This window comes from Ahaetulla prasina, chromosome 11 (assembly GCF_028640845.1).
Source record: "Ahaetulla prasina isolate Xishuangbanna chromosome 11, ASM2864084v1, whole genome shotgun sequence".
NCBI lineage: Eukaryota > Metazoa > Chordata > Lepidosauria > Squamata > Colubridae > Ahaetulla > Ahaetulla prasina.
The window spans coordinates 28,114,688-28,403,045 of NC_080549.1; the positions used below are offsets into that span (position 1 = coordinate 28,114,688).

At 42.8% G+C, this 288,358-nt stretch overlaps 1 protein-coding gene across 2 annotated transcripts; it reads left to right on the forward strand.

The window, feature by feature from the left end:
• The first annotated feature begins 27,568 nt into the window (after positions 1 to 27,568).
• AR (androgen receptor) lies at positions 27,569 to 242,873 on the forward strand. Of its 2 annotated transcripts, XR_009156682.1 has the most exons (9): positions 27,569 to 29,683; positions 107,190 to 107,341; positions 150,352 to 150,468; positions 184,684 to 184,971; positions 215,810 to 215,954; positions 231,377 to 231,507; positions 232,647 to 232,804; positions 234,486 to 234,723; positions 235,783 to 242,873. XR_009156682.1 is itself a non-coding variant. In XM_058196667.1 (8 exons), the coding sequence occupies exons 1-8, from the start codon at positions 28,452 to 28,454 to the stop codon at positions 234,639 to 234,641; spliced, it is 2,379 nt and encodes a 792-aa protein (XP_058052650.1). In that variant the 5' UTR covers positions 27,571 to 28,451; the 3' UTR covers positions 234,642 to 242,873. The 2 variants fall into 2 exon arrangements, 1 of the variants encoding a protein (XP_058052650.1); XM_058196667.1 differs by having other exon boundaries at positions 27,571 to 29,683; positions 234,486 to 242,873.
• Positions 242,874 to 288,358: the final 45,485 nt, after the last annotated feature.

Here is a 288,358-nt window from a genome sequence, read left to right on the forward strand (position 1 = left end):
AGACCAGGTATGGCTGGCTGGATGCTGTCTGGAGCGCGAGGCTGGCAGGAGGAGCCACTGCTGCCAGTGCGAACAGCCTGCCGCTGTCCTATCTGCCCACCGGCTGCTCCTGCCACTGCCAGGGAAGTGGCAGCACAACAGTGCCCCCCCCCCCAGAAGTCAGGGTGTGGCGGCGGCAAGGATGAACAAGCCAGGGCTTCCCTGTCTTCCTGCCTGAGCGGGCTTCTGGCGGAAGGGATTGAAGTGTCCTGCCACCCCACTGGCTGGTCCTGCCACCGTTCAGGTCCAGGACTCTGGGGAGAGGGATTGATTGAAGCCCCAGCCGGCTGCTCCTTGCACTGGGAATTCTTGAACTGCTGCTTCCCCAGCAATGACAGGAGTTATGGGCTGGGGCTTCTCTCCCTCCCAACTAGAGGCTTGGGGTTGCGGAAGAAGCCTGCTCGGGTGGGGTGGGAGGGAAGCGTTCTCCCTCATCCCGGGGATTCTTGAACTGCTGCTTCCCTGGCAGCAGCAGGAGCTGCAGGTTCCTCCCTCCCAGCTAGAGGCTTGGAGCTGGCAAAGTTTTGCGCAGGAGGCTTCCCAGGCCCAAAACGGTGTGTGTGTGGGGAGAGAATGCATGCATGCGCAGGTGGGGCACATATTGCATTATGGGTGCCAGCACACGTGCGCACTATGGCACGTGCACACAAACACACATTTTTGGCACACAACAAGAAAAAGGTTCACCAACACTACTCTATATTTTCCCCCCTCCCAACTTCCCATGGTAGGCTTGTGGCAGACATGAAGCCCGAAGGCACAAAGGTAGAAAGGTGGCTTCTAGGTATGAAATTGTAAACCTAATATTACATAGCTTCTTCTCCGGTAATATCCACTACTAACCAGAGCATACAAAACATTTGCTAGACCAATTCTCGAATACAGATCATCTGTCTGGAACCCACACTGCCTATCAGACATTAATGCAACTGGGTGTGTCCAGAAATATTTGACAAGAAGAGTCCTCCACTCCTCTTCTCGCAACAAAATACCTGATGCCACCAGATTTGAAATTCTGGGCTTAGACAACTTAGAACTCCGCCGCCTTCGGTATGACCTAAGTGTAGCTCATGAAATTATCTGCCACAATGTCCTACCTGTCAATGACTACTTCAGCTTCAACCACAACACACGAGCACACAATAGGTAAAAACTTAAAGGGAACCACTCCAAACTAGATTGCAGAAAATATGACTTCAGCAACAGAGTGGTCACTGCCTGGAATGCACTACCTGACTCTGTGGTCTCTTCCCAAAATCCCCAAAGGTTTAACCAAAGACTATCTACTATTGACCTCACCCCATTCCTAAGAGGTCTGTAAGGGGCGTGCATAAGAGCACCAGCGTGCCTACCGTCCCTGTCTTAATGTTCCCTTTATTTGTATTCATTTTATGTATTCAATTCATGTTTATACCTATATATACCATGTTTCCCCAAAAATAAGACCTTGTCTTATATTTTTTGAACCCCGAAATAAGTACTTGGCCTTATTTTCGGGGAGGTCTTATTATTTTGGGGCGCATGGAGCACCGTCTCCCATTTCTAGCCTAATACCTTAGCCACAACACCCGCTGGCTTTCATTGAAACTAATTGCTATTAATTTAAAAATAAAAATGTACACAAAGTTAATAATGATAGATATTGCAGTCTGAAACTCAACAAACATTAATTAAATCTGTTGGGGGAAGTGGGAAGAGAAATTAAATCCATTTTGGAAGGATGGGAGAAGGGAGCAAATAAGCCTTAACCCTAACTCTGCCGGGATTTTGAAGGGCCCTGAAGATGTGGCTCTTTGCTAAGGCCTTTGAAAAGGGGAGCAGAGCCTCCTGCTCCCCCCCCTTTTTTTCTATTCAGTCTGATTTCTGTCATCTTGCTGACTTTTAGTTCTCATTTTTTTCTTCAATTGCATTTTTTTAAAAAATGTAGAGGTAAAGTAGACTACAAAGAGGTTAGAAGATAGAAACGAGATAGAAAAAAATGGGATGGACAGCCTCTGCCACCAGATGGATTCGTAACTGGCTGACCAACCACACTCAGCATGTACTGCCTAGTGGAACTGCATCTATATGGAGGGAAGCAAGCAGTGGGCTACCCCAAGGCTCTGTCTAAGGCCCAATACTCTTCAATGTCTTCACTAACGATTTAGATGAGGAGATACAAGGGGAACTCATCAAATTTGCAGACAACACCAAGCTGGGGGGAATAGCCAATAGCCAATGCTGCAGCTGCCAAAAAAACACAATGCAGTCCTTGCTGCATCCACAGAGGGATAGTACTAAGCAGGGGTGGGTTCTAATTTTTTTTACTACCGGTTCTGTGGGTGTGGCTTATTTTGTGGGTGTGACTTGGTGGTCATGTGACACTGGGCATGGCTTGGCGGTCATGTGTCTGAGTGAAAGTGGTTTGGCAGTTATGTGACTCGGTGGGCGTGGCCAATAACAATAAATAATAAAAATAATAAAATATACAAAACAAGAGGTACCAAAACCCAACTTTCACACTTTACACCCACACAACACAACACAACTGACTCACACACAATGTAAAAGCAGTTGCACTTCACCCAAAATGGCCCTTGCAACAAACAGAAACTTCACACAGCCACAAAAAGCTCAGAAGCCAACTTTCACACTTTACACACACACACAACACAACACAGCACAACTGACACACACAATGTAAAAGCAGCTGCACTTCACCCAAAATGGCCCTTGCAACAAACAGAAACTTCACACAGCCACAAAAAGCTCAAAAACCAACTTTCACACTTTACACACACACAACACAACACAATACAACTGACTCTCTCTCACACACACACAAAATGCCACATACAGCTTTGTGAGATTTTATGTGTTTGTGTAGTTAGAGTGAAACACTACAGAAACACACCAAATCTCAGAAAGCGGCACAAATAATTTATTTTATTATTTTATTTTAATAATAATAATAATAATAATAATAATAATAATAATAATAATAATAATAATAATAATAATAATAATAATAATAATAATAATAATTTAATTTGTATACCGCCCTTCTCCCGAAGGACTCAGGGCGGTGAACAGGCAGATAAAATACAAATACACACAATAATTAAAAACATCCCTTAAAAAACTAATTTAAATGCCCAAATGTTAAAATAACATACTCCCCCATAAAATCACAAAACTTTAAAAACCCATCAAATAAAGATAAAAATCAGGCTAGTCCAGCCATACGAAATAAATAAGTTTTAAGTTCGCGGCGAAAGGTCCTAAGGTCAGGTAGTAGTCGAAGTCCGAGGGGAAGTTCGTTCCACAGGGTCGGAGCCCCCACAGAGAAGGCCCTCCCCCTGGGGGCCGCCAGTCGACACTGTTTGGCTGACGGCACCCTGAGGAGTCCTCTCTGTGGGAACGCATCGGACGATGGGAGATAGAGGCCGGCAGTAGACGGTCCCGTAGATAGCCCGGTCCTAAGCCATGGGCGCTTTAAAGGTGGTAACCAATACCTTGAAGTGCACCCGGAAAACAACAGGTAGCCAGTGCAGTCTGCGCAGGATAGGTGTTACGTGGGAGCTTCGAACTGCTCCCTCAATAACCCGCGCAGCCGCGTTCTGAACTAGCTGAAGTCTCCGGGTGCTCTTCAAGGGGAGCCCCATGTAGAGAGCATTGCAGTAGTCCAGGCGAGAGGTAACGAGAGCATGAGTGACTGTGCATAAGGCATCCCGGTCCAGGAAGGGACGCAACTGGCGGATCAGGCGAACCTGATAAAAAGCTCTCCTGGAGACGGTCGTCAAATGGTCTTCAAAGGACAACCGACCATCCAGGAGCACGCCCAAGTTGCGTACCTTCTCCATCGGGGCCAATGATTCACCCATGACAGACAGCCGCATGTGCAGCTGACTGTACCGAGGTGCCGGCATTCACAGCCACTCCGTCTTGGAGGGATTAAGTTTGAGCCTGTTCCTCCCCATCCAGACCCGTACGGCTTCCAGACACCGGGACAGCACTTCGACAGCTTCACTGGGGTGGCCCGGGGTGGAAAAGTACAGCTGAGTATCATCAGCGTACAGTTGGTATCTCACCCCAAAGCCACTGATGATCTCACCCAGCGGCTTCATATAGATGTTGAACAGGAGGGGTGAGAGAATCAACCCCTGCGGCACCCCACACATGAGGCACCTTGGAGTCGATCTCTGCCCCCCTGTCAACACCGTCTGCGTCCGGTCAGAGAGGTAGGAGGAGAACCACCGATAAACGGTGCCTCCCACTCCCAACCCCTCCAACCGGCGCAGCAGGATACCATGGTCGATGGTATCAAAAGCCGCTGAGAGGTCTAATAGGACCAGGGCAGAGGAGTAACCCCTATCCCTGGCCCTCCAGAGATCATCCACCAGTGCGACCAAAGCTATCTCCGTGCTGTATCCGGGTCGGAAGCCGGACTGGAACGGGTCTAGATAGACAGCTTCATCCAGGTACTGGGGTAGCTGACATGCCACCACACTCTCTACAACCTTCGCCGTGAAGCAAAGATTGGAGACTGGCCGGTAGTTCCCTAAAACGGCTGGGTCCAGGGAAGGCTTCTTGAGGAGGGGTCTCACCACCACCTCTTTCAAGGCCGTGGGAAAGACCCCCTCCCGCAGAGAAGCATTTGTAATCCCCTGGAGCCAGCCTCGTGTCACCTCCTGAGTAGCCAGTACTAACCAGGAGGGGCACGGATCCAGTAAACATGTGGTGGCGTTCAGCCTACCCAGCAACCTGTCCATGTCCTCGGGAGTCACAGGATCAAAGTCATCCCAAACCACCTCAACAAGATGGGCCTCAGAACCCTCGCCTGGATCTACCCAATTTTGATCCAATCCGTCCGGTTGAACGATTTTGTCGATAGATAACCGTTAAACTCCTCGGCACGCCTTGTAGGGGTCCTCCCGCCTCCTGTTGAAGGAGCGAGCGGTCACCAAACAGGGCGGCCGGGCGGTTATCTGCCGACACAATGAGGGAGGAACGAGGAACGCCGAACCCTCATTGCCACTAGGTAGGTCCTACTATAGGACCTAACTAGTGTCCGGTCAGCCTCAGAGCGGCTGGATCTCCAGGCACTCTCTAGGCATCTTCTCTGGCGCTTCATCTCCCTCAGCTCCTCGGAGAACCAAGGAGCTGGTTGAGACCGACGCCGGGTCAGAGGCTGCAAAGGCACGACACGGTCCAAAGCTCCAGCCGCGGCCCGTTCCCAGGCCGCAACTAGTTCTTCAGTCGAGTCGTGGGCCAGGTGCTCGGGAAACGGCCCAAGCTCCATCAGGAACCTCTCCAGGTCCATCAGGCGCCTGGGACGGAACCAGCGCATTGGTTCCGTCTCCCTGCGGTGGTGGGTAGCGGTCAGAAAGTCTAGACGAAGGAGAAAATGATCTGACCATGACAAAGGTTTTATTTATATGTTTTAGATCAGGGGTCTCTTAGTAACTTTAAGGTTTGTGGACTTCAACTCCCAGAGTTCCTCAGGCAGCTCCTCAGAAAGCTGGCTGAGGAACTCTGAGAGTTTAAGTCCACAAGTCTTAAAGTTACTAAGGTTGGAAACCCGTTTTAGATAAAAACAGTTAAATTTAAAACTTCCTTAATTTTTAATTGCTGTCTAAAAACCCAACTGCTTTAAAAAAAAACCAATTAACTATTTTTTAATAGTTTACTTACCCATCTGAGGCAGGCAGATTGAGTTGCTTACTGACGAGATGAATTGTAGGCAGGCAGATTCAGTTGCTAGCTGATGCAACTGATTGCAGAAGCCGAAGGAAAGCATGGCTTTGCAGTCCGAAAGGAGCAGCAATTATAGGTAAGTGAGGAGGGGGAATTGGGTGGGCATGGGTGGGGACTGTTGTAAGAGGTTGTAAAAAAATGATTTTAAAAGCCTGTTTAGGATGATCAGGAAGTTTATCTGGGATCGCCAGAGGAAAAAAAAGATTTTAAAAGGCTCCTCTGACGATCCCAGCTGAAGTTGCCTCATGGCAGCCCAGATGATGGCAGCCTCTTAAAAGGATTTTTTCTACAAGCTCTTCAGCTGAAGAGCTTGTAGAAAACATGCTTTTTAAAGGTTCTGGTGATCAGACAATTCAGCTGGGATCGCCAAAGGAGCCTTTTAAACCTTTTTTTTTTACAACCTGTTCAGCCAAGGGAACCGGTTCTGAGAACTTGGCCAGATTTTTGCCAGCGGTTCTTAAGAACCGGTCAGAACTGGTAGCAACCCACCACTGGTACCAAGATCATGTGAAATGTTGGTATTATTTTATACTGCCTTGGTACGATCACATTTGGAATCCTGCCCCCAGCTTTGGTCATCACAATACCAAAGAGATGTTGAGGCTCTAGAAAGAGTGCAGAGAAGAGCAACAAAGATGATTTAGGGGCCTGGAGGCTAAAACATACGATGAAAGTTTGCAGGAACTGGGTGTGTCTAATCTAAGGAAGAGAAAGCCTTCCAATATTTGAGGGGTTGTCCCAGATAAGAGGGATCCAGGCCTGCCTCCTGAGTTCTGCCAGGTGAAACTTTTGCAGATGGGATACGTAGCGCACCTCTTCCACCTGATGGGATGGGTACCTGTAATCAGGAAAGGCAGTCCCTCAGGTAACCTGGCTCCTGCCATAAAAGCATTCAAGGTCAAAACCAGCACCTCAAATGGAACCTGAAGCAAACTTGCAACCCATGGACCTCATGGAGCAGAGCTGTAACATGTGCCATTCTGGGGGCACACATAACTGCCTGTGCCACTGCATTTTGGACCAGCCTCTCTAGTAATCCCCCACTCTTGGGTCTCCAATCGTTGTCAGATAATTACGGCTAGAAGTGGCCCTTGCTCGTTTTCTTGTTCTTTTCATACTTTCAAGCACAGTCCAAGAAAGGAAGAAAGCAGTTTGCTTTGTATCTCTCTGGAGATTCTGCAATTACCATCAGCTAGCTTAATTTGCCAAATGCATGGTCTTTTACATGGCCTAAAGAGCAATTTTGTGTTGCGCCGGTTAGAGAAACTGTTTGACAGCCCACAAAGAATACTCCCCCCCCACAATCCTTTTGTTATTCTAAGTGAACAAATACTTTTAAATTACATTTCCTGGAAAAGGATTTCTGCATTGCTATTTTCGTATTGTACTACAGGTTTACAGCTCATATAACAGCTGAGAATATCAGATACAGCCATCAATGGCCAGTCCCAGAAGCAGTCAGAAACTAGAGGTCTCCCTTTGCCCCTGAATAAAGGCTCTGTTAGCACAAACAATTAAGAAGCAGAGCTTATTGTGATTTCTCCTGAAGAGAAATTATGATTTCTCCCAAAGACCAAAGCCTTAGTAGAGCTCCTTTGATAATGTAATCCTTGACCCCAGTTACGTCCGTCAGTCAGGCAAAAGGGAAAGCCACTGAGGGTCCCTGCTGCTCTCTGAGCTTGGTGTTTTCTTGCAGACCTTTCATTACCCAAACTAGGTAACGTCATCAGGAGCATTAGTCTGGGTAATTTCTGCAAGAAAACAACCAAGCTCAGAGAGCCCTCATCTCAATCCTGAGCTACGAATTTTCTCCTTTATTGGTAGATAAAGCTACTTCATAGAATGATCCATTCTCAGGACCTTACACTCTTCAGTAGTTGTTTCCCTTTCCTGCCCATCCTCCCCCAGTGCTCAGGCTCCAAATAGTTTGGTTTTGATACTGGATCTGAGTTATGAAAACTGAGGGAAAACTTTACTCTGGGTGCCTTTTGTCTTGCTGCCAAACAACTGCAATTACTTGATCTTTCTTGACCTTCCGTTCCCTTGCTAAGATGATCTCTCGGCGTATAAATGGGAAACATATTTTTGTATTCTTCTCTGTTTATTCTTCTGTCCTGTGCAATTAGTATATTATTTTAAATTGTCTTACAATTTTTGTTTGAAACTCTACTGCTTTTAACTTCCTGTTTTGGGTTTTGGTTGCTGTAATGGAGAAAGCAGAGAGTTAAATCCAAGTCCAGCTAATTGGTAAAAGATGGGCAACTCAAGGTGAGATTTGGAAAAGGAGGTCAGAAATAGAAGAAGGGCGGTTTGGTAACAACAGGCTGACTTTTTGGTCCGACGTTATGGTAACCCCAGATAGCTAGTCATATAGTTTGAGGTGCAAATCAGACAACTGGGTTAACTAAGCAAACTGTGGCCGACTTCCATGCTGCTTGAATTCAGCCATACTGTATGCTGCTAAGTTTACTCATCACCTCCTTTATGATTTGATTCTTCTACTGGGTGGATCTCAGCTTAGGTCTCAATGACATCAGAGAGAAAAGTTAGTCATGCCTTCAGCCCCATCAGCTTCACTAGGAACTAAATACCACCATGTTAGGGTCCAACTGACAGTTTTAACTTTGTATTTTAAATCTATTTTTACAGGTCAAACTGAACAGTCAAGCAACAACTTTTAATTAAAAACAGCGTAAGCCCCTGCATGGTTCCATGCTGTTCCTTTCCGAATAAGAAGCAGCAGGTGGACATGAAAAACGCACACAGCCAGTCATGGATAAGAATCCAAGGAGAGCACCCTGGGGATCCCTGTGTGGGGTAAAGAGAGAGGGAATGTTCCTCTCGTGTGCCAGAAGAAGAAGTGAAACATTAGCACACTAAATCTGGAAAGCTTGTCAGGGCAACTTCCTTTAGCTCTTCTCTTGCCACCCCACCCAGTCCCAGCCTTCTGCTTCTTCTGCTGAAGCTCCATCTCCATTTGCTTTCTGGAATACCCTTTCACTACCCTGGTTGGTCGGTCAACGTCTTTGTACTGAGAAGGTCTGTCTCTGGGCACATGGGGGATGGCTCATTGCCTTCCTAGCCTGACTTTCTTCCAGGAGTTCCAAGAGATTATTCAAATAGTCCCTCCATTTCTACCCTCTCACAATATGAATGCGGTAAAATCAGTTGTAAGTAGCTGCCCCATCTCACCCAGTGAGCTTCTGCCAGTGAGGGTGGATTTAGAATAGAATAGATAGAATATAATTTTTTATTGGCCAAGTGTGATTGGACACACAAGGAATTTGTCTTGGTGCATATGCTCTCAGTGTACATAAAAGAAAAGATACGTTCATCAAGGTACAACATTTACAACACAATTGATGATCAATATATCAATATAAATCATAAGGATTGCCAGCAACGAGTTATAGTCATACAGTCATAAGTGGAAAGAGATTGGCGATGGGAACTATGAAACGATTAATAGTAGTGCAGATTCAGTAAATAGTCTGACAGTATTGAGGGAATTATTTGTTTAGCAGAGTGATGGCCTTCGGGAAAAAACTGTTCTTGTGTCTAGTTGTTCTGGTGTGCAGTGCTCTATAGCGTCGTTTTGAGGGTAGGAGTTGAAACAGTTTATGTCCAGGTTGCGAGGGGTCTGTAAATATTTTCACGGCCCTCTTCTTGATTCGTGCAGTATACAGGTCCTCAATGGAAGGCAGGTTGGTAGCAATTATTTTTCCTGCAGTTCTAATTATCCTCTGAAGTCTCTGTTTTTAAGCCAACCTCTTCCCAGTTCTGGTCTGATCTTGTCACCTCTACTTCCTGTGCCTGCACACACACACACACACACACACACACACACACACACACAGGCCCTGTCCTGCCTTTGTCTTGTTGGACCTGCCTGTCCAAAGGATTCATGTCATTAGTTTCCTTCACCTCTTCTGTGCTACAATCTGACAAGATTATGGTCTCTGAGGTAAGGCTTACTTGGAAAGTCCTGCTTGTTTCACAAGGTTTGCTTCCAGGTAAGTAAACCTGTAGCCTTAGACTCTCATGGTCTGCTGGCTCAACTGCAAATGGCTGGAGAATAATTTAAAAGATGTGTAAAAGGAGGCAAAGGTTGCAACTACAAACCACTGCTTATTGTGGCCAAACCCCTTCTGTACAAGAGCAAGTAAATTCCGGGGGGATATTCAATCCCGAATGTGTTTCATATTTGAATACAAATCAATGTAGAAACCATTTTGGATGACAATTTTAAGGAAGGGTACGCACCACATATGAAGTTTGGGTAATTTAAGAATATAATACTCCATTTTTAAATTGTTAAATTTGCCAGATTTCCTCTAGTTCCCAGAATTTCTTACCTCAATTTATAATGGGTACTTTCGGTTAATAATTGCATAATAGCCTGATTTTAATATTGTTTCATTTTAATACTGAAAGAAATCAAATTACATAACATCTGAGGATTTATATTAATGTCAGTTTTAAAGTTCGAAGGCTAACTGTATAATGCTTGTCAATCTCTTGTTCTTTATTCCTTCCTTGTTTTATTTTTTTATTGTCTTTGTAGAATTAATCAATTAAGAAATTGGATGGGAAACATACAGACAGAGATGCAGATACTTGCCAGGAAAATAACCTGAAATTGCGAGGAATGGAATTGAACTTGAATGAGACAGAGATATCCACCCTGCTAAGACATAGCGCAAGTTTGTTAACTTCGAGTTTAGCATGTTAAGTGAAACCATCCAATTGTGGCTTATCGAAAAACAGTTTAGTGCCCAATGTCAATCAGGCAATGTCTGATTGTTACGTAACATTAAAAATAAGATGTATTCATTTATTTAATCAATTTACTTGGCTGCCTATCTCCCAAATGGGACTGGGGGTGCTGACGTCAGAACAATAATAAAAAAGCAATATTAACAACCTACAAAGGACAAATCCAAATGCAAAAAAATCAACAAGGATCTCTCAGTGAGCCATCTAGCCTCCCAACCCTCCAGCCTCCGGAGCTACAGGAAGTATCCTGTGCGTTTCCTTTGCGTAGAGCAATGCATTATCAGAGGTTTCGTGGGACATTCTGTAAACCATGGAATTGGCAACATCATTTCAAGAGAGAATACCAAAACCTGGCAAGCTTCAGCCATATACATACTTAACATTGTTTGTTAAACGTGAAGATGAGGACCCAGATTGTTGGGGGGGCAATAAGTTGACTTTGTAAATATATACAAATAGAATGAGACTATTGCCCTATACATTGTAAGCCGCCCTGAGTCTTCGGAGAAGGGCGGGGTATAAATGTAAACCAAAAAAAAAAAAAAAGATAAAGTTATTCCGTCTCGTCCTTAGACTCGCACCTGCAGGACAGAAGGCAAATCCAAGACTTGTGCTGTCTTTAGGGCTGCGCCCTTTGGAATAGGTGGTGTTTAGCGTGAGAGATGCCACATTGTCATTATTTCTGAAATGCTGTCAGCATGGCCTTTGCCAGGGCACTCAGAGTAGCAATAGCAATAGAAAGAGCACTTAGACTTATACACTGCTTTGTAGTGCTTTTACAGCCCTCTCTAAGAGGTTTACAGAGTCAGCCTCTTGCCCCCAACAACTAGGTCCTCGTTTTACCCACCTTGGAAGGATGGAAGGCTGAGTCAACTTTGAGCCGGTGAGATTCGAACTGCCGAACTGCAGCTACCCGTCAGCTGAAGTAGCAGTACTGCACTCTAACCGTTGTGCCACCTCGGCTCATAGTGTAGCCAGAATGCCTCCAAAGGCACAAGTAAAATCTAGGACGCACACGCTCACACACGCACACCTGTGTATGCAAGATTAATGGCCAATCCTGTGAGAAATAACTTGGGAGACTAGAGGCCGAGGCTGGTTTGCAAGAGGAACAACTCTCCCCTTTGGCTTTTCTCCAGACATTCCTGAAAGAGCTGGATGAGTTGTCACTATCCACTTGGGGTCTCTGGGGGGCTGGATCTGATAACTGGATGTCATGTAGCATTTTCATTTTGTAGAATTTTAAGCATAATACTTTAAATATTATGCCTCTGGTGGCTCAGACTGCTAAGACAGTCTGTTATTAACAGCAGCTGCTTGCAATTACTGCAGGTTCTAGTCCCACCAGGCCCAAGGTTCACTCAGCTTTCCATCCTTTATAAGGTAGGTAAAATGAGGACCCAGATTGTTGGGGGCAATAAGTTGACTTTGTATATAATATACAAATAGGATGAAGACTATTGCTAACATAGTGTAAGCCGCCCTGAGTCTTTGGAGAAGGGAGGGATATAAATTCAAATAAAAAATAAAAATAAAAAAATAGGAAATTTATGACTTTATTTAGATACGGCTCAAAATAGACCCCCTCCCCCAATCTGTCATTCAGGATTGTAACTCCTTGAGTTCCCAGCTTTTGTTAGCTGAGAATTTGTCTATTTTAGCCAAATTTTATTTCCAAGGTGCTCATTTGAGAAGCTGACTCAAGGATTCCTTATCCTGTAGACGCTGGAGAATTCAAGGGTTAAAAGACCGTTAATAGCTGTTCAGAGTTTGTGACTCCCAAGTCCAGCAGTGGGAAAAGAAAAATGCTGCTGTGATATAGTCATTTTTCCTTGTAACGTTCTATGCCTTTTCCTTTTACACAATGTTCTACCATCCCCATTAGAAGGAATCTGTAACAAAAAGGCAAATAATTTTAGGTAAAGTGTCTATCATTTCAGGAAATGTGCTACGATTATTCCAAATTGGGCCAAGATTTTTTTTAAAAAAATCCGAAGTGGATGCTTTCAGCTGCTGGTTTTCCTGACTGAAGCAACACAGTGCTAAACACATTTCAAGGCAAATGAGACATTCTGTGGTAATATGTTTGCACTTTGCTTCACTAGTAATACTGATTTTATATATTTACAGGGAGTTCTTGAATTACAACAGCAATTGGGACCAGGACTACCATTGCTAAGTAATGCAGTCGTAAAGCATAACATCACATGACCTTGTTGCTTAGCAACAGCAATCCAGGCAGTCCTGGTTGTCACTGCAATCCCCAAATGCACCGGTTATTAAGCAAGAAATGGAAGGAATCTCAGGTGGGGCTGATTGGGGGCGGGGGAGGTCCTGAGAGGCACCGTTAAGTGGGAGGTTGCAGTGCGATATGAGCAGTGGGAGCTCAGGAATGGGGGAGACCAATGGAGGAGGCTGCTGGTGGATGCCTGTGTCTGGCTGGAGAATGCCGGTGCAGGTGTGCATGGGGGGGGGCAGGGAAGGAAGGAAGGAAGGTAGGCCTATGCATAGGGTGCAGGTCATGAAAGTGCATGAAGCCAATCCATGCAACATCCCGCCTCCCAACCAACACTCCGCCTCCCAATTACCCACACCTGACCCATCACAAGAGCCATCACAAAACCTTCACTTGACATGACCTCCCCATCACAAGACCTACTGGCCACACAAAGCCCTTATCAGCAGAAGAAGAGGGACATCCTCTAAATTCCGCTGAAAAAATTACTTAGACTGGTAACAAAAGGTTCAGAAGCTCAGAGAACGAACCTCCACCCTCAGCTCTGCTTCCTCTCTACTGCCCGTGACTTCCTTGCCATCTTCTCCCACTAACGGACCAATGGTTTCTTGGTCATTTTTCTTGTTTTTTATATGTTGAAAGAAACTTTTAAAAATTATTTTTAACGTTTGTTGGCAAGTCTTACTTTCTTCTGAGACTCAGCTTCCCTGACCTCACCTTTGCAAGTTCAGGCTATTCGTTGGTGTTCTGTTTAGTTAGTTATATGTCCTTTTTCCATTTTTTGTATTTATCCTTTTTGTCTTTCAGCTGATCAGAGAGCTGTTTGTGCAGCCACACTGGTTTCTTCTCGGGAAGAAATGAAGGGGTGGGGGGGCTGGGTTTAGGGAAATGAAAGAATTGCTTGCTGCTTTGTGTGGGGCCTTCAGATTCCGCCTAACTTTACAGCAGGTCCTTTCACTTCGTTTCGTGCACCAGTTGTGACCCTTCCTAGATCAGGAGTCCCTGCACTCAGTCACTCAACTTCTGCTCATTTCACATTTGGACTACGGCAGTGCGCTCTACATGGGGCTTCCCTTGAAGAGCATTCAGAAGCTGCAGCTGGGGCAGAGTGTGTGGCTGGACAGTTCTTCAGGCCCCTAAAGTGGCCCATGTTGCCAGTTCGCTTCCAGGTCCAATTCAAGGTGTTAGTTATTACCTTTAAAGCCCTGCATGGCATGGGTCCAAGACCCTGATGGGATTGTCCCAGCCAACCCATGCTGGCAGAAGGGGCATAGTGTGGATACCGTCAGCCAAGGAAGTTCACCTGGCCTGCTCCAGGAAAAGAGCCTTCTCCACCATGGTTCCTTCCCTTTGAAACATCTCCTCCCCACACCTCCTGAGCTTCCGTAAGAGCCTGAAGGCCTGGTTTGGCCGCTTGGCCCAATGGGAGAGCTTCACCCTAGAGATGGTTGTTTGATGAATAGATAGTCCAGACAAGGAATAATGGATGGAAAGTGACCAAGGAGAGATTCAACCTAGAAATGAGGAGGAACTTTCTAACAGTGAGAACAATCAACCAATGGAACAGCTTGCCTTCGGAAGTTGTGGGAGCTTCATCACTTGAAACTTTCAAGAAAAAATTGGACTGCCATTTATCAGAAATGGTGTAGGGTCTCTTGCTTAAGTGGGGTGTTGGACTAGATGACCTATAGGTCCCTTCCAACTCTGTTAATCTGTTAGTTCTGCCTCCCCTCCTACATCTTGTGACAATGATTTTACTTAGTTTGCATTGTCATTTTATTGGGTTGGAATATTTCCTGGATCAGAATCCCTGCATTCTGAAAAGAAATTCAAGAAATTTAGAGGAAATATTATAATTTCTGGACTGTGCTTCCACATACTATATAGGATTTTCTCTTTTGTGCTTTGGAAGAAGATGCTGTGAGGTTTTCTTAAAAAGTGAAATAGGAGTAGATGCAGAGTACTTTGGCATTATACAATCTCAAAGACTTTAATGATTTGATGGCTTTTTTCCTTTTCTATGAAAACCTTTTCTAAACATCTCCTCTTCTAAACATTCTATGCTTTTTCTGACTCAAAGCAATACTTTAAGGATTTCATTTGATATAAATTTGTATCCTGAATAACTTCCATGATTGCTAATATTCACACAAGAATTTTGAGCCATCTTAAACGAGCCTCAAATGCAGGAGCTGATGCAGAAATGTTTTCTATCTTTTTCCCCTGATATTAAAAAATAAGGTGGATTTAAATCACAATTACTGAGCAATATAAATACTTCTATTTATGTCACACTAATGAGTTTTGGAAGCAATTACAGGTGCATCTGCAATTTCTTATGAGGAAATTTCTATATGGTGAAGGATCCTAAGTGTTAAAATTCTTTTTGTAATTTTTATTCTGTGCATATATGTGTACACACACGTGTGTATGTATACCTTCTATATGTATTCTATGTCTATGACTTTTGGGAGGACATACAGAAGAAGCATCATCATTTTCCATGACTACATGACTAGAGGAGCTCTGGTGGCGCAGTGGACTCTGCCCACTGCCTGGAGTACAATCCTGACCGGCTGAAGATTGACTCAGCTTTCCATTCTCCGGAGGTCCGTAAAAAGTGGACCAGATTGTTGGGGGCAATACGTTGACTCTATAAACTGCTCAAAGAGGGCTGTAAAGCATTATGGGGTGGTTTTGAATATAGTTTACATTATTGTCAGAATACAAAACACAAATACAATGTGCAACCAACAAGATTTGGTTATTTTTGTATAATTCTGTCTTCATGTCTCTCCCTGGAGAGTAATGATGTTTTCTCATAATGCAACTAACCTCCTAATGTACTACTAAGAGCCGTGGTGGCACAGTGGTTAGAATGCAGTATTGCAGGCTACTTCTGCTGACTGCCAACTGTCTGGAGTTTGGCAGCTGATTCTGACCTGCTCAAGGTTGACTCAGCCTTCCATCCTTCCATGGTCAGGTAAACTGAGGACCCAGATAATTGTCAGCCATATGCTGACTCTGTAAACCACTTAGAGAGGGCTGTAAAGCACTGTGAAGTGGTATATAAGTCTAAGTGGTATTGCTACTGTGTCTCAAGTTGATGTACACTGAGTTCATAATTAGCATTTGACAGAGCAGAGCCTAGAGAATCATAGGCCCAGATTTAAAGATCTGACGTTCAAGAGGAGTAACTCCCATTACACAACGAAACAGCTGGTATGGAAATAATTGACCCCGTGTGGAATACAATCAATTTATGACTGTAGCTTTTCTATAGACCAATACCCTCAACCGACTGTCTGGAAGCCTTTGAAATGCATTCTGCTTCACATTTATCTCATTTGAATGTTCAGATGCTAGAGTGCTGAATTGGTAGGGACTAAACATTGAGCAGTCAGATTGCTAGGTGGAAGTTTTTGAATATCCATTTGGGGGCAGGATTTACACATGCTAGATGAATATCTATATCTTTAGCTGTATCATCTGTATGTTTCTGAATCTATGCCTATATTTATCTATATAGTCATGTTTGTTATGTCTTTAACAAAGAATGGTCTCCCATTCTTGCATTGTTAGAAGGGATTCACTTTTCCAATGTTGTATCAAATTGTTTCTTGTCACTATATCTTAGAAGGTGCTTTTGTGATATTTTTCATTTATGCTCTCAAGAGTTTATTTTTGAAATGTTCAGAATGTTTACATTTATGGCCTTTCAATCATTTTAGAATTGTTTATGCATTGTAGAATATTCCTTCTTTACTGTGGTTCTTCCAGCGTTTGTTATTTAATGATTTGCCCAGCTTCTTAATCATTCAGAGGTTATATAGAGCTGTGGTGGTGCAGTGGTTAGAAAGCAGCACTGCAGGTCTAACTCGCTGCTCACTCCAGGAGTTCGATTCTGTGCAGCTCAAGCCTGACTCAGCCTTCCATCCTTCTGAGGTCGGTAAAATGAGGACCCAGATTTTGGGGGCCATAGGCTAACTCTGTAAATTGCTTAGAGAAGACTAGCAAGCACCGTGAAGCAATATATGTCTAAGCACTATTACTACAGTATATATTATCTATAAAATATTTTATACCAGTTTTTCTCTTAGATTGTATTTTGGAGTAAATTCCATTGATTTCCCCCCCCCCCCGTAACTCTACCCATTGTTCCACTATAATTACTCCTTTGAAGTTTTGCACCAATTTTATTATGTAGCTTTTCATTTGTTCTGCCAACAACTGAAACAATTGAAAACTATGGGGATGGCCTTGAGTTGTCCATTTTCTTGAATGTACTTTTATTGGTTAAATCAAGTTTCTGTCCGTCTGTCCACTCAGCCCTGGACAGCAACCTGGAGGAGTAAATGGAGATACGAACTCCAACCAGGTTGTCTCTCTTTAGCCAACTGGAGTGTCTAAGGCCCGTGTGCTATTCAAAGAGAGGAATAGCTACCCTCTAATGCAGTGGTTCTCAACCTTTATAGTGCTGCAACCCTTTTAATACAATTCCCCACGATGTGGCGACCCCAACCGTAAAATTATTTTTTTTTAGGCAGCGATCTCACGCGCCTCAGCAGCCGCAGAAGGGGGGGAAAAGCGGCAAACTTTTTTTGAATTTATTGCGCCTGAAGCCATATTGGCTAGCGATCTGAACTGCTTGCGATTGCCTTGAGGACGGAGGCATTAAAGCGGAGACTCCTCCCCTATTAAGTTTATCACGCCTGAAGCCAGATTAGGCTAGTGATTGGGAGTGATTGCAGCTGGCTTGAGAGGGAGACATCAGAGCAAAGATTTCTTTTTTAATTCATCGTGCCTGAAGCCGAATTCGGCTAGCGATTTGAAGAGCCTGCAGCTGGCTTGTGGAGTCAACCATTGGAGCGCGATTCTTCGACTCGCAAGTATACTTCCCATATTTCCGATGGTCTTAGGCGGCCCCTGGCAAATCGTCATTCGACCCCCAACGGGGTCACGACCCACAGGTTGAGAACCGCTGCTCTAATGCAAGTTCCTCAGGGGCCTTCTGTAGCAGTGATTTCTTTAAAACGTGTCTCCAGGGACCAGATGAAATCTTTTCTGACATTAATCAGTTTCTACTCCAATATCTTAAGAATTAAAGGCTGATCTCTTATGTTTGCTTATTTCATAAATAATAAACCATGGTTTTCTAAAGTTTTCACTTACAACTGTTACAGCATCCCTGTGGTCACGAGATTAAAATTTGGACGCTTGTTTTGATGGTTGCAGTGTCTCAGGATTATGGAATCCCCTTTTGCGACTTTCTGACAAGCAAAGTCAATGGGGAAGCCAAATTCATTTAACAACCATGTTACTAATTTAATATCTGCAGTGATTCACTTAGTAACTGTGGCAAGAAAAGTTGCAAAATGGGGCAAAACTCATTTAAAAAGCCTTGCTAACCCACAGAAATTTTGGGCTCAACTGCAGTCGTAAGTCAAGGGGTATCCTTAGGAATGTTGCATATTGACATACAGTACTGAGGAAATGCATCAAAATTAGTTTGAACATGTATACATTGATCTACGGTGCTGGAAACGAGATGATGACCTGACGTGTTCAGTTCGTTGAGACAGAAAGTGTATCGGTGAGGTCAGCGGTGCCTTTGGCCTGGTGTTGGGTTTATGAGAGTTATGCGTCCTGATTCCTGATTGTGTTGTCAGGCAGGTGCTGCTTCTATTGCTAGAATTTCTGCTGACGCTTTGGCCATTTGATGTGGGAAAGTGGTAGCGACAAGAAGCATGTAGAGGTGGCCAGAGCAGCAGCTCCAATGGCTTCTAAGTGTCTTCTCTTATACGATAGGTAGGCTTCTTAGTTTACTGGGAAATAAAGGAGAATATAACAATATGGGACTTTACTAAAATATAAACTAAAATGTAATATACACCAGGAGCATAAACACACAAACAAAAAAGTGCCCATCACTATTAATATGTAGCTTTTGCAGTCTGCCTGTGGGAGGAGACCATTTTCAGAACAACTGGAAACTGCCTGGGGGAGCAACCGTACACGCGCCATAAGGGTTGCATAAGCTAAAAGAATTTCCCAAATACTTCCTTTGAACTATTAATAGGATGTGAAAGTACATGCATGTAGAAGGAAGACGCTCTTGTAGAAAGTTTCCTTGTATTATATTATTTGGACTGATATAAATACTCTCTGCTTGGACTGTAGCGGATGTTTTCTGGCCAACTCCAAGCAGCATGGCTGAAATATTACTTAGTTCTGTTTCAAGTTGAATTCTGGCCTGGTTTATAACTGAAAAGCCTTTGTAGAAGGAGGAATATTTCTAGCAGAAAAGTTCCTCCTTGAGGGTTGGGGGTCCAGAGACTTTGGAAATCTTTGTCTCACCTTTGCAGGTGATCCAGCGGCTTCAAATGCTCTTGAGAGCCATTGGTGGGAACGGCCCTGCAAGCAGCAGAGAGCAGTTGGGTCCTGTTCTACTGGAAGCTGCAATACAGGTAGTCCTCGAATTACAACCATTTGTTTAGTAACTAATCGAGGAGAGAAGCAACCTGAAATTAAGGAGAAACTTCCTAATGGTGAGAACCAGTGGAACAGCTTTCCACCAGGAGTTGTGGGTGCTCCATCACTGGGAGTTTTTAAGAAGAGACTGGACAGTCACTTATTTGAAATGGTATAGGGTCTTCTGCTTGAGCAGGGGGGCTGGACTAGAAGATCTCCAAGGTCTCTTTCAGCTCTATTCTGATTGATCTAATTTTACTGGATCTCTCTGTGGTACTGAAATCTCCACCACACATGAAATTTTGGAGTTCTATTAGATCCTGTTATCATTTGTTAACACTCTTTTGCATAAGTCAGTGATCATTCCTTTCTAGACTGAAACAAACGGCCAGAGTTATCCGTGTCCTGACAAATTCTAGATTCTTCATTTGTGACAACCTCGAGAGGCTGCATGGATTCCAAGGCATCCAGAAATATCCAATTCAGGAGAACTCCCCCGGGGGAGGCTTCAAGACACCAGAGGTGGGTTTCAGCAGGTTCTGACCAGTTCTGGAGAACTGGTAGCTGAAATTTTGAGTAGTTCAGAGAACCGGTAAGTACCACCTCTGACTGACCCTGCCCCCATCTATTTTCTGCCTCCCAGATGATTGGGAGGAAATGGGGATTTTGCATTAACCTTCCCCTGGAGGGGGGAGGGAATGGGTATTTTACATTATCCTTCCCCTGCCATGCCCACCAAGCCATGCTGACGCCCATCAAGCCACACCCACAGAACCGGTAATAAAATATTTTGAAACCCACCACTGCAAAACACCTTATCTTATATATATTGTGAGTGTGTGTGTATGGTAGTAATTTTATTAAAGATTAAAAAGTAATATCAACTGAAAAAATAGAATAAAACGAATTGAATATGCAGAAAAAAAGAAAGGAAAACTAGAAAAAAATAGTAAAGAAAAAATTTATTTTTTATTTTTATTATTTATCAAACTTCTATACCGCCCTTCTCCCGAAGGACTCAGGGCGGTGTACAGCCTTCATTTAAAACAATAAATATACATATTAAAATAACCATTAAAAAGCTTATTCAATGAAAGGCCAGATTAAAACCGTCGATTGACCATAAAAATACCCAATAAAATTACCATTAAAAGTTTAAAATTTAAATTTAGAATTTAGAATTTAAAGTCATTTTAAAGTTAAAAAATAAAAACATTGTAGAGAAATAAAACGATTTCCTATAATTCTCGCAACAAATATAAGCAATTTTAATAACTTATCACCTTCTCTTAAAGTAGAAATGATCTCAACTTCGCCTCTGCCATCTCTTATTTAAAACAAGTCCATTAGGTGTCATCATTTCAGTCCTGATGTCAGCAAAATTAAAGATTACCAGAGATAACGTATCTGTCTTAACCTTATCTGAGAAACCAACTTTATATTTCTTCCTTTTACCTCTTACAATTGTGATCTTTCGTACCTTCAAATAATGTCATAGATAGAACTTGATTTCTTTTCATTTGTTCTTTGTTCCTTCAAAATTCTTCAAAACTTAGCAAGACTCTTTTGTAAATCTAATATAGGAAAACTATCCAGGTTACTGTTTTGGATTATTTTTTGTATATCTCATTTAATTATTAAAATATCAGTTGGTTTCTTTCTTATATGCAGTGTAGCATTTTTTTCTGAGTCATTCTTGCACAAATTCATGTTTAATTCAGTCTTACTCTTCTAGGTAGAATTTGCTTTGGTTCCATAAATAAGAGTCTAGACACAAACTATCTATAGAAGCAGACCTTTTTAAAACGTAACTTCTGATTTCTACATTCTGCTGCAGCTGCCAGCCCTGCTACTTGTGGAGACATCTTTGGTCTCCCATTTCTGCTCCTGAGGTCTGTCCCAAAAGTGCTTTTTCAAGAGGCAACTGGACTTTCTGGTTTTTCTTTGAAGGCGTTTTGCTTCTGATCCAAGAAGCTTCTTCAGCTTTGAAGCAAAACGTCTTCAAAGAAAAACCAGAAAGTTCAGTTGTCTCTGGAAAAATCACCTTTGGGACAACAATGAGAATCAGTCATCCAGAAGTCTGTTTCTGCCCGTTTCCTGTGGATGCCCCCTCCTATCCAGATTTCTTCTCCCATGCTTCCATCATTTTTGGCTCTGAGGGAGATCCAGAAGTATTTTACAAGAAGAGTTCTCCATTCCTCTGAAAACAATAAAATACCTTATCCCACTAGACTTGAAATCCTAGGCTTAGAAAACTTGGAACTCCGTCGCCTTCGACAAGACCTAAGCTTAACTCACAGAATCATCTATTGTAATGTCCTTCCTGTTAAAGACTACTTCAGCTTTAATTGCAATAATACTAGAGCAACTAATAGATTTAAACTTAATGTCAACCGCTTTAATCTAGATTGCAGAAAATATGACTTCTGTAACAGAATCATCAGTGCTTGGAACACTTTACCTGACTCTGTGGCCTCTTCTCACAATCCTAAAAGCTTTAACCAAAAACTTTCTACTATTGACCTCACCCCATTCCTAAGAGGACCATAAGGGGCGTGCATAAGCGCACAAACGTGCCTACCGTTCCTGTCCTATTGTTTTTCTTTTCTTCTTCCTATATATATATATATAAGCATATATATATATATATATATATATATATATATGCTTATACCTCCTAATATTTACTCATATATGTGTTTATATACTATATAATCTTTTTGTATGATACCTACATATATTGTTGTGACTAAATAAATAAATAAATAAATAAATAAAACCTGCTTTCACAGACACTTTGCCTGCTCCCTCCCCCTGCCTTTTTTCTTTTTTTTAATGGGATGACCGATTAGCAGAAGTCTGAAGACTGACTAGCATCCAGCATTCCTGGCTCCAAGCCTGTAACTGAAGTGTAATTGTAGGAATGCCTGCTCTACTTCTGTAAGGTGTCTGGAAGCAAATTCCTTTCCTCATGGCCACAGCTCTCAGAAGCCCCGATTTCTCATTTCTTTCCTTCATATGATGTTCTTAGCATACAGTTCCCATAACGATGCCTGTAACTAACCCCTTTTTTGAAACTTCAGCTCTTTAACAGCACTCAAGCAGTAGCTGCACAAATGGGGATAATCAGTAGATGGCAGCCAACAGATACAAAAACTCTTTGCTCCACTGGTTGTTAAGTCTAACTGTGAAATAAATGAGTACAGCTTGAGGAATTTTTTTTAAAAAGTTTCGCGTGGCCAATTGCTGTGCACGGGATAACCAGAACATTGTGCAGACCAACTGGAGGAGATCTCACACAGTGGAGTATGGTGGATAGAGCTTGAATTTCAGCCGATTTCAGTCCCTTGGAACATTGTGTGTGTGATCTACATAGAGCAGGGCAGAGTTGGGGTTAGGGCAATTCCATCACTTTACCTCCTGCACATTCCAGCCATGCTGCGGGGGCAGCAACATTTAAGGCAGCATGTGGAGTAGAGCAAACAGCTGTGTGGATCTACTCACAGTCTTTTCCGCCTGTGCACCAGAGACCCTTATTTAAGGAGTAAGCAGAGTTTTCCCAGCTTTTAAACACTGCATTTTGGCTTAGATCAGTTTTCATTTTACTGTCTCTTGGAACAGACTGCAGTACAGGTTAGCGTCTCTCAGTCACCAGCAGTTTTTATTTTATCTTATTCATTCTTTCTTTACAAATTTATCAACACACCTCCCCCTTTTGTATGATAGGCTGTGAATATATCTTTATGCAAGAAGAGTGCAATAATTTTTTGGGGGAAATTTACAGCTTACCACAAGTTCTTTAGGAACCAGAAATGGTGAACTCTCTTCAGACCTTCAAGCCTAGAATTAAAGAACAGCAATTTGGGCCAGGCCTGAATAGCTTCTCTTTTTACATCAGCCTTTTCCTACACCATTGTTCACCATCTGCAAAATTTCTTGCTTTCTCCATATCCATTTGGGCAAAGGACGACTCAGGACTTTTTACCTGACTTGTGGGTATGGTATGAACAGTTGCTAATCCAGCTTTCATGGACCTTCTGCCCTCCATAAATTGGGACTACAACTTCTAGAAGGTTATAGCTAGGGCAGGCTGCTTGAATACAAATATTAGCTGACTACATTTATACAAGGAGGAAAAATATTTCTCTTCACTTTGATCATGAAGAGTGGTTTTGTAACTGAGCTTGCATTGCTTGTTAACACGTTTTCAACATAAACGTCTAGAGAAAAAAATGGCAAAAAAAATATCCAGAACATCAATTTAAATCCTGTATTAGGGTTAAGGAAGAATGCACAGGCTAATAAACATGGATTACTACTTTTTGGTAGAAAGAAAACCAACTATTTTCATTTTGCTGAAACCAAAGCATTATCAAAAACCAATTTCTTATAAACTTAGCTTCCCTGATTAAAATAGAATTCCACATTTAAACTATTTGTTGTTGCATTAGTTCAATGATTAAAACCAATTCAAGGTTGCAGACCTGAATCTGTTTGAGACTGATGTACAGCACAAAAGGAACCACCACAAACCAATACAAATGGTAACAAGTACAGATGGCGCTTATCAACCCCAAATTATCAAACCTCTTGGTAGGTCGAGCACCTCTGGAGGAGAGAGGCTTCATCAGGAGGGGGAGGGACACTAAAGCGCCATACCTCTTTAGAAGGGAAGGGCTACCTTTTCCAGAAAAATGAGGTAAGAGTTGCCTGGTTGTTTCTCTGGGGAAATCATGGGAAATGATCCCAGCCTAGTTGAAAATTACAGACCAATCTCTCTATGCTGTGTCACCTGCAAAGTAATGGAATCTATCATCAACCAATCCATTACCCTCCACCTAGAAACAAACAACCTACTCTCTAATAAACAATTAGGTTTCAGAAAAAAATTATCATGTAACTTACAACTTCTCCACTGCAAAAACATATGGACTACTACTGAGATCAAGGCAAAGCAATAGATGCAATCTACATAGACTTCTGCAAAGCTTTTGACTCAGTAGTACATGATAAACTTCTCCTAAAACTAAAATCCTACGGCATTTCAGGACCTCTTCACAATTGGATAACTGCTTTCCTGTCAAACAGACAACAAGTGGTCAAAATTGGCAATGCCCTATCAAATCCTGTTCCTGTCAAGAGTGGCATTCCTCAAGGCAGCTCTTCATACTATACATAAATGATCGCTGGGACCATATCTCAAGTTATTGTGTTCTCTTTGCTAACGATGTCAAACTATTTAACACCACCAACGATACGACTACCCTTCAAAAAGACCTTGACTTTGTATCGGATTGGTTTAAAACTTGGCAACTCCCAATCTCAACCAGCAAATGCTCAGTCATATTGGAAAAAAGAACCTAAACACTAAGTACAAGCTTGATGGACATTACCTTACAGATGACCCCCACCCTGTTAAATTTATTTATTCATTTATTTATTTAATCAAATTTTTATACCGCCCTATCTCCCGAAGGACTCAGGGTGGTTTACAGCCTGATAAAAACACAAGAATAAATAAAAGATAAAAACAATATTTAAAAAAACTTATTGAATTAGGCCAGATTTAAAATTATAATTAAAATAGTAAAAACCCCATTTAAAAGCTAAATTTAAAAATTAAAACTCTAAAACTCTAGGCCAGTCCTGCGCAGATAAATAGATGTGTCTGTCAGGCCTGGAAACCATATTAAACTTTAGGTTTCCAGACGCTGCCACATTTTTATCTTGAGGGGAGGAGGGGGGGGTTGAGGGGTATGGTAACATTCTTCAAGTGGTCAAGGTCGGATGGCGTTCACGTCTGCAGGAAGAGTGGCAAGAAGTTACTCGAATGAACTGGAAGAACGTGGGACCGTGTGATCATCAGAGGGGTCAGGGGGGTGGGACTATTGGGGTTTGTATAACTGGGGAAACGAATCCGGAACTTCAGTTTTGGGAATTGCACTCATCGTGTGCCAGTCTCCTCATGCTAGTAAAGGACTCTGAGAAAAAGAAAAATGCCTCTGAGTCTCTTTTATGCAGAAGAGGTATTTCTGGAACCTTGACAGTGTCTTAAGCTCGCAGCGAAAGGGTCGAAGGTCAGGAAGTTGGCGGAGTCCTGGGGGAAGTTCATTCCAAAGGGTGGGAGCCCCCACAGAGAAGGCCCTTCCCCTGGGTGTCGCCAGTTGACCTTAGAGTTTTCATATCAAATTATCTAAGTGCCAAAGCCCACTGCAGCTACATAGCAAAAAAGGCTCTAAGAGTTGTAAACCTAATTTTGCATAGCTTCTTTTCCAAAAACTCTACACTAATAACCAGAGCATACAAAACATTTGCTAGACCTATTCTTGAATACAGCTCACCTGTCTGGAACCCATACCACATTTCTGACATCAACACAATTGAACGTGTCCAGAAATATTTTACAAGAAGAGTTCTCCACTCTTCTGAAAACAACAAAATACCTTATACCACCAGACTTGAAATCCTGGGTTTAGAAAACTTAGAACTCCGCCGACTCTGACAAGACCTGTGTTTCACTCATAGAATCATCTATTGCAATGTCCTTCCTGTTGAAGACTACTTCAGCTTCAATCACAATAATACAAGAGCAAACAATAGATTCAAACTTAATGTCAACCGCTTCAAACTTGATTACAGAAAATATGACTTCTGTAACAGAGTTATTAACACTTGGAACACACTACCTGACTCTGTGGTCTTTTCTCAAAATCCCAAAAGCTTTAACCAAAAACTTTCTACTATTGACCTCACCCCATTCCTAAAAGGACTATAAGGGGCGTGCATAAGAGCACAAAAGTGCCTACTGTTCCTGTCCTATTGTTTTCTTTCATTATATTTTTAAAGAAAGAAAGAATAGAATAGAATTTTATTGGCCAAGTGTGATTGGACACACAAGGAATTTGTCTTGGTGCATATGCTCTCAGTGTACATAAAAGAAAAGATACGTTCATCAAGGTACAACATTTACAACACAATTGATGATCAATATATCAATATAAATCATAAGGATTGCCAGCAACAAGTTATAGTCATACAGTCATAAGTGGAAAGAGATTGGTGATGGGAACTATGAAACGATTAATAGTAGTGCAGATTCAGTAAATAGTCTGACAGTGTTGAGGGAATTATTTGTTTAGCAGAGTGATGGCCTTCGGGAAAAAACTGTTCTTGTGTCTAGTTGTTATTATCAAACTAATATAGTTATTGCATACTTTTGCTCATATATATGCTTCTATGATATGTAGTTATTTTATGTTGATGCTCGTCTATATTGTTGTGACAAAAACAAAAAACAAAACACAACTGGCCTGACTCCCTCAGCGGACACTGTTGGTATGTGGGAGAGAGAGAGACTTTGCATAAGCTCAGAATAAAACAGCCCCATTCCAAATATTCTTCTGGCGTATTTCTGAAACTTTGTTTCACACAGCCTCTCAGACTCCCTTCCTCAACCAGCCTGGGCCAATTGCAATACAGTTGGTGTTTCATGGCCTACAGGAAATGGGGGGGGGGGGGCAGGGACAGGCATGGCAGCAGGAACTCAAAAGCCTCTCATCTGCTTTTCATCCTGACTCCAGGACTTTTCAGGTCGGCGACGTTGCTGACTTACAAGTTGCGAGTTGCGTTGGGTTCGACCATCGGCCCCATTCCTGAAGGGGCAGCCCTGAAAGCCAACACTGAGGCTCAGCTGGGCCCGCTGCCCTTTCCGGCGGCCATTTCTGCCCAGGTCAACGCTGGGCAGCCCAGGGACCTTCCGCCCCCCGCCCACCAGGGGCTTCTCTTGGGCAGAAACTCACGCACGCAGCGGACCAAAGGCTCCCCGAGGGCTCCAGGGGTGCCGCAGCCCGAGAAGGAAGGCCGGCGGCGGCACCAGGGGCCACAGAAGTTCCCGGGCGCCTTAGGTCTCCAAAGAGCCCACAAGGCTACCGGAGAATCAGAGGTGGGGGGGGGAGGAAAGGCCCGGTGCCCGCGGCCGACTGAGGCAGAGCCGAGCGGGACGCCCGGGACTGCCGAGCGGCCACAGCGGGACGGCCAAGCCTCCTCCCTGGGCAGGCTTGGTGGCCGCTTGGAGGCAGGACGACGGTCCGCGGGCTCCGCTTCTCCCTCACGTCGGGCTGGGCCCCCGGATCAGTGGGCAGCGTCGCGGCCGGGCCGCTCTTGGCGGCGGCGCTGCCTCGTGGCCACGCTTCGGCGGCCCCTGCTTTCGGCACGTGGAGCTGGGCGGGCGTATGCAGGGGAGCGGCGCTGGGCCGCCGGAGAGCAGCTACATAAAGGCCGAACGTGCCCGGCGCCGCCAGCCTCGCAAGCAAAGGCAGCAGCCTTCGCGCCCGGCCCCGCTTGTCTCCCTCGCGGCCGGAGAGCGAGGAAGGCAGCGGCGCCAAGCAGAGCGGCCGGGCTCCTCCGGCTTTCGGGAGGGCAAAGGAGGCGCAGGCGGCCTCTCCGAGGGCCCGCCCGGCTGTTGCGCTTCGACCACTTGTTGCTCAAGCTCCGCTGATTGGGCTGCCGGGCGCCCCGCTCGACTCCGCTCCTCCCCGGCCGACCGGAGCGCGACCTCTCGCTCCCGGCGCTAGGCGGGGGCAAAAGGGGCGGGGCGGCCTCGCCGGCCCTAAAGCTGCCGGTTCGCGCGCCGGAGCCGCTTCGCTTGGCTTTTGTCCCGGGCAGAGAAACGGAGAGGACGGCGGGCCGCTCGCCTCTTGGTGCGCCTGTCTGCTCGCCGCTCGCGCTCAACTTTCGGCTCGCTGGGCAGCGGCCGCTCCGCCCGCCCGCAAGAGAGGCGCCGCTCGGCAGCCGGAGCGTCCGCGAAGCCGGCCCGCCTGCGCGCTTCTTCCGCCGAGAAAGTTCATCGTCGCGACAGGCCCGGCGGAGGCAGCGTGGCAGCCGCCGCTTCTCGGCGGCCGCCTCCCCTTGGCAGCCGCCGCTCTCCTAGGCCGCGCGCTCGGGCGCTTCAGCAGGCCAGCTCCGGCTTCCGGATCGGGGTCCCGAAAGCGGCGAGCCGCCTCTCTTGGCGCGGCACCTGCTCGGACCCGGCCTGCTCGCGGGCGCTCCGACGGCTCTGCGCCCTGCGAGGGATGATCGGGCGCCGCCGGTTGGTTTGAGAAAGGTGGTCGTCCCCGCTCCGTCGTGGACTCTCCCCGTGGGGCGAAGAAGCCGCCCTTGCCAGTGAAGCAGCCGCGCCACTTCATCCCGCGCCATGGAAGTCCACGTCGGGCTGGGCAGGGTCTACGGCCGGCCGCCGGGAAAAACTTTCCGCGGAGCTTTCCAGAGCCTTTTCCAGAGCGTCCGCGAGGCTTTCCAGAGCCCCGGGCCCGGCGGAGCGCGAGAGGAGATCGGGCCCAGCGGCCAAAGCGCGGGCTCTCCGTCAGCTGGCCCGTGTCCGCCGGGCGCCCGCCTGCAGGAGTCCAGCCCGCGGCAGCAGCAGCAGCAGCCCGGCTCCCCTTCTTACCTGCCGCTGGATGAGGCTGCGCCAGGCAGCAAAGGGCTCCAGCCGGCTGACCGCGCGCCCCATCCGCCGGCCGCCGCCGCCTCCGCCTCCGCCTCCTCCTCGGCCGCCTCCTCGGCGCTGGCCTTGCTGGCTCCGTCGTTCCAGAGCTGCTCCGGGGACCTGAAAGACCTCTTGGCCGAGAGCAGCCTCCTGCCTGCGGCGGAAGGGGAGCCGCGCGGCGACGGGGCGGCGAGCGGCGGCGAAGCCAGCGCGGCCAAGGAAGACTACTTGGGCGAGAGCGCCAAGGAGCTGTGCAAAGCCGTCTCGGCCTCCATGGGCCTGGCAGTGGAAGTGCTCGAAGGGCCCGGCGGCGGCGAAGCGGCCACCAGCCGCGGCGACTGCATGTTCGCGCTGCCGGGCGCGCAAGTTCGGCCCGTGGCCGTGGGGGGCTGCAAGATCGTCGAAGCCGAGCAGGAAAGCGGCGGCAGCGGCGGCGAGGGCGCGCTGGCCATGGACGTGCCGGGCCACCTCAGCCTCTTCAAGAGCTCGCCGGAGCTGGACGAGCCGCCGCCGGGCGCCTTCCAGAGCCGCGACTATTACAACTTCCAGCTGGCGCTCGCCTCGCACGGCCGCATCAAGCTGGAGAGCCCGCTGGAGTACGCGGCCGGAGGCCTCTGGGGCACGCAGTACCGGCGCGCCGGGGAAATGCCCGCCTTGCCGCCCCACTACGCCGCCCCTCCGGGCCCGGCCTGGCACCCTTTCTTCGCGGAGGACGCGCAAGTCTACGGCCCGTGCGCCTCGGCCGAGCCCGCCGCCGCGACCCCTTTCGGCTACGGCCGGGGCCAAGGGCCGCCCGGCCAGGAAGGAGCCGACCTGCCCTCCGAGGTGTGGTACCCCGGAGGCGTGATGGGCAGGATGCCTTTCGCTCCGGCCACCGGCTGCATCAAGACGGAGCTCGGGCCTTGGATGGAGGGCTACGCGGGCGCCTACGGAGACGTGAGGTAAGGAAAGCCGCGGGGCTGGGGGCGAGGGCAGCGGCCGGGCCTGAAGCCCCGGGGAAGCCTCTCAGCGCGGCCAGAGCCCCGTCGGCAGCCTCTGCGCTCCAGCGGTTGGCGCTCCGCTTTGCCTGGGGGAGCAAAACGCCGCCCCGTCCCGCCTTGGCTTTTCCTCCGCGGGCTCTCCGACCTGGGCCGTTAGAGGAAGGGGATTGGGGCCGGGGGGGGGCACCTGTGCCTCTGCTTGCCTGGAGAAGAAGAAGGGATTTCCTTGGAGGGTCTGGCTGCCTGGGCGGGGGGCGGGGGGTGGGGGGGTGGGGGGGCTTCTCCTCACTGATTGAAGAAAGTTGTGACCTGCATTTCCAGAGAAAGGAAGTCAGGCGGCCCCTTTTGTGAAATGAAGTTGTAGCCACTCAGTCCGGCGATCGGTCCCTTTTTATATACATGGAAGAGCAGATTGCAGGCCCCTGGTGACGACCGAGAGAGCTCCAGAACTCCCCCCCCTCCACCTTTTATTTTGTGTTTATGGAAGTTTTTGCAATAGCCCGTAACAGATGTTGTTGTCCATAAGGTCGCGATGGGTCGGACACGACTTCACAACTAACAAATGATATAAATCTGTGTGCGTTTTATAGCTTGAAATAAGGGAGCATAAATTCTACATTGTACACATTTTAAAAAAGCATGCTGGGTAAAATGAATGCAAAACACTTTTTCCTGACAAAACTAATCTTTGGTATATTTTCTCCTTTAAAAGGAGAGTATTCTACTGGATTAAGTAGAATTTACTTCACATAGATAAATTACATAGGTTTATGTTATTAAAAAGACAACTTATGTATGTGTGCGGGACCCAAGAAAACATCAGTTACTCCAGCGTGATGGCTCAGACCCATGGACTTTTGTTAGTTGCGAAGTCGTGTCCGACCCATCGCAACCCCATAGACAACATTCCTCCAGGCCTTCCTGTCCTCTACCATCCTCTGGAGTCCATACTTGCTAGAGTATCTTAACCTTAAGAAACTTATAGACATTAACTTTAGTCTTCTCTCAATATTTTATGTCATTTATTTCAATCACAAATTACTCTTTCTGTTGGGAATAGGGACTCCCAATGGGTTGTATTTTCCATAGGTACCTTTTAAAATACTAAGCCTACAACGTGATTTTGGTTATTGTGGGCAAAAGGTTTAGCCAGCCATTCTTTCTGGCATCTGCAGTAAGATTTTCCTTGGCAAGGCCGTCTTTAACATATGGAAGCCAGGATAGGTCCCTTCCTAGAATCAGACATGAGGAGGTGTGGATCGCTTTCCAACAGCCCAACTCTCCCTGCTTGCTTTGTTCAGGCAGTACAGCTTTTCACAAGGACTTAATTCTGTGCTATTAATTATTACTAACAATAAAAAGAATGAAACATTCTTACTTAACATTTGAGTCCTCCATTTGCACAACGTTTTTACATATCTCAATTTTTATTTCAGTGATCCAGCAGTATATAATATATTTATTTGGCTTACTTTGTCTTGAATAAACTTGGTTGGGCTCATATTCTGGTCCATTAGGCCAGTTGACTTGAGGTTCTAGGAACAGAGTTAGCACTATTCAAAGGGCAGAATTATCCCAAAAGATTTATATCAGGAGAAATCCCATCTGTTTCATTTATTCCTGGTAAATATGAATCCTTGGGATTGTGATTTAAAGCTACTTAAAGTGGTGTGGTGTTAGTTACAGCATATAAGTATCATTCTTTAATTTGATTATCTCTCGGATTCAGAAGCTGAGAATAAGCAAACCACACACACACACACATACATACAACCTGAAGAAAAGACAAAAGAGGGAAAAAAGAAAAATAAATTACAATCCAAATTGATCCCAGTCCTGAAGAAAAAAACTGCAGTATAGAGGGGTCTTCAGATTGCAAAATAATATTGTTGTAGTAATGTACAATATTTATTCAGTGATTTCACCAAAATGCTGTGGGATAATTCTAGCTAAGCTGATGCTGCTACTGCAGAGAGTGGACATCTCAGCTCCCTGTGATCAACTTTGCGATCCATTTAGGCAAAATGCCTTTAAAGATAACAATTTCCATGATAGCAAGCCAGTTAAATGTACTACTGTACAGGCAAAATTAGCAGCCCGTTGATGTGCATTTATGTATACATGGGTGAGCGCAGATTCTTCTCAATTTCAACATTTAGAGTGTCCATCATTTTTTCTGGCCCCTTCTCGGGCCTGAGGAAGAAAAGTTAGCCCCATCCCCATCTTGTGGTTCATGCTTTACTTCGAAGTCCTCTTGATCTAACTCGTCCTTTCCTAGTTGGGGCTACTCTCTGCTGTTACGTTACAGTGTTGCTAAGAATTGCAAAGCATATTTGTTCAATGCAAGCAAAATTCTACTGAAAGTATCTTCAGCAGTTTGTTGTACCTGGAAATTAGCCACTAGAATTTGCTAAACCATAAGAATTGCATCACAACCTAAATTTCTAGTTAATGTATATTAAGGCAACTGTTGGTCAGTTAACATGTATGTCTACTGCAGACGTCAGTCCTGCCAATACTTTGTAGGAAAGCTTCATTTCTGTAATGAAAATTGTGGAATCTGAGCTAAAATAAAACATCTATCGGTGCTTCTTTTTGTAGAAGAAGAGGTTCTGAATGCCTAAAGCACTAAAATTGCCTGTATGATATAATGCTCAAATATGTCCTATTCAGATTCACAATGTCCATATATAAAATATTCTTATAGCACTAGGAACCAGACACTTAGAAATTTGATAGGGTAGTATTGAAAAAATATTTCATACTGCCCATTTGTGATAATAATAAAAAGGTATGTTGTAAGTGCTTTGAGTAGCTTTTCCCTTCTTAGCATTTATCTTGGGCCTAATCCAGTTCTCTATGGAATCTAACGGAAAGTTCCCCATTGACGTCAATGGACCTGGATTGACTCTTTACGTTTATGACTCTAGGTCCTGTTGAAATGTTACAGTATGGCGATCCAAAGTTATTTATGATGCGGTTCTTGCAAGAGGCCCCTTTTGTTGGAATGGAACAGCAGATCCTGCTGGTGTGTTCAGTTGCCTTTGGTGCAGCGTATCCATAACTGTGATTTATAGCAAAACTTCTTTGCTTTCACTGGAATTGGACTACAGCTGTTTGTTAGCAGATGGCATCATAACTAGAACAGAAATTCTAGTCATGATGTGTCCAGTAGGAGTTCTCTAACAACAGGTTGGCAGCCATGGTTGTGATATGAAATATCTGTATAAAATGCAGATAGACTTTAGGTTTAAGGAAATCAATCTGAAAAAAGTGAACACTTTGCATCCGGATCATACCTCATGTACACCGCGTGTATTTTGCCACAATACAGAAAATTGGGAACATGGTTATTTCTTGCTTGGCAATAAAATGGAATCTCCATGCAAGGTTTTCCTTCTGAGAGGCTTGTTGGGCAAACTAGGGGCTTAAGTAGTCACGTTCCAACCCAAATGTATGCTTCTGCACTTCTTCGTTTCATCGGGAATGGTTAAACATTTTGCGTTAAATCCTGCACCTCAAAACTGATCAATTCTGGAGGTGCTGATATTATAGTTAACACTGTACTGTACAACCAAAAGCGGAAGAGTTCAAGAGAAGACATTTTAAATGCTTAATTTGTTCATTTTAATTGCAGAAGTTTGCTTATTTATATATTTTACTTCTTTTCATAACTCCCATCTGAGATTTCTTTTTAATTTGAATTTATATCCCGCCCTTCTCCAAAGACTCAGGGTGGCTTACAATGTGTTAAGCAATAGTCTTCATCCATTTGTATATTATATACAAAGTCAACTTTTATTGATTAGTGAAGTTCATCTCCCCTCTTAGGTGACTCCATGGGGTAATTTGTCCATATTTAAAATTGGAGGTTTCTCTGGCCGCCCTTTTGCCCGCAATGTCTGTTGGCTAAATTCATTTAGGGCTGCAGCCTTAAGCACTGTGAATGGCAAGTGAATGGAGTCCATAAGGTTGTCACAGAGGAACACAGAGGAACATTGAGGTAATCATTTTACAGCATCCTATGAGTCAAGCTTATAGCTCTTACTGGTGTTTCCCCCCTGATGTTTTTCCTCCTCCTGACTTCCACTCCAAAGGTAGTGAGAACATTTGCTGTAGACATTATGAGTTAGGGACACGAAGGTGAATGTTTAAGGAACTCTGATCATGTAAGATATAAATTTGAGAGCAATGCTTATAAGGTAGATTCATTTTTAGATTATTCCCCTCTGCTCAATGTATTCTCCCTGCATTTAATTCCTGCAGGTTATGTGAGGCTCTGTGTTTGTTGCTGCTACTCAAATTCATTTTGCTGTGAGCAGCTTTCAATTTACTCCTTATAGGAAGAAATGGTGCACAATAAATTATGGGTGCTGAGATTTATTTGTACTGTACCTGCAGCGGCCTCTCATCTAACCAAGTAACAAGATTGTGGATCCTTGCGCTCGTTCTCCTCTCCTTCCTCCCCAGATTCTCAGTCAAATGACAAGGTTCAATAGCAGTATCTTCTGTGACTGAAACACCGTTCCATAAAAAATAATTAGCTAAATATATTGCCTGTTTTGTACATTCAACAGCAGGAGAAATTGCTGGTATTCCCTGAATATTCATAATCCTGGTGTGGGTTTCTTTGTCAGTGAAGTTACTTTGCCTCCTGTTCTTGGAATCCCTATGATTTTTCTTTTGAATGCCTTCAACTTTGCTTCACCTAGTTGAGCCAATAAGTGAGATTCAGGCAGTGATTCCATCCTTTCCTCTGTGTTGCTGACCAGAGGTGGGACTCCGTGGCAGGCTCAGTTCTCACCTCCATCCCAGGCATTATGTGATGCCCGGATATTCTTGCCCCTCTTTTCCCTATATTATGTTAATGTAGGTTCCAAGCAATGCTAAATGGGTAATCCTAATGCTGATGAATTGGAAATATTTCAGTCCAGCCCTGCCCAATTTGGAGAGTGCTACTGCCAAGATAACAGCAGCTTCCATTCCCTTCTTTCTCTTCTCAGTGGAGCTACTTCTCAGTTTCCTTGTACTTTTTGAAAACAGAGCCGCATTGTGGTGGCTTTTGCTCCTGTCCCTTTAACCCCTTTAGGTTCCCGCTGTTCCATTTCCTGCTTTTAATTGGCCAAATGAAAACTGGATTCCAAAATCTACTTTTACAAATGTTGCTTTCTCTGTCTTGCTTAGTCCTGAAGCAGCTCAGGCTTCTGCGGAACTTCATGGCAAACAAGTTCAAGTTTATTTAATTTCTATACAGAGCTTCTATACAATTCTTTACTGAATTGACCCAAAAGGGAAGGTGGCAGGTGGTCAGGGTTAGGGTTTAAGGCAGTTTAAAGGCAACTGTGGAGAGCAGGACTGTTGCGCTGGCCGGTTTCCACCTGAAGGTGCTGGGCAGAGCGGGGAGGGGGCAGTCTCGGCCTGCAGCGTTTAATGGGACCCTGGCCACCTCGGCTGCATGTGGAAAAGAGCCTCGCGGGCCAATGTGACTCCAGAACTTTGAATTTTTTTTCTTGTTTATTTTAAAGCCAAGAAGAGTTAGCAATCAAAAGACAAGAAAGAAGCCAGTCCTGTGAGTGGGATCCGCATAATTGTTGGCTTGCAACTTTGCATCCTGACTTTTAGAGGAATTTGGTTTGCAAAACTAAAATTCTCCTCTTTTCGCTCAGTTTAGTGAAGGAAACTTAATACAGGAAAAGTGAATTTGGATTGCTTTTGGAATTTCTGAGGTATTTCTAAAAGAATAATGCATTCACTTATACAGTATGTAGGTGTGTTTTGTTGTTGAGTGTATTATTTTGTTGAGAGATTTATACCACTGTATTTTTGCAGAACTACGATTAACTGAATTTTGATATATCCATTATTAGGATTTAAGTCCAGGAATGAAATGATTCCCAAGACACTACATGCAACGTCAGTAAATAAATAGACCTAGGGCATTCATTCATACTGGTTTCAAATACATGTTCGCTTAATAAAATAAGCCTCCTACTCAATTAAGTGCACTTCAGAAGATCTCTCGGTAAACGCCTTTGCAGGCAACACAGCTGATCTCCATAATTACACATTTGCTAATTCTTTTACTTTATCCCACTTCTCTCTTTCATTTAGCAGCTAATTATATACTTTGTTATTTAGTAAAATCGTTCATATTTTTTTCAGAGCGGGTCTGTCTCAGGGTGCTTTGATCAACACATAGGAATCGGGGAATTTGATAGTGCAACTGAAATATTAAAGATATTTAAATCCTTAAGACAAATGAATAAATACTTAAGATCAATATGATCCTTAAGATCAATGACAGTAAGGTCAATGAGCCCAAGGCACTGAGCTGAGCTAAATCTACCCCCCTTCCATCCCCCAAAGTCAAATTATCTCCTTGGTAAAGGACTTAGCCTGAGAAAGTGGGTTGCAATTTGGATCCCTTCACAGATGTGTGACCATGAAATCTGACCAGCCTATCTTGTTCAAGGCCTGAGGAGAGTTGTGGTCTTGGAGGCCACTGGATTGGCGCAAGCAGCCTGTGATCTACTTTGAGCCAACTGCTTGTTTAACCTGGCTGTATAAAACCTTGAGCCATATGGCGCTCCTCCATCAAATAGAAGTGCCCGCTGTTAGCCCAACTTAAGCAGTCTAATAGTTCTGCTGATTCTAATGGTGTTCAGGAAATCTGCTTCCCTTGCTGGGATAGGGCCATTGGATATTCCGTAATAATATTGTTTAAGTGTTCTTTTTTTTTTAACCGTGTAAATTCAAAAATTATCAGATTAAAAGAGCGATCTGAACACAAAGTTCAGGAGTTAAATTTGAGGATGACCTGTTTGGATTAGTTGGCCTTGCTGCTTCAGTTTTTCACATCTGCTAGCTGGTACAACATTCTCTCTACAGCTAATTTATATATTAAAACCACATTTTCCGGTGACTTTTGAATGCTTTATTCTTTTATCACCGCTGTGAATAGGTAAATTAATATCAGTTGGGATTCCTCGTTTTTCACAATTTAATGTAGGCATTGCTGGCAAAATTTATGTGTAAAATAAATGGGAATTGAAACGAGCTTTTCAAAGCACAGCTTTCTGGCTTCTGCAAGAGTCGGTTAGTTCCCTCTCAGCTGAAAGGTGTGTCTCTGACCTTTCTACTTCCATGCAATGTTGGTAGTGTGTAAAGACTTCGTTTGGAGGCAGTTGCGCATGGAAGAATGCTGTTTCTGAAACCTGCCCTTCCAGCTGGCTTTCTGGTACATTCTCAAAAACCCAGAGTCTCTAGGACTGATTTTATGTACTGTGAACGTAGAGTAATTTATCACTGGTGCTCTATATTGAAAATATTCAAGAGGCTATTTTTTACTTGGTGTCCTGTTTTTTCCCCTTCAATTTTGGAACCTTGTTTAGACCAAGTGATTCTGGATCACGTCTCCAGCTTCAGTTAGCTCATCCCTCTGGTTGCTCTCAGCCATTGTTGGAGTCATGAATTTTGTTGTCTGAGGCAGAGAACAGCTGCAAAGAAGCTGAGAAGGAGATTTATCTGTGTAAATCTCTGCACCCTCCTCACAACATTACCGCTTGTGAGGTGCTGGGGGGCAGCGCTGCCATTGACAATGTGCTGCAGTCCCCCATTCGCTTGGGGTGGGACATGGGCAGGATTCAGTGGAAGGGATCAGAAACTAGGCCCAGCACATTTGTTATCTGGGTGCCAGATCAGGTCTGCAGGAAAAGCATTTTGGGTCTGCCCTCCGGTCGAAGTTTTTTTTGCCTTGGGGAACCATCGGTCTTTGGCAGGCTTCTCCCCAAATAACCGGAGGACATTCCTGTTCAGACTGGCCTGGCTGCTCTGTAGGGAGGGGATGCAAAAAAAAAAAAGAGCTTGGGAAACCAGCCATAAAACAAACACTCCTCGTTTTGCCGCAATTTTCACGGGCACATTAGCACCGTGTATCATGGACTGCCCTATAGCAGGAAAGATAAATTCACCATTGTCAAGAATAAATGCAGAAGGATATTTATTCACTTGTGCATTCTTGCTCAGAGAAGCAAAGAATATAATTAATTATCTTTTTTAGAGGCCCTGTAGTTGAAATACAAGAACAAAAACATTAATGAAGGATAGCCATTTCAGCTAACCCGTGTGAATAAAATTAGTCTTCCAGGATAGAAAATAAAATGCAGTTTAACCACTGGTGGTCCAAATGCATTTTTCTTCTTTAAACTGAAGGGGTCCAAATATCCAGTATTAGGGGAAAGGCTTGGCTTGGCCTTCAACAGGCCTTTCAGAAGACATCCCGAGAGGCCCTTTCAAACTCCAGGCTCCTTGCTGAGGTGACTCTCCTGCTGTTCTCAAAACAATGACCTCCCTAACAAAGAGCCTCTGTGTTTTATTTATTTGTTTGTTTATTTGGTGCTCTTGGGTCCGTAGGAGTTTCCTTTTTCCATTTCAGAATTGCTGCTTGAGGTTTCTAAAGGGGATGAAAATGCTCCTCGTTTGGGGTCTGTCTCTCCCCTGATTTCCATGAGGTTTGAGGGTTCCTTTTTCTCCCAGCTGCTGTTCCAAACGACTCCAAGGCAAAAGAAAGGCATGTATCCTTGCAGACAGAGAACTGAATGTCAAGGACTTTTTCTACCTTGCTTCCCAATGTTTTCTTTGGGAAAGGTTGTTTTATTGACAATTAGTTGAAGTCCAAGATTTTTATTGCATGTTCTTGAAAGTCTGCACAGATGTGAAATGTAAAAAGCAGATGAGCTTCATCAGAGGGGAAAAATGCAACATTGGCTTAAATAAAAAGGATCACGTTCATCCTTGATATTTTGATGTGCTACAGTGTGTTGCTCACCATTGCCTGTCAGATCAGCCTGTCTTGCCACATCTTTGTGTTCCAGATGGAGGGCTGATCTTCCAACTTCATTTTCTTTTTTTAAAAAAACTCCGACGCTATTTTATTCCCCTTATCTCTTTTTAAGGGGAGAGGTTGATTTCCAACAGAAAAGTAGCCCAGGGGAATGGGTTAAGAAACTTGCCTTCTCGTCTCTGGTTCCCCAGCCAAATCCAGCCTCGTGCTAATGGTATATAAAAAGAAAGCTGTCCCTAAGAAGGAGTGAAAAGACTTTATGGAACACACAATTCCTCCCTCAGTGAGTTCATGGCTGAGGCAGAAGATAGTCTCCCCTCTCCATTCTTTCCAGGGCTGCCAAACTTTCTCCATTTGTTGCCAGTTGAACACTTAGTTCATCCTTCTAATATTGCAGCCGTAAAGGCGGAACTTGTAGACATGTTGATCTGCTCAGAATTCCTGACCAGCTTTCCATGGTCACCTGGAAGCTTCAAAGTGAAAACGATGGGACTGGGTTAGAAATCCCAACACCTTTTACATACAGGGCCCGGCCTTTCTCTAGGCCAGGCCATCCCAAGGCCCTTGCTAGGAAACGGGCCAGATGGGCTCCCTACAGACTTCTTTAAGCTTGTCTCATCATCTTAAAAAATACATATAAGTAACTTCTTGGGGTTTGCACTTGAACCTTAGATTTCAGCATGGAAATTTTGTTATGCAAGGGTGATGGACCACTTGAGAGGAAACATTGTTTATGGGTACTGTTTATGAAAAAAACCCTTCCCTTTCTCTGGGGAGGGGGATACTTCAGCAGCAACCCCCCCCTGCTCTGGTTCTTCCACCTGGCAGCTGATGCCTTTGTATGTTTTGAATGATGCTTCTCGTAGTTCTTTATTATGGACCATGATAACGAGGGATGATAACTGAAGTCCAAAGCACCTTGGAGCCACTAGGCTTGCTATTATAGTAAGTGATTGTGGGTGAAGTTTGGGGAATTGTTAGAAATAGACAGAACACAGAATAACAGAGTTGCAAAGGACCCTGGAGATCCAACCCCCCCTGCTCAAACAGGAAATGATGTCTCGGGCTCCTTGGGCTGCTCCGAGCCAAGCCGTGGATGGATCTGCCAGGCTGTGTTGATGCAGGCTAGAACTGCATTGGCTTTTTTGGCAGTTGCAACACATTGCAACACATATTTAATTTACTGTCCGTTAGGACAGGGGCCCCCAACCTTTTGGACCTCAGGGCTCACCAAATTCATAATTTTAAATCCTGTGGACCACTAATTCATAATTTTAAATCCCCCGGACACTAATATGAATTTTTTAAAAAGTTAAAATACATTTAAGGTACAGCCTGAAAACCTCTTTTGAGTTCCTCGTCTCAAGAAGCTTGGTCAATCTGAGTGAAGGAAAACGAAGACGGGCAGACTGACGGTGGCTTGCTGACCTTGGTGGGAAAGTCGGTCCCATATTCCAGAGCTGTGGTAGTCACAGGACTGGCCCTTTGCTCATCCCGGAGCAGCTCCTCCACCTGGGTGCATCGGCCTGCAGGGGAGCTACCTGAGAAGAGTGACTCCTTTTATTGTTCTCTGCCATAAAAGCAGCTCAGTCAATGAAACACAAACAGGGGCTCTGACTGAAATGACTATGGGCCACATTATACACGGCACAATATTTTGGAGTTGTCACCACCCTAGACCACGCTGAAGTTGCTGTACAAGTCCTGAAGTGGGACTTGGGGTCTATTGGGGAGTGGATGGAGAACAACAAACTTAGATGAAATCTTCCAAAAAGGGAACTGATGATGGGGCTTGTCAAGGTGATTTAATAATCGCTTTCCTGGGTCGGGTGGTTGGTGACTGGAAAGCCCTCCGGTCTGGCTGCTCTCCCAGGCCTTGTGAATTGTTAGGGTGATTGGATTGTATGTGGATGTGACTGATCAAATCTACCATCAGTTATAAAATAGAATGACATAGTTGAAAGGGATCTTGGAGGTCTTCTAGACCAACCCACTGCTTAGGCAGGGAACCCTACACCACTTCAGACAAATGGTTATCCAACATCTTCCTAAAAACTTCCATTGTTGGAGCCAACCTCTGGGGGCAAGCAGTTCCACTGGTTAATTGTTCTAACTGTCAGGAAATTTCTCCTTAGTTTTAAGTTGCTTTTCTCCTTGATTAGTTTCCACCCATTGCTTCTTGTCCTGCCCTCAGGTGCTTTGGAGAATAGTTTGACACCCTCTTCTTTATGGCAGCCCCTGAGATATTGGAACACTGTTATCATCTCCATTAGTCCTTCTTTTCATTAAACTAGACATACCAAATTCCTGCAACTGTTCTTCATATGTTTTAGCCTCCAGTCCCCTAATCATCTTTGTTGCTCTTCTCTGCACTCTTTCTAGAGTCTCAACATCTTTTTTACATCGTGGAGACCAAAACTGGATGCAATATTCCAAGTGTGGCCTTACCAAGGCATTATAAAGTGGTATTAACACCTCACATGATCTTGATTCCATCCCTCTGTTTATGCAGCCTAGAACTCTGTTGGCTTTTTTGGCAGCTGCTGCACATTGCTGGCTCACATTTAAATGGTTGTCCACTAGGACTCCAAGATCCCTCTCACAGTTACTACTATTGAGCAAGGTACCACATATATGGTACCTGTACATTTTGTTTTTCTTGCCTAAATGTAGAACCTTACTTTTTTCACCATTGAATTTCCTTTTATTAGATAGTGCCCAATGTTCAAATCTGTCAAGATCCTTCTGTATCTTGAGCCTTTCTGGAGTGTTGGCTATTCCTGCCCGCTTGGTGTCATCTACAAATTTGATGAGTTCCCTATCTATTCTCTTGTCCAAGTCATTGATGAAGAAGTTGAAGAGTACTAGGCCTAAAACAGAGCCTTGGGGTACTCCACTGCATACTTCCCTCCATGTAGATGCAGTTCCATTGAGGACTACATGTTGAGTGTGGTTGGTCAGCCAGTTATGAATCCATCTGGTGGTGATGCTATCAGTTCTTATTGCTTTTCTTTTTAATGATTACTGTTTTCTGATTTTGGCTGTTATTTTTATTGTACATTGTTCAGAGTCAGTTGATGTTGGGCGTGGCCTAAATTAATTAAATTAAATTTGGCTCCAGCCGTTCTTGCGTTTTATAAAGCCTTGATGACTGAACTATTTAACATGCCTTTGACGTTGGATTCTTTTAGTATGTCTGTTATTGTTTGATGTTAGTTATATTGTATTTTATGTATTTATGTACTGTATTTTGAGGGACGCGGTGGCTCAGGGGTTAGGACATTGAGCTTGTCGATCGAAAGGTCAGCAGCTCAGCGGTTCGAATCCCTAGTGCTGCCGTGTAACAGGGTGAGCTCCCGTTACTTGTCCCAGCTACTGCCAACCTAGCAGTTTCAAAAGCGTGTAAAAATGCAAGTAGAAAAAATAGGGACCACCTTTGGTGGGAAGGTAACAGCGTTCCATGTGCCTTTGGTATTGAGTCATGCCAGCCACATGACCACGGAGACGTCTTTGGACAGTTCTGGCTCTTCGGCTTTGAAACCGAGATGAGCACCGCCCCCCTAGAGTCGGCAATGACTAGCATGTATGTGGGAGGGGAACCTTTACCTTTACCTTTTATACTGTATTTTGTATTGTTTACATTTTTGCTTTGCTCTACACCAGCACTTACTGGTATGACTGGGCAGTTTATAAATATTATCAATAATAATAAAATCAAATCCCTGGAACAAAAACAAACTTTGATTGGCTCAAAGCCCCCCAGACTTTTTTGTAGCTGAAAGTCAGTTTGAACCTGGGTTTTTTTAACTATTACAATTAAAATACCTGTACAATAAATAATAATCATGCAGAATTTCACCTTAGGAAAGTTTTAAACATTTTCAAAATTTAGTAGCAAAATTCAAAATATAGTAGCTGAAAATCTTTGCGTTTCCTCAAAATAGAAATTCAAAAATCTAGTTTGGGTGAACATATGAAACCAAGATACCTGTATCTATTTATTTTGGGATTATTATTTTTTTGTATGGCTTTACTGAATCTTTGCTTAGTGTTTTTACCTCTTTTTCCTACTGAGAAAAGCTCAGCTCCATGTCTGAAGAGGCAGCCCCAGTGGAAGGCAAAGAGGATGCAGCTCTTGTGTTATATGGTCTCTTCCTCCCAGGGGTTTGCAGGAGAGAAAACCTGAAGAAACTATGCATCCTATTTTTCTGTGGAGTCGCCAATATAATCAGACTCCTGGGAGTGGAAGGAAACGGGGTGGGGGATCAGCAGCTGCCTCTGCCAGAGACTTCTAATGATTCTCGGAAGAAGCCCCTCTTTTCAGCTTTAGGCTCTGTTGAATACTGATCTACCTAGCAAGGTCGTTGTAAGATTAATGCTAGGCCAGGAATGGAAAAAAGGCTGTAATTGGACTAAGTGTAGGCCAATAGGAGATGACCAGGCTGAGCCCGAGGGAGGGGTCAAACGCATCATCAATCTTGAGTCCCTTTGCACCCACAAGAGGACTAAGTCCCGCCTCTCCCTTGAATTTCTTTTACTCTTATCTATCGTCAACTGCCAATTTGCTATGGCTGTTAGTAGTTCAGATTCTTGTAGAGAGCTTAAGCATGCAATAAATCTTTATACTCCTTTGAACTGCCTGGATTTCCTTATTTCCCCGGTGCTTGACAGGCCTGCTGGAATTGTCAATTACACTGGACATTATTCCACCTGCTGGTTGAGGTGGTCGGGAATCAGTGAATCCAATCGGCCTGCTTGTGTTCCATGGGACGGACGGCCTTTGCCCTCGGGAGAGGTGGATGCAGCAAGGCAGCCTTGAAGCACAGAAGGTGGGAATGTTGCAGGACAAGCCTGCGTCCCCTTTCATCGGAAAGCACAGCAAGGCCTGCATCAGAATAGAGGCTGCCCCAATGGCCATCTTTTTTCTTCCAAGCTGGTAGCTCCCTTTACAGTTTTATAAGCCACTGCTTGGATTTCTAGATGAGTTTTAAAGGAGGATAAAGGAAAGAGGAGGATCAGCTCTACAAACCTTTCAAGATATTCCCATTTTGCTCTGCTCTCTGTTCCGGTCTCGGGTCACAAATGTATTTTTAATAAACATCCAGAGAAATGTAGCGCAAACTCCTGTCATTCTGCTGAAACTAATTTCTTTTTGAGAATTAAATACTCGGCATAGTTTAGTTAACCTTTTCAGTTCAGCCTTAATCGGGCAATTTAAGCTACTTCCAGACCAAATAAGATAGGATTATCTTCTAGTAAAGCAACTTGATTGGGACTTTTTTTTTTTTAACAGGTGATTGAAGTTATTGACATGTCTTTCCATTTCCTATCTGTAATATGGCATTATATATTTAATAATAAAATATATACCTGTAAATAACTTAATTTCCCTTGCTGCAAAATTTTGAGGAAATCTGGATTATAATTGTGTTGATATAGAAGTTGATGAAATCCGTTTTAAAATATTGACACAATGAACAAATTCAGGGCAACATTTAGTTGCTGCTGGAAAGACTGAAAGTTTGCATTATAGCTATAAGCAAATATTTAATTTTGTACAAAGTGTAACTCTTGACCAGACTTTGTAAGTTACTAATAGGATACAAAGTTGTTTTGCTTAGAACACAAAAGCAACATAGAAGGAAACATTCATTGTTTGCCATCTTGGGATATAACAAAAAGCAGGATTTGGCTCCTAATAATTTAATGAAAGGAGTCATTGTATGGGGGAAAAAACTGCACACTCAGTTACCTTTTGTAAAATTGCAGGTTAGCCTACCCAAGTGCTCAGATTAGACAACCGGTATTAAAAGCGCTTCAGGGAATATTTATTGTACATTAGAAGTACAAGGAAGGAGGTTCAATTTAGTTTGGTTAAGGATTCGGTTTGGAAAAGGGTGTTGAACACCTGATTTTTTTTTAAGGTAGTCATTTTCCTTGCATTTCAACACATATTCTTGTGTGAATAAGGATGCAATGCCTAAGTTGGGCAAACCACCTCTAAAAGTTCAAAATGCTGGTTGTGATCAAAGCAGTAACTCTGCAATCCGTGTTATAACCCCTTTCTGCAGGCTTGGAATGGCTGGAGGCCAGGTGATGAATTGGTGTTACTAAGTGTTCTGTCACTTGGCCCACTGGAAATTGAGGCTTGTTAATTGAGGCTCACTATTACTGTCTCTCACTAGATGGAGCATAAAACTGAAGGGGAAAATGCTTTTTGCCTCTTTTCAAACTCCAGGTGGAAATACACAATATAAATCTTACAGCAAGAAGAGATAATTTCTTTATTCGGGCCTTGGGATCTTCCAACGAGAGCTGAGTGTAACGTTGTATAACTAGAATTAAAAGATTCCTAGCCTAGGATTTCATTTCCAATGTCTGCATTACTCTTTCAACAGGAAACTTCTCTGATGGAGTGGGAAACCACTGGCTGCCTTTTGGCCATCTCAGCACGGAGGGCCTGAGTTTTACCTTTAGTAAGCTACAGCACTGGATCCCTTCTTCCCCTTCAGTTGTTCACTCAGATGCCATACAAGTGTAATCAATTATTATTTTTCATTGTCCTATTCTCTCTTCTCTAGCAGGGGTGAAATGCTACCGATTCGCACCGGTTCGGGTGAATCGGTAGCAGTGGTGGTGGGTGGTTCGGAGAACTGGTAGCAGCGGCAGTGCGAGGCTCCGCCCACTTGCCCGGACATCATTTCTTCCGGGTTTTAACAGGAAGTAATCTTTTTTTTAATCTCTGCGCATGCGCAGAGGGTCCAAAATCGTGCACGGAGTGTGCACTTTCGAACCGTTAGGGAAGGTAAGTAGATTTCATCCCTGCTCTCTAGCCTCCCCCAGCATTTGAATTTTCTATCTACTCCTGTTATGCTGGTAATATCACCAGGGATTAGAAAATGTTTAAGGAGGGAAGCTAGTTAAAGTCCTTAGCTACACATGTGTACGTTTGTATAATAATAGCCACGGCAGCAAAAGCTTCATTCATTTAGCTAAAATACTAGTGCAAAGATATTTCAAGACATCTAGGAGAGTTTTGCGATGTGATATTTTAGTACTGTATTGATGCTTGGGTAAAGGCAAGAGGTGGGGGTTGTTCCTAAAAGAGAAAGTGAAGGAAACCTGCCCCCCTTCTCAGAGTGGTCCCTTCAGTGATGGGGAGCTGAAGTTGGTCCTGCACTGGTCCCCGGTGAATGCTGTGTCTGGCTTCACTTTGCACCAGCTTGCTTGTCATTCCAGGCGGTCCGTAACCAGGCCTGGAGGTTAACAGACGCCTCCAGCTGTTCTCTAGGTCAGTCAGGCCGCCGGGCTCTTCCAGTGAGGTGGGGCAGTCAGTCTGTCTTGGCTACACATCCTGGGAATAGCGAGAAGTCTAAAAAAATGGAGGCCTATAGAATGTATGGACAGAAATATTCACGAACTTCCCCCCGGTTTGTGCCAATTGCCTGACCTTCGGACCTTTCGCCGGGAACTGAAAACTTATTTATTTATACAAGCGGGACTGGCCTGATTTTTAAACTCTAAATTTTAAATTTTTAATTTTTAATTGTAATTTTATTGGGTATTTTATAGGGTCAATTGGACGGTTTTAATTTCGGCCTTTTATTGAATAAGTTTTTTAATTGTTATTTTAGTGTGTATATTAATTGTTTTAAATGAAGGCTGTACACCGCCCTGAGTCCTTCGGGAGAAGGGCGGTATAAAAGTTTAATTAATTAAATAAATAAATAAAATAAATTATTTTCAGTGCTGCTTTGTTCTGTTTACGTACATTTTCATGCCTCCATTTCTTTGTCTCTTTCACTGATTAATGTTTTCTATATGTAGGTCTAGGCCCCTTAGAAATTGATATTCCAGGAAGTCTCCAGGTTACGGTCCTTCGGCTTATAAACCCCCCACCAGATACAAGCTGCACTATTCAGAATGGCAGGCAGCCAACCTGCAGGGAGAGCCAAAAGAAAGGCCGGTGCATGCTGGCAAGGAGAACCTCAGCCCTGCAGGCCCAGCGGCCCAGCAGCATCTCTCATGCATGGTTTCTCTCTTGTACATGCACAGCTGTACTGTTTGTCTGTCTGCCTCTCTCATATGTAAGAAAAGCGCCCCCCCCTGGGGTTGTGTCAAAGGGCGCAGAACCACCAATCGCTCCACCACTGCATTTCCCAGCCCCCTTCCTTGGCTCACGCTTTGCTCACCTCGTCACTTGCTCACGTGCATGCAACCTCCACCTGGCCTGGGGTCTGCAAATGCTCTGGTCTGTTTTCAATTGCTCACAGCAAGACAAACGTTCGATTGATTAAATAACCTGTTCCAGTTTAGATACAAATTCAGTTTAAATTCTTAAGTTCGGGATTTGCTGTGTTCTTACTATGTTCTGTTTATTTAAAAAAGTTTTGGTAAATTAACAATCTGTTATTCGTTATTAGTCCAGCGAGGAGTTTGTCTTTCCAGCATCCTGGCTTGGGTCTGGGTAAAGTGGGGAGCAGCAACCAGTTTCTGTTTCCCAAGGATCTCTCTCCATAAGATTTCAGGGAAAAGCAGGGTAAGGGCCTTTACCTCCCAAGAAGTAGGCAGTAGCAAATGAACTACCGTGTCATGTCTGTGATGGAGATCTTTCATGTGAGGAAACAGCCCTGGAAGTCAGGTAGAGATCCTGATAGGCTTTCATTATGCATTTGTGGCAGGCCTTTGTTAAAGTGTTGAGGCACCGGATACGGCAGCTGGAGAGATGTCCACTTTTTTCCATAAGTTCCTCCTTGTCAGAAGGCAGCAGGTTCTAACTTTCTTGCTGCTTCTTAGGAATGTTGCTGTGTCTTTGAAACCAACTAGCAAGAGAGAGAGAGAGAGAGAGAGGGAGAGAGGGAGGGAGGGAGAGAGGGAGAGAGATGTTAAAAAACGGTGAAGGTGTAGGAAGCAGGTGTCTATTGGGATATCTGACAGAAATTTAACACCTTTGAATTTCAGTTCAACCAGGAATTTATGGCTTATTCATTAAGGATCAGCTGTCACCCTTATTTATGCCCTCTATAAACATTCTGCACTCCATGCTCTTTCTTCCAATATATATGGTTTGGCAGCTTTTACAGCCTGAAGTAGTAAAATAAGTAATGGAACTGTTGGATATAAAAGGTGAAAAATGTCTTTTTCTTTTTACATCAATTTGTTTGCTTTGTTGTGTAAATATGGGAGACTTTGCCCATCTAATGTGTAATGCAGAAACTAGAATTTTTGTAAGACTTTATAAAAGCTTTTAAACTTGTCAAAATTGTTGTTTTTTGGGGGAAACTTTGGTAGAATGAGCTTAATATTAATGAGAATAATATTTTTGAAATGCATGTAGTGATCTGGGCAGTGCTTGAACTTTCTGGCTATTTTTTAGGAAATCCCAAATTCAGATTTTAACACTCCCACCCATTTCTGCACTATAAAGTATCTGCGGGTACAGATAATTAACAATCTCAATTGGTCATTTCCTGCATCGGATGAGGAGAGCACATCTTTCTCCTTCTGTCCTGGCCACTTTTTACAGAGGCAAAATTGAGAGTTTTTAACAAATTGCATTACTGTTTGGTTTGGTGGTCGCAGTGCCTCAAATAGAAGGTCCATACAGAGAGTGGTAAGGACAGCGGAGAAAATTATAGGAAGCTCCCTTCCTATTAGTCAGGATACTACTTATAAGCGCTCTGTGCTGAGCTCAAAGCATTGTTAGAGACCCCACACACGCACCCCAGTGTCTTGTTTCTATTGCTCCCATCTGGGAGGAGGTTCGAAGAATTTCTATCAGGACTACCAGATTTTGTAATAGCTTTGTTCCCTCTCTCGTACATGTACATGTATGCATCCGAACTAGACTGTGTTATTTCTCTGTGTCATATAATATATGTGGGTACATGCATAATTTTGTATTTGTTTATTTATCTTTCTTGTCATGTTTATGTTTATATTAGTGGTGGAGACCCTTTGAGAGCTGCATGCAATGTAATTTCATTTTAACATATGCAATGTATTTTAATTTTAATTTATTTTAATATATTTTAATGTATGCAAAGTGGCAATGAAGTTATTCTAAGTCTAAGTCTGATCATTCATCTAACTAAATATCTTTTAGTTAGGTTCGTTTAATTTTTGAAAGGATTAGGAAAAGTAGGAAGAAATTTTAGGGAATGTGTAAATGCAGGTGCCCCAACTAACTGCCCTATAATAAACGAAGACATTTCTTAAAAGCTGTAGTAAAATTAAAGCAGTCCTTGCTTGACACCAAAGATTAGCCGGGTCAACGATTGTGGGCAAAAAAATAGCCCCCCTGCTGAAAAGGTGCTTTCTTTCTCACTTCTCCTAGAAGAAGGATGGGCAAGAGGTGCGGGGAAGCACATCCATCGCTTTCTCTTCTCTGCTGTTCTGCCCCACGCTGTAAAGGCTAATAAGGCTAACCGACCACAAGATCAGCTCTTCTTGAGCAAAGACCTGGGGAGCTTTTGGGGAGCTTCCAAATACCCTTCAGTGGCAGCCTCAAATATATCCCATTGCAGTGTTGCACTGCAGTCCATCTCTGGTATATCTAGATGTGGATGGGAGTCGCAAGACCAGACTCTCTGCCAAGACCTGCCACCAGTGCATAGCAGAAGCCTGAGTTGTGGCTCTGGCCTCCTGTGATCAACCTGGCGGTAGAAGTAAACATCAGACTACAGAGTTATTCTTTAATGAAGAGGGCATCTCATGGCCATCTCTGAAGGGGGAAAGAACCTTTGCACAGAGTTTTCCTTCTGAGACTCCATCCCTGAGTTGCATCCATCCTTCTTTCTGATTCCAGGCACAGAATATCAGCCAATTGCTGATGCCCAGGAGAGCCCATGGCTGGCCTTGCTTTGATTTCATGGACTTCTCGCTGGTGTAGCCTGGTACACAGGGAGCCCCAGGAAGGACAAGCTATACAGCAATTCTGTGCATCCAGTCTTTGCTGCTTCACTCTTCTAGTTTGCTTAAACCTCACGGGTGCTCTGCTTGGTCAGAGGCTGCACTGGAGCGCAGAGTACCCATTGGGATTCTCATTTGCAGGCAATGAATACTTGGGCTAGGTTTTGTGATTTCCTTACAAAACTCAGGTTCACCACCAGCCCCCACCAGTCCCATTCAGTCCGTCCACCTGGTTAACTCAGAATTAAAAGTAGAAAATAGAGAGTGTTTTATTGTGTTCTCTTTTTTTCTTGCCACATTTATTCAAAGACCTGTCATATCAAACTTAAAAGTCAAGTGTGTAGTTTATTTTGGCATGATTAGTTACTAGCTCAGTAAGCGATTTGATTCACAGCAATATTAGTTCTTGCTGTGACATGAGCAAGGCCCTTGGAGTAGAAGGAACGCAGGGAAGTTGTCATGGCAAAATTAGAGCACTTTCTTTCTAGAAATTAGGATCCCCTCCCACACCAGTTCACCACCAATAAACCATAATCTCACCTCAGATATATAACTCCTTGTCCACTCAGAGCCCACTGTTTAATAGGCCATTACTCCTTCAGAGAAATCCACCTTGAATGTGGTTTCCAAATACAGTAGAACCTCTGGTCACAAATGCTTCTGACCACAACCAAATCAGGTTCCGACCAAAAAATTCACATTTTTCCCTGCAGCTGGTTTCCCTTTCCACGCCATTTTTTTTAAGTGCCAAATTTCCAAAATTAGGTTGGGTCACGACCAAATCAGGTTGCGACCAAAGTTTTGGAACAAATTATGGTTGTGACCAGAGGTTCTACTGTAAATGACAAACCCACGGTGCCAAAATATTTCAGAACTAAGGTAAAGATTTTGCATGTATTTCATAGTAGAGACCATGGAAGGGACCTTGGATTCATCTGGTTTATCCTTCTATGCAGGACAGGATTCACCTGACCTTTGAGCCTCTGTTTGAAGACTTCCAGAGAATGAGAAGTTATCGCTTCATTTGGCAACTCATAACATCAGGAAGTCCCTTTTGGGGGCTCAACTGAACGTTCTTTAGAAATTTAACCCATTGATTCTAGTCCTGTCCCCTTGGCAGTCTAAAACAAGCAGACCCCTTGTGGAGTAGTAATCCATAGAAATTTGAAGACTACTATCTTGTTTCTCTGCGTCATTTTTTCTGTAGGTTAAACATACTCGGGTCCTTCATCTGTTTCTCAGGGGCTTGTCAGGCCCTTCACCATCTTGGTAACTCTCAACTGAACTTGTTCCAATTTGTCATTCTTTTCAACTGTGGTACCTGACTCTGGAGAGGAAACTTGGAATGGCAGTCTGTCCAGCACAGAGTACAGTGGACTTATTATTTCTAGATTCTGTCTTATTAATGCAGCTCAAGATAGCGTTTGTATTCTTAGAAGATGCTTCGTGCTCTAGGTTTATGTTTAACTTGTAGCCAACAGGGATAGCCACATAGTTTTCATATGTATTCCTGCCAACCCAGGTCCTCTATTTTTGTTCTCATTATTCCAACCTAGGAGGAGAGCTCTACCCTTTTTTTCTGTCCATCCTCTCTGTTTCAGCCCACCTCACAAGCCTGTCTAGATCTTTTCTTCCCTTCCTCTAGAGGGGGCTATGTAGCCTGGCCATCCCTCCCAGTTTGTATCCTCTGAAACGTACCCTCAGCTTCCTCATCCAAATCATTGATAAAAAGTTGAATAGTGCAAGCCCCAGAGCAGAACCTCATGACAGTTCCTAGATGCTTCCTTCCAAGGTGAAGTGGGACCATTAAGGAGCAGTCTTTGGGCACTGTCAGTCAACCAACTCTAAATCCATATAACAGTTGCATCATCCAGCCAACACCATATTATTTTATTAGGGGAAATATCATGACACCATCCGTCAAAGGCTTTGGATAAGTCCAGGTATATTGTGTCTATAATGTTATCGCAGTTGATTAAACTGTGAATTTAATCTGGCACAAATTGTTTGCAACAGGCCTATGGCTCCTGTTTATTGTAAGATGTTTACCCAAGTGCTGCTTGATCACCTGTCTGAAGGCATGGCCAGTACAGGTATCATACTGGAAGGTCTGAGGTCTTCTAGGTCCTCCCCTTTTTGAAGCTGGGGACAGCATGTGCTCTCCTCTGGTCTTCTGGGAATTGCCAGCTCACCAGGAGTTCTCAAAGATGACCCGAGTGGTTCCTCAGTCAGCTCCACTTGTTCCTTTGGTTCCCTGGGAGGTAATCCACCTGGTCTTGGAGATTTGGATTTGTTTAGGTTAGCTAAATTCTCTCTGATCCTCTCCTTGTTGATCCTAAGTGTCAATCCTCTCCTTCAGGCTGTTAGTAAAGTGATGACTAGCTAGGGCTGAATTTCTGAGAAAAGACAGGCATCCAAAGAGACTATAAAACGTCTTTAGCTTTCTTTTTGTTTCTGAGAGCTTGAAGGAACAACGGGGAGCCTGTAACTTCTTGCTATAGACCTAACCCTTGGCACCAAACCTTGAACAATATCAGAAGCTTCTTATTAGTCACTCCTGGCAGATTCCTACCGGTGTTCATCTAGTATTTTTTATTGTGTTATTTCTCAACTTTAAGCTAGTCACAAATTCCTGACATTTTGAGAATTGCTCTGGTACTAAACAAGGTTGGAAATGATTCCAATTGTGTTGCAGTTCGCAACTGTAGCCGGATGTCTCCTAGTGTCAGTAAGATAGTTGCACAAGTTGGACAAGGCATCTGAGACGTGTGCGAGAAAGAGAGGTAGTAGTAAGTGAGGGTGGGGGGAATGGGGGGGGGCTGGAGCACCAAGTTTTATGGATTCTCCCCAAAGGACTGGCAGAGCAGTGCTGTTCGGGGGTGTTGAGCTGAAGCTCGTTCCTGCCACTGAGCATGCTGACCCCCATTGATGGGGCTCCTTACCAGATGTACCTGTAGCTCGAGTGAAGTGCTTAGACTGTGAGGTCTAAGCCAGGCCTGACATGCCAGCTGGCGTGACCGTTATATGTGGATCAATGGGTTTCTTCAAAATTTCCTCAGCTGCCAGCGCCTTTGAGACGTTGAAAATACTGTACATTTACAAAGAAATGCTTCTACAAGGAGTTATTGCAGAGTACGTCCCCCACGCCACTGCCCTCATATGAAATAACAGCCAAACAACCCCATGTGCTCTCCTGAACTGTTAAGTGTCAAAAATTGCAGTACAGCAGAAGCCAACCACTGAGCTGCTTCCAAACTCTGGTGCAGTTGCCACAATAATCTCTGCCCTCCTGTTGGGCCATAAGTGAGCATTTCCTCAGTGTACAATAGAACCTTCCTGTGCCTAGTATGTATTTGGTATGCATATATGTATTATCTATACGCATGTATCTATCTATCTATATCTGTATATCTGTATACAGATATAGATAGATACATATGCATATATGTATTATCTATACGCATGTATCTATCTATCTATATCTGTATATCTGTATAGTATATCTAGTTTAATGAAAAGAAGGACTATTGTTTCAATATTTGAGGGGCTGCCACAAAGAAGAGGAAGGGGTTAAATTGTTTTCCCAAGATCACAAGGCAAGGCAAGAAACAACAGATGGAAACTAATCAAGGAGAAAAGCAATCTGGAATTAAGGAGAAACTTCCTGACAGTTAACCCCTGGAATGACTTGTCTCCAGAAGTTAGTCCCTTCCAACTCTGTATTTCTAGTTGCAAATCCCGCTCTAATTTCTTTTTGCCTGTCTAATTTTAGTTCCAGATTGGTGCAGCCACAATTCGAGATGAAATGCATCTTGCAATGTTAGCCTATGGAGTTTATTGCCATTAAACACCCAAGTATCATAAATACCCCACTAAAAATAGAGAAATACTGACATAGAATACCGTTCTGGTATCTGTATCTGGTCTGCTATCAACAGCAAAGAATGAAACCCCCACGAGTAGACATAAGCCCTGCCTTTCTGGGTCAAAGCAAATTCAAACATGGTGTTTCAGGAAGGCCTAAAAGCAAGGGAGCAAAAGCAGCAGAGCTCTCTTGCTCATTATACCCAGCCTATGACACTCAAGGTAGCCTGCCGTTGGATAAGGAGGCTCCATTCAGTTGTTCTGATTAGGGCTGTGACCGAATGGGTTCTCTTTGAAGCTGTAAGGAGCTATTTCAGAGAGCTGTTTTCTCAGAGAGAGAGAGAGAGAGAGAGATGAACGTTGGGAGAAAGTTGTTGAGCGAGCTCCCCCGTCACCAGCTGTATTGTGTCACTCACAGGAGGCCAAGCAGCATGAACTCATCCTCTGCTTTTGAATGGGCAGTTCTGAATACCTCCTGTTAGTGATGGAGCTTTATAGGAGCTGAGTTCACTTTGTGCAGTTGCTGCGATTTAGCCCACCGGCCACTGAAATAGCCACCTGGGGTGGAGCGGGGGGGGGGCACTTATAAGCCAGAAACAGAACTGACCAGATGGAGTTTTTTAGAATCCAGGAATGAGTCTTGGGCTCTTCAGTCAGGAGACCTTCCCGTTTCTTCTCTTGGTCCACCCGTGTGAAACTTCCCTTTCTTGAGAAGGTTTTTCCTCCTATGAACTCGGCCACTCAGTTGGAGGGGAACTGTCTTGAGGGGGGCATTCCGGCTAGCAGAAGATGAGTTTGCAATGTCTGTCTTGCGTTCGTTCGTTCATCCGTTCCCCCCACCCCCCACCCCCTTTCCACAAAAGCAGTTACTGAAAGATGTTAGCCAGGCTTGCTATTTTGCAGGAAACAATTAAATTCTGGTTTTGGTTCTTCTCCTAATTGCCTTTTTATTTGGTGAGAAATAGGCATGAGCAGAAAGTAGGCATCCAAAGGTGAGTGCTAGCTGCTTCCTCTCACCCAGCAGAGGCACAGCTGGAGGCTGCCCTGGCCTCGCTCTCTCCCAGGTTCCTGCAAATTGCTGTCAAAAGGAACTTCTCACCCGGCTTTTACTCCAGGTGCATCTAAGGCCAGGCAGGAGTGGTGGGCATGTGATTTTGTTGACCTTCTGCCTGGTTGTGCCACTTTTGCTCTCTGGGGTATCTTGTTTTATTGCTGCCTTTGATCACTTTATAGTTCTCCTGTTTCCTCGTAAACTGCCTAGAGTCATTGGTAATTGGAGGGTGTAGAAATTGAACCAACCAACCGACCCCTTGACCTGGAGCACTTTAGTATTTCATACATACATGCAGTGCGGAGGCCACCCGACTCCCAACAATTTTGGCTGCTTTATGGTTGAAAGTTAAAAAAGACGAAAGAATCATGGACACCCTCCAAAGCAACAGACAAGCAAAGAAAAGCCCTCTGGTGCTCAGTCCTTCCTCCATCCCAGAGCCAGGGGGGGCAGCCCCATCCTTAGGAGTTTTCTGAATGTCAGCTCTGGGGCAGTCGACGTTCCAGAGGGCAGGAGCTGGGATCCAGAATGCAAATTTAGGGGTCCCGCTACTTGATCACACCTGCCCTGCTAGGTTACCCTCTCTTCCTCTTACCTTCTTTGCACCTACTTGGCGGCCTGATGTGAGCGCAAGGAGACTGGACGTGCCAGTCTGGGCCCTGGGACTCTGTGCCAGTCCTGCCTTGCATTGCCAAAGCGACAGAGTGATCGAAGAGAAAGCAGCCTATTAGCCATGCAAGACGAACATTTCATCTCCTCTCTATTAAAATAAGAAACTTGCTTATGGGATTTAAAAAGGAAACCTGTCAGGAAGTTCAGAGTCCCTTTTCTCCAAATAGTCTCTTCCCGTTCATCTCCAAATGTCCTGATCAGAAGATTTGTTTTGCTTTTGACAGCTTCTTTCTCTGTTATACAAAAGCCAAAACTTTGATACCAAGAAAAGACAAGGCTGCCGTTCACTCACCTGCCATAAAATTGGCTGGAGCAGGCTTAGCTAATTTCTTACCCAGAGAAAAGCGCAAGAGATTAACCTGATTAAGCAGCTGGCCTGCCCACTTGTGTTTGATGTTACTGTGGAATGTCCCCATCAGGCAGGCACAACAATTTGATCTTCAAAGTGTGACTTCTTTACTAGCTGGAGGCAAGACTAAAAATATCCAACGATCAGACTTCACAAAGCCAAAACAATAAAGGCCAGAGCATGGGAGGGGGTCCCATCCCTTAGCCCCCCCCCCTAAAATTACAGGCAGTCCTTGACTTACAACTGCAATTGGGACCAGATTTTCCATTGTTAAGTAAGGCAGTTGTTAAATGAGTTGCACCTAGTTATGTGGTCTTTAAGTCAGTCTGGATTTCTCCATTGACTTTGCTTGCCGGAAGCCAGCTGGGGATGGCGATCGCATGACCCCAAGACGGCAACCATGATAAATACAGGCCAGAGGCCAAGCAGCCAAATTTTGATCACATGACCAGGAGAATATGAGGACTGGTTATGAGTCACATTTTTCAGTGCTGTTGTAACTTTGAATGGTCACTAAATGAATCGTTGTGAGCCAATGACTACTTTGTACCCACTTTGGCTTCCCCAGGACTGCTTTGCTTAACAGAAGGGGGGTGTCTGGGGAAGCAGAAATGGCTTTGGCCACCCCAGGGTGGAGGTGTCAGGGTCTCTGCAGTCCTTGGATCCAAAAGAGGGACATTCGTGTCCAGCCTCTCAGATTCTGGTAGCTCAAATATAGTCAGGATAAGTAGCTCTTTCTGAGCTGATCCATCCCAAATTCGCAATTCTGGGCTGCTTTTTCCTTCACTGCAGCCCAACTGTATTGGACTGAAGTGATTTAAAGGAGTGTGGATTTGGTCCTCCAGTATTGTGAAAGGAGTGAAAGTCATTGTTGAAGAGCCCTGGTGGCGCAGTGGTTAGAGTGCAGTTCTGCTGGCTGACTCTGCCCACCGCCAGCAGTTCAATCCTGACTGCTCAAAGTTGACCCGCCTTCCATCCTTCTGAGGTCAGTAAAATGAGGACCCAGATTGTTGGGGGCAAGAGGCTGATTCTGCAAACTGCTTAGAGAGGACTGGAAAGCACTGTGAAGCGGTATATAAGTCTAGGTGCTATTGCTATTGTTGCAGATGTGGAAAGATAACCTTGGTGAGGAAAAATGCACTTTTTCACGGTTTTCCTATCAGGTAGTCCTCACTTGGTGATCACAATTAGGACAAGCAACTCTGTCACTAAGTGAAACATCTGTTGTGTCTTGCCCGCCCTCAGAGCAGCCGGGGCCTTCTTACCTGCTCCCCAACACTGAGGAATGTATGCCTTCCGGCCCAAGTCCTGGCTCCATGCCCCCACAAACTGCAGAAGAAGGAGCATCTCCCTGCCCCAGCCCTGACTCCATGCCCAGGCAAACGGAGCAGCTAGACCCCTCCCCCTCCTCCACAGCAGGTGAGCCTGAGGAGGGTTTACTCCCAAGAACAGCTGATTGGAGTGACCCTCGCATCAGAAGATTGGAGAGGCGGAGGCAACAGAGGGAAGGGAGGGGCAGGCCTTAATGAGTGCTGAGTCATGGAGCCACACCCCATGGCCTATATAAAGGAGCTACTTTCTGGCAGTCTCTGAGTCAGGCAAAAGTCAAACTTATCTTGCTGAAGTCACTTACTGGTCTCCTGCCTGCTCTGAGGACTTTGCTAGGACTTTGGGCAGAGCTGCAGAGGCAAGCCTGATTCGGATTTCCCTGACCCGGCTGTCAGCGGAGGAGTGGGACACGACAACATCACATTGTGATGGGCTTATGACCTATTCCTCTTTGTGAGTTATGGTGTTCATTCCGTGAAAGTCACGTGACCGAAAGTTACAATTTTACTTCTGCGTTCTGTATTAACGCTGCTTGTCACAAGCTGGTTAGGAAGCACATGAATGGCAGTTGCATGATTGTGGAATGTTCTCAGTGTTCTCAAAACTTCTTCTCAGCATCGCATTGGGGGGTTGGGATTGGGAAACCAAAAGAATTGCCTTTGCTTTGCGTGGGAACTTCAGATTCCGCCTGACTTTCCTGCAACCGCTTTCTCTCGGTAAACGTTTCTTTGATTCAATTCAGTGGATTCAAGAGTCTTGCTTTTCTGAGAGGGCCGGGTGGGGCAGGCCTGACACTGACCCTAGCAGAGAATCCTCCCATTGGAAGGGGCCCTTGAGGGCATCCAGCCTCATCCCTGCTCACTGCAGGAACTCAAAGCGTCCCTGATGGATGGCTGTGCAGCCTCTGCCTGAAGGACCCAACGAAGGTGAGCCCACCGCCTCCCTTGGACGTTGAACTGCTCTGGGGGGAGAGGCAGTGTTTTTAGTAATGTTCCGCTGGCATCTGCCTTCCTGGCACATAAATCCATTTTCCATATCCTGCCTTGGAACAGAACAGGTCTTGACCTTCTGTAGGGCATCCTCCTGGGTATCTGATGAATGCCGTCCTGCCCTCTTCACTCTCCTCATTTCAGGGATACGCAACCCCCCCCCCCGTCTGGGGGGCAGGGGGGGGGGGCTTTCCGTTCCCTGGTCACCTCTTTTACCCTTCTCTGAATCCGTTCCAGTTTCCTTCAATACTTTTCAGTGTTTGTGTGTGTGTGTGTGTGTGTGTGTTTGTGTGTCTGCTTGTTTGTTCGTACTCCTCTAGTGCTTCTGAATCTCTGATGCAATTGCATAAGGGTCATAAATGGGTGGCTAGAATAGCGCCTGCCACTGGACATGGCCCTCATGGCGGACCCCATCTTTATCCATCAGAACGCTTCTATGCTGATCTGATTCCAAAAGAGGAAGCGGTTAAGACAAAGGCATGAGAAAGAGGTGCAAATTGTTGTGGCTCTGGCTGCTAGAAAGAGGAGGCATTTCAGAGGAGCTGTTGGCCGATGGAGTTGAACATTTTGCATTCTCTTCCTTGTTCTGTCCCCTTTGCCTTGTTTCCATCCCCAGTGGTGGTTTTTATTTTCTTTTTCTTTTTCTTTTTTATTATTTTATTTTTTTGCTGTGAAGGAAGAGCCTCTCTCTGCATGTGTGTTTTGTGGATACTTCTGAATTTCTGAATGTGTGTACGAGAGGATGGATGGCATGTGGAAATGGGGAAGCCTAATCCTTTTATACACATGGCACTTCATTTACAGAAAATTCATGCAAATTTATTGTAGTTCTATTCTTTTTGGCAACGTTGACTTCTAACAGATACGTGCACACGTTCATATGCAAATATATATGTTCATAGTATTATTTATTTATTTATTCAAATTTATATACCGCCCTATCTCCCGAAGGACTCAGCTAGTTGTTGTGGAGAGAGAAAATTCCAGAATGGGCTTGAGCTGGGGCTGATAACCTCTGATTGAAAAAATGGGATTTTTGTTCAATATTTTTTCCTTCCTTTTGGAGCACAGATCACCAGGATTGACTTCCTTTTCAGAAACTATGGCAACAATACTGAACAAAACTTTTCTGAACCACAAATTTATATTGTTAATGAAATTGTTACTGATGCAGCTCTGACTAGCTCGGGCTGCACAATTCCAGATGAGTAATACATCTGGAGATTGCCTCTTGCAGCCCAGATCTACTCCTTCATTCAGATTCAAACATTCTGGGCGCAGCGACAACAAATAACTGCTTCCAGCTGGATGGACAATCTTTTGCCCCAGAAAGCAGCCTTTTCCAATTCTTCCAAAATTGTCACTGTGTGTAATTTTATAAAGTGATCAAATTAAATTAAACTTAGCATTTGTCCTAGTCTTGTCTGCTTATTTGCCTTGGCCTTTCTCTTCAGGGTGTGCAGTTCCCAGAATTCATTTAAAACTCTTGTCCTAAAAAGATTGGAAATACTAACATATAAAATGCTGATATTATATGCTGCTATATATTCAGGTTAAACATTCGTAATGTCGTTTATTTGGTCCAGATGATACGGCTCCTCTTTACTTTCACAGTAATTGAAGGTTTTAGAGAAATTAACTGTGATTTGTAGGCCTTTATTTATGTAAAATTGAATAAAATTGTTGAAATTGGTGCTAGTCATTTACATGGCCCTTGAAATAACAAGCATACATGTCTTTTTTGAGAAACTAATAGGGAGTCACTTTAAACTAGGTGTTTCCAATGATCTAAAATAAGGTTGATATAAAATGTGTTGTATATGTTGGAGATGGATTATGGATTCTGCAGCAACCAGGAAGTAGCTAGAAGGAGAAGCTAAGTGGAAGGAGAAATTTTTGGCAAATTTTAAGCAAGGGATCATGATATTTGTGGTTTGAAAAATTGTTTTGCTTTACAAAGACACAGTGAAGAAAATGTGTGAGCAATGTAATAAGGGTTGTTTTGAGAGTTGTTCTAGGCAATTTTTCCAGCTTTTTTCTCCCTGTTTTTATTACCATCATTAACTTTGAAACCGCATATAACTTTGAAATATAGATATAGCTTTATGCATCTATATTTCCTTCTTTTGTAATTTGTTTATCACAGCAGAAATGATTTTCTGAAAAAGAGACTAAAGAACAGGAAGTGGGATATCTTCCTCTTGCATGTTTTATGAAGATCTATAACATTTAGTCAGATTTCTAGGTAATTAAAAGGTAAAACCTTAAAGCCATTGTTTAGAAGATGTGAGAGACAGACTTAGAGTTGCTTGTTAAAATGTATCTTGAATTTATTACTTCCCTACTCCAGTTAGGAAATTTTTCCTTAGTTCTCGTTCGCTTTTCTCCTTGATTAGTTTTCATCCGTTGTTTCTTGTCTTGCTTTCTGGTGCTTTGGAGAATAGGTTGATCCCTTCTTCTTTGTAGCAGCCCCTGAGATATTGGAAGACTGCTATCATGTCACCTCTAGTCCTTCTTTTCTCTAGACTCTACAAATTCTTGTAACCGTTCTTTATATGTTTTAGCCTCCAGCGTCCTAATAATCTTTGTTGCTCTTCTCTGCACTCTTTCCAGAGTCTCTACATCTTTTTTATAATATAGTGACCAAAATTGGATGCAGCATTCTAGGTGTGGTCTCGGTAAGGCTTTATCTTTAGGATTTTTAGTCATATTTTCCTGAGTGATGCTGCAGATGCGAAAGGACTAGAATTGCACTTCTATTTAAAAAACAAACAAACTTCAAAATGGAGCACACTGTTAGTATCATGTTATTGGTGCTCTGGAGTAGTGTGTTAAGTGCTATTTTTCTTTGATTTCTTGAAAACACTTAAGATAAAAAGTAATTTTTTCCCATGTAGTGGAAAGTGGGGAAATTGTAGATGTGGAACCAGCTTGTGGAAAATACTTGTAATTACTAAAATTTGGAGTGGGGGAGGCGGAGGGGGGGAACATCAGAAAGCTTTGTGACTTCAGAGAAAAACCCTGGGGAGTCGAAGGCTGTCACTTGATTGGAGGTGTCTGTTAAGTCCTGCAAATACATGAATGCAGAGGTTCATATCTCCACTATGGGGGCCACCTCTGGCCTGTAGCCAGTGATCCTGGGCAAATCTAGTGAAATGTAACCTCAATGATAGCGACACAAAAAACTGATTTGTACCATTTAGGAAATTGCAACATTCAGAATATATACCAACCTTTTCTATTGTTTTAAGTTCTTCTGAATGACAACCTCTGAAGGCAGGGATCTGGGTGGGAATAATTTTCTTAGGCGGGTAAAAGAATAACCTGGTGGCCTCTACTTCTTTTATTAGCAAAGGCCGCCTACCCTATTTCTGTGGCCTCCTTCATTTGACTAGCCTCTGACTCACACCTTTTCACGGTCAGCAGCACCAGTGAACGGTTCACCCCAGGCCCATCTCTTCTGGCATCCGTGGACCCTTGGGCCGCACGTGGTCCCAGATGCCACGGAAAGGAGCAAGAGCACATAATCCGATGCTGTCAAACCCAACCCTGATTTTGTGACTGTTTTTTATGAGTAAGGCTTAAATGGTTTTCTAACCTTTTTGTACAATCTCGTCTTGTTCCTTTGGAGAACAGCCTTTGTCCAATTCCCACTCAGAGGGAATTACACAGTTAAGAGCATTTAATTGTAACTAAAGACTTTCTCCACCCAAAGCGCCATGTATGATTTTTCCCTTTCTTCTCCTCTCCTCTCTGTCTCTGATTGAGTGTGTGCTATGTGCTTGTACCCGAGAAGTCAGGTAGACGTTGCCCGTGCTTCTGCTTCTCTCGCCATCACAGGTACTTGGGCCAACCAGGAAGAATCTCTAAATTCACCCCCTAATTCCTCTGGGGCAGAAGGACCATCGCCCCCTCCATCTGGAGAGTTTCCACAAAGGTTTTTCTGTGTGTTTCTGCTTCCAGAGAGGCAGTTTTGAAAAGAAGGGGAAAAGGCACGTGTCATTCCCTGCTTGCTTAGCTCAACCTTTAGATTCTGTACAAATGTTGCCATTGCTCCTGTAGCCCCTTTTTTCTTTTAATTGCACCCCCTTTTTAATACATTGGCCTTAACTGAGAAAGGGCAAATACGCAAGATTTATTTATTTATTTATTTATTTATTTTGTCACAACAATATATGTAGGTATCATACAAAAGATTATATAGTATATAAACACTTATATGAGTAAATATAAGGAGGTATAAGCATATATATATAGAGGAAGAAGAAAAGAAAAACAATAGGACAGGAATGGTAGTTTGTGCGCTTATGCACGCCCCTTATGGTCCCCTTAGGAATGGGGTGAGGTCAATAGTAGAAAGTTTTTGGTTAAAGCTTTTAGGATTATGAGAAGAGACCACAGAGTCAGGTAGAGTATTCCAAGCACTGATGATTCTGTTACAGAAGTCATATTTTCTGCAATCTAGATTAAAGCGGTTGTCATTAAGTTTAAATCTATTAGTTGCTCTAGTATTATTGCAATTAAAGCTGAAGTAGTCTTTGACAGGAAGGACATTACAATAGATGATTCTGTGAGTTAAACTTAGGTCTTGTCGAAGGCGACGGAGTTCCAAGTTTTCTAAGCCTAGGATTTCAAGTCTGGTGGGATAGGGTATTTTATTGTTTTCAGAGGAATGGAGAACTCTTCTTGTAAAATATTTCTGGACACGTTCAATTGTATTGATGTCAGAGATGTGGTGAGGGTTCCAAACAGGTGAGCTGTATTCTAGAATTGGTCTAGCAAATGTTTTATATGCTCTGGTTAGTAGTGTGGTGTTTTTGGAAAAGAAGCTACGCAAGATTAGGTTTACAACTCTTAGAGCTTTTTTTGCTATGTAGTTGCAGTGGGCTTTGGCACTTAGATCATTTGACATGAAAACTCCAAGGTCTTTAACGGGATGGGGGTCGTCTGTAAGGTAATGTCCATCTAGTATGTACTTAGTTTTTGGGTTCTTTTTTCCTATATGTAAGACTGAGCATTTGCTGGTTGAAATTTGGAGCTGCCAATTTTTAGACCAAGCAGTTAGATTGTCAAGGTCATTTTGAATGATAGAAGTATTGTCTGTGGTGTTAAATAGTTTGACATCGTCAGCAAAGAGAACACAATTACTTGAGATATGGTCACAAAGATCATTAATGTATAGTATAAAGAGTGTTGGTCCAAGAAAGAGAACACAATTACTTGAGATATGGTCACAAAGATCATTAATGTATAGTATAAAGAGTGTTGGTCCAAGAACGCTGCCTTGAGGAACGCCACTCTTGACAGGAACAGGGTTTGATAAAGCATTGCCAATTTTGACCACTTGTTGTCTGTTAGACAGAAAAGCAGATATCCATTTGTGAAGGGGTCCTGAGATGCCATAGGATATTAGTTTTAGGAGAAGTTTGTCGTGTACTACTGAGTCAAAAGCTTTGCAGAAGTCTATGTAGATTGCCCACTGCTTCTCCCCTCCCCCCTCCCCGCTTTCCCCTTTGCGTCAGGCACACCTGATCTCACCAGCCAAGGGCAGCCATTCTGCAAGCCAAAGCTGCTTGCAGGCAGCCGTTGCCATATCATCCACAACAGGTTGTCGGGCGAAGGAACTCAGGGGGCTGGAGCTGCTGTGATGTCAGCCATGACTTCTTCACCTGCCTCCAGCTGCTCCTTGCGGGAAAGCCTCAGGGTGGACCAAGCAGAACACCCCAGAGCCCTTCTCCATGGGTGGGTCGGGGGAATCTTCAGACCCTTCTTAAAAATGTTTAGATTGTGAGGGGATTTTAGGGCATGAAATGAATTCCCCACTTGGGCTGACTGCCTGCAGAAGAGGGGGCCATGGCGCATCCTCCAGACTCAAAACGTTTCCTCCTCCTTGGGTAAGTGGACAGCCCCCACCCCCAAGCCCAAGGGGCCGCTTTCTTTCAGCAGCGCTGGGAAGTGGCCTCTCCAGGAAGATTCACTTTGGCCCCCATAGTAGCCGGAACCAGGAGCCCTTCCGTTTTTCATCCTGCTGCTGGCTTTCAGGGTTGCTTTAGTTGGTATGGCTTACGGTTCTTGTTTATACTGATTTTTAATCTAAGTTGCCAGCTGCTTTGGAGGCTCTTGTAAATGAAAGGTTCTGCCTGGCTCTCTCAAAGAAGCACCCGGGCTTTGTGTTGAAGGGTTGAGCTAATGCATTTCTAGGCTGCGACTGAATTCTGCTTAAGTGAGGTGAATTTGGAGGTTCTGGTTCACACTGAAATGAAAGCAACCTGAAGGGAAAACAATTTTACAAGACTTAACATCTCTCCTGTAATAGAGGAAAGGACCTTCCGCTACTTTTACCCACTGCAAATAGCACCTGAGTTTCAACATGTGCTTGATGGTCACTCCTGCTCAGTATTTGATATTATATTTCTCTCTTGTTCAAAGTTTCAAGAGCTGTAGAAGTGCTCCAGTGCTATTATGGAAACAAACCGCAGAAGAAAAGTTTAGCACAAGTACAGATTGTGGCATCTTTGATCTCACTCCTTCTGTACCTTCTGAAAGAAGATTGTTTTTGTACAGGGAAGGTGCCTTTCCTTGTGGATCAGCCACATGGGTAATAAGATCAAAATGAGACATCAGCAGCTGGAATTTGATGTGTTTAGGAGGAAATGGAGAGAAGATGTTTGTGCAAAATCTACCTTAGGTCTTAGCTTGATACGATTTGCTGTGGGGTTTAGATGATGGTGGTTTAAATGTTTTTTTAAAAGGGCCTCTGTGGCTCAGACTGGTAAGACAGTCTGTTATTAACAGCAGCTGCTTGCAATTACTGCAGGTTCAAGCCCCAGCAGGCCCAAGGTTGACTCAGCCTTCCATCCTTTATAAGGTAGGTAAAATGAGGACCCAGATTGTTGGGGGCAATAAGTTGACTTTGTATATAATATACAAATGGATGAAGACTATTGCTTGACATAGTGTAAGCCGCCCTGAGTCTTTGGAGAAGGGTGGGATATAAATGCAAATAAAAATAAATAAATAAATAAAATAAATAAAAGGCATTGGAATAAGTAATATGAATAAACTAAGTGAACCTATTTTGTTTTATTTGATTTGTAATAAATGAGATCATGTTTCTCTCCCACATTTTGTCTGTGGAGATTCTCAGTCATCCAGGTTTTTCATCCAGAAGCTTCTTGGATGAGAAGCGAAATATCTTTAAAGGAAAACCAGAAAGTCCAGTTGCCTCTTGAAAAAGTATCTTTGGGGCTCCCACATTTTGAATGTTCCTGACTGTGAGTTAGTATAAAATGGTGCAAATTGGTGTAAAATGTGCAAAAAAATTTAGTACTGAAGTATTATCAAATAAAGCAAATACTTTACAAATATTTGTAACAGTAACAGTAGCAGCAGCAGCAGCAACAACAACATGTATTTGAGGCTATGCTAAGTCCAAAATACTACAAAGCAGATTTTGATGAGGCAGTTGTTGGGAGAACGAGATACTAATTCAAATAATCCTTTGCGTTTTAAATCTCTCTTTCCATCTTTGTTCTCTCTGCCTCTCGTGGAATTTGGCCAGGTGTCCACTTCCTCCTGAGGTCTGCTGCACTGCAGGCACAAGGCTGTCGGTGGGATTTATAGTGGATTTGAAGTTGCTTGCCTTCTGCTGCCCTAAACAGTCTCTTCCCTCACAAGAGGCGCTTTCTTCCCTCAGAATTAAGTGGCAGAAAAAGCCACCTGTCCTCACTTCTCCCCTTGGTAGCCAAAAGTGACTCAAGCAGGAGGTTTCAGCTTCACCTTCTGAAAGGGTGAAGAGCAACTGCCCTATTTGATTTTGTTCTTACATATATACAAAGCCCAGCTAAATTAACCTGTAAGATGGAAGCATCCCCAGGTCACTTCTGTGTGATTGTCTGCTGGATAGCACTAGCATTTAGACTTATCTACTGCCCCATAGCATTTGACAGCACTCTGTGGGGGTTTTACCATGTAAGCATCTTGCCTCCCCCACTACAATCTGGGTCCTCATTTTTAGCAATCTTGGAAAGACGGGAGGCTGAGTCAACCTTGAACCCTGTCAGGATCAAACTCCTGGCTGTGGGCAGAGTTTGCCTGCAATACTGCACTTCGACCACCGTATCAGCAGAGTGCAAGGATATTCCCTTCCTTCACAGCGGTATTTGTTTGGATTTCACATTGCCTGCATCTTGGGTAAAACTCACGTAATCCCTGGGATCCTTGCTTATCTTCCCTCCTGAGCCTTCAGTAGATGAGTGTCTTCTCTTCCCGGTGAGTGTGCTTCAGAGTGTTTTGAATTTTTCTGCTCACACAGAAAGCAGCCGTGTCTAGTATGACAGTTGGGCTTTTCTTTGAGTGGTTCCGCTTACCTGAGTAAATTACGGAAACAACAGCAACCCTCCCTGCCTTCCTTGGCGCTAGGAGAACAGGTGACTTCCTGCCACAAGCCCAAACCATCTATGCGCCTAGACAGCCTTTTGACACCTTCCCTTCTTTTAACCTAAAGAATACCTGGTTCTTCCTTGACCTTTCTTGAAACTTGGCTTTTTCAGTTAAGTTCTACTCTTCGACTTGTCCTTAAAGTCCAGGCCTCCCTTTGTCTGTCTTGCTCTGGGTTTGGACACCCCTTTCTCCCTCGTAGCCCTTGCTCTTCTGATCTGTTTGACCAACGTCCTTGAGGGCTGTTGTTCTTCGATGGGGTGGGGTGGGGTGGGGGTTCTACTGTAGGAATAAAGAATAGCAATCTTGAACAAGACAGAGGAACATGTATGTCTGAAGGGTTCCCATGGAAATGAAGAAGAGACTTCAATGGGTGCCCTGAGTAATATGGGAGGGAGAATACTTGATAGATAGTTCAGCCACCATGTAGACCTTCATAGAAGGACCCATTCTAGCAGGTAAGATTTACCTGCAGGCTAAAATGATAGAGTTCAGGAAAAGCTATACTACTTGATTTCAAGTGGAAAAAGAAACATTGCTACAAGCCAGATAAGAATCTTGAGCTTGGAAATCATCTCGGGCTCTTATTCTTTGATGAGATTCCATCACATCTCCTCTCTCCTTTGTAGGCTTTCCAAAGACATTGTGTGGGCAAGATACTTATTTAGGAGTCTTATACTTATTTAGATAATAAGATACTTATTTAGCGGTCTAGATTGCTTTTTTTTTAATACAGTAATTTTATTAGAAATTACAATTAAAAAGATAGAAAACTAATACAAAGTAAGGGAAAAAAGAATAAAAAGAAAACTAGCAAGCACAGAAAAGAAAAGAAATAGAAAGAAAAGAAAACCCAATATAGTAATTTTTGTAAAACCAATATAGTAAAAAAGAGAAAAATTTAAAGAAATGCGCAGCCACCAAAACTGTCCTTTTACTAGGTGGAGAGTTTTCACAAACCCGAGTGCCTCGCCATATCGTGGCTCCATTGCAACACCAGGGTCCACCGGCTCTCTGGCATACAAGTAGTCCTCAACTTACAACAGTTCACTCAGTGGCCGTTCAACATTACAATGGCACTGAAAAAAGTGACTTAGGACCATGTCCACACATGGCCATTGCCGCATCCCCAGGGTCACATGATTTACATTTGGATGCTTGACAACTGATTCATATTTATGACGGTTGCAGTTTCCTGGGGTCATGCGACCATCTTTCGTTACCTTCCAACAAGCAAGTCAATGGGAATGTCAGATTCACTTAATGACTGTGTTACTAATTTAACAACTGCAGGGATTCACTTAACGAATGTGACAAGAAAAGTTGTAAAATAGGACAAAATTCAATTGGAAGTTGGGAGTTGGAAATCCGTGCCTTTTCTTTCTTTTTCCTTTCTTTTCTACACTTTCCCCTTTTCACTCCCCTATTTTTCCTATTATTTGCTTTTCTATTTTATATTATAAACTAATAAAAGGGGCGTTGGTACTTACCTGAGACGCACCTTCTAGTTCAGTAGAGACAGCAGTCAGAGTGGGTGGAGCTCCTCTGTTCAGATTGGATAACTGAGTCTGTTGAAGCTGAAAGTCCCGCCCCTTGCTGCTGGGAATCCCAGATTTTGATGAAGGCGAGAAAAACCAGACTCAATGCATCGTGGAAAATAGAGAAACAAATTTTATTATCCAAAACAAACAAACAAAAGAGGATCCAGACCGAAATAGGGAGGGGCTGACTGCTGTCTCCACTGAACTAGAAGGTGCGTCTCAGGTAAGTACCAACGCCCCTTCTCCGTTATGGTGGAGACAGCAGTCAGAGTGGGACATACCAAAGCCTAGTGTCCCTAACTACGGGAGGGATCGGTCTGGACAGATTCAACCTCAGATACAAGTACCTGCTGCAGCACCCTACGGCCAAAGGCAGCTTCAGCCGAAGCATACTTGTCCACTCTGTAGTGTCTAATAAACGGAGAGGGTGACGACCAGGTGGCTGCCCTGCATATCTCTGGCAAGGATGCCTGAGTAGACCAGGCCGCTGAGGTAGCTGCACTGCGAGTGGAATGCGCTGTTAAACGCGGGGGCCTAGGCAGGGATCTCATCTCGTAAGCCTTAGCTATCGTATGCCTAATCCATCTGCCTATAGTGGACGATGTCACTTTACGCCCTAAAGAAACAGGAAGGAAAGACACAAACAAGGACTCTGTTCTCCTTAACTCTGCTGTTCTCTTAATGTAAATTCTCAAAGCTCTTCGAACATCTAAAGTATGCCAACGGCGCTCTAACCCGTGGACTGGGTGAGGGCAAAAATTAGGCAAATTAAGTTCCTGCATGCGATGGAAAACTGAATTTACTTTAGGAATGAATGAAGGATCCAAACGGAGCACTACTCGATCCGGATGGAAAACACAAAGATCACTGCGGACAGAGAGGGCAGCTAATTCTGAAATCCTTCTGGCAGAGGTGATAGCCACCAAAAAGGCAACCTTACAAGTTAATAGCCTCAGAGAGGTAGACCTCAATGGCTCATAAGGAGGCCCTGTTAGGGAATTTAGGACCAGCGAAAGATCCCAAGTGGGATATCTGTGGACCACGGGAGGACATAAATTTTTGGCCCCTTTGAAAACCCTCCTGATAGAAGGATGTTGAGACAAGGAAGTCAGTGGATCACAGGATAAAACCGTGGAAATAGCTGCTACCTGTCTACGAAGTGTGTTGGGAGCTAACCCCTTGTCTAACCCTTCCTGCAAAAATTCCAATATATGCAAAATGGAAATCCGGAGTGGAGAAACCCCCGCCCTTTGACACCAGGAACAAAAAGCCCGCCAAGAGGCTGAGTAAATGCGCTCAGTGGAAGGCCTCCGGGACGCTAACATAGTCCGGATAAGCCTGGCAGACATATTGTCTCTTCTCATGGCGCCCCGGTTAAGCGCCAGGCGTCAACTGGAGCCATAGAGGATCTGGATGAACCAGAGCCCCTTGAGATAACGACACTCTGCTGGGAGGAATCCTCCAGGGGGGAGCCACTGACAGCGACTTGAGATCTGCGAACCAAGACCTCCGAGGCCAGTGAGGGGCGATTAAGATGACCTCTGCCTGTTCCTCCAGAATCCGACGGACCACTCTCGGGATGATTGAGAGAAGCGGGAACGCGTAGAGTAACCCCTCTGGCCATGGACTGCGAAGAGCATCGACTCCCTCTGCTAGATGATCTGGAAACCTGGCAAAGAAACGAGGAAGCTGCGTGTTCTGCCATGTTGCGAACATGTCCACCACTGGAGTGCCAAATCGACGTGAGAGGTCGTTGAACAGATCTGGATGCAGACGCCACTCCGCCTGGTCGATGACTTGACGACTGAGCCAGTCTGCCTGAATATTGGACACCCCTGAGATGTGTTCTGCAGTCAAGGACAGAAGATTCCGTTCTGCCCACAGGAATAGGGTCCTTGCTTCCTTCATCAAGGACTTGGATCTGGTGCCCCCTTGTCGGTTGACATGAGCCTTGGCTGTGATATTGTCCGTGAGCACCAGTACATGCTTGCCTGATAGATGGTTCTGGAAAAAACAAAGAGCTAGATAAATAGCCCGTAGCTCTAGCCGGTTGATAGGAAAATGGCGTTCAGTGATGGACCAGCTCCCTTGAGCCAGCAGCGATGGCAGCAAAGACTGGCATCCGTAGTTACCACCAAACGATGAGGCTCGTGCAAAGGAGATCCCTTGGAAATCGCCGATGACAACCACCAGAAGAAGGACTTGCGAACCTCCTTGGGCAGTAGGACTTTGGAAGTGGAATTGCCTGTGCCCGCTCTTTGGAATGGCAACAGGAACCACTGGAGGTCTCTAGTATGAAATCTCGCCCATGGAACGATGGAAATGGTTGAAATCATCTTTCCCAGGAGTTGGGATAATGACAGCAAGGAAACTCTGCTTTCCTTTATTAAAGAACCAGCTAAAGATCTTAAACTACTCTGTCTCTCCTGAGATAAAGAGACTCTACCTAATATGGAATCAATATTTGCTCCTAAGTGAAGTAAACAGGTTGAGGGGGTCAAATGACTTTTCTCTATATTAATAGAGAAGCCATGTAAAGAAAGAGTCTGAACTACAATCTGTAAATCCCTTCTGGCCATTGACTCTGACGATGATAAAATTAAAATATCATCCAAATAACAATAAAGTCGAATAGGTATGGACCTAAGCTGAGCTGCCATAGCAGCCAAGATCTTGGTGAAAACCCTCGGGGCAGAAGACAACCCAAAGGGCAGTGCCCTATATTGATAGTGAACCCCCTTATAACAAAACCGGAGAAACTTCCTATGATCCGGGAAAATAGGGATATGAAGATAAGCTTCAGTGAGGTCTATGGAAGTGAGGAAGTTGCCCTTCCGAATCGAACGAAGAGAGTGCATTTTAAACTTATGATAAACAATAAAACAATTTAGTCTCTTGAGGTCTAAAATGGGCCTCCAGCCCCCCGAAGATTTGGGAACTAGGAACAAAAGAGAATAAAACCCATGTCCCCTTTGCCTTACGGGAACTGGTTGAATAGCCCTAATCTCCATTAAATGCTTAACTGCTGCCGCCATATGGACCCATTTATCCCTGTTCCTAGATACCGGACAGCGAATGAAAAAATCTTTTGGAAAGGAAACAAATTCCAGAGACAAACCGTATCGAATTGTATTCTTAACCCAATTATCAGAAGTAGTGAACTCCCATTGATCCGCAAAATGGGCTAACCTGCCCCCTATGGGAGGACTAGCAATGCACCTATCGATGACGCCGGAATGGACGACTTCCTCCTCCATGAAAGGGCCTCTTGGAAGGAAAGGGCCTACCCCGTGAAACTCTATCATGATCTCCTCTTTGTCTAGGAGCCCAGGACCCCTAGAACTTGGAAGAACCAGCCCCCCATTCAGAACCTCGAAAGGAAGATTGATGAGAAAAGGGAGTAAATCTGGCTTCCCCTCTGCGATAGACTAAAGGTAATATCTTTCTTTTGTCTTTAGTCTCGACCAATAGAGGGTCCAACGCAGCACCAAAAAGTAGCTCCCCTGCGAAGGGAGCCGATGCCAGCCTCCATTTGTGGCGGGCATCCGCCTGCCAATGTCTAAGCCAGAGTAAGCGTCGAGCCGTCAAAGCTGAAGCCATGGATTTGGAAACAAAACGTATGGCATGTAAAGTGGCATCTGCCGAAAATTGAACAGCTGCAATTATCTTATTCAGGTCCTGGTGGATACGAGTATCCTCTGCTGGAAGTTTATCCTGTAATTGTCTGAGCCACAACAAGGTGGACCTATTAAAGAAAGATGCTGAAGAAGCCGACCGGATTGCCCAAGCTGCACCTAGATGAGCTCTCTGCAGGACTTGCTCCGCCCTTCTATCCTCTGGACGAAGGTTCTCTTCAGGCTGGCCCGGAATGGATGAGGAAGATGCCAGAGCTGCAACTGGACCATCTACAGTGGGTGTCTGTAGAGCTGAAGCTAATTTGGGGTCCACATTGAAGAAACGTTTGTCTGCTGAGGAAGGAACCGTAGAAGAACCAGGGGCTGTCCACTGGCGTTTGATTACGTCCATGAAAAGTGGGGGTGCTGGAATAGAATCCGGAACTCGGTCAGGTTCAGAAAAAAGAATGTCAGATGCACCCTTGGAGGATGATGCCACAGGTTGATCCGAGGAAGAACTCAATTGAGCCACATTCTTTGCCTTGAAAAGCAAGGACTTAAAAAGACTAGGAGGGGCTTCCGGTTTGGCTCCGCTGTGTTAATGGCGGCAATTTCAGTCCGCCCGTTCTTTGTGATTCTGTGAGAGCTGTTTAGACAGTGCTAATCTTCTGTCAACAGCTCGTAAATCTCTGCCTCGGGCAAAGAGGGGGAGATGAGCATTTGAACTGAAGTTTGAGCCCCCAAGAAAAGCCCCAGAATGATTTCTGGTGGTTTGATGGGAAACGCTCCTTCGATAGTTCAAAAAAAGCTCCAGAGTCCAGAACGCCTCTGCAAAAGCAGAGCAAAACGCAGCATCCATCTCCGTGACTGAAGAGGATTAATGATAAATTTTCAACACGGAAGAATCGAAAGCAGGAAGGCTGGCATTTGCTTGTAAGATGATTTTAACTCCCTGACAGAGAAGTTATTTGAAGAGTGGAGATGAAGAAAGATGGCGTTTGTTTTTGAAAGTGAAAGCTAAGGAAATGCTGATTACAATTGCTGGTGTTGTACCTCTAAGAAGAAAATAACAAGATTTTTTTTTCTAAATGGAATTCTTTTTTTTTTTAAAAAAAAATCTATTTCTTTTTTTATTATCTTTTTTTTACAGTGTTTAAGAAGAAAAATTTATTGGGGTTTTTTTTTTCTTCTTCTTCTTCTTGATATTACTTAGTTTAAAAATGGCTTTTAAGCAAAGAGATTTAACCACTTCTAAATTATTGGAAATATCTTCACTTCAGGTACGGAAATTGAAAGAAGATATTAAAGACAGTCTAAGGAATTTTTTACAGGAGCTTATGGAGGCTCATCTTTCAGAAATAGATCAAAAATTTAATGAAATGGGAGAGAAATACTGGATTTTAAAGATTTGGTGGAAGAGCAGAGTAAGGAGATGAAAAAATTAAAGGAATCAATTACTCCATTATTGTTATCTAGTACACAGACAGAAGAAAGACTGAATGAATTTAACCAAATTAATTTAGATTTGCAAAGGAAAATAGATGAAGTTCAAATTAATTTGAATTTAGAAAATAAAATAGATGATATTCAGGTTAAGGCTGATAAGGCAGAGGAAGAAAGGGTTATATTACAATATAAATTAATGGAATATGCTATAAGGGTAAGGGGTTTAAGAGAATTTAAAGAGGAAAATTTGAAAGAGATTTTTATTCAGGCCTTTGCCCAGATAGAGGGAATGGAACCAGAAGATTTTGAAGTTAATATTGAAAAAATTTATCGTGTTAATTCCTGGTGGGCAAGGCAGAAGTGTTTACCGAGAGATGTGGTTATTTATTTTACAAATAAGAGGATTAGGTATGGAATTTTGCAAGCATTTTATAAAAATAAATTTCAAATATTAGGACAAGATATAATAATGATGAAGGAAATTCCTCCTAAAATGTTAAGAAAGAGAAAAGAATTTGCCTTTCTGGTGGATGAGCTTAAGAAACATCAGATATATTTTAGATGGGAGGTTCCAGCAGGTTTAACACTGAATTATAAAGGAAAAAAGTATTTTCTCAATACAATTTGTAAAGCACGAGATTTTTATACTAATGTATTAAAGATTGGGAATTCTTTGTTAACAGATGTTAAGTTGAATGGTGAATAGATGGTTGAAAATGTGTAAGATAGAAGAAGGAGAGGGAGAATGTTTAACTTTATTAAATATGATTATGGTTAATTTTTGTAAATGACTTATTGTGGATATAAATGTGTAATTTTAGGGGTACTATATGATATATTAAAGGTATAAAGGAATAGGAAGATGGAATATTGTTTAATTTTGGAGGATAGATAGTAAAATTTAGGAACTTGGATTAAATATTATATTTAAGAGATGGATGTAATGTTAATTAGAATGTAATTGTTATAATAGATATATTGTGGATGATATAGGTGTAATTTTAACAATGTTATTTGACATAAGTAAGGTAAAGTGAAGATTTTAATTATTACAATTGACACTTTGGATATTTGTAATATTATTTGTTGTATATATAAATGTTAAAGATGTGAAAAGATGGACTATTGCTTACCCCTGAAGGTTGGACAGAAAAATTAAAGAAACTAAGTCGGAAATATGAACTATTTTTGAGAGATTGCTAAGGAAGAAAGACATTTTAGAAGAAACCTTGGTGAATATTGGAAGATGGAACGTTGTTTTGATATTGATTGATGAAGGTTGGATATTAAAACTACGTACTTTATTCAAGAATAAACACTAACTCAATTGGAAACTTTGGAGAATTCTAGGAGTGGAATGGTCTGATATATAATGGAGTGGAAGAAAAGTATCTTCTTTGTCTTTGGAAGGGGAGTGGAGGTTTTAAGGAACGACTATGGATTATGATTTGTGCTAGATTTTAATTTTTGTTGTTAGTTTTATACCCTGTACTCGGTTCTCCGAAGTCCTGGGGGCGGGGGAGGAAGGGGAAGGGAGGGAGGGGTAGAAAATGGATTGATAGTTAATGTACAAAGATGATTGAAGATGTATAATTAATGTAAGATCGGACCTGCCTGGTTACTACTTTAGAATGAAGGGAAAGAAGGAGTAGAAGAGAGAAGGAGGAAAGAGAAGAGGAGGAGGAGGAAAGGAAGGAAGGAAGAGGGGAAGAGGGAGAAGAAAGGAATAGGGAGGAAAGAGGAGAGGATGTAGATAAGAGAGGGGGAGGATGGTTATGGAAAGTAGAAGAAGGTAAAGAAGGAGAGTAAAAGGAAAAGGAAGGGGGTGGTGACCAGGCAGATCCGATTAATTGTATATGAGGGTACATTAAATATGTTATTGGATATGTTATTGGATAAGAATGTCAAAATAAAACTTTTTAAAACAAAAAAAAAGACTAGGAGGAAAAAGACCAGTAAATGCCGGCTGGTCAGATAATAACCCTTCATCTTCAGACAGATCAGGATCTCCCCTTTCTAATCCCTCCAAAAGAGAGGGATGGCTAGTTACTGAGTGGGTAGGCGAGACTGTACCCAGCTGTGACTGCATTTCCTCCTCTTCAGGATCCTCCTCCCTCACTGATAGCCTTGAATGGGACAAGGAAGCCCTCTCAGATATCTGCATGCCCGATAAAAGGGTCCTTTGAATCGTCTGTTCAATGATTGCCTGAATATGTGGCGAAACAGGCAAAAGAGGCTCTGCCCCCTGACCAACAACATGGGTTGCAGTAGAAGGAACTATCTGAGAAAACTCCTCAGGAGACTCAATAACTGGTGCATCAACTGTATGAGAAACTGGAGGAAGGGATCCCCCCCATAATGCGTCTGTAGGAATATCCACTGGGCAACATTGTAAGGAAGCTTGACCAGGAGAGGTAGAAATAATACCCTCTCGAATAAGAGACCCAGCAGAAGTACTGGGTTCTGGATTGGCCATTGAAGAAGAGGGTAAATTAGAGACTGCCCTACTACATATTCTCTGCTCATCCCTCAGAGATGCTTTAGACGACTTACTGCAGCCTGAAGTAGGTGGGGCCTTGGTTTTCTGCTTGGAAACACGGCTGCACTTTGCAATAGGGGCCTTGGGAGAGACCCCTCCTGATGGACCTTGCTCCTCCGGCAATGGATACCCCTGGCGTTTGTTGGATTTTGCCAAGGCCTTAGGCATGATGAAATATTAAGTTTCTAGACCTTAATAAGGCCAAAGAATCACTTCTCCTCTTTCTTTCTTTTTTAAATTCAAAATGGCGGCCGCCAATAGAGAGAGGGAGAAACTGACTATTAAAGTCCGAACTGGAGGAGAACTGCAGCTGAAATAATGAGAGCACAAAGCTCCACGCCCAAATTAGCCCCTAACTCCGCCTAATGTAAACTTCAGGACTAATCTTCTGAAGACTCACTCCAAATGTGCTCAAAATGGCCGCCGGAGTTTGGATAGGGAGGCGGAGTGAGCACTAAGCTCTAAGCGCCTCCTTCCGCAGCTGCAATAAGCGATCCATTTAAACTGTTTTGGGCGGAAAATCAGATCGCGAAATAGGAGACGGAGGGCTGGGTAAATTGCAGGCTACCCTGTGGGAGCGGAAACCAAACTCCTCAGCGATCATAATTAAAGCCGGGCGGCAAACTAATCCAAACAATTTCTATACCGCCCAGCAAGCCCTCGGCAGTGCTAGAAGCTGCCCCAATGATACTGGGAGTGAATAACTCCACTCATCCAATCCCTGCTGGCTTCGGGGGCGCTAAAAACCCCACCAAAAATATCCTGGAACGCCTGCAACTCAACAGGATTGAAGCAGAAGTAATAATCACTTCTGCAGCCAGCGGAGAAAAAATAAGAAAAATGTTACTCACAAGTATGTATCCTGCAAGTCAGGCAGGGAGAAATCCACAACGCAACCGTCCAGGCTGAACAACTGAGTCAAAATCTGGGGTTCCCAGCAGCAAGGGGCGGGACTTTCAGCTTCGACAGACTCAGTTATCCAATCTGAACAGAGGAGCTCCACCCACTCTGACTGCTGTCTCCACCATAACGGAGAAGGATAATATTAGAAAGTCTCAGCCTATATGATTTTTTAAAAAAGAGAATTCAATACAAAAGCATTTTCCCTGGGAAGGATTCTTAAAATTAATCCCAATATCCTTTTTCAAATCCATGTGGTTCTTTGGTCTATTTGTGATTGAAGGAAATTTACCTAGTGCTGTGTCGCATAACCAAAAAGCAGTTAATAAAAGATTTCTGGGACTGATTAGAAAAGGAAGCACACAAACAAACTCAGTGTATCTAACCGCTTTCAGCAGAATGGCTATTCCCTTGTCTTCCAGAGCACTAAACCTGCCAGAGTCCACTCTCTTGGCAGCCTCCTCACAAGGAGCAACTTCCTGGAATACATGGGGATGATCTCAAAATCCTCTTCTTGTCCAGAGAGGAATTAGAAAGAGCCGAGGTTGTCAGTTCTTTACTCTTTCTTCCCAAAAAGACTCCAGCAGTGCAGAATGCCTAATTAAGTTGGGCCGGGCTCTGTCGTTGCTGATCTCCCAAAGGATTGTCTGGATTGCAGTCCAGGTAAAATTTAGGGCAGAAGTAGTGCTGCTGGAGCAAACAGGTCAGCGGAATGAGGATGCAGGAATCTCTCTTTAATAGAGAGTTGTCTGTTCCTGCCACTTTAGTGTCATTGATGAGTTCCTCTTCTCTTCCCTCATCTAAATCATTTATGAAGATGTCGAAGAATATTGGGCCTAACGCGGAATTTTGAAGTACCCCACTGCTTCCTTCCTTCCATGTGGATGTACTTCCGCTTGAGGACTACACGTTGAATGCAATTTGTCAGCCAGTTGCAAATCCATCTGGTGTTGATGTCGTCTATCCCACATTTTTTTTAGCTTACCAAAAAGTAGTTTGTGGTCTACTCTGTTAAATGCCTTACTGAAATCCAATTATACTGTGTCTGCTGTATTTCTCTGATCCATTAATTTAGTCACTTTGTCAAAGAATGACAAAGAATGACACTTTAGCTTCTGGTTATAACTTTGCTTGCTTCTAGGTGTTTGCATATCTGTTGCTTAATTAACTTTTCTAGGATCATCCCAAGTATTAATTTCAGGGTGATTGGTTTTTAGTTTCCTGGATCTTCCCCCCACCCCCACCCCCTTTTTCCTTTTTTTGAAGATAAGAACCACATTAGCACTTTTCCAGCCCTCTGGTAATTCCCTGTTGCTTCAGGATCTTTGGAAGATATGATTCATGGGTCCCACGTCTGCCACTTCCTTCAGAAATCTGGGATATAATCTGTCAGGTCCCAGTGATTTGGACTCTTCTAGAATGGACAGGTGTTCTCTTACCATTTTCTTGCTTATTTTTATTTATATTCCTTTATGGTTTTTATTTTTATTTATATTCTTTTATGGTTTTGTTTTTGGTAGGCTGGGCTGTATTATCTTTTGGTGTGATGATAGATGCAAGTAATGAATTGTTTCTGGAAGGGAAATAGCCATATGAGGGTATTGTAGCAGAGACGTTGTATAGGAGGAGCCTGGTAGCATCTTACTAAAAAGCATCAGCATTTATGAAGTACAGCTTATTGTATGCTTCTTAGTAAAATTCATTAGTTGGAGCAGGGGCTACCAGACGCCTGCTTTTTTTCTGACCCTGAGGTAGGAATTAAGTGGCAGAAGCAGGCTGCTTTGCAGATCGTTCTTCTGATGGCTCCTTGCCTTTGGTGCTTATTTTTTCCCTATAGAATGTGACAAATTTTCATAGAACTTGAATTCCTGAGGGTAAAAGATTTTTTTAAACCAAGTTTGAAACTGTGGAGCAAGCACCAGGGTTGGAAGGGCTGCAGAAGTGATGTCCTGCCCAGGCAAGAGTCCAAATCAACACATCTTTAGATTAAACTGAAACTTTTCTTTTGCTTCAGGGAATCCAATGGATACTTTGACTGTGCTCCTTTATTTCCAAAAGTCTGGGTTATCCTTGGGAACGCCAAGGAAAGTTGTACTTTTGTGGGAAAGGAGCATCAGGAATTTGCAATGTTGGAAGATTGTTGAAGATCATTCATTCCTTTCTCGTAAACCAAACATAATCTTGTCAATTTGCCGAGTTTCTGCTAAACACTTGAAATTATTCAACAATGCTTGTAACAGAGCATGAATATAGACAAAGTGAAGGCAATAAAATAAATCTTTTGTTTTTCCAGATAGTGTAGAGTATTTTATTTTTAATAAATATGCAGTATAAACAGATTTTGGTAAGAGTTTGTAGCCAGTCCTAAAAATGATAGACTCCCATCCCAGGTGGGTGATGGAAACTGCTGCCAAAAGGTGCAGCCAAGAAGACGGTAGGTTTTCTAGCCACCAAAGCAGCCACTTGTCGGTTTCGCCCTGGCCTGGTCTGGGAGCAAGTTAGCCTGACTGAGCTGAGACCCCTCAGGATACAAAATGAGGCAGAGTTGGCTGATATAAATGCAGTTGAAAAATGGTTTTTGTGAACACATAATAATTATATTATGCTTTATAATAATTTATAAATAATATATTTATAATTATAATAATGCTATGCGAGTTTGTAGCCAGTTGAGGAAGTTAATCGGCAACAAGTTAATCATGATGTACTTAATTAAGCTTTACTTATTCAGGATATGCTAAGAATATTGTGAATGTCTAGCAGGGATTTTTTTCCCCCTATTATGTGTATTGTTTACATTTTCTAGGTTTAAAAATGCAAACTTTTTTCATATCTGCAGCCAATTTATATTTTCTTTGCAATTGCCCTGTGTCAGCTTTCTGGTTTTCTGGAAGGTTGACACCCTGTTTGAGAGCTAGGTTGAATAGTATTTTCTTTAACAAAGCAACACTTAAAATTTGTCAGAGAATTTTCCCTGTTTTGGAATTTGGGAGAACAGAAACGATCTGTGGAGACAAAATGAAGAGGGTTCCTTTGGAGAGAAAGGTCCAAAAATATAAACTGCTGATGTTTTAGATTTTCCAATTTTAAATCAGGCAGATGTCTGCTGTTCTGTGGGGGGGGGGGGAGGAATTAGAGAATGGCTTTTCTCCTCTCCCCATTCTGTTTCCAGAAACTGATGAACCCTTCTGCTCTCCTGTTCAGTCCCCTTCGCTCTAAACAGTCCCCAAAGCCTCAATTTGTCTTGATTCCTAAAGCATTCAAGCAGCAGCGCTTTGAATTACAGATTCAGGGAGACGTAAATTATTCTGATGTGTCCGTGGGGATTTTCTAGCACCGAAGAAAGAAGAGAGAGAGGAACATCTGAGCCATAGCAGGGGAGCCTTTGAACCAGTTTGGGAGTTACCTGATTCAGGTTGTGTTATGCGTGTCAGTTCTTGCCAAAGTCAGTAGCCAAGTTCTGCAAAATCTGAGACAATCAAGCAAACTAATGTTTTAGGCAGTTTTATTCAGGACTAGAAATTACTGAAAAAACTTACATTAATTAATGAAGGATCCATTCCAAGCTCCCATCATTTTCAGCCAACTGGAGGAGATGAGAAGTCTGCTGAAAGAATTTTGAACTGGAGCAAACTCTACAGGTAAACTTCACCCAAGTTCACTCTCGGGACATCCCAGAAGACTATGGAGAGTAAGAAAAACTGTTTTTATGAAAAGTCAGCGAAGGTGCCAAGAATGTGTTCCAGAGGCAAGGGATTGTGCAATCCTATGGTGTGAGTTTTTGTCATATCCTCACTACCTCTCTCACATTAGTGGAAAAAGCAAAGCTTAAAAAATCCAGTTGATTCTATTCATTCATAGGCTATTTGATAGTTCTTAATCCAATATTTGTTTTAAAAATAGTCGATCCATCTTCTCCTTTCCAATATATATCTTTCTTGTGAATAGTCTTTCTGGTACGCTGAAATTTCTGCCATCTCCAGTAAGTTCACTGCTTTTAGCATCCAGTCTTCAAGGATAAACAAATATTCCATCTTCCAATATTGTGCTGCCGGTAATCTAGCTACTAATATTTAATTTAAAATCAATTTACGCCCTTAAACGTTATCTTCTTCTTCAAAGTATTTTGTATAATCCACCAAATTTATATATCCACCGTATATAATAATAAATAGTATCAGCCCAACCAGATCTCCAACATTTAAATTATAAATTCAAATACCAGTGTTTAGAATCTAGATACCATATCTAAGACATTTTACAAAATTTTCCTCTTAAATTTTTAACTTATATAAATTTAACCTTTAACTCAATCCCCTTTTATCATACAATCCTTAACTAATTCCATTTCTTATTCTATTTTTATCAACACCTTATATAACCCTTCAGTTTTTATCCAGAATAACTTAATTTTTAACAAATCCACTATATATAATCAAATATCATTGCATTTAAATCGCATTAAAACTCCTCTGCCTTCAATAGTCTAGTATTGTGAGAGGTGGAAGTATGGAAGAGTTTCTCCTAAAGTCTACCACCATTTCTATGGTTTTGAGTGTGTTCAGTTCCAGATTGTTTCGGTCGCACCACAAGGCTAGTTGTTCGACCTCTCGTCTATATGCGGATTCGTCATTGTTTCGAATGAGACCAATCACTGTTGTGTCATCTGCGAACTTCAGTAGCTTAACAGATGGATCGTTGGAGATGCAGTCATTGGTATACAGAGAGAAGAGAAGTGGGGAGAGCACACAGCCTTGGGGGGGCCCTGTGCTAATTGTACAGGTATTTGATGTGATCTTGCTTAGCTTCACCTGCTGCTTCCTGTTTGTTAGGAAGCTTGTGATCCATTTATAAGTCTGTTCCGGTACCTGTAGCTGGTTTAGCTTAGTTAGAAGAGTGTCTGGAATGATGGTATTGAATGCTGAACTAAAGTCTACAAAGAGGACCCTTGCATAGGTCTTTGGAGACTCAAGATGTTGTAGGATGTAGTGCAGAGCCATTTTAACAGCATCATCTGTTGATCTATTTGCTCGGTATGCAAATTGCAAGGAGTCTAACAGCGGATCCGTGATGGTTTTCAAGTAGGAAAGCACTAGCCTTTCAAAGGTTTTCATGACTACAGATGTTAAAGCAACTGGTCTGTAGTCATTCAGTTCCTTGATGGCTTCTTCGGCACTGGGATGATGGTAGAGCATTTGAAGCAAGAAGGAACATAGCACATCTCTAGTGATTTATTGAAAATATGGATGAAGATGGGGGCCAATTGGTCAGCACAGACTTTTAAGCAAGAAGGAGTTATCTTGTCTGGGCCTGGAGCTTTTCCTGGCTTTTGTCTGTGAAATAGGTCCTGCACTTCCTTTTATTTATTATTTATTTATTTTATTTATTTTATTTGATTTTTATACCGCCCTTCTCCCGAAGGACTCAGGGCGGTGTACAGGCATAATAAAACCGACAATACAATATACAAATTTAAAATACGATTTAAAAAACTTATTTTAAATTAGCCCAATAATTAAAATTTACCATACTAAGAAAACCCCGTTTAAAATTAATGAATTTAAACATTAAAATCCCAATTTAAGCCAGCCCTGCGCGGATAAAAAGATGAGTCTTGAGTTCATGACGAAATGTCCGAAGGTCGGTATTTGGCGTAAACCGGGAAGTTCGTTCCAGAGTGTGGAGCCCCACAGAAGGCCCTTCCTGGGGCCGCCAGCCGACATTGTTTGGCGGACGGCACCCTGAGAAGTCCCTCTCTATGGGAGCGTACGGGTCGGTGGGAGGCGTGTGGTAACAGCAGGCGGTCCCGTAAGTACCCAGGTCCTAAGCCATGGAGCGATTTAAAGGTCATAACCAACACCTTAAAGTGCACCCGGAAGGCCACAGGTAGGCAGTGCAGTCTGCGCAGGAGCGGTGGTACATGGGAGCTACGCGGAGCTCCTCTATAACCAGCGCAGCTGCATTCTGGACTAACTGAAGCCTCCGGCGCACTTCAGGGGAGCCCCATGTAGAGAGCATTACAGTAATCCAAGCGAGAGGTAACGAGCGCATGAGTGACTGTGCATAAGGCATCCCGATCAAGGAAGGGGCGCAACTGCCGAACCAGGCGAACCTGGTGGAAGGCCCTCCTGGAGACGGCCGTCAAATGGTCTTCAAACGACAGCCGATCATCCAGGAGGACACCCAAGTTGCGCACCCTATCCTTTGGGGCCAATAACTCGCCTCCAACAGCCAGCCGCGGCTGCAGCTGACTGAATCGGGGTGCCGGCATCCACAGCCACTCCGTCTTGGAGGGATTAAGCTTGAGCCTGTTTCTCCCCATCCAGACCCGCACAGCTTCCAAACACCGGGACAGCACTTCGACAACTTCATTGGGGTGGTCTGGGGTGGAAAAGTACAGCTGAGTGTCGTCAGCGTACTGCTGGTATCTCACCCCAAAACCACTGATGATCTCACCCAACGGCTTCATGTAGATGTTGAACAGCAGGGGAGAGAATCGACCCTGTGGGACCCACAAGTGAGGCCCCTCGCGGTCGACCTCTGCCCCCCTGTCAACACCGTCTGCGACCGGTCAGAGAGATAGGAGGAGAACCACCGATATACGGTGCCTCCCACTCCCAATCCCCCCAACCGGCGCAGCAGGATACCATGATCGATGGTATCGAACGCCGCTGAGAGGTCTAATAGGACCAGGGCAGAGGAATATCCCCTGTCCCTGGCCCTCCAGAGATCATCCACCAATGCGACCAAAGCTGTCTCCGTGCTGTATCCGGGTCGGAAGCCGGACTGGAACGGGTCTAGATAGACATCTTCATCCAGGTGTTGGGGCAGCTGTCTCGCCACGGCACTCTCTACAACCTTCGCAACAAAGCGAAGGTTGGAGACTGGACGATAATTACCCAAAATAGCTGGGTCCAAAGAGGGCTTCTTAAGGAGGGGTCTCACCACCGCCTCTTTCAAGGCGGCAGGGAAAACCCCATCCAACAAAGAAGCGTTGATAATCCTCTGGAGCCAGCCTCGTGTCACCGCCTGAGTGGCCAGTACCAGCCAGGAAGGACACGGGTCCAGTAAACATGTCGTGCCGTGAAGCCTCCCCAACAGCCTGTCCACGTCCTCGGGAGCCACAGGGTCAAACTCATCCCAAATGTGCTCAACAAATGTGCTTTTCTGTGATCACTAGGGGTTGTGAACCCAATGGGATGGGGTCAGTTGTAGGAGGCTTGTCTGTTGTTGGTGTGTCTGAGATGGGAGTTGTGGAGATAGGTGGCTGTAGTTTCCTTTCAAACCTGCAGTAAAACTCATTCAGGTCATCTGCCAGTTGTTGATTACCTTCAGCCTGGGAAGGAGGTTTGCCACAGCCAGTGATATTTTTAAGAGTTTTCCACATGTTTGCTGGTTCATTTGCTGAAAACTGATTCTTTAGCTTTTCAGAGTAGCTTCTTTTTGCTGCTCTGATCTCCCTTGTTAGTGCATTTCTGGCCTGATTGTACAGCATTTTATCACCTTTTCTGTAGGCTTCCTCTTTGGAATGTTGTAGCTGCTTAAGTTTAGGTGTGAACCAAGGTTTGTTGTTACTGTATATTCGCAAGTTCCTTGTAGGTACACATAGGTCTTCACAGAAGCTGACATATGATGTTACAGTATCTGTGAGTTCATCCAGGTCTGCAGAGGTATCTTCAAAAATATTCTGATCAGTGCAGTCAAAGCATGCCTGTAGCTTTAATTTTGCCTCCTCCGTCCAGGTCTTCACTGATTTAATTGTTGGTTTTGTGGTTTTAAGTCTTTGTCTGTAAGCAGGTACAAGGTGAATCATGCAATGATCAGAGTGTCCTACAGCTGCATGTGGTAAAGACCGATAAGCATCTTTTAGTGTTGTGTAGCAATGGTCTAGAGTATTCTTGCCTCTGGTGGGACAATTGACATGCTGAAAGTATTTTGGTAGCTCTTTCCTTAAGTTTTCCTTGTTTAGATCTCTCAAAATAATGGCCAGGGTGTATGGCTTCAGCCTGAATCAGGGTGTATGGCTTCAGCCTCCATGATTTGGTCAGCTAGAGTTCGTAATGCCTTGTTTACACAGGCTTGTGGTGGGACATAAACAGCAATTAGAAGAAAAGAGGAAAATTCACGAGGAAAATAGTATGGTTTGCAGTTGATAATTAAAGTCTCTAAATTGTCACAGAATTTGTAAATTATTTTAAAATCTTGACACCAGTTGCTGTTAATATATAGGCATAAGCCTCCTCCTTTCTTTTTACCAGATGTTTCTGGAATCCTGTCTGATCGTTCAATCTGAAACCCTGGAATGTTCAGGCTGCTATATTCAATTGAATCATTTAACCAGGTTTCAGAGAAGCATAGGACTGCTGAATTGCGAAAATCAGAATAGTATTTGTTTAAGAGGAGTATTTCATCCATCTTATTTGCAAGTGAGCGTATATTTGTTAGGAAAATTGAAGGCAGAGGAGTTTTAATGCGATTTCTTAATCTGTTTAAGATCCCAGATCATTTACCTCTCTTCCTTCGCTTCCGTAGTTTGGTTTTTTTAGTAATCCATGGCTCCGTGGGAATTGCCTGCTCCTGTGTTAGAATCTCCTCCGTGTTTGTAAAGACAGGCAGGGGTGAGATCAAAGAAAGCTGCTCCTTAAAGAAATGTTGCTTAATTTTTAGCAGATGGTCTCGTGAGTAGGAAATACGTAGTGTGTCACAGAGAACAATTAGAAATAAAGAAACCATTAGAGAGCATTTCACCGAGGCAGCCTTCGTCGGCGCCAACTTGAAAGAAGAAAAAGGTTTAGGTTCTATCATATTGCAAGATCTAAAATGGACAGCTAACATCAAAAACATCATCAAAAAAGGACAACAAAGAATGTTCTTTCTGCGCCAACTCAGTAAACTCAAACTGCCCAAGGAGCTGCTGATCCAGTTCTACAGAGGAATTATTGAGTCTGTCATTTGCACCTCTATAACTGTCTGGTTTGGTTCTGCAACCCAACAAGAAAGACACAGACTTCAGAGGATAATTAGAACTGCAGAAAAAATAATTGCTACCAACCTGCCTTCCATTGAGGACCTGTATACTGCACAAATCAAGAAGAGGCCCGTGAAAATATTTACAGATCCCTCACATCATGGACATAAACTGTTTCAACTCCTACCCTCAAAACGACGCTATAGAGCATTGCACACCAGAACAACTAGACACAAGAACAGTTTTTCCCCGAAGGCCATCACTCTGCTAAAAAAATAATTCCCTCAACAGTCAAACTATTTACTAAATCTGCACTACTATTAATCTTCTCATTGTTCCCATCACCCATCTCTTCCACTTATGACTGTATGACTGTAACTTTGTTGCTGGTAATCCTTATAATTTATATTGATATATTGACCATCATTTGTGTTGTAAATGTTGTACCTTGATGAAGGTATCTTTTCTTTTATTTATTTATTTATTTATTTATTTATTTATTTATTTATTTATTTATTTATTTATTCATACTTTTATACCGCCCTATCTCCCTAGGGACTCAGGGCGGTGTACAGCCATATAAAAACAACATAAATATAGAAAGTAAAACATTAATCTAAAAAACTTATTAAATAGGCCAAATATTTAAAATAGACATATAAATAATAAAACCCAATTTAAAACCAAATCTAAAATTTAAACAATTAAAATTTAAAAATCTAGTCCAGTCCTGCGCAGATAAATAGATGTGTCTTAAGCTCGCGGCGGAAGGTCCGAAGGTCAGGAAGTTGACGAAGTCCTGGGGGAAGCTCGTTCCAGAGGGTGGGAGCCCCCACAGAAAAGGCCCTTCCCCTGGGCGTCGCCAGTCGGCACTGCCTAGCTGACGGCACCCTGAGGAGTCCCTCCCTGTGAGAGCGCACAGGCCGGTGGGAGGCATTCGGAGGCAGCAGATGGTCCCGTAAGTAACCTGGCCCTATGCCATGGAGCGCTTTAAAGATCATTACCAAAATCTTGAAGCGCACCCGGAAAACCACAGGCAGCCAGTGCAGTCTGCGCAGGAGAGGTGTTACATGGGAGCCACGAGGGGCTCCCTCTATCACCCGCGCAGCCGCATTCTGAACTACCTGGAGTCTCCGGGTGCTCCTCAAGGGGAGCCCCATGTAGAGAGCATTGCAGTAGTCCAGACGAGATGTCACAAGAGCATGAGTGACCGTGCATAAGGCATCCCGGTCTAGAAAGGGGCGCAACTGGCGAACCAGGCGAACCTGGTGAAAAGCTCTCCTGGAGACGGCCGTCAAATGATCTTCGAAAGACAGCCGTCCATCCAGGAGAACGCCCAAGTTGCGTACCCTCTCCATTGGGGCCAATAACTCGCCCCCAACAGTCAGCCGAGGCTGCAGCTGACTGTACCGGGATGCCGGCATCCACAGCCACTCCGTCTTGGAGGGATTGAGCTTGAGCCTGTTTCTCCCCATCCAGACCTGTACGGCTTCCAGACACCGGGACAACACCTCGATAGCTTCGCTGGGGTGGTCAGGTGTGGAAAAGTACAGCTGAGTGTCGTCAGCGTACAGTTGGTACCTCACACCGAAACCACTGATGATCTCACCTAGCGGCTTCATATAGATGTTGAACAAGAGGGGCGAGAGGATCGACCCCTGAGGCATCCCACAAGTGAGGCGCCTCGGGGCCGACCTCTGCCCCCCCGTCAACACCGTCTGCGACCGATCAGAGAGATAGGAGGAGAACCACCGATAAACGGTGCCTCCCACTCCCAATCCCTCCAACCGGTGCAGCAGGATACCATGGTCGATGGTATCAAAAGCCGCTGAGAGGTCTAATAGGACCAAGGCAGAGGAATAACCCCTATCCCTGGCCCTCCAGAGATCATCCACCAACGCGACCAAAGCCGTCTCAGTGCTGTAACCGGGCCGGAAACCGGACTGGAACGGGTCTAGATAGACGGTTTCCTCCAGGTACCGGGGTAGCTGACATGCCACCACACTCTCTACAACCTTCGCCGCGGCGGGTTGGAGACCGGACGATAGTTACCTAACACAGCTGGGTCCAGGGAAGGCTTCTTGAGGAGAGGCCTCACCACCGCCTCTTTCAAGGCGGCCGGAAAGACCCCCTCCTGCAAAGAAGTATTTGTAAGCCCCTGGAGCCAGCCTCGTGTCACATCCTGTGCAGCCAGCACCAACCAGGAGGGACACGGGTCCAGTAAACATGTGGTGGCATTCAACCTACCCAGTAACCTGTCCATGTCCTCGGGAGCCACAGGGTCAAAGTCATCCCAAACAATCTCAACAAGACGGCTCTCAGACATCCCACCTGGATCTACCCAATTTTGGTCCAGACCGCCCCGAAGCTGAACGATTTTGTCGTATAGATAACCACTAAACTCCTCAGCACGTCCCTGCAACGGGTCATCCCGCTCTCCCTGTTGAAGGAGAGAGCGAGTTACCCGAAACAGGGCGGCCGGGCGGTTATCTGCCGACGCAATGAGGGAGGAGACGTAGCAACGTCTCGCTTCCCTCATTGCCACTAGGTAGGTCCTAGTATAGGACCTAACTAGTGTCCGATCAGCCTCTGAACGACTAGACCTCCAGGAACTCTCTAGGCGTCTTCTCCGGCGTTTCATCTCCCTCAGCTCCCCGGAGTACCAGGGAGCTGGTTGAGACCTGCGCCGGGTCAGAGGCCGCAAAGGCACGACACGATCCAAGGCCCCCGCCGCGGCTCGTTCCCAAGCCGCGACAAGTTCCTCGGCCGTGCCGTGAGCCAGACCCTCAGGAAACGGCCCAAGCTCCGTCTGGAACCTCTCCGCGTCCATCAGGCGCCTGGGACGGATCCAACATATTGGTTCCGTCTCCCTGCGGTGTTGAGTGGCGGTCAGAAAGTCTAGGCGAAGGAGGAAGTGATCTGACAATGACAAAGGCTCAATGACTAAATCCCTCAAGTCCAGATCCTTCAACCACTGACCAGAGATGAAAATCAAATCCAGAGTGCCACCCCCACTGTGAGTAGGGCCATCAACTACTTGAGTCAGGTCCAAGGCCGTCATGGAAGCCGTGAACTCCCGAGCAGCTGAAGATGACAGGCTGGTTGATGGCAAGTTAAAGTCCCCCATGACAATAAGTCTGGGGGTCTCCACCGCCATTCCAGCAAGCACCTCCAGGAGCTCGGGCAGGGCTGCTGCCACGCCGCAAGGAGCCAGGTACGTGACAAACAAGCCCATCTGACATCTATGACCCCACCTCACAAAGAGGGATTCACACCCGGCAATCTGAGGTACAGTGGTCTCCCTCGGCTCCAGACTCTCTCTAATCACAACCGCCACCCCTCCACCCCTACCCTGGGCCCTCGGCTGATGGAATGCTTGGAAACCCAGCGGGCACATTTGCACCAGGGACACGCCCCCTTCCGCGCCCAACCAGGTCTCTGTAACGCCCATATGTACACTGAGAGCATATGCACCAAGACAAATTCCTTGTATGTCCAGTCACACTTGGCCAATAAAAAATTCTATTCTATTCTATTCTATTAAATTCCAGATACCATCTACAAAACATTTTATAAAACTTAACTAGTTCCATTCCTTATTTTATTTTTATCAACACCTTATATTCCCAAAATCAATTTTTAACTTATTTTCTAACAGACCCACCACTTATAATCAAATAACATTACTACAAATTCTTCTTCAAGATTTAAACACATACACAGTACTTTTTAAATATATTCAAAAATTTCAGTTATGATTTACCCTTTCCCATAAAAGGAAACTCTTTTCGCTTGATATTGCTGCTTCTTTACTCTTTTTTCTTTTCATTTAATAGCTATTTGAATCAATCTTTGCTCATTTAAATCCCCTACTTTTTCCAGTGTTTCTTCTTCAGCAATTGCCATCCCAACTTTAAGTTGTGTGTGCTTTACTTCCTTCTCCCGCTTTTTTCCAGTCTCTACTTCGCTTCCCATCTTAGCTTCTAGCAGTGGTGGACTTCCAGCCTTTAATACATTAGTATAAAAATCTCTTGCTTTAAAAACTGTGTTAAGACGATATTTTCTTCCTTTATAATTTACTGTTAGTCCAGCTGGAACATCCCATCTAAACTGCATCTGACGATTTCTAAGTTCATTCACCAAGAAAGTAAACACCTTTCTAGATCAACATTTTAGGAGGAATTTCTTTGAACACTAATATCTCTTTTCCTGATAATTGAATTTTATTTTTATAAGATACTTATAAAATCTCATTCCAAATCCTCCTAGTTGTAAAATAGATAACAACATCTCTTGGTAACTGTCTCTGTCTGGCAACCCAGGAGTTAACACGATAAATTTTTTCGATTTGAGTTACAAATTCTGCTGGTTGTTCTCCAAATATATGTGCAAAAGCATCTGCAAAAATATATTTTAGATTCTCCCGCTTATTTTCTTTGAGACCTCTCACTCTCAGGGCAAACTCCATCGATCTATATTGCAGCAAAACCAACTCTTCATCTGCCCTGTTCATCTTGGTCTGGACCTCCTCTATTTTATTTTCCAAATTCACATTAGCTTGATTAATTTCTTCCACTCTTCCATCCAACTGAACCATGTATTCAAACAATTTTTGAAATACTGCCACCACATCTTCCCTTATATCCTTATTTCTAATTTCGATAATATCTTTTATTTGAGATATTTCCTCTTCAAGCTCCATAAATTTTTGGTCTATAACAGAGTTTGAAAGTCTAGAGCTTCTTCTAAAAGACCTTTTAAAAATTCCTTCAAATCTTCTTGTAGCTTTTGCGTTTGAACTGGCAAAATTCCAACATCCTTAATAACATCAAGTTTTGTTTGCTTAGAAGCCATTTTTCACTTTAATTTTATACCTTACAGCCATCTCAATAATACTGTATATTTTCTTTTTTCTTTTTCTTTACTATGGAGAAGGGGAGTTGAGGTTCTAGGGGATGGATGGGAATCTATGGATAGTTTGTGTATTCTAGCTTATGATTGTTAGATATTATACCCTGTATATTGCTCTGGGAAGTCTGGGGGGGGGATTGGGTGAAGGTGGGAGGTGGGAGGGGGAAGGGTGAGGATTGGTGGGAGGAGGAGGGGATGTATGGGTAAAAATTTGTGTAAAACTTTTTAATAAAAAAAAAATCCAGTTGATTAACATATGAGAAAAGCCATTTTTTGAGGCTACTTTTCAGTTGTGGAATTTATTTTGTTTTCCTCAAACTGCAGCAAGAAGATGCCCAAAAACCATTTTTAGAGAAATGTCCCCATTGCATATACTTGGTCTCATTGTCCAAATTTGCAGTAAGTGCCAGTCTTAAAGTAGTATTTTCCGTTTTCTCTAACACAAGTCTTGATGGTATATGAAAGCTCGGTGAACCTTCATTCATGATCTTGATGATGATGTGGCTAGAGTGGTACTTCCCAACTCCAGCTGGCACTTCCCATTAGGCACGAGATTCTGCCCTTCATTATCATTTTGGCTTAAATTGCTGAAAAAAAACTTCACGCCTCTGCCTGTCTAAAGTAAGCGCAAATTTAGGCAATGAGACCAAACGTGCAATGGGGACATTCTTCTAAAAATGATTTTTGGGCTCCTTCATGCTGCAGTTTGAGGAAAATAAAGATAAATCCATAATCAGGTCTATGCAACAGATCTATTAGCGTCCCATTAGCGTCAGTCAAACAATGTCGGCTGGCGACCCCCAGGGGGAGGGCCTTCTCTGGGGGGGCTCCTGGGTTGCGGCAACTCCCTGACCTCTGGACCTTCAAACGTGAGCTTAAGACCTTTTTATTTCACCGTGCGGGCCTGGCCTAACATAATTTTAATATGGGGGTTTTATTAGGGTTTTATTATAGTTTTAACTTATTTTGGCCAAATTAGAGTCAGATTTTTAAAATGTTTTAATTTTTGTCTATATTGTTTTATTCTGGCTGTAAACCACCCTGAGTCCTTCAGGAGAAGGGCGGTATAGAAATCAAATTAATTAATTAATTAATTAATTAATTAATTTCATCAACCAATTGAATGCACTAGCAGGGTTATGAGTGGCCTAGGACCAGATTACTTACAGAATAACCCAAATGGTTCAAATTGCATATTTTTCTGTTGATGAAGGTTTGATAGAATACATAAAAAACATGGCTATGAAAAAAGCCCTGATGACAATATTTTCAGTTCCCCCCTGTTGCCTCTTTGGCTGCCTTAATACTAGGATCGTACCCATACATGTGGCACATCTCATCCCATCCAGGATCTCATCCTCAAAGTGAAAGATACCCAGGAGGCAGAAGGAAGGCAAACTCACTGATGATGTTTGTGTTGCCTGTGAAATCCAAGTAAACAGAAATGCAAGAGACCCTCCTGGCTGGCAATGTTAAAAAGGATATTGTAGAAAGACAAAGTGGAGGTGGGGCAGCATAAATGATGGAGGGTTGCAGGGTTGACTTGCCATTAGAGGTTAAAGCTTCCCATAGTTGAGAAGCGACCAGTGTAACCTGAATGCTGGTTACAGCATCCTGGCCCGGTTCACCCCACACTTGCTCTCTTGTCTTCGTGGGCCAGGTTCATAGAAATCTTGTGGTTAAATGATCACATGTTGCATTCAGCTGTAATCAGATAAATCACATTGTGGCTTTAAGGGCAGGAGGTGGCCACTGATAGTTTAGTTGATTAGCCTAATGCTGAGATCCTGCAGCAATTCCATGATGCAATGCAACTGAAAAAGAAATTTTCATGCAGTAGGCTAGCTAAACCTATAATTATCCCATTGGGGTTACAAATTCTGCACATCAGAGGTAAATCTTTTGTGTTGAGCTTCTTTATCACATGTTATGTTACATCATGTTATGTTACATGTTTATGTAACATCTTATGTTACAGCTGACCACAATAGAGAAAGTGTGATGATAGTATTGTGATTAATTTATGGATGAAGCCTTGAGCTTCCACACGACACACAGACAATGTTGACAAGCAGCAGCCGAGTGCGTCTTCCAGGCCACTGATGACCAGAGCAAATCATCCCATCCTTCACTTCCCAAAACAGGCAGGCAGAAAATGCTTGCAAAGCATTTATTGTCAGCTTTGGAAGCCATACTAGGCTGGAGGCTTCCACGCTGCTACTTTCCTATGTGTGGGAAAGTAGGAGGGGGGATTTGGTAGAAGGGGCCATTAGACATAATAGCATTCTTCCTGCCAGTCAAGGTCAGGCCAAGCCTACATCTGGAGAAGGAGTGGTCAGAGTGATGTCTCGAGATGGGACGGTTGGCGATGGGAGCATGTGATCGGCAGAGGGGTCAAGGAGGTGGTGATCTTGGAGTTTGCCTTGCTGAGGAAAAACCCGGATCCCCAGATTCGGAGTTTATCCAATTGTGCCAGTTTACCTAAGCTAGTAAAAGAACTTTGAAAGATGTTTGCTTCGGAGTCTTTTCTGCAGGAGAGGGTTTCCTGGAACGCTGACATTTATATGGAAAGACTGTTTCTTATGTAAATGGTAAACGCCTCATGTTTGTAATCTACTCCTGTGTATGATATCTTAATTTTTTCATTTCTAGCACATTTCTTCCCCTTAAGAAAACTCCCGGATGCTTCCTTTGTTTAGGGGGATTTTGCTCAACAGCTTGTTTCATGTCCTTTGTAGGCATCCTGTAGCCAGAATGGTACAATTGAGCACAGCTGCCTGGCCCCACCTGCTTCACCCCAGCCCCCTGCCCCCCGCCCCAGCCGACCCACTGCAGGCATTTCTGCCCGTTGCATCTTCCTTGTTTATTGATCATTGGACTGTGTGGACAAGCATGTAGGTCAGCAAATGCCCCATTGCTACACCTTGAGCCTCAGCTGCCCGACTGCTTCAGGCTCCTGCCACTCCAGTGATCTGGCCAAGATGGTGGCCACACCTTAATCCTTCGGTGGGCCTTTGCAGCAGTTGGGAAAAGCTGAGTTCGGTTGGCCCTTGAGGGCTGCGGGGAAACCCCAGAGGACGGCCTGGAAGGGGCTGGGTGTGCAGAGGAGCTGAGGAAGAGGCTTGGAGCCGGAGGAGACACTTACAGGCCCTGCTTCTTGACTCACTTCTCCCTCTTGAGGGGGCCAGCCGTCCTTTTCAATCCTGTATGGATGGCACACTGGAAGAGGGTATGGGTGCCCTAACGGTACCTTTGACTTCCTTTTTTGGGAAAAGGAGCAGCTCCGGCAACAGGGTTGCATGGTGCCTCCTCCCTACCCCCACATTGGGAATCACAGAAGCAACACCTGGCTCTCTCAGCCGAGCTGCTCCAGGCGAGGAGGTGTGTGGTGCCCAGGGCAGGCGGCATTTTGAGGGTCGCTGGGCTGCCTGAAGGGGCCAGGGGCCAGTCTGGGTGTCGTGTCCCACTCCTCCGCTGACGGCTGGGTCCGGGAAATCCGAATCAGGCTTGCCTCTGCAGCTCTGCCCAAAGTCCTAGCAAAGTCCTCAGAGCAGGCAGGAGACCAGTAAGTGACTTCAGCAAGATAAGTTTGACTTTTGCCTGACTCAGAGACTGCCAGAAAGTAGCTCCTTTATATAGGCCATGGGGTGTGGCTCCATGACTCAGCACTCATTAAGGCCTGCCCCTCCCTTCCCTCTGTTGCCTCCGCCTCTCCAATCTTCTGATGCGAGGGTCACTCCAATCAGCTGTTCTTGGGAGTAAACCCTCCTCAGGCTCACCTGCTGTGGAGGAGGGGGAGGGGTCTAGCTGCTCCGTTTGCCTGGGCATGGAGTCAGGGCTGGGGCAGGGAGATGCTCCTTCTTCTGCAGTTTGTGGGGGCATGGAGCTAGGACTTGGGCCGGAAGGCATACATTCCTCAGTGTTGGGGAGCAGGTAAGAAGGCCCCGGCTGCTCTGAGGGCGGGCAAGACACAACACTGGGGGCCAGAGAAGGAGGGTCTGCAGTGTGAAGGCAGTTGAGGAGCATAAGGAGTTGACACAGGTTCTCCCTGGGGAGAGCTCACCCTGCTGGACCAGGAGGCACCCGGGACCCACAAGGAGAGGGGAGAAGCACTGCAAAAGTGTCCTGAGAGCCCCTGAGGTATGGGAGGACCTGCTGGCACTAGGGGTTGGCAGCTCCTCTGAGAAGATCTCGTAACTCACTACCCGGGATGGGTTTGAGCTGTGCCCCGGGCAGCCATTGAAAAATCCACAGAAGGACAAGACTAGGGAGGAGTCTCTCCAAAAGCCAGGCGGCTGCGCTCAATTGTCCTAGATTGTCCCACCAGTAACTTCCCCAGCAGAGAGGTTAGCACTGGAAAGAATTCCCGAGAAAGAAAGTCTCGGGGGGCTTCTGCTAATAGTTGGGGAAAGCCTCTGTCAGGGCATCGCGATGGCTAAGTAAAGAGTTCCCACAGCAGGTGGCAACACCCAGTTGACCTCAGCTGGTCTCCTCAGTACATAAATGAGAGTCTTAGAGGAAATCTCAGGCCTGGATTGGGAAGTATAATGGAGGAGGAGGAGGAGGAGGAGGAGGAGGAGGAGGAGGAGGAGGAGGAGGAGGAGGAGGAGACGGCGGCGATTTTGGTGTTGTTGCCATACAAACACAATGGATTTGCCCATGAAGTCATAGCAAAGTTATGTGGACAGGATTCCGCCTGAAGCTTGTCAGAGGGAAATCCAAGCTGGAACTAAGGAGGGATTTCCTGGTGGTGAGAACGATTAATCAATAGATCAGCCAGCCTCCTGGAATTCTGGCTGCCCGGTCGCTGGAGGTGTTCAAAAAAGATTAGACAGCCATTTGTCCAAAATGGTAAGAGCACTCCTGCTTGGCCAGAGGGATGGACTAGAAGACCTCAAAGGTCCCTTCCAATCATACGATTTCATGAATCTTCCTGGAGCATCTTTTCCACGAATGAAATGTTCTGAATCTTTAGGACCACAAGATTCTTCGGCGGTTTGGCCCCACCTGCTAATTTACTCCTGGTGTGATTCCCACAGAGCAAATCTCTTTGTGTGGCTGCTTCTTGTCGTTTTCCAACATCATTCACGAAATATTGGCAGGCGTGATTTTAATAGGAGAGCAGCTCTGTTCCCTCCAGTAAGAGAATCTTACTATTAACCAATAACATCATAACCCTTTTTTGCAGAATGTGGTAAAAGATCCTCACGCTTTTGTCTGATCTCTTGCAACTGCTCATTCTGACCTCTGCAGGGCATAGGATCCTTTCACTCAGCCACATATCCTTTTGACTGCCGGCAGAGGAGGCTGCAAACAGAGTTAAATACAATTAATATATATATGGGGGTGGGTGGGGGAGAGAGAGATTTATGAACAATTTTATAAGCGAAATATTAAATTGTAGTTTTTAACTTTGTACTTTTAAACTTCATTAAAAAAATGTCCTAGGTGTATTATACACAAAGGGAAGCATTTCCAGAATAACCCTAAATACCACAAGAAAAGTCCATTGAGTTCTGTGAGATTTATTGCTAAGTTGGTCTGCCTTGAATTGCAATGTTTGTTTTTTTAATAAAACAATGTTTTTTAATAAAACATTGTTTTTATTAAAAAAACAATGTTTGTTTTTTTAATATCAAGCTCCAACCTGAAACGGATTAAAAAGTATCTTTTATTGATTCAGATTCTATGGGACTGAAAACTGTCCATAGAGCTCGTTCAGACATTATGCCTTAAATATGCGTTGATTATTTTAAAACGAGTAGTGCTTAACATTTCAAGAAACGAAGACTTTTATTTCAGAGCCTTCCATCCAGAAAGCTGACGGTTTTATAAGAAAATTCAGGTGGTAGGTTTATGCAAAGAACCTTGTAGTGTTTCTAAACCGGCACCATGCACAACAACGGAAGATTATACATGGTTCACCCCTCAAAGCTTTCCCTGGATAGGGAGAAGGTTGGGGTCTCACGTGCCTCTGTATTCAGCCAGGGGATTAAGACTGTGAGCCATGGCCATTTTGGAGTGTTCCGTTCGGTGTCATTCTCAGAAAACTCTATTTTGCTATGGAGAATACTTTTTGTCCAGTCCTACACTATTGCTCTATCCATAAATTAATGAGTATTTCCTTTATTTAAGTCCTCTTGGTGCTGTAAATGAGAGATGGAAACTCAGTACCCTGAGTGCAGCCTCAGAACCTATGCAAAATGGGTATGACTAAGATTGGGAAATGTTTTAAAAGCCAAAATGAGGGTTTAGTCATGAAGGAGGACAGAGCGGGTTTGGTGCAGCGGTTAAGGCATCAGGCTAGAAACCAGGAAGCCAGGAGTTTTAACCCATCCAGGTGACCTTGGGCCAGTCATACCTTCTCAGCCCTAGGGAAGAGGTAATGGCAAACCACTTCCGAAAACTGCAGGAACTAATCCAGACCAGGACTCAACATTGAGCCAAAGACACTAAAAAAAAATGCCTTGCAGAAACTGGAAACATCCCTTTAAAAGCCTAAAAACTGCTAAGCTGTCAGGCTAATTTCTCTCATTTTAACAGAAAATGTTGGAGTCAGAGCACCAAATCTTCCCCAAAACTTTACACGAACCACAAAGATTCAAAGAGAGAGAAAAATTCAAATAAGCAACGGTGTACAAAGGCTTAAAAACCCCAGAATACTCTCTGGACTGCCTTTTATTCCTTTGGTAACACAGAATTACAATTACTCAAAATCTGTTGAAATGACTTTCTTGTGCCAAGCCCCACACCCAGCAACCTTTCCAATTGATGACAGGTTCAAAATGAGAGCATTTCTGTCAATGAGTTGATCAATCTTCCGCAGTTTCTCTCAGCTTGGGAGGTGTCTTCCGCCCCTGCAGTTCTCGCTGCAAGCAGGAAGTAGCCAACCTGGAAACATGTTGTTCAGGAAAGAGGAACAAAATCCCAAGAAGCATCTAGATGGAAGAATAGAAAATTACTTCCTAAAACAAGGACACTGGATTGGAACTGCCATCTGTTCCCCAACACATCAGACCTGCAACCACTCCAGACTCTGTAGTATGACGGAATAAAAATGAATGTTCTGGACTGGCCTTGTTTTCATTCTGGGCGAGCCAGGAACTCAAAAAAATAAAGTAGTTTTACAGTCTGTTTTAGGGAGTAGTGAAAAAATACGTGTGTATTAGAAATGAGGCCAGCCACTGGACGTATAAAAATCAATGACTTGCCTTTGGGTAACTTCTTCTGGGTAGCTTGAATCATCCATCCAATCATTGCAGATTACTTTTCCCATGTCAGGTGCAGATGTTTGATGAAATCTGCAGTAATGTGTGTAATAAATTCTTCACTGGAATGAATTCATAGTCCTACGTAGTCATCAGAATTCAAGCCTCTTGTAGAAGCCCTGGTGGCGTAGTGCTTAGAATGCAGGATTACAGGCTAATTCTGCTGGGTGTCAGCAGTTCAATCCTGACTGGCTCAAGGTAGACTCAGTCTTCCGTACTTCCAAGGTTCGTAAAATGGGGAGCCAGATTGTTTTGCTACTACTCTGCTTTCATGCTGAGCTAGGTATGTGGGAAGGCCGTTTCCTTGTGGTTCTGCAACAAGGCTGCTACAGTTCATGGGAAAAGATTGAAGGGCCACACAGAATATTCAACTATACATCATGGACTCTTGTGATTGCACTGGAATGGAAGGGAAAAGGAGATTTTTTAAATTCATTGCAGCAGCTTATCTGTCTGGTCATGGCCCATAAATCCATTAAATTCATATCCGACACGCACAAAGAATCAGGGTACGTTGCATTCCAGGTAAAAAGATTTCTTGCTCATGCCTATATTCAAGAATCTACACAACTAATAGTTGTCACTAAATTGGCGCTAGTCAAAGAAATTGGGGGGGGGTGGACTTGAGGCACTTGTGCACACATAAAGATTCTAGGCTGAGTCCTCTCTTGACCCCCAGGCTCTGCCTCTCCTTCTCCTACAACACCCAGTGCATTTTGCCAGATAAACTTGCAGTCTAGATCAATATCAAAGATAACACATGCCACTCTTACGATAGAAAAACAAAAACATAAGTAAATTCAAGTATATTAAATAAAAATATACCACATCTCACTTTTGTTGAAGGCATTCTTATTTTGTTTATTAAATCCAATAGAGCTAATCCCTATTTTTGATATAGAAAGGTGGCAACTCAGGCCATTCAGTCACTAAGGAAGTAGTATTTAGTTCCGCATAGAAATAAGATACGAAAAGAAACAAACATGAATGGTTTCTTGGCTCAGTTGTGTTCAGGTCTCAACTATAGTATTCATGATGTTTGTTCACTCTTCAAAGAATTATCAACAGATGCATTAAAAACTCTTTGTAGAATTTGGTAACTATTTTTGTGCATCTTCAAAATTGTGGCCAACTGTTGGATCATTGGGAGGAATTGTTTTTTGTCGGAAAAATGGTTACAGAGTTTGAGTTTATTTTGCAGTTCCCCCAGCTGTGTTGCCCTGCAGCTCCCACACTGCCTGTCCAGCATGGCTTTTGCAGGACAAATGACAGAAGGATCTAGAAAAAAGCTGGGATAGGTTGAAGTGTCTTCCTTCAAGGATCCAAATAGCCAAGGGTTAAAACCATAGAGATAAATACTAGTTGTTCCGAAGCTGATCGGACACTAGTGAGGTCCTATTCTAGGACCTACCTAGTGGCAATGAGGGAGGCGAGGCGTTCTTACGCCTCCACCCTCATTGCGTCGGCAGATAACCGCCCGGCCGCCCTGTTTCGGGTGACCCGCTCCCTCCTTCATCAGGAGGTGCGGGATGACCCTTTGCAGGGACGTGCCGAGGAGTTTAGTGGTTATCTATACGATAAAATCGCTCAGCTCCGGGATGGTCTGGACCGAAATTGGGATGATCCAAGCGAGGGAGAGGAGGCACGTCTTGTTGAGTCTGTTTGGGATGAGTTTGACCCTGTGGCTCCCGAGGATGTGGACAGGTTGTTGGGGAGACTTCATGCCAATACATGTTTACTGGACCCGTGTCCTTCCTGGCTGGTACTGGCCACTCAGGAGGTGACACGAGGCTGGCTCCAGAGGATTATCAATGCTTCTTTGCTGGAAGGGGTTTTCCCTGCCGCCTTGAAAGAGGCGGTGGTGAGACCCCTCCTCAAGAAGCCCTCCCTGGACCCAGCTATTTTGGGTAATTATCGTCCAGTCTCCAACCTTCGCTTCATTGCGAAGGTTGTAGAGAGTGCTGTGGCGCGACAGCTACCCCAATACCTGGATGAAACCGTCTATCTAGACCCGTTCCAGTCCGGCTTCCGACCTGGGTACAGCACGGAGACAGCTTTGGTCGCATTGGTGGATGATCTCTGGAGGGCCAGGGACAGGGGTTATTCCTCTGCCCTGGTCCTATTAGACCTCTCAGCAGCTTTTGATACCATCGACCATGGTATCCTGCTGCGCCGGTTGGGGGGATTGGGAGTGGGAGGCACCGTGTATCGGTGGTTCTCCTCCTATCTCTCCGACCGGTCGCAGACGGTGTTGACAGGGGGGCAGAGGTCAACCGCGAGGTGCCTCACTTGTGGGGTGCCGCAGGGGTCGATCCTCTCGCCCCTTCTGTTCAACATCTATATGAAGCCGTTGGGTGAGATCATCAGTGGCTTCGGGGTGAGATACCAGCTGTACGCTGACGACACTCAGCTGTACTTTTCCACCCCGGGCCACCCCAATGAAGTGCTGTCCCGGTGTTTGGAAGCCGTACGGGTCTGGATGGGGAGAAACAGGCTCAAGCTCAATCCCTCCAAGACGGAGTGGCTGTGGATGCCGGCATCTTGATTCAGTCAGCTGCAGCCGCAGCTGACTGTTGGAGGCGAGTTATTGGCCCCAAAGGATAGGGTGTGCAACTTAGGTGTCCTCCTGGATGAGCGGCTGTCGTTTGAAGATCATTTGACGGCCGTCTCCAGGGGGGCCTTCTACCAGGTTCGCCTGGTTCGGCAGTTGCGCCCCTTCCTTGATCGGGATGCCTTGTGCACAGTCACTCACGCACTTGTTACCTCTCGCTTGGATTATTGTAATGCTCTCTACATGGGGCTCCCCTTGAGGTGCACTCGGAGGTTTCAGTTAGTCCAGAATGCAGCTGCGCGGGTGATAGAGGGAGCTTCGCGCAGCTCCCACGTAACACCGCTCCTGCGCAGACTGCACTGGCTACCTGTGAGCTTTCGAGTGCACTTTAAGGTTTTGGTTATGACCTTTAAAGCGCTCCATGGCTTAGGGCCTGGGTACTTACGGGACCGCCTGCTGTTACCGCATGCCTCCCACCGACCCGTACGCTCTCACAGAGAGGGACTTCTCAGGGTGCCGTCCGCCAAGCAATGTCGGCTGGCGGCCCCCAGGGGAAGGTCCTTCTCTGTGGGGGCTCCCACACTCTGGAACGAGCTTCCCCCGGGTTTACGCCAAATACCTGACCTTCGGACCTTTCGCCGCGAACTGAAGACACATCTTTTCATTCGCGCGGGGCTGGCTTAGATTTTATCGATTTTAAAATTTTTATTATTAATTTTAAATGGGTTTTAGTTTTTATATATTTTAAATTTTTAGGCTAATTATAATAAGTTTTTTAATCTTGCATTTTAAACTGTATATTTTCTTGTCTGTTTTTATTTTGCCTGTACACCGCCCTGAGTCCTTCGGGAGAAGGGCGGTATAAAAATCAAATAAATAAATAAATAAATAGTATTCTCAGTGCAATTAGGTTTGGGTTTGAGCTAGGTCAGTATCACGTTCAGATGATTTCCCCCTTGTTTTTAAATTAATAATAAGATACCTTCCTCGACTTCTATTATATATTCTAGATTGGTGTTTGGTTATGTGGTGGTCATAGGATTAGCATGACTTCAGTCCTTCAGGGTTCTCCCTAATTTAGTAGGATTCCCCCTCTGAACACCTCCTGTTCCCCCCAGGGAGCAAAGGCTGCTGCGTGCTTTGAATGCCTCATCACCACAAGAGGGAAATGGACTTGTTCCTTGCACTTTAAATGAAATAAAACAACGAAGAAAATTTATCCATTTGTTGCAATTGCAGTACCTGATTAGTCCCTTATATCAACCCATACTTTTCAACAGCAAAGTATTTTTGAAATGCATAAACTCTAGCTAGGCGAAAATCTAACCACGGAAAGTTAGATCAATGTTAATTGTATTCCTTAAAGCCCTTTAAGAGGGTTTGTTCCTGATTGGCAAGTCAGAAGTATTTTAAAATAAATAAATAAATAATCCTTCCTTCTCAGGGAAGAAAGCTAATTTTTGGAACTTTGAAACTCCATCCAGAAATAAATGAATTACAGATTTCTGTGACTTGGCTCTACTTGAAAAGGATGGACGTGTGTGTATGTGTGTGTGTGTGTGTGTGTGTGTGTGTGTGTGTGTGTGTGTGTGTGATGGCTCAGATGGAAATTTTTAGCACAAGTGATGGCAGGATTGAGGAGGGGAAAGGAGAGATGGAAATGTCATCTGGTTCAAGGTTGCCCTTGGTCCATAGAGCATGCATGTGAAAATCAAGCTGATTGCTGGAATGACCTATTCCCTCTCCCTCTCCCTCCCTCCCTGCCTCTCTCTCCCTCTCCCTCACATACACACCCTAGCAGAGCAGTCCTTTGTTGTAAGAAAGTGCCAGCATTTTGCTCATCAGAAAGAGCGCCAGAGAGTCCTGCAATCATTCTCTCCCATCTCAAACCAAGGAGAAAGAAGAGGGCGAAAGTTTGTTTCTTTCTCTTTGTCCCAAACCATGTGAACACTTTTGGCCTTAACCTTCCAGTTGTGAGCTCGGGCGGAATTGCTGGCTCACGTCATTCCTGCACAAGTTGTGTCTGCTTCACTCTGCCTTATCTTGGTTTTCTAGGTTGCCAATCTTTGCTCTGACACTTGGCTTGCATTTTAAAAGGGTATTTTTGTGGTCTTGCACTGCAAAGAAGAAGCTGCCAGGCCTGTTTTCCAGCTGCAGATGGGAGCCTCTTTTTCCATTTTGCAGGGCTCTCTCTTTGCTTTGGTTTGGGGGTTTTGCCTGAGAAATAAATTCTTCGACTGTGCTTCTTAGCTTACTCGTGTTTTTTATGTGAAGTTAAAATAGAAAAAAACTTGGGTTGTTTTTAGCGATTCTGAAGGGTTTCTTAAGGCTGGAGGACCTGGGTTCAAACCTCTGCTCTGCCAGAGGCCTCCTGCGTGGTTCTAGCATCTGATGGAGATTTTAAAGAGTTGCAGAATTCCACCACACGTGAGTTTCAGGTGGAGGAGAAGTCAGTGAAGACTAAGGAGAGCAGAGAAGAGCCAGAAGCCAATTCTCTTCCTGCGGGGAGGCAGAGCTTCATGAAATGCAAGAGTGAAGCAGGTCAGCTGAATGTAGACCTGGAGTCTTTGCTGAATGGCCAAGTCTCCCGACCAGTTGCTCCTTGGGAGAAAGATGTTGGGCTTGCCACAAAGCATAAAACAGGGCAAGGATTCTGAAGCAGCTGCTGGGTGCTTGCTGACTTGCAAGTCCACCTTTCACATCAGATGATTAAAAAACAAACACTGAAAACAATGAATTGAATACTTTGGCCAAGTGTGATGAGAGACACAAGGAATCTTTGGGAAGAACAAAAGCTCCATGTCCGCTTTGTTTACCAGGGTCTGGCTGGCAGTTGAAGCACTTGCCTGCTTTCCCCAAGCAGCCAACACATTTTGGAAAACTTTATTTATTTTATTTTGTCACAACAATATATGTAGGTATCATACAAAAAGATTATATAGTAAATAAACACATATATGGGTAAATATCAGGAGGTATAAGCATATATATAGGAAGATGAAAAGAAAAACAATAGGACAGGAACGGTAGGCACGTTTGTGCGCTTATGCACGCCCCTTATGGTCCTCTTAGGAATGGGGTGAGGTCAATAGTAGAAAGTTTTTGGTTAAAGCTTTTAGGATTATGGGAAGAGACCACAGAGTCAGGTAAAGTATTCCAAGCACTGATGATTCTGTTACAGAAGTCATATTTTCTGCAATCTAGATTAAAGCGGTTGACATTAAGTTTAAATCTATTAGTTGCTCTAGTATTATTGCAATTAAAGCTGAAGTAGTCTTTAACAGGAAGGACATTACAATAGATGATTCTGTGAGTTAAGCTTAGGTTTTGTCGAAGGCGACAGAGTTCCAAGTTTTCTAAGCCTAGGATTTCAAGTCTGGTGGGATAGGGTATTTTATTGTTTTCAGAGGAATGGAGAACTCTTCTTGTAAAATATTTTTGGACACATTCAATTGTATTGATGTCAGAGATGTGGTGAGGGTTCCAAACAGATGAGCTGTATTCTAGAATTGGTCTAGCAAATGTTTTATATGCTCTGATTAGTAGTGTGGTGTTTTTGGAAAAGAAGCTACGCAAAATTAGGTTTACAACTCTTAGAGCTTTTTTTGCTATGTAGTTGCAGTGGGCTTTGGCACTTAGATCATTTGACATGAAAACTCCAAGGTCTTTGACGGGATGGGGGTCGTCTGTAAGGTAATGTCCATCTAGTATGTATTTAGTTTTTGGGTTCTTTTTCCTATATGTAAGACTGAGCATTTGCTGGTTGAAATTTGGAGCTGCCAATTTTTAGACCAAGCGGATAGATGATCAAGGTCGTTTTGAATGATAGAAGTATTGTCTGTGGTGTTAAATAGTTTGACATCATCAGCAAAGAGAACACAATTACTTGAGATGTGGTCACAGAGATCATTAATGTATAGTATAAAGAGTGTTGGTCCAAGGACGCTGCCTTGAGGAACGCCACTCTTGACAGGAACAGGATTCGATAAAGCATTGCCAATTTTGACCACTTGTTGTCTGTTAGACAGAAAAGCAGATATCCATTTGTGGAGGGGTCCTGAGATGCCATAGGATGTTAGTTTTAGGAGAAGTTTATCGTGTACTACTGAGTCAAAAGCTTTGCAGAAGTCTATGTAGATTGCATCTATTGATTTGCCTTGATCGAGATTTGAAGTCCATATGTTTTTGCAGTGGAGAAGTTGTAAGTTACATGATAATTTTTTCCTGAAACCAAATTGTTTGTTGGAGAGTAGGTTGTTAATTTCTAAGTGTGAGGTAATGGATTGGTTGATGATAGATTCCATGACTTTGCAGGTGATGCAGCAAAGGGAGATCGGTCTGTAGTTTTCGACTAAGCTGGGGTCTCCTTTTTTGAAGATAGGGATGACTGTGGCTAGTGTCCAAATTTGGGAAGAGAATTGGTAGTGAAAGCTTTATCAAAGATAATACTTAGAGGTTATGCTATATTAATGGAAAGGTTTTTTAAGAAGTATGTACATAGTCCATCGGGTCCAATAGAAAGCGATGGTTTTAAGTTGTAAAGAGCTTTTCCAACATTGTCTTCTGTGAAATCTATATGAGTTAAATCATCATTGTCATTGCTGGTTCGTTTGCGAATGTCGGATATGTGTTATCGGAGTTAACAAAAACTGAGCCAAAGAAAATGTTGAAGAGATTTGCTTTGACTGTTTCGTCATTGCATTCTTTGTTGTTAGAATCTTTTAGTGGTGGGATGGATCTTGAGTCTTTAAGTTTATTGTTGACAAAATTATAAAAGGCACGATTGGAATTTGTACGCAGAAGGTTCTCTTCTTGCTTGGTGTGGTAATTTGTGCATTCAGTTTTTATTTGGTTGCATATGTTTCTGTAGCGGTTTTTGAAATTTGTACCATAGCCTTTTTTGTTTCTTTTCCAGAGGGATTTTTTTTTTTATTGAAGTTTTTTTATTGATATGGGTAGTTTGTTTTTCTTGGTCATGGTAGTCATTTGTGGTACATATAGTTTAATGACTCTATTGATTTCAAGTAGGAAGACTCTATAGTGGTCTTCAGCGGTTATGAAGGTTGCAAACAGATTTGCCAGTCCAGAAATGAAAGATCGTTGTTTATAAGGTCGTAATTGGCTTTTTTGAAGTTGTAGTTGGGAGTACTGTTGTTATGATGATTTAAGTATGGACGTATATTGAGACGAAAATCTATCATGCAGAACTTGATTGGAACTCATTGCTTTAGGGTCCTTGTTAGTTCTGAATGAGGTTAGAATGCTTTTCTGGCCTGCCGCAGAGAAGATTAGAAACAGCTTCCAGGGAAGTGTCTATGTTTAGAAGTCTATCCTAGTCTGTGTGCCCAGTCTCTCTGGAGTACCCACTGTCTGACCTGGTTGTCTACTGCTGCATTCTCTCTCCATTATGCTTTAGGAAGCATAATGTGCTGGGATTATTTGCCAGCTGCAACTAAGGCATGGAAGTGCTTCAGTTTGCCACTCTTCATTAATTGTAATCAGTCCAGCAAACAGCCTTCATCTTGACATCTTCAGTTTTATCTTTTTTTTTTTTACTTTGCAAAATGAAGGAGTTGTTGGTTATAGTGAGCAGCTTGCTGCTGCCATCTCCGCTCAAGGTTGCCAGATTTTGAACCTTTTGACTCTGTGTGTTTGGCAACTGTTTTCTGGACAATGTAGAAGAACAGATATTATATGAATGTCAAAGTTATCCTTGAAAAGGGACAGTTATCCCTTTTTAAGTAATATTGTAGGAATAAGTGTAAATGTAAATACTCTGTATGTGATTGTTAATGTTGTTCTCTACTTGCACTTACATTTTTGTTTGAGTAAATGTCTTGCAGGCTCTTTAAAGACTAAGAAAAATCTTTGGAGACTTGGTGACACTTTTTTTACCAGACTGGTGTGTTCATATGTGTATAAATTTGGACATTGTGAAATAACAATTGCTGTATTGATCTAAGGTTCACATCCCTGTTCAGCTGTAAAACTGACAGAGGGCCCTGTTTGATGGAGCAGTAGAATGAACAGATTCTATCTAGAATGAGGGGTCTCAAAGACCCCCGTCCCAAGCCCTTCTGGGTGTCTTGAAGGCCATTTGGAAACAAGCTGGTAATCAGTGCCTCTCCTGTAAGAACAATGTCAGGTGCCCATAATGGGCCTGACTATCCCTGAATAGGCAGCTGGTTCTGCACCAGCGGAAGTTTCTGAGTGATCTTCAAGTGCCACCCCATGCAGAGCAAATCAAAGAGGTTGGATCTGCTTGTGATTGCAGCCCTAAGCAGCTTCAAAGCTAACCTCCCTCCTACCTTAATCACATGAACAGGGAAGATGCCCAAACAAGGAAAGGAGCCAATCTCCTGCCCATTTCTACACAACCTCCCCATTAAATCTACATCTGCATAGAACAGAACTGAAGAAACACTTCAGTCCCTTTGACAGTGGTTACAAATGCATTTGTATTTCACCCTCTCTCCTGGGTTATCATTTCTTTAATATAATTTTTATCGAAGACATTTTAACAACATTAAAAACTATATAAATATTAGAAAAGAAAATAAGAATAGTGAATAATTATGAAAGAAAAAAAGAACAGAAAGGTGGACACCCTTCTTTCTTGACAGCCACTATTCTGTTGAAAATCTGTATTTATTACATCAAAGAACTAACATTTGGCTGTACTAAAAAAAATAGTAAAATTGTATTTGTGACCTATGGCAATATTGGCACTTCTCCCGATAGGCAGAAACTCCACATCTAAAGAGGAAGGGAACCTTGAAGGAGGCAAATTGAAGCTTTATGTCCAGAAGGAAGAAGGAACAAGTTTTGCTCTTCTGTCATAGGGAACTTAGAGCTGCTGCCGCTCAAAAGATGTTTGCAGGAAATGGGAGAGATTCTCTAAATCCTTTTTCTAAATAATCACAAGAAACTGGGCAGGACTTACAAGAAGCCCTGGGCCACCACGAGGTGGAGAACCTGCCCAGATTCAATTTCTGATTGTATTCTTGGGAGTCCCTTAGAGCAGGGGTCGCCAACCTTGGCAACTTTAAGCCTGTCGGATTTCAACTCCCAGAATTCCCCAGCCAGTAAAGCTGGCTGGGAAATTCTGGGAGTTGAAGTCCGACAGGCTTAAAGTTGCCAAGGTTGGAGACCTCTGCCTTAGAGAACGTTGATCGGCAGCCGGGATTCCTTGTCACTTTCAAGCATAGGGATTCCTGGTAGAGGCTGGCTTCTCCTAAACCACCTGCTAATGTCTCTTTTTCTGATTTTCTCTTTCTCCAAAGGCTGGAATCTGGAAGGGACCATGTTCTGCCTATTGACTATTATTTCCCACCACAGAAGACATGCCTGATATGTGGGGACGAAGCGTCAGGATGCCACTACGGAGCACTGACCTGTGGAAGCTGCAAAGTCTTTTTCAAAAGGGCAGCTGAAGGTAATGAATTCTTCATGCATTTGTCCATTGGAGAATGAGACTGCTGGCTGGGTGGCTGGTATTACTGTAAAGGTCACTTCAGACACCGTTGTTACTAAAATACTTCAGAACGTGGCTTGCTTGTGTGAAGGGCCCATCATCGGAGATGGGCCACCATGGATAACAGTCCTCTGCCTAATTGAGACCGGCCTATCTTGGATTACAGTCAGCCCCAACAGAGCGTTCGTTCTCTTGGGTTTTTTCTGCCAGGGCAGAAGGCTCTTGGGAAAGGGGCGAAAGGAGCAGCCTTTCCTCAGTCGGACTTCCACTTCCCTCTTGCTTTTCCCAGCCTTTTGTTATTGTGCTGCTGGTAACGGGCACCTAGGAGAAAAGAGGAGAAATAGATGAATTGGGTTGGGGGAAGGACTGGAACGGTGCTTTCATTATATTTCCCCCCCCCAAAAAAAAACCCCCAGGATGATAAATTTAGCTAGTAAATCATAAATTCACTGTGCTTGCCCCACAGGTGATTTTACCCCGTTGGCAGCTCTTCTTAATTCTGTGATTGCTGTAGTTTTTATTCCTCATTAAGCTGAATGGAGAGAGAGCATCTTGAGCTTTCAAGTGAAAAGGAAGAGAAAGGGCCCAGCAGTTCTATGCTGATATATTTGGTGATATAAGTACTGCTGTAAATCAAAGTAACACAGCTGCAATTTTCAGAGGGCATCTAACCGGCACCAGTCATAATTTTTCTTTTAACGTGAACATCCACTAAAGCTCCAGCTTCTGGCAATAATCAGTCATCTACTGGTTTTTATGATACCATTTAGCAAAGAAGCACTTCTTAGCCAACCAGCCAATGCATTCGTGATTGGAAGTCTGCTGTGTTCCCTTTGATATATTTCCCTTTCAATCATTAGGGAGGTTTCTGTGCTCCAATTCGGGCACAACCTTTGTAATTGTGCCTCAGACACTCGCTGGAACCATTCAGATGGATTTGCTAAAAGCTCTTTGAGATGCTGTACTTTTGGACACATCACAGATTGTGATCATAACATGTCCGTGGTCTCTCATGTTAAACATCTGGGAGGACTATATTAGATTTGCCTCCTTGGCTCTATCAGGGAAGTTTATTGATTTATTTACTTAGCCGGCTTTTCCCTACTGAAGGGAGTGGGGGGCTGAGGCCAGAGAAGGACCCTTCTGGGAGATCGGGGGAATGGCCTTCGCAGAGAGTAGCACGGTCCCAGAGTAAAACGTGCACCACCTCAAAGTGGCTAAAGACGGAGGAGAGTCCGGCTGGCAGTGCTTTTTTGTTCATCTGGGTTGAAGATTAAAAGTAATGATTTTTTTAAATTTATTTACATTTATATCCCACCCTTCTCCGAAGACTCAGGGCGGCTTACAGTGTGTAAGGCAATAGTCTCATTCTATTCGTATATTTACAAAGTCAACTTATTGCCCCCCCAACAATCTGGGTCCTCATTTTACCTACCTTATAAAGGATGGAAGGCTGAGTCAACCTTGGGCCGGGCTTGAACCTGCAATAATTGCAGGCAGCTGTGTTTTAATAACAGGCTTCTTACAGCCTGAGCCATATCAAGAAAACCCCAAACACGAGCCCTGAATGGAACACGAGAGTTTCTTCTTCTCTATCTCACCGGCTGCAAACAAGACCTCTCCCAGTGGGTCTTCCTTCCTTTTCTTTTTTGCTCCTCTGCCTCCTTTTGTTTAACCAGAGATCTCTCTGCTGGGATCTTGTCTTTTACCAGTTCTCCTAAAAGCCTTTTATTCTGCATTAGCAGAATAAACATCTTCCATATTTTGGAAATAGAGGGAATGGGCAGGGGTAGGCTTCAAAAATTTTAGCCCGGTTGCTGGGTGGGTGTGGCCATAGTGGGCAAGGCCTAGTCAACCTCATGCACCATGGTGTGGGGGGGGCATTTTTGCCCTCCCTGGGCTCCAGAGGCTTTTCTCAAGCCTCCAGGAGGGCAAAAACAGCCTCCCCAGGCTCTGGAGACTCTCCGGAGGCTGGAAATGGGCCCATTTCCAGCCTTCCCAAACTTCCGGTAGGCCCGTTTTTCGCCCTCCCTGAGCGTCCACGTGCGCCTTGTACTTAACCTGCATCCAAAATGGGCCATGTGGGGACTCCAGGGTGGGGAGGTGTGGGTAAGGCCAGCCAGGAGTGGGATTTGGGGGTTCTCCGAACTGCAAGAATCTTAGCTAGAGTTCTCCTGAACCCCTGCAAACCCCCAGCAGCCCGCCCCTGGGAATGGGGGAATAGATGGTTTAATTTTGAAAATGTTTTCTTCTTACGATGTCTTTGAAAGGGAAACCAGACTGGATTTATAAACCATTTCCAAACGCCTTTCTCTTCAACTCCTATGTAATTAACAAATATTTGTACTGTTCAGTCTCTGTGCCCTTGCTTTGCGAAACTCCTGTTTAGTTCTTTCAGCACTTTGGATGTCATTCTCCCCCTCTGCCAAAAAGGGCAGAAGAACAGGTATTCATAAATGGTTTGGAAATGTCACATGGATTTCAGAAGAGAATTAAGAGTGAGCAGTGAGGGAAGACTGGTTGATTGGCAGATGGAAGAAAGAGCTTAGAACATCATCAGAGTTGGAAGGGAGCATGGAGCTCTTTTAGTCCAATCCCCTGCTCAAGCAGGAGACCCTATGCCATTTCAGACAAATGGCTATCCAATCTCTTCTTAAAAGCTTCCAGTGATGGAATGCCCACAACCTCTGGAGGCAAGTCGGTCCACTGGTTGACTGCTCTCAGTGTCAGGAAATGTCTCCTTAGTTCTGGGTTGCTTTTTTTTTTTTAATTTGCATTTATATCCCGCCCTTCTCCGAAGATTCAGGGCGGCTTACACTGTGTTAAGCAATAGTCTTCATCCATTTGTATATTATATACAAAGTCAACTTTTATTGCCCCCAACAATCTGGGTCCTCATTTTACCTACTTTATAAAGGATGGAAGGCTGAGTCAACCTTGGGCCTGGTGGGACTTGAACTTGCAGTAATTGCAAGCAGCTGTGTTAATAACAGACAGATTTAGTCTCCTTGGTTAGTTTTCATTCATTGTTTTTTGTCTTGCGTTCTGCTGCTTTGGAAAATAAGGACCTCCCTCTTCCTTGTGGCAGCCTCTCAAATATTAGAACACTATTACCAAGCCACCCCAGTCCCTCTTTTTACTAGATTAGACATACCCAATTCCCACAAACATTCTTCATGTTTTAGCCACCCCACCACCCCCCAATCATCTTTGTTGCTCTTCTCTTCACTCTTTCTAGAATCCCAACATCTTTTTCATATTGTAGAGATCAAAACTGGATGCAGTATTAGAAGTGTGGTCATTGCAAAGTGGTACCAATACTTCACGTGATCTTGATTCTATCCCTCTGAAATTGCAACCTGGGATTGCATTGGCTTTTTGGGTGGCTGCCATACAGACTTAAGTAATTGTCCACCAGGACTTTAAGATCCTTCTCATAGTTACTGCTGTTGAGCCAGGTTTCACCTAATCTGTACCTGTACATTTGGTTCCTCTTGCCTAAGAATAAAACTTTACTTTACATTGAATTTCATTTTGTTAGATAGGGCCCAATGTTCAAGTCTGTCAAGATGCATCTGGATCTTCAGCCTGCCTTCTGGGGTGTTCCTGCCAGTTTAGTGTCATCTGCAGATTCGATAAGTTCCCCTTCTATCCCCTCATCTCAGTCATTTATGAAGATATTGAAAAGTACTGGGCCTAAAACAGAACCTTGGGGTCCCCCACTGCTTCATATGTGTGTATGTATCACGACTACAGACATAGAAGAAGACTTGAAAGAAATGCTTCATCCTCAAATGACCACAGCAGCAGCTCCCTGAAAGATCCAGAAGAACAACAGGCTGCTTATATCGTCTGTACTCATATAAGATCTGAAGTGTCTCTTCCACATGTTTCCAAGCTTCGCACATGGCTAGACATATAGTTCTTCACATGCCTGACCGGAACTTTATACGAGTCTGTCACTTATTGATCAGGTGTGAATAGGCACATTAAGTGCCCTTCAATGTTAAATTTAAAGGCAAAATACTTTCTCTCCAACCGTTGGCTTTACTGAAATTGATTTGGATGGCAGTGAGAGCATTTCCAGGGTGGTGATACAACCAGCTGCATTCCATTTTTCAAATGGCAGGAAAGACACGTGCCTGGACTGAATGCTGGCTTCTAGCTGTGCCTCCACCTCCACCTCTCCTTGCCTCAAAGGCATGGAGTTGCACATGGTGGTTGTCAAAGCATTTGCTGAGGCTAATTTGGGCCTTTCATAGGATTCAAGAGGAAACTTGGCAGTTTTCCTGGGGATCCGGTGGGTAGTTTGACTGAGGCTTTAGTTACCACCTGGAATAGGTGGGTCTCAAGAGCCTTGGATTGGGGTCTCCCTGCTTGCCAGGCCTTGGGGCTCCAGGAAATGGAACAAGGAAAGGGCCACCTAGGGTGCTGGTGGAGAAAGGTGATGAGAAAGAGACCTTGACTGAATACCAGTAGGAGCCCACATAAGGGATTATATCAAGGCACTTTTCTTATGCTACAGGGGTCAGGAATACATGGTATTTATAGACAAGCCTCAATGTGCCCACTTCCTGAACTTCATTAGATGAGAAGCAGCATGCCTTCTCTGTGCTGCTGCCTGCCGTCTGGAATCGCGCCTTCCAGATGTTTGAGTGGCCTCAGTACTGTCATCCTTTCAACTGAACCCCTGGCTCTTTTCCCTGGGCAGTGAGTTAGGGACGCATGTGCCTTTCATGAGTTGGGTATCCAAGCCCTTCTTTTTCTTGTGTTTTTTTGTCTAGTGAATGTGGCAGTGCAAGTTCTGCACTGCCACAGTCAGTAGAGAGAGACGGCATGCTTGCAGTTTCTCTCTCCCTCCTTCCCTTGAAAGAATTGTCACCCCCAGTCAGGAATCACCAGGCAGCAGAATAGTGATTGGAAGCTGGAAGACCTTTCAGACCTGCTATTTTTGGCACGCAACTGAATACAGACCTGTCTATATTTAGTTGCCGGAGAGATAACTTTAATCTTTCTGAATGTCTCCTTGGGTTGTTGTCCATTCTGTTTTTTAAGACTTCAGAAGTAATTCTTTAGTCATGAGGAAAAACTCTTCTCCATATTGTAACTGGCAGAAAAAGCTGTGTGGATTTTCATTTAGAAGCAAAGCAGTAAAAAGTTGTTGTATTGGACAAAAGAGAACATAAATAACAGGCTGAGGCGGTTCAGAGGAGCTTATCTTGGGATAAGAGCTGTGAGTTGCAAATCTTTTTTTCCACACTTCTGGTGTGCCTTATACAGCCGTGGAGTTGACATCCTCCCCCTCCCCCGTAGGGGTCCCTGAAATAGTGCAGAAAAAGACAGGTGTCTTAAAAGAGAAAGAGAAGAAAATCTTGTACCTGGCAGAATCAGGTCAGGGTCCTCCTGCTTCCATAAGAGAGAAGGCATGCTGCTAGCAAGCCCATTGATTGCAGTCTGCAGCTCTAACTCTTAGGGAAGCCAACTCCCCACCTATCCAAGGAAGAGACGGAGCTTAGGATCTGCTTGGTATACAAATACTCCCAAGTGGGATCTTTGCCGTCTCTAGGTTGGCTTGGAAAGAGCCCAGCCCCACATCCTGCAAGCCAATAGAGAGAACTGGATTTGGACGGACCAAAGTCTGAGTTGGTAGGCAAATGTTTCCTATAAATCTGTTCTGGGATCCTTTTCCTGATGGATCATGTCAGGTGGTCAAAGTCAGGAAACAGATTTTGCCAATAAGTGCAGCTGAGTGCCTACAGGTTATAGGATGGAAGGCTTTTTTCATACCAGGAGGTATATATGCTCTACCTGGGGGAGCCCTTGAAGAACATCCAGATGCTTCAGCTGGTGCAGAATGGGGGGGGCAGTTACAATGCATGGTATGCCCCTCCTCCACGAGCTGCATCATTTGCCAGTCTGCCTCTGGGATAATTTTGCCAGTTCAAGGAGCTAATTTTGATCTTGAAAGCCCTTCGTGACATGGGACCGGGTTATTTGAGAGACTGCCTGTTCTGGATTTCATCTGCTTGTTCCATCAGATCGGGCAAGAGAGATACGCTGCGGGGCCCACCTCTCAGGACCCACCTCTCTGGGAACGCTCTCTTGGCGGGCCTTCTCTGCCGCAGCTCCTGCCTTCTGGAACATCTCCCCCACCCAAAAAATGAGGTCACCTTCCTCCCTCCCTCCCTCCTTATTTTCTGGGAGTCCCTCAAGACCTGGCTATGTCTCAGGGGACTGGTGAGATCTTGAGGTGACTCCATTGCTGGCAAATCTCTTGGAGTGATTTCTTCATGAAAATGACTATGTTTGACGTGGTTTGTATATATTATATATACCGGTATATGCCATCTGGAGTCACTTCTTGTGATGTGTACATATTCAGTCACTTACAAATGGCCGTGTATTTTTCTGCATGTCTTTATCTCCTGATCATTTCTTGACCGTGGGTCATTGTCCTTATCTTCTTTGGCACAGACTGCAAGCATTGTAAAACAAACCAAGATAACGAGCAGCCTTCAAACAGCCTCCTCTAACACTCTTGTCACAATGCTTAGGCTGAGGCAGACCCGCAAAGGGAGAACTGCGCTGGTTTCCCTTAAACGGTGCCCACATGGGCTGTGTGGCATGGATTCCAATTGGTCCCCCATTTGCAGAGCCTGGGCGGTGACCCCGTCTTCCGAGACAAAAGTACTGAGCCCTTATTTGAAGGGTGGAGAAGCACCCAGGTTCATTTTCTGGCATTCCCATTTAATGCCAGAGCTTTAAATCTTTAAATCTGGCTGGTCATAGTTAACAAAACGTTTAGGAGTAGAAGTTTCTTGCAAAGGCACCATTGGGATCCTGACAGTTATGCTGAAAAGGCACCAGCCTCTTCCCAGATTCCTGCTCCCAGAGTCATTTGGCAGGGTGGTTGATCCAGGGAAGCTGAAAAACAGGTTCAGCCGGGCTGAATAGCAGCTACCAAATGATCAGGTGCAACATTACTACCAGGACGATGATGATGATGACCACTACTACTACTACTGCTACTGCTGCTACCGCTACTGCTGCTGCTACTGTAAAGGGAATAATACAAATCATGGCTTCATTCATTCCATTCCTGTGGAATATGTTCAGCTTAGTCACAATGTGTGCACCTTTGTACTAGAGCAATGGCCCCAAGTTTTCATTGACGGCAAATACTTTGTCTTGCTGTGTCAGTGGCTTGGAGTAAAAGCCCTGCAGTTGTGGAGGGGGAAATGGCATTGGATAGTGGGTTTATTGCTACCTTGGATATAGTAGCAGTGCAGTGTATGAAGGATTTATGTATGTATACCTGCATGCAAGTGCCAAATTTTTAGGGCAGGCTGAGATTTGATCAAAAATTAGTGTTTTCTCTGCTGCGATGATAACCAAATTTGTTGGTTACCTAGAGAACAGTTTGTTTTTTTTATTCAAAAAGTTTTACAAAAAAAATTTTCCCCCCCCTTTCCCCCCAACCCCTCTCCCTTCACAAACCCCCTCCCCCCTCCCCCCCTGGCTTCCCGGAACAAACACAAGGTATAGTTAAAAATAAAACAAACATATGCTAAAAAATTTTTCCCCCAAAACTATTATACCAATTCTCCTCTCTAGCTCTGACTTCCTCCTTACATAACCAAAATCCTTCAAAAAATTAACAATAAACAGTAATAAAATATATAGATCAGTAGAACAAATTAATCCTAAAATATTTAAAACCAGCTAAAGCATAAAAATCCAATCCAGTTCAGAGAATATCTCCCTTATAGCTTCTATAACCATATAATTTTCCCCCCAAGTCTTTCTTACATAAGATCTTTCGAGAATATTCTATTTAAAATTCAATACAACAGATTATAAAATTCAATACAGGGAAATTACAATATCTATTCAACTTTAGTCCTTCCTCGTCAAAATCCAGTATAAATCCAAATATCTAGTCTTTTATGATGGTTATAAAACATATAATCAACCCATTTCTTCCAAATCTTCCTTACGTATTGTCTTTCAGAAACGCTAAAATCTTTTCTGTTAATATTTCCAAAAAATTCTTTCAAAATGATACTTTTGTCTCTTGCCATTTTTGATGCATTAGTCTCTGTCTTTCCTTCATTACTCCTTTTGAAAAGTCAGTCACAATATTTCCTAATAGTTCCTTATGTCCAAGAATCCACGAGTTACTGCCGTATATTCCTCAATCCAAAAGAGAACTCTTGGAAAGCATTAACCCTGTGAATTTTTCCATTTCGGGAGACAGCCTCCTGTAGCACAAATTCAGGCTTTTCATCCAAACTTTTTAAAAAAGGCTTCTTTACATCCATTCCATATTCCAAGTCCTGATTACTTTGGTTCATTTCCTCCAAACTCTCATCCAAAACGCCTCCATTTTTTTCCAATTCGTATTGTTGAATAATTAAATACATTCTTTCTGTATAATCCTGTATAAAGTCACGAATCCATTCTTCTGAAAAAACCTTCATGGCAAAGTTCTTGCTGAAAATCCCCTTATAAAATACTTAAACAAACTAAAATAATCCAACAATCCACAGTCCAGTACAATAAGATAAAATCTCCATTCAGTTTCACTTTCTCAACAAGTAAACGCCATTTTATTTCATTGTGTTGATTGTAGATGAGAGGGAAAAAAAAATTTTTTTTAAAAGAAAAAATAGAAGTCAGACCTAGAGAACAGAAGTTGAGGGCGGATTAAGGTTGAGCCCAAGAGTGCTACATCAGCAGAGGGCAGATGGGTAAATGTGTTGTAGAAGCACACAAGACATGCAAGTAGCAACCGTGCCTTGCCTAATCACCCTCCCCCACAAAACCACTACAATCACTCATCATCCGCTGTCAGGGATGACGCCCTGAGCAAAGCATCCCCTTTGAAGATTCTCTGAAAGGAACTGACCGCTAAGGCCATGTTTCTTGTCTAATGGTGACTCTGACATCCAACCAAGAGCCACACACCTTTCACAGCAAGAAAGTAATACTCTGACCAAATCCCAAAGGTGCTTTTCCTTTTGTTTTTTCAAGAGGCAGCTGGACTTTCTGTTTTTGTTTTGTTTTTTTGTTTTTTTGAAGACATTTCGCTCCTCATCCAAGAAACTTCTTCAGCTCCGAAGCTTCTTGGATGAGAAGTGAAACGTCTTCAAAGAAAAACCAGAAATTCCAGCTGCCTCTTGAAAACAAAAAGAAAAGCACCTTTGGGAGAAGCATGACCTGCATGACTGAGAACCTCCATAGACTCTGACCAAATAATTCCATTTCTCCAGAAGGGTGATATAGGCTGGGCATGGCTTCTTTCCCGTATGATCAAATGGACAGCAGGTTCTGAAGGGGGACTGAAGAATGCGGAAGTAGCAATACCTGCCAGGTATTGCAAATGAATGCATTTACAAAAGCATCAGAAGAGCATGGTGGCCAGGTCCTCTTGCCTGGGCTAAGGCCTCCCGAGGAAGCAGCTAATTCACATACCTGAGTGAAATCTTGAAATCTATTTTTATTGGCCTGTACTATGCAAATAATGCCAAATATCCAAAGACTGCCCTCCTTGAATCCTTAGGGAAGGAGAAGATTCTTATTTTCTACTAATTCTTCTTTTTATTTTAGGAATAAAGAAGGATAGTAGCCCTTCATATAATTTTGAATTCACCTAGGTGCATAGATACTTTTAGGATACTCTATGGTTATGGTGATACTCTTCCTTATCTATATTGATTCTGTAGATATTTATCCTCGAAGATGATATATCCATGCAGGGAGGCTTAGAAACATTTATGAACTTACTATTTGATCAGTGTTTTCTAGCTAGAGAATGTAAAGATGTTTAGATCTGGAATAAATTAACCCCCCCCAAAGGATCTCTTTTGTAAACAACTGAGCAGGGCAGAAGTCATAGCAACTAGGAGTTCCTATTTCTCTCAGCGGTGCAGAGCAGTTTTTCTGTAGCATTGCAATTTGGGTTTACAAATAAGGAAATAGATGGGTTTAAGGACCTACAGCTGCTAACCTCTCTCTTGCCTGTCTGGGAGGTCAGGTGGCTTAGCATTGCATATCTGAGTGAGCTGTTCAAAAGTACACAGCTGTTTAGGAATACATGTTAGGGACTGGAGTTTACATTTTTGTCTCTTTCTGCATTTTCCTTTCTTTAGCTTTAATTATGTTCCATTGGTCTTTGCATTTCTAAAGTTTTAATAAAGTTATTATTAAAAAAAGAAGATTCTCTTGCCTCTATTTTCATTTCTTATATCTTTAAAATGTTGTAATCTGCTTCTTCTCTCTTCCAACAGCGCTCTCTCTCTCTCTCTCTCTCTCTCTCTCTGCAGTGCTTTGTTAAGTTCATTTCTGAGATTTTTCTTTTTCTTAGCTTTGGCTTCTCCCTCTTGGCAATTTGCACAGTTTGTTCTGACATCCAAGTTGTTTTCTTTCAGTTCCTTCATTTTTGATATTCTTTTTTTCACATTAATCTTTCATAATGTATTTTAAGTTCATTCTGTAATTATTCTGGTCATCAATTAAGTGCAGAACTTCAAAGTGATTCCTGATGTTCTTCTTGAAAATGGTAGGTATATGTTCAAGAACACATTGTGGAAACTGAGTAGCTTCCTTATTAGTTTGAAACTTGAGCAGTTCACAGTTACTATCATTTAGTTCCTCTGCCTCCTTTGGGTGATAACATTTTCAGTTTGGTTACCGTATGTTGTGTCTGGTGACGTCAGTGTATAGAGGTGTTGTTTTGGTTCTTTGAAGACAATGATAGCTATGAAGAAATCACTGGAGTGGCAGAAACTGATAAGTCAGCCTCCTGCTTCATTTTGCTTTATTTCATTTGTCACAACAGTATATATAAGCATAAGCATGAAATAACTATACAATATATAAGCATATATATAAGCATGAGTATGTAATAACTATATGAAATTGGATACAATCAAGGGAACATTAGGACAGGAACCGGTAGGCACTCTGGTGCTCTTATGCAGACCTCTTAGGAATGGGGTGAGGTCAATAGTAGACAGTCTTTGGTTAAAGCTTTGGGGATTTTGGGAAGGGCCTCTGTGGCTCAGACTGGTAAGACAGTCTGTTATTAACAGCAGCTGCTTGCAATTACTGCAGGTTCAAGCCCCACCAGGCCCAAGGTTGACTCAGCCTTCTATCCTTTATAAGGTAGGTAAAATGAGGACCCAGATTGTTGGGGGCAATAAGTTGACTTTGTATATAAATATACAAATAGGATGAAGACTATTGCTAACATAGTGTAAGCCACCCTGAATCTTCGGAGAAGGGCGGGATATAAATGCAAATAAAAAAAAGAGAGAGAGAGACCACAGAGTCTGGTAGTACATTCCAGGCATTAACAACTCTATATATTTTCCTTGTTCATATTTCTAACTTTAATATTTCAGTCTCCAATCACAAACAGCACATCTTGCTTGCCTAGGCTCTCAATTCAAACCAATCTTGATCTTTAAACTTCTGCACTGGTGGTTGCAGCATAAACCTGAATGATCATCCTATTAAAGGGACGTCCAGGAAGTCTAATTGTTGCTCTTTGGTCATTGATTGCTTTGTAGCCAAATACTGTTTGTGCTTCTCAGCACTTCTTGCAATTGCAGAGTGTCGCACAGGCGCCCTGTTCAGGGTCACCCTTGGGCAGGAGGGCTCAGAAGAGCCTCTTAAGAACAACTGGAAGAGTTTGTGCAACACCCTGGATAAAATCGCTTCGGTTGCGGTGCAATTCGGAGAAGTCCAGGGAATGGACTTACCCTGTTATCTAGGAGCAGTTTGATCCTGTTGGACCTGAGGTGGTGGGCATTCTTTGGCTGACGGGCTCTGCAACGTGCCCCTTCTATTTGATATGATGGGATGGGTAGAGACTTTTGGAAAAAAAGGTGATCCCTCAGGTATCCTAGTCCCAAATTACAGCTTTATAGGTAACCACCAGCCCTTTGAATGTCAGCTAGTACAGCTCATGCAGGAGTGGTGCTACCTACTCCTATTGGTATCTATGATTATCACTTGTTGGTTGTATCTTATGATTTATCACTTTATTGCTTATATGTATAGTGAGAGCTTATGTACTAGAGACAAATTCCTGGTATGTCCAATCACTCCTCATATCCAATGAAGTGTCGGTTCAATAACCACTTTTAAGTATTAATTCACTTTGAAGCTTTAATTCACTCCTGATAGTGAGGACAATTAACCAGTAGAAAGGTTTACTTCCAGAAATAGTGGGTGCCTCATTACTGGAGGTTTTTAAGAACTGACTGAACAGCCGTTTGCCTGAAATGTATAGAATTTCCTGCTTCACTAGGGAGGGTTGGACTAGAAGACCTCCAAGGTCCCCTCCAACCCTATTCTGTGCTCCTATGTCCATTGGAAGCATATTGTTTCCAGACTTTCTCCTGAAGGCTAGAGTGGTAGAGTATTTATTTTCTTGATTGCATATCCTGTTACCCAATAGCAATTCAGATTCAATTAGGTGGTTTATTTAAAAAACATTTTTTTAAAACTGATCAATTAGTATACAGGAGAAGTAAATAAAATTACACGCTACAATCTGAAGCGTACCCGGTGACTAAAAAGACATATCTATACAGCTTCCTGGGCACCTGGGAGAAGAATAGGGATACCAATAGGTCTCTTTGGGAAGGCATTCCACAGTCCTGTCATCTGCCAGGCTTTCCTAAAGCAGGGGTCTCCAACCTTGGCAACTTTAAGACTTGTGGACTTCAACTCCCAGAATTCCTCAGCCAGCTTTACTGGCAGAGGAATTCCGGGAGTTGAAGTCCACAAGTCTTAAAGCTGCCAAGATTGGAGACCCCTGTCCTAGAGCACAGTTTGCAAAGAAGGTAGATTTGTTCAGGTACACGTGAGACGTGACCACATAGACTGGAAACGTAGAAAAAAATGAGAGTTATAAATATTAACGTTCTGATTAAAATGTCTCTACTGGAACTTCCAGTTTTATTAGGCACGTAAATGGGAGAAAATCTGATTTGATAGTAACAGCCGTAGCAGTGGCTGCCTTTGGTCAGGGGCAGCTTCAGTCTTAAACAGCAGTCCTGTTGAAGCTTACGGTCTGAAGTCTGCATGCACAAAATATTCCACCAGTTCAAGCTTCTAACAAGCAACCCTTCAACACAAGAGTTTGAACTTGCTCCCATCTTCTCAGGACCTGGCATTAAAGAGATCTCGCCAGAAGTTGTAGCACTCTTAAAAATTCTCCCGTTGTGTAAAGGTACCCCAGAACATTCATATTCACATGTGTCTAGTTTTTGGAACAATCAAATATTCAGGGGTGAGTGGAATTGTTTGGTTGAATGAAAGTTGTCATCTTCGTCTCCGAAGACATGGAATGGATTAGAAGAAGAAAAGCCGGGAACTAAGGTAATAATGGGTCCGTTCTCAAAGTGCTTATTGAACTGACACTAAGTTACCAAAACAAACTTGGTTTGTGCAGTTCATTAAGCCATCAAAAATACCCAATACCTGTAGAATTAGATCAGACTTTCCATGCTCTGTTTGGAGATGGACATCTTCTACCTTTTACTGCTGTCTCAAGCAACTGTCTCATCATATCTTTGAATCCTTCTCCAAAAACCTTCTATTGTGACTCCGTATTATGACTTGGATTCAAACAACAATAAGCTGAGCAAAACTAGCTCTCCAAGTTGATATGTAGAGATCTATGTATTTGCATAATACGGTTGCATAATAGCATTTGTATAACCAACTTGACAATGGGCAGTCGTGCTTTTTCGTGCTTAGACTTTCATAGACATGATTTTAGACCCGGATTCTCTTCAGTCACACAAGACTTGCCTGGAAGAGATACCCTGGTGCTTTCTGGAAGGGAGATGCCTTCCCTATACCTAAAGTAACCCTGGGGATCTCACCGTAATCTAAAGTCCATGATGGAAAACGATTTAATATTCCCAAATGCATGCCTATCAAGTCTTTAGAAGCTCCCCAGGCACAGGGCTGCAAACTCATTTCAGATGTCCTGCTGACCATGTGCTTCAGATGTTTTCCCAGCTCTGCCTTTCACAATCTTGAAATTAAATGACAGCTTATGAATGGACATTGAGGAATACCAGACTAATTTCCTTCCTTCATAAGATGCCATATTAATGCAAATCCACTCTTATGTGAACATGGGGAATACAGTTTGGCATCTGTGTTAGAAAAGTATCGGTTCTCCTTTGGAAGAGATGGATCTGGACCAGAAATGGTGGCAGGACTTTTGCGTGGAGTGTGGGCTCACAAACCAATAGTCACATTTGCCAGAGTCTGAACAAGTATGGAAGTGTTTGGTTTCATTCTCAGGTCTGCTTTGAACCTGATGCAGGTCATCAAGGTTATGGATTGGCCTTTAGGTCCCTTTCATATGGAAAAAGTCCATTTCCCCCCAGGATGTTCTTTGCCAACTGCTGGTCTCCTACAGCTGACTCTTCCTGAACAAATCAATAGATCCCAATACGGAGCTACTGCATGTGGAGACCAGACAGGAGTCGTTTCTTTGCCACTCTCTTCAATTACATTCCCTTAAGTGTGCCATTTATTCCCTAACCCAGCGGATGCCAGGCCTTTAGTGGCTGCCTGAAATGAAAGTGAATTTTCGCAAGGAAGAATCTTAAAGGTTCTCTTCAGCAACTAGATAGATTAGGATGAAAGTGGTCAATGGTACAAGAATTCCTGCAAGGGAGCTGGGCTCAGTTAAGGACCAATGTAACTCTGTACATTCCAGAGGGGGTTTCGGAGTCTTCTCACAGCCTTCTGGTTGACCAGAGAAGAGAAGGGCTTCTTTTCTGATTCTGGGATAATTTGCAGCTATGCAGAGAGCAGGGCTACAGAACTAACCGTTGTTTAGAAACATAGTCTCCTAGGGCTGGAAGGGATCTTGGAGGTCTTCTAGTCCACCTCCCCTGCCCAAAGCCAGGGTCCTTATTCTATCCTTGACAAATGGTTGCCCGATCTTTTCTGGGAAATCTCCAATGACACCCACATTGATTGATGGTTCTCACGGTCAGGAAATTCCAGGCTGGATCTCCGTCTGATGAGCTTCCAGCCATTGCTTCTTCTCCTGCTCTCAGGTGCTATGGAGAATAAATCGACACCCTCTTCCCTGAATCAATAAACTTCAATCTAATCTCTTGGATAAATATCTTTACCTGCTGGTGGAAACTGCATCAAAACCCTAGTATACTGATCCATCTAATATTGGTAGATGGATCAGATGGTACAAACAGTAGAATCATAGGGATCTTCTAAGTCAACTGCTTGCTCAAACGGGAGACTCCATACCATTGCTTGATTTAATTTTTATTTTACTTTATTTTTACAAAGAACTCAAGAAGGCAAACATATCTAACACACTTTCCTACTCCTATTTTCCCCACAACAACAACCCTTCTGAGCTAAGAGAGAGTGACTAACCCCAAGTCATCCAGCCAGCTTTCATGGCTAAGGCAGTCTCCTGCTTTCTAGCCACTAAACCAAACTGGCTCTAATGTTCTCCCCACGGTTGTCCTGGAAGGGAAATAAGAAATTGCCATATGAAACCTAATGCCGCCCCGATGATAGGGGTGCCATAGAAACAACAGCACATGTTCTTCTGTACGGCCAGTACTAGAGGGTTATTCTCCACCGGTTGATTATCCCTCTTCTATTTAAATTTCTGGGGCACTCTGATAGCTTTTTAAATAATCAAGAAAAAATCATTTTTCTAAAAGCAACAAAAGTTTGCTACATTATGTGTAAGCTTTACCCACAAATGGTTGTTAATACTGTAGTTCTTGCTACTAGGGGATGATGTTTGTTTTATTGATTGTATTTTTATTGGTCAACGGCTGAAATAAAATTCTGTCTGTCGTCTTCCCTGTGACAGCTGTCAAGTATTGGAAGACTGCTATCATGTCTCCCCTCAGTTTTCTCTTCATTAAGCTAGACATATCTAGTGCCGGCATAAGCAACTAGAGCCAGACATAAAGTAAGCGACTGTACCTAAATTGTTCTCTGACTGTATTACCAGAATCTCTCCAAATTTCTTGCTTCTCCTGCAGAACGACCAGATACGGCTTTATGAATCTCAGGGGAGGTCAAGTTTTTGCCTCTTATGACTGTGCAAGGATTCTAAACTAAGTTCACATTTGACACCCACCCACCCCAGCCTAATTGTCAGTTTCCAAAAACCTAGTTCCTTTAGCCATTTCTTCAGTGGAGTTAGCCTCCAGCCCGCTAATCATCTTGGTTGCTGTTCTCTGCACTCTTTCTAGAGCCTCAGCATCTTTTTTGTATCATGGTGACCAGATGTGAATACGATATTTCAAGTAAAGCAGTACTATTACTTCCCTAGGACTATATTGGCTTTTTTGGCAGCTGCAGCACACGGCTGGCTCATACCTAAACAGTGGCCCATTAGGTCACCTCAGTCCCTCTCACAATGAGGGAGTTGGTAGTCATTGCATTTGATTAGAATGACAGTTCATGTCTCCCATCACCCATTTGGCGACTTTGGCCCAACCACTGTCTCTAAGTCTATCTCACATCATGTGGTGGTTAAAATAAGGAAAGCCACTTTGAGCTGCTAGAGAAAAAGTAAGATATGAGTCAAACAAAATTGTCATCATCATCCTCAATCATCTCGCTATTACCCAGTACCTTGCAGTGCCTGAGCCACCCTTGGAGGTAGTGGGCATGTTTTGATTTGAAACTTTCCCGCCCTAAGCCATACCCTGTTATTAGTGCTTAAGGATTTCATGTCAGAGCAGTTTGCTGGGTGGAGGAGGTTATGGTGCCAAATTCATTGATAAACTCTAGTAGCAACTTCAGTTGGATAATAGATATTGTTTGTAGTCTAGTGCACTGAATGTTCCTCTTTGTTCTCAGGAAAGACTGAAGCTTGCTCCCGTGCCTCTTTTACTTATTCCTGAGTTTGATTGTGATGTCAGCTAATGAGCCATGATTGAGATAATTGCAGTAATTACATTTGCTTGCTTTCTTGTACAGAGGCATGTGGTAGGGAACCAGCGTCTTATAGGATTCTCAGAACACCCTTCAGACCAGCGCAAGATGCAACTGAACTGAACCTGTGTGAATGTGATGCCATAGGATTTTTTAAAAAAAACAACTGCAAAATCGCAGTTTTTTCAATCACAATTATATTTTGCAATTGCAATTGCAATTGCAAAAAAAATGCAGGTCTTTCATTTCAGCATTTCCAAATTTGACTTCCCAAGTATTTCCAAATGAAATAAACTAATTGCATTTGACAGAATGCAAAAGCAGGGCCTTAAACATTATAAACAGGAACTTGAAATCATATAGTTTAAATTAGAACGTTCTGGAATCCAGACAAGGGAAATCTGAACTCTAAAATTTAGGCAAAACGATACTGGTTTAATTGAGATACATAGTTCTGAGTAAAAAAAAGGGGGGAGCACATATGGGACTCCAGAGACCAACCTCACAGGCAGTTGAGGGCAACTAGAGAGTTTCTTCTGTGAAGCAATGGCTTTCTCTTGACGTTCAAGCCTGTGGCTTGGTTTATGGGTGTCCTGACATTGCAACAATTCATAGAAATCTCTAGCATTCCCTTGCAATCCATTGTGTAGTAATCAAATTGCTGAACTTTGGGAGTCCAATTTCCTGTCACAAACTTTTGTGGAAAGGGAGGCTTGAAAACTTCAATGGGGGGCACCTGAAATTTGAAATTAACATCTCCTCACCAGAATCCAATCTGCCCTTAAAATGGAACTTTTTAAAAAATCTGATAATGTATGCATTGATATCATCTGTTACTCCCCTATGCATGTTAACAGCCATCTTTTCTGTTGTAGTATTTTAATGCATTTTATTATTTAATTTTGATGGATATTGTAAATTATTGAGTCTCCTCTTGCAGCAAGGCTAAATCTAATACCTGTATATACACACAAAATGAAACTTTGATTTATCAGACCTCAGTGCAACACACTGCATTGCAATTTGTATTATTTGTTTTTATGCAAATGACAGCAATAGCACTTAGACTTATATACTGCTTCCTAGTACTTTACAGCCCTCTCTAAGCGGTTTACAGAGTCAGCCTCTTGCCCCCAACAATCTGGGTCCACGTTTTACCCACCTCGGAAGGATGGTGAGACTCAAACTGCCAAATTGCAGGAAGCTGGCAGTCAGCAGAAGTAGCCTGCAGTACTGCATTCTATCCACTGCGCCACCATGGCTCTGATATGATGTGATTTGTGCCATAACGGCATTCTACAAATAGTGCAGATCATGCCATTGCCATCAATTTATAACAGTGTGTGGTGCACTGGAGTGACCCAACCTTCAGTTTTCTCCCAGTTGATGCTTCCAAATATTCTTCAAGGGTAGCCCCACATAAAGTGCATGACAGTAATCCACTCTGGAAGTCACAGGGTCATGAGTGCCTGTCAGCAGGATCCCTCAGCCCAGAAATAGATCCTCCTAGCTACTCTGCTTCCCGTGAATCCAGAAGAACCCCCTCAATCATTTATTGGGGCAATGCTATCACTTCCAGAATGAAAGATACCTGGTCTCTGGAGCCAGGAGACCCCAAATCCCAGAAAAAACCTGGTCTTGCTTCCCACAGGGTGAGATAGAGACCTGGGTATCATCGGCATATTGGGCATCACTCACCCCAAACCATTGGAAACCTCACCCCAGCGGTTCTATGTAGATGTTGAAGAGGAAGGAAGGTTGTTCCAAGCCATGAATTTTTTCTATCTGGAATTCCAATTTCTTCTTCTCATGGCTGTTCTTTGAAAAATAAGGAGGAACAGGAGAAAAATGTGGAAATGACACAGTGGTTTTATTAAATCACACTCTTTGATTTCATTTACTTAAATTCAAGTAAAACTGAATGTAATGTAATTTAATTAAGTGTGATTGCTGGGATCCCCTCACATGTATGTAGTAAGATAAATATCTAAGAAACAGTTTGTGCTATGAGGTATTTTATTTTTCAGTAAAAAAAGAACAAAAAATTGAAATCATATTATATAAGGCAGACGTTGTTGTTGTTTTCCAAATAGGAATTTCAGTATGACTTTTTGCCCTGCCCGAGCACCTGACAGGTAGCGTGGGGATGCCATTGCAGAAAACGGAATGCAGTCTTCTCTCTTGCATCCCTTCCGTCTTGAAATCGGCTTCAATATCACAATCTGAACTGCAGGGCTGGCTTTTGTGGGTATGAAATAAATGTCTGCTGCTTGGGAGAATGCCTGTCACAAAATAGCAGAGTGCAGAGACATCACACCCACAGTAATAATCAGTGGAACGACTTGCCTGCAGAAGTTGTGGGAGCTCCATCATTGGAGGCTTTCAAGAAGAGACTGGACAGCCACTTGTCTGAAATGGTACAGGGTTTCCTGCTTGAGCAGAGGGTTGGACTAGAAGACCTCTAAGGTCCCTTCCAACTCTGTTATCTTGTAATTCTGTATACAGGGCTGGGGTGGGGGGTGGGGGCAGGGTTTTTGCAGGTGTACTTTATGGCTATGAAGGCTGGGCTGATGGGCAAAATGGGTATTGCTTTATGTGAAGCAGCCTTCTCAAACTATTTTTTTTCCAGACTGGTCATGTTCAAGGAGAGCAAATGACACCACATTTGTAGTGATGTGGAACACTTACATAATTTGTACTATTTGCACAATAGCATTGCAGTGGGCGTGACATCATTCTTTCTGTAATGGACACCTACAGTCATGTTCCCTGCAGATGATATCATTCAGCAGAATTGTAGTAACCAGAAGGTTTCAATTTACTTCATTGTGTTGACATTAGAAATCAACATGCTACATATTTAATCTTTGTCTCTGGAGGCCCTTTTCAGTCTGATGGTGAAAGATACAAGTTGTTTTTGTCATTTGGAATATTTATATAATTTTTCTTGTACAATTTCTGCTTGATTTAAGATCCTGTTTCCCTTTGTGCAATACTTACTGCTCAGAGTCACTTAGACAGTCAGACAGGTGATATATACATTAGATTGATTAATAAATCAAATAAATAAATTTGACTTACCATATATATATATATATTTGTTTTCTGAGGTTTTCGCGGGTGTTTGTATGTAGATCTTTGGTTATTCGGGTTTTCTCCCGCGTAAAATTGGAAGTGTCTTGGCGACGTTTTGACAAAGTCTCATTCGTCATCTTCAGGCTTCAGCTTCGTGCTTCTGGGAGCAATGTGTGATCGCAGCTGTTTCTTCCTTTTAACTGCTAGTGGGGGTTTGAACTGATTGGGTGGGAGCTTGGCTGTGCTCTGATTGGATGGGGGTTTTTCTGTGCTCTGATTGGCTGGGGGTGTGTCCTGTGTTGGTGGGGGCTTGGTTGTGCTCAGTCTAGTCTGTGCTGCAGGGGGATTTGAGCTGGTGAGCTGCATAGCTGTTGTTTGGCTTTGTGGTCGTGCTACATCTTCATAGTGGGTGTCAGTCTGCTTCATGAATGGATTGGAGGGGTTTGAAATGGCTAATGTTGCAGCTGCGGTCTGGCTTCTGGTCCTTGGTCGTGCTTCATGATCAGTGTGGGTTTGGGTCTGCTTTCTGGGTGGATGTGCGGTGGTGACATCCTGTGTGGGCCTTGTGAGTGTGGGTCTGGTGTCATTCCTCGTGTTAGGGACTCGTTTGTCAATAAGGGCGGGTTTCCAAATGGCTGGTAGGCGGGAAGAAGTTGGTTCCTCTTTTTTGAATGAAGAACACAAGAACTCATTCAAAAAAGAGGAACCAACTTCTTCCCTGGTCCAACACTTTAAAGTCACAGGACATGATATTGACTTTAAAAAGACCAGAACTATCGCCAAAACTGAACACTTTAACAACAGAATAATCAGAGAAGCCATTGAGATAGAAAAACGCCCACACAGCATGAACAAACGAGATGACACCTCCCGCCTACCAGCCATTTGGAAACCCGCCCTTATTGACAAACGAGTCCCTAACACGAGGAATGACACCAGACCCACACTCACGAGGTCCACACAGGATGTCACCACCGCACATCCACCCAGAAAGCAGACCCAAACCCACACTGATCATGAAGCACGACCAAGGACCAGAAGCCAGACCGCAGCTGCAACATTAGCCATTTCAAACCCCTCCAATCCATTCATGCAGCAGACTGACACCCACTATGAAGATGTAGCACGACCACAAAGCCAAACAACAGCTATGCAGCTCACCAGCTCAAATCCCCCTGCAGCACAGACTAGACTGAGCACAACCAAGCCCCCACCAACACAGGACACACCCCCAGCCAATCAGAGCACAGAAAAACCCCCATCCAATCAGAGCACAGCCAAGCTCCCACCCAATCAGTTCAAACCCCCACTAGCAGTTAAAAGGAAGAAACAGCTGCGATCACACATTGCTCCCAGAAGCACGAAGCTGAAGCCTGAAGATGACGAATGAGACTTCGTCGCAACGTCGCCAAGACACTTCCAATTTTACACGGGAGAAAACCCGAACAACCAAAGACCTCTATACAAACACCCGTGAAAACCTCAGAAAACAAATATATATATATATATATATTTTCATTAAAGGGACATGGTGGCTCAGTGGCTAAGACACTGAGCTTGTCGATCGAAAGGCTGGCAGTTCAACGGTTCGAATCCCTAGTGCTGTGTAACAGGGTGAGCTCCCGTTATTTATCCCAGCTTCTGCCAACCTAGCAGTTCAAAAGCATGTAAAAAATGCAAGTAGAAAAATAGGGACCACTTTAGTGGGAAGGTAACAGCGCTCCATGCACCTTCGGCTTTTAGTCATGCCGGCCACATGACCCCAGAGACATCTTCGGCTTAGAAACAGAGATGAGCACCGCCCCCTAGAGCCGGAAATGACTAGCACGCATGTGTGGGGGAACCTTTACTTTTTTATCTTATACTCATAATTTTACATTTCTTTTAGGTTTGTTTTTAAATATTTAACCTTTAATTAATCTATAAAATTGCTAATTTTTACTATAATTGTCACCTTCAATAGACTTCAATTAAGGACACTCTGAGACCATTTACTGTCTTTTCCATTTTTTTAACAAACATTGTGTCCTCTTCCTCTTGCCCCACCTGTCACACCTCTTTGCTTTCCTTAGATCTGCATTGGTTGTGACAAAAAAGAGCATCAATAAAAGAGCCCCCCCCCCCCGTTGTCCTCTGATGTAACTCAGCAGCTTAAATGTTGCCAGTTGCACTTCTGATATCTCCAGGTGTGCACCTGCTCTGTGTGTCTGGGAGTCGTGCCTGAGCCAAGGGGGTTATGAAAGCTGAGAAGACAAATGATACTTAAAGAACGGCAGGTTAGAAGCTCACATAGACATAGGCCGTCAGGTGTTTTCCAAACTAATTAGGCAGGGCAGGATAGAGAATTTTTGTTTATTTATTTAAGAAAATTTATATGGCCGCCCACCAGGGGTGAAATTCAGCAGGTTCTGACAGGTTCTGGAGAACCGGTAGCGAAAATTTTGAGTAGTTTGGAGAACCGGCAAATATACTTACCTCTGGCTGGCCCCAGAGTGGGGTGGGAATGGAGATTTTGCAGTATCCTTCCCCTGCCATGCCCACCAAGCCATGCCCACAGAACCGATAGTAAAAAAAATTGGATTTCACCACTCACTCTTAGTGATCTTGGGTAACTTACAAAAATAAACCATTTACAACTGAGCTTTAAATTGCTTCCAACCAGTTACTACAGTTACCAACGTGAGAACTGGGGCTGAAATTGTCTCTGCTGGATAGCCAAGAATGGTCTGAAGTCATAATGTAGATGCCGGAAATTGTCGGTTTCCCTCCAGGACTCAACCGGAGCTGAATAGCATCCGTAGGAAGGCTTGACTGATGTCCACTTAATGCATGACCTAACCAAAGGGCTTTTCTTCCTAACAGTACAGTACGGAGCTGTTAGAAGTCTGAACGTTGGACATTTAAACATAGGACTGGATCCACTTGAAGTACTGTAGGTGAATTAAAGGCATTCTGGAAAAAGTATCCAATTGTATTATTAGGGCTCTTTGCTAAATCCATGCTTAAAAATATGGGGACTCCCATCTACAGCAAGATCAATCAATGAGAACAGAGCTAGAAGGGACCGTGGAGGTCTTCTAGTTCAACCACCTGCTCAAGCAGGAGACCCTATACAATTTCAAGAGACTGTCCAGTCTCTTCTTAAAAACCTCCAATGAAGTTGTGCACCCACAATTTCTGAAGGCAGGCTGTTTCACTGGTTAATTGTCCTCACTGTTAGGAAGTTTCTCCTTAATTCCAGGTTGCTTCTGGTTGTGGTCTACTTCCCACCATTGTTTCTTTCCTTTCCGTCTGGTGCTTTGAAAAATAAGTTGACCCCCACTTCTTTGTGGCAGCCCCTGAACTACTGGAATACTGCTATCATGTCACCCCTAATCTGTACTTGTACCTTTGGTTTTTCCTGCCCAGGTATAAAACTTTGGTTTTCTCTACATTAAATTTCATTTTGTTGAATAAAGCCCATTGTTCAAGTCTGTCAAGATCTTTTTGAATCCTGAGCTTGTCTTCTGGGTTGTTGGCTATTCCTGCCAGCTTGGTATTAAGTTATCTGCAGATTTGATGAGTTCCCCTTCTATTCCCTCATCTAAATCATTTATGAAGATATTGAAGAGTACTGGGCCTAAGACAGAACCGTACCCCACTGCTTACTCTTCCCTCCATGTAGATGTAGTACCATGAAGGATTATTTATTGAGTACAGTTTTTCAGCCAGTTACAAATCTATCTGATGGTGATGCAGTCTATCCCACATTTTTCTAGCTTACCAAGAAGTAGGTTGTGGTCTGCTTTGTCAAATGCCTTGCTGAAGTCTAAATATATTATGTCCACAGCATTTCACTGGTGTACTAATTTAGTCACTTTGTCAAAGAATGAAATAAGATTGGTTTGGCATGATCTGTTTTTAACAAACCCATGTGGCTTCTAGTTATAACTTTGTTTCTAGATGTTCGCAATTCTGTTTTTTTATTATCTTTTCCAGTATCTTTCCAGATATTGATGTTATGCTGATTGGTTTGTAGTTTCCTGGGTCTCTTCCCCCCCCCCCCTTTTTGAAGATGGGAACATCAGCTCTTTTCCAATTCTCAGGTAGTTTCCTGGTGCTCCAGGAATTTTTGAAAGATGTGGTACAATGGTTCTGAGATAATATTTGCCAGCTCTTTCAGAACTCTGAAATGTAATCCGTCAGGTCCCGGTGTATTTATATTCGTCAATATCAGACTGGTGTTATCTTACTATTTTCTTGCTTATTTTAATGTTTACTTCTAGTCTGTCTTTTAAGGTTATGTTTTTGGTAGGTTGGGCTATAGTTTCTTTTTGCATGAAGACTGATGCAAAGAATGTGTTAAGCAGCTCTGCTTTCTCTCTACTGCCTGTTACTTCCTTACTATCTTCTCTCCTTAATGGACCGACTGTTTCCTTGACATTTTTCTTGTTATAAATAACAAGTTGAAACTTTTTTTAAAATTATCCTTGTGTTTGTTGCAAGTCTTTGTTCATTCTGACCCTCAACTTTTCTGACTTCATCTTTGCAAATTCTGGCTATCTGCTGATAGTTATTCCCTCTTTCCTGCTTTGTGCTTGTCCTTTTTGTCTTTAAATTTATCAGAGAGATCTTTGTACAATCGTGCTGGTTTCTTCTTTGATTTATTTTTTCTTTTTCAGTGGTATTGTGCTGGACTGGGCTTTTATGATTGTATTTTTCAGGCTTCTTGATTTGCTTTCCCATTTAGGATTTTCATCCATGGAATCTTTCCAAGGCTCGCTCTGAGTTTGTTAAAATCAGGTTTAAAAAAAAAAAAGTTTAAGAACCTGGTTGGATTAAATTCTATCGCTTGTGTTTGCATTATATTGAATTCCAATATGACATGCTCATTCTCGCCCAAAGTTCCAGCAACTTCAATTCCCTCTATCACTTCCTCTCTGTTAAGTAAGAATTAGGTCCAGTATAGTTTTTTTCTCTAGTTCCCTCCTCTACCTTTTGGATGATCCACAAGCATGGCAAGCAATTCTAGTTTTCCAATTGGAAAACAGGGTTAGTTTGCTCACTGCCTTCATCAGATCAAACGTCATAGCCACAGCTTTTTGTCAAATTGCTGGAGTATAGAATGTGATCAGAGGAGATCAGAGGGGATCTGATCAGGGGAGGAATCCACAGACCTTCCCAAACAAATGACTATTCAATTTTGTTATAAAACTTTCCCTGATGGAACACCCAAGGCTCAAGGATCCTAGGGTGTCCCACTGTCTGACAGCTTTCACAGTCAAGAAATTGCTGCTTATTTCAAATTTGGATCTCTGTTTCCAGCCATTAGTTCACATCTTTCCCTTAAGTGCTACAGAGAAGAAAGTCGTATTGCTACCATATCACACCTTAATCAACTTCCTTTATTTTTTAAAATATTCTTATTAAAAGCTTTAGCTACAATAATAAAAGATAATACAAACTGAAAATAAAAATAAAAGTAGAAATAATAAAAAATGCAAGAAGGAGAAAAAGTGAAATAAAAACTAGGAAGGTGACTTCCCAACCCTCATCAATAACTGCCTTTCTTTTGTGTTGACATGCCCAGGCCAATCTTTCATTTTCTGAACTCTTTCCAGTTCCAAGCACCCTTCTTCTCACAGGAGAGCAAAACTGTGCACGGCATTGTAGTGTGGGCTAACCAGGGCCGCAGAGAATGGGATTATCACCGCCTGTGATCTCGGAGTTATACCACAATAGATGCAGTAGACCCAGTATTGCATTAACTCTTTTGGCAGCTGCAACACATGGTTGGCTCGTGCTTAATTTATGGTCTCCCAGAAAGTCCAGATTCTTTCTACAAATAATACTGTTGAGCCAGGTACCACCTATCGTGTACTTGTGCATTTGGTTTTTCCTACCTAAATACAGAACCATACATTTTTCACTATTGAACAGTGCTTTCTTGGATCAGGCCCAATATCTAAATCTATCAAGACACTTTTGAACCTTAAGCCTATTTTCTGAGGTATTAGCACTCCCCCGTGACGACACCTCAGCTTTGGGTCATCTGCAAAATTTAATTTAAGAGCATTGAGCCCAGGACTCAGCACTTGGAGATTCTCCCAGAGTTATCTCTCTCCATGTTGACACAATTAACCACCATGCTTGGGTCACTTTGTCAAAGAACGAAATAAGATTTACTTGGCAAAATCTGTTGGTTTCTGGTTATAAGTTTGCTTGCATCTAGGTGTTTGCAAATCTGTCGCTTAATTGTATTTTCCACGATCTTCCCAGGTATTGATGTCAAGGTGCAGTTTCCTGGATCTGTCCCCCCCACCCACTTTTTTTTTGGAAGATGGGAATGACATGAGTTCTTTCCCAGTCCTCTGGTACTTCCCCTATACTCCAGGAGCTCCGCAAGATTTTGTTCAGTGGTTCCAAGATCACAACTACCAACTTTCCAGAACTAGCATGTAAACTCCCGGAAAGGTGCTTTCTTACTAATTTTTTTCCTATTTTGACTTGCTATCTCCCATAGTGTTATTTTTGATAGGTTGGACTATTTTTTTCCCCATTTTGCATGAATATAGATGCAAACAAGGAATTAACCAGTTCCACTTTGTGACGCCTTCATTCTGAGCCTTAGCTTTCCGGACGTTATCTTCGCAGATTCGCGCTATATGCTGATATTCTATTCTAATTATGAGCTTTTCTTGTTTTTTTTTTAATTTATTTATTTTGTCACACAGTATATATAAGCATAAGCATGAAATAATGATACAATATATAAGCATATATATAAGTATGACTATGTAATAACTATATTAACTGGATATAACGAAAGGAAACAATACGACAGGAACGGTAGGCACGCTTGTGCTCTTATGCATGCCCCTTACAGACCTCTTAGGAATGGGGTGAGGTCAATAGTAGACAGTTTTTGGTTGAAGCTTTGGGGATTTTGGGAAGAGACCACAGAGTCAGGTAGTGTATTCCAAGTATTAACAACTCTGTTACGGCAGTCATATTTTCTGCAATCAAGATTGGAGCGGTTCACATTAAACTTAAATCTATTGTGTGCTCGTGTATTGTTGCAATTGAAGCTGAAGTAGTCTTCAACAGGAAGGATGTTGTAACAGATGATTCTATGAGTTAAACTCAGGTCATGTCGAAGGCGGCGTAGTTCTAAATTTTCTAAACCCAGGATTTTAAGTCTGGTGACATAAGGTATTTTGTTGTATTCAGAGGAGTGGAGAACTGTTTTTGTAAAATATTTCTGTACACGTTCAATTGTATTGATGTCAGAAATGTGGTATGGGTTCCAAACAGTCGAGCTGTATTCAAGAATTGGTCTAGCAAATGTTTTATATGCTCTGGTTAGTAGTGTAATGTTTCTGGAGAAGAAGCTACGCAAGATTAGGTTTACAACTCTTAAGCCCTTTTTTGCGATGTAGTTACAGTGGGCTTTGGCACTTAGATCATTTGATATGAAAACTCCAAGGTCTTTAACAGGGTGGGGGTCATCTGTAAGGTAATGTCCATCAAGCTTGTACTTAGTGTTTAGGTTCTTTTTTCCAATATGTAAGACTGAGCATTTGCTGTTTGAGATTTGGAGTTGCCAAGTTTTAGACCAATCGTACACAAAGTCAAGGTCTTTTTGAAGGGTAGCTGTATTGTTGGTGGTGTTAAATAGTTAAATAGTTTGACATAATTGACATACAATTATTTGTAATATGGTCACAGAGATCATTAATGTATAATATGAAGAATATTGGTCCAAGAACGCTGCCTTGGGGAACGCCACTTTTGACAGGAACAGGATTTGATAGAGCATTGCCAATTTTGACCACTTGTTGTCTTTGACAGGAAAGCTGTTATCCAATTGTAGAGGGGTCCTGAGATGCAGTAGGATTTTAGTTTTATGAGACATTTGTCATGTACTACTGAATCAAAAGCTTTGCAGAAGTCTATGTAGATTGCATCTATTGTTTTGCCCTGATCAAGATTTGTAGTCCATATGTTTTTGCAGTGAAGAAGTTGTAAATTACATGATAATTTTTTTCTGAAACCAAATTGTTTGTTTGTTTGTTTCTAGGTGGAGGGTAATGGATTGGTTGACGATAGATTCCATTATTTTGCAGGTGACGCAGCAAAGAGAGATAGGTCTGTAATTTTCAACTAGGCTGGGGTCTCCTTTTTTGAAGACAGGGATGACCGTGGCAAGTGACCAAAGTTTGGGAAGGGAACTGGTCGTGAAAGCTTTTTCAAAGATTATGCTTAGGGGTTCTGCTATATTAGCGGAAAGCTTTTTTAAGAAGTATGCACATAGTCCATCAGGTCCAATAGATAGGGATGGTTTCAGTTTGCGAAGAGCTTTTTCAACATTATCTTCTGTGAAATCTATATGTGTTAGGTCGTTGTACTCATTGTTGGTACAATTGGGGAGTACTTATGAAAGTACCAAGCCTTGCCGTCTCTCTGCCCTTCTAATAGTTGAATCTGCTTCTTCTCTGGAAGCAGCACTAAGCTGTAACTCCACATATGAAAAATGAGGCTTTTCTGGGCTTGCCATGGAACCATTTAGTCCTAAAACTATCGCCCCAGCTTTGCTTTGGAAACAGAATTACTCTCTGAAGCTTTGCTACCAGGTTATTATTCCTTATTTTTCATACCGTGTGTGGTCCTCCTGCAGAAGCTCCTGTGCCATTCACAACCTCTGTTTCAGCACAAGAGAAATTGATTGTCCTGGAGGGGAAACAGCTGGCAACATCTGCCTGGTCCGGGCTCTTATTGGGGAGCTCCACATTCTTTGCTTCCTTGTAAATCAGTAACAATAAATAGTGAGCCAATTGACCCCCATCTCTAGATGTTCTGATAATAGTTATTTATCCTTTAAAAAAAAACTTGGATTAACAAATCGCACCGACAAAGGGCATCAATAAACTGTGTATTTGTTATGGCTCTTGATGTAGAAAAGACTGCAATGATGAGTTGCTTGCCAAGTGGAAAGGCTCTAAATCATTCAAAAATAAATCCGTATCATCAGCCTGTTGAGAGGGTTTCCAAAGACACAGACCAAAGTAGGGAGGACACTCCAGAGGAAATAAAAGCTTTTCACAGTTTGTATATTTTAAAAGATCATCAGAGTCTTCATCAGTTTAATTCAAAGTGCTTAGTTAGAATGAGTCATCCCTGAAAATAGAAAGCGATTGCTGAAGAAGACGGAGAAATAGTATTTCTCCCCATAAATGTAAACTTCACTTGATTCTCCTCAGCTGTCTTGACATATTCTTGCCTAGCCCAGGCACGGACACTGTGTAGCGCACGTTTGAAAATTGTGATCCCTGATCCTTGGGCTCTGCTCTCTCTGGATAAGCTGTAGCCTCACCTCGAGGGTTCCCACTTATTTTGCTGCAGACGATTATCTCTTACTTTGCTTTACTTGCTCACTCGTCACTTTGTCTCAAAATCCTTAGAGGCAATAGTACCAATCATACAATATTATATTCTTAATGTTTTCATTGGGTTCTGTTAAATGAGTAGTAAAGTGGTCCGTGTGCCTTGCCATGCTGGGAACCTATGGAACCCCCTCCCCGCCCCTCCCCTTGTCCCTCTTGCTCTTTGGTAGCCTGTCTCTTTTACTGGAAATTGAGTGTGTCTCCAGGGCCCTTTGATGGCGCCCTCAAACTGAAATGCCCACAAAGGAGGGAAAGTAAGGCTGAAGCCCCCCTCAGCCATCAGCATCTTGATTAAAGGAAAACGCACCCAGTTTAGTGAACCTCCTTTCCATGGAGCAAAGCTGAGAAAAAGAAATATTGGCAGACTAATTTGAGAATAGGGTTAAGTGAAGGAGGAAGTATTTTGGAAAAGAAATCAGAGGAAAATACAACTTCTAAAAATTATCAGATAAATAGTAAAAAAAAAAAAAGTTTCCAGAGTGTTAAGGTTCCTTTTAGCCTTGAAAAAGGAACCTTGGCCTTTTTATTTTGTCCTGGGCTCTGCCAGGGCCCCACCAGGTTTTAATTCTTCCACTTAGGGAGAGATGGCTGCTGAGTTCCTAGGTTTGTGTGTGGTTTACAACACAAAGAGACATTCTTGGGGGCTGCAGGGGTGTGAATGGAAAACAAAAAGCAGGGATTGAAAAAGAATATTAAAGTACTTTGGGCAGGTAGAAAAAAATGGATCGAATCTCATCACAAATACATGAATAAAGAGGGAATGCAGGTCAACCACTCATTTTACCCCAAGGTAACTTTGGGCACTTTGCAATATTAAAAAGATAAAATTTTATCAAACCTATACACAATAGGAACTAAATAATAAAAATATAAATACTCAGCCTTAATTAAAAAATGGCGAGGAAGGGAGTAGGATGAGAAGGGGAGAAGGGCGTGGGTGTTATTCTGTCAACCACCCCAATGTAAAACTCTCCATTGGGGCCCCAAGCCAAGTCTTTAAGCTCTTGCGGGAGGTCAGAGGGTCGAAGCCAAGCTCACTCCCAGGGGCAGGATAGTCCAGAGGGCCAGCCAAATGGCAGAGAAGGTTCTTCTCCTAGACCCCACCAGCTGGGATACCCTGGCCGACAGGTCCCACTGTGTGGCCCCAGTGGAATGAGACCCTCACTCAAGTAGCCTGGACCCATGCCATGAAGGGCTTTAAAGGTGATTACCAACATCTTGAATTGTACCCAGAAGCAAACCAGCAGCCCGCAGAGAAGTGATGTTGGGGCAGCCTTGAAGCCCCCAAACTGCCTGCGCTCCTACACACTGTACCAGCTGTAGCTTCCAAATGCTTTTCAAAGGTAACCCCATGTAGAGTGCATTGCAGTAGTCCAGCCGTGAGATGACTAGGGCTTGAATGACTGAGGGCAGGGATCCTGATCTAGGAGAGGACACAACCGACACACAACCCAAAGTTGTGCAGAGGCTATGACTGCCACCTGCTCTTCAAGCAGGAGTTGCGAGTCCAGGAGAAGCCTTAAGCTCTAGACCGGAGCCATCTGGGTCAATGTCACCCCATCCAGAACAAAGATGTCAAAATCCCAGATCTTGGGGCTCCGTGCACCCAAAGCCATTCAGTCTTGCCAGGGTTCAGTTGAAATCTGTTGTCCCCCACTCAGGCCCCACAGCTTCCAGGCACCGCCAGAGCAGGATCACTCCGGCCACCAGGGCTGGAAATACAGAGTTGAGCATCATCCGCATACTGAAGATTACTCTACCCATGGTGACGGATGATCACACACAGCAGTTCATAGTTGTTGTTAAAGAGGAGTGGAGAGAGAATACCGAGCCCTGTGGTGACCCACAAGATAAGTGGCAGAGGGCTGGACCCCTCACTCCTATTAACTCCGATTGGGACCAGTCTTGGAGAAAGGAGCTGAACCAGCTCCAGACCCCAGAGTCGTCCCAAAAGGATAACATGGTTGATGGTGCTGAAAGCCTCTGAGAGATCAAGGAGAAGCAGGATGTATGTTCTGTCCCCCTCCCCCTTTTCAGCAGAGATCGTCCACAAGTGTGACCAATGCTATTTCTGCACTGGGCCTCCCTCAAGTAAATGAGGGGATAGATTGACGGGACTTGAGGGAACAGACGTGGATTGTGCTGAGGCACTGAGAAGATTGAAACTGAGAGAGAGAAAAGAAACATATAGGAAAGTGGGAAATTGAAAGAATATGGAGGTTCATAGCAGAAATCAATTAGAATGGAAATGGCTTTCAAGTCATCGTAGGGCAGGACCAGAAGTGGAGGCTGCAGTTTTGCTGGCAGCTTTGATCATAGGCAAGGAGTTGAAACCCAATTTCACTTATTTCATTCAATAAATTTATATAGCTGCCCAACTCTTATCGGTAGGTGACTCCGGGCAGCTAACAGGTTTTTTTTTTAATACCATATTGCCACTAGTGAACAATTTATTGTGAGTTGGCCAGGAATCTTGTGTCAAATTTCAAGGAATGCCAGATTGGCTTTATCTAGTGGCCAAAACCTTTAGAAGTAAATCAGCGGTGGCCGGTCTCCTTGGTGCTGGAAGTGGAGGATGGAAGGGAAGATCCAGAGCTGATGAGACTGAAATTGAACTCTTTTACCTGACATTGGATGGTAGGGACTGGAATGAAGGGTGTGGAAGTCGGTGCCACCATGAGAATTTAAGAGTGGGAGCCATCTAGTTTATAACCAATAATCCAAGTGGAGAGAGATTCTTGTAGTCAGGAAGCTAGTGGATATTTACTGATGGTGAGTGTGGGTCGATCCCACCTAATCTGTTTATCTACTGCAGCAATTGTTGAAGAAGCTTTAAGGAATATATAGGGGCATATTTAAAGGTTTATTTTAAGTCAGATAGTCAAACCGGAGAGCTAAGTCATTAAGGTGTTCAATTTGTTCTATACAGAATATTGCATTAGCTGAAAGTGTTGTGCACTCAAGTTCTTGACCAACTTGCATACATAGCTTATGTTCCATCTGGCCCAGAGAGTTCAAGAGTATCTTTGAGGGGATGTCATAGAGATGAGGGGCTCAACCTATTTTCCAAAGTCCCTGAGGGCAAGACAAGAAGTCATGGATGGGAGATCATTAAAGAGAAAGCCAACCTAGAACTAAGGAGAAATTTCCTGACAGTGAGAGCCACTAACCAGCGGAAGGGCTTGCCTTCAGAAGTTGTGGATGCTCCATCTCTGGAGGCTTTTAAGAAGAGATTGGACAACCCTTTGTCTGGAATGGCATAGAGTCAAGATAATGGTAAAGATGATATCCTTTAATGTGGTGGAATATAGTTTTGATTTTCATTAGGAAAGGATGATGGGTTACTAGTCCAACATCTCTGCAGAGCACCATTGGGGCACCTGTAACATAATACCAAACCATTTAGTATATGCTTCTGAGCCTGTTCGTGCATTCCTACTCCAGTGAGGAAGTTCAGAGTTTTCACATGACTGGGACTTCTGCTTTTCTGCCCTTTCTCCTCTACAATCTAATCCAGAAAAGCAGCTTTTCAGCTGGCAATGGGAATGGCAGGACTCCGAGGATGAAGGGTAAGAGGAAGTGCTGCTGAGAGCTGTTGGAAGAAATATCCATCTGGGTTCAGTTCCAAGTGGGGATAAAGACACTGGAAACATGGAGGCTGCTTGGAAAGATGGTTTAATGGTGGCCAGGATCACATGGCTTGAGATCCTGAACAGAAAAGGGGTGAGATCCTGTGCGCTCCCTGGCTTTATGCTTCTTCTGAGCTTTGAACTTTCTGGGGCACAGGAAGAGTATCCTGATTGGTTGTCAGACTCCCAGGGGGTGGGGGTCTTAGCTAGCCTTGCTGGCTGATGTAATGTTCCCAGGTGTCATGTGGTGAGTTTCAGTTGCTAGATGGGTCCTATTATGTTGCAGATGATGGCCCATTGACAAAGGTGGGGAGAATGAGTTTCTACTCTGACCCATTGACAAAGGTGGGGGAGTCAGGAAGCTGCTTTGTCTTTAAAACATGTTTCTCCATTTCTCATCCAAGGAAATATATTCTGCCTTTTTAAATATTTTCTAAAATATTTCATTCTTCTAGGAGGGAGGGTGGTTGCTAACTTCCTACAGAGCACAAGATCTTGTGTTAAAAGATCTTGGCGAAATTTCAACTTTGGGCACTTGAGCCTCTTTGGCTTTTTTCTCAGAAGCAAAGGGTCTTGGGTGTTATCACAAGAACTAATAAGGTAAATTACGAGGCTGTGTGGTTGTTTGTATTTTTTTAATGTGGCTGTTTTTCAGCCCTGTGCCCTAACCTCATGCCAGGCATCCTGAGAGAGGGAGAACATTATGATGAGAAAAAAAAGAGTCTAATGACTTTTATTCAAGGCCTTGATTACAGGTTGTTGATGTAATTTTGCAAAGGAGGGTCCATCGTATCAAACAAAGAGCACAGATGTGTAATGCCTGGAGGGTGGGGGAGGGGTTTCCTACTCTGGACTCAACCGTTGCCTAGGAGACAGCTGCTTACAACTCTTTGCAGTGGCTTCTCCGGAAAAGCTGGGCCATGAACTTGGAAAGCAGAGGTGTTGTTCCCATTGTAGCTTGATACATGAGGCCCTGGGCTTGGACTCCAGCCGGAGTCCTCGCTGGAAGTGGCAGGCTGTTAAGGAGACCGCCGTGCGACTTGGAGACCACCAGCCATCCCTGCTTTTGGAGGAAATGGATATTAGTTCACGATAGCAAATCAGAAGCAAGTCATGCACAGCCCATGAACACCTAGGCCTTTCTCTTGAGTTGGTTCGTCCAAGAGGTGCTTTTTAATGTGTGCCTTATTGGAGAGGATGAAAGCGTTGAACCAATTAAATGAAGGGATTAAATTTATTAAATCATGTGTGTGTCTGTGTGTGAATTGTTTTAAGGCCTAAATATTCCCAGGCATTTTTGGATCCATCCCCACGGTTTGTGCCTCTCAGCACAATTTATTGATGCAGGAGGGGCCAGAAGATACGAATCCTCTTGTCATGGGAATTGTTCCTGCCGAGGACTTTAAAGGTGGTGACCCTAAAAAACACAATAAAACAAAAATGCACATTTGGACAATATCTTGGTCAGATCATTTTAATTGTTCAATAAAGAATCTTTTGGAATTGTTACTTTCTGCAATCATCTCATTCTGAAACTGATTCCTTCTGTACACAAAAGGAGTTTAACAGGATTAACTGGCAAGGAAGATTCTTGGGGGGGCGGGGTTTGAAAAAAAACCTGGAGCTTTTCCCAGAAATTCTTGGAGAAAGCTTCAAAACACTGATTTGTTATGAGGTTAATTCAGCAAAATGTGTCCATTATCAAACAGAAAGTGGAGGAAAGAGCTAAAGAGGCAAAGTACATTTGGATTCAAGCATGCCACAGTAAAATTTGGTTGCAACATGAAAGCAATCTATTTTTTTGGGTTTCTCATCTCGGTAGGTGCCTGGCTTAAGAAATGAAGTTATCTTGAGCCTCATAGTCCTTGGATGAAAGACCACGGGGAAATTCAGGCCTGTAGGCCAGACTGGGAAATCACAAAACAAGTAGCCTTCCTGTTGTTGCCTACAAAGATTCCAGGTTGTATACATATTGTCCCCAGGCATTCAGCTAAACTCCAGGTCCATTTGCTAAATACTTTTTATTTGATGAAACTTTATGTGAGAATGTTGGGGATCCACATAAATAACAAAGTAGATTTCAGCGAAGAGATTGTAGATTAATTTTTAGTGGTTACAATACAATGTGATGGAGCTGATCCAGCCAGCATGAAAGGAGCAACTTGGCAAACAGAAGTTGCTGTGGGGCAATCTGGCTGATGGGAGTTTTGGTGATAATGTTGTTTCTCATGCCACCAGAGTCAGTGTGCTAATATTTGTGGGCTACTTAATAATAATAATTGCTAGGTTACCGTAATTAAAAGGCTGTGGTGCAATTTTGGTTAAGAAAGATAAACAGCTAAATCATATCTCTCCGGTCTTGCCTCTCAAAATGATCATTGAAAATGGAAACTTCCATTCTGCTTCTTCTAGCTTGCACTGTTGTTATGAGTGTCCCCTCATTTCTGCTATTGGCCTCTCACTTTTTCCTTCACTTACTTATTAGCTCTCCTGACCCACTTGATTTATCTATCTAATTTATAGAGCCTCCCATATCACGAGCAGGAGTCTCTGTGCAGTGTACAAGAAAACTAAATAAATTTTACCTTTCTTATCATTAACAACTATTAAAAACATTGAAAACTAAAAGAGGTTAAGCAGGAATATTAGGCAGGGGGATCTGGATAGTAACAGCAGCCACCCTATCAGTTGATTGTCCTCTGGGGTCCCCAGGCCTGCTCGCATAACCGTGCCTTGAGGGACCTTCAGATGCTTAGAAGCCATGAGGCCACCCTCAGTTTAGCAGGGAAGAGACTCCACAGTGCAGAGTCATGGCGGAAATGGTCTCCCACCCAGGACTCGCCCAATAGAGCTCCTTAGATGAAGGAACCTATAACAGGCCTGTTTTGTCAGATCTGGTGGGATGGGCAGTGTTGTGTCTGCGCCCCCCGAGCCAGGCCCCCTGCCTCAAAGTGACTTGGAAAGTGAGGGGGAAGGGCCATCAGGACTTATCTCAGGAGCACCGGCTTCCCTGGCTCAGCTCCAGGAGCCAGAGGCAGGCCAGGTGGAGGAGATAATGAGGCCTCCGTCCCCTGACTCTTTCCCCCCCCCCAGGCCACGACTCCAGACCTAGCTGATGGCAATCAGGCCTGGCTGGACCCTAGGTTTCGTAGGCAGGAGAGGCGGGAACAACAGAAGCAGGGGTGGGGCAGGCCTAGGAAGTGCTGAGTCATGGAGCCACATCCCACAGGATATAAAACCAGTGAGGGCTGCTATGTCTCTTCGTAGCAGGCAAATCAACTGCTTGACTAGAGCTGAAGTACTGTTTGTTGACTCATCGGCATCAAGGGAGATAACAGAGACAGTTGGCAGACGCTCGCTAGTTTGCTGCCAGAGCTGATAGTGCCGGCGAATTAAGCCATTGCTCGGACTGAGGCGAGGGGGACAGAACAGGCAGCCATGAAACTGGGGAAGGGCGATCCATCAAATACTTCCATCCCATGCTGTGAAGGGCTTTAAAGGTCAACTCCAGCTATTTGAATTGGGCCTGGAGAAACACTGGTACCCAATACAACAGAGGTATAACATGGGCTCTACCAGAAGCTGATATAAATGCTCATGCCGCTGCATTTTGCCCCAGATAGTTTCAGGTACTCTTCAAGGGCAGCCTCTTGAACCCCTAACTTTCTTCCTAGACTTTTCCCAATTTTACTTCCTTTCCTCTCATTTATTTCCTCCCTTCTTCGCTCCTTTCCCATCTTCTTCTTTGCAGTCTCCTTCCTTTCTCAGGGAGTGTCTATGGAGCTCCTCAGTTATCCAGGTCCTGATTGTCCCAAAGGTGCTTTTTCAAGAGCAACTTGAAACTTACTTGTTTTTTTCCTTTTGAAGGCATTTGGCTTCTCATCCAAGAAGCTTCTTCAGCTCTGACTGGATGGTGGGGAATGGAAGGATTTATATTCCTTGCAGACAGCTGGGCATTTGCATTCTTTTAGAGGGTCCTTGAGGCTACTTGGAGGTTTGTCTGTGTCCTCAGCGTCACCTGAGTGGTGCAAATGGGTGTGGAGCCTTTCTTTAGAAGAGTTTTAAGCTCAGAAACAATGAGCTCCCAATGAGCTCCCAATGACAACTCCCCCCTTTTTTCCAAGCCCCCTGATTCCACCTTAGTTATCCCCCCTTTTTTGTCTCCTTCCCACCAGCTCTCTCCTCTTTCTTTTTCCTCCCTGATGATTTTTACGAACTTTGTTCCTCCTTCTCCTTTCTCCTGAGGTTGCAGGGCTTTTCATGCTGTTTCCTCCTGGGAACCTTGATGTTTCCTCCAAGTAGCTCCTGATGAAACATCAGCCTTCCTCCTCTCTTTTCTTTAATGCAACCCTTCTGCCTGACGTCAGTCTTTGAATTTGTGGCCTCGGGCAGATTTTTTAAAGTCTTCTTTCCCAATTATTAAATCATCTTACCGTATCTTTGTTAGTTACCGATGGAGTTAAGAATATGTACACTCTTGTTCTTTTCTTTTTGTCAAAGCGACCAAATTTCTTGCCTGCTTAGTTAGGCTTTCCTGGTTGCTCCCTTTGCCTCAAGCAGCCCTTCCCCCCCACTCCTTCTCCTCCTCCTTTCCCCAGGAGCTTTCCTTGGCAGAGAATCTTGTGCCAGGCTCACCTTTTTCACTTTTTTCCCAGGCAACCGTGGTACTTTCCAAGAGGAAGAGGAGGAGGAAGAGTAGGGGTACCAAGAGGTGCACGTCATATTGCTTGAATGGTGCGAGCTCTCAAAGCAGCTAAGACTCGCCCTCCAAGGAAAGGGAGACAAAGAAGCAGCCAGAATAGAATACATAATGACAGAGTTGGGAGGAAGCTTGGTGGTCTTCTAGGCCAACCCTCTGCTTGAGCAGGAGACCCTGTACCATTCCAGACAAATGGCTGTCCAGTCTCTTCTTCAAAGGCTCCAGGGATGGAGCACTGAGCAGAGGGCTTTTCAGGGGCCACGTGTCCAAGGAACACACGAGATCCTTTCCCTTTCTTTTGCTCTATCCATTTGTCTAATGAAGCATCTTTTGGCATCTTAAAAAGCCACACATTAATTTCAGTATACAGCTTTGGCGACAGAGGCCATTGGCTATTCTCCAAAAGTAACTTGGTATTCTACAGATCTCCTTGAGAGAGAAGTAACTGAGCAACAAACATATTTAATTTCTCTTAAAAACCCTTTGCCCTAATCTGACAGCAGGAGCAGAGTTGTAGGCTTGGCACTTCATTTTGCTTTGTTCTCTATTACCACCTTAGCCAAATAAATGTTGCCGGTTGTTTGGTCTGATCTTCTTTTTACTTCTTTCTGAGCTTTGGAAAGTCCTTATCTCAGGTGTTTGGGGAGGGCCAGAGTCTTTGGTGGATTTTTAGAAGGTATATTTGGGGAGGCTAAATAAATATTTTAACTGACACTGTAATCAGGTGAAATTATTTTGAATTGTTCTATAATTTGGATTTTGTTTTGTTTACCATCCAAAATAAATAAATGATAGGAAGTATAGAAATGAAGGCGGGGGGAGGAAAAAACCTCTGGACAGATTTTGAAGTGACTGATCATCAATTGTTTCTCATCCTGTTTGCACCATAAAGTTTGTCTGTAGTTTGTCTGCAGCAGAATAGCAGAGCAAGGTGGAAATGGTTACAAAATATAAAGAGCACCACCCATGTGCTGCATAATCAATTTTTGCCATAATGTAGAAGTAATAATAATAACACAAAAGACCCAAGATCAGCAATCAGCATTTCCAAGGGCATGCCTCCTCTTTCTTTCTGATATAAAACGGATAACTCTCCCGTCAGCCAGACCAGTTATCAGTGATTCCAGAGTCCAAAAGAGCTGTGAATAAAACTGCAGACCAAGCAGGCTGCAGCTGTCTAAAGTCTTGGAGACCTTAAAGGGACAATTGCCACCATGAGTCTCTCTCAGGAATCATTTGGAACTGGGACAGAAGAGGATTGGAACTGAGTGGCCTTTTGGACCCAGTTGGAATTCTAACAATAGCATTTTGTTCATGTTGACTGATGGAGAGAGTTACCGTTTAATAGACGGTTGTTGAATGCCACAACCTAGTATATCTTTAATTTAGTTAAATACAAAAGGTTTGCCGTGATGCACTTATCAATCAGCTGATAACACATGGTGCAAATGATCCATTGCCATTTTGCAAACAAGCCTAAAACATTTGTTGAAGGCAGAGGATCAATCTGGAAAGAGTTCTCCAGCACTGTGCCTCACCAGAAGGTAAGCAGGTCAGCGGTCAAGAACAGGGAAAGTTTGTTTAACTTGGAGAAGGGAAGACTGAGAGGACTTGCCACAAATATTTCAAGGGCTGCTGCCCAAGACGAGGAGCAGGAATATCATCTCTGAGAAGAATCAGAGAAATGCAGATTTTGGCTGCAAATTCCTGTGACGATGCAAACCGTCAGTGGTAAAACAGAGCTGTCGCTTGTTGTAGAGACAGCCTGAACGGCTGCACTTGGCTGAGAATGCTTTCTCATCCATTATCCCTTACATCAAATGGATTGTTAGACTAGATGGTCTCCAAATACTTTCAAGCCAATATGTACTTACTGCAGGCTTCTTTTCTTTCTTGCTCCCTCAATTGGCTCCTTTGCCCTCCTCGTATCCTGTTTGAACTTCCACCCATATAGGAATGCCATTATTGCCTTGCTTCCACTTAGCCATTCTGTTTTTGTCCTAGTTTCTCTGTACCTACTTTCTTCTCTAGTCCTCCATAACTTAAAATAATGTAAAAAAAGATCTGCCATTTTCGTATGAGAGAGAGAGAAAGAGAGAGAGAGAGAGAGAGAGAGAGAGAGAAAGAAAGAAAGAAAGAAAGAAAGAAAGAAAGAAAGAAAGAAAGAAAGAAAGAAAGAAAGAAAGAAACTCATTAATTCAGAGAACAGTACTGGCCAAGGCACCCTAGCCCAAGGGATCTCTTTCCTGCTAGCATTTTAAGCTAAGGGTTAAAGAAGAAAGAAACACCTGAATCCTTCCGATAGAGGGGTGGGAATCGTGGGAAGTGCCCAAACTTCAAGATCACCATTTCTGGGGCTGCCACTCTGACCTGCATGCTAACATAACCTTACCAAACCTGGTAACATACGTGCTTATGCTGAGCAATGGCTTCCAGTGCCACCTGGATGTTTATGAATATTCTGTGTCCCCAACCCAGCCAGATGGATAATATCACCAAAACTGACAATGCCTTTCTTGGGAAGGTGGAAGTTAATATTTTATTTAGTCTTCCCCCAAATAAGAGCAATTCTACATTTTGATTTTTCCTATCCAAGATTTCAGTGTGAGGCTATCTTGAGCCCTTCTATAGCACAGCTTGTTGGATTTGCCTTCTGCTAGGTACAGAGTTGGTGAGGCCTGCTGAGCCTCTTCCTTGAGGCCTAGCAATGAATCACACTTTCCCAACAGAAGCTGAGGTATGGCAGCCCAAACATCTGGTTTCCAGCCTTTGCTCAGCAGCTGGAATTTGGCCTGCTTCTGACATGCCTCTCTCTGCCAAAGGCATTTTTGGTGGTAGACACATTACGTAGGCGCACGTTCTCCAGTGATCAGGTGCACATACAGAAACTGTGGGTAGGCACATCATTCAACACTTCCATCATTTTTGCTTTCCTTGATTAACCCCCCCCCCCGCCCAAGTCTGACATGATTTGTTTGTTTGTTTGTTTGTTTGTTTATTTCATCACAACAATATATGTAGGTATCATACAAAAAGATTATATAGTATATAAACAGATATTTGAGTAAATATTAGGAGTTATAAGCATATATATATATACATGTTTCCTGAGGTTTTCGCGGGTGTTTGTATGTAGGTCTTTGGTTATTCGGGTTTTCTCCCGCGTAAAATTTGAAGTGTCTTGGCGACGTTTCGACGAAATCCCATTCGTCATCATCAGGCTAGGTGCTTACAGCTTCCTATTTGTAGGAGAATTTTCTATTCTGATAGAGGGAGCTACGCGTAGCTCCCATGTAACACCGCTCCTGCGCAGACTGCACTGGCTGCCTGTGGCCTGCCGAGTGCACTTTAAGGTGTTGGTTACGACCTTTAAAGCGCTCCATGGCTTAGGACCCGGGTACTTACGGGACTGCCTGCTGTTACCTCATGCCTCCCACTGACCCGTACGCTCCCATAGAGAGGGACTTCTCAGGGTGCCGTCCGCCAAGCAATGTCGGCTGGCGGCCCCCAGGGGAAGGTCCTTCTCTGTGGGGGCTCCCACACTCTGGAACGAGCTTCCCCCGGGTTTACGCCAAATACCTGACCTTCGGACCTTCCGCCGCGAACTGAAGACACATCTTTTCATTCGCGCGGGGCTGGCTTAAAATTTTATCGGTTTTTTAAATTTCTTAAATTCTTATTATTAATTTTAAATGGGATTTTAGTTTTTATATATTTTAAAGTTTTCAGGCTAATTATAATAAGTTTTTTAAATTTGCATTTTAAATTGTACGTTGTTATTGTCTTTTTTACTTCTGCCTGTACACCGCCCTGAGTCCTTCGGGAGAAGGGCAGTATAAAAATCAAATAAATAAAATAAAATAAAATAAATAAATATATATATATATATATATATATATATATATATATATATATATATATATATATATATATATATATATATATATATATATAGGTCTTTGGTTGTTCGGGTTTTCTCCGTGTAAAATTGGAAGTGTCTTGGCGACGTTTTAAGTCTCATTCGTCATCTTCAGGCTTCAGCTTCGTGCTTCTGGGAGCAATGTGTGATCGCAGCTGTTTCTTCCTTTTAACTGCTAGTGGGGGTTTGAACTGATTGGGTGGGAGCTTGGCTGTGCTCTGATTGGATGGGGTTTTTTCTGTGCTCTGATTGGCTGGAGGTGTGTCCTGTGTTGGGACACCTCCCGCCTACCAGCCATTTGGAAACCCGCCCTTATTGACAAACGAGTCCCTAACATGAGGAATGACACCAGACCCACACTCACAAGGTCCACACAGGATGTCACCACCGCACATCCACCCAGAAAGCAGACCCAAACCCACACTGATCATGAAGCACGACCAAGGACCAGAAGCCAGACCTCAGCTGCAACATTAGCCATTTCAAACCCCTTCAATCCATTCATGCAGCAGACTGACACCCACTATGAAGATGTAGTACGACCACAAAGCCAAACAACAGCTATGCAGCTCACCAGCTCAAATCCCCCTGCAGCACAGACTAGACTGAGCACAACCAAGCCCCCACCAACACAGGACACACCCCCAGCCAATCAGAGCACAGAAAAAACCCCATCCAATCAGAGCACAGCCAAGCTCCCACCCAATCAGTTCAAACCCCCACTAGCAGTTAAAAGGAAGAAACAGCTGCGATCACACATTGCTCCCAGAAGCACGAAGCTGAAGCCTGAAGATGACGAATGAGACTTCGTCGAAACGTCGCCAAGACACTTCCAATTTTACACGGGAGAAAACCCGAACAACCAAAGACATATATATATATATATATATATATATATATATATATATATATATATGTATGTATGTATGTATGTATGTATGTATGTATGTATGTATGTATGAAGAAGAAACGGTAGGCACGTTTGTGCGCTTATGCACGCCCCTTATGGTCCTCTTAGGAATGGGGTGAGGTCAATAGTAGAAAGTTTTTGGTTAAAGCTTTTAAGATTATGGGAAGAGACCACAGAGTCAGGTAAAGTATTCCAAGCACTGATGATTCTGTTACAGAAGTCATATTTTCATATGTTACAGAAGTCATATTGATGCATTGTTGTATATGTATGTTTTTAATTGCAACAAAGTCACCCCAGCCCACTGTTCTGATCTATTAATGTCAATTTTCACTGTATCTTCTTTAAGGTAAACAAAAGTATCTCTGTGCCAGCCGAAATGACTGCACCATTGATAAATTCCGAAGGAAAAACTGTCCCTCCTGTCGCCTGAGAAAATGCTACGAAGCAGGGATGACCCTTGGAGGTAAGTCCTGCCACCTTTTGCCACTGGTGGGTTCACCAAAATTATATGCTCTACTCTTTGGGTGTCCCAGAACTAATGGAGCCGAAACTCTTCTATGAAATCACAGGAGAAAAGATCAAAGTTTATGCCAAGTGTCTATTAGATTAGGGCCATTCACTGATGAGTTCTTGTCACAGCTTTTATCACACAAGTCAATGAAATGGATCTTCTGTGTCGTATGCAGGAAGCAATCTTATCAGATCAAACTCTAATGAACCTGAGCGTATTACAAAGGCATGTGTCCATATTCCCCAGCCAAGGGACAAAAAGTAGAAATCAGGAGAAAAAAGACTGCCTTTAAGAGAAAACTTGCAGTTAGGTACGGTGAAGACTTGGCAAAATAAGAATTAAGAATACAGCATGCGTACCTGTCTATCTTTGTATTTTAATAGTATCTCCTAGGAAGCTTCTTTTCTAAGATAAGCACCCTCAATTGATATAGCCTGTGTTGAAGCCGCTTGGTTGCCAAGTTGGTTTTCCAAGCTCTCTGATGCCCTTCTTGAGACGTGACCGGAACATATGAAGCAGCTTTGGATGGGGTCAGATCAAGATTGGATTAGATTTAGATTAGAATCTTTATTGTCACTTTGAATGTATACTAATCGGCATACATTAAAATGAAATTTCATTGCATACAGCTCTCAAAGGGTCACCACCTTCAATATATACTACATAAACGTGACAAAATACATAAATAGATAAATAAATAATTATGCATGTACCCACATATATTATATGACACAGAGAAACAGCGCAGTCTAGTTCAGATGTATACATGTACATGGCGAGAGAAACAAATCTTGCAGGTTTCACCAGATGGATGGCATAGGAAACAAAGCTGTTCCAGAATCTGGTAGTCCTGCTAGAAATTCTTTGAAACCTCCTCCCAAAGGGGAGCAACAGAAACAGACAGTGGGTGGGTGGGTGGGGTCTCTAACAATGCTTCAAGCTCTAAGCACAGAGCACTTATAAGCAATATCCTAAATAATGGGAAGCGAGCTTCCTATAATCTTCTCCGCTGTCCTTACCACTCTCTGTATGGACCTTCTATCTGAGGCATTGCTACCACCAAACCAAACGGTGATGCAATTTGTTGAACACTCTCAATTGTGCCTCTCTAAAAAGTGGCCAGGACAGAAGGAGAAAGGTGTACTTTCCTCATCCGACGCAGGAAATGCAGACGCCGGTTTGCATGCTTTACTAAGGACGACGTGTGGAGAGACCAAGTCAAATTGCTGGTTGTCTGCAGCCTCAGATACTTAATACTGTTGACCACCTCTACAGCTGCATCTTTGATACTGAGTGGAGTAGGACTATGTAGCTCTTTCTAAAATCTTTTATATCTACGGTATTCTGACCTTGGAGGTCTTCTAGTTCAACTACCTGCCCAAAGCAGAAAATCTCCTCTATCCTGGACAAATGATTGTCTAAAAATAGTTGTCTGTCTCTAAAACAGTGCTTCTCAAATAGTGGGGCGGGCCCCCCAGGGGGGGTGCGAGGCTCCGTAAAGGGGGGCGCGTTTGACCTCGGCAAACACTGTCATAACAAGCTAAGCCCCGTGTTTACAGTCGCACGGGGGGGCGTGAAAAATGTTTTCTTCTTCCTAGGGGGGCATGACAGAAAATAATTGAGAAGCACTGCTCTAAAGCAATTTAGAAAAGGCGATGCTACATACAAAAAAAGTAAGTGGATAAGAAAGACTAGTTAGACAGCAAGCTATAGAGGAAAAATTGTTTTGAGGGACCCCTGGACCCGGTGCTGCTTTTACCAAACACACACACACTCATACACTCTCTCTCTCTCTCTCTCACACACACACACACACACACACTAGAATTTATTGTGGACTATCAACTTAATCTCATGAGTATTTTAAGTTTCACCTGAACAAGCAATACTGCCCTAGTAAGCAGCCCCTGCCCCAGGGAACATGACTTTTTCATGAGCAAATTGCTATCCAGTTGAGTGCTGAGCACCCCCAGGGTCCGGCCCTATGGCTTCCCTGCCTCTGACAGATTAAGGGCCACAACTCGGGCCTGCTCTGGTAGAGATCCTGATCTCGGCCTCCACCTCATTTCCCAGCTGCAGAAATGCTGCCCCTCCCAAACTCCTCTGCATGCTATTCAAGGCGTCCATCTTGCCTCACTGATGCCTGGAGGTTAATATAAAACATGGGGTGATGCAACGTTGTTTATTTCTTTTAATTTAATTAATACCATCTTGTAACCCTTCCTCTTGTGGGGTTTTGAGGCAGTTGATCTTAACTCACATTCTCTTCCCAGTTCCCCTCTGTTTCTTTCTTCAGCATTTATTCTACACCTCAGTAACTCTGGGCTCTGTCTGGAAATGCATAGGCTCTATTACAGGATGCCGAGGGCTGATTAAATTTAAAATGTATTGCTGATTGTGTCTCACATGTTTTCTTAAGCATTTCATAATTTAGGCCACCAATTGCTAGAGTAAAATTGACACGAGTTGAGCCAATTTCACTTTGTAGCCTAAGTATTTATTTTATCTATTTATTTTACTTCAGTAGTCTTCTGTGGCGCTCGAGTCAGGCCTGATACAGCAGCAGCTTACTGACCTCCTAAAACAGTAATAAGATTAAAACCAAACAGTAGAAACATAACAATATAATAAAATAGCACTATATCTAATGTATTTCATTGGTAGTACTCCATGCTCCAAGGAACAACTGTAACCCCATCCACTTCAGGAGAGATTAAAATGATCCCTTCATCCCGAAGCCTGGCTGAAATAGCCTGGCCGTAATGGAATTGCAAGCAGGGCTGGGGCCAAACTGATTTGAAGGGCGGTGCTTTCCAGAGTAGGGGGCAGTGAACAAGGGGCTTCAAACCCCTTGTTCACTGTCATCACCGCAGAGGTGGTGGAGTAGCTATTTTTTACAAAAAATCACTGAACTTAAAAAATATTCAAGTTGCACATAAACTCTCTCTACCTGAAACTATTGTATGTGACCTGTCCACCAATACCACACTAAGATTCATACTATGCTACAGAGCCCCTGACTACGACATCGCTCATGCAGATATGTTAACCTCACTACTAACATGGGCCACCTCTTGCCCATATCCTCTCATCTTTCTGGGAGACCTAAATCTACCTTCTATAAACTGGATAACAAATGAATGTACAACCGAACCAATCCATATTACTCTATACAATGCAGTTACAAACCTAGGCCTTGAACAATTAGTAACTAACAATACTAGACTCAAGAACTGCCTCAACCTCATCTTTTGTAATAACGCAAACTCTATTTATGGACTACAAGTAAAAGAATCCTTTTCCAACAGCGACCACTGCATGATAGACTTTTATTTAAACATACGCCCTCGCATAAATCATCTCAACAATAGTACTCCAAACTACAATTTTAAAAAAGGCAACTATGACCTTATAAACAATGATCTCTCATTTCTTGACTGGCATAATCTATTCTCAACCTGTATCACTACAGAAGACCACTATAAAGTATTCCTACTTGAAATTAATAAAATCATCAAAATATATGTATCACAAATCATCACCAAAATCAATAAGAAAAGCAAATTTCCGATATCAATAAAAAAGCTGCAATCCAAAAAAAAATCCCTCTGGAAAAAAACAAAAAAGGTTATGTAGCAAACTTCAAAAACCGCTACAAAAATATTTGCAACCAAATAAAAACAGAATGTAACACTTACCACACTAAACAAGAAGAAAACCTTCTACGCACCAATTCCAGTTGTGCTTTTTATAATTTTGTAAACAATAAACTAAAAGAAACAAGAACCATTCCACCACTAAAAGAATCTAACGGTAAAGAATGTACTGACGAAACAATTAAAGCAAACCTCTTTAACACATTCTTCGGCTCAGTCTTTGTAAACAGTGATGGCTCATATCCAACATTCCTCAATCGTATCAAAAATGTTAACAACCTCGACTTCTTCAACCACTGCAACTACATAGCGAAAAAAGCCCTAAGAGTTGTAAACCTAATTTTACGCAGCTTCTTTTCTAAAAACTCTACACTACTAACTAGAGCATACAAAACATTTGCCAGACCTATTCTTGAATACAGTTCATCCGTCTGGAACCCATACCACATCTTTGACAAATACAATAGAAAGAGTCCAGAAATATTTTACTAGAAGAGTTCTTCACTCCTCCAAAAACAACAAAATACCTTATACCAACAGACTTGAAATCCTAGGATTAGAAAATTTACAACTCCGTTGACTTCGACATGACCTGTGTTTAACACACAAAATCATCTATTGCAATGTCCTTCCTGTAAAAGACTACTTCAGCTTCAATCGCAATATTACAAGAGCAAAAAATAGATTCAAGCTTAATGTCAACCACTTCAAACTTGATTGCAGAAAATATGACTTCTGTAACAGAGTTGTTAATGCTTGGAACTCATTACCTGACTCCACAGTCTCTACTCAAAATCCCAAAATCTTCAACCAAAAACTGTCGACTATTGACCTCACCCCATTCCTAAGAGGGCTATAAGGGGCGTGCATAAGAGCACAAAAGTGCCTACCGTTCCTGTCCTATTGTTCCCTTCATCATAGCAAATTGATATAGTTGATACATATTTTTTTTACATATATGTATATATTTTCTTCAAAATATGTTGTTTTATCTATGACAATTGTTTGTGTATACTGTTGTGACAAAAAGAAATTAAAAAAAAAAAACCCTGCAGGAGATTTTTCCAAAACGAAAGGATGCAGAGGGAGCCTTCTCTTCTGGGTCTCAATGGGTGGGTAGAGACTATTGGGAGAATGTGTTCCCACAGATAATCGGGATCCAACAGGGAGACCTTTCTTTCATGTAGGAGAGGTCCATCTCATTCATCCATTAGTTGTTTGAGGTGACAATAAACGTATGGATGAGGGCAAGCCAGTAGATAGCATCTTCTTAGATTTCAAAAAGCCATTGATAAAGTTCCTCATCAAAGGCTTCTCGGTAAGCAGAACAGCCATGGAATAAAAGCAGATCTTTTTGGAGATAAAGAACTGGCTAAAGAATAGGAATCCTGGGATTCTGTCCTAGGACAGGCGCTTTTTAACACATTTATACATGATCTGGAATCGGGCATGGCTAATGGAATAGCTAGGTTTCCTAATGACACCACGTTGTTCAGAGTAGCAATAACAGTAAAGCATGAGGGAAGGGTATCGAAATGGCAGATGCCATTCAATGTAAGCAAGGGTAAAGTGATGCAAATTGGTACCCAGAATCGTAAGCGCTCATACAAATTAACAGGATCAACCAACAATGACTGATGGAGGAAGGGACCTTGGAGCAATGATCAACAGAATCCGGACACAGTCAGCATCTACTGTGTAAAAAAAAGGGCCAACAGCATGTTAGGAGTGATAAGAAATGGCACTGAAAAGAGAGATGGCAATATCATAATGTTCTTATACAAATCAATGCTGTGACCAGATCTGGAATATTGTGTGCAGTTCTGGTAGCTGCTCCTCAAAAAAATAGACAATAGAACTAGAAAAAGTTCAGAGGAGGACAACTAAGATGATGACGGGGTTGGAGCAGCTTCCCTAGAAAGGAGGCGAATGAAAGGAGACATGATTGAAATATACAGAATTGAACGTGATGTGGATTAAATGGGCACATAGAAGCTATTTTTCTCCTTCCCAAAATACTAGACCTAGAGGCCCATTCAGTGAAATTGAATCCTGAGAGGATCAGGGCAGCCAAGGACCGTTTGTTTTTTTTTTTGGTTTTTTTTTTACACAATGCATAATTAAACTTTGAAATTCACTATTATGAAATATGCTGGCTCCCAGCTTAGCTGGCTTGAGAAACGATAGAAATCATTGGGATCAATGATTATTAGCCTTGACGAAATGTGACCACCTGTGATTGGAATAGCAGGGAGATTAGTGGGCTTCCTTACACACTTGTTTTAGCACTATAAGGACAAACTGCTGGACTACCTCGGTTAAGAGCCTGATCTAGCAGGGCCCTGCTTAGGTCCCTGAGGAGAAGGAGGACTGATGGGCCTGTCCGCCAGGCTTTGTCAAGCATCTCTCAAAAAATAGTCCATAGGTTATTGGGGTAGCTGACAGGCTAGGATGAAGCAGCAAGGAACTTTCTCAGTTTGCTATGTGAAGATCTTCTCAGTTCACACTTTCTCTCCCCCACCTGGCTAATGCTGAGCCAGACAGTAGTACTTCAGGAGAAAGTGTGTGTGTGTGTGTAGGTTTATTAACTGTGTAGCTGTTGTCTATGATACAAACTTACCAAGAGCAAAATGTGAGCAATCTTCACTTAGTAAATGCAACCTATTCAACATGTCAAATTAAGGACTCCCCTTTCCAGTTGATCAGCGTGATCAAATAGAATTGTGAATTGGGAGTTACGGAATCTTCCCCTTTACAAATTAAGGAAATGAAGGCCTCTTTCCGTGATGGAGGATGTTCTTCACCTAGTTGAATCTCATTCATTACTTGAATTCAAGATTCAGTCAGGATTTCTTAATGAGTCATGTAATATCCTGCAAAAATACCATTGAGTTCTGGGGTCTTATTCATTGTAAATGTTTTGATTGCTTCTTTAGTTTTATCTTAAGGTTGTGGTTCAATTAAAAGTCTCCTTTTGCATAGAAAGTAGATTGCAACATGATCATTTTACAAATCCTTCTGGTGGTGATGCTGTCTATCCCACATTTTTTTTAGCTTACCAAGAAATAGGCTGTGGTCTACTTTGTCAAATGCTTTATTGAAACCCAAGTAGGCACTTTACTGGTCCACTAATTTGTCAAAGAATGAAATAAGTTTTGTTAGGCACAATCTGTTTCTGACAAACTGTGTTGGCTTCTGGAGGACCAATTATTCCCCTGACATTTTTTCTTGTTTTTAATATGTTGAAAAAACTTTTTTCTATTATTTTTGACATTTATTGCAAGTCTTACTTTATCCTGAACCTCAGCTTTCATGATTTCATCTTTGCATGTAAGGGGCATGAATAAGTAGCCTTCCTGGACTGTGCTGTACACATTAAGGCAGACAGAAGACCTAACACTGAAGTTTACAGAAAACCCACACACAGATACCGATATTTACATTTTGATTCTCACCTCTCACCGGAGCACAAAATGGGAGTCATCAGAACCCTACATGCCCGAGCTGAAGGTCTGCCTTCCAGCAAAGATGGGAAAGAAAATGAAGGAAGGAAGGAAGCCAGCCCTCAGAACATGTGGCTATCCCAAGTGGGCCTTCACCAAATCCCCAAAGAAACCCAGCAGGAGCACCTCCCTAAGAGACAAAGAAGAGAACAATAAATGAAACAATGTTGTCATTCCATACACTGCAGGATTATCTGAAAAGCTTAAGAGGATCTTCAGCCAACACAACACATGTGCACACTTCAAACCCCAGAATACACTAAGGCAGAAGCTTGTTCACTCCGAGGGTAAAACACCCAGACACAAACTGAGAAACGTTGTACATGCACGTACAACTGTACATACAGTAAGACGTGTAGATCTGTACATTAGTGAAACAAAACAACCACTTCATAAACACATGGCACAATATAGGAGAACAAAGCCATGAGGACAAGGTTCAGCAGTCCATCTGCATTTAAAAGACACGGGTCAATCTTTTGAAGAAGGGCGAAGTCCACATTTTGGACAGAGAGGACGGCTGGTTTGAAAGAGGGGTCCAAGAGGCCATCTATATCAAAACTGAGCAGCCCTCTCAACAGGGGAAGAGGGATACAACATCATCTATCTCCAGTCTACAACACAGTCCTTTCAGCAGTTCCAAGAAGGCTCCACACCCATTTGAACCATTCAAGTGACCTGAGGGCAAAGGCAAACCTCCAAGTCACCTCAACGACCCTCTAAAAGGATGCAAATGACCAGCTTCAATGAAACGTCTTCAACGAAATACAAGGAAGTCCAGTTGCCACTTTGAAAAAGCATCTTTGGGGCAGACTCTTTGATAAAACAATTACCTTAATTACAGAGATTTTACCCAATAAAGATAAGTGTAATTTATCCCATCTTAATAGGTCCATTCCAAAGAGGCACAAAGTTGTTTTGAAACCATTTAGAATATGTATTTGTCTGTATACCCCTCAGGTATTTCACCTTTTTCTCCACCTGTCTTTTTTTCTCAAATTTCATAGAACTGAGAGGTCATATTCTTAATAAGCATTGCTATTTTCTGTTTATTTATTTTAAAGCCCACTTAAAAGGCTTTAAAATGTCACTGCTGACATTGTAGCTATTATTTTCTGTCTATTCTTCAAATATCTCCTGGAGTATTTCTAATGTCATGCCGTTTTCTGTCATTTTGACTCAGTGCTGACCAAAGACAAAAGATAAGGCTGTCTGTCTCCTTCTTTATCTTTCATCTTTTATGCCTTGAATCTTTAGTCCCTACTAGTGTACAATTTCTGAAATCATAAAATCTTGAATTTCTATTATCACTAAGGTAAACTAAACAATTTTGTTCCTGCAAAGATGCTGTTTGTATAATTATTTCCAAAATCTTACACTAAAAGCCCTGATAATTCAAATTCATCTGGTCCCTTAATTTGTTGGATTAAAGTCTTCTTAAGGTTTAGCCATTTATTTCAAAGTCTTTAAATTCTTAAGCTTATAGTTAACTAAGGGCAACTCACCAAGTAGCTTTGCAAACGTGTCATTTTGAAGACCTCTAATAGCCAGGATAGTAAAGTAGGTAATTTCCCAAAGTGGTTAGAAAGTGAGGGATTTGGTGTCCTTTAAAAGGTTCTGCCTCAGTTGAGAGCATCGTGGCTTCCCTTCATCTCCCAGTACTCAAACTCATGAGAAACCACCATCCAGAGCTTAAGCAGTCAATCTCCCGTCCTCTCCTTATCCGTAGAGGTTCCATGAGACCAGCCTACTCTCTGGTTCTTCAGTCACCATCATGACATCATCGCTGTTCATTCAGAGACATGCTAGCTCACCATTCCTCACCATAAGTCTCTCCCCCACCCACCCACACACACACTTAAACATTGCACATGTTTTCTCATGGTCTATTAATAATCCTATCTAAAGGCATTCTTCTCTTGCATAGATAATAATAATAATAATAATAATAATAATAATAATAATAATAATAATAATAATAATGATGATGATGATGATGATGATGATGATGATGATGATGATGATGATGTTTTAATTTGTATACCGCCCTTCTCCCGAAGGACTCAGGGCGGTGAACAGGCAGATAAAATACAAACAGAAACATACACCATAATTAAAACAACCCTTAAAAACTGATTCAAATTCACCAGAAATTTAAAATAACATTACACCCCATAAAAAATACAGAAATTTAAAACCCACAATCAAAATTTAAAATTTAGAATTTAAAATCAGGCCAGTCCAGCCATATGAAATAAATAGGTTTTAAGTTTGCGGCGAAAGGTCCTAAGGTCAGGTAGTTGTTGAAGCCCTAGGGGAAGCTCGTTCCACAGGGTAGGAGCCCCCACAGAGAAGGCCCTCCCCCTGGGGGCCGCCAGTCGACATTGTTTGGCTGACGGCACCCTGAGGAGTCCCTCTCTGTGGGAACGCACCGGACGCTGGGAGATAGAGGCCGGCAGTAGACGGTCCCGTAAGTAGCCCGGTCCTAAGCCAGGTGGAGATTCTTGAAGACATGCAGCACAGCAAATATACTGATCTTTATTCAATAAAAAGCAAAACAGGGCACCTGGCATGATTTATCAGCTGCTAGATTTTCATCAGAGTACAGTAATGTTCTGTGCAAGAATTAGGTGCCTGGACATCCTCCAGCAGATCACAAGACAAAGCGCTCTCTTCCCCCAAGAATTAAAATTGGTCTACTTATCAAAGACTTCTGGGTATAAAATGATACATTTTCCACATATTAATCCAACACCCATGAAAAATTAAATTCAAACCAATGAAAGTTAATTAAATGAAAATTTGCCTTATTTGATTCCTTCTTTTCAATCTTTCCCATTGACTGCTTTGAATCCGCATACAGACAGGAGGTTGAACAAGTTTCCACCTCTAGACAACACAGTATCAACAGTAGAGACCTTCAAATTTCTAGGCTCTACCATATCTCAAGATCTAAACAAAGAATGTTCTTTCTGCGCCAGCTCAGAAAGCTCAAACTGCCCAAAGAGCTGCTGATCCAGTTCTACAGAGGAATTATTGAGTCTGTCATTTGCATCTCTATAACTGTCTGGTTTGGTTCTGCAACCCAACAAGAAAAACACAGACTTCAGAGGATAATTAGAACTGCAGAAACAATTGCTACCAACCTGCCTTCCATTGAGGACCTATATACTGCATGAGTCAAAAAGACCCCTCACATCCTGGACATAAAGTGTTTCAACTCCTACCCTCAAAATGATGCTATAGAGCACTGCACACCAGAACAACTAGACACAAGGACAGTTTTTCCCCGAATGCCATCACTCTGCTAAACAACTAATTCCCACAACACTGTCAAACTATTTATTAAGACTGTATTACTATTATTCTTCTCATTCTTCCTATTACCTACCTCCTTCCACTTATGGCTATAACCATGTTGCTTGTATCTTTACGATTTATATTGTTTTATTTGTTTCCTAGTATGATTTAATTGCTTATTAATAACCTATGACTATCACTAAGTGTTGTATCTTATGATTCTTGATGAATGTATTTTTTTTCTTTCATGTACACTGAGAGCATATGCACCAAGACAAATTCCTTGTGTGTCCAATCACACTTGGCCAATAAAGAATTCTATTCTATTCTATTCTATTCTATTCTATTCTATTCTATTCTATTCTATTCTATTCTTATTTAATAGTGAGAGAGGGAATGTAGAAGATGGACAGCCCCTGAAAGTTCAAAACAAGGAAAGTTTCAAATTGGAATTTTGCTGTGCTGGAAATACAAGCACATGTACTATAAAATCTGAGGGATAAAGATTTGTTAGTATATCAGGCAGGAGGGAGGCTTAACTTGCATTTGTAGTGCTATTTGTTATGAACTTGATTATTGTCTTTGAATACAATATTCTGCTATTTTAATACAATAACTGTGGCTACAGTAGAATAGAATAGAATAGAATAGAATAGAATAGAATTTTATTGGCCAAGTGTGATTGGACACACAAGGAATTTGTCTTGGTGCATATGCTCTCAGAATCAGCATACTGAGTTGGGTGCAGTATATTTTCCATATCAGTAAAATTTAGGACGTTGTTGAGCAGGCCGTGTGATGATTTTGCTAATGCCTTTTGCCCAAAATAAAGCCCTGCTTGCCACCTTACCTGGCCAAGCGAGAGGCAGCCTCTTGGGACCCTTTTCTTAAAGAGCAGCAAAGTTGTCAAGAACCATCCAATCCCCTTTCCTGCTGCCCCTGCTCTGGTCTTTCATTGACTTGGAAAATAACAGAATAACATGCTTGGAAGGGACCTTGGAGGTCGTCTAGTCCAACTCCCTGCTCAAGCAGAAGACCCTGTACCATTTCAGACCAATGGTTGTCCAACCTCTTCTTAAAAACCTACAGGGGTGGAGCACCTACAACTTCTGAAGGCAAGCCATTTTTCACTAATTCATTGTTCTCACCATCAGGAAATTTCATCTTCGTACTAGGTTGGATCGATCCTTGATTGGTTTTTGTCCACTGTTTCTTGTCCTGCGATTTGGAAATAGGTTGGTCCCCTCTTCTCTCTGGCCGCCCCTTAGATATTGGAATGCTGCCATCATATCACTCAGCAAGCTGCCATTTTCAGCATGTTATACTCAGGAGGGATCATAGCCCAGTTCTGCATTCTTCCCCCGGGGTCCATTCCACTGTGCTTGTGAATGCAGCACTGCCACAAATTCTGTGGGAAAGAAGCCTCATGACTACAAGCCTTTTGAGAGCGGGCAGGTTGTCTTTCCTCTTCCCAGCCCTTCTTGCCCCCCACCTCTGCCCTGGCTGCCCTCCCCAGCGCTCTTTTCGAGTGTCGCTCTGCCATTAGCCCACAAGCGCTTTAGAGACAAGCCGTCTGTGGGGCAGGATGTCTCCTCTTTCATCAGATACTTGAGAGAGAAGCTGAGCATTCCTATAATTGCCTGGAATTAACTGATAAATGCACCCAAATTGCTGGGATGTGTGCTTCCGAATGGCCAGCATGCACACCATTTGAAACATGGCAGGCGAGTGGTTTGAACTGGTGGGGAAGGGAAGGCTCTGCCTTTTACTTGCAGAGCCTGAAGCATTGGCCGTGCGTCTTCTGGTCCACAAAGACTGGGGCTACAGCTGCTGAGCTTGGTTTATGTGGTTTCCAGGTCACCGTGCCCCTCCTGTAATTTACAAGCAGCTCTCCTTTGTGCATATTGTAGTCAGGTACGGCAGCTGTCTGCAAACAAATGCTTGCAAACCCACAAGAGCAAAACATCCAACATTTGGTCTTCCGAGGCTGGATTGTCTGGCGGTGCTCTTGATTGTTAAGCCAGGAAGATTTAAGGGAGTCCAGAAGAAATCTGTCTTGCTGAAGCAAACTCTGAAATCCCTTTCCCAGGATCACTGATTGTCTAACAAGAGCCCAATAAATAAAGAGTCCCGATACCCAAAACATCCGGTTAGGGTCAGTTTGTCCTGCAGAAAATCTTTTAGTTGAGGGAATAGAAGGGGAATAATGTCTTAGTTGAGACATTTAGTTGAGACAACTAAGACATTTATTCTAATGTCTTAGAATAAATGTCTTAGTTGAGGGAATAGAAGGGGAACTCATCAAATTTGCAGATGACAGTAAACTGGCAGGAATAGCTAACACCTCAGAAGAGAGACTCAAGATTCAGAAGGATCTCAACAAACTTGAACACAGGGCCCTTTCTAACAAAATGCAATTCAGCATAGAGAAAAACAAGGTTTTACACTTAGGCAGGAAAACCAAACGTACAAATACAGATTAGGTGAAACCTGCCTCAAAAACAGTAACTGTGAGATCTTGGACTGGGATCTTGGAATCCCAGTAGATGATCACTTAAACAGGAGCCAGCAGTGTGGGGCAGCAGCCAAAAAAGCCAATGCTATCCTTGGTTATATAAACAGAGGCATAGAATCAAAATCACGTGAAGTATTAGTACTGCTTTGTAAATCCTTAGTAAGACCACACTGGAATACTGCATCCAGTTTTTGTCACCACATTACAAAAAAGATGTTTTAGGCTGTTTTAGGTAATTATCGTCCGGTCTCCAACCTTCGCTTCGCGGCGAAGGTTGTAGAGAGTATGGTGGCATATCAGTTTCCCCTGCACCTGGATGAAACTGTCTATCTAGACCCGTTCCAGTCCGGTTTCCGGCCCGGTTACAGCACTGAGACGGCTTTGGTCGCGTTGGTGGATGATCTCTAGAGGGCCAGGGATAGGGGTTGTTCCTCTGCCCTGGTCCTATTAGACCTCTCAGCGGCTTTTGATACCATCGACCATGGTATCCTGGAGGGATTGGGAGTGGGAGGCACCGTTTATCGGTGGTTCTCCTCCTATCTCTCCGACCGGTCGCAGACGGTGTTGACAGGGGGGCAGAGGTCGACCCCGAGGCGCCTCACTTGTGGGGTGCCGCAGGGGGCGATTCTCTTGCCCTTCTGTTCAACATCTATATGAAGCCGCTGGGTGAGATCATCAGTGGCTTCGGTGTGAGGTACCAGCTGTACGCTGATGACACCCAGCTGTACTTTTCCACACCGGGCCACCCCAATGAAGCTATCGAAGTGCTGTCCCGGTGTGTGGAAGCCGTACGGGTCTGGATGGGGAGAAACAGGCTCAAGCTCAATCCTTCCAAGACAGAGTGGCTGTGGATGCCGGCATCCCGGTACAGTCAGCTGAGTCCACGGCTGACTGTTGGGGGCGAGTCATTGGCCCCGATGGAGAGGGTGCGCAACCTGGGCGTCCTCCTGGATGAACGGCTGTCTTTTGAAGATCATTTGACGGCCGTCTCCAGGAGAGCTTTCCACCAGGTTCGCCTGGTGCGCCAGTTGCGCCCCTTTCTAGACCGGGATGCCTTATGCACGGTCACTCACGCCCTCGTGACGTCTCGTCTGGATTACTGCAATGCTCTCTAAATGGGGCTCCCCTTGAGGGGCATCCGGAGGCTTCAGTTAGTCCAGAACGCGGCTGCGCGGGTGATAGAGGGAGCCCCTCGTGGCTCCCGCGTGATACCTATCCTGCGCAGACTGCACTGGCTACCTGTGGCCTTCCGGGTGCGCTTCAAGGTTTTGGTGACAATCTTTAAAGCGCTCCATGGCATAGGGCCGGGCTATTTACGGGACCGCCTACTGCTACCGAATACCTCTCACCGACCCGTGCGCTCTCACAGAGAGGGACTCCTCAGGGTGCCGTCAGCTAGGCAGTGCCGTCTGGCGACACCCAGGGGGAGGGCCTTCTCTGTGGGGGCTCCCACCCTCTGGAACAAACTCCCTCCAGGACTTTGTCAACTTCCAGACCTCCGAACCTTCCGTCGCGAGCTTAAAACACACTTATTCATCTGCGCGGGACTGGAATAGATTTTAAATTTATTGGTTTTAAATGGGTTTTATTATTTATATGGTTTTAACAATTTGGCTATGGAATAAGTTTTTTACTTGTTATTTTAGTTTGTATTTATATGTATTTTTAAGTGCCTGTGAACCGCCCTGAGTCCCTAGGGAGATAGGGCGGTATATAAATGTGAAAAACAAAATAAATAAAAATAAATAAAAATAAAATAAATAAATGTTGAGACTTTGCAAGAAGTGCAGAGACAAGCAACTAAGATGATTGAAGGCCTGAAGACTAAAACATATGAAGAACGGTTGCAGGAACTGGGTATGGCCCACCTAGAGAAACAGAGGACTAGGGGTGACATGATAGCAGCATTGCAGTATTTGAGGGGCTGCCACAAAGAGGAGGGGGGTCAACTTATTTCCCAAAGCACCAGAAGGCAGGACAAGAAACAATGGATGGAACCCAATCAAGGATGGAAGCAACCTGGAATTAAGGAGATACTTCCTAACAGAACAGTTAATCAGTGGAATAGTTGGTCTTCAGAAGTTATGGGTGCTTCATCACTGGAGGTTTTTAAGAAAAGTCTGAAATGATATAGGGTCTCCTGCTTGAGCAGGGGGTTGGACTAGAAGACCTCTTATGTCCATTCCAACTCTATTTTGAATTGAATTGAATTAATTATATGATTGTCAGAGTTAACAATGATGTGATGGCACATAACCAACCATCCCCATTTTACCTTCATTCTGCTCCCTGAGGAAAATCCACCCAGCCCACCCCAACAAGCCTTCAGAATCTCTAGCCAGGCAATAAAAATGCTATCAGAATTGTATGATGTGCTATAAAGCAGTGGTCACCAACTGGTGGTCCGTGAGAAAATGTTGGTGGTCCGCGGTGCACCCTGGTGGAGGAGCTTTTCTGGGATAAGCAACGGCCAGTCCTGTGACTAGAACTCTGGAATATGGGACTGGCCAGGCAGCTTATGGTGGGGTTGTAAATCTCCGCCTTTGAGGGAGGTTCGTGCAACTTGCAACTTTGCAGCACAGCCCTCGCCGGCTGGAATGAGGTAATGGTGCAACAGGTGGGGACAAAAAACCAGGAAGTCCCGCCTCCTATTTATAGTCTCTGCAGATGTCACTGCATGACAATTATGACTTGGCTTTGTCCCAACTCTTCCTCTGCTGCGCGCGCCGGTCACGCCTGCGCAGTTTTGCATCACTCCAAAACTGTTCTTGGGGCGTTGCCAAATCAGAAGAAGGCTCCAGGGAATCAGGCCTTGCCGGCCCCTCCTCCTCCCTTTGAGTGGGTGCCAGGGAGGGAAAGGGCTCAAGAGAAGCAGGGCTTGCCAGGTCTTCTCCCTCACTTTCTGAATCATCCGAGTCCAGGAGTCCGGGTCCAGGAATCTGGGTCACAACACTGGGGTTCCCGCCACCTATTGCTTCAACCTGCCTGCACCGCCCCCCACTTGTACCATTACCTCATTCCAGCCGGCGAGGGCTGTGCTGCAAAGTTGCAAGTTTCTTCCATCCCTTGTTGATGCTCCTGCACCTCAGTCTCTCGGGGGTGGGGGGGGACGATTGACTTTCAGCTCCAAGATACTGGCTGGCCCAAGAGAAAAAGTGGGGGAAAGAGAGAGAAAGAAAGAGGGAAGAGAGATGAGAAAGAAAGAGGGGGGAGAGAGAGAAAGAGAGGGGAGAGAGAGAAAATGAGAGAGACAGAGGATGAAAGAGAAAAAGACAGAGAATGAAATAGCGAAAGAGACAGAATGAAATAGAAAGAATGTGAGAGAGTGACGGTTCCTCTTCCTTTCCAGGCCTGGTAAAGCAGTTACTCCGCAGCTCAGTTGCATGATTTCTCTAACAAGCGGTGATGCTTTGACAAAGGTGTGGCGCTGAAACCTGGTAGCAGAGAGATAGAAGTACTTGCTTTTCTCAGCCCACTCCTGGATAGACTTGCAAGGTCAGCCGTGCAATTTGATTACCCCTCCTGCCAGGTGGGAGCCTGTCGGCAAGAGTGACATCCAGCCCCCAACAGATGGTTCGTTGCATGTCAAGCGTGTTAGGATGGAAAGCATACATCATCAGGTGTTCAAATTAATGGGCTGTTAAGAACAATCAGTGTTTTGAATTTGCAACTAAATAGCACTACAAAATGAACAAAAACAGTGTTGGTGTTGTTCTTGTCCCTGTTAGGTACTTAATGAAACTAGATGCATTTACAAAGCAGAAATGCCCCCCTCCAGTTTGCAGCTGGTGAAGGCACAGCTAAAGGAGAGCATCTGTGGTGAGCAAGCAAAAGCTGGCCGACTGATGATCTATAACGGAGGGGGAAAATGGACATGCCTACAGGCACAGGTCTTGAGGTGCAACCTTGGGCTTTCAGAAATGGGGTGGGTGGGTTTGTATCGGTTGGATTCCCTAAAACGAGCATGTAGAGTATTCAGAATATTTCACAACCTTACTCAGACATGCACATTGTGCTGCACACAGAAACAAAATAAAAGGGGGCAAAACAGGCATTTGTTGAGAAAATGGGGAGAAAGGGATGTTAAATCCCCAAACATTCCCATGTATGGAACAAGAATAAGAGTAGAAAGTGTGTTTTTTTTCTCTATGATAGGCAAGCTTTTCTCTTATAAAAACGGAAAAAGAAAAAAAAGAAAAGAAATATTTAAAAAAGTGACCTTCAATCTTAATCACAAAAAGTAGAAATGAGAATGATAACTCTTCATCTCCTAAAAGGGTACAAATATGTCTTCTTTTCCATAACCCATCCCTTATTTATACGTAAAACCATCATAAACTTTCCAGTCCTGGTGTCAGCAAATGTCTATAGAATGATCACTACAGCTTTGTGAACACTTGTGTCACTTTAATCTTGGTCAAAGAAACCAACTTTATATTCCTTTCTTTTACCTCTGACAATTTTGATCTTTAATTCTTTCCGCTGTTGTCGTGGGATACTTCATTTTTTTCCTTTTCCTTTTCTGCTTCTGCTTCGTTAGTCCTTCCCAGTGTCCGATTTCTGAAGTCCTGAAGTTTCAAATGTCTGTTATGACTTAAAGTAGACAAAACAATTTGCTTTCCATGAAAAGCTGTTTATTTTATATAATAAAAGCTTATAGTAACAATTATTTAAAATTTGCCTGGACCCTTAATTTGTTTATAACTTTCTTACATGAAAGTCTTATTTGTTTTTTACTATTTATTTTCAATTCTTTACATTCTTAAGCTTATGGTTATTTTTCAAGAATGGAAGTAAATTCACCAGATTGCTCTTAATACGTATTGATCTGAAGATCTCTAATAGTATCAAGGTAATTAAATAGGCAATTTCTGAAGGTGGTTAGAAATGAGTGCACTAACCCAATGTCTTTTAAAAGGTCCCTCCACAGTTTTCTCAAACCTCCAGGAGACTGCTGCCCTGCGGCCTCTTCATGAGGAGCAGCCACCCTGAGCACATGGGGGTAATCTCCCATCCTTTCCTTGTCTGGAGAAGTTCCCAAAAACTATTTTACTTGCTGATTCTTTAGTCTTTGCCATGGTTGTCGTCTTTGCTCAGAGACATGCTTAGCTTGCCATGCCTTTCCTGGAAGTCTGAATTATCTGATCTGCAAGGTTTTCTGATTTGCAGAAACTAGGAATAATAGAATAGAATAGAATAGAATTTTTATTGGCCAAGTGTGATTAGACACACAAGGAATTTGTCTTGGTGCATAGGCTCTCAGTGTACATAAAAGAAAAGATACGTTCATCAAGGTGAACTGTTATGATAACAGTAACAAAAATAGCCCAACCCCTCCCCAAAAATACTGAAAAAGGACTCAGTATCTGTGTGCATTTTAAGCAGAGTTTCATTCTGCTACTGTCACAAACTAGTGAGTTGAGTATACAGTATTTATTTTATTTATTTATTTATTCACATTTTTATACCGCCCTATCTCCCAAGGGACTCAGGGCGGTTTACAGCCTGATAAAAAACATACATATAAATACAGAGTAAAACATCAATTAAAAAACTTATTAAATAAGGCCGAATAATTAAAATAGCAATAAAAGTAATAAAACCCCAATTAAAACCAAATTCAAAATTTAAAATTCTAATCCAGTCCTGTGCGAATAAACAAATGTGTCTTAAGCTCGCGGCGAAAGGTTCGAAGGTCAGGAAGTTGGCGAAGTCCTGGGGGAAGTTCGTTCTAGAGGGTGGGAGCCCCCACAGAAAAGGCCCTTCCCCTGGGTGTCGCCAGTCGGCACTGCCTGGCCGACGGCACCCTGAGGAGTCCTTCCCTGTGAGAGCGCACGGGTCGGTGAGAGGCAATCGGTGGCAGCAGACGGTCCCGTAAGTAACCCGGCCCTATGCCATGGAGCGCTTTGAAGATAGTTACCAAAACCTTGAAGCGCACCCGGAAGGCCACAGGTAGCCAGTGCAGTCTGCGCAGGAGAGGTGTCACATGAGAGCCACGAGGGGCTCCCTCTATCACCCGCGCAGCCGCATTCTGGACCAACTGGAGCCTCCGGGTGTTCCTCAAGGGGAGCCCCATGTAGAGAGCATTGCAGTAATCCAGACGAGATGTCACGAGAGCATGAGTGACCGTGCATAGGGCATCCTGGTCTAGAAAGGGGCGCAACTGGCGAACCAGGCACACCTGGTAAAAAGCTCTCCTGGAGACGGCCGTCAAATGGTCTTCAAAGGACAGCCGTCCATCCAGGAGAACGCCCAAGTTGCGCACCCTTCCATTGGGGCCAATGACTTGCCCCCAACAGTCAGCCGCAGCTGCAGCTGACTGTACCAGGATGCCGGCATCCACAGCCACTCTGTCTTGGAGGGATTGAGCTTGAGCCTGTTTCTCCCCATCCAGACCTGTACGGCTTCCAGACACCGGGACAGCACTTCGATAGCTTCGTTGGGGTGGCCTGGTGTGGAAAAGTACAGCTGAGTGTCATCAGCGTACAGCTGGTACCTCACACCAAAACCACTGATGATCTCACCCAGCGGCTTCATATAGATGTTGAACAGGAGGGGCGAGAGAATCGAGAGTATGTCCTGAGATGTTCTATTCTTCTAATTCTTAGCATGCAGCTTAAGAAGTAATAGAACTATCAAGGCTTAAGGCTGCCTGTTCTTTGTCACAGAAACCATTTAGCTTTTTCAACAGCACTAGATGATGGGCATAGATGCATTTCCTATCCCACATCTTGAGCAGTGGGTTGGACTAAAAGACCTCCAAGGTCTCTTCCAACTCTGTTATTCTGTTCTGTCCTCATCCAGAAGAGAGGCAGCAGAGAGTACAAATGTGGCACAGTCTCAGGCTCACAGCTGGGCTCCTTTGGACTTATTTTCACAACCAGGGACCCATATGTTTCCAAAGAGAGCACATTTGCAGCAGTACTACTGAGCCTCAGACTCTGCTTTGATGGTGTTGATAAAGCACTGATCAAATCATAGTTCTAGCTCATGCCATTTCGGAACAAAGTACAAGCCATATATACCTTTATGACAGGCTAAGCAAACCAGCCTTTCCCACCTGTTGCTGTGAAAGTTTTGATCCCAGCCCAGCTGGGGTGCCAGGATGCCTCTCATTCTGTAGGCAGCGGAGCAAGCCATACCTTATCTTCACAAGATGTGCCAGGGATGTTCTAGCTGTCTTTCCAACTGAAGTAGTGAGCCCTCGGGTTAGAGGAGTTGTGGGCAAACAAAGGATCTGCTAGGCTGCTTCACAGGTCCTGTCCTGAAAGACAAAGTGCTAAAGTTGATTTCAGCCAGTCTTGTTGCTAAAAGCTGATGCAAGATTGTCCTGCTGTGGATCTGTATGGCAAACTCTAGGATGGGCAAGATAAAGAAGAATCCATAATTGTTCACAAGTCTCCTTGAGCAAGACTGCAGTCAAAAGCCACTTAATGTTGCTTTCACAATGTTGATAAAAAAGATTGTGAGATGCAGAATGAGACTTTTCTGTGCCAAATGCAATATGGGGGAAGGAAATTCATGCAGTTCTTAGGTCACTATCCTGAAAAACTGCCCAAATAATAACCCAGCCAGAAGGATCCGTGTAAGCCGACTCCTTTTCATTTGCATCTTTTTCAAAAGGCTGAGCTCTGGAGATCCCAGCTGTCCTGTGGACGTCTCTTTGTCACCTCTGGACAGAGGCATCCTGGCTCCAAGGCCACAAACTCCCAAGAGCAAGATGTGCTGATGGGTGTCAGATGGTTTCCTGGGAGTTTAACTGCCAAACAGTCTCCTGCTAGGCTTTGTTTTGACCAAGCTAAGAGTTCCCTTTTAGAAAGAAAATCTGTTTAGTCGAATGTTACAAATAAAACTCAGTCCTTCCCAAGGTCAGGTGCTTACTTGGGACGAGCAAATAAATGCTGCGTGTGTATGTGTGTTCGTTCCAGGTCACTTTAACCTTTTCTGCCTCCTGGCTCGTTTTATCTTTCCTTTTAATGTTAGCTTGAAAGTAATGGTGAAAATGTGTGCTGTGAATTAGTGCCCACTATCCTCCCCTTTTGAATCTCTCCCCAAGTTGTTTCTGTCTTGACCCCATAGAAAGGTGCAAAAACCTTCAGTGGTTGGATATTTGTTATTAACTCTTTACTAAAAGGAGGCAGTTGAAGTGCCCTGTTTGGTGAGAAAAGGGGAGTCTACTGAGTGGGAGAGCAGGAAAAGAGACTTGGTGTTCTGACCAGTAGAATCTCTTTTATTCTTCATGCAATTCATTATTGATCTAGTCCACCAGATGTCAAGAGTAGGAGAACCTTGACTTTAGACTTGCATTCTTCAGACTTGAGCCAGCCATTCAATCAAACCCTAATGGTGAATGTTAGCAAGCTCCAGGTTAAAAGCTGCCTGGCCGACTCCGGCGTCCTGCTTTGCAGTCGTAGCTCTGCCTATCTTTAAAGCCTCCACACCAATACAGCACTGCAGGCCAAGAAAGGCCTCATTTGGAGCAAGAAAATGGCAGGGCCGAGTCCAGGCCATCACCCAGAGTCAAAACCTGGCTCAAAGATATATACAAGTACACACACACACGCACATAAACAAATCCAAGAATCCTGTGTCCCACCAGCAATCCACCAATCCGACATCAAAGCTCTCACACTCAGGATAAAGGAACTTGCAGGGAAAAAAGAGTTTCAGAAGTTACCAACTTCATTTGTTTTAAGTTTTGTTTTTAGTCTAACAAACAATCAAGGTGTTCAGAGTTGGCAACATATTAAATAGAAAAATAACTAGCTAAAATCAGTGTGGTAAAATAACAAACTCTACAACTGGAAGCCAGAAGATGGAAAATGTGCAACAAATGCTATTTTCATAACTAAGTCGGGGAAGGAATCCAGCAAATAAAAGTGACTTCTCTGCCATCATTGGATTTATTTAAGCCAAACTGACTGAGGCCTTCTAAATGGCCCTAGAGCTGCTTAATGCTTGTTCAGTAGAGATCCCTCCGTGGCCAGTTTGTAATCTTCAATGTCTCCACAAATGATTTAGATGAGGGGATAGAAGGAGACAACACTAAAGTGGCAGGAATAGCCAACAGGCCAAAAGACAGAGGGACCTGGACAGACTTGAATCCTGGACCCTATCTAAAAGTTCTAGAGGGACCTGGACAGACTTGAATCCTGGACCCTATCTAACAAAATGAAATTCAATGTAGAAAAAAGTAAAGTCTTACACTTAGGCAAGAAAAACCAAAAATGCAAGATGCAGGTTAAGTGAAACCTGGCTCAATAGCAGTAACTGTGAGAAGGATCTTAGTCCTGGTGGACAATCACTTAAATATGAGACAGCCATGTGCTGCAGCTTCCCAAAAATGCCAATGCAGTCCTTATCCCTCTGTTAATGTCCCCATTAACAGAGGGATGGAATCGAGGTCATGGGAAGTGTTAGTACCACTTTATAATGCCTTGTAAGATCACATTTGGAATGCTGTATCCAGTTTTGGTCACCACAATATAAAAAAGATGTAGAGACTTTGAAAAGAGAGCAGAGAAGAGCAACAAAAATGATTAGGGATCTGGAGGCTAAAATATATGAAGAACGATTTGTAGATATGGGTATGTCTTAATAATGAAAAGAAAGACTGGGGTAACATGATAGAGTTCCAATATCTAAGCAGCTGCCTTTAGAAGGTGGGGGGGGGGGGCAACCTATTTTCCAAAGCACCTGAAGGCAGGACAAGAAGCAATGGGTGGAAACTAATCAAGGAGAGATCCAACCTAGAACTAAGGAGGAATTTTCTGATCTTGAGAACAATTAATTGGTGGAATGGTGGCTTGCTTCCAGAAGTTATGGGTGCTCCATGACTGGAGATTTGTAAGAAGAGACTGGACAACCATTGGTCTGCAATGGAGAGGGTCCCCTGCCTGGGCAGGAGGACGGACTATAAGACTTGGTTTAAGCCTGAGCTTATGTTTTTAGCCCAACCAGGTGTGAATGGCGGTGTACTTCTGGGTGTCTAGAAATGTCTCTGTTAATGTGATTCTCTTCTGCTTCCCTTGAATGTTTCTTGTTTGTGTGACTTCTCTCATAGACTTCCAGAGGTATCTGTGAACCTAGCCAGCCACGATTGGTTAATAATCTCCATTTTTCCAGTTAAACAGTATGGGCATGGTGCCATAAACCGTTTTGAATAGAGCTGTGTTTTCTCAGCTACCTCCAAGGCAACAGAAGGCCTGCCTGCCCTTCATTAGAAATGGGGATCCCAGGCGCCACAGTTGCCAAAAGATCCTGATCAAGGGTGCTCTTTCAGGGTCTGCCCACCCCTGCCCTGGGCATCTTTGGTGGTGTGATTTTAAAGACACTCAGGATGAGCGATGGCCTTCTCCCTTTCACTAGAAACCATGTTGCATTTTTATAGCCATGGTGCCTGCCTATCTACTTCGCAGGGCTCAGCCCCAAAGGCTCTTTTTCAGCTGGGCTTAGGAGTCAAGGAGGAATTTTGCAAGTATGCTTCATTTCTGACCTGCCCTACTCCTCTGCCCAAGGCACGGCTGGCCCAGTTTCCAGCTGCATTGGGCAATGTGCAGGACAAATGGGAACATACCAGGCTACCCTGGTTTTTCAGCCTGAAGCACCTTTTGTACTTCCATGGGCAGATGGGGGCGGGGAGCATGTGACCGGTGCCAGTGGTCACTTCCCCCTACCAATGTTTCTAATGATAACCCAAACATTAAAAATCCAATATGGCATATTCTCTCTCTCTCCCTCCCACTTGCACACATACACACACACACACACATACACACACACACACACACACACACACACACACCTATTTGAGCTGATCCATCCGTTTAAGTTTTAACAGCCGCCTTCTCTTGAGGAAACCAGGCATCTTGTCTTTTCCCATCCATAATCAAAGCTACAATCATTATCAGCCGGAAACCAGGACTTATTCCCCAAAAAGCAGAATCTGTCATTTTGGAACAGTTGGGCTGATGGGAGGGGGAGGGGCTAGACTGGATATAGCAATCTGTTTGTCCAAACTCTGGAACGTTTTCTCTAGGGTTTCACTAACTGACCTCTTGTGTATTAGAGGAAACAAGCTGGGCCTGCAAGTTTCCTAATGGGGCATTCACTATTTCCAGAGTGGCGCTTTTTCAAAAACTCGGCAACTTTAAGATATGTGGACCTCAGCTCCCAGAATTCCCTTGCCAGCATGCCTGCAGACTGCACATCTTAAGGTTGCTGAGGTTGAGACACACTGCTATGGCAGTCTGCTGCAACTGCCAAAAAATCTAATGCAGTCCTGAGCTGCATCAACCGAGGGATACCCTCACAATCACGTGACATGTTAGTACCGCTTTATACTGTGCTGCTAATACCATACTTGGAATACTGCATCCATTTCTAGTCACCATGATACAAAACTGTTGAGACTCTAGAAAGAGTGCAGAGAAGAACAGCAAAGATGATTAGCAGTCTGGAGACTAATAATATGATGAACGGGTCAAGGAACTAGTTATGTCTAGTTTAAGAAAGAGAAGGAGTAGGAGTAACATGATCACAGTGTTTCAATAGTATTTGAGGGGCTGTCACATAGAAGAGGGGGTCAATCTATTCTCCAAAGCCCCTGAAGACAGGACAAGAAGTAATGGATGGAAACTTATCAAAGAGAGATTCAGCATAAATAAAGGAGATATTTCCTGACATTGAAAACAATTAATCAGTGGAACGGCTGCCTCCAGAAATTGTGGATGCTCCATTACTGGAGGTGTCTATGGAGATTCTCAGAACTGAAAAAGCTTCTTAGATGAGAAGCAAAATGTCTTCAAGGAAAAACCATGTCCAGTAAAAACATTAAATAAATGCTCTCGCAGTGGCAACGTTGTGGCTACTGAGGTTTATCCAAGGCACAAATGCTCAGTCTTACATATTGGAAAAAAGAACCCAAACACTAAGTACAAGCTTGATGGACATTACCTTACAGATGATCCCCACTCTGTTAAAGTCCTTGGAGTTTTCATATCAAATGATCTAAGTGCCAAAGCCCACTGCAACTACATAGCAAAGAAGGGTCTAAGAGTTGTAAACCTAATCTTGCGTAGCTTCTTTTCCAAAAACACTACACTACTAACCAGAGCATATAAAACATTTGCTAGACCAATTCTTGAATACAGCTCGCCTGTCTGGAACCCATACCACATTTCAGACATCAATACAATTGAATGTGTCCAAAAATATTTTACAAGAAGAGTTCTCCACTCCTCTGAATACAACAAAATACCTTATACCACCAGACTTGAAATCCTGGGTTTAGAAAACTTAGAACTCCGCCGCCTCCGACAGGACCTGTGTTTAATTCATAGAATCATCTATTGCAATGTCCTTCCTGTTGAAGACTACTTCAGCTTCAATCGCAACAATACAAGAGCAAACAATAGATTTAAACTTAATGTAAACCACTCCAATCTTGATTGCAGAAAATATGACTTCAGTAACAGAGTTGTTAATGCTTGGAACACACTACCTAACTCTGTGGTCGCTTCTCAAAATCCCAAAAGCTTTAACCAAAAACTGTCTACCATTGACCTCACCCCATTCCTAAGAGGTCTGTAAGGGGCATGGATAAGAGCACCAACATGCCTACCATTCCTGTCCTATTATTCCCTTTCATTATATCTAATTAATATAGTTATTACATACTTATGCTCATATATATAGTTGTTACACGTCAATGCTTATATATACTGTTATGACAAAAATAAAAATAAATAAACAATGATTACTAACTGAATACCTCTTAGCATTTGCAGTGGTCCCATTAGCTGGAAAGCCCTGAAGTTGCAGTTGCAAACCATGGAGGTCATGAGAAGTTGGGCAAGGCTGCTCCAAGTTCTAAACATTGACTGAAGTTGCAGCTTCTCTCAGAAGCGGCCATGCAGGCAACTCTGGAAGGTTCCATCTTTCCAAATGCTCGGCCTCTTCCTTGCCTCCCTTGTGGGCCACCACCCCATGTAGTCAAAACAGAGAGACTGTTGTGTCTTTGGAGCGCAGATAGGCCATGATATGCTGACCATGGAGCTTGAAGCAAAACTGCCTCAAGGTTAAGAGAGGAGCGCAGCCATGTTCGTGGGAAAGCTTATCAGAACATTGCGAGACACGGTCAGATCATGTTCAGCCATCTCCTTGTCACCATCCCAACCTGCATAAATAATGGCACAGATGTCATGCTGCATTTTGCTGTTGTTTTTCAAAGGTTGCTCACTTTTATTTTTTTATTGCCATGTTCTCATTTTTGCAGAGCAACCTCCCTTAATTGCTCTTACTGCAGATCATCCAAAACATATAATTAAAGATCAGCTTTTGAATTGATTTATTGAGCTGCTCTTTGATTTGACATTTTTATGTTTGGAAGCTTATTTTTTAAATTATGACCTGAGGAAGTTTCAGATAAGTATCATTTAATGTAGGGAGCCAGATCCTCCAGGACAACAGATACCGTTTTATGCTTCTCTTGCTGAAGTGAAGCAATCAGGATTTTTCTCTATCTCTTCCCCATTATTTCTAATTAATTATTTTATTTTCTTCCAAGCTGGCTTTTGAGAAGGAGAAGGAGGTGGTAGAGCTTCAGGGATATATAAAAGCATTTTATTGTCTAGAATGACAAAATGTGGCTTTTTAGACTTTTATAGTTGTGAGCAAGCCAATTATTAAAGCAAACAGTGGAAAATAAATAAATAAAGATTACAAACAGTCCATTTCGGAGAATTAGAAAAGTCATAATCACAGACTTCCTGGGGTTTTTATTCGTATCTGTGTAATGTGATGCCAAGGTCTGAAGGTTGCCTGGATCGGCTTAAATCTCCCTGGCAGTGCAGCTCTTTGGCCCTGCAGAACATACAGGACTCGGCAGCCTCTTCAGCCGCTGAGCTCAAGCAAGGTGCAGGGTTGGCAGAGCCTGTGATAAAGAGATAGAGATAGATAGACAGACAGACAGCGCCACCGTTTCTAGCTGGATTTAACCAGCCAAATTATTACAAGGACATAGAAAAACGTCTTTCTTTTTCTTAATTCTGTAGGGCAGGGTTTTTAAAATTGCTGCCCTTTCTCCTGGGTCATGTGGACAAGCTAACAGTCCTTGTCTAAGCAAAGCCCAGAACAAGTCTTGACAAGCTGTGGTTGGGCCTGCAAGATGCACCTGCAAGGCTGGGTGGCAGTCAGAGCTCCCTCCTTGGCCTGAGCCAGTTGAGGGCTGCCGTTCTTTCTGTGATGAAGAGGAAAAGTCCACCCAGGACAAAGGGAGAATGCGGACTGGGCCAGGGAACCTGAGCTTCAGGAATTGTGCAGAACTAGGCAAGCTCATTCCTCCAATTAAAAATATGGTTCAAATGTTGAATTCTAATGGAAAGTTTTTATTTAAAAAAAAAAAACCTACAAGGTTCTGTCACTAGGTTTGTTTGTTTGATATGCTTAATGATGAAAGGTGGCGTGTTTATATTGTGCCACTAGCACAAGTAAAATCATTAGCATTGTTCATGGGCCAGACAAAGTCATGACTCACTTAGGGCAGGGGTGGGGAACGATGGCCCTTTTATGCAGTGGTGGGATTCAATTTTTTTAACAACCGGTTCTGTGGGCGTGGCTTATTTTGGGGTGTGGCTGGCTGGTCATGTGACCGGGTGGGCGTGGCTGGCTGGTCATGTGACTGGGTGGCCATGGCTATGGGCATAGAAACTACTCAGAGGGCTAAAAAAAGTCATTTCTGACCAGTCCTCGCACTTTTGACCGGTCCTCGCACTTATGACCATCCTCACATTAATGCCCATTGCAGCATTTTTAGCAACCATGTCACTCATTTCACGACTGCTTCTCTTCACCACGGTTACAAGATAGGGTGCAAAATGTAAAATTTGAGGACAGTCGTAAGTGTGAGGACCGGTCAAAAGTGTGAGGACAGGTCAAAAATAACTTTTTCAGCCCTCTGAGTAGTCCCTATGAACAAAATGCTGCAAACAGGCATAAATGATGACCGGTCATAAGTGTGAGGACTGGTCAAAAGTGCGAGAACCTGTCAGAAATCACTTTTTTCAGCCCTCTGGGTAGTCCCTATGTGCAAGGGACTACTCACAGGGCTGAAAAAGTTATTTTTGACCTGTCCTTGCACTTTTGACCAGTCTTCGCACTTACGACTGTCCTCATATTTTACGTTTCGCACCCTATCTTGTAACTGTAGTGAAGAGAAGCAGTTGTGAAATGAGTGACACGGTTAAGATGCTGCAACAGGCATAAATGTTAAGGTGGTCATAAATGCGAGGTCTGTTCAAAAGTGTCAAAACCTATCAGAAACCACTTTTTTCAGTCCTCTCCCAGAGTGATTTCTGACAGGTTCTGATACTTTTGACCAGTCCTCACACTTACGACCAGTCAACATTTATGCCTGTTGCAGCATTTTTAATAACCATGTCACTCATGTCACAACTGCGGTGCTTCATGTGACCGGGTGGGCGAGGTCAGGTGGTCATGTGACATAGCTTCTTTGCCCTAATGACAGTTTGCTACAACGTTTGTAAGTGTGAAAAACGGTCATAAATCACTTTTCAGTGCCATGCTTGTTAAACCAATTACCAGAACAAATCCATTCTCCCTCCCTCTTTCTCTCTATCTCTTTCTCCCCCTTTCTTTCTTTCTCTCCTTAATCTCTTTCTCCCTCCCTCTTTCTCTCCTTCTTCTTTCTCCCCACTCTTTCTCTCACTCTTTCTCTCCTTCATCTCTCTTTCTCCCTCCTTCTCTTTCTCCCCCCTTTCTCTTCTTCATCTTTCTCCCCCTTCTATCCTTCATCTCTCTTTCTCTCCTTCATCATTTTCTGCCCCCTTTTTCTCTCCATCACTCTTTCTCCAGATGGGGTAGGGTAGGCTGGCGCTGCGTGGGTGGGAGGCGGCCGCAGGACAGTCCTGCTAGGTGGGCGGCAGGCCGAGGTGATTGACACAGGCTTCGCTGCCCACCCGATCCAAGCTCCTCGCTGGCCGCGCTTTAATCGCTGGCTAGAGAGACGCTTGGATGCAGGTGGACCGGGGAAGGAGGATTAGCAGGCCACCAGCCACGCGAGGGAGGCTGAGCGCCTTTGAAGTGACAACTGGCAAAGCAAACGCGGGGGAAGGGCTTCTTCCCCCCTCACAGAAGCCCCACAGCCAGCGCCCCTCGTCCCCATAGAAACACCTCCCGGTTTAAAGGCCCCTCTCCGCGGACTCCCAGGCCCCGCCCTCCGCCTCTCATTCCCAAATCCCCCCCTCCCCTCCCCAACAGTCCCAGTGGGGGGGAAATCTCTCACCGGCCCCCTCCCCCTGCAACTCCCCCACGCCCCCCCCGCGCGGTAGGTTTGGTTGGCTTTGGTTTCAAAACAAAGTTCCGAATGGGCAAGACGCAGGAGGAGCCAGGCCCGCGCCCCGTGACGTGTTTCCGGAAACCGGTATCACTGCAAAAAACCAGGGAGGAAGGGAGGGAGGCCGGGGCTACCACAGTGCGTGGAGAGATGCCCCCCCACCTACCTCAGTCGAGTAAGGATCACGTGAGCCCAGGAATTCTGCTCGCGATCGGTGCAGAAGAGGAGGAGGAGGAGCAAAGGAAGGGCCACATGGCCAGCGAGGCGCTTTAATCGCTGGCTAGAGAGACGCTTGGATGCGGACTGGCTTCTGTCGGATCAGATCCATGCAACCCGCTGCCCACCCAATCCAAGCGCCATGCGATTAAAGCACCCACTGACCGAAGCCTGCCTGCATCCAAGCGTCTCTCTAGCCAGCGATTAAAGCACCTCGCTGGGCACCCGATCCAAGCGCCACGCGGCCGCCGACAGACACCAGTAAGTAATGGTGGGGAGGGGAGGGGCAAGGGGCGGGGCGAACTGGCAATTTAACAAACAGTTCGGCCAAACCGCCTAGAACCGGCAGAATCCCACCACTACTTTTATGTCTTGTGGGCTTCAACTCCCAGAATTTCTGAACCAGCCAATAAAGGGGCCATTGTTCCCCACCTCTGATTTAGGGAGTCAAAAATTTGAGGGCCCTTTCAGAACCCCTGAAATGCAGCACTTCTGTGAAACCGGTGGCGCTTGTACCGACACACAGCCAGTTCTGCAGTCCCCATTTGTGTCCCCCAGCCTGGCAGTCAGCAGCCTAAAGGAAACGCAGAAGGGCAAGCAATTTCTCAATTTCTGGCAAAACAGAAGACAACCCATAAAGTCAGGATAGCATCCTGGTTGTCTAGGGAGATATGGCTCCCTAAGTCTCTCTCTCTCTCTTTTTTTTAAATGCAACCTTATTTGGATATTAAGGGAAAAATTAATAAATTGCACGATAGTGAAGGGAATATGACCAGTGAAGAGTAGAACAATTCAGACAGATTAGAGAAGGGCAGCAAAGGTTATCTGAGGCGCAATCAGAAAGTCAACCTCCAAAGAGAAAGAGTGCTTAGTTTTGAAAAGAGCAGTTTGTCACATTCAAAGTCGGGAATAATGGATCTAAGTTACCTCTCCTTCTTTTTTTTTGAATCAAGTTTTATTGATTTTGTTTTCTTCACACACACCCACACATTTTGTGAACAGAGTATTGGCCATATCGTATCTTATACAACTTGTCATATCCAATTACATTTTACTTAGTTACAATTTCTGCCAAAATATTCTTTTTCCATAATTTGAATCATATCTTAATATTTCTATGCTTATTTATATAAACAACTTCTTTCGCCCTCAAGTTCTAATTTCTCCATTTTTAGTCATATATATTCTCTTTCAATTTTTTTGATAATTCATTCTTTATCCTGACACATTTAAACATGTTTGGGGTTGCCTTTCTTCCATTTCAGCTTTTTTGTTTTACAGCAATCTTTCTTCTCTTTCTTTCCTCTTTCCTCTCCCTCCCTTCTTTTATCCTTCCTCCTCTCTTCTGCCCTCCTCTCCTACTCCTCTACTTCCCCATCCTTTCTCCCCCTCCTCCTTTCTTCCTCCTTGTCTAACCTTCTCTCCTACTCTTATTTCCCCTCCCTTTCTTCCTCCCCTCTTCCCTGTCTTCTATTCCTCTCTTTCCTTCTCCCTTCCTTCCATCTCCCTACTTCTTCTTCCATCTCTCTCTATTGCTGTATTCATTTTCAATTCAGTATTTTTCACTATGGTGTCCAGGCAACTCCGATTTTTCCTCCATTTATTGAATGCATTTCTCAAAATTCCCATCATATCTTTTGATTATTAATGTATTTCAACTTATTTCATTTTTACCTTAAAACCTTTTAACTAAGTTAACCTTCCACCTCTTATTTTCTTTAATTCCTAATTTCTTATTCCCACATCAATGATTCTTCTTCTCTTTTATTAGCATTTCAATTTTATATCTCACTTTCAGTTATTTTCATATATAAACCATTCTATCTTTCACATTGCATCTGCTGATCTATTTTACATTAAACAATATATTTCTTTCTTTTTTGCTTCTTACATACATTTCATTTCATCCTTACTTACATCATTTACTAACATTTCAATTTTGTATCTTAATTTCAATTAATTATTCCCTTTTACAATAATCTATATATTTCTTCTAATTTATTTCTTGCGTACAATTTCTACTACTAATACCATTCCCTTAAATCAACATATTAATGCTTTAATTCCCTTTCTACTATCCTTTTTTCTTCCCCTTTTAACCATTTTCTTTTAGTCTCTTCAAAATTCCATTTCTTAATATTTCCCTCCCTTTCTCCCATTCTCTTATTTCCTTCTTTTTCTTTTTCTTTTTGTATTTATTGTATCTTCCTTCCTGCATCCTTTCTCTAGTTTTTAAGATTGTTACCCTTTTAATTCTCCCTCTCAATCTTTTCCCATTTCCTTCTCTTCTCTTCTTTTTTGAGAGATATTCCCCCTTATCCATTTTATTTCATTACTGTCAATCCTGATGTAATCACCTATATTTTTATCTTCAATTATTTTATTTCTAACATTTTGTACTTGCTTCTCGCGCATACTTTCTTTCGTCTTTTTTTGCATTCTAACCAGTCCTCCGCTTCTTTATTTCCCTTAAACACTTCTCGCACCTTCTGAAACATCTCCCTTAATTCCCAACTCTCCATGTTATCAATTCAAAGAGAAAAGGTTTTTAAAATTTTATTATTATTTTAGTTTATGTATAATTCAAATTAAAGTCCATATAATATCTCTTTTTTCTTTTTTCTTTCCAAATAGTGTCAGTTCAAATATTCATTTAAGCCATTCCAGTTTGAGACTTTATTCTTTCCACTTCTTTTTGAAATCGTGCTCCAGCTGTTTAAACAAATACTCCTTCAAAAGCTTACCACAGTGATATGAGTCTTATTACAACATTTCTTTTTCACCAGCAGATGACACTCTCCAATTCACAAGTCCCCAGGCAACAGAATATCAGTTGTAGATCCACAAAGGCAGTACTTTCTCTTCTTCAGTTAATTCCTTTTATTGTTAAAGAATGCTTCCCTCAGTTTTTTTTTCTTATATTGTTTTTAATTTCTTCCAAGTCCAGTTCTAAATCCAGGTGGAAGGTTTTCCTTTTATGGCTTTGATTTTAAAGTTCCTTTTTGTTTTTTTGTTTTTTTGTTTTTGTTTTTTTTGTTGTTTTTTCTCCTTCACTTTGAATTCCCAAGTGCCAATTAGCCGCTTATATCAGGTTAGGACCTCTTTTAAGCTTTAGAAAGTTTTTCTTCTTACCTGTGAGTTGGCCAATCACTCAACCAATAACGCTCCTGCACAATTCTTAGTCCAGTTGCCCCAGCTTGTAGCGGTCATTTCAAAGGCCGCAACCCCAGCCGCCAGATCAAAGAGCTGCCTCTGACCCTTCAAGGAACTTGCCTGTTCCTGTTGATCTTCCAAGGTGCCTCTCTTTCTCCCCCATCCCTCCAAGACGGTTCCGGTCCAAAGACCCCCCAACAGCGGTTGGGCTGGGTTTTCGGAAAGCTCGTCGCAGCTTCACTATTTCCCAGCCAGTATCGCCACAGCGGTTCCGGTTCCTCTGGATCTAAGTTATCTCTGATCCCATTTGAATATTAAGAAATATTACTAGACCTTAGTATAAACTATAGTATGAAATGGAGAACTGATCTGTACTGAGTGGATGGGGGAGGGGGAACAAGGGGAACAAGGCCCCCTCTGTGCTGTTGCAATAGCTGAGCCTCCCTTTTTGCCCAGTCTTGGTGGTTTCCATTGTGACGAGGAGCAGCAATAGAATTCACAGCCTCCAAGTGGCTTCCATGGAGTCCCCAAATTAATCTTTTAAAATACATCATTTAATTTTTAAAAATGACATAGGCTTCCAGAATTAATGAGAATTCTCCTAAGACATCTGACAAGATTTTGGGGCAGGGTAGGTCATCAAAGACTATTGCTGCATTTTGCCCTTGAGCATGGAGACCCTGGCCACATAAAAAGGGGGCCACCCTTTACCTTGTAGAGAGCATATCTACTCTTCTAGGATCAGATCAAAAATTTATACAATATGCTCTTTTATTTGGAAGAACGGTGGTCAGAACTCTTAGTTATTCAGAAATATAAAAGAATAATGATGAAAAATTCCTGTTACATTCCTGCAGCCATATAGTCAGGCTACATTGCTGCTCTGGGCATTGGGGAAAATTCCATATAATTGTAATGTGAACATCAGCAGTCAGTACTGAATATCGAGAAGCATTAAGAGGAACATAATTCCATCTTGTCACAAACACAACAGCAGCATTTTAGGGGCAGCCACCACCATCATGATGTCTTATCATTCCCAAATGGTTTGCTCAAATCCTAACACATTAATTTTTGTAAACACTAAAAATGTTCCTTACAAATTTGTGCAAGCCTGCACTGTGAAACCTTGTGTGAGACAATTAGACTCTCGATGTTCATGAAAATCTTACAAAGTTATTTCTTATTTCTTGGCAGTATGTTTCCACGACTGCCTGGCTGCCTTAAAATTCTGTCGTGCTCCCTCTCTGCCTGGGCTGCTGGCCAAAGGAATCCAGGGGGGCCCCATTGGTGTTCTGGTGGCTCCCCCAGAGTATCAGCAATAGTGCCCGAGAGCAGCAGGTTTATAAGGTTTAGTTATATGAAAGAAGCCTCCATAAACTTTTCCTCTTTTAATGATGTGCCCACTCATCGTATAAACTGTCAACCTGTTACGGAAAGTTTTCTTAGAAACCCTTTTTTCCCTTTCAGCCCGCAAGTTAAAGAAATTGGGTAACCTGAAGATGCAAGAAGAAGGGGAGACAGCAGGGCCATCGAGCCCCACTGAGGATCAAGCCACGAAAATGCCCATAGCACACCTTGATGGCCTGGAATGCCAGCCTATCTTCCTCAATGTCCTGGAAGCGATTGAGCCTGGCGTGGTTTGCGCAGGGCATGACAATAACCAGCCCGACTCCTTTGGCTCCCTTCTGACCAGTTTGAATGAACTTGGAGAGAGGCACCTGGTACATGTGGTGAAATGGGCAAAAGCCTTACCAGGTAAGAGGCACTTTTGTGCACCCCCATCCAGCCTTATCAGGATGGTAAGGGGAGGGTCTCAGGTGGTAGAGGCACTGGGGGAGGAGGCTTTCCGGCAATCTTAGAGCTGAAGGCTAGACTGGAGATTGAAAAAACTTCATGGAAGAAGGTGATAGCTAACATAGAACATAGACTAATAAGGTTTGAAGGGACCTTGGAGGTTTTCTAGTCCAACCCCCTGCTTTGCTATTGCCACAAAAACTGCATGCAATGGTCCATGAGGGGTTGCATTTATCTCAAGGAAACCTGACTGAGGGTACGTGGCGTGGATACATTCCTTGGTATCCGTCAGGTTCCTGCTGACATTAGACTTAACATTTTTAAATGCAAAGAAAGGGCCAAGGGATCTATTGCCTATTTATATTTCTTGGCTTCACATAGGTCCTGTTGGTATTTTGAAAAATAATAATAAAAAGGCTCTCAAAAATCAAAATGTGTCCTTGAGCCTAGAAAGATTGTCACCCCGAGAGCAGCCATGCAAACCCACCCACCCCCACTTGGCCAGGATTGTGCTGAGAAATGCCGGCTGCCATGCAGGGCTTGGTCTGCCTCTTGTTTCCACACTCCCCGGAGTCCTTGCCTCCCTCTCTCTGGCCAGAGAAGGTCCAGCTTTACTAAAGGTTTCTTTGCTGCCCAGCATTTCTTATTTGAGGCTTATTTTGACTTGATTGATTGATTTGTCCTCAGCTTCAGTTTCTTATGCAAAATAAGAAAAATGTTTCCGTTCAAATATTACACAGAGTTCCTTCTTCCATTATCGTGCATATTCTTTGAAATTAAATTTTGTTGTTTTCTTCCATTGTCTGCTGTCAAAATAATGGGTAAAAAGCCAGTTGCAGGGGAAAATCATACATAAGAAATCCATCAGTGTAAAAGAAAAGCAAAAGAAAAATCCCATACCACCGTTCTATAGAACAAATGAAAGAATCCAGTTTTTCAAAATATTGAAGGAACTTAAAGAACAAGATGCTCCCGGAGAAAATATGTTTCAGACAGCTCCGTGAGAGCTTAGCCTTCTGATTCTTTCCAAATGGCCTTTTCTTTATGCACCACATGCAAGCAAATCAAAATGTAATAGGGGCAGCTGATAGTTCTATTCCAGTCTTTGTCTAAAAGACTCAAGCGATGCACCTGAAACAGTTCGTGTTGCATAAAGTGCACAAGGTGACCCTGTCCCAGGAAGCTTCAAGGACCCGGAGACCACACAAAACCCCTCGCATCACCCATGGCTCTGAATTGCCTTGAATCGGGCCAGGTAATGGGGACCCCACAGGCCTTCTCCCCCCTGGGTTCAGTATTTTTTTATTTTATTTTGTCACAACAGTATACACAAGCATCAACATAAAACAACAACACATCATATAAGCATATATATGAGCAAAAGTATGCAATAACTATATTAATTTGATCTAATGAAAGGAAATAATAGGACAGGAATGGTAGGCACTTTTGTGCTCTTATGCACGCCCCTTACAGTCCGCTTAGGAATGGGGTGAGGTCAATAGTAGACAGTTTTTGATTAAAGCTTTTGGGATTTTGAGAAGAGACCACAGAGTCAGGTAGTGTGTTCAGAAACCTGGACTGCTGTGAAGGTAAGCACAGTATATTTTATTCTCCCAGATATTCCTCAGGAAAGGGGGCATGCCAGTGCCTGGGAAAGACAAGAGGAAAAAGCTTCCTGCAGAGCAGACCTTGGCGGAGGAGGCAAAGATAGTTTCAGATAAAAGGACAGTTGGGGATGAAACCTTTTATGATTAGGCAACTCTCCTTATGAGAATTTTGTAATGCCCACAAAATTCCACCACCCCAAAAGGTTTTGTGTTTACAACAAGTGTTCTTACCTTTAGAGCCTGAGCTTTAGGGCTATGAAGAGAAGTTTGAACCGCCACGGAGTGGGGGCTCCTACCCCCCCCCCCCCCCCGATGACCTGGGCCTCCAGAAGCCTCTCTAGATTATTGCTCTGGATTCATGGACAATATCAGGACAAAAATGCACTAATAAGGCATAACCAGGAAGCTGGAGATCGAAATTTAAGTGCCAAATACAATGGTGCTTAAAGTTTGTGAACCTTTTGAATTTTCAATATTTCTGCAAGTACCAAAACTAGATAAAGAAAACCAAATTAAACTAATGAGTCAAAAACATTCACTGATTGATCGAGGAAAACGATCCAAAGCGATGTATTTATGTGTGGCAAAAGTTTGTCTCCATCTCTGCTTTCAGTAACTGGTCTGCCTCCCACCCCTCCCAGACAGCAATACCTGCAGCTAAACGTTTCTGATAACTGCTGATCAGCCCCTCCCCTCAACTTGGAGGCCTGTTAGCTCGGTGCTTCCTCCAGAACAGCTTCCTGTCTCTAATTTCCCCTTCAAATGAAGCCTGGAGGTTTACATACTTTCATTAGGCACAAATAGTAGATTTGGATAATTTTTCTGAATGACTAAATGAAGGAGTATTCTGGTTCTGACTGATTAATTTGTAGGATGCAAGAGGCATCTACTTCCTTTTTCAGCGTCACCTCAGTCCTGCTTATAAAGTATTGCCAATTCTAATTTCTCCTGATTTTCATGAAAGCTCCATAGGAGTTATCAGTTTCATTAATTTCACTTTTCCCACCAATGTTCAATTTGTACATATGCCTGTCTCTGTGTGCACACTTAAGCAAGTCGTATTCATAAAAGAAAGAAATTCTACCACCTTAATTGATTGTTAAGTCTCCAAATACCTGCTGAAATACAAATTAAGGTAATTAAAAGAACAATGTTTGTTTTTGGTAGTAGAATTCTACCTCCTTTCATTAAATGCCTCTTCCTCAAGAGGGTCTCCATCTATTTTGGATAGTGATCATCGCATCATCCCTGTCACACACACCCTCATCGTTCTGTGGACACGGACACGCTAACTGGGAATAATGTTGTTGAACTCTTGTTGAACACGTATGCAGGACCTTCTTCTGGGGAAGCTGCCTTGCCATATGGGAAGCCATCCTGTCATATGGATCCCAGCACAGAGTCCCCTCAGAAGAATATGCTAATTACATCCGTTGCAGATGAAAGCTGGTTGCCATGCTGGAGGAAAAGGTGAACCAATGGAAGGCCACCTTTGTTCCATAAGATTTCAGACCTGAAGGCTGGCGGGGCAGAGTCCGCTGCCCAGGACAAGGGGAGAAGAGGTGGGGAAAAATACTCTGGTGAGCATTGAAAGGCACAGCAAGAAAGAGTGGCTAAAGTAGGAGAAAGACTGCATCACGGGAGCCAACCAGCTGAATGTGGAAAAACAGCTCCAACCAGCTGAGAGGGAGTCTTTTATACCAGTTTCTCAAAATACAATGGAAAGGACGTGCTTCAGCCACCAACAAAGCCAGGCTTTCCACCGAGGAGGTAAAGTGATACGGGCGAGAAATTTACTGACACAAGAAACAGAAGAGCATAAGAAACAACCCTCTTCCTGATGGATATGGAGAAAAGATGATCTAAACTCATCAAATTGATATCGGCCGATTCATGTGTGTTCTGATCCAGTTAAACAAGATTGCTAAAAGATAAAAACTCTTCAGAATATTCCCAGCGACTGTATAAGCCTGGGCAGGCAGGTGGACCAGCTGGAGAGGTACTAATCCTCCCTGCTTGTCCTCCACAGGCAGGGAAGGAAAATCAGGACCCTGGAAAGAAAAAACAGGCAAGGAATGTCCCATGGAGAAAGTCCTAAACCCTGACCTCCGTCGCCAGTATAAGGGATTCCTTGACAAGAATGTGCTAGAACCCATAAGAGAAGGGAAAATATCCTTAGCAAAAGCCTTGCAGGGTTTAGAGAAGATTTTAAAATAAATTGAAAGGAGGCAGCAGCCCAGATGTCAGTAGAGGAAGGCTGGGCATTAGAACCAAAACTGCAGATAATAATGGCAGAGGAATGAAATGGAAAACTTACTTAGAAATCTTCAGCAGATGACAGCAGGGAGGCAGTAACCCTCCCTGTACAAGATCAATCACCAAAACAGACAAAATATCTGCAGACAAAACAGAGGAACTAGAGATCTTCAGGTGGGAAAGTGAATGGGACAAGTATGATGGGTAGGCATGGTGGAAGCCTGCTGAGATGTTAGAGTAGAATGCAGGGCTATGACTTGTTCAAAGCAAATAGACCCAACTGAAACAAAGGGGAATAGTTTTCGGTGTAAAATGTCATATGCCTATATAGAAAATCAGGTCCCTGATTATGGAATTCAAGTTGAAGGCATCTGGGTGACATTAAAGAGAAGGAAATGAAAAGGATTCTGTTGTGGGAATTTGGTACAGGTCGCCTGCCAAAGCAGAAGGGGATCAGAAGGTGTCTTTCTAAATCAACCTTGGAATTTCTTACGAGATCAAGACTCTTGGCTAACCCACTAGGAATGGCACCAATTCGGAAACTGCTAGGAAAGAGAAGTCCAAGAGACTTCTGGTCTCTCTTGGTGGTGAGAATTTTTTCAGTCAGTAGAAGAGACAAGGCAGTCAGGCTGTCTAGTACCAAATCCTGCAAATGAGAGGGAACAGGCTGATGAATTGGAAGAGTCAGGTATCTTGGGGAACAAAATCTGCCTATGTTGGAGTAAAAAAAGAAATCGATGAGGAAAAGCTGAGACAAGTCAGTGGACTTTGGGATGGCAGGAATTAACAGACTCTGAAAAAAAACATCATCATAGCTGGCTGGAACTTCTAAAGGATGTTCAGAACCACGAGGGAAGGAAGAACCGGGAAAAAAGACAGCCATGAATAATCTCCAGGAGAAGAAAAATGAGAAAAGCAGAGGCCTGGCTACACAAATTGGGAGGGAGCTCTTTGGCTTGCCAAGAAGGACCATGGAGTTAGAGTCCAGTCTCCTGGACAACCAGGGAGGAAGCCGGGGGGTGGGGGTGGGGCTCAAGCTCTGCATGAGATGTTGGGGGCAATGGAGGAATAGCCAGCCTAGAGTCATGATAGACTCCACCTGATTGGAAGTTTTCAGACTGGGGCTGACTGTCCTGGATGGCTGAATCAGATCAGAAGTTGCATGACATGACATTTGTTTAGTAAATTTCTATGGCTTCCCATCTCAAAGGCTTGACTCGGGGCAACTAACAATATGAACAAAGATTTCTAAAAATATACAAAAAACAGAAGACATCCAGCAGCCATAGAAAAAATGACAAAACATCAGCCCAGCCTTCAATATGGCTAGCGGACGGGCTCCATCATGCCGCCAGGACCCAGACTCTGGCACAAAGCCAAGATTTCAAGGCCGTATGGAAGGCCAACAGGGATGGGGTCCCTCTAATCCCCTGTCGTGTCCCACTCCTCCGCTGACGGCCGGGTCAGGGAAATCCGAATCAGGTGTGCCTCTGCAGCTCTGCCAAAGTCCTAGCAAAGTCCTCAGGGCAGGCAGGAGACCAGAAAGTGACTTCAGCAAGATATGTTTAGACTTTACCTGACTCAGAGAATGCCAGAAAGCAGATCCTTTATATAGGCCATGGGGTGTGGCTCCATGACTCAGCACTTATCCAGGCCTGCCCCTCCCTTCCTTCTGTTGCCTCCGCCTATCAAGTCTTCTGACGCGAGGGTCACTCCAGTCAGCAGCTGTTGGCAATAGACCTCCCTCAGGCTCACATGCTGTGGAGGAGGGGGAGGGGTCTAGTTGCTCCGTTTGCCTGGGCATGGAGCCAGAGCTGGGGGCTGGAGATATTTCCTCCTCTTCAGCCTGTCTGGGCATGGAGCCAGGGCTGGGGCCGGGAGGCAAAGTAGAACATTCCTCCGTGTTCGGAAGCAGATAAGAAGGCCCCGGCTGTGGTGAGATTGGGCGAGACACAACATCCCCAGACACCAGGCGCTACAATAAAAAGCCGATAGGAGATTGGACCCAGAGCATATCCTGCTGGATCTAACAGGATGGGGAGATGCTGCTGGAGGGAGAAGGCCCCATAGGTAGCTTGGCCCCAAGCCATGAGAAGCTTGAAAGATAACACCAGCACCTTGCATTGTATCCAGAAGCAGCCTGTGTGGCCTGTGGAGTAGAGGTGTGACATGTGCCAAGCAACTGGCACCCATCATAGCTCCTTCCGCTGCATTTGGCACCAGGTGAAGCTTCCAAAGACTCTTCAAGGGCAGCCCCATGAGGAGCGTATTCCAGTAATGCAAGCAGGATTTAAGATGCCTTTCGATCCATACATTATATGATCCTTCTTTATTGAAAAGAAACAGACAAAAAGATCAGACGACACTCTGGGCTTTCTTTTCTGGTTTACGAGAATAAAGAGGTTGTCAGTTCATCCAGGCAAATTCAGAATATTTTAGTTTTTGACTTGGTTGCAACTGCATTGAAAAATTGGGACGTAATAATCTAATGAAGCATTTAATTTCTATTTATTCCTATTTTACAGAACTTGATATGCATAACTGTGGTTTATGAATGAAAACCTATCCCACCAATTAATGAAGAAATGTGTACTAGAGCAATTCAATTCTAAGCAAGGTAGAACCAGCAAGTCCAGGAGGGCTCCTAGACTTGCTCCTGAGTTGCTCCTGAACTTCAAAACTTCTAATACTATTTTAATTATTCAGTCATATAAAAGAGGGGAAGAAATGTAGAAGGGGGGAAGAGCTCTAAGCATACCTGCTTCACCATCCACATTCAAACAAGCTCTTTCTCCTCCTGCCTCCAGCTCTCCAAAGAAAGCGGCTGGAGCCAAATTGTTTAAACTGTTAGAAAGACCAAGAATTGCCATCCATTTTGAAAGGATAACATTGCATGGAAGATGTTCGTTCTGTCAGTCTTACATTCCCAAACCACTGCTTTTCTCAAACTGTCATTTCAATTTCAGTTAAATTATATTTTTTAGATCCTATTCCTGAAATTGTGAATAAGGATAATGAGAAAGTCACTCCTATTTGAGATTGTAGGTGTCATGTCACCACGACTTCCAAGACCGATGTCTTATTAGCAACCCCATAACTTGCTGGTGGTTCTTATCTCTGTTAAAATAGAGCTTTTTAAAAGTACTGCCTGATTATTAACTCCTTCTCATTTTGAAGGACTCATGTGGTAAATGTTCATTAAAACTTGTGGCCTAATATAGAACGAAGCATCCTAGAGTTTGAGTGTTTTCCTTTCCTGTGTCTGGAAAGAGCCAAGAGAACTCCTGAGCCAGATTGGCTGGTTTCAGCAAAGGGTCTGTTCCACGTGCTCCCAGCCTGACCGGCTCCCTTTCCTCTCTTCGGCTGCTGCTCCCAGGGAGACGAGGATGGAAGGGTAGCCGAAAAGAAGGCCAAGGAAGGGGCTTTTGCTGGGCCCTCTCTTCCTCCTCACTTTTGCCTTCCCTTCATAAAAAATGTAATTGCTGCTCTGTAGTTTTTGACCGTGAAGGATGCAATATTATTTATTGATGAAACTTATAGGCTGCCCGTCTTATCTCAAGTAATATCCAGTTTGGTTGCCGGGGGGGGGGGGGCTTTTAGGTGCTCGGTTAAGACAGAACATTGCTCGGGTTAGAGCCCCCGTGTGACTGTGCTGCACTGGAACAAACGAGAACCCGGATAGTTCAAGAATGTCTCCTCAGGAAATTCCAGGGCACCTGGATCAGAATGAGGCAATGCGGGGCAGCCAGCTTGCCACCACCAAGTCACTTTTGCAAAGTCTTGCCGGCCCTGTTCTGTTGTAAGGCTCAGTTTCTGAGAATTCACACCCTCCACAACTCTTCTCTTGCTGCAACTATTTTGCTATTTCTTTGGCCAGCAATTCAGAATCAGATTATTCTGGTTGGCCACATGCAAGGTTGTTGTCCAGCGTATCTAGTAAGTACCTAATGGGAAAGGTTGAATGTCAGACTTAATCGATTGCCTTTACTAAAGCTTTTAACTGGGTACATCCTTGGAGGGGGAGGGGAGGCAGAAAAGGCCAAGGAGGTGACCGTGACTGCTTGACAAAAGCTGGGGCTTCAATCACTTAGTCCATCCTGACTTCTCTAACTCCTCCTTCGCAGGTACCTGCTTTTAACTGCAGTTATACCTGATTATCGTTAGTTGCCATAGCTCTCATTGGCATTTTTGTGGTTATGTTGCTATTATTATTTCTAGTTTAATTATTCATAGATTTTGAAACTTATTTTAATCCACTTAATCTATTTTTGCAGCCTTTACCACAGAAATGTGTGGTATGTGGTTTTTTTAGAGATAATGAATTAATTAATACACTCCTAAACATATCAGAACTTCTAAATCTCTTGCTTATGAATGTGCAAATCCCAAAGCCCAGAACAACTTTTAAAAATTAAAGAACTAATGATAGGATAGGAAAGATAGATAGTAATCTCTTGTTTTCTTCTGTTGTTTTGTACCAACGATACTTGATGGCTTTCCTGTTGGAAGAGCACAAACGTGCCTACCGTTCCTGTCCTATTGTTCCCTTCATTATATCAAATTAATATAGTTGATGCATATTTTTTACTCATATATATATATATATATTCTTCAAGACATGTTGTTTTATCTATGACAATTGTTTGTGTATACTGTTGTGACAAAGAAAATAAGAGAGCTGCGGCTGTCTTTGGACAGTCTGTCAATGGATTCGCTCCCGATCTTGATCAAATCTCAAAGCAGTTCCTGAAACCGATTTTTACATTTGATTGACCTACTTGAAGGTCAATCAAAAGTTCTACTTGACTACTTTGCTTCTTTGAATAGCATTCTGCTTGCTGATCCCACCTCTGAAACGTTGCCCTCATCAGTGATAACTGAGAAAGTAGCTTTTGCAGAGAGCTAAAAAGGAGCATTTAAATATTTATTTATTCATTTACACAGCCCCCTGACACACAGATAACTATGCGCATGAAAGCGTTATTACAGTCACCAACCTGTGACCCTCCCGGGGGACAGGTAATAAAACACACAGACCTTCCTAGTTTCCCCTGGGGAGCAGAGCCACCAATAAACACCTTTGGTGGGAAAATCAGCTGGTTGTCGAGGCTCTCTTGGGGGGACAGAGCTTTGCCTTCCATCTTGATCTTCCAGTGTGGCTCCTATTTTGGGACCAAAACATCACTAACGTCCCGTGGAAGCACAACAAAGTCCTGCAAGCTGCTTTGAGTTGGGAATTGGATCAATTCCAGCATAAGTGGTTCCATTCAGAAGAAGCTGAACACAACAGCAGCGTTTCAGGTTGGGGCCAGCAGGAAAGAAAAGTCCTTGGATAAATTTCAGCAGAGATTTTCCCTAGGAGAGAAGAAATCACTTGTCCTTTCTCTGCAGGAAGAGTAACTGATGGGGCACAAGGAAAAATAGCTATTTTTGGCTTGACCAGCAAGGGCTGCAAGACAAGAATTGTGATCAAGTGGTATGGCTGTGCTTCAAAGGGAAAATGGGATTCACCATATATTTTGGTTCACATGTCATACCTTTGGGCCACAATTGGAAGCTCCATATTTTTAAAATATGATTTTATTAATTCTTTTGATTATAGTAAAAACTAATATAAACTAAACCTAGAGATAGAGAGGAAAAAAAGGAAAAAAACGGAAATGATCTGTAAAAAATTTTCTTATTGGATCTACAAAACAGGCTTATTAAAGCCTTGAAGAAATTTGTGTGATGGGATAAAGAATTGAAGCCCAAACAAAGCCTACAACAGTACTGAATTGATTAAGATTTCAGACTTTTAGAAATAAAAGGAAGGAATATAAGTTTGATTAAGGTTAAAATAAGACCTCCTCCTCCTTCCTCTTCTCCCTCCCCTCCCACTCCTTCTTTCCTGGCAACCCCTTCTGGATTTTTTGCTGGCACTAAGAATGAAAAGTTGATGTTTTCTGGATTTGTTTATAAAAAAGAGATAATATATTGGAAGAAGAGGTGTATGCCTAACCTTATAAGAGCTGAAGAGTTATTTTTCCTAACAGACAGGAAGCAGCAGGTGAAGCTAAGCAAAATCACATCAGTTACCTGCATAATTAGCACAGCCCCCCACCCCCGAAAGATGTGTGCTTTCTTCATTTCTCTTCTCTCTGTATACCAATGACTGCATATCAAACGATCCGTCTGTTAAACTACTGAAGTTCACAGATGATACAACAGTGATTGGTCTCATTTGAGACAATGATGAATCCGCATACAGACAGGAGTTGAACGACTAGCCTCGTGGTGCCACTGGAACAATCTGGAACTGAACACACTCAAAACCCTAAAAATGGTAGTAGATTTTAGGAGAAGCCCTCCTACACTACCACCTCTTACAATATTAGACAACACAGTGTCAACAGTAGAGACCTTCAAATTTCTAGTTTCTATCATATCTCAAGACCTAAAATGGACACCTAACATCAAAAACATCATCGGAAAAGGACAGCAAAGAATGTTCTTTCTGCGGCAATTCAGGAAGCTCAAATTGTCCAAGGAGCTACTGATCCAGTTCTATAGAGGAATGATTGAGTCTGTCATTTGCACCTCTATAACTGTTTGGTTTGGTTCTGCAACCGAACAAGACAGACACAGATTTCAGAGGATAATTAGAACTGCAGAACAAACAATGGCTACCAACCTGCCTTCCATTGAGGACCTATATACGGCACAAGTCAAAAAGAGGGCCGTGAAAATATTTACAGACCCCTCACATCCTGGACATAACCTGTTTCAACTCCTACCCTCAAAACGATGCTATAGAGCACTGCACACTAGAACAACTAGACACAAGAACAGTTTTTTCCGGAATGCCATCACTCTGCTAAACAAATAATTCCTTCAACACTGTCAAACTATTCACATTAGGCTGCATTACTATTGCTATTGGTCTTCTCATCGTTCCTGCTGCCCATCTCCTCCCACTTGTGACTGCATGACTGTAACTTTGTTGCTTGTATCCTTGCAATTTATATTGGTTGTTTCTTAGTATGATTTGATTGCTTATTGTACCATATGACTGTCACTGGGTGTTGTGCCCTGTGATTCTTGACAAGTGTATCTTGTCTTTTTATGTACACTGAGAGCATATGCACCAAAGATAAATTCCTTGTGTCTCCGCTCACACTTGGCCAATAAAGAAACCTATCCTACCCTACTCTACCCTACCCTACGCTACTCTACTCTACTCTACTCTACTCTACTCTACTCTACTCTACTCTACTCTACTCTATTCTTGGTTTATCATTTGTATTTTTTTTTTAAATCAACTAGTTTCTTTTCTATGTGCAACAAAGGATCCTTTTCCAGCTCAGTCTGTAGCCTATCATTTGTAGTTTTGTTTTTGGTACTCTATCTTATCAAATAAAGATTTGTTCCATGTCTGTTATTCCTTCATTAATATCTTTAGGACATATTCTATCCATAGAAACCATTCACGCCACCTGCATAACTTCCCTACCTTCCTCTGCCCCCACTGCCAGCAAACTTAGCAGTGCGTAGCGAAGATGGCAGAGCTGGCATATATCTTGTTTAGTGTCTTGTCTGCTCTTCCTCAAGCCAGATGAACCCTCAAGGGTGGGGAAAGGAAGTTATTTGGAGTCCCTCTTTAACTGCTATTTTTCTCCTCTTTTAATTCTGTGCTATTTCATACTACACTCAACTTGCATTTTGGGGTCTTTAAATGTGATGTTGCTTTTCTGCCAGTTGCCTTAAGTGCCCTTTAAGCTGAAAAAATGGATACAAATCGGTATCTTCCTATAACAAAAAGAGTTATAGCCTCTTTGCAACTGCAGTCATTATTGTTAAATAAATATTTTGTTCTGATTTATCAATTGGCAAGTAGCCAAAGGCCTGCAATGAAGCACATCTTCCTTCAAAGCCCTCCTGCAAGGCAAACCTCTTTAACACATTCTTCAGCTCAGTCTTTGTTAACAGTAATGACTCATACCCAAAATTCCCCAGTCGTACCAACAATGATTACAACGATCTAACACAAATAGATTTCACAGAAAATAATGTTGAAAAGGCCCTTCGCAGACTGAAACCATCTCTATCTATTGGACCTGATGGTCTATGTGCATACTTCTTAAAAAAGCTTTCCATTGTTATAGCAAACCCCTAAGCATAATCTTTGAAAAATCTTTCAGGACCAGCTCCCTTCCCAAACTATGGACACTAGTCACGGTCATCCCTGTCTTCAAAAATGGAGACCCCAGCCTAGTTGAAAATTACAGGCCAATCTCTTTATGCTGTATCACCTGCAAAGTAATGGAATCAATCTTCAACCAATCCATCACCCTCCACCTTGAAAAAAACAACCTACTCTCTAATAAACAATTTGGTTTCAGAAAAAATTTATCATGTAATTTACAACTTCTCCACTGCAAAAATATATATACTACAAATATTGATCAAGACAAAGCAATAGATGCAATTTACATAGACTTCTGTAAAGCTTTTGACTCAGTAGTACATGATAAACTTCTCCTAAAACTAAAATCCTACAGCATCTCAGGACCCTCCACAATTGGATAACAGCGTTCCTGTCAAACAGACAACAAGTGGTCAAAATTGGCAATGCTCTATCAAATCCTGTTCCTGTCAAAAGTGGCGTTCCCCAAGGCAGCGTTCTTGGACCAACACTCTTCATATTATATATCTCTTTGACCATATTACAAGTAATTGTGTTCTCTTTGCTGATGATGTCAAACTATTTAACACCACCAACAATACAGCTACCCTTCAAAAAGACCTTGACTTTGTATACGATTGGTCTAAAACTTGGCAACTCCAAATCTCAACCAGCAAATGCTCAGTCTTACATATTGGAAAAAAAGAACCTAAACACTAAGTACAAGCTTGATGGACATTACCTTACAGATGACCCCCACCCTGTTAAAGACCTTGGAGTTTTCATATCAAATTATCTAAGTGCCAAAGCCCACTGCAACTACATTGCAAAAAAGGCTTTAAGAGTTGTAAACCTAATCTTGCATAGCTTCTTCTTCAAAAACACTACACTACTAACCAGAGCATATAAAACATTTGCTAGACCAATTCTTGAATACAACTCGACTGTTTGGAACCCATACCACATTTCTGAGATCAATACAATTGAACGTGTCCAGAAATATTTTACAAGAAGAGTTCTCCACTCCTCTGAGTACAACAAAATACCTTATGCCACCAGACTTGAAATCCTGGGTTTAGAAAATTTAGAACTCTGCCGCCTTCGACATGACCTGAGTTTAACTCATAGAATCATCAGTTACAATGTCCTTCCTGTCAAAGACTACTTCAGCTGCAATCACAACAATACACGAGCACACAATAGATTTAAACTTAATGTGAACCGCTCCAATCTTGATTGTAGAAAATATGACTTCAGTAACAGAGTTGTTAATGCTTGGAATGCACTACCTGACTCTGTGGTCTCTTTCCAAAATCCCCAAAGCTTTAACCAAAAACTGTCTACTATTGACCTCACCCCATTCCTAAGAGGTCTGTAAGGGACGTGCATAAGAGCACCAGTGTCCTACCGTTCCTGTCCTAATGTTCCCTTTCATTATATCCAATTCGTATGGTTATTTCATGCTTATACTTATATATACTGTTGTGTTTGACAAATAAATAAATAAATTAAATAAATAAAAATAAATAAATAAAATTAATAAGAGTGGGAGGGGGGGCTGCCCGTGGAGATGGAAGCTTCCTTGGTCTGGCTGCCCTGGCAGGAAAGTTTGAGGCTCGGGGAGTTCCCGGCCTGGGAAGGCTTCAGAAGGGGCAAGATCTACTCCTGCCTAGTAGGAGCCCTAAATAAATTTCTGACTGAAAGGAAAGGGAGAGTTAGAATGTGAAGGGAATGATTGTGTAACCATGGATCTCCGTGACTCTGGGATGTTGAACTGTTCTTTTCACACCTATTTCCTGCCTGTAGGCAAACTCAGCAGGGACCTGCCTTTTTTCTCTTCCCTTTTATGATGTCATCACAACCACATTGGCAGCAGACATTAAAAACTGCACATTTTGACAAAAATCGACCTTTTGCTTTTTGATCAGTAAAGCCGTCTTGTGAATTGTCCTTAAAATCTTTCATGTAATGGATGCTGTTAACTTTTCCAACAGCCAATCTCAGGCTGGTTGAGTCCTTCCTGATTACATTTGACAGAGTGGTTTATTTGGGCTTAAGCTGATGCTGGGAGTAAGTTCAAGTTAGTGGGAGCGGAGGATGAAAGAAGGTGCAGGTTGACATCTCAGAATGGGAAGGTACAAGTGTGAACGGCTTGGAGGGCAAATTTCTAAAACTCTATGAATGATGTACACAGGAAATAGAGATGCAGCTGGATGATTCTGGCAAAGATGCTGAAGTGGCATTCAGAGAAGCAAATAAACAAAAGTTTTGGCTTTACGCATCAATTGCATAAGAAGATAGATTTTCCCAAGTTGTTCCAGATATCAGGACCAGAAACAAGAATCTTGTAATAGAATAGAGCTGGAAGAGACCTTGGAGGTCTTCTAGTCCTGCTAAGCAGGAGAACCTATACTATTTCATATAAGTGGCTGTATAGTTTCTACTTAAGAACCTCCAATGCTGGAGCACCCACGATTTCTGGAGGCCAGCTGTTCCACTGGTTAATTGTCCTCCCTGTTAAGAAGTTTCCCCTTAATTCCAGGTTGCTTCTCTCTTTGGTTAGTTTCCAACCATTGTTTCTTGTCCTGCCCTCCACTGCTTTGGAGAATAATTTGACCCCCTCTTCTTTGGGGAAGCCCCTCAAATACTGGAATACTGCTATCATGTCACCCCTAATTCTTCTTTTCTGTGGAACAGCCAAACCCAAATCCTGCAGCTGTCCGTCATATGTTTTAGTCTCCAGGCCTTTGATCATCTTAGTTGCTCTTCTCTGAACTTTTTCCAAGGTCTCAACATCTTTTTTGTGGTATGGTGACCCAAACTGGTTGCAGTATTCCAGGTGTGGCCTTACTAGGGTTTGATACATCATGTAATCTTGATTCTGTGCCTCTGTTTATACAACCCAGGATTGCATTAGCTTTTCTGGCATCAGCTGCACACTGCTGGCTCATGTTCAAGTGATCATCCACTAGGACTCCAAGGTCCCTCTCTCAGTTACCGCTTTCTCGCCTAATTTGTACTTATATCTTTGATTTTTCCTACCTAGATGTAAAACTTTACTTTTCTCCACATTAAACTTCATTTTGTTGAATAGTAAGAAAACAGTGTCAAGCAAAGAAAAGGAAGTAGAGGTCAGCTGAACATCAGCAAACTTACCTTAATGTGAAGAGCTGTTCACTAGTGGAACAGATACTGTAAAGGGGCCCGGCTCCCTTTCTTGGGGTATCTTTAAAAAAAGGCTGGATGACCATTTGCACTGGGCATGATTTTGGACACTAAGATCCATTCCAATTCTTACATTCATATTCATTTCTCATTTTCTCCTCCTCCATCTCTGTATTCTATCTGAAGTACAACCTTTGCACCTCCTAAATGAAATATTTTGCATTCAACCTTGGTCGAATCCCATGGGAGACACATTTTGCAAACAAAGCGCTTGCAAATACATCCAGTTCCCAACTTCCAAACCCTCCCAGAAAACTACCCAGAGCATAAACTCTTCTTCCTGGAGAAAGATGATAGTCAAGGCCCAAAGTCAATGATGCTGTCGTGCCTCAGACCAGATGACCTGGTTTCAGCCTCAGGGAAATGCAAATTCCAGGTTTTAAAAGTCAGAACTGACTTCATCCCATGTGAGAGATACCAGTTTGTCTGCCTGCTAGAGAACAGAATTGAAATTAATAATACATTTTCTTCTTTTTTACGTAATTTGGAGTATTATATTAAAACTGAAGTGTTCATGCCTGAAGGGCTCTTCTCTCTCCACCTGAAATGGAAACCAGTAGACAGCCAACCAGATGTGGCTCTGCCCCTTGACCTGGGGCTCCAATGCACATTGCGGGTGGTTAATCCCATCTTTCCCTCTTCTCATCCTTCTCTTTCCATCTTTTAGTTAGGGCTGAGTATTTGGATCTTTGCAGTTTTTTAACTATATTGTCTATACGTTTTGAATAGTTTTATCTTTTTAATATTATACCCAAAGTTACCCTGTGGTAAGATGGAGGGCCAGTAAATTTTACAAATAAACAAATAAAAAAAATAAGCCATGTCTTCTTCAGATCAAAATAGCATCTACAAGTGGGGGTCAAAATATTAGCTGGTAGCTGTGACTGAGTGAAGGTTTACCCTTCCTTTTTACATGTCTCGGGTATGGATGCCTCCGTCCTGATCACTTCCTCCTTTTCAGTTCTCCATCATAAGGGATATTAAGAAAATCAAAGGGAACTTCCGGTGGCGTCATTGCAGTGGTGTGGGGGAAAGAGAGCAGTCTCTGTTCCTAAACCCCGAATATTCCACGTTTTGGGGACCCTTCGGGGCGCAGAGAGCCCAGAGGGCTTTGCGGACTAGAGGGGAAGTCCAGAGGGCAGCGAAAGTGAAAGGTGATCACCAGCTGCTGAAAAGGATGCCCCTGTCAACCCAACATGAAAGTATCTGCCATCATGCTCTGGCAGATCCGAGGCTGCAATGAGCCAGAAAGTATAGGGAAGCGAAGACTTTGATTACAGACTGCGACATTCGAGCAGACTGAGTATTTCGAGAATCGCAAGGCTTAGGATCATTTGGAAAAGTGAGTCCTGGCTGTTTGGTTAGAAGAGAACTCCAGTGGAGGGATCAGGTGGTGACTGGGCCGGAGGAGCAGTGATTCAGCATAATATATCTAACCCAGGGGTGAAATCTAAAAATTTTCCCTACCGGTTCTGTGGGCATGGCTTAATTGGTGGGCGTGGCTTGGTGGTCAGATGGCTTGGTGGGTGTGGCCAATAACAATAAATAATAAAAATAATAAACAAAGTATAAAAAACAATAAGAGGTACCAAAAACCAACTTTCACACTTTACACACACACAACACAACACAACACAACTGACTCACACACAGTGTAAAAGCAGCTGCACTTCACACTTCACATAGCCACAAAAAGCTCAAAAACCAACTTTCACACTTTACACACACATAACACAACACAACTGACTCACACACAATGTAAAAGCAGCTGCACTTCACATAGCCACAAAAGGCTCAAAAACCAACTTTCACACTTTACACACACACAATTCTCTCTCACACACACACACAATATGCCACATATAGCTTTCTGAGATTTTGTGTGTTTGTGTAGTTAGAGTGAAACACTACAGAAACACACCAAATCTCAGAAAGCTGCACAAATATTTTATTTTATTATTTTATTTTATTTTATTGTGGACTTCAAATCCCAGAGTTCCTCAGCCAGCAAAGCCAGCCAGTTGATCACCGAGGAAATAGATTAGCTGAGCGATTGATTCTGTCTGGCTGAAACTGCTTTTGGGCTGGGGCCATGCGTTCATCAGTAATCAGGTAAGTGTCTTAGAATCGCTACTCTTACTTGTAGAAAACATGTTTTCTACAAGTAAGAGTACAAGTAAGGTTCTGCTGTTTTTTACTTTTAAAGGCCTGTTTCGGCTGAAGCAAAACCGGCTTTTAAAAGTAAAAAAAAAACTTATTACCATATATGGTGGACTTGTAAAAAAGTTAAAGCATTTTGGATTAAAGTATGGTGGATTATGCAGAATATTTTGAAAAAGAAGATTAAGTTTACTCCGCAGTTCTTTTTACTAGGAATAATTATGGACTGCACAGTTATAGAGGCTAAATTGATTTTGAACTTAATAACAGCCGCAAGACTTTTGATTGCTCAATATTGGAAGAAAGAAGAATTACCTACAATTGAAGAATGGACACTTAAAGTATCAAATCTGGCAGAAATGGCAAAAATCTCTGCTTATTTGAAAGACTATACACAAGAAAAATATATTTTAGAATGGAAAATGTGGATTGATTATATTCAGAATAAGTATCAGATAAAAAAATATCGAATAGCATATGAGTAAATTTAGGAAATATTTTGTATTAGATATATTTCTGAAGAAGAGGGGAATTGAGAGTGTGATTAAGTGTGGAGAGACTAGAGATTATAATTTAGGAATTATTTTAGATTATGATTGTTAGTTTTGATACCCTGCATTTTGTTCTGGGAAGTCGGGGTGGGGGTGGGGGTAAGGGGAGGGAATTGGGGGTTGAGGATAGAGATGGAGTGATGGTTAATGTACAGGGATTATTGAAGATGTATAAATATAATTAATGTAGGGTCGGGTCTGCCCAGTTACCATTTTAGAACGGTGGGGAGGAGAAAAGAGAGTAGGAGGTAGGAAAGAGGAGAAGAGGAAGGAAGAGGGGTAGAAGAGGGAGAAGGAAGGTGGAGGGTGGAGGGAGGAGAGGATGTAGATAAGAGAAGGAGAGGAAGGTTTGGATAGTAAAAGAAGGTAGAAGAGGGGAGTGTTAAAAAGGGGGGTGGTGACTGGGCAGGCCCGACTAAATGTATATAACTGTACATTGAATGAATTGTCTGACATGATTGTAAAAATAAAACTTTTTTACTAAAAAAAAAAAAAACACCAAATAAACCTCCCAACTTCCAGCACCGAAAAAAAAAAAAGTTAAAAAAAAAAAACCGCTGCAGATGGTGCAGCTCAGCAGATGCGGGGGGGCGGGGCCAGGGATTTTTGCTACCGGTCCTCCGAACCAGCAGCCGCTATCGCTACCGGATCGCGCGATCCCATCCGATCCGGGAGCATTTCACCCCTGATCTAACCACTAAAGTGACAAAGAAGAGGAAGGGCTAAGGAAGGACTAAGCAGTTTAAAGAGCGATTTTGCAGCAAGACAGGGGGACTCTCTGAAGAAGAGGAAAAGTGAACCAGAAGAGAGGAGGAAGTGGGGAGAGCAGACAACGGACTGCCATGATGGCAAGAGAGGCTTGAATACCTGAATGTGACAGCGGAGAATGATTTTATTGCTGTAACAGAACTCTTGAAATTTGGGTCTGAGGGACCAGACTAATCTAAGATTAATTAAAAACAGAGAAAGACAATAACTTTATAATCGAGGCATTGAAGACCCAGGAGAAATAAAGAGATCTAAAACTGGGTGAAGGTATAAGGATTCACATATACTTAGGACCAATTCATGGAACTCTATAACTAAGGCATATTTTTCACTTATTACTTTCTATGGACTAACTTTAAAGTATTTAAGAAGATTTAAAAAGATTAAATATATCCATTTAGTTTTTATATATATAGTAATGGAAATCTAAGCATTTATGAATTAATAATATTTACAAACTTTGTAGGGCAAGAAGTGAGAAAAATAATATATTGGCATCTGTATTTAGTTATTTATTATATTAATCTGGAAACTTTTAGAACTATAAATAGAATTAATTCTAGATATATATTAACCAATTGAGCAGTTTAAAGCTTTGACTTATTTATTTGCTTAACATATATAGATTATTAATTGTGAATTATATGTATAGTCAAATCTACTTGTCTACCTTTTTCTGATAATTCTGATAGCTTTATTGTTATAGTTGATCTGCAACAGGGCTAGTGGAACTGAATGCTTAATATTTAATAAGACAAAGCAAGTAAAAGGGGGGGGAAATAAACAACAACTGATAATATAAATTGGATGAGAGTGTGAGATAACATCTATAGAATATTGGGAGAGCAAAACGGGTTTTGAAAGAGATGATGACCATTACAACAACGACTCTAAAGGCAGGGGAAAAAACAGCATCTTATCCAACGATAACAACAGCCTCCCCATCAAGCCAATGACTGACGAAAGGATCATCAAAGATGGAAAAAACTAATACGACCCCAAGCATGCAAACGATGCAAGATACATTGATGCTGATCCAAGAAACAATGATTAAAATGCAGGAAACAATGTTTAGCAACTATGGAGAATTGAAAGTGTATATCCAGAAACTGGACAATAAAATGAATTCAATACAGGAAGCAATCCAGAAGAACGAAGAAAAAATAAACATAGTAGAAGCCAAAACAGAACGAACGGGGGAAAAAAGTGGATCTGCTAGGTCAGAAATTGATGGCAATCAATAAAGATCTCAAAGATTCAATAGTCCAGTTGGAAATGGATCAGGCATCCTTCTATTTCAAAATGTGAGGGAGGAAAAAGATAAAGATATAAGGCAAATAATGGCAGATATAATAGCAGAATCCCTTCAAAGAGATAAACAAGAAATTCTTAATGAATTGGATGAGGTGTCAAATTATGCTAGACGCCATAAATTGCCCAGAGAGTTTCACATTAGATTTGCCCAAAAGAAAATCCAGGACATTGTCTACAACGTTACACGAGAAGAACCAATGATATATAAAGAAAAGGAAATCATTACACTAAAACAAGTTCCAAGTAGGGTCATAGAACAATGTAAGGACTATTGTTTTCTGGCTTCACAATTAAATAAACAAAATATCCTATTTAGATGGATATTGCCGGAAGGAATGCTTGTCACCTGGCAAGGCAAAAAGGTGAAAATTGACAGTTTAGAGATGGCACAGGATCTTTTTAACCAATTGATGGGTAAGGAGGAAGATCAGAGTAGTAAAGAGGAGATGGAGAATGCAAGTCAAGAAGAAGATTCACAGCAAAGCCAGGAAGTGAAAGGAGGAGTCCAGGAAGAGAGAAGTAAAGAAGAAAAGGAAGGGAAAGAAATAGGAGGTATTAAGACTAGAACTCAGATAGTTACAAGGTCCAGTAGATATTAACACACAGTTGATAGAGAATAAGATGGAAGATTTGAAATTATTATCGATAAACGTGAATGGAGTAAATGCAACGGAAAAAAAGAAGACAAATATTCACAAAGTTAGTTAAGCAAAAAGCAGATATTGTGTGTCTCCAAGAGGTACACATCCGAAAGCAGGATGAAAAATATCTAGAGTATAATAAATTAGGGAAATTATATACAGCACTGGCAGACAAGAAGAAGAAAGGAGTGGTGGCTTACATCAAATTCTAGCCAATCAATTCTATGCAGACCCAAAAGGAAGAACTTTGATGATAGAAATAAAAAAGGAAATATACTAATTTTTGAAATATACTAATTTTGTTAGTAGTAATTTATGCACCTAATAAAAATCAGGGAGAATATTATAAAAAAATTGCACAAAAAAATAATTGTGACAGGCTACAGGAATATATGTATTGTAGGAGATAGTCAACATGAAAAAAGACTATACTAGAAATAAAAAGAATAAGAAAAACAGAAACATACTACCCAAACCCTTTTTTAGAATGATAGACAAATTAAATCTGAATGACATGTGGAGAATTCTGGATCCAAAAGAAAATAAATTCATATTTTACTCCAATCTCCATGAATCTTGGTCCAGAATCGACATGATCTGGATGAATAAGGAATTAGGCATAGAAATAGAAAAAAATTGAAATTTCCCCAAATACTTGGGCAGATCATAATCCCCTAGAGATAATTTGGAGAGGCCAAAAGAAAAAAAGTAATAGATGGATGTTAAACCCCCAAATTTTAAAGGAGATGGAATACATAAAAAGAATAACGAACGAATTAGCATTATTTTTTAAAGAAAATAAAAAACACCATACTTCACTAACAAACTTATGGGATACAATGAAAGCTTATTTAATGGGGGATAACAATAGCTTATATGGCAAAGAAAAATAAAGAAAAGTGGAAGGAACATAATACCCTAACAAAAGAAATTGAAAAATAGGAGAACCAACCAAACAAAACCAGGAGATAACTTAGTCAAAGAAACTTTGACTCTTGCTAGACATAAATTAAATTTACTAGAACAAACAGAAATTGCAAGAAAAGTAAAATTCTCTAAACAGAATTTCTTTGAACACGCTAATAAAACTGGACGGTGGTTGGCTTACAAATTGAAGAAGAAGAAAGAGGAAAGAATTATCCAACAACTATACGATGAAAGGGGGACTCCACAAAATAATGAAGAAGAGAAAAAGAGAATAGTATAAGACTATTATATGAACCTTTACAAACAAAAGGAAACAGCAAACAATACAATTGATAATTACCGTATTGGAAGAAGGGCTTATGCCACTAGAAGAAGAAAAGACATGGAAGAATTTGGAATTGATATGGAACCAAATCAACTAGACAAATTATTGACAGGCCGGAAGGAATGCTTGTCACCTGGCAAGGCAAAAAGGTGAAAATTGACAGTTTAGAGATGGCACAGGATCTTTTTAACCAATTGATGGGTAAGGAGGAAGATCAGAGTAGTAAAGAGGAGATGGAGAATGCAAGTCAAGAAGAAGATTCACAGCAAAGCCAGGAAGTGAAAGGAGGAGTCCAGGAAGAGAGAAGTAAAGAAGAAAAGGAAGGGAAAGAAATAGGAGGTATTAAGACTAGAACTCAGATAGTTACAAGGTCCAGTAGATATTAACACACAGTTGATAGAGAATAAGATGGAAGATTTGAAATTATTATCGATAAACGTGAATGGAGTAAATGCAACGGAAAAAAAGAAGACAAATATTCACAAAGTTAGTTAAGCAAAAAGCAGATATTGTGTGTCTCCAAGAGGTACACATCCGAAAGCAGGATGAAAAATATCTAGAGTATAATAAATTAGGGAAATTATATACAGCACTGGCAGACAAGAAGAAGAAAGGAGTGGTGGCTTACATCAAATTCTAGCCAATCAATTCTATGCAGACCCAAAAGGAAGAACTTTGATGATAGAAATAAAAAAGGAAATATACTAATTTTTGAAATATACTAATTTTGTTAGTAGTAATCTATGCACCTAATAAAAATCAGGGAGAATATTATAAAAAATTGCAAGAAAAAATGATTGCGAAAGGCTACAGGAATATATATATTGTGGGTGATTACAATGGGATAGTCGACATGAAAAAAGATTATACTAGCAATAAAAAAATGAGAAAAACAGAAATATATTATCCAAACCCTTTTTTAGAATGATAGACAAATTAAATCTGATTGACATGTGGATAATTCTGCACCCAAAAGAAAATAAATTTTACTCCAATCCCCATGCATCTTGGTCCAGAATCGACATGATTTGGAAGAATAAGGAATTAGGCATAGAAATAGAAAAAAATTGAAATTTCCCCAAATACCTGGGCAGATCATAATCCCCTTGAGATAATTTGGAGAGGCCAAAAGAAAAAAAGTAATAGATGGATGTTAAACCCCCAAATTTTAAAGGAGATGGAATACATAGAAAGAATAACGAAGGAATTGGCATTATTTTTTAAAGAAAACAAAAAACATCATACTTTCCTAACAAATCTATGGGATACGATGAAAGCTTATTTAAGGGGGATAACAATAGCTTATATGGCAAAGAAAAATAGAGAAAAATGGAAGGTACATAATACCCTAACAAAAGAAATTGAAAAATGGGAGAACCAACTACAAACAAAACCAGGAGATAATTTAGTCAAAGAAACTTTGACTCTTGCTAGACATAAATTAAATTTACTAGAACAAGCAAAAATTGCAAGAAAATAAAAATTTTCTAAATAGAATTTCTTTGAACATGCTAATAAAACTGGACGGTGGATGGCTTACAAGCTGAAAGAGGAGAAAGAGGAAAGAAATATCCAACAACTATACGATGAGATGGGGATTCCACAAAATAATGAAGAAGAGAAAAAGAGAATAGTACAAGACTATTATATGAACCTTTACAAACAAAAGGAAACAGCAACGGATAAAATTGATAATTACCTATTGGAAAAAGGGCTTATGCCACTAGAAGAAGAAAAAGACATGGAAGAATTTGGAATTGATATGGAACCAAATCAACTAGACAAATTATTGACAGGCCCGGAAGGAAAATTAATATCTAAATTATACAAATACTTACTAGAGTTTGATAGAATGGAAGAGGTGGTGAAAGAACCAATGATTGCATGGGCAGAGAATATAGGGCACAATATAGATTTAGATAATTGAGAAATAATCTGGAATAAAAATTTAAAATTAACCAAATCTACCACTTACAAAGAAAATCAATATAAAATGCTTTACCACTGGCATCTAGCGCCAACTAAGTTGGCCAAAATCTACCCGAATCTAAGTCCAAAGTGCTGGAAATGTAATCAACATCAAGGTACCTTCTTTCATGCCTGGTGGATGTGCCCTGAAGCGAAAAAGTACTGGGTTAAGATATAGGTTACAGGATATAACAAAATGCCAAATTGAACTGAACCCAGAAACATTTCTCTTGGGAATGTTAAAGACAAAACTTGTTTAAAAAAACAAGATATTTGATTTTGCACATTCTAACAGCGGCAAGGATTGCATTCGCGCAATATTGGAAACTCAGTAACATACCACCAGAGAGTCTGATTATTCAAAAAGTATATGATTGTGCAAAAATGGATAGGCTTACCATAGAACTACAAGAAAAAGAAGATTCAGAATACTATGCGGTCTGGGAAAATTGGTGCACGTGGACAATCAATAGAAATCGAAAACAAAATACATATAAGGCTATTGATGATTAAATGTATATAATGTATATAGAAATTATATGGAAGGTAGATCCAAAATATACAATAATGTCACAATATACAAATATACAATAATGTCATATGTTGAATATGTACAAATGTTATGATTTTAACATTTTAACCTCTTTTATTTCATTGATACCAAAAGAGGAACAGGATTGTTCTAAACCTGGGAACTATAGGCCAATCTCGCTTTTAAATAATGATTATAAGATTTTTGTTAAAATAATAGCTAATAGATTAATGTTGATTTTGCAGCGAAGAATTCATAATGATCAATCTGGATTTATAGAAGGGAGACAGATGAGGAATAATGTTAGGCAGATTGTTAATTTACTGGAGTATTTAGAAAAGAAAAATTTTATTCCAGCAGCATTTATTGATGCAGAGAAAGCTTTTGATCGATTGCATTGGGATTTTTTATTTAAATTAATAGAAAAGATGCAATTTGGAGATGGTTTTACAAGAATAATTAGGGCAATTTATGGAGAGCAAACAGCACAGATTATAATTAATGGTAGCTTAACAGAACCTTTTAAGATTGCGAAAGGAACAAGACAGGGATGTCCTTTATCACCATTATTGTTTATTCTAACTCTAGAACCATTATTGGATAAAATACGAGAAGTAAAGGAGATAGAGGGAATTAAAGTTAGACAACATGAATATAAGCTGAGAGCTTTTGCAGTGATTACTTTAACAAACCCTATAAACTCTAGTAAATCTTTGTTGGAAATAATTGATCAATATGGGAAGGTTTCAGGGTTTAAGGTAAATCAGAAAAAGACAAAAGTGATAATAAAAAATATGGCCAGACAACAGAAAGAAAAATTAGAGGAAATAACAGGATTTGAAATTGTAAAGAAGGTTAAATACTTAGGGGTCTATATTACATCGTCAAATGTGAAATTGTATAAGAATAACTATGAGGTTTTATGGCAAAAAGTTCAGAAGGAGTTGATTGTTTGGAAAAAATTGCAATTATCCTTGCTGGGGAGAATAGCTGCTATTAAAATGAATGTTTTACCTAGATTTTTATTCCTCTTTCAGATGATACCAATAATTAAGAAAGATAAGAATCTTGAGGAATGGCAGAAGGGAATTAATAAATTTATATGGGAAGGTAAAAAAGCTAGGGTTAAAATGAAAATAATTCAAGATTCCCGGGAAAGGGGAGGTTTAAAAATGCCCAATTTTAAATTATACTATGAAGCAGCTGCTCTCTCTGTAATAAGTGATTGGTTTAATTTAACGGAGGAAAGAATTTTGAATATAGAAGGTTATGACTTGCTATATGGATGGCATGCATATTTAATTTATGACAAAAAAGTGGATAAGGCCTTTAAAAATCATGTGTTAAGAACTGCTCTTCTGCGTGTTTGGAAAAAATACTCTTACAAACTAAATTATAAGGTTCCTATATGGGCAAGTCCTAGACATACAATAGAGAATATAAATATAGAACAGAATCAGGAAATGATTACATATAAAGATCTTTTGTATACTGAAAGAGGTAATTTGCAATTAAAATCTCTGCACGTACTAAAAGAAGAAGGGAAAAATTATACTTGGTTTCAATATGAGCAACTACGTGCTAGATGGAAGGAAGATCAGAAAATTGGTATAGAGCAGAGCGAGGAAATTTGGTAAAGCAAATTAGAAATCAGTCTCAGGAGCATATAAAGAGATTGTATAATGTGTTACTTGAAATAGATTCTGAAAGGGACTTGGTAAAGGACTGTATGATAAAGTGGGCACAAAATTTTCAGGAGCCAATATTATTGGAAACGTGGGAAAGAATTTGGGTTAGAAATGTTAAATTCATGAGCACAGAATCTGAGGAAAATTTTTATAAAATGTTTTATAGATGGCACTTAGATCCTAAGAAATTATCGTGTATGTACCCAGATATGCAAGCAAAATGTTGGAGATGTAATTGTGATGATGCTACATATTTTCATATTTGGTGGACTTGTAAGGATATAAAGGCCTTTTGGATAAAAATTTGGTGGATTTTACAAAATGTTTTGAAAAAGAAGATAAAGTTCCTGCCGCAATTTTTTTTGTTGGGAATTATTACGGATTGTACAGTAATTGAGACTAAATTGATTTTAAATCTAATAACAGCAGCAAGATTACTAATAGGACAATACTGGAAGAAAAAAGAAGTACCTACAATAGAAGAATGGATATTGAAAGTTGCCAATTTGGCTGAGATGGCGAAGATATCAGCCTTTTTGAAAGACAATACGCAAGAAAGATACTTAAAGGAATGGAAAAAATGGATTGACTATATTCAAAGTAGATATCAGACTAAGAGTTATCAGACTGTTTTTGAATGATTATGATGTATTATTTTTGATTGTTTTCGCGGGAAGTTAGGAATTGATGATTGTAGGGGTATAATTAAGTTGGGACGAAATTTTTTTAGAATATGTTTGTTTTATATTTAACTATACCTTGTGCTCGTTCCGGGAAGTCGGGGGGGAGGGGGGTTGTGAAGGGAGGGGGAGGGGAGGTGGGGGGAAAGGGGGGGGAAATTTTCTGTAAAACTTTTTGAATAAAAAAAAAAGAAAAAAAAGAAAATTTTAATAAAAATTAAATTTAAAAAAGAAAATCAAAGCTTCAACCAAGCAAATGTTTATTTTGTTTTCATGACAAGAGCACAGAACATGTATTTCTCCAAAATATGAAATTAGTAATGGCTGGACATACGCTAGTGAGAGCAAATAATAAAATTGGAAACTGTATTTCTATGTTTCTTTGTAGTGATTTCCAACATGGAATTTGCCTTTAATTACCGTAGCAATTCAGGGAGTCAGTATACGCCTTTTGATGCTAGATTAACTTACAGAAGCGTTTTTAGGGATTTTTTTCAAAAAATATAGAACTGTTCATAATATTGCTAGTAAGAACATGTATGAACTTTAATGTTTTAATAATGAGCTAAAAATATTAATTACAAAAATGATAGTTAAGTGCTTACCACCAACAAAATAATAGTTAATGAACATTGTTTAACAGCTATTTAGAAAAAGAGTCATGGTGGCACAGTAGTTAGTGCTGGCTGACTCTGTCAACTGCCAGCAGTTCAATTTTCACTGACTCAAGGTTGACTCAGCCTTCCATCCTTCCGAGGTCGGTAAAATGAGGACCCAGATTGTTGGGGGCAAGAAAATGCTAACATTGTAAACTGCTTAGAGAGGGCTGTAAAAGCACTATGAAGCAGTCTATAAGTCTAGGTGCTATTGCTGTTGCTAAAAATATTAGAGAAGGTGTTTTTTATTAATATTAGTAGAGTTCAAGTGAAACATTTAATTATGAATTGAGATACCAGTGGAAAAGCAGGTAAAAATGTGCTTGATGCCAAACACTTATTAAGTGCGCTTTCCACTGATGCAGCATTAGTGTGATAGTATCTCAAGGTGCCATTAGGTGATAGCTATAGGCAGGCTTCCTGCAAATTTAGTGATAACCAAAATTGTAATTCCAGCTTTAGTGTTTTGAACCTCAGAGATGAAAATGACCACAAACTCTTAACTCTGCTTAACTTTCATACTTGTTATTTTTTATTCGTAAGTGCAGAGATGAAACTGTAATGCTAGTAGTTTTTTAAGATGTTAAACTTGTTGGCTTGTACTTACCACAGATAGCATGAATTCTGTCTCCGAATAAGTTTTAATGCAATCTGTAAGAGAGAAACTGTAAAATCCTGTAATTCTTGCCTCTGCTTGGAATTTACTTAGATGATGTTTAAAGAACATTGCAAGCTCTTATCTGTGTACAGATCACAGATATGAATGATTTGAACTCTCTAAATTCTATGTTAATTCTATAAATTAACGTTAGCTATTCAATGCTGTCAAAAGCCTGTACTAAAACAATATTGCCAGGTTTTCCAAGAATAAAAATTGATGCTGAAGAAATAGTGCCAAGAAAAGATTCTAGAAAAGAATTTTCTGAATTGATCCCCAAGGACCTTAAACTCTTGATCTCTATCACAAACTATCACAAAATTCAGAACGTCCAAATCACATAGTTTTCTGCATTGAGATTTATGGCTGTTGGTTCATAGGGAGAAGTACCTTTCCTGTTTTAGAAAATAATGGACCAACAAAGCACAAGACGACAGGCTATGTGGTGGTAGGGGGGATCTGTCACCAAGGAAATCTATATTTTGACCCTAGAATGATCCAAAGAATTTTGGGTTGCTCATGTAATAATAACAACAACAACAATCTCCCAATGAGGCACTACCTAGACATATTTGTGGGGATTGTGTGCTCTGAGGAAAATAAGAGCTGTGCCAGAGGTTCAACCATCCTGGCAGGTGTCATCAGAGGAGTCAGACAAAGGGTGTCTCTCCCATTAAAAATATGGTGAGATGTAAATTTCAGAAAGCCATACTGGCCTGGATGTCACCCAGGTTAACAAGGTCCACGTTAGATGCTGAAGTTCCTGGATATCTGGTGAAAAATGGGCTACAGGCCTCAGGACTGTGAGCTGAGCAACTAGGGCCAGCAGCTGCAGAACTGGAAGAAAAGGTGGTTACCTGTCGCAAATATACAGTGATTGAAAACAAAGAAATAACAGATCAAGTCCAACAAGAAGAGGATATTTGAAATGAATGGATCAGTTCTGGAAAGAACATCATCCAGAATCAGATAGAACAGAACAGGAGCTGGAAGATCAATGTCTATTTATAATGGGAAATAAAATATTCATAGGAGCAGAATTGGAAGAACTGCAAAGGTTTACTCAGGGCAGAGAAATCAAAGCCTGATCGGTCAAGAGTCACTCTCATCTCATCAGTTCATAAAACCTTTGAAAAAAATCTGTCTCCAGGTACTTCTTGGCCAGTCTTGTTGTTTCAACTTATGTGTCTTGTTCGGTGGCAGTCGGGTTTCAGCTTTCCTTACCTTGGCCATGTCTCTGAGCACCGAACACCTTGTACTTCCGAGCACTCCAGGTAGGTTGCAGCCCTGGAATATGACAGCCCAGGAGGATCATGGGTTCCTGGAAGCTTCACATTTGATTCTTCTCAAATCTTTGGCAGTTAATGTGCATCTCTTTTTCTCAACACATTTCTTGCAATCCTGTTGACTATTTGCAACAAAGCGTTTGATGGTTCTATGATCACACCCCAATATCTTAGCAATTTCAAGAGTGCTGCATCCCTCTGAAAGACCTTTTACAATTTTCAGAGTCAGTTAAATCTCTTTTTTGGCCCATTTTGCCTGAGAAAAGGAAGCTGCCTAATAATTATGCACACCTTGATATAGGGTGTTGATCTTCTTAAGCCACACCCTCCCTCCTTACAGAAATACACATCACCTGATATGCTTATATCCAGTATATACGAATATAAATTTATACTTGAAGAGGAAAAAATGCATAAAAATGATGATATGGTCAAAGTACTCACTTGCCTTATAATTGTGCACACAGTGTATATTGCAAATCACCTTGGAAAGACGTAGAAAGTAAGAATAAGACGTAAGTAGTTTCCAATTGTAGCTTTGTTGAGAGTTCTGGTAATCCTCAAATTTTCTCTTTCTCTGTGATCCTTCATTTCAGCACTTTCGCCAGCTTCCAAATGCCAAGAAGGTGAATGAAACATGCACTCATGTTAGCAATTAGCAACAAAAGTGCTTGATTTCCTCTCGGTCTAAAAATCTAACAGATGAGAAGTTTTAAGTGGAGCAAATATAATTAATATGGATTAAATACCTTAGGCAACACAGTATATTTTTAATAATTGTAAAGGCTTAAGAGATGCTTTTAAAATGAAGAGGGCAATCCCAGTGAGATTAAAATGTAGTTTTAAAATATAATCTGTTTGGGGGGCTGAAGTGTGACCCACACTATGTGGCGTCAAATTACATGAACTTCTGATAATTCTGCTTGAGAAAATTCTGGGTTTTCTCAAGGCATCCTGGCAGATCTTTGACTTAATGCCTCTCTCCTCACATGGACTCATACAGACGATCCAGACTGCATGCAACTCGGAATCCAAATGGTTTATGGTGTGAGCCTTTTATTTTCTTTCTCATTTCATCCCTAATTATAAGCCCTTTTTTCCCCTTTTTTTGTGATCCCTACAGTATAAAGAGAAAAATAGCTTGTTCTGTTCTAACAACAGACTAACCTTCAGTGAGAAAATGTTTTGTGTGTGACTTTTCCTTCCCTCACTTCTAGCTGCCAGATTTAAAATGCTCCAGGCTGTAATAGTTGTTGGAGAAGGGCTTCTGCTGCCTCTAAAGGGTTGGCCTGGAGGTGCCTGGAGCCCAGGCTAACAACCCAACTGCTCCTTGACCCGAAGGAAGAGCTTTGCCTCCAGCTGACTCAACCTTTCTGGCTTTTCTTCCCAGGGTTCCGCAACCTGCATGTAGATGACCAGATGGCCATCATTCAGTACTCCTGGATGGGCTTGATGATTTTTGCCATGGGATGGAGGTCCTTCACCAATGTGAATTCCCGGATGCTTTATTTTGCTCCAGATTTGGTCTTCAATGAGTATGTTTTCTCCGTTTCGTGTTAGACTTGATTAATATATGAAGCTGAAGAAAGTGGAAAGGATGTTGCCCTGTTGTTTGCTTCAAGTGAAAGCCAGAGGAAACCCTCTCCTTTCTTCAGGCACAGCAGGGCAAATGAGCCACAAGGCCTTTTCAGTGAAAAGAAGAAAGGAAGTTTGTGCAAGGTCAAACTTTTTGAGCTCAAACTGTGTCTGCTTGACTTCTTTCAGGCAAATGTTTAAGGTTTTGATTCCTTTTTTTTTATTCAAAAGGTTTTACAAACATTTTTACCCATACTTCCCCCCTCCGCCCTCCAACCCTCACCCTGTCCCCTCCCTCCACCCACCTTCACCCAATCCCCCCAACCCCCACCCCCGGACTTCCCAGAGCAAAATACAGGATATAACACCTAACAATCATAAACTAGAATAAACAAACAATCCATAAACTTCCATCCTTCCCCTCGTACCTTAACTCCCCTTATCCATTTAAAAAAAAAAAAAAGGAAAGAGAACAGACTATTACAATTACATTCTACCCATTCATAAACTTTTCAGTCCTTCTTCCCATTCCAATATTCTTTCATAAACAGTCTTTTAAGTACACTAAAATTTCTGCTTTCTCTCTTAAGTACAGTATTCCATCTTCCAATATTTCAGTAGCGAAAGTCCAACTGTTGATATTAAAATTAAAGTCAATTTTCTCCTTATTATTCTTCAGAGTAATATCTTGTATAATCCACCTTTATAAATCCATCATACATAATAATAAATAATATCATTTTTATACAATCCTTAATACTCCATTTCTTATTCTATTATTATCATTACCTTATTTTTTATCCAAATTAATTTAGATTTTAACAAATCCACATATAATCAATTAGCATTACTATAATCACGCCAAAATTTAGAATATAAATTCAAACATACTGTTTACATTTAATCCCAATTCTTCCCCATATATCCAACACTATAGATTACCAAATAATTTATAACCATTTTCATACATTCCTTAATTAAGTTCATTTCTTGTTCTGTTTTTATCAAGACACTCCCAAATCAAATAATTCAGTTGTTGACAATTCAACCATATATAAACAAATAACATCACTACAATCACATCTTCAACATTTAAATTATAAATTCAAACAGATACAAATAAATTTTACAAACTCCAAATAACTATTCTTACAAACATATATAAGTTAACAAAAGTTAATTATAATTTAACCTTTCCCATAAAGAGAAACTCTGTTCACTTGAAATTGTTGCTTCTTTACTCCTTGTTCTTTAGAATTAATAACCACTTGACTCAATCTTTTCTCCTTTACATCCCCTACTTTTTTCCAATGTTTCTTCTGCATCAGTTTTAATCCCAACTATTTGATGTGGACTTCCAGCCTTTAATACATTATATAAAAATCTCTTGCTTTAGGTACTGTATTAAGACAATACCTTCTTCCTGTATAATTTACTGTTAAACCAGCTGGAACATCCCATCTAAACCATATCCTTTCTACTTCTTAACATTTTAATAGGAATTTCTTTCAAATTAATATCTCTTGTCCTAATATTTGGATTTTATTTTTATAAGATGCTTGTACAATTTTATTCCTCATCTTCCTGGTTGTAAAATAAATCGCTATATCTCTGGGTAGCTGTTTCTCTCTGGCAACCTTAGAATTAACATGATTTTTTTTTTCCAATTTGAATTACAACATCTTGTGGTTGCTCTCCAGTCACCTGTGCAAAAACCTCTGCAAAAATTTCTTTTAAATTCTCTCGCTTATTTTCTTTAAGTCCTCTAACTCTCAGAGCAAACTCCATTGATTTAAATTGCAACACCACCAATTCATCGTCTACCTTCTCCACCTTTGTCTTAACCTCCTCTATTTTATTTTCCAAATTCAAATTAACTTGATTAATTTCTTCTACTCTTTCATCCGTCTAGCTGGACTGGCTTGATTTAAAAAATTTTAATTTGCTTTTATGGGTTTTCAATTTTTGTAAATTTTTATAGGGTGTTACTGTATTTTAAAATTTTTGGCCAATTGAATAAGTTTTTTAAGGGCTTGTTCTTAATATTATATGTACTGTTTTCTTTGTATTTTATTCTGGCTGTGCACTGCCCTGAGTCCTTCGGGAGAAGGGCGGTATACAAATTAAAATATTACTATTATTATTATTATTATCATCCAACTGGATCACACATTCACACAGTTGTTTAAATGCTGCCAACATATCATTTCTTATATCCTCATTCTGATCTTTAATTTCCAGGATTTCCTCTTGAATCTGCTTAAATTTTTGATCTATAACCGAAAATTGTGACTCCAAAGCTTCCTTTAAAAGTCCCTTTAAATTTTTTTTCATATCTTCCTGTAGCTTATGTATTTGAAATGACAAGACTCCACCGTCCTTAACATTAAACTTTGTATCTTTAAGAACCATTTCTCAGTTTAATTTTATACCTTGCAACAATTTCAGTAAGTCTATAATCCTTTTTAAAAAAAGAGAATATCTTATTCTCCTTATAAAATCTTCATATAAGTGTAAATTTCAAAAAGTTTAAACGGAACTAAGAGCGCTAGCCTTGTTAATGAGAACTTCCTTAACTTTCACTTTCATGCCCTTTTAGATAGAAACGCCATTTTCTTATTCTTCTTAAGTACTCTTCTCAAGTACTATTAAAAACGGAGCTAAGGTCTGGTACTTGCATTTATCCACCTTCCTGACATTGCTCTGTCTGTGTTGCCATTTATCAATTTAAATTATCATATTGATCGCAGAGGTGGTCGCGGTGATTTGGTCTGCTAAAAAGCAGACTCGTCCCAGATCTGGAGCTCTCGGGCTTAAACAGGGAGCTCTCACCCTCAAGCCCCTAAAATCACTCCTGGAGCTTTCCGGGGAGCTCTACCTCCGCCCATACTCTCACCTTTCCCTCTTCTCCCGAGGGAAAGGTTTCCGAGCCGTCAGACAGCAGATTTTGCTGTCTAGGCGGCTCTAACGTGATCTGGGGCTGGTGGTCTGAAAAGACCGTCTCCATCACCAATGGAGCCAACCAGAAGTCCCAAGGGTTTGATTCCTTGAATGCAATGTCATTGAGATCGGGTGAGATTACATTTGCACAAGAGTCAAAAGGCAAAATGTGGGGCCGCACAATATGAATTCTAGGTAATGTTTGCTTTGTTTCACATGCTCTCTTTTTCTGAGAGGCAGCTGCAGAGATCAAAATCTCTGGAAAGTAGATGGTTCAAAAAGTAGAAGTCTAAGTCTAAACATGAGCTATTTCCTAGTTAGAAGTGTTTAGTAAAAGTATCTTCCATAGAAATTTTTATGTGTAAATTGAATATGTATTTTCCAGGCGTATGCTATATTTTCTCAAGGAGCAAAGACTGGTCCTTTCCTCATGTTTGTGCATCCTTTGAAATATTCCATCTTTTGTTGATCTCTAGCATAAAATGCTGATGCTTTAGATGCCAGCTTGGAGGATCAAAGTTCTGTAAAGCAATACACCACCTGACATGTAGCTGTCCTGACCCAAACGTAGCCACTGTTTTCTGCACTTCTGGCTTCTCTATCCCAGGTCTTGGTCAGACAGAGGACTTCCCATGTTCTTTTCTTCACACCATTTGACTACAGAGTTTCTATATACAGTTCATGTATTCAGTTACTTCAATCCCTGGGCATCCATTGGAGAAGGATTCAGATTGACCATTATAGCCAGATATTACAGAGCAGAAACGAATTTCCAAGATCTAGCTGTGTACTTTACATGCTTGTTTTCAGATGACCCTGCCTGCAGTTGCATGTGCCATAAGTGGCAAGAGAACAGGCACCACAGCCTTCTGGGAGGGCACATTTCAATAAGGCCTTTTATCTGAACAAAACAGTAAATTGAGAACAGCTTAGATAGGAATCTATGGGGTAAACTGTCGAGGTGACAGAGAAATTAAGATTGGTATTTTCTTTCACTTATGTATTTTGCCATATTTTCTAGTTAGTAGTTTTATTAGGTAAAGGTAAAGGTTCCCCTCGCACATACGTGCTAGTCGTTGCCGACTCTAGGGGGCGGTGCTCATCTCCGTTTCAAAGCCGAAGAGCCAGTGCTGTCCAAAGACGTCTCCGTGGTCATGCGGCCGGCATGACTCAACGCCAAAGGCGCACGGAACACTGTTCCTTCCCACCAAAGGTGGTCCCTATTTTTTCTACTTGCATTTTTACGTGCTTTCGAACTGCTAGGTTGGCAGAAGCTGGGACAAGTAACGGGAGCTCACCCCGTTACACGGCAGCACTAGGGATTCGAACTGCCGAGCTGCCGACCCCTTCGATTGACAAGCTCAACGTCCTAGCCCCTGAGCCACCGCATCCCTAGTAGTTTTATTACTACTCTATATATTATATTTTTTGTTCTGGTATGGCCTAACAGTCAAATAATAAAGTATTATTAATAAGGCACTGTAAGGTCCAATAATAATATGTTTAAGCTTATAAATGCCAAACAAGAAACTTAAACAGAGGCTTGAGTAAAATAGCATTTAATCTTGATCAAGCTTAAATGGTTAGCTGTTCCAAACACATGCAAGATACATGCAGGGAAGAACTACCAAAAGAGAGGAAATCTGAATCCCTTGTATATTCTTTAGGAACGTCATGAACCTCCAATTCTGGCATCTTTGATTTGTGTTTCCCTGGAATTTGGTTTGTATATCCCCTCAAACAGGGTAGAGCCTCTTAATGAGCATCATCAGCGTTCTCTCTTCCTGATCATCTTCTTTGTATTCACACTTGGCTATTTAGCCCCCTAGAGTGGAGGGAACTCAAAAGATCAAAGATGAGATATCGACAGGAGGGGAAGAAATAAGGCTCTGATCAAAAGTTGGAACATATAGTTTGACAAATGCCAGATACTTCACAACAGTCCAGGAAGTTAGTCAATGTGGCATGTTTGCGTTATAACTACAAAGGGCATAATATATATGTCTGTGTCACAGGAAACAAATATTTACAGCATGCAGGTATCATATATCATACATCATATATCATACATATATATGTTGCAGGAAACAATTAGCAAGTTTCTACTAATTCTAGTATTTCAGTATATCTATTTCCCTTACAGCACCTTATATGGCAAGATCCATTTCCAAGGCTTGTTAGCTAGCCGTTATAATGTAGCATATTTTTGGAAGAGTTTACAGGTTATACGATAATTCTGGATCATTAAAAAAAATCTCTTATAAAAGCTCCCTTCATGATATTTTTCCACCCTAAGAATAATTATGGAAATAGGAAGTGGAGAAGGGAACTAGGTAAGTAATAAATATTTTGGAAGAACTGCTTTCAAGTTTTGTTAGTCATTAAGGCAGCCACATTTTCTTTCAAGCTACCAAGCAAGCCTGAAAAAAAGATCCAGCAACTTTAACCAGTGGACTCATTAAAACAGCCATAAAATGTCAGCCATACCATTAATACCATTTATGCTTAGAGTTATTTAGAAACTTGGAAAAAACATGGCTGCTTTAATGAGCAACAGAGACAAGCTTGTGATCATGAAAGTTCCAAAGCATTCTTCTGGCTATTTTGAAGTGCCCATAATCTGATGAAAAAGAATTTCAGGCAGTGACCGACTGCACACTATGGTGGAAAGAGAAGAGAAGACATACTTGCTGGTGCAACATATCTATCCCTCTCACTTTAGTTAGATGAACCTAAACTAAAAATAATACTTTTATTACACAAAGGTTTCTTTTGAAGAATGTTTCATAACATGGTGATAATTCTGTCAACTCCAACCCTGTAACTTCCTGGGTTCCTTTCTGGTTTCTTGACATCTACATATTTAGAATAGTCTCTTGTGTGAAATCTTCCAGCAGCTGAAGAGGCAGTAATGACATGAATCTTATCCTTTCAAGAATCCATAGATAGAATCAGAGGTCTGCAAAGCCTCTCATGAAAGAAGAGGGAGAGGTGCTCTGCAAAGAGAAGAGTGCACCCTCTATGGCACTAGACCTGGACAAGTAATGACCTTGTAACGCTATGGAGTTCATTTGATAGACAATCGTGATTCCACTAATTATCAGTTACAGGAACTTTTCCAGAAGGCGTTCTGGAACATAGCACTCTTAGTGACTCTTAGCTCTGCCTGCTCATTTCTCAAGATGATTTGTGGGCACATAAAACCCAGTTCCCCAAATTCCAGTACACAAAACTGGTCAGGTTGGATTATCAATGATAGAGATACACAGTGGACTCACCAAAGATTTTGATTTTCATCTGTGGAAGAGAATTGGGTTGCATATTTTCATTTTGAAACACCCAAAAACAAAACAGGGAAAACGGGAATCAAGAAAAAAGATCAAGAAAAACAAGTAGTTGAATGACAGATCACCTTCTGGGTCCAAGACAGGTGAAAGCTACTTACCTTCTTACCAGTTCGGAAGTGCATGTGACGCATGTTCACGATCACTTCGCTCACACACAACACTTGTGCACGCAGACCTTCTGCACATGCGCAAAACCTTCTGCGCATGCGCAGAAGGTAAAAAACACATTACTTCCTTGCTAAAACCAGGAAGTAATGACACCCAGGAGGGTAGGCGGAGCTTCTTCTTCTTATTATTATTATTATTTATTGGATTTCTAGACCGCCCTTCTCCCGAAGGACTCAGGGCAGTGTACAGCCAAGATAAAACATAAACCATGTACAATTAAAAATGAATTAAGAAACTTATTATACAATTGGCCGAAAAATTAAAATATTTAAAATCTAAAAACCCCAATATAAAACATAAATAGAATTTAAAATTTAAAATCTAGACAGTTTAAGAGAAAAGCCTTAAGCCAGCCCCGCGCGAATGAACAGATGTGTTTTCAATTCGTGGCAAAAGGTCCGAAGGTCAGGTATTTGGCGTAGACCAGGGAGAAGCTCGTTCCAGAGAGTAGGAGCCCCCACAGAGAAAGATCTTCCCCTGGGGGCCGCCAGCCGACATTGTTTGGCGGACGGCACCCTGAGAAGTCCTTCTCTGTGTGAACGTACGGGTCGGTGGGAGGCATGGGGTAACAGCAGGCGGTCCCATAAGTACCCAGGCCCCAAGCTTCGCTCTGGTCCGAACCGGGAGCATTTCACCCCTGGTCCAAGACCTCAAATTTTTTCAATAGCAGCTTTTTCTTCTTTCTTCCTCTTTGGTCCATGTTCAGAAAAGTAATTATCTTACTGGTTTGTCACTCAAATTGTGACCGGGTGCATCTACATTTAGAAAATCAGTAGCCTGACATAAATACCTGGGAAGATCCTGGAAAAGATACGCAAGCAACTGAGATCTGCATATGCCTAGAAACAAATAAAGTTATAACCAGAAGCCAACATGGGTTTGTCAAAAACAGATTATGCCAAACAAATCTTATTACATTCTTTGACAAAGTGATTAAATTAATGGACCAAAGAAATGCCATGGATATAATAAGCTTGAATTCAAGTAAGGCAGACTACAATTTACTTCTTAGTAAGTTAGAAAAATGTGGGATAAATAGCCAGATGGATTTCTAACTGGCTGACAAACTGCACTCAATGTGTAAGTCCTTAGTGGAACTACGTCTACATGAAGGGAAGTAAACAGTGGGGTACCAAAAGGTTCGATCTTAGGGCCAGGACTCTTCATATCTTCATAAATGACTTATGAGGGAATAGAATAAATGAGGGGATAGAAGGGGAACTCATTAACTTTGCATGACACGAAGCTGGCAGGAATAGCCAACGCCCCAGAAGACAAGCTCAGGATCCAAAAAGTTATTGACGGACTTGAACAATGGGCCTTACCCACAACATGAAATTTAATGTGGCTTTACCACATAAATAAAAGGTTTTAAACCTAGGCAAGAAAAACCAAAGGTACAAGTACAGATTAGGCGAAACCTGGCTAAAACTAGTAACTGTGAGAGGGACCTTGGAGTCCTAGTGGATGATCACTTGAACATGAGCCAGCAGTGTGGGGCAGAAAAAAAGCCAATACAATCCTGGATTGTATAAACAGAGACACAGAATCAAAATCACATGAAGTATTAGTACCACTTTATAAAGCCTTAATAAGGCCTTATTACAAAAATGATGTTGAGACTTTGGGAAAAGTGCAGAGAAAAGCAATTAAGATGATTAAAGGCCTGGAGACTAAAACATATGAAGAACAATTGCAGGAATTGTATTTGGCTAGTCTAGAGAAAAGAAGGACCAGGGACGACATAGTATTTGAGGGGCTGCCACAAAGAAGAGGGGGTCAATTTATTTTCCAAAGCACCAGAAGGCAAAACAAGAAGCAATGGATGGAAGCTAATCAAGGAGAGAGGCAACCTGAAATTAAGGAGAAACTTCCTAACAGTGAGAACAATTAACCAGTGAAACGACTAGACAGGCACCTGTCTGAAATGGTATAGGGTCTCCTGCTTGAACAGCGGGTTGGACTAGAAGATCTCCAAGGTCCCTTCCAGCTCTGTTCTGTTTGATTGAATATTTGAAAGGTTGCCACAAAGAACAGGGGGACAACCTATTTTCCAAAACACTTGAAGGCAGGACAAGAAACAATGGATGGAAACTGTTCAAGGAGAGAAGCAATCTCACAGAAATTTCCTGACAGAACAATAAACCAGTGGAAGTTGTTTCCTTCAGATGTTGTGGGTGCCCCATCACTGGAGGTTTTTAAGAAGAGATTGGACAACCATTTGTCCACAATGTTATAGGGTCTCCCGCTTCAGCAGAGGGTTGGACTAGAAGATTCCAAGGTCCATTCCAACTCTGTTATTGTGTTTAAAAAAAAGGGAAAGGTCCTATTACTTCCCAAGAGTCTTCAGTAAATAGTTACACCTACATGCCTGTATGCCCTCTCCTGCTTGCAACCAAAATCTTCCTTCTCAGCTGGAGAGTCGACATCCCCAACTTCAACATAATGACATAATTCCATGGATTTCCAACAGGTTTCTCTTAGCAGAAACAACATTATTTCTGCAACATCAGTTGGATTCTAGCTTTCTGTCCCCATTTTTTGATATTAGACACAAATTGCAGCATTCTAGGTTCTATATTTTTGGAGGTGTTTTTTGTTTTCTGTGTTGTGGATAAATATGGGCATAGTTTTCTTGCCAAAAATTCTGCTTCTTTATGAAATATTTTTTAAAAGTGATGGTAACCCTATCTTGGAAAATTATGCCCTGCTTGCCTGTTTTCCTGGCATCAGGCAATCTTGGATCTGTTTGTTCCTTTCTTGGTCCGTGTTTCCTTCCTATAAACTCCTGACCTTACATACATGAAGAAGACATGCCATTTCCATATCAGGAAAGATCCTTCTTGACTCGTCACAGGCAGTAGCAGCATATGAAAGTTTTCTCCATGACTTTCGAAGGTCCATCGTGACTTGGTGTCTCTTTGAGATGAGCTCAGACCTGTTTCTGAGCTGACTACCGTGCTGATTGCATAAAAAATAAAACCTACAATCAAAAAAATCACCTCCAAACCCCCCATCACCCATAACAATCAACTAGCCATCCCAATATCCAATCAAGTACCATATCAACCAGCCATCCAAACAGCCATTCAACCAGCCATCCAAACAGCCATCCAAACAGCCACCCAACAATCCACCCAAAGAGCCATCCAATCAACCAGCCAAACTACATCCAACCAGCCACCCAACCAACCATTCAACCAAACATCTCAATAAACAATCAAATACCCAACATCCAAACACTCACCTCCCAAAACATCCATCCAACCATCTATACAACCACCTGTTGTACACAACCCCCAACCTACTAACATCCAAAACTAGGTATGCATGCCCCTTACCTCTTCAACACCAATTACTACAGATCTCAAATGCAAATTGATAAATGCAAGAAGCATTGTTAACAAATTACCTGAATTTATCCTCTTATTAAACAGTGATACATTTGATATCATTTTTGTTTGTGAAACATGGCTGAACTCATCCCTTCGTGACTCCATTATCTCAAATAAAGAATATCAAGTTTATCGATCAGATCGTGAAAACCGAAGAGGTAGTGGAGTGGCTATCTTTTACAAAAAGTCACTGAATCTAAAAAATATCCAAGTTGCACATAAACTTTCTCTTCCTGAAACTATTGTATGCGACCTATCCCTTAATACCACACTTCGTTTCTTACTATGCTACAGAGCCCCTGACTACGACATCGCTCATGCAAATATGCTAACCTCACTGCTAACCTGGGCTACCTCTTGCCCATATCCTCTCATCTTCCTGGGTGACCTAAATCTACCTCTCATTAACTGGATAACTAATGAATGTACAACTGATCCAATCCATACTACACTATACAACGCTGTTACAAACCTAGGTCTTGAACAACTTGTAACTAACAATACAAGTCTCAATAACTGCCTTGACCTCATCTTCTGCAACAACTAAAACTCAATTTAAGGACTGCAAATTAGAGAACCTTTTTCCAACAGCGAGCACTGCATGATTGATTTTTGTCTCAATATACGTCCATACTTAAATCGTCATAACAATAGTATTCCCAACTACAACTTCAAAAAAGCCAACTACGACCTTATAAACAATGATCTTTCATTTCTGGACTGGCAAAAACTGTCTGCAACCTGCATAACCGCTGAAGACCACTATAGAGTTTTCCTATTGAAATCAATAGAGTCATTAAACTATATGTACCACAAATGACCACCACGATCAGGAAAAGCAAACTACCCATATCAATAAAAAAGCTTCAATCAAAAAAAAAATCCCTCTGGAAAAGAAACAAAAAAGGCTATGTAGCAAATTTCAAAAACTGCTACAGAAATATATGCAACCAAATAAAAACTGAATGCACAAATTACCACACCAAGCAAGAAGAGGACCTTCTGCACACAAATTCCAATCGTACCATTTATAATTTTGTTAACAATAAACTTAAAGACTCAAGATCCATCCCACCACTAAAAGATTCTAACAGCAAAGAATGCAATGACGAAACAGTTAAAGCTAATCTCTTTAACATTTTCTTTGGCTCAGTTTTTGTTAACAGTGATGACACATATCCGACATTCCACAAACGTACCAGCAATGAATATGATGACTTAACCCATATAGATTTCACAGAAGATAATGTTGGAAAAGCTCTTCATAACTTGAAACCATCGCTATCTATTGGACCTGATGGACTATGTGCATACTTCTTTAAAAAACTTTCCACTAGCATAATCTTTGACAAAGCTTTCACGACCAGTTCCTTTCCCAAACTTTGGTCACTAGCCACAGTCATCCCTATCTTCAAAAAAGGAGACCCCTGCTTAGTCAAAAATTACAGACCAATCTCTCTGTGCTGCGTCACCTGCAAAGTCATGGAATCAATCATCAACCAATCCATTACCTCACACTTAGAAACTAACAACCTACTCTCCAATAAACAATTTGGTTTCAGGAAAAAATTATCATGCAACCTACAACTTCACTGTAAAAACATATGGACTACAAATCTTGATCAAGGCAAAACAATAGATGCAATCTACATAGACTTCTGTAAAGCTTTTTTTTTTTTTTGGTAAAAAGTTTTATTTTCATTTTCCAACAACCTATTCAATATACAGTCTCCTTTACATTGATCCTTCATCTCCCCCCCCTCTCTCCCCTTCCCCCCCCTCCCACCCCCCGAGACTTCCCAGAACAAAGTACAGGGTATAAATCACTCCTCTCTCTAAGACCTTAACTCCCCTTCCAGAAACAAAAAAGTACATTCTTCTTCCAGTCCATTATATATCAATCCATTCCACTCCTAAAATCTTCAGAATCTTCCAATTAAATTAGTATTTCCAGTTCATCAATAAAATACATAGTTTTTAATATCCAATCTTCATCAATTAACACCAAATATATATCAATCCATTCCACTCCTGAAGTCTTCAAAATCTTATAGTTTTTAATATCCAATCTTCATCGATCAAGACCAAAACGATATTCCATCTTCCAGTATTCATCAGAAATTCTTCTATAATATACCTTTCTTCCTTAAACAGTGTCCCAAATATAATTCATATTTCCAGCTTAAATTCCTAAATTTTACTATCTATCCTCCAAAATTAAACAATATTCCATCTTCTCATATCTTTAATATCACTTACATAAATCAAATAACATTGCTAATATTAATATTTCTTCAATTTACCTTACATCTGTCAAATAACATTATTAAAATTATAACTTATATCCAAAATATATCAATTATAACAATTAAATTCTATTTAACCAAATACCAACATTACATCCATAAATTTTTCTATCCTCCAAAGGTTAAACAATATTCCATCTTCCCATTCCTTTATACCTCACATATATCAAATAGTAACATCTTATACCCAAAATAAGTCAGTTATAAAAATTAAACCCTATATATATATATTTAAAAAAAAAACCATCAAAATCACATCTTAAGCATTCTCCTTCCCCTTGTCTTCTATCTTACACATTTCCTTACACATTTTCAATCTCCAAAAATATCACTTACATAAATCAAATAACATTGCAAATATTAATATTTCTTCAATTTACCTTACATCTATCAAATAACATTATTAAAATTATAACTTATATCCAAAATATATCAATTATAACAATTAAATTCTATTTAACCAAATACCAACATTACATCCATACCTCCAAAAGTTAAACAATATTCCATCTTCCCATTCCTTTATACCTCACATATATCAAATAGTGATATACCCAAAATAAGTCAGTTGTAAAAATTAAACCCTATATATATATATTAAAAAAAGAAAATACCATCAAAATCACATCTTAAGCATTCTCCTTCCCCTTGTCTTCTATCTTACACATTTCCTTACACATTTCCTTACACATTTTCCACCATCTGCTCACCAATCAGCTTAACATCTAACAATAAAGAATTTCCAATCTTTAATATATTGGTGTAAAAATCTCTTGTTTAAAAACTTATTAAGAAAAGATAAGCCTCCAAAAGTTCCTATAAAAAAAATTAAAAAAAAATTCCATATTTGAAATGAAGAAGTTTGCAAGATTTTAATAGTTAGATCTGTTTGCTTAAGAGCCATTCATAAACTGTAAAATCTACCAAAAAGAGAAAAAAAAATTCAATAAACTTTTCTTCTTAAACATTGTGATAAAGAAAAAGGTAAAAAGGTAAAAAGAGAAAAAAATCATTAACAATTCTTGTTCATTCCGTTTAAAAAAGTAGCTTGTTATGTTCTTCTTCTTTATAGTTTCACTTTCCTTTGTATATTGCAAACGCCATTTTAAATCCACTCAAGTTGAACATTAGTTCAAAGGAAAGCTATTTAAGAGCCAAAGTTAAGATTTATTACTTGCAAATTCTTGCTAGTCCTCCTACTTTGTTCTGTCTGTGTTGAATTCTCTTTAGAAATAAATCTTGGCACAGAGATGGTTGCGGCTTCTCGTTCTGTATAAACAGAAGCACCCTGGGCACGGAGCTTCGTCAGGCTAAAGGGGAGCTCTCACCCTTCGATCCCCTGGTTAAATTCCAGGGGCTCCCGGGGAGCTCTACCCAAAACCTGACCACTCTTCCCTCCCCCTTCACCCGGGGGAGAGAATTCCAAACCGTTTGACAGCCCATTTATGCTGTCAGGGACGGTTTGACGAAACCCAGGGCAGACGATCCCAAAGGAACGTCCACGAAGCCTGCGTTGCCAACCGGAAGCCTCAGACTTCTGTAAAGCTTTTGACTCAGTAGTACATGATAAACTTCTCCTAAACTAAAATCCTCTGGCATTTCAGGACCTCTTCACAAATGGATATCTGCTTTTCTGTCTAACAGACAACAAGTGGTCAAAATTGGCAATGCTCTATCAAATCCTGTTCCTGTCAAGAGTAGCATTCCTCAAGGCAGCGTTTTGGACCAACACACTTCATACTATACATTAATGATCTTTGTGACCATATCTCAAGTAATTGTGTTCTCTTTGCTGACGATGTCAAACTATTTAACACCACCAACAATACAGCTACCCTTCAAAAAGACCTTGACTTTGTATCAGAATGGTCTAAAACTTGGCAACTCCAAATCTCAACCAGCAAATGCTCAGTCTTACACATAGGAAAAAAGAACCCAAACACTAAGTACATACTTGATGGACATTACCTTACAGATAACCCCCATCCCGTTAAAGACCTTGGAGTTTTCATGTCAAATGATCTAAGTGCCAAAGCCCACTGCAACTACATAGCAAAAAAGGCTCTAAGACTTGTAAACCTAATCTTGCGTAGCTTCTTTTCCAAAAACACTACACTACTAACCAGAGCATATAAAACATTTGCTAGACCAATTCTAGAATACAGCTCGCCTGTTTGGAACCCTCACCACATCTCTGATATCAATACAATTGAACGTGTCCAGAAATATTTTACAAGAAGAGTTCTCCATTCCTCTGTAAACAACAAAATACCTTATCCCACTAGACTTGAAATCCTAGGCTTAGAAAACTTGGAACTCCGTCGCCTTCGACAAGACCTAAGTTTAACTCATAGAATCATCTATTGTAATGTCCTTCCTGTCAAAGACTACTTCAGCTTTAATTGCAATAATACAAGAGCAACCAATAGATTTAAACTTAATGTCAACCGCTTTAATCTAGATTGCAGAAAATATGACTTCTGTAACAGAATCATCAGTGCTTGGAATACTTTACCTGACTCTGTATGATACTTAAATATATTGTTGTGACAAAATAAATAAATAAATAAAATAGAAGGGAAACTTCTTTGGAATCTCAGATGTCCAGGTGGGTGTGCCAATCGATTGAGCGCTTTTCGGGCATCCAAGGGGCTCTGTTGTTGGCAGATTCCACATCTCCGCATCCGTCTTTTCATTCCTTGGAGACAGACACATATTTATAACCCAGATGCTCAACCTTACTCAGCAAAAGTTGATGGCAGAGATGTAACGTGGCTCAGTGAGTAGTAAGACTAGCAGGAATAAACTGCAGCTGGAAGACGGGAAACTCCTCCTGGGGGGCACTGCTGCTTTGGTAGCGATTTCCCAGTGGGGCATGTTAGCCGAGGGGCATCGGTGTTTCCTTGCTACAAGCTTTCTCATATGAAATGACAGAAATCCCAGGGAGGGGAGGCTGGGATTTTGCAGAGTGACGGAAGGGGGCTGAACTGGCTCAGAGCTTGGAGCTAAGAGAACCTTTGTGGAGGGAGAGGTCAACTTGCACCACGATGTGACCACCCTTCAGAGGACTTGCATTGGATGGCAAGAAATACTAAGTTGCCATCAAGACTGAAATTGTAACATTTAGACCTTTCTCAAATAGTGAAATGTGTGGAATTTGGCCTTGGAAGAAAGGTAGGCTTTGTCAGCTGATTCTCTCTCTGTCTTTCTTCTTTTCTTCTCCCAGGTACCGGATGCACAAATCCAGAATGTACAGCCAATGTGTCAGGATGCGGCATCTCTCTCAAGAATTTGGATGGCTTCAGATTACTCCTCAAGAATTTCTCTGCATGAAGGCTCTGCTCCTCTTCAGTATTAGTAAGCTGTAGCATTTTTCATTTATCTGTCTTGCACTTAGAACAAAACATAAAATAGCAGGGTTGGAAGGGACCTTGGAGTTCTTTTAGATCAACCCCCTATTCCAGCAGGAGATCCTGTACCATTCTGGACAAATGGCTGTCCAGTCTCTGCTTGGAAACCTTCAGTGAAGGCGCACCCACAACTTCTGGGGGCAGGCCGTTCCACAGGTTAATTGTTCTCAGGAAATTCCTCCTTAGTTCTGGGTTGGATCTCTCTTTCATGATTTTCTACCCATTACTTCTGGTCCTGCCCTCAGGTATCTAGAAGAATAGGTTGTTCCCCTCTTCTTTGTGGCAGCCCCTTTGATACTGGAAGACTGCGATCATGTCACACCTAGTCCTTCTTTTCATCAAACTAGACATTCCCATTTCCCAATTCCTGCAACCATTCTTCATATGTTTTAACCTCCAGTCCCCTAATCGACTTTGTTGCTCTCTGCACTTTTTCTAGAGTCTCAACATCTTTTTTGTTTGTTTGTTTCTGTAAATGATCCATGGTAGATGAGATCCACGGTGCTAATGGACATGACTTCTTTAAGAAACTACAGCCTCCAAATAAGCTTTATCAGGCTAAAAGATAGGAAGAAGGGTTGCAAGAGGATTAGTAGAGGCATGGTAGCAGTCTTCCAATAGCTGAAGGGCTGCCACAAAGTAGAGGGGAACAACTTATTCTCCAAAGCACCAGAAGGCAGGACAAGAAGCAATGGGTGGAAACTGATCAAGGAGAGAAACAACCAAGAACTAAGGAGAAATTTCCTGACAGTGAGAACAATTAACCAGTGGAACAGCTTGCCTTCAGGGGTTGTGGGTGCTCCATTACTGGAGGCTTTTAAGAAGAGACTGGACAGCCATTTGTCTGAAATGGAATAGGGTCTCCTGCTAGTACAGGGCGGGTGGATTAGGCAACCTCCAAAATCCCTTCCAACTCTGTTATTCTACATTCTTTGTTCTCTGTGGCAGCTGCCCTGCTGTTGGTTGCACCTTTGTAGGTGAGGAGACTCCTTCACCTCCCACCAAAGAGGTGGGGGCACTGCCTCCTCAGGTTCTTTCCTTTGTCTGCTTCTATGCCTTTTATTTCCTCTCCTTATTTTGCATCAGTTCCAGTGGATGGCCTGAAGAATCAGAAATTCTTTGATGAGCTCCGGATGAACTACATCAAGGAGCTTGACCGGATCATCGCTTGCAAAAGGAAGAACCCCACGTCTTGTTCGCGTCGCTTCTATCAGCTCACAAAGCTCCTGGACTCTGTGCAGCCAGTAAGTGTGAAAGTGGGAGAGTTGGCCAAGGACCTTGGGGTGCAGAGCAAGGTTTGCTCAGACCAAAAGGGCTTCAAAAAGAGGAAACTCAAAGCTCAAGAGTCACAGAATCTCACAGAATCACTTTTGGAAAAGATCAAGGGGACTTGCATAAAGGAGTTTGCCACAGTGAGGTGAATAATTATATTGTAAATATAATTCACTTATTCCTTTTATAGGAGCTCCCCAGTTGGAGGGCCCTCCAAATTTGTGGATACCGCACAGTGGTATACAACCTCAAGCCCCAGAGCTGCAAGCAGCCTCAAAATCCTTGGGCTCAGCCCCCCGAGAGCTCCAAAAGTATACATATAAATTTCTAAGCATCTTTAAACCTTGTAGACAAAGTTGTTGCTGTATTAGTATTAACTAAATCAAATTTAAAAGAAAGTTTAGTTACTATTCTATCTTTCTGGACTGGGGGTTCTGGCCCACCAATAAACAGCCATGTGCAGCTTGGGCGGGGGGGGGGAGTCCCTTCCTCTCCTTAATTCTTGCTCAGTGTTGTTTCTTTGGCTCAGAGCCAAGCTCCATCGGTCCTCTTCAAATGGTCCCTGCCAGGGAGGCGTCTTGGGGAAGCTCCATCCGCTAAGTTTCCGTAGGATTGGAACAGGGGGTGCTGTTGGATCCCTAGCTACTGTTACGCTTAGAAGAGGGTACCTGGAGCATTTCCAGCTGCAGGCCCCACAGTGGTGCCTCCATGCAGTGGATGGAAAGAGAATATTGAAGTGAACCAGAAATGACAAATGAATGGTACGTCAAAGAGTTTAAAAAACCCAAGGAGTGAGGGAAGGGGCTGAGCCTTAAAGCAGGGAACTGTTGTTTGGAAAGCCAAAAATGATTCCAGTTAGGGATCTGTGACTAACTGGATCTGGATTCCAACCTGGGCTGCCCATGTGCGCCACACCCGTCAGCACCTCCTTAAAGGAGGTCTCCGCCAATTGGACAGTCAAGGCATTTTTCTGCCCAAGATCCTTAGCTTACAAAAGGCTGCAGGAGCATTCAGCCTCAAAGCCAGCATAAAATGTCTGGAATTATTTCACGTTAATATTTCAGAGAGTGGTGTGGGGAAGGGAAAGTAAGGAGGGAGGCGTTTTATGTGGGGTTTAGGGAAGAAGAAAAAATTCCATCTGAATTTGTGTGGGAGGAATGCAGAGTTATGCAGGAGCAAGTAAGAGGCCCTTCAGCTTTGAGAGGAACCGGATGGGACATCCGGCAGCACCTCCTCTTCCATGGACATTGTCATGTTGGGCCGCATCTTTGGCCACGGAGCGAAACGACTTGGCCCTTCCGTCTGAAGACGAGCTCTTGCCTTGATGGAGGGCTCAGATGAGGAGAAGAAGGGGGGTGGGTCACCACTTGCCATGGGTAGCTCTAGAAGCTCCAGCAAAATGAAACAGAAAGTCACACCATACAGAACATTGTGCTTTTTCTGGTTGCGGGAGAATAAAATGCCCTTGCAACACAAGTCCAGCCAGGACAATGGGATATGCGGGACCCCCGAGTATTCTTCCCCCTTGCCTTTGAAGCAACCCCAAACGTCTCTCTTTTGGGAACCGCCGGTGGCTCCCCAGTCCTCCAGAGTGCAGATGGCTGAGCAAGACAAGAGTTCCTCCCTATGACAACCTCCTTTTTCCTCCTCTAGATTGCCAGAGAACTGCATCAGTTTACATTTGACCTCTTGGTGAAGTCACACATGGTGAGCGTCGACTACCCTGAAATGATGGCTGAGATCATCTCGGTGCAGGTTCCCAAGATCCTTTCTGGAAAAGTGAAACCCATCTACTTCCACGCCCAGTGATGGCGAGCAGTGGACGGCCTCCTTTCCTCGGGTCCCTGGACTCCTGCGCTGCAGTGCCTTGGCACACTGTGTGTCCTCAAAGGTGCACAGTAACCACAAAGAACTCTTTGCTGGGCCCCCTTTCAGGTTTCTGTTTTCTGCTTTTCCCTGAACTGCCTTCACCTTGAGAGATCTGTCTGGACATTTGCTGGCTTCAGTGGCTCACTGTGTGCGTGAACTTCCTCTTTCGGTTTTGTGGCGTGGTGCCTGGTGGCCCTGTTTACATTCTTGTGCTTGTGCATTCCCCACCGTGGCTTTGGTGGCCCTCTGCACCAAGGGAAAGGTCGGTTCAAAAACGTCCATAGCCGCTTTTCTGGTGGTTCTTCCTGCTGCTGTTTATTTTCTAACCAGTGGAAGCAGGTCATTAAATGCTGGGGGATAAGGGAAGACTTTCAAGCTGGATTGGGGGGGGTGTATTTTGGGTTTGTTTTAGCAGTTCTTGCAGCCTCTTTTTCCTCTCTCTGAGGAAGGGTCTGAAGGGTCCCTGGAAACAACGAGTGATGTAAACCCCAAAGCAGACAAAGAGAACATAGTTGATACACACGATCTGTGCGCCTGCTAGACTTTGGTTTCAGACAGGGCTTCATTTACACATACAATCAGGCTCAAGACACCTATCCTTGGTCCAACTATGCACACAGAATAACAGGGTTGAAAGGGACCGTGGAGGTCTTCTAGTCCAACCCCCTGCTTGAGCAGGAGACCACAGACAGCCATTGTGTTCCCAGCACTCAGACCTTCGGCTTCATTTTCTCTCTCGGGCAGACCTGAGGAGCCGGGTGTCGCCTGTGGCAGTGGGTGTGGTAGAAGACCACTCTGAAGACACTGGCAGCCACGGCTCCCTGACACATGCAGTGGTCCTTGTGAGGAATAAGAAGGGCTGGAAGTTTTCCCAACGCCCAGAAACGGTGGGGCTTTTTTGTAGCTAGTACTACTTCATCTTTCTTCTTCTGTGGACCATGAGCCAGAAGTAAAAACATTTGCCCAGTGAATGTGAACACATTCCAGTTGTGAGCTTTTTTATCTTTTCATGAACACTCTCCCTCCCTCCCTCCCTCCCTCCCTCCCTTTAATTCTCAGTTGTGTTCTTTTCCCCTTCCAGCGCTCTCCCAGTCTCTGTTAGCCTCACCTGAGCTCTGCCTCTCGTTGCATGCCATTCATTTCACTTCCTTGGATCACTTGCTTTTTGATGTATGGCAGGGAACCATCTAAGAAATCATACAACTCGGAGACCCTTCCTGGGAACGTCTGTCAACATCGTCCTAGGCCAGCCCAGGACAATTTCTTCCAAACTTCACTTGGGTTCATGATGGGTTAAACTGCAAGAAAACAACGGTGGAGCCTTTTTTTCCTTTCTGCAATTTCTGTTGAACAATAGCAGAACTGCATTATCTTATCAAAGGAGATAAGGAAACCATCCTCCCAAAATTATACCTCTTTTTTTATTGGAAACAAAGTCCCTTTTTTCTAACCCAGCTGCACCATGGTATCACTTACCAGGAAATCCCATGAGCTGGTAGCCAAAAATTCAGAGAAGCCATGTGGGTGAATTAGGGTTTTTTTTTTGTTTGTTTTGCTTTTCAGGGAAAAAAATACACATGGGAAAAAAAATTCAAAACACGCCCTGGGATACCATAAGTGAGCGTATGAAAAGCCCATGGTTGCAATGAGAACATTATCTTGATTGATGTTCCTGTTAGGTACCACTTTTTAGCACAAGGTGACATCTACTGAGAATAACAAAGATGAAATTAGGATCAAACATCTGGAGAACTGCCTGGCCCTCCTGAGGCCCGGCTTGATTCTTCATCTGCTGTGATTCCAAGGTGCCTTGCTGGGAGTTTAAAACTTGCCCACCTTGGGTCATTTTGATCTGATGCTTAAGATCATTAATTACCTGGCCTTCGTTGTATCTTTGATGGATCCTGCACACTCCAAGCTTCAGCTAAAGGACAAACAAGGTTACATTTCTAACAATGCAGAGTTAAAATAACCAACGTTCGGTTTCATCTCTGCAGAAACAAGAACAATAAAACATCAATACACTGAATTAGCTTTTGTTTTTGAGTGATGCTGTCCCTTGCATTGCTAAAATAAATATATTTTGGCTGCTTTTTAATTTTTGGATCTAACAACAATAATTAGACGGAACCAAATAGAAACTTATTCCTATTTTCTGTACTGGGGTTCCCTGTCCTCTCATTCTCAGAGCAACAGTGACAATGCTATGGATGTTCGGGCTTTCCTGGACCTTGTTCCTGCTATCTCAAGAGATTTTTTTGAAAAGCTCTTTTTTAAGACAGGAATCTACATTTTGGGTGCTTGATTTGAAAACCTCCGCCTCCCACATACATCAATCTAGATGAATTGCACCCTTAACCATCTTTCCCTGCAGACTCAATATAATTTCATTATTCGTTTTAGAACTATTGCCTCAGACGCCCCTATAAGGCCATCAAACGCTGAAAGCACTTCTGTAGTTGATGAGCCCAAATGGCTCAGATCAGTGTGTTGATTCAACTTCCCTCCACTGCATTGTACTTGTGATGTGCCTTCCACAGAGCTGGCTGTGGGGAACCGTGTCCGTGGCATTCCAGCGTGCATGTATGCTGTACTTGGTTTCAGGGTATTTTTCTCCCATACTCAAATCTTTTGAAAATCTTGAAATTCAAGGGCAACATGCATCCTTCATGCTAAGCTATTGCAAAAGGGCAAAGTTCCTCCTCTGACATCTTCAAGATCCACGCGCAACCAAAGTGCCACCTCTGGTAGACCTCTGCAATCTAGCATGGCTGCTTCATGTTTTTGATACCACAGTGAACTTGCTAGATCTTGAAGTACCCCAGGATGACTCATTTACGGTAGCTGTAACCTGTCATCCAGCAGCTTGATTTCTCATCTGTCTCTTCAGTGTCAAGCAATCTTCCGATGTGCATCAGGTCCAGGAGAAGCTTCATCTTCTGACGATTTCTGGAAGATCCTTTCAAATCCTTTTTAATGAATGTCATGTAAATATTGGAGAATGGATTAGTGGTGGCCGGGAGTTAAATATTTACTTTCTTCAGTTTATTTACTGTGGACTACTGCTGCAGCAGTACAAGGGAATTGAGGTGGGTGGGGTGGAAGCTTATGAATTATGAAAAGCATTTACAAAATCATAGTCATCAGTCCATATTTTTAGTACTGTGCATTTTATGCATCAAAATTATTACACATTTTTAAAAGTGTACTTAGGCTTGAGTACATTCTATTCTGCCACTTGAAAATTGCCTTTTGTGATATGAGAAGTTACTTGCCAGACCCCAATCACTCTGAAAATGCACAGGGTTGTAAAAGGACTGACAAAGGTGGGTGGGGGGTGGATGAATGACGGCCTTTCCGTTGCTGCTGCCTCCTCCTGCTCCTTCGCCCCAGAAGGGGTCCCCCCGGGGCACGCTTGGTCTTGTTCGTTTGTCAGTTGGGAAGGAGAAGGAAGGCCGTGAATTGAAGGAAAGGGGCATTCCCATTGCACAAAGAAGGGACTTGCGCATTTGACCCTAGACAACATCACAATTCTGATGACAATGGCTGTGCATCACAGATTTGGGGTTTCTTGTACTTTATTTTTGATGTGAGATGTATATGCTTAAGAATCTTAAGATTTTCTATAGTTAAAGATGCCTAAATCTATGTTTTCCCCTTTTCTTTGGGAAAACGTTTTTCCAATCCTGTCCCTTAATTTTACTGGAACTCTGAGTTCTTTTTTGTCTGAAGCACTTTGTAAAAGCTTAAGCTGCTTCTGTGTTCACATATTGCAATGTTGACCGAAAGAATGTGTTTGTAGTATTAGTACCAAAGAATGTTATTTAAAGTGGGAAAAACAGATTTCTGACTTAGTTGGACAAGTCACCTTCTTGTTCTGGAGCACATGGAGCCTTCTCTGCACCCTGGTCAGCATTTTCTGCCCCGCTGCTGAGATGGAGGACCTGTGGGGTTAGCCAAGGCAGAAAAGCATGGAAATCTGATGGTACGAATGGATTTCCTGGCCTGCTGAGCAGAGCAGAGCAGAGCAGCCAGAGCGGAGAGTGTCTCTCTTGTGGGGAATAGCCCGTTGGTTGCATTATTTGCACTGGGGGCAGCTGGCCCTCCTTTGCTCCCGTTTGATCACACTAAAGGTTTTTGATACTCACGGCTCCTCAGAGAGTGGAGGAGAACTCTTTTGCCAGGGAATGTTTTTACAGCACAGCCTCCACCTGGGCTGCGGCTGAGGACGGGAAGGCTGAAGGGGCTGTGGTTCTTCTGCTTCCTGACCTGTGCCTGTGAGGATACTGCAAACCACTGGTGGAGGGAGGAGGGTCGGGCTGCGGCCAGAGGAGGACCTGAGCTTTGTCCCTCTTGCTGGAAAGGAGCCCTTTGCCAGAGAAGGATGCCCAGGAGAAGGACATTCAGAGGTCAGGACAGAGTTAAGCGCACGTCCTTCTTCTGTGTGAGATGGCTTTCATTCTTAGGTGAAGTTGACAGTTTTCACATTGAATGTGCAGAAAGCAGAGGGGCTCAAGGCCCCAGGCTCTTGTCCTTGTTGGAGAGCCGGGTGGGGTGGGCAGAATGGATAGACATTTCTTTCTTATATATATAGCATAGCTGGAGCCAGAAATAATTCTGCAAAAGTTGTGGCACTTTTTTAAAAAGTTACATTTGTTAATCTGCTTGTATATTTTTTAATTCAATCTTTGCATACATAGATTATTGTTAGATGAGATCACCCAAATGACTGTGCACTAGAATTGTGAGGGGGTGGGAGCTAGATGGACTTGTACAGGTTTCTATGGTCTTAATGCAGTCAAATAAGCTTGTGATGCTATAAAATATCAATACCAGCCAAACAGCTGAAATATTGTCCTCAGAACAGAAATATTGTCCTCAGAACAGCTACCCACCCAGCAGTGGCGGATTAAGGCTCACTGGTGCCCTAAGCACTGAGAAACTTGGTGCCACCCTCCTTTCAATGAAGAACCAATCTTCATTGGGGGGGGTTTCTTTCTTAACTTTCTGGTGCCCCCTTTGGGCCTGGTGCCCTAAGCAGGTGCTTAGTCTGTTTAATAGTCAATACCCCACTGCCACCCAGCTCTCCAGGGCGCAGAACTGCCTGTCAAATGCATCAAACAGCAGTAGATTAAGAATGATTTAATTAGGCAAAGAATTCATTGAAAGAATATGAAATGGATAGATGGATTCTTTGTTATGGTCAATGATCATAAAATCATTGCATACATAAAGCTAATGATGATTGATTGATCGATTGGGTGGATGGATGGGTGAGCAGATCAGTCTAACTGCTGTACATTTTGCATATTACATGACAAAATGTGGCCATACTTAAAGAGAATAATGGCATTATATCCAGGAAGTGGTCTTCAATTAATGGTGCCAAAGCAGATAGAACCAGCCATTTATTTACCAGCCATTTTTTTACTGACACTGATAGAAGAAATTGTAATTGACTTTATTAATGTCAGACTTAGACACACAAGTGTAATTCAGTGTCAGACACTTCAATGGAGATGCTGGGCACAACCACAGAAGCAGCTGCAGCCATAGGTCCTGGGATGACTGACATGAGGCCAGGGCAAGCAATCCGTCCCAGTTGCAGAGGCTAAAACCTGAGAGTTCGTGTACACCCAGCCTCAAGAGACAGAACTGAACTGGGAACTGTTAAAGAGAGGATGTTACAAGACAAAACATAAGCCTTTTGTTTCTGACTTCATTAGTATGTGGTGTGTTTAATAGAAGGTGACAGTTGTCATTTGACAGAGGGCAAATTTCATGCTGTAAACCAGTTCTGATCTTTGTAACCTTGGATTCTGTTGTTCCTCCAAATACAGTTTTAAAAAGCAAACCTTGATTGTCTGAATCCATGTGTACAATTCCTTTCTTGGCTACCTATGGAGAGTGGCTTCTACTTTTTGAAACAGTGTCTTGGTTATTCTAGACCAGCGGTCCCCAACCTTTCTGGCTCCATGGATCTGGGGTGGTGGTGGGAGGGGATGGTTTGGTGCACGCAACCTAAATCCCACACATGCACAAATGAAGCTTCACACGCCCGTCCACCACTTCCACAGCCCAGTTCCCAACGGGCCGTGGACCTGGGGGTTGGGGACTCCTGACCTAGACAAAACGAGTGTGAGAGAAACTTATGCAGAGGAAGCATTTCAAGAGCATTTTCAAGGTGTTTATCAACAGACGATGCTGTTATGGGAAATCAGGCTTACTGAAGAGAAAACAAATAATTCGCTTACATAGATTATTTAAGAATATGGATCTGGGTGACAAAATCTTTTCTTATCCCTTCCAGCTGGACCTAAATATGTTTAACTTTTCTGCATGGTTCTTTTCTTTTTCAAGGTGACAGGGAATATATTTAGATTCTGAATGATAACTTATATCTTCCTAAGGACAAAAGTGGCCACCAACTTTCCTGCGGTAATTGCGCTGAAACGACTCATTTGCAATAAGTGTAAAGAAGAGAAAATGGCAAAGCCAAGGCTTGTCTCGCCTGGAAGGGACATTTGCTGCCTGATCTGCTGATTCTGGGTCCTCATCTGAGGAGCCGTTCAGGAGCATTTCTTAAAGTGTCAGCAAAGCTGAGCTGATCGTTCAGGGGTTTTCATCCTTGATTTTGTGTATTTCTGTAGAGATGTAGCAGTGGTGAAATCCTACCGGTTTGGACCAGTTCAAGAAAACCGCTAGGGATTATGGGCAATCAGTTCGCCAAATCAATAGTAATTACCCCTCCTTGGCCCCACCCACGCCTGGCCAGTCGCCGGTCACCTCTTCCGGCTGCTCGATATTCCACAGAATTCAAAGTTAAATGTAAGAGAGAATGCTAACTTTTCTCCCTCCATTCAGAACGGAGCCCCTGCAGCCTGTCCCTTTAAGATAGTCCCAGGTGGGAGGGGGCTAGGAGGGAACCATAAAGGGAGCAGCAGCTCCATTCTGAATGGAGGGAGAATTGTTAGCATTCTCTCTGCCACAGAATTCAATGTTAAATGCAGCAGAGAGAATGCTAACTTTTCTCCCTCTATTCACAATGGAGCTGCTACAGCCTGTCCCTTTTAAGGTAGTCCCCAGGAGGGAGGGGGAGGGGAGAGCAGCTAGAATGGAGCCGTTTTTGTGAAAGGCAGGAAACTGGGGAAGGGGATTTTCTTGCCTGTCATCCATTCCTCAATCTCAACACAGGCTGAGGGAAGGATGGTAGGCAGGAATATTCCCCTCCCCATTTTCCTGCCATTCGCGACAAGGAGTGGCTGGAAGGGGAGGGGCCAGTGAGGAGCCCCTCGATGTGAGTGATGTCAAGTTGGCCACGCCCACCCAGTCACATGACCTCCCCCAACAAGCCACGCCCACAAAACCGGTAGGGGAAATTTTTTAATTTCACCCCTGAGATGTTGTGATCTTTTATATATAATGCAAATCCACCTCCTCTTTTGTTAGGTCTGTTTCTTTTGAATAATTTGTATCCTTCCATCAGTACATTATAGTCATGAGTTTTGTCCCACCAAGTTTCAGTAATGGCAACTATATCATATACTTCATGTTCTAATGCTTCAAGTTCACCATGTTTGTTCCCTAAACTTTGAGTGTTAGTATATAGGCATTTGAGTCCTTTATGGATCTTGGGGTAGGGGAGGAAACCCAGGAATTGACTCAAGTGTCATTCTTGACTCTTCCTTATTTACTTGCTTCTTTGAAACAAATGCTAAATTCTTCTGACACTTCTGTCCAATAAGAAATCTTGTGAGTTTGCACAGATATTTCTCTGTGAGAGATTTTGTCTGAACAAGGTAGAAGAGGCTTCTGCTGTAATCATGCACTCAGTGCCAAGTTCGAACTGCGCTTTTGCTGTTGCAATTATTATCACTTCTCATCTTGCCAGAGAACCAGGGGGGAGGGAAGGGGGAGATGGAATGTAGGCTCCAGACATCAAGAAGACAAAACGTGAGAACCAAGGCTACTTTGGCAGACGTTTGTCAAAACCAAAGACTTTTTCTCATAACAATACAATGACATTCAATTGGACAATATGACCAGCATTAATAGCGGGAGGGAGAAGCCTATACTTTAATTATGTGGGTTTGCATGGTAATTAGCTAGATCTGGTTTTGCCCTCATCAGTGTTGAAATGATGTACTCAATAAAATGTTTTGCAGTCAGGGATTGGATCGTCTCAGCTCTGCTTGATTTGGTTGGGTCAGTCAGAACATTGACACTCAGCTTTCAAAATCAGTTCTCCAGAGCACTTCAAATATATGATAGAATTTCCTGGTTTTGCATAGAGAAGTCCAGATAGTGGTTCTCACATTATAGTGTCTGGTGGCCTGAAGATCGCCAGTCCCAAACAACCAAAGGGGATTTGGGGCTCATGCTCTGCTACCACAGGACCACAAAGTCCCTTTCAAATTTTCACCAAATTTGTAAACAGTGAAGTCAGTTAAGTAGAGGACTTCTCCACAATAAGAACATCCCCAGTTATTTCTCCGAAGCAGAAATCCATTTGGCAGCTATTGGGAAAGTCCAACAGAAGGTTTTAATCTTTGTGTGAGATTTATTGGAAGCCCGAAGTTGCAGTCTGCTAGAGACTAAACCATGAATGTGAAAATATTCATATACAGACTTGCTTACCTTGTCACATAGCAAATGCAAGGAGAACTCGTGCTATTGTGGAGAGAATCATTCTAAAATGTCCCTTGGTATGAAATACATTTTGAGGGATGTTTTCTGTCAGCTTGAATGCAGATTGGTAGAATCTGAACATCTGAAGCCAACACGACCCCATAAGAGGATTTTTTATTAATTTGTATGAATGCAGCCCTCTGAGGAACCCAAATGTCGGGCAGCAGAAGAGAGTTCAAGGCCTCTGGTTTGATCTGTCTCCTGGGCCTTCCGCAATGACCTGCCTCTACCTCGTCAACCTTGATCTCATCCACACCATGACAAAGCTATTGCCAGAATACACTTGCAAAGCAGCCGACTTAATCAAAAGTGCACATTTTCTGGTACAGGATAACTTTTTCATGGAGCTTCTTTGAGTGATCAGTTCCCATTTATCAGCTGGTTTGGCATATTAATAAAGATTTAAAGGTGGGGAGGGAGAAAAATTGCCCATGGTCATTCAGGCTCTTCTTCCTTTCCATCAATAAAAAAGCAAACAAAACCTTTTTTTAAAAAAAATTATGCAACCAAATCTGATTATTTCCCCCGGATTGAGAGTGCTAGGGTGGCAAAGCTGTGTGTTTGTTTATATGTGAGTGCATGCGTTTGCCATTCCTGACCCTTCTGTGGCTGAGTAAGTTCATGCTTTCCCTCAATAACTCTTCAATTTGCCCTACGGCTTTGCAATCTTAGGGTTTATTCCCACCTCCAGCTATCACTGGCTCTTCCAATATGTCCCAGGTTTCTCAGAAATGACTTTCTTCATAAGTGCTTTGCTGTGCAGTCATCTCAGTCTCATTCATCTCAAGTAATCTAGCAAAAGACAGAATTCCATGGATTGTCAATTTGAATCTGCCAAAGAATAACCTTTGGGGTAAACCAAATATAGATACTGTTCAGGATGATAGTGTATGTACAGTATGTATATTCATGTTCTCAGGTTAGCCAAAGTTGCTAATACTATGTATATTTATAAGAGTGTGTGTGTGTGTGTGTAAAAAACTAAAAATGGCAGGAACTGGTTAATCCTTGGACGAAGACCACCAGAAGTGTAGTCTAAGTCTGGGAGTTCCAAGAAGTCTCTGAGAAGATGGGAAGCTGCTTCCTTAGGGCTACTCGGCTAAGGAAACTACCGAGATGTGTTCATGTAGCCACCGAAGCTGAATTGGACACCAAGGTGCCTTTAGCTTTTTCCAAAGAACTGGAATAAAATGCTGGGCAACACTTCAACCTTTGGCCTATGGAAACCAGAGAACATGCCTCTGCGTCCCCATCCCTCAAACATTTCATGCTAATTAGCATCTCCAGCCAAAGTTGTTTGATGTTATAGGATTCATAGAAAACATGCATTGGCAGCCTAATCTAACCCTCCCTTGGTTAGCTAATGCAAGCATTTTCCCTGGCCACATAGAGGTCACATCTGTGGGGAGTAGGATATAGATGTTTACTTGAAATCTATCTGCATAGCCACTCGGTACTCATTTTCCTTAAAAATCATAGAATCATAGGGCTGGAAGGAAGCTTGGAGGTCTTCAAGTCCAATCTCCTGCCCAAGGCAGGAGTCTTTATTCCATTCTGAACAGATGGTTGTCCAATCTTTTCTTGAAAACCTCCAGTGATGGAGAATCCACAACTCCAGGAGGTAAATGGTTCCGTTGATTAATTGTTCTCATTGTCAGGAAATTCACTATTTCCAGGTTGAATCTACCTTTGACGAACTTCCCACCCCTTGCATCCACGGGTGCTTCAGGGCATAAATGGACCCTCTCTCCCCGTGAGAACTCCTCAAGTACTGGAAGATGGCTTTCATGTCCCCTGCAATCCTTCTCTTAGTTAGTGTCAGGTGTGCCTCCATTCAAAACTCAAGAATGAAAAACCCCAACTCCATGTTTGTAGAGAAAGGTACTGTCGTGTCCCACTCCCACTCCGACAAACGAGTCAAGGGAGTCCGTAACAAACTTGGCAACGATGCCTCTGCAGCTTGCCAAGTTCCTTCGAGATTTATCAGGGCAGGCAGGAGTCCAAGTTGTGACTTCAGCGATAGGGTCCGGTATCAGCAACTAGATAAGACTTTGCTTGACTCAAGGTTGGAATGCCAAAAGCAGGTCCTTTATATAGGCTGTGGGATGTGGCTCCATGACTCAGCATTTATCCAGGCCTGCCCCACCCCTCCTTCTGCTGGCGTCGCCTCTCAGATCTCCGGAAGCGAGGGTCCTCCTACTCTGAATTGTCTTCAGCTGGATCTGCTGTCAGCTTCTTGGAAAGGGAGGGGTCAGAGGCAGTAGGGCCGAGTAATTCCAGCACCTGGCTGGCTTCCTGCTCTGAAGGCTGAGCCAAAGGAACACACGCTGTATGAGTGAGGTTTATGGGGCTTGTCCTTTCACTCCTGGAATCCTCTACGGGCATGGGACCAGGGCCGGGGGCTGGAGGCATGACAGGCTGTTCATCTTCATTATCAGATTTGGAGTCTGATAAAAGGCCCAGTTGGAGATGGGAGGGGCCCGGCTGAGGAGAGGAGGGAGGATGAGTCACAACAGGTACTTTTACTGAGCATGAGGTGGCCTCTTTGCAGAAGCACATACAAAGCAGCTAGCAACATATGCCTCTATGTCCTTTTTTAGAGCTATAGAGACTATGAAGACAGTCTTCAGAGACTATGCCCAGCAGCTTTTGCATTGTGGGATTGTTGTAACACTGCTCCCCTCAGGCTGGCGGGGACATACAACTTGGCCCCCACCCATGCAAGAACATCACGAACAATACACTCGTTGGAGTGGGATATGAACCACTCATCAGTTTTTAGTGCTTTCTTTAACTGCTCGCTTAAGTTGGTGGATAGGTTCAGGTCCCCTTTTGCCTGGGCTCTAATGATGACAGGCTCAGCCAGTTGCTTTGAGGGAATAACTAGGCAGATTACTTCTGGTGGTGTGCTATTATAATGAGGCAATCTGAACAGAGCATCTTCCATAAATTTCTTTCCCCAGGGAGGTAGTGCAGAGAGAAATTAAAGCAATTAAAGTGTTGTGCCCAATGGACTTGTTTGGGTGACAACTTACGGGGCATTTTTAGGGCCTCTAGGTTCTTATGGTCTGTCCACACCTAAAAAGGGTGTTTTGCCCCTTCAAGGAAATGCCTCCAGGTTAACAGAGCCTAGCAGACAGCAAAAGCCTCCTTCTCCCAGATTGCCCATCCCCTTTCGGTTTCAGTTAATTTCCGGGAGGTGTAGGCGATGTAAAGTTCCATCAGCATTTGCTTGAAGTAGCACTGCCCCCATAGCCACATCGCTGGGGTTGGCCTGGACAATGAAAGGGGACTCCATATCGGGGTGCTTAAGGACAGGTTTGGCTGCAAACAATCATTTCAGTTTCTCAAAAGCCACCTGGCACTCCATGGTCCACTCGGGTGGTCAGCTAGGCTTTGGCTTAGCCTCTTCCTTTGTTTTTAGGAGGTTGGTAATTGGTAATGCAATTTTTGCAAACGAGGGAATGAATTGTCAATAAAAGTTGGCAAAACCTAAGAAGCTTTGCAGCTGCTTGCGGGTGTGTGGAGGCACTTTGACAATTTAGCATACAGCTCAGCAGCCCTGATTTTTTTCAGGCAGGACTGACCACATGATTTTCACGTGTTCGTCCATGGTCTCAGTGTAAATAAGAATGTCATCTAGATAGACCAGGACCCTTTTGTAAAGATGTTCATGTAGTACCTCTTTAATCAATTGCATGAACACCACCGGTGCCCCCTGTAGTCCAAAGGGGAGCACCCTAAAAAACCCAGAGGGCAATTGAAGGCAGTTTTCCATTTGTCCCCTTCCTTAATTCGAACTCTGTAGTAAGCCTCTCTCAAATCCAGCTTAGTGAAAATCTTCCCCTTAGCGAGGTGAGCTAACATGTCCTTCATAAGGGGCAGTGGGTAAACATTTTCTATGCAAATGGCGTTCAGATTTTTATAGTCAACACATAAGCGAAGAGAGCCATCTTTTTTCTCTTGGAAAAAAACTCGTGGCCTAGCTGGGTGGATGAAACCCAATTTTAGGTTTTTATCAATAAAGTTTCACAGCTCCTCCAGCTCACGAGGGGTCATGGAGTAGATTTTTGGTTTAGGGAGTTTCATCCTTGGGAGAATTTCTATGCTGCAGTCTGTGGGCCAATCGGGTGGGAGCACATCTGACACCCTCTAGCTGAATGCCTCCCTGAGGTCCCAATAAGGAAAATCCTTAGGGATTTTCTCCCCATTAATGCGCTCGCTCACTGCCGCTGCCAGCTCCTTCATGGCTGTGGCCATGCAGAAGGGTTTTTCCCCTTCCCCTGCTGGGTGGAGCGGATGTGCAACAAACCTTCCTCCAATTCACATGAAGGTTCCATTTTCGGAGCAGGGCAGTCTGAGCAAGAGGGGTCATTCAATTCCAGAGGCTACGATAAAGCTCAAAGTGTCTCAGTGGTCCTCTATCCACATCTCAGCTGGTTTAGTCACTAAGTGGGCTGCCCCCCACTTCATTGTCCTTAGTCTCAGTCTCATCTTTTCCACCACCTCTGGGCTGATTACACACCTAGTACACCCAGAGTCCAAGAGGGCGAGCATCTTCCCCGGGCACTGAATGATGGCACCCTTAACTCCACCAGGATGGTCATGGGGCCCACATGCTCACTTACAAGGGGGTCATTGTTGGTGTTGGTTTCACTGTCCCCTGGGGGGGTCAGAGCTCCCAACTCCTCCAGGCCTGGGGAGTGAACTCAACAACTTCCACACCCTTCAGGGCTGTTTCGTGGCTCTTTCCTGGCAGCTTGTCAGCTGTCTTCCCTCCAGCAGGGGTCAGCTTGGAGCCGGGTCTGGAGAAACAATCAACAGCTTGGTGCTCCTCCTTCCCACATCTGAAGCAAGCTGTGGATCTGGGCTTAGAAGCTGCCCCCCCCCCCCCGGCAACTCTAGGAGCCTCTTTCTGGGAAGAAGGTGCGGCCCCCACGGAAGCGATCTCTGGCCAAGTCAATTTTCAGATCAGCTGCCAACACATATCAGCGCTGCAGGTCTTGGGGGTACCCTTGGGAACAATATCCTCATTGAGGCCATCCTTATAATATTCCATCAGGGCCTCCTGGGATCACCCCCTCATGTGGCGCACCAGCTCATGAAACTCCTGGGTGTATTCGGCCACCGATCTCCGCCCCTGATTTATAGTTTTCATCCTGATACTAACCTTTTGCTCACCTAAGGGGTCATCAAAGTGTACTCGTAGGGCCACCATAAACTGGTTGTAATTCCTCAGCAAGGGAAAATCCTCATTATGGAGACCTACCATCCACTCAGCTTCTATCCCCGTCAGGGCCATGGTGACGCAGTTCATGTGGGCTGCTTCCAATGTAAAATCCTCTCCATACATATGGTTCCACACTTGGGCTAGGAAGAATCCCAAAGCCTTGGGATCTCCTCCGTATTTTACTGCTAGCTGAGGAACCTTTGGAATTTGACGCCTCCAGGGGACCACACACCCCCACAGGGGGGATCCTGGGCTTCAGCCGCCATTTGAGTTCTAGCAGCCTGCACTAGCTCTGGCTGAGCTCTAGGCATCTCTTCTGGGCATGCAGAGGCTTCTGCTTCCCCCCCCCACCCCCCCGGTGTTCAACCTCCTCACGTGCAGGCAAGGCATACCTTTCACATGTTCTCTGACTTTCAAGGGCTTCTTGCAGGAGGTGCAGGGCTTGAGTAACCAGGAAGTCTTCTTTGTTGGCTTCCTGCCAGACTGCTTTTCCCCTCCGGTGTCTGGCAGTAGTTACCCCGGGGGGAATCTCCTCTGGAATCTCCATCTGGCCCACACCAGCGACCACTTGGCTCAGACCAGCTTTTCCTCAGTCTACAATTCAGACATCCACTCTGAAGCTTCCCAGCTTTGCAGGACTGGGGGGGAGTCACCCTAAACAAGGCAGCTGGGCAGTTATCTGCTGATGCGATAAGGGTGGAAAGGTATTCCCGCTTTGCCATCCCTATCGCCACTAAGTAGGCCTGAACATACGACCATACTAGTGTTCGGTCAGATTCGGAACGGCTGGTCCTCCAGACGCTCTCCAGGCATCTTTTCCGGCACTTCATCTCTCTCAGCTCCTCAGAGAACCAAGGAACTGGTCAAGAACGGTGCCGGGTCAGAGGCCGCAAAGGCACAATACAATCCAAAGCCCCTGCCGCTGCCGTTTCCCAGGCAGCTACAAGTTCTTCGGTCGAGCCGTGTGCCAGATCCTCAGGAAATGGCCCAAACTCCATTAGGAACCTCTCCGGATCCATCAGGCGCCTGGGACGGAACCATCAATCCGACTCCGTCTCCCTGCAGTGTGGGTTTGCGGTTCGAAAGTCGAGACAAAGGAGCGAATGATCTGACCATGACAGGGGTGTAATAACCAAATCCCCCAATTCCAGATCATTCAGCCACTGTCCAGAGACAAAAATCAAGTCCAGCTTGTTTCCTCCAATGTGAGTGGGACCATTCATTAACTGGGTCAGGTCCAAGGCTGTCATGGAAGCCATGAACTTCCGGGCTGTCACCGATATTTCGCCCACCAACGGCAAATTGAAATTCCCCATGACCATAAGTCTGGGGGAGTCAACTGCCGCCTTGGCTATCACATCGAGCAGCTCAGACAGGGCTGCTGTCACGTGGCAGGGAGCCAGGTAAGTGATCAGCAAGCTCACCTGCAACCCACCGCACAAGAAGAGACTCACAGACAACTATCTGCGGGACAGTGACCTCCCTCGGCTCTAGACTCTCGTTTATAATAACCACCACCCTCCACACCTACCTTGTACCCTCGGCTGATGGAAGGCTCGGAAACCTGGTGGGCAGATTTCTACCAGGGGGACCCCCCCTTCCATGCCCAACCAGGTCTCCATAACGCCCATCAGGTCTGCGCCCCCCTCTTGAATAAGATCTGAAATGAGGGGGGCTTTATTGATCACGGACCTGGCATTGCACAACATCAGCCGAAGGTAAAGGCCCCGAGGATTCCAGCCACCCAGGAACAGGAGAAGACAGAGGGTCCGGAGTGCGCAATCACTTGTAAACAGCGAGGGCGCACTCCCCTAACAAGATACGGACCCCCGCTTCCGCCATATCTGCCCCTCCCACTAACCGTGCCAATTGAATAACCCTCATGGCCTTGGGTACCAGCCTCCTCCCCCAGTGTTACCTCCAAACTTACCTGTAACTCGCAAGCTCTTGCAGGGTCTGGCCCCTGTAATGGGTCTACCCCCCCGACCCACCTCAACCCTCCCTCCCTTTAAAAACTCTTTAAAAGCTTTAATTAAAAAACCACTAAGGTTCCTTTTTGACGCATATTGAAAGTATTCCCAAATTCCTCCCCCCAAGGACCATGGCTGAATGTCCAATCCCCAGCTTCCCAAGATGTCATGTGACGTGCATCTTCAGATGGTCCCATCCATCTCATATGCCAGAACGGTTGACCTTGACTGGCTATCGTCCATTCAGCTGCTCTGAAGACGATTCCTTCCTTTTTCTCTCTTTCGATCACATCACAAGACATCTCCACCAGGTCACTTCCCCCTCCCAAATACCTATACATCCCTCCTCCCGACATTACTATGGCAGCCGATAGCAAGCAAGCATCATAGAGGCTGACAGCTAGGCTAAATATATCTAGATCTCTTTAACTAGTCATCATAAGGTATAGCCTCCAGCCCTCTAATCATCTGCTGCTCTTCTTTGCACTCTTTCTAGAGCCTCAGCATTGTTTTTTGTATCATGGTGACCAGATGTGGATGCTATATTCCAAGTGCAGTTTCACCAGTGAAGCAGTACTATCACTTCCCATGATCTTGATTCTATCCCTCTGTTGATGCAGCCTAGGACTGCATTGGCTTTTTTGGCAGCTGCAACACGTGGCTGGCTCATACTTAAACAATGGTCCACCAGAACATCCCTCTCACAGATGGGGTGGGGGAAAATTTGTAACTTTTCATGCAGGAAATTTCGTTTTAGCTTAACTTTACTGCAGCCAGCAGCCTTTAGAAAAAAGAACCTATCACTTCACCCAAATGGAGTCAAGAGTCTTTCTTTCCTAAGGGACCTGACTGGGGCAGGTCTGACAGCTAATCTAATTGAGCCAGCTGGTGCCTATTCTGTACCACTGACTATTTTCAGACCAGGGCTGAAAAAACTTCATAAGCACATTCAGTTGAATGTGTTCAATGTCTATGGAGATTCTGAATGTGATGTGTTTTCTGTCAAGGCGGCTTTTCAGAAATCCCATTTTCAGGAAGGCCTAGAGCTTAGGCCAATATGAGCTGACTGTTTTGATGCTCCATCTCAACAAAGGGTGTCATTGGCATCACTTCCTGCACATCCAGTAGTTACTGGAAGAACTAGAGGAGGCCCAGAAGTGACATAAAGCAATGCAATGCAAATTATTTCTCTTTGCTCTTTAGATTTTTCAGAGATTATGCTATATGCATTGTTAGGTAGAGCAGCTTGGAGGGGTGTTAGGTTTAATATTTCATTGAACTGAAGCATCTGGGCTGCACGTATATTACCTATTCTTTTTTTATAATCCCAGAAAGTGACTGATTTCCTGAATGAATGTGTGGAATTGAAAAATGGAAATTATGATGGTGAATGAATGTAAACTTGAGGAAAAGATGAGAGAGTAACACAGACCAAGTAACTAGAGCCAGTCTGCATTCTTCTTGAAAAATCAGGTCGATGCCATTTTCATTCCCAGGTTGTGACAAGGATGTTTATGTGCAGCTGGGGCTCGTACACCAGCTCCTGCCCATCCCCTGAGCTCCTTGGCTGCACTTCCTCCCCCTACCTCTTATAGTCAGATGGGTGAGTGGGACCTCTAACTGAGAATCTAGTCCCGCAGCCCCCCCCCCCGAGCTCTTTGGGACCTCAAGGGACCTGCTTGGGTACAGTGATCTCCTGAGGAATCCAGTTTCTACCCAGCCCCCCAATCCTTTTCTCAAGCACTCACTTGGTGAGAACCTAAGAAAAAATCTTTCTGGGTGATGGGAACTGAAGAAGTTCTTGGCCACCTCCTTGCAGCTTGTTGTGTTAAAAATGGCCGTTTTTCATACAATTTTTAAAGCAATAAGCTTTTTGAACTGGATTTGCCAATCTTTATTATTATTATTATTATTATTTGCACAATAATTAACATTTCAGCTGTTGTCTATAAGATGTTTTCCTTATTGTTAGTTGAAGGATTTCGTTATTTGGGCCTGTCAGCCATGAGGAAATGGGCTAAGCTGTAAATACAATGATATAAAAAAAAAAAAATTGTTACAGATATGTCCCTTTTAGCCATCTTCCTTTGTGAGAGTTTTGCAAAACATCCGGCAATGTCTAATGGGCAAAGTTACCTGTATTTTTTGTGAAGCTGAAACAGATCATTGATGTCAATCAAGCCCTTTTTTAAGTGGCAGTAGAATTGGGTGGGTGGGAGGTATTACAGGAAAGAGCCAAGGCGAGCTTGTTTTTAAAAGATATTTTTAAACAAGCTGGAATTTGTTTTGTAGGAAAATAGTGCATGGAAACTGAAATTGCAGTCTAAGCTAATCCATAGGGGCAATTACTCATAAGCAGTACATTAGTAATCTCATTTCCAGGCCTTCCATTAATAGGCAAAATAAAGCAGCGTTCAAAGCATCATAAATTGTCATGGCCACTAACTGATAGCATGCTAAACATTCTCTTTTGCTCCCTTTCCTATGATCATATTATTTGCAACAACCTCAGCCATAACTGGAGTTTTATGCACCCCAGTGCCCGTCTGCCTGCACTGAGGCTGGGCAGATGTACCTTAATGGCCCAGTGAATCTACTGGGAAGCACACGGCCTGCCAGTTGGGAAGAGGGGAATGCAAATCATGGCAAGATGCAGGAAGCCTTTGGCTCCTCTTGATTGGGGCTTTGATGGGAAATCAAGTTATGTCAGATCAGGGAATTGAGCTTTGCAGGTCCTTTTTTTTTTTTTTTAATTTTTTTATTAAACTTTAAATTTTTGAAAACAAAATAAAGAAAAGAAAAATAGAACAAAAAACAAAAACACATTAAAAACAGACATAATATTACATATTTTACAGCTTGCCGTATCGGCGATGATATATATTCTCTGTTCTTATTTACTCATTCCTCTACATGCTTATATTTACATTGGTTTCTATTTACCAATTGGTCCTTATCCAGTTGACACAATTCAATGGTTTACACTTCCTAATTTTAACTTTAAAAAAAGTTAACATTTCAATTTATAATTTTGATTTTTTTTTCTAACCAATCATATAATTTATTCCACACTTTGTAGTATTCCGACTCTTCCCTTTCCTTAATTTCTAGCGTCATCTTGTACATTTCTGCACACTGTAAGATTTTTCAAATTATTATTTCCTCTCCTGGAACATTGTTTTGTTTCCACCCATATGCGACAGCGATCCTTGCTGCCATTAATATATGAAGTATTAAGTATTGCAAAGATTTGTCTATTTTGGGGGTAATTATTCCTAATAAATAGAATTCCGGTTTAAATTCCATTTTTAGTTGGGTAATTTCCTCTAGCCAATTTTTAATTTTTTGCCAAATTTTTTTTATCTTGGGGCACATCACCACATATGGTAGTATGTGCCTAACTTATACCCACATCTCCAACAATTTGGTGGTAAATTTGGGAACATTTTGGCCAATTTCACTGGTGCCAAATGCCATCTATGGAACATTTGATACAGATTTTCTTTATAGGCTATTGCCATTGTTAATTTATAATTTCTATTCCACAATTTGTCCTACTTTTCTAATTCTATATTATGCCCGAAGTTTTGCGCCCAACAGATAATTTATTTTACTATTTCATCTTTCATTTTGTATTTTAAGAGAAAATTGTAAATTTTTGTGATCGTTTTTTCCCCTCGATCCTAGTAGAATTTTGTCTATATCCAGTTGTTCTCTATGTATACCATATTTTATTTATTTAATTAATTAATTTGTCATAACAATATACACAAGTATAACACAAAAGATTATATAATATATAAACATATATATGAGGAGAAACAAGGAAGTATAAGCATATATATATGCTTATATATATATAGGTCTTTGGTTGTTCGGGTTTTCTCCCATGTAAAATTGGAAGTGTCTTGGCGACGTTTCGACGAAGTCTCGATCGTCATCTTCAGGCTTCAGCTTCGTGCTTCTGGGAGCAATGTGTGATCGCAGCTGTTTCTTCCTTTTAACTGCTAGTGGGGGTTTGAACTGATTGGGTGGGAGCTTGGCTGTGCTCTGATTGGATGGGTTTTTTTCTGTGCTCTGATTGGCTGGGGGTGTGTCCTGTGTTGGTGGGGGCTTGGTTGTGCTCAGTCTAGTCTGTGCTGCAGGGGGATTTGAGCTGGTGAGCTGCATAGCTGTTGTTTGGCTTTGTGGTCGTGCTACATCTTCATAGTGGGTGTCAGTCTGCTGCATGAATGGATTGGAGGGGTTTGAAATGGCTAATGTTGCAGCTGCGGTCTGGCTTCTGGTCCTTGGTCGTGCTTCATGATCAGTGTGGGTTTGGGTCTGCTTTCTGGGTGGATGTGCGGTGGTGACATCCTGTGTGGACCTTTCCTTGTTTTATATGCTCTGGTCAGTAGTGTGGTGTTTTTGGAAAAGAAGCTACGTAGAATTAAGTTAACAACTCTTAGAGCCTTTTTTGCTATGTAGTTGCAGTGGGCTTTGGCACTTAGATCATTAGATATAAAAACTCCAAGGTCTTTGACAGGGTGGGGGTCATCTGTGAGGTAATGTCCATCAAGCATGTACTTAGTGATTGGGTCCTTTTTTCCAATATGTAAGACTGAGCATTTGCTGGTTGAGATTTGTAGTTGCCAAATTTTAGACCAAGCGGTTAGATGATCAAGGTCTTTTTGAATTGTAGATGTATTGTCAGTGGTGTTAAGAAGTTTGACATCGTCAGCAAAGAGAACACAGTTACTTGAGATATGGTCACAAAGATCATTTATGTATATTATAAAGAGAGTTGGTCCAAGAATGCTACCTTGAGGAACACCACTCTTGACAGGAACAGGATTTGATAGAGCATTACCAATTTTAACTACCTGTTGTCTGTTTGACAGAAAAGCAGATATCAAATTGTGTAGGGGTCCTGAAATTCCATAGGATTTTAATTTTAGGAGAAGTTTATCATGTACTACTGAGTCAAAAGCTTTACAGAAGTCTATGTATATTGCATCTATTGTTTTACCTAGATCAAGATTTGTAGTCCATAGGTTTTTACAGTGGAGAAGTTGTAAGTTGCATGATAATTTTTTTTCTGAAGCCAAATTGTTTATTTGAGAGTAGGTTGTATAAAATATTGCTCCTGATCTTTCTTGAATCTTGTTTTATTTGTAGATATGGCCACCATTCCATGTTTAATCCTTGTTGTTTCAAATCTTGAATTGATTTTAATTCCCCTTTTTCATTAAGTAGCTCTGCATAGCTTATCATTTTGCTCAAATCCGTGGTATTTGGGTGTAATATTGCTTCCATGGTTGATAGCCAAACTGGGACTTTTTTATAATGATCTTTCTTAATTTTCTCCCAAACTTGTAAAAGGGCATTTCTTAATAGGTGTCTTTGAAAATATGTATGGTATTTATTTTTCCCATCCCAGAGAAAACTGTGCCATCTGGAGATCATGGCCTTCTATCATTAATACTTGTTTATTTTGTAGTTGAATCCATTCTTTAAGCATGTTAGCGTTGTGGCCTGATAGTAAAGCTCCCAATTTGGGAGACTAAAGCCGCGTCTACTTCTGCTATCTTGCAATATTTTGAGTTTAATACGAGGTTTCTTCCCTGACCAAACAAATTTTGATGTGATTTTATTTAATTGTTCGAAGAAATTTTTCTCTAATTTAATCGGTATAGTTTGAAACAAATATAACAATCTGGGTAGTATGTTCATTTTAATCGTTGAGATTCTACATTGCAGGTCCTTTTCATATAATGGGCTATTACATGAACTTTCCCAAGGAATGTGAGTTTTTCAAAAGCCCTGGAAGCAGACTAAGAAGTAGAGTCTGTATACACGTTGGCCTCTTACCACCATCATAAGCAAGACTGGGTGCACAGGAACTTTTCAAAAAGGTTTTCAAAAAGACAAAAAGATACAAAGAAGTAGTTTCTAACCTTCTTTATCCCAATTTTAAGTACAATTATAAATTAACCTCTTTCTCTAAAGTTAAAACGTAATTCTCTTGTCCCAAAGGTGTTTTTCAGAAAGCAACTGGACTTTCTTGGTTTTTTTCTTGAAAACATTTTGCTTCTTATCCAAGAAGTTTTTTTAGTTCTGACTGAATGGTGGGAAATGGGAGGATTTATAGTCTTTGCAATCATCTGGTCATTAGCAGATAGTCTAACAGCTGTTGAGGCCACTTGTGGTTTTATCTTTTGCTCAGGGTCACCTGAATACTTGGAACTGCTGCAAAGACTGTGTTGTAGAGAGGGGATAAGCGGTGTTGTAGCTCCCCGTCCCCTGTTGAGAGAGAGGGAGCTGATCAGTTCTAACATAGGTAGCCTCTTTTAGCCCTCTGTCAAATCAGCGGTCCTCTCTGTCCAGAACGTGGACTTTGCTATCTTCACAAGAGTGACCTGGAAAAAAACAAGAAAGTCCAATTGCCTTTTGAAAAACACATGCAAAACCACCTCCTCTCCCCTCCCCCGCCCACCGCCACTGCCGATACCACCAGTCTGCAGAGCCAGAAATGTTGGGGAGGGGGCTGCTGCATTATAACCAAAAGCTTCAATTCAGTTTATCATACATTATTTCATTTCTTCTGTTTCAAATTTCAAAAGAAGTGTACACATTTAAGCAGTTACACGTTCATCATTTGTACTCAGTTCTGTTTCAATATCAGTGTTACAATGTTCAATACCACAAACTCTTTTTGTCTATTTTAAATCTTTCTGACAACTGTAAATAAGAAAATCATTGACAGCTGTAGCCCTCTGCCACCAGTTCTTCTCTTGATTTTATTTTATATTCCCCTTGACAAAATTCTGGTATCTCATAATAAGTTAGCCACTTGTGTTCCCCTATTATTTATCATCTATAAAATGCTTCTTATGCTGAGACTCACAACGGTGTGTTTGGGTGCAACCTGGATTTATATCTATTCCATGTTCTCAATAGGGCATATCTGATATAAATGATTTTTAAAATCCACACTAACGTCAACTGTCATACCACCAATATTTTTTTTTTGTTTTTTTTTTTTTTTGTTTACATTTATACCCCGCCCTTCTCCGAAGACTCAGGGCGGCTTACAATGTATATCCATGCCCCCCCTCCACATTTCAGGGGGGTGTCCTTCTAATTCGAAAAGCCTTCGTTTTCTGAAGAGCCCCGGCTCTGTCAACCAACACAAACAGAAAGCTGCAAAATACCAACCAACAAACAAATCAAGCCAACAAACTCAACCCCTCCTGTTCCCTTTGCATCTTGTTAGCACTTGTGGGTTTTTTCACCTACAAATGAGAATATTTGTAGCTCAGGGTTGAAACGAGGTGCTCTGAGCTTGTTGTTTTTATGCAGAGGTTTCATTGCCTGAACTTGGTAACATCATCAATGCTATCCTAAAGGTGCTTTTTCAAAAGGCAACTGGACTTCCTTGTTTTTCTTTGAACACGTTTCGCTTCTCACCCAAGAAGCTTCTTCAGCTCTGACTGGATGCTGTGGCTGCATTTGCATTCTTTCAGAGACCCTGAGGACACAGAAAAATCTCCAAATGGCCTCAGACAACTTTCTAAAAGGATGCAAATGACCAGCTGTCTGCAAGGAATATAAATCCTTCCATTCCCCACCATCCGGTCAGAGCTGAAGAAGCTTCTTGGGTGAGAAGCAAAATGTCTTCAAAGAAAAACCAGAAAGTCCAGTTGCCTTTTGAAAAACCATGACCTGGAGGATCATCTCCATAGACATCCTCAATGCAAGTAAGGGATGGATGATCAGGGCAGGCCACTAGAATCTAAAGTGAGAGCAAACCCCATTCCACTGATGATGTTACCTAGTTGGGGTAATGAATTGTCTTAACATAATTATTTTGAAATAACATACAATTCACATTCTTCATTGTGAAACTTTTAATCTTGAAACCTATTTTATATGACAGTTCGCTTGGTCCTCTGTTTTTTATGGTTTTTGTTAATATCTTTGTCTTCTGTTTATTAATCTTAGAACCTGCTAATGTATCAAATCCTTTCAGTTTTGTCATTGAATTTTCAGTTTTCTTTAAATTCTTCCCAGATCACCACCAAGTTAACTACAAAAATGTATTTACATTAAAATATTTAGGTTGACTCAGCCTTCCATCCTTTATAAGGTAGGTAAAATGAGGACCCAGATTGTTGGGGGCAATAAAGTTGACTTTGTATATAATATACAAATGGATGAAGACTATTGCTTAACACAGTGTAAGCCACCCTGAGTCTTCGGAGAAGGGCAGGATATAAATTCCAACATAAAATATTTATTAAAATTCATAAATTTAAATTATTGGGCCAATTTGGAATTAGATTTTTAATAATGTTCTTAACGTTTGTTTCTGTGCGATTTTATCTGGCTGCAAACCGCCTTGAATCTTCGGAGAAGGGCGGTATAGAAGTGTGATAAATAAATAAATAAATAAATAAATTTTTACTCCCACCGTCTTCTCATCTTCTCTTTTATTCAGTATTTAGAGGACAAGATAATGGGCATCCCTGTCTGAGCTCCTTTAATAATTACTGGTAGTCCTCGAATTACAACAGTTCATTTAGTGACCACTCAAAGATACAACGGCACTGAAAAAAGTGACATGACCATTTTTCATGCTTCTGACCATTGCAGCTTCCCAGGATTCTTGGCAACCGATTCATAGTTATGGTGGAGGCCATGTCCCTGGGTCATGTGATCCCCTTTTGTGACCTTCTGGCAGGAAGCCAGATTCCCTGGACAACCGTGTTACTAACTTAACAATTGCAGTGATTCGCTTAATAACTGTGGCAACAAAAGTCGTAAAATGGGGCAAAACTCACTAACAAATTTCTCACTTAGCAACAGAAATTTTGGGCTCAATTGTGGTCATAAGTCAAAGACTCCCTTTATTTGTGCTTTTTGTGAAGTATAAACTGATCTTAGCTATTTTACAAAATTCTGTCCCAATTTCATATTTTCCAAAGTTTTGAACACGAAATCCCAGTTCAAATGGTCAAAGGCCTTCTCTGCATCAAACAAGATCAATGGGACTTGTTTTTCATTATATTGCTCCAAATATTCCAAAATCTGTAACACATTTCTAATATTGTCTTATAACTGCCTTTGAGGTAAAAACCAGGGGTGAAATGCTATCAGTTGGGGCCGGTTCACCTGAACCGGTAGTAAAAATGCTACTGATTTGCCCGAAATGGTAGGAAAAAAATACTTTAAAAAGTTTTTTAAAAAGGTTCCGACGACCAGCTGTGACAATCACTGTGCCACGCGATTGTGAGAACTTTTTTTTTACTTTTTAAAGCATTTTTTTTACTGCCTATTGCCCAAACTGGTATTTTTGTGTACACCCACCCAGTCACATGACCACCAAGCCATGGCCACCCAGTCACATGACCAAGCCACACCCACAGAACTGGTAGGGAAAATTTTTGAATTTCACCACTGGTAAAAACCTACATTGATCATCCATTGATCTTGCAAAATTATTTTCAGCCTGCCAACCAAAGTAATTATGAACCACTTCTAATCATTATTCAGTAATGATATTGGCCTACTTTTATTCCATCAATTGTGTAGATAGTTTCTTGTTTAAGTCAAACCTTGGTCCCTCATTAGATGTTGAGACTCTGTTGGCCTCTTTCCAGCTGTCTGGCATATTTCCTGCCTGTAAAATAGAAACCATCGTATTTTGTAGAGGTTGTAAACGCACATCTCAAAACAGTTATAATAAGAAACTGCTAATCCATTCTTTCCTGTTTCAATAGTTTTATAGCTTCCGAAATCTCCTTTATCGTTATAGGGACATTCATCATTATTTTTCTTTTCCTCGGTAATCCTCAGTAAATTTTGTTTCTTAAGGTATGCATCTATTTCTCCAGAGAAATGTCTTGTGCTTAAATGAATTCGAAAAATACTGAAGACATGCTTTTGGAATAGCCACACTATTCATTCATACAGTACCTCCCACTTGCAGTATGAATATGATTTTCTTTTTCTTTTCTTTTTGTAATTTATATGCTAACCATTTCGGTGCTTTGTTTGCAAAGTCAAAGGGTTGGGTTTTTTGTTCTACATAGTTCATTCTTATTTCTGTTTCTCTTATTGTTATCCTAGATAGCAGTCGTGAAAGCGTAATTGTTGAGAAATACTTACGATGACTCGGGAGTACTGGAGCAGGGGTCTCCAACCTTGGCAACTTTAAGCCTGGAGGACTTCAACTCCCAACTCTGCACTGGAGGATGTCCGGGGGGGCTTTGCTGCACGATCCTTGTAATGTCCTAGAGTCCAAGGGAGTCCAAAGCTTTGACCATGACTGTTCTTGTGGGCCTGTCTTGACCCGTTGCTCCCGACCCTCCCCGTGGCTCATGGAGGAGCTGCAGGTTCTGAAAAGGGAGAAGAGATGCCTACAGCGCCACTGGAGGGAGGACTCCAGCCAGGCACGGGTTAGAGCTGCCTTAGAGTGGCAAGAAGCGTGGTGAAACATTCTTATTTCTCTTGTGTCCTCAAAGAGTTGCCTGGGCAGTCCATTTTCAGGATCTCCTGATCCCTCCTTCGACAGAACGGGTGTTGTGACTCCAGCCCCCGAACCTGGCCCCATGCCCGAAAGTGACTCCGAGAGTGAGGGGGAAGGGCCGGTAAGGCTTACCTTGGGAGCACCGATTCCTTTGGCCGGGCTCCAGGAGCCAGAACCAGACCAGTCAGAGGACGTAATGAGGCCGTCATCCCCTGATTCCTCCCTTCCCCCGGCTACACCTTCAGACCCAGCTGACAATAATAATAATCAAGCTTGGATCAACCCGCGCTTCAGAAGATTAGAGAGGCGGCGTCATCAAAGGGAAGGGTGGGGCAGGAGCCCCACCCCACAGGATATATAAGGAGCTTTGGGACTGCTCTAATTTCACGGGAAGCAAAAATTAGCTGAACTGTTTCAAAGAGAGCTGAAAGTCTTACTCTGTGAGTCATTTGTTTGAACTTTGGCAGGCAGCTGTGATTTCTCTGGCAGGACTGATAAAAGCTGTGAATCCACTGGCTGAAGACCAGCTCGTTGTTCCAAAGTGGGGAAGGAGTCAGAACAACGGGTCCTCTTCAGGGCCATGCAGAAGAATTTTTTCAACACTGGAGGGACAAAGTCACTCAGTTGAGTTCCTTGTAAGAAGCCATGTATGGTCCACATGAGATGCCTGGGGAAAGATCTTGCCCAGTTATCTGGGAGCAGCTTGGTCCCGTTGGACCTTAATCAATGGAACGGCTGGCCTTCCAAAGTTCTGGCACTTCATCACTGGAGGTTTTTTTAAAGAAAAGGCTGGGCAACCATTTGTTTGAAATGGTATACGGTCTCCTGCTTGAGCAGGGGGTTGCACTAGAAGACCTCTAAGGTCCCTTCCAACTCTGATATTCTGTTATTCTGTTAAATCCTTGATCTGTTGCCTATCAATTAGATCCCTGTCCCTCCAGGTTGGTGAAAATCTCTACAATGGTGGCTACCAGGTGGGTTTAGGCAGTGATAAATTCTTTTCATGTTGTGGGATACAGGTGGGCCTGCTGATCACATACCTGGCTCTCTGCAGCGTGACAGCGGCCCTGCCTGAGCTGCTGGAGGTGATAGCCGGGCTGGCGGTTGATACCCCCAGACTTATTGTTATTGGGGATTTCAACCTGCCATCGCTCGGCGAGGCATCGGCAGCAGCTCAGGAGTTCAGAGCCTCCATGACGGCCTTGGACCTGATCCAATTAGTTGAGGGTCCCACTCACATTGGACGAAACATGCTGGACTTAATTTTTGTCTCTGGACAGTGGCTGAGTGATCTAGATGTAAGGGAATTAATCGTTCAACCCTTGTCATGGTCTGATCACTTTCTTCTTCGACTGGATCTTCAAACCACCCATCCCCATCGCAGGGAGTCGGAACCAATACGTTGGTTCCGTTCCAGGCGCCTGATGGACCCGGAGAGGTTCCTGACGGAGCTTGGGCCTTTTCCTAAGGCCCTGGCCCACGACTCGGTGAAGGAACTCGTCGCCGCCTGGGAAAGGGTGGCGGCGGGGGCCTTGGACCGAGTTGTGTCTTTGCGGCCTCTGACCCGGCACTGTTCTCAACCGGCTCCTTGGTTCTCCAAGGAGCTGAGAGAGATGAAGTGTTGGAAAAGACACCTGGAGAGTGTCTGGAGGACCATCCGTTCCGATTCTGATCAAACACTAGTAAGGTCTCATATTCAGACCTATCTAGTTGCAATAAGGGCGGCGAAACGGGGATATTTCACCGCTCTTATCGCGTTGGCAGATAATCACCCAGCCGCCTTGTTTAGGGTGACTTGCTCCCTTCTTTCTCAGGGGGCCAGGGAGGACCCCTTGCAAGGTCGTGCTGAGGACTTTGGACAGTATCTGCACGATAAAATCGCTCAGATTTAGGAGGGGCTGGACACAGACTGGGTAGATTCAGACGGGGGGATGGGGGCAGGTCTTGAGGTTGTCAGCTGGGAGGAGTTTGATCCTGTGGCTCCCGAGGACATGGACAGGATACTGAGGAGGCTGAGAGCAACCACATGTTTACTGGACCTGTGTCCCTCCTGGTTGGTACTGGCCACACAGGAGGTTACACGAGGCTGGCTTCAGGGAATTATTAACGCTTGTTTGAGAGAGGGTGTCTTTCCAGTTGCCTTGAAAGAGGCGGTGGTGAGGCCCCTCCTCAAGAAGCCTTCCCTGGACCTGGCTGTTTTAGCGAACTACCGTCCGGTCTCCAACCTTTGCTTTGTGGTGAAGGTTGTTGAGAGTGTGGTTGCTTATCAGCTCCCTCTGTACCTGGATGAAACTGTCTATCTGGACCCGTTCCAGTCCGGTTTCCGACCTGGGTACAGCACAGAGACAGCTTTGGTCGCGTTGGTGGATGATCTCTGGAGGGCCCAGGACAGGGGTTGTTCCTCTGCCCTGGTCCTATTGGATCTCTCGGCAGCTTTTGATACCATCGACCATGGTATCCTGCTGCTGCGGCTAGAGGGGTTAGGGGTGGGAGGCACCGTTTTTCAGTGGTTCTCCTCCTTCCTCTCGGGCCGTTCACAGACGGTATTGGCGAGGGTGCAGAGGTTGACCGCGAGGCATCTCCTATGTGAAGTGCCACAGGGGTCGGTCCTCTCACCCCTCTTGTTCAATATCTATATGAAGCCACTGGGTGAGATCATCCGAGGTTTTGGGGTGAGGTACCAGCTGTACGCTGATGATACGCAGCTGTACATTTCCACCCCAAACCACCCCAACGAAGCCCTTGAAGTGATGTCCCAGTGTCTGGAGGCCGTGCGGGTCTGGATGGGGAGAAACAGGCTCCGGCTCAACCCTTCCAAGACCGAGTGGCTATGGATGCCGGCGTCCCGGTATAATCAGCTGATTCCATCGCTGACTGTGGGAGGCGAGTCATTGGCCCCCATGGCAAAGGTTTGCAATATGGGCATTCTTCTGGATGCACGGCTGTCGTTGGAAGATCAAACAACGGCCATTGCCAGGGGAGCTTTTTATCAGGTTCGCCTGATCCGCCAGTTGCGTCCCTTCTTAGACCGGGATGCCCTATGCACAGTCACTCATGCCCTTGTTACCTCCCGTCTGGACTACTGTAACGCTCTCTACATGGGGTTCCCCTTGAAGAGCACCCGGAGGCTTCAACTGGTCCAGAATGCAGCTGCGCGGGTGATAGAGGGAGCAAGTCGAGGCTCCCATATAACACCACTCCTGCGTAGGCTGCACTGGCTTCCAGTGATCTTCCAGGTGCAATTCAAGGTATTGGTTACCACCTTTAAAGCGCTTCATGGCATGTGACCTGGTTACTTACGGGACCGCCTAGTGCGCCCGACGGTCTCCCAGCGACCAGTGCGCTCCCACAGGGTGGGCCTCCTTGGGGTACCGTCAGCTAGACAATGTCGGCTGGCGACCCCCAGAGGGAGGGCCTTCTCTGTGGGGGCTCTAACCCTCTGGAACAAATTACTAACTGGTATTCACCAACTCCCCGATCTCCGGACTTTCTGACACGAGCTGAAAACATGGTTGTTTCATCGCGCAGGACTAGCCTGATAGTTTTAATTGGGAATTTTAAATGGGTTTTAAGGAGTAGCCTAAATTTAAATATTTCATTTTAAATTATTTTAATGTTTGTATACTGTTTTTTATACAGCTGTAAACTGCCCTGAGTCCTCCGGGAGAAGGGCGGTATAGAAATTTAAATAATAAATAAAATAAATAAATTCACTGCAGGAGAGGATGTTCCTGGGACTCTTTAAGGCAGCCCTGGTTCATCCCCTCCTTAAAAAAAACATCTCTGGGTCCCACCAGCCTAGACCCCTTTCAGTCAGGATTCTGACCTGGCTTTGGGACAGGAACAGCATCAGTCATGCTTGCTGATGATCTTTTTTTTTCATCAAAATTACAGACCAAACTCACTGTGTTACATCACCTGTAAAGTCACGGAATCGATTATAAACCAATCCATCACCCTCCACTTAGAAACAAACAACCCGCTTTCTAACAAGCAGTTTGGTTTCAGAAAAATTCTGTCTTGTAATCTGCAACTCCTACACTGTAGAAACATTTGGACCACACATCTTGACCAGGGTGAAGCAATAGACGCTATTTACATAGACTTCTGCAAAGCCTTTGATCCAGTGGTGCATGGCAAACTACGGCTGAAACTTAGTTCTTAGGGCATCTCCGGACCTCTGCACAAGAGGATAGCGACATTCCTGTCAAACAGGCAGCAAATGGTCAAAATAGGGAGGGGTCTATTAATAGCGGTATCCCCCAAGGTAGTATTTTAGGAGTATGAACTGAATGTAATGAAAGAAAAGCAGAGTCTGAGGCAATCAGCACAAAATTTGCATATCAAAAGCATCCCCAAATCTCTTCCCCCCAAGGACCCATGTTGAGTGTCCAATCCACATCTCTCCAAGGTGTCATGTGGGGTGCTTCTTCAAACGGCCCCATCTATCAGGTATGCCGGAACAGTTGACCTTGACTGCTATCACTTCTTCTTCTTCTTCTTTTTTTAATAAAAAAGTTTTATTTCCATTTTCCAACAACCTATTCAATATATAGTCTCTTATTCAACATTAGTCATTAACTTTCATTTGTTACTTATTCAGACCTGCCCAGCTACCACTTCCTTCCTTGACACAACCTTTCCTCCTCCCTTCTCTACTTTCTTCTACTTTCTTCATCCTTCCTCTCCTTCGCTTTTCTACTTCCTCTCCTCCTTCCCCACTCTTCTCTTCCACCCTTTCTAACCTTCTCTCTTTCCCCTTTCTTCTTCCTCTCCTTTTCCCCTCTTCTACCTCTCTCTTTCCTACCTACTTTCTTCCTTCACTCTCTCCTCTCCCTTTCCATTCCCTTCTGAAATGGCAGCTGAGCAGCCCCAATTTCGTTTCAAATTATTTCTTTTTCTTAGTTACATATCTTCAATCATTCCTTTACATTGATCCTTCATCTCCCCCACTCTCCCCTTCCCTCCTCCCCTCCCACCCCCGAGACTTCCCAGAACAAAGTACAGGGTATAAAATTAACAATCATAAATTAAAATACAACGTAAGTCTTCTGCACATGCGCGTTATGGCGGCGGCGTTTTGATTCTCACGGAGGCGTCGGCTGGGTGATCTCGCCACGATGCTGTTCTGCCGGCCGCCGGGCTGCTTGGGTTCCGGCTCCTGGTTGGTGAGCTCCTCGGCGGCCGAGAGCAAGGTTTTTGGACCTCTTGGAGCTCTCGGCTGCTGAGTTTGGAGCCAGAATTTGGAGCCAGAGGAGCAGCGGAAGGCGGCGGCCATGTTGGGGGGTGTGGAGAACGCCCGGCTTAGCTCAGACCTAGCTCAAACTGACTCAGCTGTTCTTCGGAACATCAGAAGAAGAACAGTGCTGGCCGTGTTGTCAACCGCCGGGCTGCTTGGCCCCCGGTCCCTGACTTTCGATCTTCTCGGTGGTAGAGGGCGAGGTCTTTTGACCTCATTGGGCCCTCGGTCGCCGAGTAAGGAGCCGGAGGATGATTGAGCAGCGGATGGCGGCGGCCATGTTGAGGCGGTATGAGGAGATGCCCCAGCCTGTTTCAGCTGTTTTGGCCTTTTGGCCATGGAGAAGATCAACGGCTGTGTTTGGAGAACTTCGATAGGTTGTGAACTGGGCCGCAGGTAACATCAACGGCGGGCTATCGGGCGGTACCCTTATGGGTCTGGACACCCCCCCCCCTTCATGAGCCTGAACATCGCTGGAATATCGCCCCTTCCCTTCCGCAGTTCATCTTTTGGCCGTAGCCTGCCGTGCCGCAATCACCATTCCGCGGCATGTTTTCTCGGTTGCTCTCTCCATCAGCAACCGATAGGCGATCCGGCCTGGACATTTTCAACAACAGCACGCTGGTCCCATATTGGACCCAGCGGCATAGACTGCGGTTTAATAGTGGCGGTATTGACGGCATTGACGGCATCGGCAAATGTCGTTCCAACCACCGCACCGCACGGGTTCTGTCCCGTGAGGGTGCAATGCCGGGAATCCAAGTGAGAGACTTTTTATCCGACTGCTGGTCTTCCATCTTAACAGTCGAGGGATCAACCAAGGGAACACTGTCATACCAGCTTTTGAGAGGGAGGTCATTGGATTTGGACTGGACCCCTGGATCCGTTGGTTGTCCTGGATCCATTTGGATTTCTATGGACTTTGGCCCATACGGTTGACCGTGTAATACTGAGTCAGGTGAGCTATCGGAAACGACTGGAACATCTTTGCCGATTAGGGATGGACACTCTTTTGCCGTTTTATTTGACTACTCTTCCATGAGATACTCGTCTGCCAAACTACTACGACTGCGAGGTTCCCCCGCCTCGCAGGAATGGCCCTCCAAGCTATCGAGGGCTTACCTTAACGAAGGGTCTTGGGACCCAGAGAGGTGGCATGCGGCCAAGAAGAATTTGTGGGGTTTTTTAAATAGATTTGTAAAAAAGGGTTTTTTAAAGGGGGGGAGGGATACGACGGGTGGGGGAAAGAACCCGTCAGGGAGGGATCCAGCCTCTGTGCTGTTTCGCGGCATCAAGGTATCTGGTCTGAAGGCAGGGGGGGAGGGGGTCGTTCCAGGATTAGAGGGTTGTTCCATCTGTACGGTAAGTGGGAGAGGCAGATATGGTGGAGGGGGGGGCGTATCGAGTGTTGGGAGCACGTGCTCGCTGCTTGAAAGCGATCACGTGCTCCGGCCCCTCAGTCCCTACCCGTTCCTCGGGCGGCCATGATCCTCAGAGCTTGGACCTTCGGTTGATGTTATGTAATGCCCGGTCCGTGGTTAATAAAGCTCCCCTGATTTGTGATCTTATACAGGGGGAGTCCGCGGACCTTATGGCCATTACGGAAACCTGGTTGGGCCCTGAGGGGGGGTTTCCCCTTGTCGAGCTGTGCCCCCCGGGTTTCCGAGCATTTCATCAGCCGCGGGCCCAAGGTAGGGGTGGGGGGGTGGCGGTTGTTATTAAAGAAGATCTAGAGCCGAGGGAGGCCACTGTTCCTCAGATTGCCGGCTGTGAATCCCTCTTTGTGAGGTGGGGCCATAGGCATCAGTTGGGCTTGTTGATCACGTACCTGGCTCCTTGCTGCGTGAACACAGCCCTGCCCGAGCTGTTGGAGGTACTTGCCGGTGTGGCGGTTGAAACCCCCAGACTTATGGTTATGGGGGATTTCAACCTGCCATCAGCTGGCTTGTCATCGACTGCAGCTCGGGAGTTCCAGGCTTCCATGACGGCCTTGGACCTGATTCGAGTAAATGATGGCCCTACACACATGGGAGGAGGCACGCTGGACCTACTTTATATCTCTGGTCAGTGGCTAAATGATCTGGAATTAGATGACTTAGTAACAGAACCGTTGTCATGGACAGATCATTTTCTCCTTCGCCTAGACCTCCGAACCGCTACCCACCATCGCAGGGAGACGGAACCTATACGTTGGTTCCGTCCCAGGCGCCTGATGGACCCGGAGAGGTTCCTGACGGAGCTTGGGCCAATTCCTGTGGATCTGGCCCACGGCTCGACTGAGGAACTAGTTGCGGCTGGGGCCTTGGACTGGGTCGCGCCTTTGTGGCCTCTGACCCGGCGCAGGTCTCGCCCGGCCCCTTGGTTCTCCGAGGGGCTGAGGGAGATGAAACGCCGGAGAAGACGCCTAGAGAGCACCTGGAGGTCCAGTCGTTCTGAAGCTGATCGGACACTAGTTAGGTCCTATTCTAGGACCTACCTAGTGGCAATGAGGGAGGCGAGGCATTCCTACGCCTCCAACCTCATTGCGTCGGCAGATAACCGCCCGGCCGCCCTGTTTCGGGTGACCCGCTCCCTCCTTCATCAGGAGGTGCGGGATGACCCTTTACAGGGACGTGCCGAGGAGTTTAGTGGTTATCTATACGATAAAATCACTCAGCTCCGGGATGGTCTGGACCGAAATTGGGATGATCCAAGCGGGGGAGAGGAGGCACGTCTTGTTGAGTCTGTTTGGGATGAGTTTGACCCTGTGGCTCCCGAGGACGTGGACAGGTTGTTGGGAAGGCTTCACGCCACTACATGTTTACTGGACCCGTGTCCTTCCTGGCTGGTACTGGCCACTCAGGAAGTGACACGAGGCTGGCTCCAAGGGATTATAAACGCTTCGTTGTTGGAAGGGGTTTTCCCTGCCGCCTTGAAAGAGGCGGTGGTGAGACCCCTCCTCAAGAAGCCCTCCTTGGACCCAGCTATTTTGGGTAATTACTGTCCAGTCTCCAACCTTCGCTTCGTTGCGAAGGTTGTAGAGAGTGCTGTGGCGCGACAGCTACCCCAATTCCTGGATGAAGCCGTCTATCTAGACCCGTTCCAGTCCGGCTTCCGACCCGGATACAGCACAGAGACAGCTTTGGTCGCATTGGTGGATGATCTCTGGAGGGCCAGGGACAGGGGTTATTCCTCTGCCCTGGTCCTATTAGATCTCTCAACGGCTTTTGATACCATCCTCCATGGTATCTTGCTGCGCCGGTTGGGGGGATTGGGAGTGGGAGGCACCGTGTATCGGTGGTTCTCCTCCTATCTCTCCGACCGGTCGCAGACGGTGTTGACAGGGGGGCAGATTTCTACCGCGAGGTGCCTCACTTGTGGGGTGCCGCAGGGGTCGATCCTCTCGCCCCTTCTGTTCAACATCTATATGAAGCCGTTGGGTGAGATCATCAGTGGCTTCGGGGTGAAATACCTGCAGTACGCTGATGACACCCAGCTGTACTTTTCCACCCCGGGCCACCCCAATGAAGTTGTTGAAGTGCTGTCCCGGTGTTTGGAAGCCGTACGGGTCTGGATGGGGAGAAACAGGCTCAAGCTTAATCCCTCCAAGACGGAGTGGCTGTGGATGCCGGCATCCCGACTGTTGGAGGCGAGTTATTGGCCCCAAAGGATAGGGTGCGCGACTTAGGTGTCCTCCTGGATGAACGGCTGTCGTTTGAAGATCATTTGACGGCCGTCTCCAGGAGGGCCTTCCACCAGGTTAGCCTGGTTCGGCAGTTGCGCCCCTTCCTTGATCGGGATGCCTTATGCACAGTCACTCACGCGCTCGTTACCTCTCGCTTGGATTATTGTAATGCTCTCTAAATGGGGCTCCCCTTGAGGTGCACTCGGAGGCTTCAGTTAGTCCAGAATGCAGCTGCGCGGGTGATAGAGGGAGCTACGCGTAGCTCCCACGTAACACCGCTCCTGCGCAGACTGCACTGGCTATCTGTGGCTTTCCGAGTGCACTTTAAGGTTTTGGTTACGACCTTTAAAGCGCTCCATGGCTTAGTGCCTGGGTACTTACGGGACCGCCTGCTGTTACCGCATGCCTCCCACCGACCCGTACGCTCTCACAGAGAGGGACTTCTCAGGGTGCCGTCCGCCAAGCAATGTCGGCTGGCGGCCCCCAGGGGAAGGTCCTTCTCTGTGGGGGCTCCCACACTCTGAAACAAGCTTCCCCCGGGCTTACGCCAAATACCTGACCTTCGGACCTTCCGCCGCGAACTGAAGACACATCTTTTTACTCGCGCGGGGCTGGCTTAAATTTTATAAATTTTATAATTTTATCGATTTTAAATTTCTTACTACTAATTTTAAATGGGGTTTTAGTTTTTTATATATTTTAAAGTTTCTAGGCTAATTATAAGTTTTTTAACTTGTATTTTAAATTGTATATTGTATTGTTTGTTTTTACTTTTGCCTGTACACCGCCCTGAGTCCGTCGGGAGAAGGGCGGTATAAAAATCAAATAAATAATAATAATAATAATAATAAAATCATAATCCATAGTCACTCCTCTCTCTAAGACCTTAACTTCCCTTCCAGAAACAAAAAAGTACATTCTTCTTCCAGTCCATTATATATCAGTCCATTCCACTCCTAAAATCTTCAGAATCTTCCAATTAAATTAGTATTTCCAGTTCATCAATAAAATACATAGTTTTTAATATCCAATCTTCATCGATTAACACCAAATATATATCAATCCATTCCACTCCTGAAGTCTTCAGAATCTTAATAGTTTTTAATATCCAATCTTCATTGATCAAGACCAAGACGATATTCCATCTTCCAGTATTCATCAGAAATTCTTTTATAATATACCTTTCTTCCTTAAACAGTCTCTCAAATATAATTCATATTTCCATCTTAAATTCTTAAATTTTTATCCAATCTCCAAAAATAAAGAATATTCTATCTTCTCATATCTTTAATATCACTTACATAAATCAAATAACATTGCTAATATTAATATTTCTTCAATTTACCTTACATATGTCAAATAACATTATTAAAATTATACCTATAACATATATCCAAAATATATCAATTATAACAATTAAATTCTATTTAACCAAATACCAACATTACATTCATAATCCAAATTCATAAATTTTTCTATCTGTCCTCCAAAATTAAACAATATTCCATCTTCCCATTCCTTTATACCTCACATATATCAAATAGTAACACCTTATACCCAAAATAGATCAGTTATAAAAATTAAACCCTATATATATATATTAAAAAAAAACACATCAAAATCACATCTTAAGCATTCTCCTTCCCCTTGTCTTCTATCTTACACATTTTCCACCATCTGCTCACCAATCAGCTTAACATCTAACAATAAAGAATTTCCAATCTTTAATATATTGGTGTAAAAATCTCTTGTTTAAAAACTTATTAAAAAAAGAAAAGCCTCCAAATGTTCCTATAAAAAAAATTTTTTTTTCATATTTGAACTGAAGACGTTTCCAAGATTTTAGTAGTTAGTTCTGTTTGCTTAAGAGCCATTTTTAAACTATAAAATCTACCAAAAAGAGAAAAAAAAATCAATAAACTTTTCTTCTTAAACATTGTGATAAAGAAAAAGGTAAAAAGAAAAAAAAATCATTAACAGTTCTTATTCATTCCATTTAAAAAGTAGCTTGTTATGTTCTTCTTATAGGTTCCATGCCAGCAGTTATAATAAACATTTCCTTAACTTTCACTTCCAATACACAAAACGCCATTTGCTAAAATCTTCTTACAAGCAAATGCCAGCACACTCCAACACTTTTAAAAGCAGTTGTTTTTAATTGCTTAATTGCCATCTTCTTTTAAACTTTATTTCTTAAAATTAAAATTAATAAAAAATCTTTTTAAATTTCTCTGCAACCACAGTCTTAAAATCTCTTCCTTTATCCTTTTGTAGTTATAACTTTCACTTTCCTTTGTATATTGCAAACGCCATTTTAAATCCACTCAGGTTGAAAGTTAGTTCAAAGGAAAGCTATTTAAGAACCGAAATTAAGATTTATTACTTGCAAATTCTTGCTAGTCCTCCTGCTTCATTCCGTCTGTGTTGAGTTCTCTTTAAAAATAAACCTTGGCACAGAGATGGTTGCAGCTTCTTGTTCTGTATAAACAGAAGCACCCTGGGCATGGAGCTTTGTCAGGCTGAAGGGGAGCTCTCACCCTTCGATCCCCTGGTTAAATTCCAGGGGCTCCCAGGGAGCTCTACCCAAACCTGACCACTCTTCTCTCCCCCTTCTCCCGGGGGAGAGAATTCCAAACCATCTGACAGCCCATTTACGCTGTCAGGGACGGTTTGACGAAACCCAGGGCAGACGATCCCAAAGGGACGTCCACGAAGCCTGCGTTGCCAACGGAAGTCTTGACTGCTATCACTTCTGACTGCAGCTGCTATGAAGACAATGAGATGTTCCCTCCCTTTTTCGAGACCTTTCCACCAGCTCATTTTCCCCCCTCCCAAATACCTATAATACCTCCTCCCTCCCATTACAATGGCAGCTGAAAGCATCAAGCATTATAGAGGCTGATACCCACACTTTTGCACCTCTATAACTGTCTGGTTCAGTTCTGCAACCCAACAAGAAAAACACAGACTTCAGAGGATAATTAGAACTGCAGAAAAAATAATTGCTACCAACCTGCCTTCCATTGAGGACCTATATACTGCATGAATCAAAAAGAGGGCTGTGAAAATATTTACAGACCTCTCACATCCTGGACATCAACTGTTTCAACTCCTACCCTCAAAACGACACTATAGAGTACTGCACACCAGAACAACCAGACACAAGAATAGTTTTTTCCCGAAGGCCATCACTCTGCTAAACAAATAATTCCATCAACACTGTCAGACTATTTACTGAATCTGCACTACTATTAATCGTCTCATAGTTCCCATCACCAATCTCTTTCCACTTGTGACTGTATGACTATAACTTGTTGCTGGCAATCCTTATGATTTATATTGATATATTGACCATCAATTGTGTTGTAATTGTTGTACCCTGATGAACGTATCTTTTCTTTTATGTACACTGAGAGCATATGCACCAAGACAAATTCCTTGTGTGTCCAATCACACTTGGCCAATAAAATTCTATTCTATTCTATTCTATTCTATTCTATTCTATTCTATTCTATTCTATTCTTTCTGCTTTATATCAATGACCTATGTGATCACATTAAAAGCAGCTGTGTCCTCTTCGCCGATGACATAAAATTATTTAACACCATTGACAATCCTGCTGCCCTACAAAGCGACCTAGCCTGTGTCAGAATGGTTGCGTAATTGGCAACTCCAAATTTCAACTAACAAATGCTCTGTCCTACACGTTGGCAATAAAAATCAGAACACAAAATACAAGTTAGGCAGAAACAATCTCGTAGATGACCTTCACTCTGACAAGGACCTAGAAGTACTTATCTCAAATGATCTACGTCCCAGAGCTCACTGTAATAGCATTGCTAAAAAGGCTTTAAGAATTGTTAATCTTATTTTGTGAAGCTTCTTCTCCGGTAACATTGAATTGTTAACTAGGGCATACAAAATGTTTGCCAGACCAATTCTCGAATACAGCTCGTCTGCCTGGAATTCACACTGTATATCGGACACTAATACAATTGAGCGGGTACAGAGATATTTCATGAGTACTCCATTCCTCTACTCACAGTAGAATCCCTTATGCCACCAGGCTTAAAATTTTGGGCTTGGACAATCTGGAAGTGCACTGCCTGTGGTCTGATCTAAGCATAGTACACAAAATTGTCTGCTACAATGTCTTACCTGTCAACAACTTCTTCAGCTTCAACCTCAATAATACACGGACAAACAATCGATACAAACTCAAGGTAAACCATTCCAAACTTGATTGCAGAAAATACAACTTCAGCAAGAGAGTGGTCAACGCCTGGAATGTTCTACCCGATTCCGTTGTTACATCTTCAAACGCTCACAGCTTCAACCTCCAACTGTCTACTGTGGACCTCACCCCATTCCTAAGAGGTCTGTAAAGGGGATGTGCATAAGCACACCAGCATGCCTACCGTCCCTGTCCTACTGTCTCCATTCATTTGTATTTATTTCCTTGTTCATGTTTATGATCATACTTATAGTTTCTACCTTGTACATGTTTGACAAATCAATGAGTCAATCAATCAATCAATCTCTGGCAAGAGCAGGATGGCAAGAGCAGGATGGGAACAGGGCAATCCTCCTCCCTCTCCTTGACCTCTCAGCAGTCCTCAGTACCATTAACCAGGGTGTCCTTTTGGGACAGATACTGGAGATGGGCAGTCTTGGTTGAGATCCTTTCTCCAAAGCTGGTCCCAGTCAGTGTTGATAAGCCTCCCGAGGTTGAACTGGTAGTTAAAAAAAGCTATGATCCAACAATCACCTGTGCCATGCAATTTAGCTTTGCTAGAAAGCAGGATTTCCTGCTTTCTAAAAAAGCTAAATTGTGCACCACAGCTGATTCCCCCACCCCCCAGTGTTCTAGTTACCTTCCCAAGCCTCCTTTTGGCGCATCCCATTTTGGCTGGCAGTGTGCTGCAGGAGGCCCTCCAGACCGGAAATGGGGCATGGGGGGGCCGCATGCCCCCTGCATCTCGTTTTGGCCTGCAGCGTGCTGTAGAAGGTGTCCATCCCATCTTGCCCCCACCCACCAGCCAGCCTGCCTGCCGAGAACTATAATGCTGATCCGGCCCCTGAAGAAATCCTGTTTGACACACACACCCCCGCCCCTATGCCATTCTAGACAAATGGTTATCCAATCTCTTCTTAAAAGCTTCCAGGGATGGAGCACCTACAACTTCTAGACTAGAGGGAAGCCATTCTACTGTTTTGATTATGAGTTCATTTGCTCTGTTCCAAAGTCCACTATTGAATTAATACATGTCCTCTTATTACTTCTTATCATCATTGAACAATATATTTAATTAAAACATTAGTCTTACTTCATCTTCTACAACACAAATACAATATGGTCATTTTGGAAATATTGTTTGTTGTTGAAAAGGATGTAATTTAAAAATCCATTTATTTTTTATATCTCTTTCCTTTTTTCAGTGATTAAACAAAACATACTAGGAAGAAAAGCCCAGCTTACCTTGTTGTTGTGGGAAAAATAGATGGAGGAAGTTAAATATGGTCACCGCCTTGTATTATTTATAAAAATAATAAGGTGGTATATAAATAAATAATAAAAATGAATAGAATAGAATAGAATTTTTTTATTGGCCAAGTGTGATTGGACACACAAGGAATTTGTCTTGGTGCATAGGCTCTCAGTGTACATAAAAGAAAAGATACCTTCATCAAGGTACAACATTTACAACACAAATGATGGTCATAGGGTACAATTTAACACTTAATGATACAACACTTAATGATAAGCATAGGGTACAAATAAGCAATCAGGAACAAGGAATTTGAGAAGGGAATTTAAAAAGTGTAACAGAGAAAAACACTGTTCAAAGGGCACCCTAGCAGCTCTTCTCTCTTTTTTGTCCCTCCCACTTCTCCTCCCCTGCCATAATTGTTAATTAGATATTTTCTATACTTTAATTTGAGCATTATTATTCATTATAATAATGAATGATTATTGGTGGTGGCTCAGGCTGTAAGAAGCCTGTTATTAAACATAGCTGCCTGCAATTACTGCAGGCTCGAATCCCACCAGGCCCAAGGTTGACTCAGCCTTCCATCCTTTATAAGGTAGGTAAAATGAGGACCCAGATTGTTGGGGGGGCAATAAGTTGACTTTGTAAATATACAAATAGAATGAGACTATTGCCTTACACAATGTAAGCCACCCTGAGTCTTCGGAGAAGGGCGGGATATAAATGTAAATAAAAAAAAATTCTGTTTCAATCATTTTAATTATTATTGTTATTCTTATGGTAACTTATGGTAACCAGGTACTGTCCTCAAAAGTCTATGTTTGTAATTCATGATGGCACCTGGGGAGGGGGAGAGATAGTGGGGAGGGGGTGTATATTCTGTATTATCCAGGCAGGAAAATGCAGAGACAAAGAGCAAGAAACAGGACCTTTTCGTGGGGCAGGGAGCAGAGAAAAGATGGGTTGCCATACCTGGGGGGTGGCACGGGGAAAGCAGAAACAGCTGCATGGTGCAGAGTGACCTGGTTGATGATGAGGTGCCCAGCTGGGATGGCATTGGCTCCAGTTGCTGCGGACGCAGCAGCAAGGGCGGCCAATGGCAGCATTCTCACCCACACAGCTGACTAGCGGCCTTCTGGGACCCAGCTAGCTGGCGTCGGATGCAATCGTGTACAGGGCGAAGCAGTCGGAGGCCGGACGGAGGCCTAAGCACCAGATGGTGGACTGCTAACGTGGAACTGGATGCTGACGCTGGATGCTGGTTGTGTGGGTGGGCCTGAGGGGCATGGCCCCCACCTATATATAGGGCCGGGAGGCGGTAGCTCCCAGCACTGACTTTGAAACAGACTGCTACGTATTCATTTGTGCCAGGCCTCAGGCTTGAATAAACCTGTATCAAATGGTTCCAGAGCATGTTTGTTTCTGCGTTCGCAAGGCCTGGGGATTTGGACAAATGAGAGAGGTGAGAATTCTTCCAATGGAAAAATGGATTGTCTCCAAGCTTTTAAGAGCAAATTCAAAGAAAATAGATTTTTTTGGTCTGGTTTCATGCAAACTGAAGCTGAGTCAGGAAGAAATAGATCCCCAAACAGATGATGTTATGAAATCAGTCAGATCTGGAGAAGATCTTGGAAAAGGCTTGTTTCGGGGGAGGGAGAGGGGGAGGGTAGAGTATATCCCAGAAAGGCAGAGTCTAAGTTGAGCTCCTTTCACCAGGGACCTCCTCCAAAACTCTCTTGGGGTCTCCTGTACACCTCAAAGCAACATAGAGGGTACCAGAAGCGCAATGTTTTAGACGTGGTTATCCAAGATATCACTTCTTTGTGTGCTCAGCATTGATCTGTTAAGCACATGACACAACTAAAATACTGTGTGCCTGTCCAAAATGTTAACCATTTGCTTCTTGCATTTGATGGGCTTCTTTAAAGTGAACCAGCAATCCTCTTTGGCAGAATCTTTTCCTAACTAAAGAGCTAAGTAGCTGTCCTGGCCTCAGCCCAGCTGGGCCTTCTTGTCTCTTGCTTGCTTTTCTTTGGGAGTCGGAGTGACCGGAGGTGGGGGTGGGGGGAGATGTCCTTTCCATGGCAGTTTCTGGTGTTGTGAATCTTGGTCAATCTAAACAATAGACACCCTTCTAGCAGGAAGTTAAAATCGAAAAGGTCTGAAACACATTTTATCTGTGATCACATGGAGGCTACGATCAATCTGAAGACCCATCAAGTAAGCAGGTAGAAGGGGAAAATAATATTAAGCAGGAAAGAAAACAGAAGCAGGAAAGGAAACAGAAGTAGAAACAGTAGAGAAGGGAATAAGGGGATCAGCCATATTGGACTTAATTCTCACTAACAGAGATGAAATGATAGAAGGTGTTGAAGCTATAGGAATCTTGGGGGCAAGTGATCACGCAATATTGGAATTCAACATTATGCAAACACAAGTAGTAGAACAAAGTCAAACTAGAGTCTTGGACTTCAAGAGAGCTAATTTCAATAAACTCAGAGAGAGCTTGAGAAGGATTCCATGGATGAGAATCCTCAAGGGGAAAACAACTCAAGAAGCTTGGGAAATTTTGAAAAGTGAGATTATAAAAGCCCAGTCTAGCACAATACCAATGAGGAAGAAAAATAATAGATCTCAAAAGAAACCAGCATGGATGCATAAAGAACTATCTGACAAATTGAAAGACAAAAAGGACAAGTATAAAAAGTGGAAAGAGGGGCAAATAACTAAGGCAGAATATCAGCAAATAGCCCGAGCCTGTAAAGATGAAGTGAGGAAAGCTAAGGCTCACAATGAACAAAGGCTAGCGACAAAAGTAAAAAATAACAAAAAAAGCTTCTTCCAATATGTTAAAAAAAGAAAAAAGTCAAGGAAACAATTGGCCCATTGCTGGGAGAAAGTGGCAAGAAGGTGACAAGCAACAGGGAGAAAGCAGATCTACTTAACTCATTTTTTGCATCTGTCTTTACACAAAAGGAAAAAACAATCCAACCTATCAAAAACAGCACCACAAAAAACAGATTAGGAACACAAGTTAAAATAGGGAAGAAAATGGTAAGTGAACATCTGTCTACCCTAGACGAGTTCAAATCACCAGGACCGGATGGATTACACCACAGGGTTCTGAAGGAACTGGCAGACGAAATCTCAGAACCACTGAACTATATCTTTCAAAGATCCTGGAGCACAGGGGAACTGCCAGAGGACTGGAAAAGAGCTGATGTAGTTCCCATCTTCAAAAAAGGAAAAAAAACAGATCCAGTAAACTACAGACCTATCAGCCTAACCTCAATACCAGGGAAGATTCTGGAAAAGATAATCAAGCAACGAATCACCGAACACCTAGAAGCAAACAAAGTAATAACCAAAAGCCAACTTGGGTTTGTCAAAAACAGATCATGCCAGACTAATCTTATTGCATTCTTTGACAAAGTGACAAAATTAGTGGACCAGAGGAATGCTATCGATATAATTTACTTGGAAGTAAATCATTTGATAACCTACTACTAGATAAAGTAGAAAAATGTGGGTTAGACAGCACCACCACCAGATGGATTCGTAACTGGCTGACCAACCGCACTCAACATGTAGTCCTCAACGGAACTACATCCACATGGAAGGAAGTATGCAGTGGAGTACCCCAAGGCTCTGTTTTACACCTAGTGCTCTTCAACATCTTCATCAATGACTTGGACGAGGGGATAGATGGGGAACTCATCAAATTTGCAGATGACACCAAGCTGGCAGGAATAGCCAACACTCCAGAAGATAGGCTCAAGATACAGAAAGATCTTGACAGACTAGAACATTGGGCGCTATCTAACAAAATGAAATTCAACAGTGAAAAAAGTAAGGTTCTACATTTAGGCCAAAAAACCAAAATGCACAGATATGTGGTACCTTGCTCAATAGTAGTAACTGTGAGAGGGATCTTGGAGTGGACAACCAAGTGTGCCAGCAGTGTGCAGCAGCTGCCAAAAAAGCCAACACAGTTCTGGACTGCATAAACAGAGGGATAGAATCAAGATCACGTGAAGTGTTAATACCACTTTATAATGCCTTGGTAAGGCCACACTTGGAATATTGCATTCAGTTTTGGTCGCCACAATGTAAAAAAGATGTTGAGACTCTAGAAAGAGTGCAGAGAAGAGCAACAAATATGATTATGGGACTGGAGGCTAAAACATATAAAGAACGGTTGCAAGAACTCGGTATGCCTAGTTTAATGAAAAGAAGGGCTGGGGAGACATGATAGCAGTGTTCCAATATCTCAGGGGTTGCCACAAAGAAGAGGGAGTCAAACTATTCTCCAAAGTACCTGAGGGTAGAACAAGAAGCAATGGGTGGAAACTAATCAATGAGAGATGCAACTTAGAACTAACGAGAAATTTCCTGACAGTTAGAACAATCAATAAGTGGAACGACTTGCCTGCAGAAGTTGTGAATGCTCCAACACTGGAAATTTTTAAGAAAATGTTGGATAACCATTTGTCTGAAATGGTGTAGGGTTTCCTGCCTGGGCAGAGGGTTGGACTAGAAGACCTCCAAGGTCCCTTCCAACTCTGTTATTATTATTATTATAGAATGAGAACAGCCACGGTACCATGGGGTTCAAGAGGGAGATAGATGTCACACTGCCCTGACCAAAGCTTGCTGCCAATGTGTCCCTTTCCAAACACAAGACTTGAGGTGGCAACTGGGAAGGAACCTTGGATTCCACAATGATGTTCCTTGGCAAACACTTCAGAAGTCTCCCTCTTTCTCTGCACGCGTGATGGCAAATAATTGCATTCAGTCATTGGGCAAACTTGGGCAATGTCAGCCTTCACTCCAATCTTTGCATAATTTTTGTACAATTTATATTCAGTAGATAGAATGTAAAATGCTTCTTTCTGTAATGTAAAATAGTTAAGGAAATGAGATGTATCATTGCACCATACAGGGTAAGGGAAAGGGGCCTATTAAGAGTGTCGGCTGACATAACAGTGGGGGAGGGGTGATTAACGGCTGAATGTTAAGAGCGCGGGCTTTTCCAACAGATACTGCATTCCTAAGATGATTGACAGCTAGAGACCGGCGGAGGAAGATTACCACGAGGGCCGAGAAGGAGCTGGCATTGGACCAGACCAGCCTGACCTCCTGAAGGAGGAGGGACAAATGGGGGGATATGATATGTTAGCCATATTTTGTCTCAGATCCAACTTTACACTGCTGCTATCTAGATTGTAATTAGTAAAAGTACTTTTCTTTATTGCAAATGAAGTCAAGGTATATTCTTTCCTAGTTATAATCAGAGGCAGCCTGACATTAAGTTGGATCTCCTCAGCATGTCGACCAACCAGGATTTTAACCAAAATACCAAGGGGGCCGACAGGAAAAATTTGATGGAAGGCCAGCCGCCTGCTGAGCCGAGGGAGGCGTCCGGAGGAATTTCTGCTGACACTTTTAACCCTGAGCTGGAAGATTGCAGAGCTTGGTGGATAGAGCAATTAAAGCTGGAAGAGAAAGGGTGGAAACCAAACACCGAAGAGCTTCCGTCTGGAGTAACAAAAAGAAAAAAAAAGGAAAAAGAAAGACTTTCGGAAGCAGAACAAGAGATAAGGGACAAGCTCCAGTTGGAGGAGGCATTGCGTCTTTTTCATGAAGTGAAAGTAAGGCAAGCAGCTCGCCAAAGGTATAAATCCCCTATTCGGTCCTCCAGGTGGGAGGGAGAAGAGGAGGAAGATAATACAAAGGGGCCAGCTGGAGGAGATTCCCAGGGCGGAGAGATTTCTGGCAGAGCAGAAGGCCAAAGGCCGGATGAAAACTATCAGGCAAGGGAGAAGGCCAGTGGCGGATTATAACCAGGAATTCAGTGATCTAGTTCCCTTGATGAGAGGATGGTCAGAGGTGACCCTGGTCGACATTTACAAAGATGGTCTGAATGGAGATCTCTATGAACTGTGCCGGGCACGAGCCGGGTACGGCTGGTACAACCTGGCAGCGGAGATGGAAATCGAACTGGTGAAAGACCGTGGCAGAAGACAGCGCACTGGAAGACCGTACCCTGCCCATTCCCCTGAAGACCCTTCTAGGGACGCTCCTAGACCTGAGGGAGGGAGACAACGTTCGACTGCGTGCTACAGATGTGGGAAAGAAAGCCACCGAGCAGCCGACTGTCGGGTGAAGCTGGTGCCAAAGACGACCTCTGGTGGTGAAAAGGAACCAGTGAAACCAACTGCTAAGGCGTGAAAGCCGGCAAAAGTGGGAGAGGGCATCGCCAAGAAGGGCACGCCCATCAGGGAGGATTGCGAAGCATCGACCGAAACTGATGACAGCAAAACCACGTCAGAGTCCGATGAAGACCTTCTGGTGAGTTGGACACGGGGTCCCTTGGACATTCCAGTCAACCTGCATGTACCCTCTTCGGGTAATAAGGGGGAAATGTTAGCACACTAGATTCTGGATGTACTAGATGCATGATCAGTCCCGAACTAGTACAGAAAATGGAACTAAAACTGAGAACCCTAAGTAGGCCCATAGCGTTTGCCCAGTTGGATGGCTCTGTGGCAGGGGGAGGACCCGCCCATTTCGTAACAGAACCCATAGAAATGATAATAGGAGACCATCGCGAGATCCTAAACTTCATAGTAGCCCCAGGGATGGACCAACCCCTGTTGCTAGGGTTGTCATGGCTGCGGAAGTGGAACCCCCATATTAACTGGAGGACAGGAGTCTTACGTTTCTGCTCTAGAACACTAAAGGGAAAAAAAGGAGAGACCAAGGAGGGATCTACCATGGTCATGTTCCAAGATACGATGGGGGCAATGATCAAACGGATAGACGGGGAGGAGAGGATACCTAAGGAATACTGGGACTTGCCAGAAGTCTTTAGTGAGAAAGCATCAGACGTTCTACCTCCCCATAGGCCTATTGACTGTGCCATAGACATCCTTCCGGGGGTAAAACTTCCAAAACCAAAAGCTTACCCCATGACCCAAAAGGAATTGGGGGAGCTACACAAATTCATAGACAAAAACTTAGAGCGGGGATTTATCCAACCGGCTAGGCCTCGTGTGGCTGCGCCAGTGATGTTCCGAGAAAAGAAAGATGGCTCTTTTCGTCTGATAGTTGACTATAGAAACCTTAACGCGGTGTGCGCTGAAAACGTATACCCCATGCCACTCATGAAAGATATGTTAGCGCATCTAGCGAAAGGAAAGTTTTTCACCAAATTGGACCTACGAGAGGCTTACTACAGAGTTCATATAAAGGAGGGGGATGAATGGAAAACCGCTTTCAACTGTCCGCTAGGATGTTTCCAGTTTCGAGTATTGCCCTTTGTTGTTGTTTTTTTAAATATACTTTATTGAACTTTTTTACATTAAAAGCATAAAAAAAGGAAAAAGAAAAGCTTATATCATTTAACAGCTATTTGTGGTGTTTTTCTTTTTTTTTCTTTTTTTTTTAATTGAAAGAGTTTTAAAAAACAAAAACATTTTTCCCCCTTTTTTTCCCCCTCCCTCCCAAAAAAAAAAAAAAAAAAACCCTTCCCCCCTCCCCCCCCCGGCTTCCCGGGTCAATCACAAGGTATTGTTATACATAAACCAAGCATAGAATAAAAGTTTCCCTTCCAATCCAAATAACCACATCCAAAGCTTTTCATCTCCCAACCCCCTCCCCATTACATAAAATAACTTTCTAATTATTCAAAGGCAATCTGATATTTCTTAATCTGATATCTGTTTTGTAGATAATCAATCCATTTTTTCCATTCAATTAAATATTTTTCCTGCGTATTGTCTTTTAAAAACGCTGAGATTTTAGCCATCTCAGCCAAATTAATAACTTTCAATATCCATTCTTCTATTGTAGGTATCTCTTCTTTCTTCCAATATTGTCCAATCAACAGTCTTGCTGCTGTTATTAAATTCAGAATCAATTTAGTCTCAATCCCTGTACAATCCGTTATAATTCCCAAAAGGAAAAATTGTGGCAGGAACTTTATCTTCTTCTTCAGTACATTTTGAATAATCCACCAAATTCTTATCCAAAAGACCTTAATTTTCTTGCAAGTCCACCAAATATGAAAATATGTAGCATCATCACAATCACACCTCCAACATTTCGCTTGGATATTAGGATACATACATGATAATTTTTTGGGATCTAAGTGCCATCTATAAAACATCTTATAAAAATTTTCCCTTAAATTCTGTGCTTGTGTAAACTTAACATTTCTAACCCAAATTTTCTCCCATGTTTCCAACATTATTGGTTCCTGAATATTCTGTGCCCATTTTATCATACAATCCTTTACCAAATCCTTTTCCGAATCTATTTCAAGCAACACATTATACAATCTCTTTATATGCTCCTGGGTCTGATTTCTAATTTGCTTCATTAAATTTTCCTCCCTTTGCATTATACCAATTTTTTGATCTTCTTTCCATCTAGCACTTATTTGCCCATATTGAAACCAAGTATAATTCCTCCCTTCTTCACTATTTGTGGTGTTTTTCATCTGACAATAATCCGTGCAATAATGACAAACATTAAATTCTACATATTTGTATTCTTATTTTATCTATTGATTATGCTTAGTAACTAAATATTCCTATCTCCTTTCCATCCATCCATACCACCGTTCCCATATACCATAAAATACCGATGTCTCTTTACCCTTCAGACTTAGAGTTAGTTTGTCCATTTCAGCGCAATTCATAATCTTTTGTATAATAAGTCTCTCTGAGGGCACACATGGCTGTTTCCAACATTGAGCAAAAGCCATCCTAGCAGCAGTTAATATATGTAGTATTAAATATTTTATACTCTTCAAGTATTTTTTTTAAAATCCCCAATAAAAAAAGTTCAGGTTCTAGATCCAATTGTTCATTCGTAATTTCTTGTAGCCACTTTTTAATTTTTAACCAATATTTACGTGATTCGGGGCAGGACCACCACATATGGTAATATGTTCCATCTTTATTTTTACATTTCCAGCATATGGGAGACATTTTGGGATACATTTTCGCTAGTCTCGAAGTGGGCAGGTGCCACCTGTAGAACATTTTATATGCATTTTCTTTGTATGCTGCTGATTTTGTTAATTTATAATTTCTGTTCCATATTTTCTCCCAATCTGATAAATTTATGTTATGTCCAATATTTTGGTCCCATGCAATCATACATCCTTTCACTACTTCTTCTTCCAATTCTACTTCTAGCAAGTATTTATAAATTTGGGTAATATTTTTTTTGTCTGGCCCTAGTAAAATTTTATCTAATTGCTGTGGTTTAAGATATATTCCATATTCTTTTATATCTTGTTTGTATCGATTTTGTAACTGAAGGTAGGCCCACCAGTCAACCCGTAGTCCTTGTTCTTGGAGGTCCTGTAGTGTTTTTAATTTTCCATGAATATCTAATAGATCTTTATATTTTAGCATTTTATTCAAATCTAAATTATTTGGGTGAATCATCGCTTCCATTGTGGATAGCCAAATTGGGATTTTTATATAGTGTTTCTTTTAACTTTAATCCAATTGTTTTATTAGGAATCTCTAATCAAATGTCTGTGGAAATATTTTTGTTTCATATGGCCTGTTTCCCACAGGAAGGCATGCCATCCTCTCTGTAGGTCGTGGCCTTCTATAGCTAGTATTCTTTTATTCTTTAAATTAATCCAGTCTTTTAACCAAACTAGTGTTGCTGCACTATAATATAATTCCCAATTTGGTAATCCAAATCCTCCTCTGCTCTTCATATTTTATAGATATTTCATTTTTATTCTAGGTTTTTTCCCCTGCCAAATAAATTTTCCAATTGTTTTATTAAGGTCGTTAAAAAAGATCTTTTCTAATTTGACTGGAACAGTCTGAAACAAATATAGGAATTTTGGTAGTATGGACATCTTTATGGCTGCTATTCTTCCTAATAGTGACAGCTGCATCTTCTTCCACAATTCTAAATCTTTTTTTGTTTCTTGTAATAATTTGTTGTAGTTATTCTCCTTTATTGCTTTACAATGCGCTGTCAACCATATCCCTAAGTATTAGATTTTTCTTGTTGTTTGAAGTCCAAGTGATCTTTCCAGTTCTATTGTTTGTGGTTCTGTTAAATTTTTCGGTAGAAGTTTCGTTTTCTGTCTATTAATTTTCAGCCCTGCTACAGTTCCATATCTTTCTAATTCCTTAATTAGTGCTTGTCCTCTCTCTAGTGGTTCTTCAATGATAAAAGCCAAATCATCTGCAAACGCTTGCAGTTTATATTCTTCACTTCTAATTTTCAATCCTTTTATTTCTGGATTTTGTCTAATTCGTTCTAGTAATACCTCTAATGAAAGTATAAAGAGCAGAGGGGATAGGGGGCAGCCTTGTCGAACTCCTTTTTCTATATTTAAAGTTTGGGTATTTTCTCCATTGACACTAAATACTCAATTATTGAAAGATGAGGAATTTACTAAGAAAATTAAGGAAGAACTAAATTTTTACTTTAAAGAAAACAATAATCAATATACATCGACCCAAAACTTATGGGATACTATGAAAGCTGTGATTCGGGGAGTTATAATATCCTTTACTGCAAAAAAGAATAAAGAAAAATATGCTCAACAAAATAATCTACTTCAAACAATCAAAAAATTAGAGACTAATCTACAGAATAACCCATTAAACTCTCAACTACAAGAACAACTGATTCACTATAAACACAAACTCAATTTAGTTGAGCAAGAAGAACTGGTCAGAAATTTGAAAGTAACCAAACAAATACATTTTGAACAAGCAAATAAACCAGGAAGATGGCTCTCTTATAAACTCAAAAAAGAGAGAGAGAAAAGAATAATTTACCAATTATAAGATGAAAATGGAGAAAACCAATATACAATAGAAAAGAAAAAAGAGATTGCACATAAATATTTTGAAAATCTCTATAAGAAAGAAAAAATAGATGAGGAGCAGATTAGGAACTATCTAAGGGAAAAAAGAACTCGAGAAATAAAAGATGAAGTGAAAGAAATGCTGACTAAGGATATAAGTATGATGGAATTAAATCAAGCAATTAGATCCCAGAAAAGTAGTAAAACACCAGGCCCTGATGGTTTTCCAACAGAATTCTATAAGATAATAGAAGAACAAATAGGACCAATAATGGTTGATTTATTTAATGAGGTATTAACATCAGCTAAAATGCCGGATACATGGAGGGAAACACTAATTTCGCTAATTCCGAAGGAGGATACGGATCCTAGGCTGATACAAAATTATAGACCAATCTCTCTGTTAAATGTAGATTATAAAATATTTGCTACTATTATCGCCAACAGACTAAAGAAAATTTTGAATGATTATATACACTCAGACCAAAATGGATTCCTTCCAGACAGACAAATTAGAAACAATTTAAGAATAATAATGGATAGTTTAGAATACTATGAAGCTCACCCAGAGAAACAGGTAGCCCTTGTTTTCTTGGATGCCCAAAAAGCATTTGACAATCTCAATTGGCAATTTATGATTCAACAAGTATACGATATGAACTTTGGCACCAAATTTGAGAATATTATAACAGCAATTTATTCGATACAAAAGAGTATTGCCCTTTGGACTGCAGGGGCGCCCGCAGTTTTCATGCAACTGATAAATGAAATACTCCATCAGCATTTGTTTAAAGGAGTTCTTGTCTACCTTGACGACATACTTATCTACACAGAAACAATGGAAGAACATATTAAACTAGTAAGAGCTGTTCTCAAAAAGTTATTATCTGCAGAACTGTATTGCAAGCTATCCAAATGTGATTTCCATCAAACAAAAATAGACTACTTAGGATACCGCATTTCAGCAGATGGATTAGAAATGGACCCAGAGAAAGTGAAAGCTGTCTTGGAATGCCCCCCCCCACGCACACGCAAACAGCTGCAAAGTTTTTTAGGATTTGCGAATTTTTATCGTCAATTCATCCCCTCCTTTGCTCAAATTGCTTTGCCAATCACCAACCTCTTGAAAACTAAAGGAGATACAAAACCCAAACCATCGTTACCTCTCAAATGGACAATGGAATGTCAAGCAGCGTTCGAAAAGTTGAAACAACTGTTTGCCGCTGAACCTATTTTAAAACACCCCGACATGGATGTTCCTTTTGTGATACAAGCAGATGCCAGTGATGTAGCAATCAGAGCCGTTTTACTCCAAAACAATGCTGATGATAAACTACAACCTTGTGCTTTCACTTCTTGAAAATTGACTGAAACTGAAAGACGATGGGCTATTTGGAAAAAAGAAGCATTTGCAGTTCATTGGGCTCTTCGCACATGGAGACAATTCTTGGAAGGTTTGAATCATCCTTTTGAAGTGTGGACTGATCACAAAAATTTAGAAGCCCTAAAAACTCCTAGAAAACTTTCGCCTAAACAAGCACATTGGGCTCAATATTTTAACCGCTTTAATTTCACCTTACATTACATTCCTGGAGGAAAATTTTTTTTAGCAGATGCTCTCTCACGTTTGCCCCAATACAACGGCACTCGCTCCAAGGTGGTTCGCCCAATACTTCCCGTTCAGCAGTTGGCAGCTCCGGCTATAACTCGAAGCCACACCAAAACCGAAACATCGCTCCCAGATGAACTAACCAAGTTGTTTAAAGAAGCTTTAAACTCCGATGACTGGTACTTGGCGCATTCCCATGAATGCACGCTCCGTGATGGACTGGCTTGGATTGGAGCGAAACTATTTGTTCCTCTGTCACTCAGAGAAACCATCCTACAACGATGCCATGATGCCAAAATGGCAGGACATTTTGGATTTGTGAAAACCTTGCATCTTCTTAAAAGACAATTTTGGTGGCCAAGTCTTAAAAAGGACATTCAATCATATATAGCAAGTT

What these genes read in the sequence shown, in the direction of transcription:
- AR (XM_058196667.1), top strand. Translation starts at nt 28,452, where the DNA reads ATGGAAGTCCACGTCGGGCTGGGCAGGGTCTACGGCCGGCCGCCGGGA. An exon ending in GGCGCCTACGGAGACGTGAG is followed by an intron (nt 29,684 to 107,189) that starts GTAAGGAAAGCC and finishes CTTTCTCCAAAG; the next exon opens with GCTGGAATCTGGAAGGGACC. An exon ending in CCAGATTTGGTCTTCAATGA is followed by an intron (nt 215,955 to 231,376) that starts GTATGTTTTCTC and finishes TTCTTCTCCCAG; the next exon opens with GTACCGGATGCACAAATCCA.